At 37.9% G+C, this 288,358-nt stretch overlaps 5 long non-coding RNA genes across 6 annotated transcripts; all 5 read left to right on the top strand.

Moving 5' to 3' along the window:
• The first annotated feature begins 10,340 nt into the window (after positions 1 to 10,340).
• Positions 10,341 to 26,104, top strand: LOC129532537 (uncharacterized). The gene is made up of 3 exons (XR_008678292.2): positions 10,341 to 10,477; positions 24,441 to 24,500; positions 26,031 to 26,104. It is a non-coding gene; the product is annotated as an uncharacterized lncRNA (long non-coding RNA).
• Positions 26,105 to 63,851: 37,747 nt separating this feature from the next.
• Positions 63,852 to 66,737, top strand: LOC134758020 (uncharacterized). The gene is made up of 2 exons (XR_010132716.1): positions 63,852 to 64,692; positions 65,147 to 66,737. It is a non-coding gene; the product is annotated as an uncharacterized lncRNA (long non-coding RNA).
• A 92,531-nt stretch (positions 66,738 to 159,268) lies between these two features.
• On the top strand, positions 159,269 to 244,730 carry LOC129532536 (uncharacterized). Its single transcript, XR_008678291.2, has 3 exons — positions 159,269 to 159,421; positions 243,171 to 243,303; positions 244,325 to 244,730. It is a non-coding gene; the product is annotated as an uncharacterized lncRNA (long non-coding RNA).
• On the top strand, positions 223,274 to 226,672 carry LOC129532535 (uncharacterized). Its single transcript, XR_008678289.2, has 3 exons — positions 223,274 to 223,379; positions 224,268 to 224,382; positions 226,541 to 226,672. It is a non-coding gene; the product is annotated as an uncharacterized lncRNA (long non-coding RNA).
• A 9,175-nt stretch (positions 244,731 to 253,905) lies between the features above and the next one.
• LOC101138674 (uncharacterized) lies at positions 253,906 to 275,964 on the top strand. Of its 2 annotated transcripts, none has more exons than XR_008678288.2 (3): positions 253,906 to 253,986; positions 260,506 to 260,721; positions 275,510 to 275,964. It is a non-coding gene; the product is annotated as an uncharacterized lncRNA (long non-coding RNA). The 2 variants fall into 2 exon arrangements; XR_008678287.2 differs by lacking the exon at positions 275,510 to 275,964 and adding an exon at positions 273,583 to 273,900.
• Positions 275,965 to 288,358: the final 12,394 nt, after the last annotated feature.

Raw genomic sequence — 288,358 nt, 5'->3', positions numbered from 1 at the left:
GCAGAGGGGCTTTCAGTTGCCCCTGGGGGCTCCATCTCCAAGGACTATGGAGCTGCTGTTACTAGAAGTGTTCAGCCAGTGGGGTGGGGCAGCTTCACTCCTGGTGTGAACCTGGGGCTCCACTTGTTGGAAAACAGGGGGTCAAGGGCTCACCAGGAGTAGAGACTGGTCTCCTCTCTGTATGTTAACTGAATTGTGCTGTAAGCTCATGTGTAGCCCTTAGGTTCTTTCCCAGACCAAGGGCAGGAGGGCTAGAACTGCTGCTGTGGCAGTGGCAGAGGGGCTGACAGATGCCTCTGGGAACCTTTTTCCAGGGAACCTCTGGGCCACTACCAGTGGGTATGCTCAGCTGTGGGTGGGGTGACTGTTCTGCAGTCATAAGCCAGGGGCCTTGTGTGGTAAAGAGTGAGAGGTAAGGGTTCCCAGGAAAGAAGGGCATTGCAACTGCAGAGATGGAGGGGTTGTGGGTTGACTCTGGGATTTTCTTCTCAGAGAAATGCTGGGCTGCCTCTGATTAAAGTGGTCAGACAGGGGCAGAGTGGTTGTGCTGGAGTCCCAGGTCAGGTGGTCCTGCCCAGTGAGGAGAAGTGAGAACCGAGACCTGTGTGAACAGTCTGGCCACTTTTTTGTTAGGTGGGTGTTCTGTGCTGGGGGTTCAGACCAACCCCTGCTCCCCATGGACTCTCCAGAGCCTGGAGACAATAAGGGTGAGGGCTGCAAAACAGCAGAGAGGGCAATCCACCCCTCCCACTGGGGCTCTGTCCCAGGGAGTTGCAGAGCTGCAACTGGCTTGATAGCCCCAGTCGGGGTGAGGGGTGGCTGAAGACTCAGGCCAGGAGAACCCATGCTGTGAGGAGACATGGGATCAGGGACCCACATAATAGTCTGGCCACTTTTCTGTAGGGCTGCTGTGGTATGCTGGGGGTCCACTTTAGTCCCTAGTCACCTTAGATTTTCTAGTACCTGAAAGTATCAACAGTAAACTCTGCAAAACGACAAAGATGATGGCCTGCCCCTCCCTCTGGGGGGAGCTCTGCCCCAAGTGATATGGACCTCTTGCCAGCCTAAACACACTGATGGGAGTGGCTGGGGACCCTGGTTAGGGGCATAGAAGACCCCCAAAAACCAGAAAACAAATAACAAAATGGCAGAAGTAAGTCCTTACTTATTAATAATAACATTAAATGGAAATAGACTAAACTCTGATATAAAAGACATAGAGTGGCTGAATGGATTTAAAAAACAAGATCCAGTGATTTGTTGCCTAGAAGAAACACACTTCACCTATAAAGACACAAATAGATGGAAAATAAAGGGATAGAAAAGGATATTTCATGCAAATGGAAACCAAAAAAGAGAAAGAGTAGATGTATTTATAACAAGCATAATAGGTTTCATGAAAAAACTGTAAGAAGACAAAAAAAGTCATTACATAATGATAAAGGAGTCAATTTAGCAAGAGGATATAACAATTGTAAATATATATGCACCCAACACTAGAGCACCCAGAGATATAAATAAATATTGTTAGAGATAAAGAGATAGACTCCAACACAATAATAGCTGGAGACTTTAACACCCACTTTCAGCACTGGACAGATCTTCTAGACAGAAAATCAACAAAGAAACATCAGATTTAATCTGCACTATAGACCAAATGGACCTGATAGATATTTACAGAACATTTATCCATTGGCTGCAGAATACACATTCTTCTCAGTACATATGTCATTCTCAAGGATAGACCATATGTTAGGTCACAAAACAGGTCTTAAAACATTAAAAAATCTGGGTGTGGTGGCTCACACCCATAATCCCAGCACTTTGGGAGGCTGAGGTGGGTGAATCACCCGAGGTCAGGAGTTCGAGACCAGCCTTGCCAACATGGTAAACCCATCTCTACTAAAAATACAAAAAATTAGTCAGGTGTGGTGGCACACACCTGTAGTCCCAGCTACTCTGGAGGCTGAGGCAGGAGAATTGCTTGAACCCAGAGGGCAGAGGTTGCAGTGAGCCAAGGTCACACCACTGCACTCCAGCCTGGGCAACAAGAGTGAAACTCCATCTCAAAAAAACTAAAAAAAAAAAAAAAAAAGAAATAATATCAAATATCTTCTCTGACCACAATAGAATAAAGCTAAATATCAACAACAAGAGAAAGAAAAGTGTAAGATGAATGACTAGAAGCAGCTAATGTGTGACACTCACAGAGAGAAATAAAAGGAGTGATACATAGAGCATCTTCAACTGAAGCATCCAAGTACATACATTGGGATTCATCAAGAAAACAACTCAACCAACAGAGAATGAAGAAAAGCAAGTCAGGACAACCACCCACCTGTGAGCCACATGGAGCCAGGGGAGCCTCCCCTGCCCAGGGAAGTGGTGAGTGAGTGAGCAGCCCCAGGGACCCATGCTTCTCCCATGGATCTTTGCAACCCGTGGGTCAGGAGATCCCCTCATGGATCCACTCCACCAGGGTCTTCAGTCTGATATGCAGGGCTACATGGAGTCCTGGCAGAGCAGCTGCTCAGGTACACTTGGAGCCCCAGAAGCTTTAGATACCCAGGCTTTTCAGCAAAAGCAGCTGCAACTCTGGCAAAGCAGGAGGTTAGACCTTCATACATACTCCTAGGAAAGGGGCTAAATCTAGGGGATGGGGCAGCTATGGTCTGCAGGCCCCACTTCCACAGCATCTTGCAGGATAAGACTCACTGGCTTGGAACTTCAGCCAGCCACGGGTAGCAGTGTTACACCTCCCTGTAATTGGGCTTCCAGGGGAGGGGCGGGCCACTGTATTTACTATTGTGCAGCCTTAGCCACTGTTGCCCTTGTGCTCTGGGAAATCTGAGTTAACTGAAGACAGGAGTAGTTCCCCAGCACAGTGCAGCAACTCTGTGGAGAGGTGACCAGACTGCTTTTCCACATGAGTCCCAGACCTCATTTTTCTTCAGTGGGTGGAATCTTCTGACCGAGGTCTACAACCACCCTTGCGAGTGTTTTCTAGCCAGAAGTAGTCCCAAACCTCCCCGGGATGGAGCTTCCAGAGGGCAGGGTGGGCCACCATCTTTGCTGTTTCATGGCCTTAACTGCTGTTGCCTTTGGGCTTGGGAATCCAAGGTGACTAGGGACTGGAGTGCTCCCTCAACACAGCATAGCTGCTCTATGTTGAGGCTGCCAGACTGCATTTTCACACAGGTCCCAGTTCCTGTTTCTCTTCATTGGGCAGAATCTCACAATCAAGGTCTACAACCACCCCACTGGTGTTTTTGGACCAGTAACAGGTCCATACCACCCTGAGATGGAACTCCCAGAGGGAGGGGTGGGCCTCCGTCTTTGCTGTTTCACAGCCACAGCCATTGTTGCCTCTGGGCTTTGGAGAGTCTGAGGCAGTGGGGGAGCTGGAGCAGACCCCCAACACAGCACAGCTGCTGTGCAAAAAAGTGGCCAGACTGCTTTTTTACGTAGCTTCTCGATCCTGTTTCTCTAGGACTGGTCCCTGGTGCTTTATTTATTTCATTTGGTGAGGTAATGTTTTCCTGGTTGTTCTTGATGCTTGTGGATGTTCATTGGTGTCTGGAAATGGAAGAATTAGGTATTTACTGTAGTCTCCACAGTCTGGTCTTGTTTGTATCTGTCCTTCTTGGAAAGGCTTTCCAGGTATTTGAAGGGACTTGGGTGTTGTGATCTAAGCCATATCTGCATTGGGCTGCATCCCAAGCCTGGTCACACTGTAGTTATTGCAGACTCATAGAGGTACTGTCTTGGTGGGGTGAATCTGGAAGAATTCTCTGGATTACCAGGCAGAGACTTGTTCTCTTCCTTTACTTTCTCCCAAACAAATGGAGTCTTTCTGGGCTGAGCCATCTGGAGCCGGGGGTGTGGTGACACAAGCACCCCTGTGGCCACCACCCCTGGGATATGCTGAAGTCAGAACAGCACCGATCTCACCCAAGGCCTGCTGTAACCACTCCCTGGCTACTGCTTATGTTCACTAAAGCCATAGGGCTCCATAATCAGCAGGTGGTGAATTCAGCCAAGCTTGTGTCCTCTCCTTCAGGCCAATGAATTTCCCCAGTCCCCCGGTGGGTTCAGAGATGCCATCCAGGAGTCAGGGACTGGAGTCAAATACATTAGAAATCTACCTGCTGTTCTGTTCGACTGTGGCTAAGCTGGTACTCACAAATGAGACAAAGCCCTTCCTACACTTAACCTACCATTTCCACAGGTAGAGCAGCGTCTCCCCATAGCCACCACCGCAAAAGGCCCACGGGCAGTACTGTCAGCCTACCACCAATGCTCACTGAAGGCCCAAGCACTCTTCAATCAGCTTGTGGTGAATGCTGCCAAGCCTGGGACTCCCCCTTCAGGTCAGTGCACTCCCCTCTGGCCCAGAGCAGGTCCAGCAATGCCATCTAAGGGACAAGGTTTGGAATTGGGGTCCCCAAGAGTGCTCTACCCCATTGGGTGTTCTGTCCATTTGTTGCTTTACCCCACTGTGACCCAGCTGGTACCAAGGTGCAAGACAAAGTCCCCTTTACTTTTCCCTCCCTGCTTTTCTCAAGCAGATATCTTCCACAGCTGGGAATGTGCTGTGTCTTACGTGGAGCTGGCACATCTTAGAGTCTCACCTAAGGCCCACAGCATACTCTCTGGGTATCATGCTGGTAATTTAGGGCCCAAGGGCTCTTTAGTCACCAGGTGATGAATCCTGTCAGTATGAGGTCCCTCCCTTCAAGGCAGCAGGTTTTCTTCTGGCTTGGGGAGTGTCTAGAAATGTCATCTGGGAGCGAGGGCCTAGTATGGGGGCCTTACATCTCTGCTTGGTGCCCTATCCTACTGTGGCTGAGCTGGTATCCACAATGAAAGACAAAGTCCCCTTTACTTTTCTCTCTCCTCTTCTCAAGCAGAAGGAAGCAGTCATTTTTATTTCTGTGAGCTGTGTTGCCTATGGTTGGGGGTCAGGTGGTGTGAGCACTCCCTTATCTTCCACAGCTGGTATGTCACTAGGTTGCTTGTCCCCAGGCCCGCTGGCTCTAAGCCAAACAAAGCACAAGGAGTTGCCTAGAAGTTGCAGTCCTTGTGGCCTAGAGTTCTTTTCATGTTTATTGAGGACCCCAGAGTGCTTCAGCCCATGGCGATGAGACTTGTTGAAACTCACGTTCCAACCTCTGACATGGGTGATTCCCCTCTGGCTAAGACTCATTTAAATGCTCCCTCTGCCGGTGAGGATGGGCATCAGCTGAGTTCAGCTCAGTTTTGCTTTCAGCTGTGACAAAACAGCGCTGAATTCAATGCAAAGTCTTAAAACTGCTGGGTCTTCCCTCCCCCCAGGCTCACAGTTTCTTTCTCCTCATCACATGGCCTCTGTCTGGGGTGAGGAGGCATCAGGGATTCAAGACTCTCTTTCCTTCCCTCTTCAGTGCCTCTCTCAGGTATATGAAGTTATAACCAGATACTGTGATTGCTCACTTGGCTTTTCATTCTTATAAAGGTGTTTGTGTGTAGATTTTTTTTTTTTAATTTTGGGTCCCTGTGAAGGGGGGGCCATTGATGGAGGCTTGTATTTGGGCATCTTGCTCTGTCGTTCCAGGAGCACATCGTTTTATTTCCATGTGTTTGTATAGTTTCCAAAGTTCCTCTTGTTTTTGATTTCTAGTTTTATTTGATTGTAGTCAGAGAAGATGTCTGCTATTGTTTTAATTTTTAAAATGCTTTAAGACTTGTTTTGTGACCTCACTTATGGCCTATTCTTGAGAATGACCCAAGTGCTGAGGAGAAGAATGTGTATTCAGAAGCTGTTAGTAAATATTTTGTAAATATCTAGGTCCATTTGGTCTACAGTACAGATTAAAGCTGATATTTCTTTGTTGATTTTCGTCTGGAAGATCTGTCCAATGCTGAAAGTGGGGTGTTGAAGTCTCCAGCTATAATTGTATTGGGTTCTTTTTTTTTTCTTTTTTTTTAATGGAGTCTTGTATCGTCACCCAGGCTGGAGTGCAATGGTGCAATCTTGGCTCACTGCAACCTCTGCCTCCTGGGTTCAAGCAATTCTCCTGCCTCAGCCTCCTGAGTAGCTGGGATTACAAGCACCCACCATCACGCCGAGCTAATATTTTGTATTTCTAGTAGAGATGGGGTTTCACCATGTTGGCCAGGCTGGTCTCGAACTCCTGACTTTGTGATCCACCCACCTCGGCCTCCTAAAGTGCTGGGGTTACAGATGTGAGCCACCACGCCTGGTCTTGTATTGGGTTCTATCTCTCTCTTTAGCTCTAATATTTGCTTTATGTTGGGTACTCCAGTGTTGGGTCCATATATATTTACAATTGTTGTGTTCTCTTACTGAATGGACCCCTTTGTCATTATATAATGGCCTTTTTATCTCATTTTATAGTTTTTGTCTTAAAATCTGTTTTGTCTGATATAAGTATAGCTATTTTTTCTCTTTTTTTTTTGGTTTCCATTTGCACAAAATATCTTCTTCCATCCCTTTACTTTTAGTTTATATGTGTCTTTATAGGTAAAGTGTGTTTCTTCTAGGTAACAGACCACTGAGTATTGTTTTCTTTATCCATTCATCCACTCTATATGTTTTGATTAGAGATTTAATCCATTTATGTCCTGTGTTATTATTAATAAGGGCTTACTACTGCCATTTTGTTATTTTGCTTTCTGGTTGTTTTGTAGTCTTTCCTTCCTGTGTTCCTTTTTGGGAAGTCAATTTTCTCTGGTTGTATGTTTCAATTCCTTTTTATTTTTTGTGTATCTGTTGCATATTGCTTTATTTGAAGTTACCATGAGGCTTGCAAATAACATCCTATAACCCATTATTTTACACTGATGACAACATAACACTGATTGCAAAACAAAATAACAAACAAGCAAAGAGGAAACTGAAAAAGAACTCTACATTTTAACTTTATCCCCTGCTTTTAAAGTTTTTATTGTTTCTATTTATATCTTATTATACTGTCTATGTCTTGAACAATTGTTTTAGTCATTACTTTTGATAGGTTTATTTTTAGTCTTTCTACTCAAGATATGAGTTTTTTATACACAATTTCAGTGTTAGGATATTCTGTGTTTGTGTGCTTACTACTAGCAGTAAATTTTGTAGTAATTTCAGATAATTTCTTCAGATAATTTCTTATTGCTTAATCAATTCTGCTGTTGAGAGACTCTGATAGATTCTTCAATATGTCAATTGAATTTTCAGCTCCAGAATTTCTGCTTGATTCTTTTAAATTATTTCAATCTCTTTGTTGAAATTTATCTGATAGTATTCTGAATTCCTTCTCCATGTTATCTTGGATTTCACTGAGCTTTCTCAAAATAGCTATTTTGAATTCTCTGTCTGAAAGATCACATATTTCTGCCACTCTAGGATTGGTCACTGGTGCCTTATTTAATTCATTTGGCGAGGTCATGTTTTCCTGGAAGCTGTTGATGCCTGTGGATTTGCACCAATGTCTGGGCATTGAGGAGTCAGGTTTTTATTGTAATCTTCACAGTCTGGGCTTGTTTGTACTCATCCTTCTAGGGAAGGCTTTCCAAGTATTCAAAGGGTATTGAGTGTTGTGATGTAAGTCTTTGGTCATTGCAGGCATATATGTGTTAAGGGGAATCCCAATCCTAGTAATGCTATGACTCCTGCAGATCTGTATAGGTACCACCTTTTTGGTCTTGGGTAAGATCCAGGATGTTGCGGGAAGTCAGGGACCCCAAACGGAGGGACCGGCTGAAGCCATGGCAGGAGAACGTGGATAGTGAAGATTTCATGGACATTTATTAGTTCCCCAAATTAATACTTTTATAATTTCTTATGCCTGTCTTTACTGCAGTCTCTAAACATATATTGTAAAGATTTCATGGACACTTATCACTTCCCCAATCTATATAGACCCTTGTGATTTCCTATGCCTGTCTTTACTTTAATCTCTTATTCCTGTCAGCTGAGGAGGATGTATATTGCCTCAGGACCCTGTAATAATTGCATTAACTGCACAAATTTTACAGCATGTGTGTTTGAGCAATATGAAATGTGGGCATCTTGAAAAAAGAACAGGATAACAGCAATTGTTCAGGGAATAAGAGAGATAACCTTAAACTCTGACTGCCGGTGAGCCGGGCTGAACAGAGCCATATTTCTTTTCTTTCAAAAGCGAATGGGAGAAATATCGCTGAATTCTTTTTCTCAGCATGGAATATCCCTGGGAAAGAGAATACGCACCTGGAGGTATAGGCTTATAAACAGCACCCCCAGGTGCGCCTGTCTCTTATGGTCGAGACTGCAGGGGTGAAATAGACCCCAGTCTCCCATAGTGCTCCCAGGCTTATTAGGAAGACGAAATTCCCACCTAATAAATTTTGGTCAGACCGGTTGATCTCAAAACTCTGTCTCCTGATAAGATGTTATCAATGACAGTGGTGCCCGAAACTTCATTAGCAATTTTAATTTCGCCCCGATCCTGTAGTCCTGTGATCTCACCCTGCCTCCACTTGCCTTGTGATATTCTATTACCTTGTAAAGTACTTGATGTCTGTGACCCACACCTATTCGCACACTCCCTCCCCTTTTGAAACCCCCTAATAAAAACTTGCTGGTTTTTGAGGCTTGTGGGGTATCACAGAACCTACTGACATGTGATATCTCCCCCGGACGCCCAGCTTTAAAATTTCTCTCTTTTGTACTCTGTCCCTTTATTTCTCAAGCTGGTCAATGCTTAAGGAAAATAGAGAAGAATCTACATGAATGTCGGGGCAGATTCCCCAATACCAGGAGAATTGCTTAGATTACCAAGTGGAGACTCTTGTTCTCTTCCCTTACTTTTCCCCAAACCAACAGAGTCTCTCTCTCTCCATGCTGAATTTCTTGGAACCGGGGGAGAGGTGACACAAGTACCCCTGTGGCCACCATTTCGGGACTGTGTTAGGGCAGTCTAAGAGCCAGAACAGCACTGGGTATTGCCTTAGGCCTGTGGCAACCACTGTCAAGTTACCGCTGATGTTTCCTCAAGGCTCAAGGGTTCTACAATCAGCAGGTGGTGAATCCAGCCAGGATTGTATCTTTCCCTTCAGGGTGGCAAGCTTTTCCCTATCCATGGTAGGGTCCAGAAATGCAGTCTGGGAGCCAGGCCCTGGAGTTGGAAACCTTGGGAATCTACTTGGTGCTCTATTCTACTACAGCTGAGGTGATGATACCCAAGCTGCAAGACAAAGTCCTTCTCACTCTTCCCTCTCTTTTCCTCAAGCAGAAGGAGCCTCTCTCAATGGCCACCCCAACTCCAGATCTGCATCGAATACTGCTTGGCTACTACTGATATTCAGTCATGGCTCAAGGGCTCTTCAGTCAGCTTATGGTAAATGCTGCCAGGCCTGGGTTTTTCCCTTCAGGGCGATGGGGTCCCCTTTGCCCTAAGGTGGGTCCATAAATGCCCCCCGATGACCCAAGGCTTGGAATCAGGGTTCTGAGAAGTCCACTTAGTGCTCTACCCCACTGTGGCTAAGATGGTACCCAAGCTGCAAGACAAAGTCCCCTTTACTCTTCTCTCTTCTTTCCTCAAGCCAATGGAGTCTCTCTCCATGGTCACCACAGCTGGCAGTGTGCTGGGTCACACCTGAAGCCACAACAGCATTGGGGTTCACCTAAGGCCTGTAGCGAGTATTGCCTGGCAACCACTAATGTTTATTCAAGACTCAAGGGCTCTTTAGTCAACAGCAGGTAGTGAATCCTGCCAGGACTGGGTTTTTCCCTTCAAGGCAGCTGTTTCCCATCCGGTACAGGGTGTGTCTAGAAATGTCGTCCAGGAGCTAGGGACTGAAATCACGGTCTCAGGACTTTGCTTGGTGCTTTATTCTACTGTGCCTGAGCTGATATCCAAGATGCAAGACAAAGTCCTCTTCCTCTTCCTTTCCTTTCTTCAACCTGAAGGAAGGAGTCTCTCCCACAGCTGCAGGCTGTACTGCCTCAGGTTAGGGGAGGAGTGACATAAACAGTGCCTTGGCTGCCCCAGTTAGTTTCTGATTATGTTGCATGCACCCCAAGTCTACTGGCTCTGAGCCCAGCACAGCACCGGGACTTGCCCAGAAATTGCAGTTCTTGTGGCCTAGACTGCCTTTCAAGTTTATTTAGACCCCAAAAAACTTTAGCCTGCAATGGTGGGGGCTAGCCAGAACCCAGTTTCTGATTTCTGGGATAGGCTGGCCTAAATTCTCCCTCTGTGGGCACCAGCTGAATTCTGCCTTGTGTTGCTTTCCACTGTGACAGAGTAGCACTGAGTTCCAATTGCAAAGTTCCACTGCATTCTCTGCATTCTCATGCATTCACTGCATTCTCCCTCCTGCAAGCACACAGATCCTCTCTTCTCTCCATGTAGTCACTACTTGGGGAAGGGGAATGGGTGGTGTCAGCAATTCAAGACTGATTTCTTTTCCATCTTCAGCGCCCCTTTCCTTGATATGATGTTAAAACCAGGTATTGTGAGTGCTCCTCTGATTTTTTGTTCTTATGAAGGTGTTTCTTGTGTGAATAGTTGTTTAATTTTGTGTTACGGGGTTGGGGTGGGGGATGATCACTAATTTCTTTTCCTGCTAGCAATGCATGACAGTTCTCATTTTATTCTATTAGTTGAATACTTGATATTTTTAGAGTTTTACAATTTTGTTTATTAAACAAGTGTGAAATAGGATCTTAATATTGTAATTTACTAGTGTGATTGAGTATTTCTCATATGTTCATAGGTGATTTGAGCTTTTCTTTTTTTTATTATACTTTAAGTTCTAGGGTACATGTGCACAATGTACAGGTTTGTTACATATGTATACATGTGCCATGTTGGTGGGCTGCACCCATTAACTCATCATTTACATTAGGAATATCTCCTAATGCTATCCCTCCCCTCTACTCCCACCCCATGACAGGCCCTGGTGTTTGATGTTCCCCACTGTCCAAGTGTTCTCATTGTTCAATTCCCACCTATGAGTGAGAACAAGTGGTGCTTGGTTTTCTGTCCTTGCAACAGTTTTCTCAGAATGATGGTTTCCAGCTTCATCTATGTCCCTACAAAGGACATGAACTCATCCTTTTTTATGGCTGCATAGTATTCCATGGTGTATATGTGCCACATTTTCTTAATCCACTCTATCATTGATGGACATTTGGGTTGGTTCCAAGTCTTTGCTATTGTGAATAGTGCCGCAATAAACATATGTGTGCATGTGTCTTTACAGCAGCATGATTTATGATCCTTTGGGTATATACCCAGTAGTGGGATGGCTGGGTCAAATGGTATTTCTAGTTCTAGATCCCTGAGGAATCACCACACTGTCTTCCACAATGGTTGAACTAGTTTACAGTCCCACCAACAGTGTAAAAGTGTTCCTATTTGTCCACATACTCTCCAGCACCTGTTGTTTCCTGACTTTTTAATGATTGTCATTCTAACTGGTGTGAGATGGTATCTCACTGTGGTTTTGATTTGCATTTCTCTGATGGCCAGTGATGATGAGCATTTTTTCAGGTGTCTGTTGGCTACATAAATATCTTCTTTTGAGAAGTGTCTGTTCTTATCCTTTGCCCACTTTTTGATGGGGTTGTTTGATTTTTTTCTTATAAATTTGCTTAAGTTCTTTGTAGATTCTGGATACCAGCCCTTTGTCAGATGGGTAGATTGTAAAAATTTTATCCCATTTTGTAGGTTGCCTTTTCACTCTGATGGTAGTTTCTTTTGCTGTGCAGAAGCTCTTGAGTTTAATTGGATCCCATTTGTCCATTTTGGCTTTTGTTACCATTGCTTTTGGTGTTTTAGTCATGAAGTCCTTGCCCATGCGTATGTCCTGAATGGGATTGCCTAGGTTTTCTTCTAGGGTTTTTATGGTTTTAGGTCTAACGTTTAAGTCTTTAATCCATCTTGAACTAATTTTTATATAAGGTGTAAGGAAGGGATCCAGTTTCAGCTTTCTACATATGGCTAGCCAGTTTTCCCAGCACCATTTATTAAATAGGGAATCCTTTCCCCATTTCATGTTTTTGTCAGGTTTGTCAAAGATCAGATGGTTGTTGGTGTGTGATATTATTTCCGAGTGCTCTGTTCTGTTCCATTGGTCTCTATCTCTGTTTTGATACCAGTACCATGCTGTTTTGGTTACTGTAGCCTTGTAGTATAGTTTGAAGTCAGGTAGCGTGATGCCTCCAACTTTTTTCTTTTGGCTTAGGATTGTCTTGGCAATGCAGGCTCTTTATTGGTTCCATATGAGCTTTAAAGTAGTTTTTTCCAATTCTGTGAAGAAAGTCATTTGTAGCTTGATGGGGATGGCATTGAATCTGTAAATTACCTTGGGCAGTATGGCCATTTTCACGACATTGATTCTTCCTATCCATGAGCATGGAATGTTCTTCGATTTGTTTGTGTCCTCTTTTATTTCGTTGAGCAGTGGTTTGTAGTTCTCCTTGAAGAGGTCCTTCACATCCCTTGTACGTTGGATTCCCAGGTATTTTATTCTCTTTGAAGCAATTGTGAATGGGAGTTCACTCATGATTTGGCTCTCTGTCTGTTATTGGTGTATAGGAATGCTTGTGATTTTTGCACATTGATTTTGTATCCTGAGACTTTGCTGAAGTTGCTTATCAGCTTAAGGAGATTTTGGGCTGAGATGATGGGGTTTTCTAAATATACAATCATGTCATCTGCAAACAGGGACAATTTGACTTCCTCTTTTCCTAATTGAATACCCTTTATTTCTTTGTCCTGCCTGATTGCCCTGGCCAGAACTTCCAACACTATGTTGAATAGGAGTGGTAAGAGAGGGCATCCCTGTCTTGTGCCAGTTTTCAAAGGGAATGCTTCCAGTTTTTGCCCGTTCAGTATGATGTTGGCTGTGGGTTTGTCATAAATAGCTCTTATTGTTTTGAGATATGTCCCATCAGTACCTAGTTTATTGAGAGTTTTTAGCATGAAGTGTTGTTGAATTTTGTCAAAGGCCTTTTCTGCATCTATTGAGATAATCATGTTATTTTTGTCTTTGGTTCTGTTTATATGATGGATTAAGTTTATTGATTTGCTTATGTTGAACCAGCCTTGCATCCCAGGGGTGAAGCCCACTTGATCATGGTGGATAAGCTTTTTGATGTGCTGCTGGATTCGGTTTGCCAGTATTTTACTGAGGATTTTTGCATCAATGTTCACCAAGGATATTGGTCTAAAATTCTCTTTTTTTGTTGTCTCTGCCAGGCTTTACTACCTTGATGATGCTGGCCTCATAAAATGAGTTACGGAGGATTCCCTCTTTTTCTATTGATTGGAATAGTTTCAGAAGGAATGGTACCAGCTCCTCTTTGTACCTCTGGTAGAATTCGGCTGTGAATCCATCTGGTCCTGGACTTTTTTTAGTTGGCAGGCTATTAATTATTGCCTCAATTTCAGAGCCTGTTATTGGTCTATTCAGGGATTCATCTTCTTCCTGGTTTAGTTTTGGGAGGATGTATGTGTCGAGGAATTTATCCATTTCTTCTAGATTTTCTAGTTTATTTGCGTAGAGGTGTTTATAGTATTCTCTGATGGTAGTTTGTATTTCTGTGGGATCGGTGGTGATATCCCCTTTATCATTTTTTGTTGCATTTATTTGATTCTTCTCTCTTTTCTTCTTTATTAGTCTTGCTGGTGGTCTACTAATTTTGTTGATCTTTTCCAAAAACCAGCTCCTGGATTCATTGATTTTTTTGAAGGTTTTTTTGTGTCTCTATCTCCTTCAGTTCTGCTCTGATCTTAGTTATTTCTTGCCTTCTGCTAGCTTTTGAATGTGTTGCTCTTGCTTCTCTAGTTCTTTTAATTGTGATGTTTGGGTATCAATTTTAGATCTTTCCTGCTTTCTCTTGCAGGCGTTTAGTGCTATAAATTTCCCTCTACACACTGCTTTAAATGTGTCCCAGAGATTCTGGTATGTTGTGTCTTTGTTCTCGTTGGTTTCAAAGAACATCTTTATTTCTGCCTTCATTTTGTTATGTACCCAGTAGTAATTCAGGAGCAGGTTGTTCAGTTTCCATGTAGTTGAGTGGTTTTGAGTGAATTTCTTAATCCTGATTTCTAGTTTGATTGCACTGTGGTCTGAGAGACAGTTTGTTATAATTTCTGTTCTTTTACATTTGCTAAGGAGTGCTTTACTTCCAACTATGTGGTCAATTTTGGAATAAGTGTGATGTGTTGCTGAGAAGAATGTATATTCTTTTGATTTGGGGTGGAGAGTTCTGTAGATGTCTATTAGGTCTGCTTGCTGCAGAGCTGAGCTCAATTCCTGGGTATCCTTATTAACTTTCTGTCTTGTTGATCTGTCTAATGTTGACAGTGGGGTGTTAAAGTCTCCCATTATTATTGTGTGGGAGTCTAAGTCTCTTTGTAGGTCTCTAAGGAGTTGCTTTATGAATCTGGGTGCTCCTGTATTGGGTGCATATATATTTAGGATAGTTAGCTCTTCTTGTTGAATTGATCCCTTTACTATTATGTAATGGCCTTCTTTGTCTCTTTTGATATTTGTTGGTTTAAAGTCTGTTTTATCAGAGACTAGGATTGCAACCCCTGTTTTTTTTTGTTTTCCATTTGCTTGGTAGATCTTCCTCCATCCCTTTATTTTAAGCCTATGTGTGTCTCTGGACGTGAGATGGGTCTCCTGAATACAGCACACTGATGGGTCTTGACTCTTTATCCAGTTTGCCAGTCTGTGTCTTTTAATTGGAGCATTTAGCCCATTTACATTGAAGGTTAATATTGTTATGTGTGAATTTCATCCTGTCATTAGGAAGTTAGCTGGTTATTTTGCTCATTAGTTGATGCAGTTTCTTCCTAGCATCGATGGTCTTTACAATTTGGCATGTTTTTGCAGTGGCTCATACCGGTTGTTCCTTTCCATGTTTAGTGCTTCCTTCAGGAGCTCTTGTGAGTCAGGCCTGGTGGTGACAAAATCTCTCAGCATTTGCTTGTCTGTAAAGGATTTTATTTCTCCTTCACTTATGAAGCTTAGTTTGGGTGGATATGAAATTCTGGGTTGAAAATTCTTTTCTTTAAGAATGTTGAATATCGGCCCCCACTCTCTGCTGGCTTGTAGAATTTCTGCCGAGAGATCCACTGTAGGTCTGATGGACTTCCCTTTTTAGGTAACCTGACCTTTCTCTCTGGCTGCCCTTGACATTTTTTCCTTCATTTCAACTTTGGTGAATCTGAAAATTATGTATCTTGGAGTTGCTCTTCTTGAGGAGTATCTTTGTGGCATTCTCTGTATTTTCTGAATTTGAATGCTGGCCTGCCTTGCTAGGTTGGGGAAATTCTCCTGGATAATATCCTGAAGAGTGTTTTCCAGCTTGGTTCCATTCGCCCCGTCACTTTCAGGTACACCAATCAGATGTAGATTTGGTCTTTTCACATAGTCCCATATTTCTTGGAGGCTTTGTTCATTTCTTTTTACTCTTTTTTCTCTAAACTTCTCTTCTCACTTCATTTCATTCATTTGATCTTCAATCACTGATACCCTTTCTTCCACTTGATCAAATGGGCTACTGAAGCTTGTGCATGCATCATGCAGTTCTTGTGCCATAGTTTTCAGCTCCATCAGGTCATTTAAGGGCTTCTCTATGCTATTTATTCTAGTTAGCCATTCATCTAATCTTTCTTCAAGGTTTTTAGCTTCTTTGTGATGGGTTCGTACATCGTCCTTTAGCACGGAGAAGTTTGTTATTACAAATCGTCTGAAGCCTTCTTCTCTCAACTCATCAAAGTCATTCTCCTTCCAGCTTTGTTCTGTTGCTGGTGAGGAGCTGCATTCCTTTGGAGGAGAAGAGGAGCTCTGGTTTTTCAAATTTTCAGCTTTTCTTCTCTGGTTTCTCCCCATCTTTGTGGTTTTATCTACCTTTGGTCTTTGATGATGGTGATGTACAGATGGGGTTTTGGTGTGGATGTCCTTTCTGTTTGTTAGTTTTCCTCCTAACAGTCAGGACCCTCAGCTGCAGATCTGTTGGGGTTTGCTGGAGGTCCACTCCAGACCCTGTTTGCCTGGGTATCACCAGCAGAGGCTGCAGAATAGCAAATATTGCAGAACGGCAAATGTTGCTGCCTGATCCTTCCTCTGGATGCTTCGTCTCAGAGGGGCACCTGGCTTTATGAGTTGTCAGTTGGCCCCTAGTGGGAGGTGTCTCCCAGTTACGCTACTCAGGGGTCAGGGACCCACTTGAGGAGGCAGTCTGTCCGTTCTCAGATCTCAAACTCTGTGCTGGGAGAACCACTACTCTCTTCAAAGCTGTCAGACGGGGCGTTTAAGTCTGCAGAAGTTTCTGCTGCCTTTTATTCAGCTATGCCCTGCCCCCAGAGGTGGAGCCTACAGAGGCAGGGAGGGCTCCTTGAGCTGCAGTGGGCTCCACCCAGTTCGAGCTTCCTGGCTGCTTTGTTTACCTATTCAAGTCTCAGCAATGGTGAACGCCCCTCCCCCAGCCTGGCTGCCACCTTGCAGTTCGATCTCAGACTGCTGTGCTAGAAGTGAACGAGGCTCTGTGGGCATGGGACCCTCCGAGCCAGGAGCAGGATATAATCTCCTGGTGTGCCATTTGCTAAGACTGTTGGAAAAGCACAGTATTAGGGTGGGAGTGTCCCAGTTGTCCAGGTACCTTCTGTCATGGCTTCCCTTGGCTAGGAAAGGGAATTCCGGACCCTTGCATTTCCCGGGTGAGGCGATGCCCCGCCCTGCTTTGGGTCACACTCTGTGAGTTGTACCCACTGTCCAACAAGCCCCAGTGAAATGAACCCAGTACCCCAGTTGAAAATACGGAAGTCACCTGACTTCTATGTTGCTCACGCTGAGAGCTGCAGACTGGAGCTGTTCCTATTTGGCCATCTTGGAATCTCCCTTTGATCTTTTCTTTGTATTCTTTGCTCATTAAAAAAATATTTTTCTTAATGACTCATAAAAACTCTTTTTGAATATCTTTGTTATACCTTCATACACACAAAATAATTATGGTTATATGTTTTTTAAGTTACAATGGCCTCCCCTAAATCCTGTAGTTTTAATAATATTATCAAGCACTATTATTTTTCAGATAAGAATTCTGAGGCCTCCATGATATTTCCTCTCTAGTTTGTCTTTATAATTCACCATTTTTCCCCTCCAGAATGTATGTAGGAGATGATTTCCTCTCAGCAGTTTACATATGTTTTTCTTTGATATCTTTGATTACTTATTTTGTTTCTTTTGATCTCATGTCTTCTGTCCTCTGCAAGTTTTATGTTCTTTATTTTTATTTTTATCTGTCATATGCCTGTATACATTGGAATAGCCTCTTTGGTTTGTTCTCTGTGACATCAATTTTATATTCTGCCATGTAAATTTGTTCTTTATTTTTAAATCACGTTTAATTTTGATTTTGTATTTTTATATATTTATAGACTCCTTCATTATCTATTGCAGTTGTATTTTTCTCTCAAATGAATTAACTGTAATGTCTTTCCTCTACTTTTCATACTATGCATGTATTTTGATATTCCATTCAAAATGTCAATAGTCTTTTCAATTTTGCTTTGGTTTTTCTAATGTGTCATTTTCAGAGGTATGCATTTCTTTTGTGTGTTCGGGGTGGTGTTCCATTAATCTCTAGTATTTTGTTTCTGTGGATCTTATGGATTTGTGTATCCTTATGTGTGAATGAAAAGAAACTCTCCCAGGCTCAGTATTTGCCAACAGAGAAGATGTATCTGTCTTGTCCCCACCGTAGGTCCAACTGGGTCTTGTTAAATACCATTCTGAAATCTATGACTGGCAAGTAGACTGCTGTGCTAAATTCTAGTTCCATGTATATTATTAGTAGGCCTTTAACTCATGCAGTTATTCTGGTTGAGGGAGGCTCTTCTACTCTCAGTACCTGACTTAGGACAATTTGAAGCAAGGTAGTATATGAAAAGCTGTAAGTCCTGCTAGTCACTGCTAATATGGCTCTTCCTATCTCTCCTCCTATTTCTTAACATTATGTGCTGGTTTTTATTCCCCAATACACAATATAGCATCATATATCTATATGACAGTACATGTTGATTTCTGAATTGTGCTGTCTGTATGAAGGTAGAAAGAGAAATATTAACTAAAGATGGGGAAGCAAGTGTACTGGCCACCTCAAAAGCATTACTCATGGGATTGCTTGCAACTGATTTGTATTCTGGGACCTTGAGTTACCAGGCAGGCACATAGTGTTTTCCTGTCTTTGTCAAGAGCGTTCGATATACTCTGGGTCAGTATCAAATCTTGTATTTTCCCATTGGTTTTGGTTCTGAATTTTACTCTTTAAGTCATGCAGCTTGTGCAAGTATTTTTCAGATGAGCAGTAATTTGACTGAGATTCTTAGGTTTTCCATGTAGGTATTTTTTTTCTTTTAATTTCATGTATATTTTTAGTGGGACATTAAGAGAAGTTGAACCAGAGTCTACAATCCAGATGTTGTTTAAAATTAAAGTCAAAACATTCTATAAGCTTTAATAATTGTACTGTACTGATTTAGGACAGACTAGTTTGGGGTTTATAACAGCCTGGGACAAAGGGGGGTTTAGTGAAGGCAAAGTCATGTAACAAGGAAAGCTGAAAAGATGCTGGAAGGAACCAAGGCACAGATGTTTTTCTTAGTAGTGATTGGAAGTTAATGTCAGATCTACCTGTAAATATGCCAGTCAGGTCAATTTATGGTTAATATGGGTTTTAAATGTGTGAGATCATGTCTGAGTTCAGTCAGAGATTGACAGCCACATTCCAGTTAGGAATGGCCACTGTGGTGTAGAATGTGCTGTGTATTTACAACAATAGTAGTTCTTTATTGGTAGTTTAAATACTGCGTGCAAATTGTCATTGTGTCACTTCAGGTCCTTTGAGAAGAAAATATTAAAGTGAAATTATATATGAATGAGATTTTTTTGGGGACATGTCAGCAGTGGGTATTTGGGAGGGAACAAGATTTGCTTGGTAGAGCCTTTAGACAGTGCTTCAGGGTTTGGACTTGTGAAACATGCGAGGAAAGGACAGATTGGGTAGGAGGAGTCTCAGACTGCAGTGTATTTCTGAGAAACTTTTGAGCGGGCTGACAGGAAGTCCTTGGGCAAACACTTCCCACTAGAAGAGTCCTGCTTTAGACAGTAATGGGCCAGCTCCAGTGGCCCCCCCATCAGGCTTTCATTGGCTGGGAGCACCTGGGGGAAGTACGGCCTTGGCACGAACACTGCAGTGGATCCTAAGAATGGCAGTTGGAGGCGTCGGTCATATATAAATATTTGCCATTTATAAAGTGTGTCCTATAGTTTATATTTTAATATTTAATCTATACAACTAACTTGTAAGTTAAATTGTGTTATCTGTATTTTATAAATAAAGAAACTTCAATTTGGAGAGAACAAATAATATAAGATCAAACGATCATTAAGTGACCATGCCAGAATTTAAATATAGGTCTATAGTTACATATTAGAATTCTTTTGGTTGAAGGCAATAAAAAATATATTTCTAAGAGAAGGCACTTATTTTTAGGATATAGTCACAGTTGTCACACAGAACCCAAGGGCTGACAGTGCCCAGGATACCCTAGAAGCAGGGATTGGCATGCAATTAAAGCTGTTTCTCTTTTTCTCACTTCTGCTTCACTCAGTGGATCTGATTAAGTCTTTTCTCTTTCTATATAACTGATTTTATATGCGTATGGCAAAAGAGTGACTGCTCACAACTGTTGAGTTCAAGAGAGCTTCAAAGACTGAAGCTGGAATGACTTTCTCAGAAAAGTGGTTTCTACAGCAGCTAGGATAAGGTATCTGCTTCTAGACTAGGTAAATTATCTGGAGGGCTGAAATCTAGTGAAGAGATTCTGAGGGGTGAGGTGAAGGAGAGTTTGCCACTGCGGTTATCACGTGAATGGCTGGGAAAGAGGAAAGAAGTTACCAGAAAAGGAGGTGTTGGATATAATACTCAATAGGTGTACACAATAAGATAAACTTTTCAGTGGGGTAAACCTTAAATATAATTGTAGTGAAATATCTGTGTGTGTGTGTATGTATACATATATACATATATATACACACAGAGATATTATACACAGAGAATATATATTTATTCCACCTTTTGTTCCTTTTGATTGCTTGTATCCTTAAAATTACCAGTAAATCACAATGCTGGTGAGATCTCTGATTTACGTGAGTCTGATTGAAATCTGATTCCTTTGGTTAGCTCAATCCCATAGCAAACAACTGAAATCCTTATAAGGCATTTTTCTTCATAATTGTCTTCCCTTCTTCATTGCTGGAGGATGTAATCATGGGCTGAATTGTGTCTTCCCCAAAATTCACAAGTTGTAGTCCTAACCCTTAGTACCTGAGAATGAGATCATATTTGGAGGTAGGGTATTTAAAGAGGTAGTTAAAATAAAGTCACTAGGGTGGATCCTAATCCAATATGACTGGTACCTTTACAAGAAGAGCAGACTAGGACACAGAGACACAGAGAAGACCATGTGAGGACATAGTGAGAAGATAGCCATCTATAAGCCAAGAAGAGAGGCCTTACTGCCAACTCTTTGATCTTGGACTTCTAGCCTCCAGAATTTTGAGAAAATAAATTTCTGTTGTTTAAGCCACCCAGTCAGTGGTATTTTTTATGGTAGCTCTAGTAAACTAATCAGATGGGAAGAGGGATCGTGTCTCCTTTTCCTTTTTGTTCACTCATGGAATCCATGCAGGACCCAGCCTTACTGTTTTGTGTGCCTTCCTTCCAGGGTTTCCTTTGGGACCCTAATTTTTTTATTCCATTGGTATGTTGAACATTTTTGTTACTTGAACATTCCCTTGGATCATTTCCTCCACCTCAAATGGATTATCAAGGGATAATTCATTTGGAATGACTGGAGAAAGTCTTATGAATAATTTTTCTCTATATTGCAGCATTTTGTTTATGCTGCTGGAAGCTATAGGTCAAACCTTGTAACCTATGATAAATGGAGTAAATTACTTTGATGACATTTTGGGAATATTATAAAAAATGAAAAAAGGGTACATAATATGTACCTGGAAACCTAAGGTATTTATTTTGCTTTGTGACTATTACTGGGGATTCTGAAGAGTTTTGCTTGATTTAATTAACTTGCCTTTTCTATTTTTTTTGATTTTCTGGAAGCATTGCAAATTGCAAGCTTTCTAGTATTCTCAATAGATTCTACTCTGTTTATTATATAGGTACATGGAGATTCTACTGTCATTTTAAATGGAGAAGTTCCCTAGGGCAAATTTTAGGATTTTGAACTGTCTCACTTAATGCCTTAGTTTGCAAAATGTCTATGACTTTTTCTGCAAGTAGAACAGAGGGGAACCACTCTACTGTTATGTTTAAAGGACATGGGGGAATCTAAATATTAAATTTTAATCTAATTCTTCCCCTGCTTGCTAATTTGCACAATGTTTGAGCTATCTGAAGGTATTCTTAGAAATGGGTATTTGACATGGTATTCTAATTTTTCAAGCAGCCTTGCAATGAAAGTGTACCAGGCAGCATCTTTCCTTTAGTGGCCCTCACCTCCATTATCTGGGTTCAGATGAGTGCACAACCAAGAAAAGGAGCTGCAGAGCTCATGTTAAACCTATTCATAAATAATATACCTATCCGTTCCCTACTCCCTGCTTATATTTTTACAGAAATACCATGCAGTCAATTATGTTTAAAGTCTTTCTAAAGCTGTGGGGAGACATTCTATCCTACTGACTCTGAGAAGTCCAGAGCAAACAGAGAAAAGAGGAAAAAGGAAGTGGCTGAGAAAGTGTTTTGTAGATGTACTTTTTTTTTGTAATTAATATTACTTAAAAAGATTAGAGTATGTTTGAACTGACAAGGACTGAAGTCATTAAGTACCAAGCTTTGAACAGAAGATGGCAGAGATAGAGGAAAGGGGACATATTTTTGGCTTCCTTCAAGGCAGTATTCAAAGAAGCCTGTAGGCAGTGAGTTACAGGAGTTTAAGAAATATTTCCTAAGGGAAACTATGAAGGTCTTTATTTCCTATAAAAATCTACAATGTGTACACTTCTGAGCCTGCAAGATGTTTGTCTTCCTGCCAGAGGCTCTGACCAATTATGTGAGCTGTCAATTCTCTTCCTAGGTCACCTCAGTAGATGTTTACCTGTCACCTATGAGCTGCCAGGCCTCAGGCCTGTGTCAACATCATCTAGATAAGAGACTGCATCAAGATGAATAAGAATTTCTCCTTCCCTTAAAAAGTTGATGTTCCTACAAAGGAGGACACATAGAGGCTCAAGGCTTTCTAAACTCTAAAGGGTTAGAGATGATGAGTGATTTCTAGTCAGAAGGGAAGAAATAAAGACTAAAGGGAGAACAAAAGAAAGTTTTAATAAAGAGTGAAAGATAAATGCTACTAGCAAGTGGAAGATTCTGACACAGGAGAAAGCAAGGAATATTACTTTAGCTTGAGTTATACTATGTGTATGGGACCCTTCCCAGAAAAGGGGAATTTGGATCTTATGAAGAAATGGTAGCAGCTCATATTCCACAGATCAAGTGGCACAATTACTAAGTCCTAGTTTATATAGATAAGCCTGTTACAAGGTCAAGGAAGGAGATGCTTAATGTTGTTTTGTATCTTCTTTTTCAGGCTACAGAGTTAGCTGTATGGAGTTAGTTTTAGGTAGATTTAATATAGTAAATTGGATGGTGTTCTGTTTTCCTAGAGCAGGTATGTGAGAACTGACAGAGTTGTCACAAGTCTATCAAATCACACTGATCATTATCTCATTTTGTTGATTCATGAGAGGCTGACTGTGTTTATCAGAGAAGATTCATGGTAACAATGGTATAGAAGTCTTATAAGAAACGGAATAACTTGGGTAAACTTATTGCCTTAGGATGAAAGCTTAGATACATATTAAAATTACATTTGCTAACTTGAATCCACCCATTAGAGGGTGGGGAAATTGTCTCTTTTTACTATTCTAATCCTTACCAGACCACATTGTACAAAGTGTTTTCTCAACAGATGTCTGTTGAAAAAATACATGAACGAGGAAATGGTCAATGTTCAGTGGATGTTGCATTTGAAATAGAATTTAGATTTTTGAGCTATAACTTAAGACCCCAGAATGATAGGATTTTGGCTAGGGTAGGAACACAGTTCAAAATTATTTGAGTGAAATTTAAACTGAATATACAGGGGAAGAAGATAAGTAATAAAATACACTGGTGTAGAGCATGATTTTGCAGAATGCAAATAGTAGGAGGGAGTGTAGGAGATGCTTATGATTTACATGGAAAATCAGTAATGGTACCAAAAGCCAAAATTATAGCCTCCAACACATATACCACTGTAGAACATTAGAAATTAACAAGATATTGAGCGATTTTAATTTATGGCAAGAGGTTTGTATACATTCATTGTTATCATTGAGATTAATTGAGATGTGATTCAAAATTAAAAGATGGTGATGGTATCTCTTTAAAGAGGGCAGACATTTTTGAAAATAAATTACAGAAATAGTTATATTTATGTATCAAGGGGCCATAAACTAGTGTAGAAACTCATGATGTGAGATTATAGCTGAGGAAAATAGAAATAGAAATCTGAAATTGTTGGGAGAGTGTTCTCCAAGCTTTCTGGCCAGAAGGAAGAAAGAGATGATATACTTTTGACAGAGATCTGAAAGATGACCCTGTACCAGGCCAAAGTCATGATTGAGGGATTTCAATTAAGACATCTCCTAGAATCTCAACCTGCAAAAAATCTGAGTGTGTGTAAGCTCATGACATTCTTTGACAAGTTGTAAACAATCTCCTGAAAGATAGGCCATTAGGGAAACAGTTCCTTTTGGTCTGACTCTGAAATATAGGATACATTTATTGGCAAAGTGAGAGGAACGGAAGCTTTGGGGAAAGTCTCTATAATATTTTAGAGCTCATCATATTCATTGAGGGGAAGCCTGGTATGGTTGACCATGTGTTACAGACTTCAAGAGGGTCAATGTAGAAAATATCAAGGGAAACATAGGCATGATTTCATGGCATTCTACATTAAAGGGAAGATGTCAACAGCTTTGGGAAGTTGTTCGAAATGCCATTTTGATTCTGCATACTGTAAACCATTTATCTCATAAAAATTAGGGGGAAATTTTACTGGCTACTCAGGAGGCTGAGGTGGGAGTATCCATGCCCTGAGGCCAGCTTAAGCAACATAGCAAGAACCTGTCTCTTAAAAAATAAAAATTAGTGGGAATTGTGAACTCAGAGTTTTGAGAGATATGCGATTTAAAAAGTACAAATTAATGATAAAAAGTCCTAGAGTGGTCCACATGTGTAAGAATAATGTCCATAAAGTTGAAGGGTACTCAAGTTTGTGAAAAGTGCCACTGACAATAAAATAGGATTTCTTCATTATATTCAGAACAAGAAACAGATCGAGGAAGAGGCAGAGTAACAACAGCTGGGAAGAAGATACAGTTTTGTAAGTTACCCTGTAAATTTCCTTGTATCATCTTTGTTAAAATTGACCTTCATATTAAAAAGAGTGGGGCAAACATTGAAATGAAGAATGCAGACTCAAAACAAAAAAGATGAGGGAGCATTAGCAGTTCAGATTTCAAATCTTATGAATGACATCTTAGGTCATTCAGAAATTTCAAATGAATTAATTGAATGGCTATTTGTTATTGCAGAGAAATTGTGGAGACTGGGCAAGATGTGGGGGACAAAAGTCAAGCAATTATCAAAAAACTTTGTAAGAGAAGGGTGATGTCTGCAAACAAAATGCCCAATTCTGTCAATACTTAGCCATAATTATTGTTCATCAGTGGGAAACTCTCCTCCCCTTTTTGTTAGTAATTTTAACACAATCTCAGTTATGTAATTTTACCCCTACATATGTCAGTATTCATATAAAAAATAAAAAGAATATTTTCATACATAACCACAATACCAGCAAAAGTGACTTATTAAACAGATTTGTGATTTACCAAAAGTGGAAAATGATGATTGAAACATGGAAAGGATTGACATACATTCATACTATAGTTACCTCATTTCTATCTTGGGTAGGATTTCTGGACTTATTACGGAAATGCAGGCAAAATGATATTATGTATCTAAACTTAATCAAGGAATTTGATAAGGTCTCCCTAATTTGTGAAAAGATGGAGACATACAGGTTTGACTCCAATATTTGATTGAAAACATGGATTCCTGTTCAATTGAAAGGAAGTTTTTTTAGCCTTGTAGTTTTTTGATATTTTTGCCAATGACTTGAAAGAAAATATAGGAAGTCTGCCCATTCAAGTTGTGAATAATAAAATAATTAACAAAAAATCTTTACTAGCTAGAGAATGAATTGAATTCATTATGCTGAAATTTAATAAGGATGGATATATGGTCCCTTTTTTGTATCCAGAAATTTTGCTCTAAGAGACAGAAAGTGTGAATTGACAGTAAGCATACAATTGACCAATGATGTAATGAGGCTTTCAAAGAAAAGAAAATGTGACTTGAAGTTGTATGAATACACATAGGTGTCTAGAAAGAGAGTGTTTATAGTTCTGTTCCTTTCCTGTCCCAGTGGTCCACTTTAAAAGGCTAAAGCCAAATTGAGTGGCCAAGAGATATAAAAAAGAATAACTAATATGGGTAAGCCATGCCATGTAAACAATCTGTTAAAAGTACTGGGAATAAATAGTCTGAAAATGAGAATGTGATAACCACCTTCTGACATTTGAAGGCCTGCCATGTGAATGTAAAATTAGACTTTCTATATAAACTTGAGTGCTAGCGCTGTAACCAGTAATAGAACTTTCAGAGAGACAGGTTTTGGCTCAAGATATAGAAGAATTTTCTAATGGTCAGAACCGTCTAAAATGGAATGTGTGAATTTTTTTAAGTCACTGGAGATGTTCCAAAATAGAGGCATCATTTCTTGGGATATTATAGCAGTTATCCAAGTTTTGAATGATTAGTTAACACTTGTCTTTCATGCCTGAATTTTTAGCATTCTGTGAAGCTGTTTTCCGTTTTCTTGACTTCAAAGTGGCCAATTTTCCAGTAATCCAATCCACAGATAAGTATGTTTTAACCCCAAAGGTCTTAATAGAGATCTTGCCTTATAACTGAATAGAGATCTTGCCTGCCTTCTTTTCATCCTAGCCTTTTGCCTGATTCATATTCAGGTGGCCTCTGACTGCCATCCTGTCTCCCTAGAATATTACTTATTCTTTCAAACTCAAAGCTCCTTTTTTGGCACAAGTATCCAGATTACCTGTAGCTTTCTAAGTTCTGGTTGTGGCCTGATAGACAGGTTCTTTGACATTTAATTGGCAGGAGTTTGGTAACAGACCCTCAATAAACCCCAAAGAGTATTCCATTTCTTCCTTTTCTCAGTTATTCCATCTGACCAGCTATATAATTTTCACTGAAAACCCATAGTCTTTATATATGTATAATCTTACAGTATAGTCATAATTTAAGTTTAGACATCATAATCTTCACAGTTACATTAAACTTCCCTCACAAATACATTCATTTTGAAATCCATTTGGCTTGCGGAATGGTTTGAGGTATGGTGGCAAACATAAGTAGAGATGAGTAGGCATGTGAGAAGACAAAGCTAAAGACAAAGGTTTGGGAGAATTTGTGTAATGAATGGGTTGGTTAAAGAATATGTACAAAGAGAATTATGGGAATTTCAGCTCTAGGGGTGAGTGTCCTTTCCTGATATTACTCTAAATATGTTCTGATACTAGTCAAGAAACTTAAATTTATTCAACACTCAGACCAAACATTAATAATTAATGGGAGAATAAAGGAAAATGGTGTTTATACTTTTTTGTACCATGGCCTTTGCTAGGTACTTTATATTATCTCATTCAATCCCCATAACAATTCTTGGAGGCAGATGAGATAAGATGCAGGTAAGAGAACAATGTAGGAGGTTGAGTACTGAGCCAAGTTTACATATCTAGCAAGGTGTAGAGCAGCAATTCATGTTTACATATATTACCTTTTCTATAACACCACACTGCATGCTCTGTTGTGTGGATAGACATGGGGGCCAGGGTGTGGTCTCAAGACATAACAAGTGGCAATGAGCCTGCGACTATCTTTTCTTTAAGTAACAAATGTTATTTGTTTCTAATAAAAAGTTTGCAAGATTAATACATTGGATTTCTAGAACCCCTGTGAGTTCAAAGCAGACAGTTCACTTTAAGAAGCCATATGACACATGCAAATTTTTCAGCCATCAAATACATTGAGCAGGTAGCTCAAGGCATTCTGTAACACAGAAGAAAGCACAGATTGTTCTTCTATGATCCCTTAACTGCCCCCGGGAACCAGTGTGGTGAATTTGCTTGACCTCAGGTGTTTCAGGTGACAAGATTAAATCAATATGGGAAAAGGTTTCTTGACCTCCAAGTACCGTGAGTTCAGCGGGATTTGCTTGAGAGGAGTGCAGCTCCAGGCTCAAGCCTGTGGGAAGCCTTTGGCACCTGGTGCCGCGGTTGGTGGAGGGCTGTGATAACGCAATACCCATCCAATTCTCTTATCTCCTGATTACACTGCTTTTTAGAAGATATCCCTAGGGTAAATCTCTTCAATTGATTTTGCTGTCAGGAGTCAGCTCGAGTTCACATAGGAAAGGAAGATTAGTACCTCACTGGTTAAGTGCTTTAGCAATTTGCTCTACGTGTTAAATTATGGACTTTATCAGTTCAGAGCTGCTTAATTTCCAGAGCAGGGCAAAAATGATACCATTTGGACCAACTGCTGATCTTCACATTTCAGTCATTGGAGAGTCTGGCAGTTTGAACTTGTCTGTAAGTTTAGTAAAATTCTCCAAGTCCTGGGACTGATTTTTCAGTATCTCTGGCAGTCCCTGTTTCTCAATAAATTGCTTGGTCACATTATCGTGAATCGTCATAGAGTCTGCCCCCATCATCTGTTCTAATTTCTTTAAATGGCTATATGGATTTGCTGAAAATGATAATAGTGTTAGTGTTGATTCTCAGTTTGTGTGGTTGTGTGACATGGCATGCAAATAAAGCAAAAACAGTCACGTTGCCGTGATGAGTGACAGAGAAAAACAGTCCAGATCAACGTCAAAGAGTTGGAAGAAATCACAGTGCCATTCCCAAAATGCCACTCTATCTATTAGAGGGGAGGCAATATTTTATTCCCTCCAGTCTTTGTTATCCTCAGTCAATCCTCATTGAAACTTCTAAAAACATAAATCCCTTTCTCTTCTTTGTAAATTATTTCACCCTCCCTTAAATCTCCTAAGAAATTCAGTTACATGATTGACTGGACTTCCATTTTGCAAATCGGTTAGTTGGAATGAATAAGATTTCTAGTGAATCTTCCTGTTGGCTGTTGGAAGAGGTTTGATGGTGACCTCCCACTGTGTTACTCTTACCTCTAAGTACTTTAAAAGAAGTAGATGAGGGTTATGAACACAGAATAATCTCTTTTCATTTCTCTGAGCTACAGAGTAGTGGATTTCACTCCTGGACTTGTTTCTGATCTCCCTGGCTTCCAATCATTTTCTCTTTTCCTATATAGACCTCTACTTGGCCCACAGACTTTTCTGTCTTCCCCATAGCTGCCAGTTGAATGACATCTGGAAGGGGACTTGGCATGCCTACAGAGACCAGCAATGTGTGCATGGATGTAGGAAGTATAGGGCATTCGTTTATGTCAGTGTTGAGGATTCAGAAAGAATTCTGGAAGAAGCATTTTTTAAACTCTAACCTGAAGGATGGTTACATAAGCATCACCCAGCTAGAAATAAAGGGCAGGGACAAAGATCCACAAACTGGGGAGACTAATGTGAGCAGGGAGCTCCAAGTGGGAGTATGGCTTCAGTGTAAGGTGAAGAGGGAAAGGAGGAAGAAGTGAAGTTGAGGTAGCCAGAGCCAGATTATGAAGGGCCTTAACCAGTTTTAGTTTACTTAGCTTGGGAGTTTGTATATATTTTGAAGAAGCAGGGGCATAAGTTCTTGGTTCTTCAGAACATTTTCAATTCTAATTCCAGTGACTTACATCCACATCTCAAACAGGTATTGCCCTTTGCCAAGCAAGGATCTATCCTGCCCTAGAGGGGTGGAGAATAATCCTTCATACTATCTTTCATTGAGCAAGAGTGAATCTGGAGCACATTTAGCATGAAACCTAAGATGAATCATTCTTAGGATTAGTCATTTTTGAAAAATTATATTTTTATATTTGTGGAGCCACCTACACTTATCTACTAAACCACTTGACTAGATCATTTCAAAATTTAAAATCTGACTCTGTCTCCTTCCCTATCTAAAACCATTTAATGGCCTCTCCTTACCACTGGCTGCTGGGTCCTCCATGGTGTGGTTCCCTGACACCACTCCAGCTTCATATGCTTGCTCTTCCTTCAGGCTCGGAGCCCACGCCTCGCTGTCCCCTTTCAGGCCCTTGTTCCTTCTGCCCTAGAGAATTTGCACCTGGTGATCCCTGTTTTGTAATGTTGTTTCATTTCCTTCTCACTCAGCTAACTTTCATTTCCTGATCAAATCTCAGCTACATCATCACTTCCTCAGAGGATCTTTCCCCACCCCTCTCTCTGATTAGGTTGGAGTGCTCTATTACACTTACCTTAGTGCTTGTGGATAGGCCTGCATCCCAGGAGTTAGTACAGACCCTACAATCGGCTGGATCACTCCAGCACTCCACTTCTCCCTTTGGTATGTATTTCTGGAAATTACTGGGTAATGGAATAAACAACCATAAATATTTTCTCCACTGCTTCCTGGAACAGCCCTTCACTGCTCTTTTACGTTGTGGTCTGCTCTGCTCTCCTCCATTTCACATGACGACTCATAGGTCTACGTCAACATCTTCAACTACTGCTCTCATTCTCTTTTGCATTCTTCTCTTCCTTCTCTGTCTCTTCCATCTAGGTATTCCCCAGGCCCTGCCATTCTTCTTCTTTTCTTCCCATCTAACTTCTCCTAGGCTATTGCATCTACCTTCAGGACCTCTGCTGCTCTTTAGACACCAGTGAGCCTCAGATTTGTAACATCTCCCAACATCCACCTCTTACTTGGACTTCACTTGCATTTTTTCCAACAAATAACTAAACTTTTCACTTTGCTATGTTGAAGACACCTCACCTCACAGTCTATATGCCTGATGTTGATCTCAACATTTCTTCTCCCATCATCATCGCTCCTTCACCCCTATTCCCCAAGATACCTTGGAATTGTTTTGACATTTCCCTCTTTCTAATTCCTTCACTTTCACTTCTACCCTCATCTGCGCTGTGGGGTCTACATCTTAAATGTCTCTGAAATCTATCTTCTCTCTATCTGTCTCCAAAAGAATATCTCCCTGCTCTTCCTGCTTTAAACGTCATCTCCAGTTTATTCACTTCCAGTTCATCTATAATATTGTCTCCAGAGTTAGCATTTCAAAACAAACGGACATTTGATTATGCAACTCTGGTTAAAAACTTTGTTCATTATGTATTTTCTATAAGATAACATTTAAGAGCCTTGGTATTGCCATTCAACATCCAGGTCATCTCTTGGTGTCTTGCCCATCAGTCATTCACTCTGGTTAATCTGTTCTATCCCATTCTCTACACACTTGCTGGCCTCTGGTTTTACTTGTCTTGATTCTTCTGCCATAAGTTTCCTCTTTTTCCTTCTCTGCTCCAGTAACTTCTCCAATCTTCAAATGTTACCTTCTTTGCAAAATTTCCTTGGAATTCCCTAGCAAGAATTAGTGACTGCCCCCTCCTTGGCATTGCCACAGTATTTTGTATGGATATGCCTCTGTAGCACTTATAATAAACAAATCATATACATATGTGCATATATACAATTTTAGTTATTTTTATTCATTCTATGGTCCTCTCACTAAATAGAAACATCGTGAAAATAGAGGTAGTGTCTTATTTATCTTTGCATCTCTAGAGTTTAGTACAATGCTTGGATTTAGACCACATGGTAGAGATTATAAATATTTTCATAAAATTGAATTTAACAAATGACCCCGTGTGTTGGATGACTGTTTTGCTGTTTAGAACATGGGCAGAAATTGCTGAAAAAAGGGAAATACAAAGAAACAGTCAATGGGTTTTCTTTTTAGATAGTCAATGTTGAGTGAATAGCTTGCTAAAATATTAGAAGGTAATAACACGGCTGATATATATTTGAATTAATATGAACAACAGATATTTATATTAATAATCTCTCTTTTAGAAAAGAAGAAATACAGCCTCAGAGAGGTTGGATATAGAATCTAGTCCTTTGCTTTTTTAGCCTTTCAAGTTGTTCACAGATAAGAGAGAAGGGGCAGAGCAGTGAATGCTGTATCATTAGGCTGAAGCAGAAGGAAACTGTCATGGTAATTGGGACAGGTGCATTGGGAGACATACCAGTTTTAGAGAAGATAAATTAATTCACAATAGCGCAGTTATGTCACAGCCTGGCAAAATGTCAGTACAAATCACTAATGGAGTCATTTCAGAAGTTACCTTGCAGTTTGAAATAAGGCATTTACTTATAATTTCAATTTATGATATTTTCTATTGAATGATGAAAATTAGTATTCAGTAATAATGCATTTTTGAGGGATAAACTCAGTATGTGCTTGGCTCATTGGCACGCTGATGGGATATTTTACTGCACTCTGTGTCAAGGGTTAGGCAATAAAAGCATTTCATTCTGAAGTTAAAATCCATTTCCGTCAAGTAGATGGTAAATAATTATATTGGACGACCAACTCACAATTCTCCAGTTTTAGAAAATGCAGAATTGTGAATGAAATTTGAGTTAGAATCAAAGTTTAAAATAATGATGTGCATAAAATGCTACAGCTGAAAAAATACTTCACATGCATTTAATTTACCTAGAGAAAACTGGGGCCCTGAAAATCAAATGATTTGTTTAAAGCCAAGTGAATCAATGGCCAAGCCTTGGTTGAACCCAAGTGAACTGTTTACAAATTCAACACCCTTTCCAATCATAACAATCCTGACTCATTCAGAGGAATAAAAGTACACTTCTAAAATTTTCTTTTTTTTTTTAAACTGGAGAAAAAGTACACAAATTTATTTAACATTCTCCCAGAGAGGATCACAAAATGATTGTCCCCTAAAATGTTCTTATGTCACACAAATGGCTTTGATTTTCAGCTAGTCTGAAGGGTTTTTAAATAGTTTTTATCTAGTTATCATTCTTGGATTTAGGAGCATTTATTTAAATAGAGAGCCACATTTCTCTTTAATATTTGAGCATTCATAAAATAATCAGTTAATGTGGAGAAAAGTGTATTGTGTATTTTTTTTCCAGAAAGTGTATAGAAACATACTTCATCAATTTAAGAAACACTTCAAACACTTTCTTGAGTTTTCCAAAAGTAAACAGCGTAAGATGATCCTTACAACCTGTCAGAACAAAGTGTTTTCTAGTTCAAGCGGTTGAATTTGGTATATGTTTGTATTTCGTTTTAAAAAAAGTGATGTTTGATGTGGAAGAGTAGGCCCATGTCTCCTCTTACAACCTCTAGAACTTTCCTTGATGAAGTGCTGCTTATTTGAATGTTAGCATGAGCTCTTCTACTTTGAGTGAAGGGAAGTAGGAACTGGTGAGAAAGTGAGAGGTAGAGGTCAAGGAGCAGGTGACTGGGAATCAGCTCTCAAGATCTTCAACTCTCCTCACCTAATATACTCAGGATGCTGAATTGATTACAAAGGCTTTGGCATATTTAAGCTATTTTATTTTTATAACAATCATCAGAATTATTATGGACAACATTTTATAGTGAAAACTAAGGCTTAGAGATGTTGGCTGATTTTCCCCATTTGACACATACAGCATACTGTAGAGATGGGACCTGGCCAAGTTCCGAAGACTCCCAGCCCAGAATTCTTTCCTCCCTTTTCAGTTGTCTCATTTCTAGTGTGGGGATCTTCTCAAGGTAATAACATTTCAACTTCTCACGGTGTTTCTCTGCAGCATTTTAATCAGACACTTGGGCACTGGGACCAAAATGTCAATAATTTAGTCTTCTAAAGGAGATTTAATGTAACTCTTTCGTTTGGGTTATTCTAGCATTTTGGTAATCTTCCAATAGGATAATTTCAAAGATGTTTGTGGAAATGAAATAGTCTTTATAAAAACAATGTGTCAGACCTTTCCAATGAGAATTCGAGTTTCTTAAGAGCAGGGGTTATACTGTCTTGTTTCTTTAAATCTACTTGATTTCCAACCCCAGAATATTTACTAGCATAATATTCTACCCAAAGAGAGAGGTCTTTGGATGTTAATTCTCCAGTGATACAAATCTCTAAACTTTCACTTAGCTCCAAGACTTTATATTTCTATGGGTGTATACAATGGAAAAGACTTTATGATGTTATACTGTTATTCCATTTCAGACTCTCAACTATAATTACATGCAAGAATACTGGCTGGGTGCGGTGGCTCATGCCTGTAATCCCAGCACTTTGGGAGGCTGAAGTGGGTGGATCACCTGAGGTCAAGAGTTCGAGACCAGCCTGGCGAACATGGTGAAACCCCATCTCTACTAAAAATACAAAAATTAACTGGGCATGGTGGCACACACCTGTAATCCCAGCTACTCGGGAGGCTAAGGCAGGAGAATTGCTTTAACCCAGGAGGTGGAGGTTACAGTGAGCCAAGATCGTGCTACTGCACTCCAGCCTGGTAGACAGAGCAAGACCCTGTCTCCAAAAAAAAAAAAAAAAAGAAAAAAGAAAAAAGAAAAAAAATGCAATTTCCCTTCCCACATTTTTCTACACTTAATCCAATCTTAATGTTATGAATAATTGAATTGCAAATGTAATTCAATACATGTAAATGACAGGTGTGTGTGTGTGTGTGTGTGTGTGTGTGAATATGGTTTGTGTATGTACTTGTGTCCTAATTCTACACACCAACTTCCCAACACACACAAAATAGCAACCTCAGCCACACAAACTATTGGTTCATCATCTGATGCATGCATATGAGAAAGCAGCATGACCTCCTCTCTATTTTCTTCTCCTCCTCCCTCTCCTTCCCCCTCCTCCTCCTCATCCTCTTCCTCCTCCTCCTCCTTCTTCTTTTCTTCTTCTTCTTCCTCCTCTTCCTCTTCCTCTGCTGCTTCTTTTTTTAAAGAGAAAAAAACTATTTTAAAGATAAACATTTGAAAATTTTTACATCCACAGGAAAATGGAAAGGACAAGAAAAGCAAACCCCTTATCTGTTAACATATTGTCACACCCACTTTTTCTCTCTCTCATTCTGTCTCCCAATCTTTTTATCTCTCTCCAAACTTTGAGACTGTGTGAATATCTACATACCTTTCTCTCTTCATCTGTGGAAAAATCACACTCAATCTACTCTCCTCAAGTAACCTGTCTTTCATTGGTAATACCATTTATGTACATTTTTCTTTTGCTAAACAATTGAAAATAGATTACAAACATCATATTTTACCTCTAAATACTTCAGCATGACATGCATCTTTCCAAACAGAGGTATTCGCTACAACTAAGAAAATCAACATTGATTCAATATTGTTCATATCCAGATTGCCCCAATCATGCCCCAAATGTCCACAATAGTTTGTTATATTGTGTCATATTACATTATATAATTATTGTTGTTTTAGCTCCGAAATCAAAGGAGATGCATTATTTCATTCACATTGTCTCTTTAGTCTCTCCTAAACCAGAGCAGCTTTATCATCTCCTTCTATTTTTCATGACACTGAATGTTTTGAAAAGTGCAGTAAAGCTGTCATGCAGAACATCTCATGGTCCATGTTTGTCTGTTTCCTGACTGGATGCAGGTCAAACATTTTCAGCAAGAATGCCGTGGAGATGTTGTTTGGCACTTCTCACTGCATTGCAGGAGGTCTTTGTATTCTTACTCTCTGGTGAGTCTGAGCTCGATCCCTTGATCAGGACAGTGACCACCAGAGCTCTCCCTTTTAGATGCATGTTATCCTCTTTGTAATAAATCAGAAATCTATGGATGAGGTCACGTGACTATCAAAATCATTTTCTTTTCCATCTGTGGAAAAATGCTATTCTTCTTTGTGATCTGTCTTCTATTAACTCTACTCTATGTAATATCCTTTTACTACGTCTACCTTGTGCCATATTCTTAAATTTGCTGTCTTGGGAGTCTCTAAGACTACTCCAGTTTTGATAGTTCTTACAGAACTTAGAATGATTTTATACTCATGGTTTAGGGAAAGGAGATAGATTAAAATTAGCAAGTGGAAAAGATGCATAGGGTAGAGTCCAGCAGAAACCAGCCTCAAACTTCTTGTTGTTCTCTCCTAGTGGAGTCATATGCAACTCTTAATTTTCCGAGGGACTATGTGAGATGACATGTATGATGTATGACCTACCGGGGAAGCTCACTGGAGCCTTGGTGTTCAGGGTGCCCATGACACCCTGCCCAGAGGCCAAACTATTATAGCATGACCCAGGACTCCAGGGGAACAAAAATAGGCACTCTCCATAAATTGCATCATTAGCACAAATTGTCTGGTGTGGTCCAAGACCTCATATATACAAAGAATCTAATCAGGCAGGATATTCCAAGTGCTTATGGTTTATTTCCCAGGAACCAACTAAGGGCCGCTCCTTTCTGTTGAATGTATAGGGTTTGAACACCGCAGACATGCTGAGATAACCTTTCATTGCACATCTACACAACTATCTTCATTTTTTAAAAATGAATAGTTATCTCAGAAAAGGTTTCTTTCCTTATGTCTTTTGGCCTTCCCTTTTCTACTGTATTTATGAATCCTCAAAATATCACTAATTGAAACTGAAAAGCTGTGTGTGTAATATTAGTGGCACATTCATCTCTTGGAAACGGATGTAATAATTTTCTGAAAAAGAAATTGACATAAAAATGAATCAGTACCATGATTTCTAATATTCTGTTGAGAAGCTTAACAATGATTTCTAAATTTTCACCATCTGATTAAACTCATTTGTCCCCTCAAGAACCAGCATTCATAGTAAGTTAATTTTTTCTTATTCAATTTGTTTGTTTTGTATAATCACTATTTTCTTAATGTGATTTTTTAATTTCTTTTTTTAATGGTAATTGTGTGGCATTTCTGCTCTAGTACAACTTATGTAATGTTTTTGAGGTGACAGAAATTCAGTCACCATTTAGAACACTGATGTTCTGTACAAATACAATCAAGGCCACAACCAATCTACTGCAAGTATACTTTAGAAGAATAGTTTGCTTATAGTTTTAGGATTGTTCGTATTTTCTTGGTGTCTAAAGCAAAGTTCATCATTTTTGACCAATTTACAGATGCGTATTTTTTTACATAGATATGCAAACCATTTGTTAAATAAGGCTTAGTTCTTAATCTACTTAATTTTTAGAGTGCTACAAGGTTATTTCATTCAATGATTGTTGTATTAGTCAGTGTTCTCTAGAGGGGCAGGCCTAGTAGAATAGATGTATATATGAAAGGGAGTTTATTAAGGAGTATTGATGCACAGGGTCACAAGGTGAAGTCCCACAATAGGCCATCTGCAAGCTGGGGAGCAAGGAAGCCAGCCCGAGTCCCAAAATCTTAAAAGTAGGGAAGCTGACAGTGCAGCCTTCAGTCTGTGGCCGAAGGCCTGAGAACCCCTGCCTGGCAAGCCAGTGGTGTCAGTCTAAGAGTCCAAAAGCTGAAGACCCTGGAGTCCGATAGTCAAGGGCAGGACGCATCCAGCAGTGGAGAAAGATGAAGGCTGGAAGAACGGTTTTCTGTTTAGACTATTTTATAGATTTTTAAGTCATGTTAGTAGCCACAGTTCGTACACACAATAGACTTTACTATGGCTTGTTTAACTAGAAAAGCATTTATTGAGAGAAACAAATAGAGACCTCAAAGTTCCATTGAGAAGCCTCAAAGGTTCACTGAGAAGAGACACACTCAAGTAGGAGGAGCTATAACCAGAACCATAGTGCAGGGACAAGCAACCAACAGAGCTGCTGCCTTTGCCAGGAGGATAAAGTTGCTATTCAAGAAGTCACCACCATAGTTACTGACACCAGAACCCGCCAACTCTGCCAGGCTCTATGCCAGGAAAATAGGTGTCCTTCATCTCACCTTGCTTGCCTCATGTAAACCCATTTCAAGTCAAAGTCTGAATGAGTGCTTTTCTCTCCAAGTGACCCAATTCCAAATCAAGGTCTTGCACCAATCCCTGATTGGTGGAAATTGAATAACACGTAGAATGCTAGCTGTAAGAGTTTGGGAAATATAATTATGCAGCATGCCTGCTTTGGCATGCTAGAAGGGGGTTGGAACAGGTGCTGAAACCGCAAACCCACCACCTGTCATAGGAGGGAGGGCTGTGAGGAGCGGCCAATGCACTTGTATCTCTCCGTTTTCTCATGCATCAAATCAGATGCTATATTGAAAAGTTTATATATGACCAGCAGAGCACTTTACGTCTCACAGCAAATGCTGTCTTCCTTTTCTATCAGGACCTGAACAGAGCGTAGTTTCCTAAAATGTATATGACTCCGACTATACTTTCCATTTCACTTCTACTAGTGTGGGATTTTCTGTTCTCTCTGAACAATAGTTAGAGACTTCTGGGATCATCACTAAAGCAGTTATGTTAGAGATGGGAGGAGAGGGCATAGGTGATGGAGATGCTGAAAAAAAATACACTGGAGGCTACAAAGTTAGGTTTAAAAAAATTATCCAAGGAGAATGAAGTGATTTATGCTGCACCACAAACCTTTGGAATTCTGAAGTCTTCAATTCTCCCTGCCAAAATTTTGCATACTTTCCTTCACTCTTTAAATGGAAATAAACGAATTATTTAGATTTTTATTCTTACATTTCTACCTCCTGGTAGGTGAAACCATGGTGGTGTTCTGCCTAATTTAGAGCTCACTAACTCCTGAACTATACCCTTCCCTTATATGTGTGAAAACACTAGAAGGAATTTCCTCTGTTTCCAACTGTGGTTAAGTCTTGATCCCTTGAGGAAAGCCCTTACTTGTTGTCTTTAATATTGAAGAGTTTTGGCAGCTTAGTTAAATTCCCTAGTTACCAATTTTTACTCTGTAGTAGCTGAAATGCCCTGGAACTAAGTTGGTCATTGGGGGACAGTCCAGAGAAATGAGTGTAATTTCTGTAGTACCAGGAGACCATTAGTAAATATATGTATTAAGCATTATAAGGTATTCAATAAAATATCCAAGAAATTTTGGGGGCTAGAATAACATGCTTTTGTGGATTCCATTTCTGGGCCTAAAAGTTTTACATAACTAAAAATACAAATCAGCATGCCAGTTTTGGCAGATTTATCTCCAGCCGTTGTTTATATAAGAAACATGTATCCAACTGAGTCTCACAAATAGACTTGAAGTAATTTAGTTTAGAGCACAACATTCCATTTAGCCAAAAGTGCTGCTGTGAAGGGAAGATGCTACCCATTTTCCAAGTGTTCCCCTGCTGACATTGACGCTCTTGTAGCTGTGAGCCCAGCAATGCCTTTTCAGCCCAGCTGCAGACATTAGAACTGACTTCCCAAATGAGCTTGATTATTCAAGTAGAATTATGCACTCAACTATAATTCATTTTATTGTGTAACCTTTAGAAAAAAATGTAGCATATGAATGAAGAGGCATATTACTTGAAAAAAAATTTTATACCAGAAGGACTCGGAAAGTGTGACATGCATATTAAACCATAACCTTATTCAAGGTTTTATTTATAAATATTATTGCACATATATTGCCATGTAAATGACATAGTCAAAAGGAATTCACATGTGTTTGCATGTTTAACAACTGGGCCTGTGGGTATGCTTTGGCCTTTAAAAATTAAGACTATTTTTGAGATAAGTCAGTTATTTTTAAACATTTTCTCACCACCTATTGAACTTATCACTTCTTTAAGAAGGTAAATAAAGACTTTTGTTGTCTCCAAAGGTGGTATGCTTTATTTTGCTTTAGAGTCATTATTTGGGTAGTCTCTCATATAGGTGACTTAGATGTGCCTGGGTAATCTGGCATTTGCTTTTCTCTATGTATTGCGTGGGTAACAAAAGCATTCTCAAAATATGAGCCCAGAATATCATTCAAATTTATTTCCAGTTATCTGTAAGTGATTGAATATTTAAATTAGGTACTTTTGTTCATTCCGTCCCCCACCTATGAGAAAAGATAATATGTCATGTTTATTAGTAAGTGAATATTAATGAGTATCCAAACGGTGCATTTTGAACAATGGCATGTTTGGATATTTAATGGAGCTTTATAATATAGAGGTATTTGCTTGGGCAGATATAAAGACTTATTACAAAGCTATAGTGATTAAAATAGTGTGGCATTGGCAGAAATTTAAATAACTAGACCAGTGGAAGAGAATAAAGAATGCTTAAACAAATCCATGCAAATAGAGAAATATGTAAGGCAGACATGGTGTTTTAGTCAGGGCTCTCCAGAGAAACAGAACCAATAGGATTATATATATATATATATATATATATATATATGGAAATCTATTATGGAAGTTGGCTCACATGATTATGGAGGCCAAAGTTTTCTACAACATGCCATCTGCACACTGGAGAACCAGGAAAGCTGGTGGTGTAATTCCATTTGAGTCTGAAGGCCTGGGAACCAGGAGAGCTAATGGTGTAATGCCCTGTCTGAGGATGAAAGTCTGAGAACCCAGAAGTTCACTGGTATAAGCCCAGGCCTGAGAACCAGGAACTTTGATGTCCAATGCCAGGAGAAGAATAATGTCCCAGCTCAAGGAGAGAAAGAGAATTTGCCTTTCTTCCACCTTTTTGTTCTATCCAGGCTCTTGATTCATTGATAATGCCCACCCATGATTGTGAGGGAAAATCTTTGCTCAGTCTACTGATTCAAATGCTAATCTCTTCCAGAAACACCCTCACAGACATACCCAGAAATAATGTTTAACTAGCTACCTGTATATCAAATTGACACATACAATTAATCATCAGACATGGCTTTGCCAATCAGTGGCAGGTGGAGGGGAATGGAATATTCAGGAATTATGCAGGATAATTATTTGGAAAAATCAACATGAATACCCATCTCACACTACAACAAACATATATCAGGTGGACTTCACTGATATGAAAAGTAAACTTCACTATTGTGAATAATGGTGTAATAGACATGAGGGAGTGTAGATATCTCTTTGACATACAGATTTTATTTTCTTTGAATATGTACTCAAAAGTGTGATTGCTAGATCACATGATAGTTCCATTTATAATATTTTTAGGAAACTCTCTACTGGTTTCCATAATGTCTAGAACAGATTACATTCCCATCAACAGTGTGCAAAGATTCTCTTTTCTCTACATCCTCACCAATACTTGTTATCTTTTGTCTTTTTGATAATAGCCATTCTAACAGGTATGAGATGATGTCTCATTATGGCTTTAATTTGCATTTCTCTCGTGACTAGATGATCATCTGTTGGCCATTATTATGTCTTCTTTGAGAAATGTCTATTCAGGTCCTTTGCCCACTTAAAAATCAAATTATTTGTTTTCTTGCTACTTAATTGTTTGAGTTCCTTATATATTTTTGAATATCAATTCCTTGTCAGATGTATGATTTGCAAATATTTTCTCCCATTCCGCAGGTTTGCTTTTTACTCTATTGATTTTTTCCTTTGCTGCGCAGAAGCTTTTGGGTTTAAAGCAATCTCATTTGTCTATTTTTGCCTATGTTGCTTGTGCTTTAGGGTTACATCCACAAAGTCTTTGCTAAGGCCAATGTCAAGAAGCTTTCCCCTTGGTAACTTTCTGGTAGTTTTAGAGTTTCAGTTCTCATGTTTAAGTTTTTAATCCATTTTGAGGTGATTTTTGTATATGGTGACAGTAAGAGACAAATTTCATTCTTCTGTACGTGGCTATCCAGTTTTTCCAACACTATTGAAGAGGCCATCCTTTCCCCATTGTGTGTTCTTGGCAGCTTTGTTAAAGACCACTTGATCATAAATGTGTGTATTTATTTCTGGATTCTCTTTTCTGTTCCACTGGTCTGTATATCTATCTTTATGTGTGTACCATGCTGTTTTGCTTACTATAGTTTTTAGCCAAAATAGAGAATTAACCTAGGTGTTCATCAGTGGATAAATAAAGAAAAAAGTGGTATATATATACATATATATATACACATTTCACAATGTATGCCCATATCAAAACATCACATTGTACACCATATGTATAATTTTTAAATTGTTAATTAAACCATAATAAAGTTGAAGGAAAAAAATCATATTTAATGAATAATGACATTGGAAATGCTTATACAATAATATTAAATAAAAGTAGCAGAATAAGAAGCTGATTTCAATTTTATTAAAAATATACAAACATAGAAACAAACTGGAAGCAATATACTAAAAGGTTAACAGTTATTGCTTGTATTAGTCCATTTTCACACTGTGGATAAAGACATACCCGAGACTGGGTAATTTATAAAGAAAAAGAGGTTTAATGTACTCACAGTGTCATGTGGCTGGGGAGGCCTCACAATCATGGTGGAAGGTGAAAGGCATGTCTCACATGGCAATACGAGAAAATGAGAACCATGCGAAAGGGGTTCCCCTTATGAAACCATCAGATCTCATGAGACTTATTCACTACCACAATAACAATATGGGGGAAACTGCCCCCATGGTTCAGTTATCTCCCAACAGTTCCCTCCTACAACATGTGGGAATTATGGAAGCTACAATTCAAGATGAAATTTTGGTGGGGACATAGCCAAACCATATCATTGCCTCTGTGTTATTTTCTAAATTCTTAAAAATGAGGATATATTATTTATACATTAATATATGTACATTATATATGAAGAAAAAATATGAAGGATAAAATTTAAAATTTAGTAGAAAATGTAGGAGAATGTCTTTAGAACCCTGGAGAAGGAAAGAATTACTTAAGGAGACAAAAAGTACAAACCATAAAGGAAAGTATTGATAAATTTAACTTCATTAAAGCAAAGACTTTCTTTTCATTAGAAGACACCATAAAGAAAGTGACAATCCACAAACTAGGAGAAAAAATTTACAAAGAAAAATATTGAAAAGAACTGTGTATATATTAATAGAATATACAAAGTATTATTTAAATCAGTTATGAAAGACAACACAATAAAGAAATGGACAAAAGGCATGAGCAGGCATTTCGTAGAAGAAGATTCAAAATGACCTATAAATACACAAAATGATGCACAATCTCATTAGTAATCAGAGAAATGCAAATTAAGCCATAATGTGATCAGCCTTATACCCATCAGGACTTTTCAGATGAATATAGATGCTACTGTAAGCAATAGAGTAGAATTATGTTAAAAGCAATGTTAAATTCATAATAGCCTTTTTATTCTATATTTCATAGTCAATGTCTTTTTTAAATGTTACGATGTATTATTTAAAAAGTACAATTAGTATCATTCAAATAATGTAATTTTTTTACTTTATAAAGTGGTTTTTATATTTAGCAAGACTGTGAAATGCCCTAGGTCAATTTCTAGCTCGATTTTACCTACTACATATAAGAAAAATGAATTGGTTCAAGTTCTATATCTAGTTAGTTAATGAACAAGGACTTGAACCCAGGTCTCCTCTAGTGTGGCTGATAGTTCTACTGTTGCAAGAACAGAAAAACGTCTTAACTCTTTTGTGTAGTTGAAGACACTTTTTACAATCTTTTCCCAATTAGTCCTTCTAGTCTAAGCAACCATTAATTTTACACTCCATTTCTGGCTTGGCCCAGTTAATCTCTCCTTCATTGGCTGAATGCAACTTTTATTTTTCTCCTGGGTATCACTATTTCTACTTGCCCTTCAGGATCCAGTTTTGACCCTCCCTTCCTGGTGTCACCTTGAAACTCCCCGAGCAAAGTAATTTCTCTCACCTTCTGAACTCTTGTAGACATTTTTTTCTTTCTCTCTCTCTCTCTTTTTTTTGTTTTTGAGACAAAGTCTTGCTCTGTTGCCCAGGCTGGAGTGCAGTGGCACGATCTAAGCTCACTGCAACCTCCGTCTCCTGGGTTCAGGCAATTCTCCTACCTCAGACTCCTGAGTAGCTGGGATTACAGGCACCCGCCACCATGCCCAGCTAATTTTTGCATTTTTAGTAGAGACAGGGTTTCACCACATTGGCCAGGCTGGTCTCAAACTTCTGACCTCAGGTGATCCGCCACCTCGGCTTCCCAAGGTGCTGGGATTACAGGCATGAGCCACCGCGCGACCTCTTATAGACATTTCTAAGTCTTTCTAAAGGTAACTATTCATGTGACATTATGCATGATGTACTACTTGATTTTTGTTATTTTGGAAACTGTTTATTGAGTCTTTATTATGTTTTAAGGACTTAGGATTCATTAGTACATAAGAAACACATAGTCTTCTGTTTTGGATTTGACAACCTAAAAAATTTTATTTTTCTCTGTTTGTTTCCTCTAAGTGTTTGCAAATGCCTAATGGAGAGAGACTTTATCTCTGTCCTAGAATAGTGTCTGGTGTTGAGTAGGCTCAAGAAATGTATGTCAAATTATCTTCTCAAGAAAAGAGACAGTTCGTTTTCTTTTACACAGCACCTGCCCTATTTTTCCTTGAAGATTCCCTGATTTTGTAAGGGAATTTTGTAAAGGAAGATGTGGCTTCCTTTGAGTAAAAATTCTGGGTTGTTCAGCTAAAAATGCGGCAGTGACTTAGTACTTTGATATTATGTTGAATTATCCAACAATCCTAACCTTTGTTATTGCAAAGGGAAGGAATGGGAGAAAACAAAAAGATGGTTATGAATGGTGCTTTATATCAAAGAAATGCAAAGTCTGATAGGAGGAAGAGGGAAGTGGCATCTCTTGCCATGCAATGTTCCTAGAAATAAAACCATTAAGAGCAGTGCAGTCATAGTGGGAAGGTTTTATTGGAATGGCTCTTTGCATTATAGGCCACCATATTAGTGACCAGCCAAATAGTAATGTTCAGTGGCATAGATTACTGTGTTGGTAAGGAAAATATTCAGTAGATTTAGTGTTAAAATCTCTGGTAATGTAGATAAAAACTTTCTTTTGATTTCTGTATATTCTGAGATTCTTATATTTTTCGTGGTGCAACTATATTGGAAGTGACTCCAGAGAGTGTCATTTGTTCGTTTGTGCCTCCAAAGGTACTGGAACTTGCTTGTTGGTAATGGTTTCTGGTACCCAATACTTGAATTATTGTAAAAGTAAGCAATGTGGTGCAGAAGAGTTTCTGTCATCTTTTATGTCACAGTCACTGAAAGTAAAGTTACTGGATTTGCATGTAGTCTAATGGAGGTAACGTTAGCTAGTGAAAAGGCAGATGCCTGGTTGATACCATTTCATGAAAAATTGAAAAGTCTTTCTGTCATTATATATTTTCTCCTCACTTATTTGCTGACATCTGGAAGATATATTTATTATTTGCTTACTTATTAAACAGAAATTCAAGTATGTCATTTAACAGTTATATAGGAAAGGCTTAAACTGTGGGTACATTCAAGGAAGGCACCATATGTTTAAAAACGGAAGAGGCAAGGAAACTTGACTCTTGAATTTTGTCCTGTGTCTTATAAACGGCTGTTTGATGGCAAAGCACTGAAACTCATACTGGTTTTATAAAAACAAATGAGACGTGTAATGATCACATCAGGTTAAATGGGGGTATTGATCACCTCAAGCATTCATCATTTCTTTGTTATGAACTTCTAATTGTACTCCCTCAGTTATTTTAAAATATACAACAAATTATTGCTGGCTGTAGTTACTGTGTGGTACTATCAAATAACAGATCTTATTAATTGTATATAATTGTATTTTTATACCCATGAATCATCCCCATACACCTGTATCAAAATATATCATGTACCCCATAAATATATATACCTACTATGTATTCATAAACATTAAAAAAAATTTCAAAAAGCCAATTAAGATCTTTTTCTTTTTTTCTTAAGAACATTTTATTTCATCACTTATCACATAAATGTATTTGTCAGGTTATCTCTTTCCAGCCATCTTGTATCTACTATAAAGTGAAATGAAGAGTTGAATAAGTTGTCTGGCTATGTCAAACCAAAAATTTAAAAAGAATTTTACTCATTTATTAAGTATTACTCTAATTATTATTATTATTATTATTATACTTTAAGTTTTAGGATACATGTGCACATTGTGCAGGTTAGTTACATATGTATACATGTGTCATGCTGGTGCGCTGCACCCACTAACTCATCATCTAGCATTAGGTATATCTCCCAGTGCTATCCCTCCCCCCTCCCCCCACCCCACAACAGTCCCCAGAGTGTGATGTTCTGTGTCCATGTGCTCTCATTGTTCACTTCCCACCTATGAGTGAGAATATGCGGAGTTTGGTTTTTTGTTCTTGCCATAGTTTACTGAGAATGATGATTTCCAATTTCATCCATGTCCCTACAAAGGACATGAACTCATCATTTTTTTACGGCTGCATAGTATTCCATGGTGTATATGTGCCACATTTTCTTAATCCAGTCTATCATTGTTGGACATTTGGGTTGGTTCCAAGTCTTTGCTATTGTGAATAATGCTGCAATAAACATATGTGTGCATGTGTCTTTATAGCAGCATGATTTATAGTCCTTTGGGTATATACCCAGTAATGGGATGGCTGGGTCAAATGGTATTTCTAGTTCTAGATCCCTGAGGAATCACCACACTGACTTCCACAATGGTTGAACTAGTTTACAGTAGCACCAACAGTGTAAAAGTCTTCCTATTTCTCCACATCCTCTCCAGCACCTGTTGTTTCCTGACTTTTTAATGATCACCATTCTAACTGGTGTGAGATGGTATCTCATTGTGGTTTTCATTTGCATTTCTCTGATGGCCAGTGATGGTGAGCATTTTTTCATGTGTTTTTTGGCTGCATAAATGTCTTCTTTTGAGAAGTGTCTGTTCATGTCCTTTGCCCACTTTTTGATGGGGTTGTTTGTTTTTTTTCTTGTAAATTTATTTGAGTTCACTGTAGATTCTGGATATTAGCCCTTTATCAGATCAGTAGGTTGCGAAAATTTTCTCCCATGTTGTAGGTTGCCTGTTCACTCTGATGGTAGTTTCTTTTGCTGTGCAGAAGCTCTTTAGTTTAATTAGATCCCATTTGTCAATTTTGGCTTTTGTTGCCATTGCTTTTGGTGTTTTAGACATGAAGTCCTTGCCCATGCCTATGTCCTGAATGGTAATGCCTAAGTTTTCTTCTAGGGTTTTTATGGTTTTAGGTCTAACATTTAAGTCTTTAATCCATCTTGAATTGATCTTTGTATAAGGTGTAAGGAAGGGATCCAGTTTCAGCTTTCTACATATGGCTAGCCAGTTTTCCCAGCACCATTTATTAAATAGGGAATCCTTTCCCCATTTCTTGTTTTTCTCAGGTTTGTCAAAGATCAGATAGTTGTAGATATGCGGCATTATTTCTGAGGGCTCTGTTCTGTTCCATTGATCTATATCTCTGTTTTGGTACCAGTACCATGCTGTTTTGGTTACTGTAGCCTTGTAGTATAGTTTGAAGTCAGGTAGTGTGATGCCTCCAGCTTTGTTCTTTTGGCTTAGGATTGACTTGGCGATGCGGGCTCTTTTTTGGTTCCATATGAACTTTAAAGTAGTTTTTTCCAATTCTGTGAAGAAAGTCATTGGTAGCTTGATGGGGATGGCATTGAATCTGTAAATTACCTTGGGCAGTATGGCCATTTTCACGATATTGATTCTTCCTACCCATGAGCATGGAATGTTCTTCCATTTGTTTGTATCCTCTTTTATTTCCTTGAGCAGTGGTTTGTAGTTCTCCTTGAAGAGGTCCTTCACATCCCTTGTAAGTTGGATTCCTAGGTATTTTATTCTCTTTGAAGCAATTGTGAATGGGAGTTCACTCATGATTTGGCTCTCTGTTTGTCTGTTGTTGGTGTATAAGAATGCTTGTGATTTTTGTACATTGATTTTGTATCCTGAGACTTTGCTGAAGTTGCTTATCAGCTTAAGGAGATTTTGGGCTGAGACGATGGGGTTTTCTAGATAAACAATCATGTCGTCTGCAAACAGGGACAATTTGACTTCCTCTTTTCCTAATTGAATACCCTTTATTTCCTTCTCCTGCCTGATTGCCCTGGCCAGAACTTCCAACACTATGTTGAATAGGAGTGGTGAGAGAGGGCATCCCTGTCTTGTGCCAGTTTTCAAAGGGAATGCTTCCAGTTTTTGCCCATTCAGTATGATATTGGCTGTGGGTTTGTCATAGATAGCTCTTATTATTTTGAAATACGTCCCATCAATACCTAATTTATTGATAGTTTTTAGCATGAAGGGTTGTTGAATTTTGTCAAAGGCCTGTTCTGCATCTATTGAGATAATCATGTGGTTTTTGTCTTTGGCTCTGTTTATATGCCGGATTACATTTATTGATTTGCGTATATTGAACCAGCCTTGCATCCCAGGGATGAAGCCCACTTGATCATGGTGGATAAGCTTTTTGATGTGCTGCTGGATTCATTTGCCAGTATTTTATTGAGGATTTTTGTATCAATGTTCATCAAGGATATTGGTCTAAAATTCTCTTTTTTGGTTGTGTCTCTGCCCGGCTTTGGTATCAGAATGATGCTGGCCTCCTAAAATGAGTTAGGGAGGATTCCCTCTTTTTCTATTGATTGGAATAGTTTCAGAAGGAATGGTACCAGTTCCTCCTTGTACCTCTGGTAGAATTTGGCTGTGAATCCATCTGGTTCTGGACTCTTTTTGGTTGGTAAGCTATTGATTATTGCCACAATTTTAGAGCCTGTTATTGGTCTATTCAGAGATTCAAATTCTTCCTGGTTTAGTCTTGGGAGGGTGTATGTGTCAAGGAATTTATCCATTTCTTCTAGATTTTCTAGTTTATTTGCATAGACGTGTTTGTAGTATTCTCTGATGGTAGTTTGTATTTCTGTGGGATCGGTGGTGATATCCCCTTTATCATTCTTTATTGTGTCTATTTGATTCTTCTCTCTTTTTTTCTTTATTAGTCTTGCTAGCGGTCTATTTTGTTGATCCTTTCAAAAAACCAGCTCCTGGATTCATTGATTTTTTGAAGGGTTTTTTGTGTCTCTATTTCCTTCAGTTCTGCTCTGATTTTAGTTATTTCTTGCCTTCTGCTAGCTTTTGAATGTGTTTGCTCTTGCTTTTCTAGTTCTTTTAATTGTGATGTTAGGGTGTCAATTTTGGATCTTTCCTGCTTTCTCTTGGGGGCATTTAGTGCTATAAATTTCCCTCTACACACTGCTTTGAATGCGTCCCAGAGATTCTGGTATGTTGTGTCTTTGTTCTCGTTGGTTTCAAAGAACATCTTTATTTCTGCCTTCATTTCGTTATGTACCCAGTAGTCATTCAGGAGCAGGTTGTTCAGTTTCCATGTAGTTGAGCAGTTTTGAGTGAGATTCTTAATCCTGAGTGCTAGTTTGATTGCACTGTGGTCTGAGAGATAGTTTGTTATAATTTCTGTTCTTTTACATTTGCTGAGGAGAGCTTTACTTCCAAGTATGTGGTCAATTTTGGAATAGGTGTGGTGTGGTGCTGAAAAAAATGTATATGCTGTTGATTTGGGGTGGAGAGTTCTGTAGATGTCTATTAGGTCCGCTTGGTGCAGAACTGAGTTCAATTCCTGGGTATCCTTTTTGACTTTCTGTCTCGTTGATCTGTCTAATGTTGACAGTGGGGTGTTAAAGTCTCCCATTATTAATGTGTGGGAGTCTAAGTCTCTTTGTAGGTCACTCAGGACTTGCTTTATGAATCTGGGTGCTCCTGTATTGGGTGCATATATATTTAGGATAGTTAGCTCTTCTTGTTGAATTGATCCCTTTACCATTATGTAATGGCCTTCTTTGTCTCTTTTGATCTTTGTTGTTTTAAAGTCTGTTTTATCCGAGACTAGGATTGCAACCCCTGCCTTTTGTTGTTTTCCATTTGCTTGGTAGATCTTCCTCCATCCTTTTATTTTGAGCCTATGTGTGTCTCTGCACGTGAGATGGGTTTCCTGAATACAGCACACTGATGGGTCTTGACTCTTTATCCAATTTGCCAGTCTGTGTCTTTTAATTGGAGCATTTAGTCCATTTACATTTAAAGTTAATATTGTTATGTGTGAATTTGATCCTGTCACTATGATGTTAGCTGGTTATTTTGCTCATTAGTTGATGCAGTTTCTTCCTAGTCTCGATGGTCTTTACATTTTGGCATGATTTTGCAGCGGCTGGTACCGGTTGTTCCTTTCCATGTTTAGCGCTTCCTTCAGGAGCTCTTTTAGGGCAGGCCTGGTGGTGACAAAATCTCTCAGCATTTGCTTGTCTGTAAAATATTTTTTTTCTCCTTCACTTATGAAGCTTAGTTTGGCTGGATATGAAATTCTGGGTTGAAAATTCTTTTCTTTAAGAATGTTGAATATTGGCCCCCACTCTCTTCTGGCTTGTAAGGTTTCTGCTGAGAGATCCGCTGTTAGTCTGATGGGCTTCCCTTTGAGGGTAACCCGACCTTTCTCTCTGGCTGCCCTTAATATTTTTTCCTCCATTTCGATTTTGGTGAATCTGACAATTATGTGTCTTGGAGTTGCTCTTCTCGAGGAGTATCTTTGTGGCGTTCTCTGTATTTCCTGAATCTGAACGTTGGCCTGCCTTGCTAGATTGGGGAAGTTCTCCTGGGTAATATCCTGCAGAGTGTTTTCCAACTTGGTTCCATTCTCTGCATCACTTTCAGGTACACCAATCAGACGTAGATTTGGTCTTTTCACATAGTCCCATATTTCTTGGAGGCTTTGCTCATTTCTTTTTATTCTTTTTTCTCTAAAGTTCCGTTCTCACTTCATTTCATTCATTTCATCTTCCATTGCTGATACCCTTTCTTCCAGTTGATTGCATCGGCTCCTGAGGCTTCTGCATTCTTCACGTAGTTCTCGAGCCTTGGTTTTCAGCTCCATCAGCTCCTTTAAGCACTTCTCTGTATTGGTTATTCTAGTTATACGTTCTCCTTAATTTTTTTCAAAGTTTTCAACTTCTTTGCCTTTGGTTTGAATGTCCTCCCGTAGCTCAGAGTAATTTGATCGTCTGAAGCCTTCTTCTCTCAGCTCGTCAAAGTTATTCTCCATCCAGCTTTGTTCCGTTGCTGGTGAGGAACTGCGTTCCTTTGGAGGAGGAGAGGCGCTCTGCTTTTTAGAGTTTCCAGTTTTTCTGTTCTGTTTTTTCCCCATCTTTGTGGTTTTATCTACTTTTGGTCTTTGATGATGGTGATGTACAGATGGGTTTTTGGTGTGATGTCCTTTCTGTTTGTTAGTTTTCCTTCTAACAGACAGGACCCTCAGCTGCAGGTCTGTTGGAGTACCCTGCCGTGTGAGGTGTCAGTGTGCGCCTGCTGGAGGGTGCCTCCCAGTTAGGCTGCTCGGGGGTCAGGGGTCAGGGACCCACTTGAGGAGGCAGTCTGCCTGTTCGCAGATCTCCAGTGGTGTGCTGGGAGAACCACTGCTCTCTTCAGAGCTGTCAGACAGGGACATTTAAGTCTGCAGAGGTTATTGCTGTCTTTTTGTTTGTCTGTGTCCTGCTCCCAGAGGTGGGGCCTACAGAGGCAGGCAGGCCTCCTTGAGCTGTGGTGGGCTCCACCCAGTTCGAGCTTCCCGGCTGCTTTGTTTACCTAAGCAAGCCTGGGCAATGGTGGGCGCCCCTCCCCCAGCCTGGCTGCCGCCTTGCAGTTTGATCTCAGACTGCTGTGCTAGCAATCAGCTGGACTCCGTGGGCATAGGACCCTCTGAGCCAGGTGCAGGATATAATCTCGTGGTGTGCCGTTTTTTAAGCCCATTGGAAAAATGCCCGTCGGAAAAATTCTCTTTTTTTTAAAAAGAGAATGCATCAGAAAGATATGGCGACCTCTTTTAAAATTCAGGGGCAGAAAGTGAATTTGGCATCAGTTTGCTATGGTAGCTTCAGGGAGAACATTGATAATCAGTGCAGGGGTGAGATAACTGATTTTGTTATGGCCCAGGGTCTAGAAGTTCATTTAGGACTCCAGGGAGACCATATATCCAGATTGCCTGGGTCGGACCTAGATTTTTTTAAATTTTAATTTTCTGTAAGTTATTGGAGTACAGGTGGTATTTGGTTACATGAATAAATTCTTTAGTGGTGATTTGTGAGATTTTGGTGTACCCATCACCCAAGCAGAGTACACTGCATCCTATTTGTAGTCTTTTTTCCCTCGCCTTCCCCGCACCCTTCCCAAGTCCCCAAAGTCCATTGTATCATTCTTATGCCTTTGGCAGACCTAGATTTTGTCGTTTATCCTTGAAGTGTTACAAATTAGCCCTTCTTTTTTACTTTCAAAGATGTCCTGGTGTAGATGATAGAAAGTCTCCAGAAGATATCCGATCCTAGTTCCTGTAACCTGTAAATGTTAACTTTTAGGGAAAAAAGGTCTTTGTAGATGCAATTATTAAAAATTTTGATATGGAGAGGTTATCCTGGATTCTCCCACTGGGCTCTAAAGGCAATTATATATCTCCTTGTAAGAGAGAGGCAGAGGAAGGAGGGCTTGGTACGCAGAAATGGGAGCCGTATGGCCACAAGATAAAGAATGCTGGCAGCTACCAAAAACTTTCAGAGAGGTAAGAGGCTTATTTTCTCCTAGAGCTTCCAGATGGAGGGTGGCCCTGCTGCCGCCATGATTTTTTTTTTTTGAGATGGAGTCTCGCTCTGTCGCCCAGCCTGGAGTGCAGTGGCGCGATCTCGGCTCACTGCAAGTTCCGCCTCCCGAGTTCACGCCATTCTCCTGCCTCAGCCTCCCGAGTAGCTGGGACTGCAGGCGCCCGCCACCACGCCCAGCTAATTGCTGCCACCATGATTTTGGCCCAGTGGTCACGTCTGGAAATGTGAGAGAAAGAGTTTTTGCTGTTTTAAGTCACCAAGTTTGTGTAATTTGTTATGGCAGCCCTAGGCAACTAACACACCAAGCTTGGAAGACAAATTGTGTGGTTACTCTTCTTCTAAAGGGCTAGTCCCAGAACCTGGACAGTTATCGAATTGGATGCAGCACTGTTACCATATCTTATTCCTTGCAGGCTGGCATAGACTGTTTTTCTCTCTGGGCCTCTTCGTTCTTCTCTCTCTTTGCAGACAAATTTTTCTCTACCTAATTTGCCAGATCTCCCTGACAAGGCTCCAAATACACATGAATCTGGAAAGTTCAGTGTCTCAATCTAATTGACCCATTTTCTCAGTCAATTCTAATTCCCTAGGAAGGCGTATGGTGCCTTTCTTGAATGTACTCACAGTTTAAACCTTTCTTACATAACTGTTAAATGGGATTGGCACAGAGCTGTCTGTAGACTAGTTCTTCATGTGTTAGTTGAGTTTTCTTTATCTGATCAGGTGTGATATGCGGTGGAGAGGCTCACATACTAGAAACATGCTTGAGCGGCCCATTTATTTGATGGTGTGTATGAGTGGTGAGTAGCTCAAGAGAACAAAATTGGGCCTAAGAAGACCTCTCTAAAAGTGTTCGCTTGTTAAAAAAGCAATTAACCCAGTAAATATTAGGCTTTCTAATGCTCATAAATATTTATTGCTGCAGTGAAGAGAAAATTTTTAGATCAAAAAGAAAGGTTTTAATTAGAAATTCCTTGGTGGTATTTTTTCCTTACATATTTCATGTCTGAAGTTTTCTGAAAATACCAATTGCCTTGATATCTTCTTTGAATGTCATACCAATCACATAATCTTCCTCTTGTAAAATTGAAAAGGATTTCTTTGAAGTTTTTATTGTTGTTTGCTTTCCATTATCTCATCATCATTCAATCTGAATCTTATCTGAATATTATAATGTACTGAGAAATATATTGAATATATAATGTATTGAGAAATATATTGACTATAATCTGTTGAGAAATATGTTGAAGAAGTGAATTTCAGAAGTTCCTAAAAACAATATTGTTCAGAAGTTCCTGAACAATATAGCCTTTGAGACAATATTGATATTAACTTCTTTTCTTAGTAAGTGGTTAATAAATAAAACCTATTCTTGTTCAGGTCTTCCTTGCAACCTTCTCCATGTGCTGAATAAATATGCGTACATGTCTCTTTTCATTACAGTTGTGAAATGTAGCCAGCACAGTCACACATTGCATATCTTTGCATCTTATCTTCCCTTGCCTTCCTTCCCTCTTTTCTTTACTCTCACCATTTTGGGTTTCTGCTTTCCAAATAAAGTGTTAGCATTTTAATTCTTGCTTCAGAGGTCCCGGAATTTCCAGAGGAGCCAGGCCAAGAAAATACCTAATATGTTTCCTGTGATTAAGAGAAGTTACTGCCTTGGATTCTATCTTTTAACTTTAAGTTACACTTTCTTTATATATGTTTTTCTGATATATCAGAATCCAGTGGCAGATTTTTATATTGTGTATCAGTGACTGGGAAAATCAAACAAATAATCGAAATCATCTACATATAGTTAATCAGAATCTATGCCATCTGCTATCAGACCAAAAAAAAAAAAAAAAAAGAAAAAAGAAAGAAAGAAAGAAAATAATAATAGTAACAGCAAAAAAAAAAAAAAAAAAGCCTTGATTAACAGACGCTTGAATTTTAATAGAAAATGGTCTTATGAGCTAAGAAGACATACATCCAAAAAGGTGTCTAGGCTGCTCTGTCTATGGAGTAGCCATTCTTTTATTCCTTTACTTTCTTAATAAACTTGCTTTCACTTTGCACTTCGGACTCACCCTGAATTATTTCTTGCGAGAGATCCAAGAACCCTCTCTTGGGGTCTGGATCGGGTCCCCTTTCCTGTAACATATTTCTGGCAACCACAGAAGGGCCTATAGTGCAGAAACCCTGACCTAACGGCTACCTTAGAATAAGTGTTGGGGTCCTGTAATGTATTTCTGGCGGCCACAGAAGTGACTATACTGCGGAAACCCTGACCCAAAGGCTAACTTTGGGTAAGTGTTGGGGTCCAGTAACATCTTTCTCGCAAACCACAAAAGAGACAATACTGAGGAGGCCCCCTGACCTAAAGGAAATAGACTGGAGCACTGATTGGGTGACTTTGCGTAAGTGATAGGATACCTGGGTACAGAATGGGATTGCATTAAAGGCCCAACTTAGGGGAGTTAGAGTCTCTCCTAAGACAGAGTGGGTTAGAGACCCCTCTTAATAAAAGGCAAGGACGCTTGACCGACCTCAGGTTAGAGGCCTGACTTACGAGGGTTAGAGTCCCTTACAAGATTTAGGGGGTTAGAGGTCCCTCTCGGTTAGGCCCTTTAAGAACAGGTTCGGCACTATGGGATGTTAATTCTCTTTGGATTAATCTGCCTTGCACTTTTCGCTGATGGCTGTGGGTGACAGGGTTAGGCACGTACAGGATTGTGGGACATGGGGAGCTTTTTCCTTTCTAAAAAGGGAAACCTGACAGCTGACGGGACTGCTGGAAAAAATCCCTTCATGACAACAGCCGCAGCCGCCTGAACTTTCCAGTGTCGCTGCAATGGGGGGGCTTCCTCTGGCCTCCCTGATCATTTCGCCTTCCCCACCCTGCCACAGGCGATACTTTCGTTCTGTGCTTTTCCTTTCTCTTTCTTATCTTTTCTATTACTCAGGGTGACCATCTTGCCCAGAGACGACATGTTGAAACTCCAAGTCGGAGGTTGGATTAAAGAAGGGGCCTATCTGGGGGCAAATTTAAGCCTTGCCGGTTTGATGTTGGGTGCTAAGCAGAGTGGCTAATGTCTATGTTTTATCACACATATTTTGCTCTAGCCAGAACAAAAAATAATAATTTTTCTTTATGATGAGGCTTGGCCCCCAGGGCGATGGTGCTGCAGGCAGGATCACTAGGGCCGGTCAGGGAAAGGGAACCCAGAAGCCTGGCATGCCGGCAAAAGGGTAAGAATTTCTTACCAGTCAGATTTCTGGCTTCTCTCTCTCTCTCTCTCTGCAAATGGTTGAATGAATGGTGAAAAAGAAAAAAAAAACCAGTGTTTATTTCCTCTGTAAAGTTTTGATTAATGCGAAAAAGAATTCTAAGGCTAGCCTTAAGCTGGTGTATTTTGTGCTATGAATTTGTTTTTCTGTGTTGAGGGGTACTTTAGGATAAAACACGGGCTTAGATCACCTGTAAGCCCGCTTTTCAAGATGACCCAGCAAGCTGGTCAGTAACAAGCTTGGCTGCAGGTCCCTGAAACAAACAAAAAAACTGGATGAAGTCTCCACCTTGTTTTAGGTCCTTGGGAACTTGACCTTTTAATCACGTGGCAGTACTGTCTCTTCTTCTCCACCTTCCAGGTAATAGGAATTTTAGGGTTCATGTCATAGTCAGCTCTAAAAATTATATTAAATAGTTAAAAGCCTTTGCAAGCTCAAAATTAACTACTCTAGACTCTTTCTGTGAAAGGAACTGAAGATTGTTCCATGCTGTAGCTCAGTAGTTAGGGCTTTTGCACTTTCACAGTGGTGGTCCGGGTTTGATTCCCCACCTAGGAAGTAAGTCGTTTCTGGTTTAGTATCTGCGTGACTTTGTCTATTCTGTTCTCCTCCACGGACTGTTTTAAATTTTCCTTTCTCTAAGCACCTAGGAGGTTACCTCTGGTAAATCTCAGAAACTAGAAATATTGGCCGCTTGGCATGGCTAAAGTCGGGTAATAAGAGATCTGAAAGGATTTCTTTCTTTCTTTTTTTTTTTTTAAAGAGCACTATGGTTAAAAGTCAACTTAATTAAAAGTGGATAAACAAGCTATAGATATATTTAAAAGGCCTTTATGTTTTTCTCTTCTTGGAACTTGTTTTTCTGGAAAAGGTTTTTTCTTCTCAGTTGACTGAATTATTTTTCTCCGTTTTTATTGTCTTGCCACTTTTTTTTTTTTTTTTGAGACGGAGTCTTGCTCTGTCGCCCAGGCTGGAGTGCCGTGGTACGATCTCGGCTCACTGCAAGCTCCGCCTTCCGTGTTCACGCCATTCTCCTGCCTCAGTCTCCCGAGTAGCTGGGACTACAGGCGCCCACCACCACGCCTGGCTAATTTTTTTGTATTTTTAGTAGAGACGGGGTTTCACCGTGTTAGCCAGGGTGGTCTCGATCTCCTGACCTCGTGATCTGCCTGCCTCGGCCTCCCAAAGTGCTGGGATTACATGTCTTGCCACTCTTAATGCACACATGAGAGGCCCTGAGATAACTTCTGGTAGCCTGGGACTCCTTGGGAAAAACAGAAGAGGCGCCACAGACCCCATTTTGGAAAAAAACCTCTGTTTTCCTTATGAAACCCCAGGAATTAAAAGCAGATAGATTCCTCTCAAAATCAAAGGCTCTGTTCTGTTTTGCATTGCATTATCTGACGGTTTTGAGTTTTGGGGGTATCAGAAATTACTTCACATTATGAGAGAGCTTTGGTGTGTAATAACTAGGTAGGAAATATACACATATATACATATATATATATACACACATATATACATATATATATACACACATATATATACATATATATACACACATATATATACATATATATATACACACACATATATATATACATATATACATACATATATATATATATATATATATATATATATATATATATATATACCATTGGCCATCCCTTAAAGATGGCTAATAGTAGTTACGGAGGGATACTTGACTCTTTGCACACTCGGATCAGAGAAGCATGCTTTTGGCCACCTGGAAGATAAGGAAACATACTCACCCCTCACTGAGAGATGAGACTCCCATTAGGGATGGGCTGATTACAAAATGGGCTGATTGACTTTGGGCTGCCTTGCAATGAAATGCAGAGTAGAAGCACTGCACTGTCTGCTCCTGAGTATTTCCCTCCTTTTGGGGATCCAGGATCCAGTATAAAATGGCACCCTTAACTTTGGGGATCTGTGTTTGCCTTCAGCTGCTTATTTGGCCCTAGAAACGCATGCTTTCCTGGCCTTGTTCCTCCAAGGGCTCCACCCTGAAGCCAGTAATCCACTTAAGAAACTGGCAATGAAAAGTCTTCTAAGTGCTGAATCTTCTGACTATTTATATGTATTGTAGGTTTATATATAAAAGAGCTCTAATTAATTGGCTTAGAAAAATAAGTGCTTAAATCAAATATTTTGTCAGAAAAAGAAAAACTTTAATACCTTTTTGTTCACCTGATTTTAGTAATCTTTCAGAAATAAAGACAGTTTTAAAGATTATTGGTAAAAGAAAATGTCTTGAAAATGTAGACATTTGGTCTAAATTAAGGTCAGATATCAGATTTGCTAAATGCTTTAAGGTCAAATTGTTTCTTTGACTTTTGAAAACTGTTTAATTTACCTACCTTGGAGACATTAGATTCTAGATAAGGCCTGGGGACGTGTGGAGTTAGCCATGCTCCCTAGCTATGCTGGAAAGTCATCCCCTATCTGCAGTTCTGCCCGGTGTGTCCTAGGCTAGGCTCCGCACCTGGTACAAAATTAAAATTGCTTACTAACCAGGGTTTTCACCAAAAGAAAAGTCACTAAAAGTTAACATTGTAACATGTAATTGAGACTATTGAGGAAATAGTTTTACATGTAAGGTGTGTAAGGAAAGTAGAATGTACTTTTGGTAAAAGACTATAAAAAGGCATGGGAATGTGGATTTTTTTGCCTAAAGGGTTAAAGAATTGTTGTAAGTTAGACACAATAAAGCCAAAGGATTGAACAGTTGTGGAAAGTTTGTGAAAAATTAATTCTAAAAGAGATTCTGTGTGTGGACATTGACTAAAGTTAAAGGCGTATTTTTCAGTTTTTCTGTGCACTAAACATTGGAATAAAAGCACAACAGGTTTTTCTTAGAGCACTGATCTGCTTCTTCACAAAAATATGTAAAGGGTTATAAAAGGTTTATAAGAATCTTATGGTTAAACATTAAAATTGGGTAAATATGTCTATAAGGTTTTATTAAAAATTGGGTTTAACATTAATGGTACATTAATGTAAAGGTGAAATTTGGCTTATTTGGTATAAAAATCATACAGAAGCATCATCAAATGTGAAATGATGTTCTGTTTTTGGACTATATTTTCATAAATGTGTTATTGGTATGTGTTCCAAAGTTATGGGAAACTCCTATAATTCTATGACTTAGTGTATGTTATTAATAATTATAATTGTTAAGTCAAATTTTGTGTGCCACAGAAGTAACCAAATTTTCTTATCAATTGTGGCTTTAATAGTGGCCATCCTAAAACTTTTTATCATCCACGGACAATTGTTGTCTTGTTTTAATTCTCTTTAGAAGGTGGTTTATAATCAACTATAGAACTCTAGCAGGTGTTCTTAAATGCAGGTTTTTCTAATAACTTTGGAGATTGTGACATCAGAATAAAGGAAAAAACTTTGAGAACTCTCACAGAGAGCTAAAATGTTCATAACTATCAAGTAGAAGTTAACTACATGGACTAAACAGAAGAAGTCTAATTTTTTTTTTAACTTTGCTTAAAATGCTGCTGATCCTTTGTTTTGCTTTCCAGAGTCAAGAAAACTTTTCTTTTGAGCTATTTACAGCTTTTAGCAATTGAGTAAAGTATCCTCCTGTGAACAAAATTTGGAGCATATTTGTTTCTCTCTACCTGATTTCTCCAAAATTTAGAAACTGTGAATATTCTTAATTTACGGCAATGTAGTTATTTGCATTAGTGCAATTAGAATCTGTTTTCTTTTGTAACAGGACACAATTGGAGAAATTAGTTATTTTACCAAGGCTTTGACTGGAATGGGTGCTTTCCTTTAAGGAATGAAACTTGACTTGTAGAGCCAATAAAGGCTGTTTGGGGAACTGGACTCATACCTTGCATACACAGTCCCTGTACAGGGTTTCTGACCTATGGTAAGTAAAGAATGTTACTTTCTCACAGGTCCGGGAGCCCCAAGTTATCTTAGGACCTCAAAAGGAGAGGAATTTACTCATAGGTATTTGAGGGTACAAATCCATGGCAGGGCTTGGGTTTAAAAAAGCCTTATCTGAGATTCCTTATGAAAGAGAGTTCCAATTAAAAAGCCTATGTGAAAAATAATTATTCTTGCTGTACTTTATACAAATAATCAGGCCAAATATAATAAAGCAAATCAGTCTTACTATAATTTGTCTTTAGTAAAAATGGGAAACTGGAGATAGAAATATTTCAAGAACTATGGTACCCTTGTTATTCAATTCTAGTCTCTTTAGTTGTTTTTAAGTTTGTTTCTGCAATTTAAGCTAACCCTGCTTATTCCTGTGAACCAACCAGTGATCTTTGACTGCTGCTCAGAAGGAACAAGAGGGATGGGTAATGTAAAAACCTGGATCAGTATTCTAATTCTGGGCACATTACAATCAGCTAACAACCCCATATCAGCTTAGTTCCAATAGTTGCCCATTTCAGGAAAAGCCTTCTAATTTAGTTTACTTGGAATAACTTTACTTATTTTGCTTTACCCTTGTGGAATATACTGCTGTTATACTCTTTGTGTAGGAATACAGAACAAGTTTACTGAATGCTTTCTTAAACTAAACACTTATTAGTCTTCCATGTATCACCTCTTGTTGAATTAATGATCCATGTATTATGGAAGCATGAGCTGTATGGGAAACAATGAGTTTTATAACATTAAGACTTTGTTGACTAAGACAACAAATAAAGTTCATTTGAATCCTTTCATGGTGAGAACTGTGGCTATTTTCCTGGTCTGGTAATGACATGTAGGGCTCTGTATGCTCAGTTAAAGCCTAAGATGTCAGTGTGCATGCCAAGGAAGTGTAATGTTTTGAGTGGTTGACCCCAAAACACTAAATTATTATCTGCGGCTGCCAGGCAGTCTACTCAGAGATTCTGTTTTCCTTGAGCATGGCCAGTCTTTTGTGCTTGAAACTCTTATAGATTATACTGGGTATCAATTTACTTCTACAGAAAATCATTCACATTGATCTTCTGGGGTGGGGTGGGGGGAGGCTAGAATTTGAGGATAGGCTTCAGCTTTGCTTGCTGCTGAGTTTGCTTTAAATGACTTATACAAACCTGTGGAGAATGTGATATATATCATTTTATGTATGAGAAAATTTATTAGTAATGTATCATTGAATGTTTGTTTTATGCACTGCTCATTTTAAAATGACTGCTGTATCACTTTCTCCTTATAAATATTTTGCCATTATTAGTTTTTTAATATGCTTTGATTAGCTTTGGAAAATATGCCTGTAAAGTTTATTTAATCAGAACATAGTCAATAAATTGTTAAGAAGAAGTAATATAATTGTTGATGTCATAGAATGAGTGGTAGAATAAAAATTTGACCATTTATTGTCTAATGCTCATTTTGACACTAATTTATTGCATGATTTTGGAAAAGTTTATTTAACTCTTTGGACAGTAATTTCTTTATCTGAAAATAGACATCATAGGACCCGATCTGTTTTCTTCACAGATTGGTGAGAAGATCAATGGGATAATGGATATGGATGATCTTTGAAATTTAAAAAGTATTTGTCACATGCAATAATGTAGAAGCACAGAGTACTGGAGGTGAGAGAAAACACACAGTTCTTTCATCTCAACTGTATCAGTAATTACATTAAATATAAATGGTTTAAATACTCCATTTTAAAGCTAAATTGACAGACTACATAAAAAAGCAAGACCCAAGTATATATGCATTCTAAAGAAGCTAAACTAAAATGTAAACACACAGAGCAATTAAAGATAAAGGACTAAAAAAGCATGTAAATTCTAAGAAAGCCAAGATGATAATATTAATATCAAAGTAAAATTCTAAACATGGAATATTATCAGGGATAAGGAGGAACAGTTTATAATGATAAAAATTTTATTCATGAAGACATAGCAATCCTAAATAATAACAGAGCTGCAAAATATATGAAACAAAAACTAACAGAACTCAAAAAAGGTGACAAAGTAAGAATTACAGTTAGTAATTTCAACACTCTTATCCCAGTAATTGATAAAATGAAAAGACTTAAACTCAATAAGATATATAAGATTTAGACAATACTGTCAGCTAACTTAATCTATTTGACATTTGTATTCCACACCACAACAGAAGAATACACATTTTTAAAAAGCGTATGTGGGCATTCAGATAGATTATATGTTAGGCCATTAAAACATGTCTCAATAAATTTTAAAGGATTGGAGTCATGCAATATAGGCTCTCAGATCTCAGTGGAATTGTGTTAGAAATAGTAATACATTTGTGAAATCCCCAAATATTTGGAAATTAACATACTTCTAAACAACCCATGGTTAAAGTAAAAAAACAGAGAAAATTTGAAAATATTTTGAACTGAATAAAAATAAAACATAATATAGCAAAATTTTAAAAATGTAGCTAAAGCAGTATATAAAGTAGTTACTGTTTATCACAGGAAGTTATACATGAAAAAAATCAATGTAATTCACCATATTAACATTAGTAATGAGGAAATTCACATGATCAATGTAAAAGATGCAGAAAAAAGACATTTGAAAAAATTAAACAACCATTTGATAGGTCATGGCAAATTAAGAACTGAAGAGAATTTTCTCAACCTAATAAAGGGCTGGCATCATATTTAATGGTGAAAGACTGAATGCTTTCCTCCTACCATCAGGAACAAGACAAGAACGTCTGTTCTGATCACTCTGTTCAATATTGCACTAGAGGTCCTAGTCATATAATAAGGCAAGGCAAAGACATAAAATATCTTCATATTGGAAAGAAGGCAGTAAATCTGCCTTTACTAAATGATGACATTGCATACATAGATAATCCTAAGTGATTTACAAAACAGCAAGGTCAGAAAATACAAGGGAGGTATACTCAGATAATTATATTTCTATATGCTAGACATGATCTATTTAAAAATAAAAAACCAAAACCTTTAGCAAAAGCATTCAGAAACATGAAATTATTAGGGGAAAATTTAACAAAATATGTAAAAATATATGTACCGTAGACCATAAAACATTGTTGAAATAATTTAAGAAAATAGGCTGAGCACAGTGGCTTACACCTGTAATCCCAGCACATGGGGAGGCCAAAGCAGGAGGATTGCTGGGTCGCTTGAGGTTGGGAGTTTGAGACCAGCCTGGGCAACGTAGCAAGACCTTGTCTCTCCAAAAAAAAAAAAAAAAAGACAAAATACAAATAGATGAAGATTTGTATCTTGTCCATGGATTAAAACATTCATATTGTTAAGATGTCAATTTTCTCCAAATTGATATAAAGCATAGATTCAATGCAATTCCCACTAGAATCCCAGCAAGGTGTTTTTAGCTCAATTTAGTCATGCTGCATGTATGCATATTTTAAAACCATATATTGTACATGATAAATATATACAATTTTTATTTGTTAATTAAAAATAAAGTTTAAAAATAAAAATGTTTTTAGAATTGGACAAGCTGATTCTAAAATTTATACAGCAATTCAAAAGATTTATAATAGCCAAAATGATTCTGAAAAAGAACAAAGTTGTAGAACTTACCCTACCTGTTTTCAAGGATTTCTGTAATTCCACAATAATCACTGCCATATAGTATTGGCATAAGGTGAGATACAAATTAGTGGAACACAATAGAGTTGAGAAATAGACCACAAATACATGGCCAATTAATTTCCAACAAAGGTGCTAAATCAATCCAACAAGAAAGGAAAGTATGTTCAATAAATGTTGCTGGAGCAACTGGATATCAATATTACCAAAAATAAATTGTCAATTCTTGTTTCACAGTATGCACAAATGTAACTTGAAATTAATTGTAGAACTAAATGTAAAAGCCACAACTCTAAAACTAGGAAAAATATAGAAATCTTTGTGACTTTAGGATCGATTATTTAACTAGAAAATAGAAAGCACAAACCATGGAAAAGTAGTCAAATTGAAATTCATCAAAATGAAAAATTTATGTAAGGACCAAATAGTAAATATTTTAGGTTTTGTGGGCCTAATCATCTTTGTTGCAACTACTTAACTTTGCCAATGCAGTGCAATAGACGCTGTAGACAATGCGTAATGAGTGGATGTGGTTGTGTTTCAATAAACCTTTATTTACAAAAACAGGCAGCACGCAGGGTTTGGCTCATGGGGCTAGTGGGCCAACACCTGCACTAGCTGGACAGAAGCTCTAGCATGACATTCAGCAATGTTAACAAAAGGCCATGAGATTTGTGGAGGAAAAAGGAAGAACTTTATTTTCTATGAAACGCAATCTGCAGATTGGGGAGGCATAGTCTTCAATACAAGTGAAAGTGTGCTCTCCAAAGAATAAAGGAAGAGTTTGGCTTAAGCAGGAAAATTTCCTGCCCCATGTCTCAATCATGTTCTTTTTTTTTTTTTGAGACAGAGTCTTGCTCTGTTGCCCAGGCTGGAGTGCAGTGGTGGGATCTCGGCTCACTGCAACCTCCGCCTTCCGGGTTCACGCCATTCTCCTGCCTAAGCCTCCCGAGTAGGGGGGACTACAGGGGCCTGACACCACGTCCGGCTAATTTTTTGTATTTTTAGTAGAGACAGGGTTTCGCCGTGTTGGCCGAGATGTTGGCCAAGATGGTCTTGATCTCTTGCCCTCGTCTTCTGCCGGCCTTGGCCCACCAAAGTGCTGGGATTACAGGCATGAGCCTCCGCACCTGCCAATCATGTTCTTTTATGTAGACAAAAGAGTCAAGCTTATTTCGTTCTGATTGGTCCAGACAGTCGAATTCTGATTGGGTGGCTTCCCAATCCCAAAACCAGAAGTCTGTCAGATGTTCCTTCCAAAAGGCTGGGCTGGAGTTGGGGGTTCTCTCATGGCTTCTCTTGGCTCCCATCACAAGAACTATTCTAGCTCAAGGGTATAAAACAGGATGTTTGTGGCCAGGCGCGGTGGCTCACGCCTGTAATCCCAGCACTTTGGGAGGCCGAGGCGGGGGTATCATGCGGTCAGGAGATTGAGACCATCCTGGCTAACATGGTGAAACCCCGTCTCTACTAAAAATACAAAAAGAAATTAGCTGGGCGTAGTGGTGGGCGCCTGTAGTCCCAGCTACTCGGGAGGCTGAGGCAGAAGAATGGCGTGAACCCAGAAGGCAGAGCTTGCAGTGAGCGGAGATTGCACCACTGCACTCCAGCCTGGGCCACAGAGCGATACTCCGTCTCAAAAACCAAAAAAACAAAAACAAAAACAAAAAACAACGGGATGTTTGTCAAAAGCTGCCTTTTCTAAGAACAGAGAGCGTGTGACTCTTCTCTCACCCCACCATGGCTACTTGTTACTGTGATCTAAATTTAATTGTCTCCATTAGCCACAGGGAGCTCTTGTCTCAAGAGCTGAGGGAGCTTATTTACAGTTTTATTTCACAGCAAGATAAATGGTGTCCCCTAAATAATAATGTGACTTAATGGTAGAGGCAGGACTAAATCCCAGTTTCTTTCCAGTTTATGTTTTACTACTAAAGTTGAAAACAAGATTCTCTTTTTAGAGTGTAACTCTGCTGTTATGAAATTATGAATACTCAAGAATTAGCTCATAATGTTGTCTTTTTTTACTTTTATTTTATATTTTGATTAATGCCTTTCTCTTGTTAGAAGAAGGAACGAATTAAAAGTGAGTGATTTTGTTTTCATTTTCTCCATGTGTTATTTGAAAGCTTATTCTCATTGTAGCATCATCCACAGGAAGATATGAAAAATGACTTTATATTTATGTGGCGTTTTATTTACATCTGTCAAAAACAGAATTATGGCAGTTATTCATTTATATTTTGATATGATTATTGTTGAGAAAATCACCAATCTAAGTTATTACATGAAAGGAAACATGATAGGCATGCATTACAGGATCTTTTTCATAAAGTGAAGATTTCAAAGAGAGAAAACAGAAAAAGAGAATCAATATATGTTTGCTTTGTGTTGCTTTATTTTAAAAACCTGCCATGTTAAAACAATGTAAAAAAGCAGGAACTATAGTTTTAGGTAGGGCAAATTCTATTTATTGAGACTAGACTATACCAGATACTATGTGAGGTATTTTACTTATATATCTCATTTTATCTTCACAGCATCACTTGTGGATAGGTCTAATTGTCCTCATTATATGGAAGAAGAAACTGATATTCTAGGAAGTTTAGTAACGATATAGATTTAATGCAGCTGGGAAGGGTGTGGACTTATGAAGTCAAAACTAGGTCTGTTAGACTGTAAAATCTGTGCTTTGAAGATTGTGCATCTGGGAAAGAAAATGAAAAACTCTAGGAAATTCTTAGATCCAATTAGTAATTGTGGTCACAACACTTAAGAATGAATTCAGAATATGCAATTATACCCAAAACACTTGCAATGCCTTTTTTTTCATGTTATAGAGAATTAGAGAGACTCTAGAATTCTTTATGTCTGTATTCAAGAAGAAGGAAGATAAAATAATGAAGAAACCAAGTGCAATTCTAAGACATATGTGCCCTGAACCATTCTTTATTTGAATAAAACATAGATCCAGACCATCATTAGCCCCCTGCAAAAGTTGAGATAGATGCTTTGAAGTAACACCTTCTCCCTATTTGTTTTCATTATTTTAACCTAGACTTCGGGATAGCCTTGTAGCGTTGGTAACAAGTAAACTGTTTCACTACAGGCAGACGGATTTCTAAGATATTTTGGTAGTTTTTATTAAGTTAGAAAAGCTCATGAAATCTTTGCTGGGGCTGAGAGAATGGAATTATCTGATTATTAGTATTAGGTCAACCCTGACTTAAAGTCCCTACTGATGTCTTTGCAAAAAACTTGGAAAAAGCAGTTTTCTCTCCAGGCCTCAATATCTCTTGGGAGCTGTTATAAAATGGCATAACTCATCTGAAAAAGAAAAAAAGAAACGGAAGGAAACACCTTTCCATTGAAAATATGGTGTGTACGTTTGTAAGTAAAGATGGTCTAGGAACAGAATTTGTAATTATGCTTCCACAGGAAGTTTGACAGCAACGTTTCTTTCTTTCTTTGTTTTTTTTTTTTTTTTTTTTTTTTTTTCTGGGAAGTTTAGGGCAAGGAGGACATGAAATTGATAATGCCTTGAGCCCGGCAATGGGTTTTCCCAGAAGAAATAATGCAAAGCCGTTAGATGAATGACAGTTTCTAAAGTCTGCACAACCAACTCTTGACAGATGGAGCACTGCAGAGGCCATGTGGCACGGGAATTTCCAAATTTCCACTCTAATTTCATTTGCTTTTTAAAAAACTTTGGCAGCTGAAGTTGCAGCAGCTGACCTCTAACTGCTACCCCGGGGAAACAGGAGGCCGTGTAACGGGCTCTTTATGAACAAGGGCTGTAGACGGCGCTGGAGAACACAGGCTCCACTAGGGGCCGTGGAGAAGGCCCTGTCCGGATGTCTACCCGCCAGCACAGAGGGGCTGCCGGCCCTTGCTTTGCATCTTTAAGGAGGCAGCCTGGTGTAGTCAGATATCCCCGCATCCGAGTCTTAGTTTTACCACTGACAGCTGTGTGACTTTGGTCAGCTTTTCAACTTCAAGCTTTTTTCCTTATCTGTAAAAATCCTAATTTGTGGCGTTGTCATGAAAATTAAGGCTAATATATATTAAAATATTTAGTACAGTACTCAGCACAGATTAGAACCCAATAAAGTCCCTAATTACGTAACCAAATGAAATTCTTGTTATGTTTTTTATTTCTAGAAATTCAGTTTCCTGATTGTTTACCAGAGGCACATGGCATGGTGCTAGCACGGTGCTGGGAGTTAGAAGAAGGGAAGGTGGGCTGGGCGCGGTGGCTCACGCCTGTAATCCCAGCACTTTGGGAGGCTGAGGGGCCAGATCACCTGAGGTCAGGAGTTTGAGACCAGCCTGACCAACATGGAGAAACCCCGTCTCTACTAAAAATACAAAATTAGCCGGGCATGGTGGCTCATGCCTGTAATCCCAGCTACTCGGGAGGCTGAGGCAGGAGAATCGCTTGAACCCGGGAGGCAGAGGTTGCAGTGAGCTGAGGTCACGCCATTGCATTCCAGCCTGGGCAACAAAAGCGAAACTCCATCTAATACTACTACTACTACTACTAATAATAAATAAATAAATTAAAAAAAGAAGATAGGAAGGGGAGTGAGACTTCAGCTCAGCTCTCAGTGCATAATCTAGAAGAGGAAAGAGTAAATGTAGGACTTCCGGTAAAGTAAAATAAATATCAGAATGAGGGGAACCTTTCGATATTTAAAATGATGGAAGTTAATGTGTAAATAATTTAAGCTTAAGCTCATAGGAATTCTGACACTATGTCCGTGTATTTGGTGGGCAGGATGTATTCCCTCCCTTCTCATTTGAATACCTTTCATCGTTTTGGGTTCTCTTAAAGTCCTACTAATAAATGACCCACGAGTGCTGCAATAGTTCAGAAAATGGTGAGGCTTCTGTGGACTGGAGAAATCAAGGAAAACTATGACTTGACCAAGCATTGAGGGTGGGTTTTGATGTCTGAAGTGGAGAAGACTTGCATGAAGAAAGGCCAGATGCTGGGATAAGGCTGGGTGTGGCTGTAGCCTGTAGGGTAATGAGCCACCATCCAGGTGGGGTCAGGGGAAGAAGGTTAATTGGAGCAGCTGATGAGGAGGTGAACTAGGGAGATTTCGTCTGAGTTTTGGAAGTTCCTGAGAACTGGACAGAGGAATCCAGATTTGTTTCATGAGCATTCAAAAGCTATTACGATTAGCCGGTCATGATGGTGTGTGCCTCTAATCCCAGCTACTCAGGAGGCTGACGCAGGAGAATTGCTTGAATCTGGGAGGCCGAGGTTGCAGTGAGCCAAGATTGAGCCACTGCACTACAGCCTGAGCGACAGAGCAAGACTCCGTCTTTAAAGAAAAAAAAAAAAAAAGCTATTATGGTTTTCCGAGCACGGGGCTGGCATGAAGATAGTAGATTTATACAAACTGGTTCAATAGCAATGAGCCCAACAGATTAGCTCAAGAGCGACTCTGGAGCTGGGAATGCCAGATCAGATGCTAAAGCACATTACTGAACATCTTGAATTTAAAGAGCTCTTTAGAACATTAACTTTGATATTTTTTCTTAATCTTCATTTTGAACTATAAATCTAGCACTAATAAAGAGAACTGAACAGTTTTGCTCTCTCAGGGCATTATATGGAATCCCAGCAAATGCAATCTAATTTCTACCTAACCTGCTGCCTAATACCAATAGAGACTCCCAAGTCATATTTCTGCTCCTCTCCACTTGATCTGACACAGTGACAACAATATTTTTTAAAGCTGTTTTAGCCACCTGGGGAAGAGTGTATTTGACCTGGCACTCAAATGCTCTCAAGTATGAGAGACTGGGGAAGACAAAGGTTGCCAGGATGTCCATCTCAGTAAACACGAAGAAAGAGTCTGCACCATTTAAATGTTCACTCATGTATGACTCTGTGATTATCAAAACTAACTTGGATTATACATTTGGAGAGTTCTCTTGAAGTTTACAGACTCAGAGAATTTGTAAGCTCTTTGATTGTTTTTCTTATTAAAAGTTGAGCTGATACTACCAATCTAAGTGCTAGATTGGACCACAGAGAAGTGGTTGATCCCCAGTGCTTAAGGGTAGGAAATTATAAATCCAATTATAAATGTCCAGTAAGCCTGGGTGGAGCCTGGCCAGAATCTTTGTCTTCATTGCTGCTGATTTGAAACCCATTCTCTTGATCTAGTTCCATGACCAGAGGCTAAGGCAGAGCAAAGCCATAATGGCTCCTCGCAAAAAGCAACACCAATGAATTAAAAAAATTTTTTCTTTGGTTTCAGTAGTGAAATAGTGAGCCTAGAAAGTCCACGTGCGATGCAGCCACAAAAGAGTTGTTGAGACAAGGAAGTCTGTGTGGCAGGCCTGGGTTCATAGTGTGTCTGTGAAGCGGGGAAACCTGTGTATGGGGCTTGGGGTGGGTGGTTGACTTGCCTTCAGACTTCTCTCCTTCCCTCAGCCTCCTCTTTACTCCCAACAGCTTAGTACACTTTTTTTTCTGACAAATCTTTTCTGGCTTAACTACAGGCTAATTGTTGGTGATAAAAATGAGGAGAATTATAAAAAAGAAAGACAGGACTCGTGACCCATAGCTTCCTGGTACCTATGGTACAATCTACCCTCTAGTGACCTATGTCTAACCCTTTACTAAACCTTTTAACCATTTAATTTTATAGTTATAAAATAATATGCATTTGGTAAAATATCTAGAAACTATAGAAAGGATATAGTGAAAGAAATAAAATATCATAATTCTGAAATCCAGGTATACCTATTGGTGTATTTTCAGCATATGGCATGTTTGGAATTGTGCTATGTAAATTCTTCACCTGCCCTTTTACTTAACTTTTTTTGTGTGTGTGAGCATTGCTGCGTATCATTCGATTATTTTAAAAAGTAAGATTTAATGGCTGCAAAGTAGTTCGTTGAAATACTATGAAGTTATATAAGTATCATTAGGCTTTAATAGATTATTTCATCTCTATTCTTCTAGAGAGTCAGGAATTCTTCACTGTGTTTCATCATTGAATATGTCTGCAGGAATTTATGATCATCATATCCAGTAGGGGTGACTGAAACTCCCTTATGCCTGGGTAAAGACATTTTGGCGTTTTGTTTCATGGTACAATGTGACAGATAAGGAACAACAAAAAGGGCCTTCTGTTGGAGGTATGAGAAGTACCTAAGGCCAAATATGCACATGGAACATTTCATTATCCTGCTTAGATTCTCTCTTCCCTTTTTCTGATTTATCCTTGCAATGTGACCTTATCCTCTGGCTACAGTCTGTAGTTCCAGATTTGGGTACCCGGCCCAAACTGGGCCAATTAGCATTTTGTCCTAAGACTTTGGACTAAAACTGAGAAATATCTTAAGTTGCTGATAATTAAAGCTGGAAGATGTGCTGCCTGAGAGTTGTTGGTGGCTAAGTTAACGGCCATCTGGAAAGAGAAGTAAGAAGGCAATTGAGAGAGAGTGAGGGTGAGTGAGTGAGCAAGCAGGAAAGAGAGAGAAATGAAACAGGTATGCTAGAGGTAGCAATGATGAGCTGTGAGAAATGGAGAGAGAACTGCTGGCACTTTAACTGATTTGGGCTGCTCCACAGATTTTGGATTTCATGAGTACTAAGAATCCTTATTATTAAATGTTCCTTTCCTCTCTTTATTTTGGCTCAAGCTGGTTTTCTATCACTTGAAATCAAAGTCATCCTAATCCTTACCCTGATGGTGATTTAAAAACTGCCAGGCTCCAAATTCTGTTTCTGCCTGCCCTTTTCCTTGGAAAAATCCTCATCTGGATTCTTCTGTTATTTCTTGGTATAATTTATAAAAACTTCTTTTTAATTTCTCTGTTTTAGAGAAGCAGCTAAGTTAATAAACAGAGACATAGGGGAAATAAAAATACCTTTAGAGGAGGGATGCTAGATTTGTGAAATTTTAAAATAATTAAAAATTTTTATGGTGTTTTCATGATGTTGAATATGAACTTGCCAACCTTTTACAGATGCAGAGAATGTTGTTTGCTAGTTTAGCTGAGCAAATTGTCCAAGTCTCTGAAGCACACTGAAGCCTCAGAATCATACCTCCTTGGTAAATGTGGTACTGTATTGTATAATGAAGTCCTTTAAGTATACTGCAAAGAATATACTTAACTTATTTAAGAAATTCTGCTTTTTAAAAAATGTTCTGAAGTTGTGAGTACCTACTATGTGCAAATCAATGTCCTAGTTGAGCTGAAGGATACAAAGGAACTTAAAGCAAAAATGTATTGTGTTCTCAAACAAATTTACAAGAAAAAAACAACCCCATTGAAAAGTGGGCAAAGGACATGAACAGATACTTTTCTAAAAAAGATGTAAGTGTGGCCAACAAGCATATGAAAAAAGGCTCAACATCACTGATCATTAGAGAAATGCAAATCAAAACTACAGTAAGAAACCATCTCACACCAGTCAGAATGGCCATTATTGAAAACTCAAAATAACAGTCACTGGTGAGATTGTAGAGAAAAATAATTGCTTGTACACTGTTGGTAAGAGTGTAAATTAGTTCAACCATTGTGGAAAGCATTGTAGCAATTTCTCAAAGAGCTAAAGATAGAACTACCATTTGATTCAGCAATCCCATTACTGGGTATATACCCAAAGGAATATAAATCATTCCATCATAAAGACACATGCATGTGTGTGTGTTCATTGCAGCACTATTCACAATAGCAAAGACATGGAATCAACGTAAATATCCATCAGTGGTAGACTGGATAAAGAAAATGTGGAACATATACACCATGGAATACTATGCAGTCATAAAAAAGAATGAGATCATGTGCTTTGCAGGAATGTGGATGGAGCTGGAGGCCATCATCCTTAGCAAACTAACGCAGGAACAGAAAACTAAATACCACACATTCTCACTTATAAGTAGGAGCCAAACGATAAGAACCACATGGACACACAGAGGGAAACAATAGACACTGGGGCCTATCAGAGGGTGGAAGGTGGTGGGAGGAGGGAGAGGATCAGAAAAAATAATTAATGGGTACTAGGCTTAATACCTGAGTGATGAAATAATCTGTACAGGCAGGGCATGGTGGCTCACGCCTGTAATCCCAGCACTTTGGGAGGCTGAGGCCGGTGGATCACAAGGTCAGGAGATCGAGACCATCCTGGCTAACACGGTGAAACCCCGTCTCTACTAAAAAATACAAAAAACTAGCTGGGCATGGTGGCGGGCACCTGTAGTCCCAGCTACTTGGGAAGCTGAGGCAGGAGAATGGCATGAACCCGGGAGGTGGAGCTTGCAGTGAGCCAAGATCACGCCATTGCACTCCAGCCTGGGCGAGAGAGTGAGAATCCATCTCAAATAAATAAATAAATAAATAAATAAATAAATAAATAATCTGTACAACAAACTCCCATGACACAAGTTTTCCTATATAACAAACCTGCTCATGTACCCCTGAACTTAAAATTTAAAAAAAGAAAAAAGAGAAAAATTTGTTGTGTTTAGGAAAGGTATACTCTTTTGTTAATGATGTGTTTGTTCATGCATGCACCCCTGCTTGTGCTACTTTACGTTTATTTCTTATTTTTTCCTTGCAGCAACCTTTCATGGCCTATTTGTAGAATAGGAAACCTATGCTTATCTAGGTTAAGAAATGTACACAGTTGCAGCTATATACCCTGTTTCAGCTCAGCTCTGTGTGTCTTCAAAGAGCATGGTTTTCACACAATTGTAGACTTTCACTACCTCGTGCTATGCCCTGTATCTAGTTAGGAAGTAAAACATATGCACATACAAATGTAGCCAGCACAAGAAGACAGGTATGCCACGCTCAGAACCAAGGTAAAAAAATGTGGAAAACAAATATCACAGAGATCCAGAGAAGAGAAAGTCCTCTCATGGGGGGCAGCCATGGATGCCTACATGTGCAAAGTGGGGCTTGAATTGGTCTGTAATGTAGGAAGTGGGCTTAGACACTAGGGAAAAGTGTGTGGAATTCTCTTAAGTAATAGAGGCTGCTGGAAATGTTAAGAGGAGATAGTGGCTACCAGGAATTGTGTCAATCTCACCATTAGTTATTTACTGGGCTAGCCAGGGAAAGGCCACCAGTTACTTTTGCAGGGCTAGCAAAGCCAACTGCTGATTGACGTATTTAATCATCTGCTTGAGTACCCTGGGAGATTAGGACAGACTGGTGAAACCCACACAGACCTTTAGTTCTTATCTACAAAGTGAATTTGGCTCTTCACAGTGAATTATGTTTTCCATTTTCCTGTACACCCTATTTCAAATGGGAAAAATGAAGATATTTAAGTATAATAATTGCAATTTCATTGTCTTGGGTGTACTTCAGGACCAAAGCTCATCACATATTTTTCCTCCTTGCTTTGCCCCTAAAGATAATGTAAAGATTCAATTTCGTGAGACCTTAGGCCAAATACTTGGCTTTGAATACATGGTAAATTTACATTGAAAATGACAGAAGAAAATAACATAAAGAGGATTTGCTGTTTTGATTGTAGATCTCAATGGGTATATATAGCATATACTTCTCTTTGATAACTGTTCTAGAATGAACTGCTTATATAGATAATTCAAGGTGGATCCAAACAGAGAAATTGTGCTTTGCATAGGCTCTTTTTTTCCCACTTCTGAGATCCAGAAGGCTTTAAGATAATATTTTTGATGAAATCTCCAATGTGTTAATGAGCAATGACCTAAATTTTAGGTCCCTGGTAATTGACACACATGGGGTTTATTTTATGAAATAGCACATTGAGGCTCTGTGTAAAGTAGATAATCAAACATTAAACCACTGGTGTAAAACCCACAGCATAAAGCATGAATATTCAGCTTCTTGGTTCTGCATTGCCCAAAGCCTGGCATGTAGCAGGGGCTCATGAAGTGTTAGATTCTCCTCAAGTATATATTATTTGCACCACTCATTTGCCAGTTTGTTATTGGCTGCATTCTGCCCTCATTTATCCTGTTTTCTTTTGTTGCATTGGGGCAGTATGGTATAATAGTTAACATATGCTGGCTTAGAATCCTGACTCTGACCCTTATGTGCTGTATGTGATTTACCTAATCTCTCTATACCTCATTTACCTTATTTATAAGATGAATTTAATAATAGCATTTACCTTGCAGGGTTTTTGTGTCAATTTAATAACTCCACACATGTAATGTGCGAAAGTGGCTGGTATCTAGTGGATAATCAATAATTGTTAAGTATTTTTTTTTAATACTTTATGTAGAAAAGTGATCCTATAATCTTGTCTCTTTCACCAGTTTGTGGGTTCCTTGACCATGGAAATTAATGCCTCATTTTACTCAGTATTCGTTACAGTTTGGGGCATAATAATTAGAATTTTTGGTATAATAATAATTTATGAAATATGCCTAATATATATGTACATTTATATATCATATGTATGTACTATGTCTATGTATAATATTATTTTAAATTATACATGGTAAGTTGAAAACAGATATTTGGAGATTTGTCATCTGCATGAAAAATTTGTCATTGACTATGAGCTCCTATTGGAGGAGAATGTGATAGGTCTACTTCAAACTTATCTGGTGGCATTTCAGGGCAAGTTGGCACCCAGCCTGAGGCTAACAAAATAAAGTTAGACTTGAAAGCTCTTTAATATCTATATTAGTGCTTGCTTATTTGGGGAATAAAAGAATGCCTGTGTTAGTCTGTACATTGTTCAATAGCATTGTGTTCAGAGATAGCACGAACACTATCGAAGTTTTAAACAGAGATGCATTTTATTGCTTTCTGAGCAACTGGGAATTTTCTCATAGAGAAGACGTAAGTGTGTAGTGATGTACCACTTTGGTGAATAAAATGAGACCTGCTGGTAACAGGGGGTAACTTTTATGCACATAGGACCAAATGTAGCTGGGAGATATAGCCCCGATAAAGAAAGATTAGAAGAAAATAATGCAGCTTTTATGAAAATTGCTAGACAACATGTCACAGGAATACCACATAGAAAGATTAAACTTTTTTGAAGATAAGATGTCCACGTCTATAAAAAATGCCTGGGTTTTTCTCTACTCCGCCATCTCATTTTGTCAATAAGAGTTGAGTTACAAGGCATTGGATTTTTTTTTTTTTTTTTTTTTTTTTTGAGACAGAGTTTCACTCTGTCTCCCAGGCTGGAGTGTAGTGGCGCAATCTTGGCTCACTGCAACCTCTGCCTCTGAATCAAGTGATTCTCTCGTGCCTCAGCCACCTGAGTAGCTTCGATTACAGGTGTGTGCCACCACACTCGGCTAATTTTTGTATTTTTGGTAGAGATGGGGTTTTGCCATGTTGGCCAGTTTGGTCTCGAACTCCTGGCCTCAAGTGATCTGACTGCCTTGGCCTCCTAAAGTGGTGGGATTACAGACATGAGCCACCATGCCCAGCCTGGGCTTGGGTCTTAATGAGATCAAGAATACATCATGGGTTAAGAAAGTATAGCAAACTGCCTGTTACTACTAAAATATTTGTATAGATAACACATGTCCACTTTAAAAAAAAATAGAAGGAAATTTTCTATTTTTTAAAAACTTTTATTGCAGATTTGTTATATAGGTAAACTTGTGTCTTGGGGTTTTGTTTACTGATTAATTCTTCACCCAAGTACTAACCCTAGTACCCAATAGTTATTTTTCCTGATCCTCTCCTTCCTCCTATCCTCCACCCTCAAGTAGGGTCTAGTGTTCATTGCTCCCCTCTTTGTGTCCATGTGTTCTCATCTTTTAGCTCCCACTTGTAAGTGAGAACATGCAATATTTGGTTTTGTATTCTTATATTAGTTTGCTATGGATAATGGCCTCCAGCTCCATCCATGTTCCCACAAAAGACATGAGCTCCTTCTTTTATATGGCTGCCTAGAATTTCATGGTGTATACGTACCACATTTTATGTATCCAATCTGTCATTGCTGGGCATTTAGGTTGATTCCATGTCTTTGCTGTATTGTGAATAGTGCTACAATGAGCATATGCATGCATGTCTTTATGATAGAATGATTTCTATTCCTCTGAGTGTATACCCAGTAATGGGAGTGCTCAGTCAAATGGTAGTTATATTTTTAGCTCTTTGAGGACACACCACAGTGGTTTCCACCATGGTTGAACGAATGTACACTCCCACCAACAGTGTATAAGCATTCCCTTTTCTCTGCAACCTCACCAGCATCTGTTATGTTTTGACCTTTGAATAATGACCATTCTGACTGGTGTGAGATGGTATATCTTTGTGGTTTTGATTTTCATTCCTCTAATGATCAGTGATTTTGACCTTTTTTCATATGCTTATTGGCTGCATGTAGATCTTCTTTGGAAAGGTGTCTGTTCATGTCCTTTGCCCACTTTTTAATCATTGTTTTTCTCTTGTAAATTTGTTTATGTTCTTATAGATGCTGGATGTTAGACCTTTGTCAGATGAATAGTTTGTAAATATTTTCTCCCATTTTGTAGATTGTGTACTCTATTAATAGTTTCTTTTGCTGTGCAGAAGCTCTTAAGTTTAATTAGTTCCCATTTGTCAATGTTTGCTTTTGTTGTGATTGCTTCGGGCATCTTTGTTGGGAAATCTTTACCTGCTCCTATGTCCAGGATGGTATTGTCTAGTCTGTCTTCCAGGGTTATTACAGCTTTGGGTTTTACATTTAAGTCTTTAATCCTTTGTATATGGTGCAAGGAAGGGGTCCAGTTTTAATCTTCTGCATATGGCTAGCCAGTTATCACAGCACCATTTATTGAATAAGGAGTCCTTTTTCCATTGCTTGTTTTTGTCAGCTTTGTCGAAGATCAGATTGTCATAGGTGTGTGGCCTTATTTTTGTGCTTTTTACTCTGTTCCATTAGTCTATGTGTCTGTTTTTGTACCAGTACCATGCTATTTTGGTTACTATAGCCCTGTAATATAGTTTGAAGTTGGGTAATGTGATGTTTCTGTCTTTGTTCTTTCTGCTTAGGTTTGCCTTGGCTATTTGGAATATTTTTTTGGTTCCATTTGAATTTTAAAATAGTTTTTTTTCTTGTTTTGTGAAGAACGTCATTGGTAATTTGATAAGAATAGCATCGAATCTGTAATTTGCTTTGGGCAGTATGGCCATTTTAATGATATTGATTCTTCCTATCTATGAGCATGGAATGTTTTTTCATTTGTTTGTGTCATCTCTGATTTCTTTGAGCAGTGTTTGTAATTCCCATTATAAAGATCTTTCACCTCCCTGGTTAGCTGTATTCCTGGATATTTTATTCTTTTTGTGGCTATTGTGAATGGGATTGTGTTTCTGATTTGGCTCTTGGCTTGGCTGTTGTGTAAGAATGCTAGTGATTTTTGTACATTGATTTTGCATCTTGAAACTTTGCTAATGTTATCAGCTGAAGGAGCTTTTGGGCTAAGAGTGTGGGGTTTTCTAGGTATAGAATCATGTCATCTGCAAACAGGAATAGTTAGACTTCCTCTCCTCCTATTTGGATGCTCTTTATTTCTTTCTTTTGCCTGATTGCTCTGACCAGGACTTCCAAATACTATGTTGAATAGGAGTGGTGAGAGAGGGCATCCTTATCTTGTGCCAGTTTTCAAGGGGAATGCTTTGAGCTTTTGACCATTCAGTATGATGTTGGCTTTGGGTTTATCATAGATGGCTCTTATTATTTTGAGGCATGTTCCTTCAATACCTAGTTTATTGAGAGTTTTTAACATGGAGCAATGTTGAATTTTATCAAAATCCTTTTTTGCATCTATTGAGATAATCATGTAGTTTTTGTCTTTAGTTCTGTTTATTTGATTAATCACATTTATTGGTTTGTGTATGTTGAAACCCCCTTACATCCCAGGGATGAAGCATACTTGATCATGGTGGATTCACTTTTTGATGTGCTGTTGGATTTGGTTTGCAAGTATTTTGTTGAGGATTTTTGCATCAATGTTCCTTGAGGATATTGGCCCGAAGTCCTCTTTTTTGTTGTGTCTCTGCCAGGCTTTGGTGTCAGGATGATGCTGGCCTCATAGAATGAGTTGGGAAGGAGTCCCTCCTCTTCAATTTTTTGGAGTTATTCTAGTAGTAATTGTACTAGTTCTTCTTTGTACATCTGGTAGAATTTGGCTGTGAATCCATCTGGTCCTGGGCTTTTTTTTAGTTGGTAGGCATTTATTATGGTTTCAATTTTGGAACTCATTATTGGTCTGTTTAGGGAATCAATTTCTTCCTGGTTCAGTCTTGGGAGAGTGTATGTGTCCAGGAATTTATCCATCTCTTCTAAATTTTCTAGCTTGTGTGTATAGAGGTATTCATAGTAGTTACTGATGGTTATTTTTATTTTTGTGGGGTCAGTGATAACATCTCCTTTGTTATTTCTAATTGTATTTATTTGAATCTTCTCTCTTTTATTAGTCTAGCTGTCAGCCCATCTATCTTATTAATTGTTTCAAAAACCAACTCCTGGATTTATTGATCTTTTGAATAGCTTTTTGTGTTTCAGTTTCTTTCAGTGCATCTCTGATTTTGGTTATTTCTTATCTTCTGCTAGTTTTGGGATTGCTTTGCTCTTGTTTCTTTAATTCTTTCAATTGTGATATTAGATTGTAAATTTGAGATCTTTGTAATGTTTTGGTATGGGCATTTAGTGCTATAAATTTCCCTTCTAATACTGTCTTAGCTGTGTAAAAGATACTCTGGTATGTTGTATCTTTGTTCTCATTAGCTTCAAAAAACTTCTTGATTTCTGCCTTAATTTCATTATCTACCCAAAAGTCATTCAGAGAATGTTGTTTAATTTCCATGTAATTGCATGGTCTTGAGTGATTTTTTAAGTCTTAACTTCTATTTTTATTGCAGTGTAGTCCAAGTGTATATTTGGTATGATTTCGATTCTTTTGCATTTTGCTGAGGATTGTTTTATGTCCAATTATGTGGTTGATTTTAGAGTCTGTGTTATGTAGTGATGAGAAGAATGTATATTCTGCTGTTTCTGGGTGGAGAGTTCTGTAGAGGTCTATCAGATCCGTTTGGTCCAATGTATAGTTCAGGTCCTAACTATCTTTGTTAATTTTCTGCTTTGATGATCTTTCTGATAATGTTTAAGTGGAATGTTGAAATCTCCCACTATTACTGTGCAGGAGTCTGAGTCTCTTCATAGGTCTCCAGGAACTTGCTTTATGAATATGGATGCTCCTGTGTAGAGTACATATATATTTAGAATCATGAGGTCTTCTTGTTGAATTCAAACCTTTACCATCATGTAATGCTCTTTGTTGTCTTTTTTTGATCTTTGCTGGATTAAAGTCTATTTTGTCTGAAATTAGGTTTGCAACTCTTACTTTTTTGTGATTTCCATTTGCTTGGTAGATTTTCCTCCATCCCTTTATTTTGAACCTATGGGTGTTTTTGCATGTGAGATGGTCTCTTGAAGACAGCACACTCTTAGGTCTTGCTTTTTTATCCAGCTTGCCACTCTGTGCCTTTTAAATGGGGCATTTAGCTCATTTACATTCAAGGTTAATATTGATATGGGTGGATTTGATCTTGTCATTATGTTGTTAGCTGGTTATTATGCTGGCTTGTTTGTGTGGTTGTTTCATAGTATCAGTGATCAGTGTACTTAAGTATGTTTTTATATTGACTGGTAGTGGTCTTTCCTTTCCATATTTAGTGCTGCTTTCAATAACTCTTGTAAGGCAAATCTGGTGGTGACAAACTCCCTCAGAATTTGCTCATATGGAAAGAATCTTACCTTTGCTGAGGAAGCTTAGTTTGTCTGGATATTAAATTCTTGGTTGAAGATTTTTTTTCTTTAAGAATGTTGAACATAGGCCCCCACTCTCTTCTTTCTTGTATGGTTCTGCTGAGAGAGCCACTGTTAGCCTGATGAGGTTTCCTTTGTAGGTGACCTGCCCTTTCTCTATAGCTGCCTTTAACATTTTTTCTTTCATTTGTACCTTGGAAAAAATCTTAGGGATGATCTTTATGTCTTAGGGATGTTCTGTGTCTTAGAGATGATCTTCTTGTGTAGAATCTTGCAGGAGTTCTCTGTATATTCTAAATTTGACTGCTGGCCTCTCTAGCAAGGTTGGGGAAGTTTTCATGGATGATATTCTGAACCGTTTTCCAAGTTGTTTGCTTTTTCTCTGTTCCTTTCAGAGAAGCCTATGATTTGGCCTCTTTAATAAAACCACTTTTCTTGTATGTTTTGTTCATTTCTTTTTGTTCTTTTATCTTTACCTTTATCTAAGTGTCTTATGTCAGAGAGCCAGTCTTCAAGTTCTGATATTCTTTCCTCAGTTTGATCTATTTTTCTTTCTTTCTCTTTCTTTCCTTACTTCCTTCCTTCTTTTTTTTGACAGGGTCTGGCTCTGTTGTCTAGGCTAGAGTGCAGTGGCACAAACTTGGCTCACTGCAACCTCTGCTTCCCAGGCTTAAGCCATCCTCCCACATCAGCCTCCCAACTAGCTGGGACCACAGAGGTGTGCCACCATTCCTGGCTAATTTTTGAAATTTGTGTAGAGAAACTTTGTTTCTCTTACTTTGTTGCCCAGGGTGGTCACGAACTCCTGAACTCAAGCAATCCACCTGCTTCAGCCTCCCAGAGTGCTGGAATTACAGGTGTGAGCCACCACACCTGGCCTATTCTGCTGTTAATACTTGCAATTGCATTGTGAAATTCGTGTAGTATGTTTTTCAGCTCTATGAGGTCAGTTTTTTTTTTAATACTTGTTATTTCATCTATCAGCTTCTGTATTGTTTTTATCATGATTCTTAGTTTATTTCAATTGGGTTTTGCCCTTTTCCTGAATCTTGATGATCTTCATTCTTATCTGTATTCTGAATTCTGTTTCTGGGGTCATTTCAGCCAACTTGGGCTGATTAAGAACCCTTGTTGTAGAACTAGTTCAGTCATTTGGAGGACATAAGACACTCTGGCCATATAACTTGCCAGAGTTCTTGCACTGGTTCTTTCTCATTTCTGTGTATGGATGCTCCTAGAAGGAAATTTTCTGTCCCTCTCCTTTTTCACCCATTTCCTCCTTCATCTCTTTCCACCTCCTCTTCTAGATTTTTTTAAGGTTTTTTTTTTTGTGTTTACTCTTTTCACTTGTATTGGGATTTGAATTTCCACAGCAGAAAAGCACCTTGAAAATCATCCAGTTAATTTTCCTCTGATCAACAAGGAAAAGAGACTCAGAAAATCAGAATCACTTGTTCATGATTTTATATTTAGCTTGTCTCAGAATATAGCTGATAAGTTTTATCTTTTGTCTCCTCTTTGTCATTTATTTTGGTGGGCAAGTGATCCAGAGAATCAATGAACATAACACGACTTTGAGAACACATTAAACTGGTTAGGCTGGTCTGTTTTCTTCCTGGTTTCTGTTCTTATGATTAATGCCATGTGGATTCAGCGAGCCTGTGTTCAGGAGTTCCTCTGGTTTATTCCTAACTTGGTCTCTGTCCTGCACTGTGTCCTTTGCATAGCGTCTTTGCCTGCCTGCCTGCTGGGCCTGTTTCATGTGCTAGGAACTGCCATGGTGGCAAGAATGTGACAATCTCTTAGTTACTTCTGTTGTAGTTAAAAGGAAGAAAATAATAAAAGTTGAGGTGAAAGCATTAAAGCTTATATGTATATTTGCTTGTTAGTGCTACTACTTTCAGTTCAAATCCTCTGACTCTAAGTGCCATTTCTTATGCTTGTGCTTCATTATGTAAATGCCCAAAACTGCTTTCATAGCAGCTTCAAGCTAGCAAGTGGGTGACAGTGCTGGAGAAAAAGCAAAATTCAATTAACAGATTATGTTTCAGCCACATGTTTGTACAAATCTAATTCCTGTAAATTCAAATGTTTTACTACATTCTCAAAGGAGCACCCAGAATGTTGGAATTTCATCTCTGTTTCCTTAAAATCCAATTTCCTTCCATAAAACTTCCCAGAATATACCATATCAAAATAATTTCTTCCCTTTCCTGAACACTTTCAGAGTTTGTGGATACTCTTCCTAAGCTGCTTCACATTGAGAGAATCACTGTATGTGATCACATAATTTGTACAAACTAGACTCATTTAAGGATGGTGTTTGACTCAGCATTGTATCCCACAAACACCTAGCACAGTGATTTGCATATAGTAAGTACTCAATACACATATAAAAGGTATGAATTTTATAAACCACTTGCTCAGTTATATCAAAATACCTTCTTTCTTTGTTTTCATATAACTGAAGTTAATTTCTGTGTTAGGGATCACTTAGCCCCATGGCAGAAATTTAATTGTACATAACTCAGGTTAATGTCAGTCACTTCTAGGTTTTCTTGGTCAATTCAGTTTTCTCTACTCATCTTCCTCTAAGATGCTAGAAACTTGATGGAGCAGGTTATGTAGTGCTATCCTGTTAATGGGAAATACACTTTGTCCTCTGTGTTTTGCATAGTTATAAAAATCCAACCACCTTGTTTGCTAAGATTGACCATGCTCCCATAGCAGTTATAGTTTTAGCCTTTCCTCTGGTCTGAATATTTGTGTCCCCTAGAATTCATATGTAGCTTCCTAATCCCTGATGTGATGGTATTAGAAGGTGGAGCATATGAGAGGTGATTAGGTTATGAAGGTAGAGCCCCTGTGAATGGTATTATGTCCTTATAAGGAATTGAAGAGACTAATTCTCCCTTTCACCTTGTGAGGAGAAGTTAGAGGACACCATCTATGAATCAGAAAGTGGGTCCTTACCAGATACCAAATCTGTGCATACCTTGATCTTGGACTTCCCAGCCTACACAAATTTTGAGAAATAAATTTGTGTCATTTGTAAAGTACCCAGTTCATGGTGTTTTGTCATGCAGTCTGAATAGATGAGATAATTACTATATAGTAATTCTGCCCCATTGTCACCAAGTCTACTTTTCTAATATTTTTTCCCAGCAGTACAATGATGAAAATCAACGAATGTATTTTTTTCAGAAAGAAATAAGAAATCTCAGTAATCATTCAGTCATGTCAAATTATAAATTATAGCCAGAATTCACTGAGACACTAAGTTGAGTCATAAAATTATACTTTTTACCTTAAAGTATATTTATAAAAAATTATAGGTAGATTTATGTTCTCATTTGTCACACAGATTTTGGCTGTTCATCTATATGAGCTATATCTCTTTCACTTTCAGCCCTATTCTAGACTGGGTACAATCCCAGCTTTTCTTTTTTTTTTTTTTAATCATCTTTAACAAGGAACTCAATTACACAAAACCACATACAATTTTTGGAAATTTACTGAAGATTTTTGGAGTTAAGATCAGGGATAAAATTCGCAGTTCATGTCATTTTATTCCTTGTCTCACATCTGCAGATAGACTGAGATTTTGTTGATCAAAGCTGGAATCAGCAGGGGTTGACTCCAAACTGCTGATTAGGGCAAGGGCAACTCTGTGTATTTGTCATCTTTTTTGATCCAACAGGAAAATCAGTGAAGGCTCTTCTCATGTTGGTGGCAGAAGTGAGAAGAAGGGCAAGTAGAAATATGGAATGTCTCTTAAAGTCTGGATTCGCAACAGGGACCTAGTCATTTCTGTTCACATTCTCTTGGACAAAGAAAAGGCCAACATCAGAAGACCAGGAAAATGTACTGTCCAAAATCCTATTGTTAAAAAGTGAAAATAGAAAGACAGGTAAATAATTTTGAGAATATAATGCAATCTCTTAGAGAGGAATTCATTAGATTAAGTACAAAGCAAAGACTTTTAAAAGGTGCTCTTTAATTGAAATTCATACTTAATTTTTGTATTTGTTCTGTATGTTATACTCTACTAATTTCTACCTTAAGTAGTTAGGTTCTGATTTATTGCCTCAAATATCAAGTTATAATAATGAGGTGATACCTAGTAACTGATAGATGTGAGTTTTAAAAATTCTGCCCTAGTTATCTGGAGCTTCATTTGTTTCAGGTTGCTTACATAGTCCCCATTTTTCTCTTTCAATTGCCATCTGCTCCGCATTTCCGTCAATTATAGAAATATGTATCTGTGTGTGTGTGTCTGTTTGTGTACATACATACATATAAACTAAAACATCCTGTTCTCTCCTTTTTCTGTTGCTTAAGGAAAACACTATTGGTACTAGATCCATGAAAGAGCCATACAGGTTGAGTAGGAATTTTGCTTTATTTTCTTGTTTGATTTGTGGCCTGAAAGAGTGAGGAGAAATTTTGATGTTATGGGACATTGCCTCTTAATACCAAACAAATTTTTGTCCTGCTAATAAACCCAGTAAGTCCCTGAGACCTCACAGACTATGAGATCACTTTTATCGTTTATAATTGACACAGATTTTTAAATGTATACACATACATATACATACATACACCCACACACACACCTTATTGTACAATCTGGGAGGACAGGAGTACATAGGACAGGAGTCCTATGTGCTGAATTATATATAGATCGAGTTTTTTATATTTTAAAAATTACATTGAAAAAGCAAACTTTATTGTATAAATGTGTGGGGTAAAGTGTGTAATTTTATAGCATGCATAGTGGTGAAGTTAGGACTTTTAGGATATCACCCAAATAATGTACATTTTACCCATTAAGTCATCTTTCATCAACCACCCTCCTCCCATTTCCTTACCCTTCCATGTCTCTGTTGTCTATCATTCCACACTCTATATCCATGTGTACACACACAGTATTTAGCTCCTACTTATAAGTGAAATCATGTGGCATTTGTTGAGAAAGCAAACATTTCTTAACAGTAGCATCATCAGCTTTCTCTTTATCTCCTTCCAGAAAAATGCCTAACATTCAAAGAAATCAAGCATAAGTAATGCTGGAAACAACACAATAATTCCCATTTTAAGTGTGTCATGCCCATCTTCGAATTTGTTCAAAGATGAACATATTTAGATGTAGAGTCGATTACTCTGAGAATTGACTCCAGGTCAGTTCTTCTAGTGTGAGAGGCTCCAGAACTTAACAATTTGCCTGCATATAAATTTAGTTGATTCATTCATTAAATTTTTCAACACATACCTATTGAGCACCTCCTTTTTTAAAAAAACATAGTTATGCACTGGGTGTTAGAATATTAAAGAAAGCATTGTGGGGCTCTTATGTCCCAGAGGAAAAGCTGACTCAAAAGTAAACACACGCGTACTTACAATGAAACAATAGATCCTACTTCACAGTCTACATCCAGTATCTTGAGGCAACAACTCTAGAAGAGTTGAAGTCTTCCCTGCCTCCCTGTTTAGCATTCTATACTGCCTAGCAGGAGAAGATAAAAGAGATTTATTGCAGCTGTGGTTCAGTGAGGAGGGGCATCTGAAAGCTGGTCGTGGGATTTTTTTTTTTTTTTTTTTGTAGTGAATTCTGAGGAGCAGTTTCATCTGGTCAGAATGTATTGAGTATAAAAGGTAAGGCAATTTATTCATTCAATAATTATTTATTTAGTGACTATGGTGAGCTAGGTATCATTAACACTCCTAAGATACCCAGTGAACAGAACAAAAGCCCCTGACTTTACAGAATTTACATGCTTATGGGAGAAGACAGACTATGAGCAATACATATAAATAAGGATATAACAAAGCATGTTGGAAGATAATCTTCAAGGAATTATTTATCACACACCCCTTTGGAATTACATAATATCTCAAGGGATCATGTAAAAACTGGAATGATTTTCAATTGTCTAGTTTTGCTAGATTGCAGTTTCTTTTAATCATTGTGACACAGAGAATGGACCCTGAGGTGCTCCAGTCATATTCAGGTTACACATTTTATAATGCTTCCTTTTTTATGTATCTTCTTCTCCTAACTATATCACAAGCTCCTTGATGGCAGAAATGATTTCAGTTTTTGTATTTCCAGAACCTGTCACAATAGATGTTAAGTAAAAACTGGTGCTATTTATAACGAGTCTGGAAGGATGAGTGGGCTTATGGGTGTAATGGACACAGATGGACCAGGATGTGAAAAGGGAGGAAAAGAGATAATATGGAGTACTTGAGAGACGGCAGGAAACTTAGTGGAAGTTGAACTGTAGCTTGAAAAGCTCATGATTTTTTTGCAGTTTAGGAAGAAGAACAAGTGAAGTAACTATTTTATAGATGGAAGAAGTTAAGAAGGAACTAGAAAGCTATCTACTTAATGTCACAATGACCCCATGATTCGGTTCACCCTTCTTTCTATGAACGGGCCAGTCACATCAGTATATCTATCACTGGGCGAAGTTGATCATGAACAACACATCTGCAAGGCTTAGAGTTTGTTTACAGGTCATGTCTTACAGAATAGGTTTTATACAAACGAGCTTGTGCCATTGAAGCCCTTGAAACAAAATCTAAGACACTGCTTGCAGCCAGTGTCACTCAGTCTTGGGTTTAGTAAAGCCCATCTCCCAGGAATTACTCTTGCCAAATAGTGGTCTCCTGAGGCCTTAATCAAATAAATTCTTCTCACTTCTGGCTCTTCAATTGTTTAACTTTGCTAGGGATTTCTTAGCATGAGGAATGTTTAACTAATAGTAGGGGAGGTAGGAAACAATTCCTGTTTTTCTTGAGCACTCTGGGGTCCTGCAGCATGGAGACACTGTAGAAAGGGAACGAGACATTATTATTGTAATGAGTGAGGGTGTGGAGGGATACAAGTGGGTTTGCATATCGTTATGATGAAAAGATAATTAGTGAAACATCTGTAGCCTGGGCAATTCATCTAGCAGTGATTACACAGAAGCTGGCTGGAAGGCAATATGGTGAATTATACAGGATCCTGGAGGACCACTAAACAGAGACTGTAGCACTTCTGTGGGAGAAGAAGGAAGTGAGACAACTTGCTATGCAAGACAAATAGTGAAAGGAGCCTAAGAAAATGGCATTACAAAAGCATTGCTCTTCTCTTCAATGGAAGTATTAAAAATGCAAAAAGTTTGGAGCACATATTTTGCTTCATTTTAGTTTCAGTTTGAATACATTTAGGACTATTCCTCAAGCACCTGGTCCTTCCTGCCCTTCCCACTGCCCTCCCTACTGGGGAAAGAAAAAGGCCAAAGCAAAGCATGGAGCACATTGATTGAAAACACTTCCAACAATCAGATCAGAATAAATGAAGGCATAGCAAAGTGAAGTCATCTCTAAACATGTAATGGAACAAAATTGATAATTTGGGAACAGCAGGAAAGATTGAATTTGTGAGTAGAATAAAGAGAAGGTGGAATTCATAAGGAGAGTACACAGAACTTATTTCAAAGTAAGTATTTTCCTGGTAAAATAATTTTGGAAGATACAGCAGAGATAACCCAGATATTCCCAAGTTCTTCTGCCTTTGTGAAGTAAAGATGAAATGGGGTGAAGGGCCAGGTTGCTTTTCTCTTAAGTACCAGCTCATATAGCCCAGGCTTTGTCTTCCATGATCACAGGAGCTCTACTCTTGCCTTAAGTATTTCTGAAAATCACTGGGGAGCACTGACATGTTCCACAAATCTACATTGGATGTGCTGGTTTCTCTCTCCAGGGACTTGCTCTGGGCTCCTCCACTGATAACTTCTGGCCCATTCTCTTTTGCTACAGCTCTTTTCATGCATTTTGTATCCTAACAGGCCCCATTTTGTTTTTAATAGTGTTTTACTGAAGGCTTGAGGACACCATGAGGAGATTACAGTGTCACCACGCTGGGTATCATTTTTCTTAGCCTTTTAGCTGGTCCCGTTCATAGGAGGTCCCCCTGTTGGCTGTCTGGCTCCTTAGACAGTTCTGACACCATCCTGTCTCCTTACTCTTCATGTTTCTGTTACTAGAAAGGGGTTCTGATCCTTGTATCTAGAGTGGTTTTTTTCCTCTAACCTATCCAGAAGGAGCAACACTCAAATCACAATAATCTCTCGAGCAATGTACTTTGCCTACAGTAAAGTCAAACATTTTCTGCATTAAATAGATTTTTTAACATCTTGTTATGAATCTCCTACATTTGGAATAAATTTGCTAGTTCAAGAATTCCCTCAAACTGTAGGTAGGTTGTTGCCTTTCTTTGGCTGACCATAAGGGCTCATCAGTGTTGTCAAACTTTTTAAGAAGAAAATATATTTCAGCATCCACCCTAGAATGCAAAAATTGTTTTCTCTCACTCTGAAAACTCCAGGTCCAACAGTGCTGAGATCCGGATAGGATTTCCTGGGATTGGAAGACATGGTTGCATTTTTAAAGCCAATTTATTTAAACAACAATTTTAATAGTTCTGTTCTCCAGGAGAACAGAATAGTTCTATTCTCCATCGAGTGGTGATGGTTACTAGAACTTAAAATGCTACTGTGCAGGAAATTCTTGTCTTCAACACACTCCACTGCAACAGACACTAAAGCCACAAAACTGAAAGGTACCTGCTCTTGGAGTTCAGAAGCTGGATTCTGCCACTTATTAGCTGTGTGACTATGAACAGCTCACTGAATGTTACCTGTGCAACTGTGCTGTGATTGGGTGACTATGAACACGTCTTTAAATCTTGTTTCAAGAGTTTTCCAATATCTACATTGTATGACTGTGTTGTTAAATTTCACTTGCCCTATTCATTTGGAAATTTCTATACAGAGGAAGACCATAGATGATGGGTGACAAGGTTCTTATGTTTTGCCATCTTAAGCAATTTTATAGTAAGAGAAACTTGGGAAACTTATAGAAAACTTCAGCTGATAAACAGGTAATCAATTTCTGGCTTCCCAGTGAAGTTAAAAGTCTTCTGATGGCATCTATCCGTGAAATGCTGTGTGAGATACTGTATTTGTGAGTATATCTTTAGATACCTGGAATCATTTGGGGGTATTGCAGAAAGAATTTTGATTATCATCTGAAAGGCATATTGGATTATCCCACTACAATGCATACTATTGCATAATATATATGTAACTAACATCTGTTATAAAATTAACCATGTCACAAAGGAGACAGTTTTCGCTCAGTAAGATATAAGAATCGGTTTTCTTAAAGAAAACAGATAAACAAAATATATGTGAGATATACAAGCTGATTTAAGTTTTATCTGCTAAGATTGACAAAAATAATGTAAATAACAATAAGAATGGCAATTCCATTTTCTGAACATGTCGCAGGTACTTGGCAAGGTGCAAAGTAATTTACCTGTGATATCTTATGTAATCCTAACAATGATTTTGGAGATGTGGGAGGAAACTTGGTAACCTCTGGATTCTCGTGGGAACACTCCCTACCTTTCTCTTTCTTAGCTTTCTCATGCTTTTAGAACCAGTTTCTGTGTCTAACACATAATAACTATCTAATGAATGGTTGGCATTTATTGAATAAATAAGTGCTTGGATGAGCGAGGCCTGATTATTTCAATGTGAATGGAGGGGCAGTGTTATTGTGCCAAAGTGTATTTAAAATTTATATTTGCTTTGGTTTTGTTTTTAATTTTTAATTGTTATTTTTTCTATTTTAAGATGGGGTCTTACTCTGTCGCCCAGGCTGGAGTGCAGTGGTGCGATCTCAGCTCAGTGCAATCTCTGCCTCCCATGCTCAAGCCATCTTCTCGCCTCAGCCTCTGGAGTAGCTGGGACCACAGGCACAGGCCACCATGCCCGGCTAATTTGTTTTTGGTATTTTTGGTAGAGATGGGGTTTCACCATGGTTTTACCACCATCCCAGGCTGGTCTTAAACTCCTGAGCTCAAGCTATCCACCTGCCTCAGCTTCCCAACGTGCTGGGATTACAGGCATGAGCCACTGCGCTTGCCCTAAAATGTATATTTGAACCCAGCTCTGTGCCTGCTGGCAGCCCAGACTAAAAGAGAGGCAGAGCCAATGGTGAATTTCTATCAGTGCTTCTTATTTACTGAGCAGTCAGTGTGTGCTAAGCCCTGTGTTCATGAATTTAAATACCAGCTCACATATTGATTACTCAGGATGCACGTTTTCTTTTTCTTTTCCTTTTCACCTTCCCTCCTTCCTTCCTTCCTTCCTTCCTTCCTTCCTTCCTTCCTTCCTTCCTTCCTTTCTCTCTCTCTTTCTTTCTTTTTAATTTTTTTTGAGACAGAGTCTTGCTTTGTCACCCAGGCTGGAGTGCAGTGGCACAGTCTCAACTCAGTACAACCTGCACCTCCCAAGCTCAAGCAGTGCTCCCACTTCAGCCTCCCAAGTACCTGGGACCACAGGCGTACACCACCACACCTAATTTTTGTATTTTTTGTAGAGCCGGGGTCTTGCTATGTTGCCCTGGCTGATCTTGAACTTTTGGGCTCAAGCAATCCACCCACCTTGACCTCCCAAAGTGCTAGGATTACAGGTGCATGAGCCACCTTGCCAGGCCTAACATTTACTTACGTACATTGTATATAAAATAGATGAAAGACAGGATGGCTAGTTACATTTGAATTTATGATAAAAACAAATAATTTTGGTATAATTGTGAGACAAGAAACTGTTTGTTTTTCACCTGAAATTCAAATTTGAGTGTCTTGTAGTTTTATTTGCTAAATCTGGCAACCTAACTTATATGCATTATCTTACTTAATAATTCATCAATTCCAGGAGGCTCATTTTAAAAATGGCAGGATTGAAGTATAGAAAGGTTTTGTAACTTGTCTGAGGTTACACAGCTAATAAGTGGTGAACCAGGATAGAAATCCAGATAGACCGGCTTCAGAATCCATACCTTTAACCACAATGCTATTCTTCCAACACCCTTAGGAGGTGGGCATATCATCCCCACTTGTATTTATACAACAGGTATCAGAATTAGAGAACCCAATGAACTTGTGCCATGTTCTGTAGCTAATAAGAGAAGAGGAGTTGTGATTTGAATTGAGGGATGCCTGTCTCCAGAGTCAGGGCTTTTAATCCCTATCTTTAAAGATAAAATCATGTAACAGGAATTTTTTAAGGTCAGAGACCAATGAAGCTTTTCAGTTGTTAATATTTTCTTCCAGGGTAGTATAGGACAAAGGGTGATGAAAAATAAATGCCTAGGGAAGGCCCATTGCCATTTGGTGTCAACAAATTATATAGGATGTCGCCAAGATTCCTTTTAGAGTAGGAATTTATTTCACTATTTTTAATAGCTTAAGTGTTGGCATTAGAATATTTCTGTAGCTAGAGGATGTGAGCTGTGGAGAAGCTGATTCATCTTTCAGCATTTTACCTTATGCACATGTCAGCTCAGAGGATTTATTAAACATTTATTAAACAGCCTAGAGACCTTCCGCATGATTGTGGTGAAAGTATTTCCTAAATATTGCCCTCGTCTACTCTACTTGATCCTTAGAATTAGCAATGACATGTTTCAATCCTAAAGAAACATATGCAAGGCTGTCCTTTAAATTTATTCATTCTCATTATAGCTGGTCTGATTTTATTTTAACATAGTGGCTCAGAACAAATCTAAGATACAATACAAATATCGGCTTGTCAGTAAAGAGAATTTCTTAAACAAGCAAATCAGACTTATTTTAACTTTTAAAAATGTGTTTGTTTGAATCAAACAAAAATAAATGAAATGGATATGTTTTCAATGACAGGCATTGAAATTGTGCTCTCAGAATTAAATTAGCCTCACCTCCCTGTTATTTGAGACAGTTGGCCGTTTGTGTGAAAATCAAGTAATTATGTGCTCCAGTGCTTTTTGGAAGGAAGGATGCAGAGAGAGAAAAATACCAGTCTGGGCCACCTATAGACAATAACCCAACATGGGTCTGATCATTCAGAAGGAACTAAAAATGCTGTTACCATCACATACCTCATGGGTGACTTGTTGACCTTTGAATCTACTTTGGGTTCTATATTATGATCTTGATAATGATTCATTTCTAGGGCATGGGAAATGTCTGTTTAAATGCTTTTGAAGGGTCACCACATAAGGCCAAGGCTTTTCTTAGGAGGCTCATGATAGTCTTTAGTTACACAGAATGTAAGTGGATTATTCACCGCTCTATCATGGTTCATTTGACATAACAACCACAATACTTCACATGTTTTCACATGTCATAGACGAAGAAGATGTTTACATTTGTTGACTCATTTCATTTTCATAAATGAGATGGAGCAGGTAGCATTATACTTGTTTATAGTTGCTAATGCTGGTTAGCACAGTTTCTAAGACTACACAATCGGTATACTATGGACTGAAGGCTGAAACTCAGCTCTTAGGTGTATTCTGTGTTATGTAATGTTATTGCTATATCATTTTGCCAGGTATAGTTTGTTATAGGATTAGCCCAATTTGTTGTTGGGACCTTCAGAGGTAAATGTGGCATATGATAATTTTCTAAAAATTTCTAATAACAGCAAATAGAAATTTGAAGCCAAATTTGAGGTAGAATAATGTGTTATCATCCCCCTTGCCTTGTCTTCCCTTGTTCTCTGTGTTTCCTTCTCCTTCTCAGCATCAAGTACTCTTATTCTGTCTGTGCTCTTTTATATCCAAGGCCTTTACTGCAAGTCACTCAAAACTGGCTTTCAGAGTGAATGCTCATTTCCCCAAATGACCCTCCATCCACTAAAACCCCAGAACCCTCTCATCCAGGTGATGTGGGTAGAAACCAACCAACCAATTATTCCTAGCTGTGCATAAATGACTGAATATGGTTACTTTCAAGGGTGTATACATTTGAAAAGAGGATACTTGGAGGATAAGGTACAATAAAAAAAAAAATCAAACTTTTTGTCTTGTGTTTTCAGTACAATTTGTCCAAGAGTGAACTTTTTTTTTGTTTTGTTTTTGTTTTTGTTTTTGAGACGGAGTCTCGCTCTGTCACCTAGGCTGGAGTGCAGTGGCGCGATCTCGGCTCACTGCAAGCTCCGCCTCCCGGGTTCACACCATTCTCCTGCCTCAGCCTCCCGAGTAGCTGGGACTACAGGCGTGTGCCACCACGCCCGGCTAATTTTTTGTATTTTTAGTAGAGGCGGAGTTTCACCGTGTTAGCTAGGATGGTCTCAATCTCCTGACCTCGTGATTCACCCGCCTCGGCCTCCCAAACTGCTGGGATTACAGGCGTGAGCCACCGCGCCCGGCCAAGTGAATTCTTTTTTATTTAGTCTGCTTAGACTTGTGCTAAGGCTTGTATGTGAGAGTTAGTTCATATCTTTAAATAGTTCTAAGATATTCCGAGTTACTATCTCTGAATATTATCATTTCCCCATTCTCTCTGGTCTTTCCTTTGTGAACTCGTATTCGACACTTTTGGGATCATCTCAAGGTATTAGTACATATTTGGCACACACTAAGTGCTAGACTGTTGGTAACAATGATAACAATGATGATTAATTTAGAAATGGCTATATGGCATAGGTAAAAAATCAAAGGCTTTGGAGTTATAGTTGAGAGACACAGGAGACAGCAAAATCCACCCAGGGAATTGTGCACAGGGAGCTTGCCTAAACATGCCCACAGTGAAAAATTCTGTCCCTTAACACATGCCCAGTAAGAGAAATAAATCAATGTGGAGTGGCTCAGACTAACGGCCCATCTGCACACTGGGAGGGTGGGGTGGAGCCACGGGAAATTTGTGCCTTATGCAGGGGGAAGGGGCTTGGCCTCTTCAGCTTGTGTGTGGTATTTTATCTGAGAGATGGCAGCCTGTTGGCAGGACCCCCTTTATTCGCTGAGAGCTTTCTTTTAATAAATTCTGCTCTCCTCACCTTTCAATGTACCCACGTGCCTAATTTTTCCTGGTCTTAAAACAAGAATCTGGATTCAGCTGAAGCAAGAAACAAAAAAATCCTGCATGATAGTGACCTGCGTTCAAATACATTAGCTGTGTGGTCGCGGCCAAGTTACTTAGCCTCTTTTAACTTCAGTTTGCCTTATTTTTAATATAACACTTAACGCACAGAGTTTTAAATAACTTGGTATTTATAGATTCTCAATAAACATTCACTTTCCTTTCTTTACTAAACTTGTTCTTAAAACATCAAAATATCCTGGTTCTTAAGATGGAGAAAGAACCAAGGTTTGGTCTGATAAGGCTGCATGAAAGGAATGAGTGAGGTAGTTTAAGAATATGCAGGATTCAATTGGGAATTTTAAAATGTGGTCTATGGTGGAAACAAGGAATTTAGGGTAGGAAAAATATAATGAGGGAGCAGACCCATTTGACTGAAGGGAAGGGTCTGTAGAAGCATAACAAGAGCTCTGATTGGAAAAGCAGTAGGGGTTGGGTTAAGGATCACTTGCCTGTTTGGCCAGGAGAATGGGCTTTATCTTATACAGCATTAAAGAGTTTTGAGGAGAGAGCAATGTGATCGAGATCAAGAAATTCAGCCTAATGGCAGTTAGTGGAATGTGTTGGGGGAATAGAAAGAGAAGATAGCAATTGCCAAAGTCTGGGAATAAGGTCTAAAGCTTGGACTAGTATATTGGTAATGAGATTAAAAAGGAAGAGATTAAGACCAAACATGATATGGTGTTGGAAGAGATAGAATTTGGTGATTAAATGGGAGAGTGAGGCAAAATAAAAAATTAAAAGAGAACCCAAGGTATTGAACTTGGTGTAAATTCAAGAAGAATGGAAAGTTTGAGGTTTAGGAAGGGCAATAAATTTACTTTTAAATATGTGAACAATGTGATGGTAGGACATCTGGGTGGCTCCATGTAGTTTTGTTGGTTATCCTGAAACACCACACTATCTCTTTTTCTCTGTGCTGTTGCCTGTGTCCTTTCCTCCACTTATTGCTAGCTAATTTCCGCATGTCTTTCCTTTTTTTTTTTTTTTTTTTGAGATGGAGTCTCGCTCCCTCTCCAAGGCTGGAGTGCAGTGGCATGATCTCGGCTCACTGCAACCTCTGCCTCCCAGGTTCAAGCGATTCTCCTGCCACAGCCTCCCTAGTAGCTGGGATTACAGGCATGTGCCACCACACCCGGCTAATTTTTGTATTTTTAGTAGAGATGGGGTTTTGCCGTGTTGGCCAGGTTGGTCTCGAACTCCTGACCTCAGGTGATCTGCCCACCTCAGCCTCCCAAAGTGCTGGGATTATAGGTGTGAGCCACCGTACCCTCTGCATGTCTTTCAAGACTCAATTTAGGATGCATAAGAAAATCTTCCATGCCCCTACTCCCCAGCTAGGTTTAAATGTGCCTCCTGTGGGATCCAATAAAGTTCTAATTAAACCTCCACCAGAATATTCATCACATGAATACAGTTATATTCATCATTGTAACTCCACCAAGTTACAATGATTTGTTTACTTGCCTTCCTCCTTCAGAGGACTGGGAACTTCCTAGTCTACTACTCCCAAGCAGAGTTAATATTACATAGAAGACAATTAATGAATTACATATTGAATGATTGAACTCAAGTAGGAAACCTAGTAAGTTGTTAAAAATGTGAGCAGTAAGGGAATTGTTCCTCTTTTTCCCTCTGTATTCATAGCAGGTACAAATATAGGTCTCTGCATTTGAATATTTGGTCTTAAGTACCAATTTGTCTGACTGCTTCCTTGACTTAAAACCAGGCCTATTATTTTAGCAACCCTTTGGAAAAGATTCCATGCTTAATCAAAACCTGTTTGAACAATTCTCTGGATGGAGGGCATTTTAATTCTTATCCATTTCTTTCTACAACCAAGAATCAATGGAGCAGCCAGAGAGCAGATTTTCTTTCATTCTCACTGCTCCTTGAGGTACAAACCAATTTTCCAGCTTCCACATATTCTAACAAATAATTGTTTGGTTCTGGAAATAAAACTTTTTATTACAGCAACAGTGATAGGATACCAGTAGGACAATAAAAATAAAGTCTTAACGCATGGAATGTGAGTGCCTCAGGCTGGCAAGATTCCTGGAAGTGGTGAATGGAGCCAGGGCAGAACTGACTGCTTGAAGATCCAAGTGCAATCATAAATGATTTCCATAAATAGTGCTACCGAGGGTTTGCTGTCTTGTGTGCTTTATTGAATAAAAGAAAAGAGGCTCCTATCCTTGGAGAGAAATGGACTTCTTTTGATGTTGCTAACAAAGAGGAGCCCACTGGCAGTGCACACTATGACATTTGCTTTGGGTTTTAAAAACACATAGCACAAGCCGGTTGAAAAATTGTAATTCTGTTTGGTAACTGCCTGTGACACATGTAAGGCAAGTTATCCTAGCTCATTAATGATGTGACAAAGGAAAAAGAAAAGCTCATCACTACCACCTAGGCAAAACAATATATTGGCCGATGAGCAATATCACAAATGGAAGAAATTGATTAGGAAGCAAAAGATTGAGGTGAAACAGAGTATGGGCTTTGAAGATAGACCTGAATTATGATATTCTGTGTTCTGGTTTTTAAACTTTACAATAGGAATGATACAGATCTTTCTATGGGTTCATAAGGATTAAACCAGAAAATACGCCCAAAAGAGAATATATTTCTGGCAAAGACAGGGTGCATTTCTTAACAATTATTGACGGTCTGTATTAAATAGGATACTTGCTTGATTATGGAGTTCATCTGTTAAAAACAAAGGGTTAAGACTAGTGTATACTCTATTTTTGGTGTCAATTTGATCACTACAATTATTAACATAAACCCCCCAGCCATGCCCTTTGTTTTTATGGATATAAGCAGTGTAACCAATGCACTCATACACAAATGACCTATGAAGACAGTGGTGGAAAGACAGAGAAAATGGGTCTTTTCATTGCCTGTGCCATGCAGGGAGGAAAACAACTTTAAAACTGCAGCCATGGTAGTCTGAGTCTTTTCACCTCTGCTTAGCACCACCTCAGACTCTGTGTATGTGTGTGTGTGCACGCGCATGCACCATACTCTATAGAGAAAGAGTCTACTGGAGAGCAAAAGAGGAATTTGAAAGTTTGGAAACTTCTCAACCTAAACATGTTAAGAAAGCAGCAAATTTCTCTATTATTTGTGCCTATATCCTGTTTATCTAGATTTTAGGGAAGCTTTTGAAAGACATGGAATAAGACAGAATCTGACAACCACAAAGAATACCTATGCATTTGCTAGGTAGCTTCAAGGACAGTCATAATTTTCAGTTCATTTTAGAGTTTAGGTCAAATAGATTGTATTTGTTTGATTGAACATACTAGTCAATGTAATATGGGGGTGTGCAGAACTAGCTAGATTAGTTGCTTATAAAAGTCTAGATATAGTGTTAAGGAATGAGAGACAAGGTGTTTCTGGAAACTACCAGGAACCGGGTGTTCATGAGAATCCTCCTTATCCTTGCAGAAATGACTCAGTCATGGCCAGGAGATCCAGGTAGCAGATGGAATTAGAGTTTTATATGAGGTATCAGAATGTGGAAATGGCAAAGAGCAGTATGGGGTGGGAAACAGACAGGAGAAAAAGGTCATTGAGATATTAGGACCAAACATCCACCTTTATGCCATCAAAAGATTCCAGGACCAATAGGATGTAAATAGAAACCTGTTAGCAGTAAGAATCATGAGGTATTTCTAGGCATATAGGCAGAGAATAAAGAAATAAAAAGTTTTGGAAATGAATGGAAGGGGGCCTCATGGTAGTGGGAAGACAGTATTTAAAAGACAAACAGATCTCAGTCCAAATGTAGCTTCTACCCCTTAGTAGCTGATAATTTATTTACATATTTAAGCCTCACTATCCTCATTTATGAAGTGGTAAATATTAACAACTACTCTGCAGGGCTTTTGTAAAGATAAAATAAGTAAAAGGGTGCAAACCATGTATGAATGTCTATGGTACACAATCAGGCTTAAAATAGTAGCTATTGCTATTATATTTTACAGTACTAATTAAAAAGAATTTTAAATTCCGGATAAGATAGCGGGCACCTTGTGTTTAATTCTCACTTGAATTTAAAGTAACTTTCCCTAGATAAGCCCCTGTGAGATGATGGGGTTAAAATTTCATAGCATATCCTCTGAAAGGATGCTTTACTGACGCAGGTGAATGCACTTCTGAGGAGCCTTCTATTTTCTGAGATGAAAGAAGCATTGAATTCAGATAACGCCGTTGGATATGTCTGTTTTTGATTGTTGATAAATATTTCATTTTACATTTTAAATTCATATGGGCCACAAAATCATTGAAGATGAAAAAGAATGCAATACTAGGCCATCCTTTTGCAGGATTGTTTCTTAGAACGTACTTGTTCTCGTTTTGTTCAATTGAGATTGAAGTACCTTGGCAGCTGGACCCTGACAGCTACTTCACAGCTGTAGAGAGCACACTATGTGGATGAGTTTCTTTTTCCCCAGTTAGTCTAAAATATCCTCCTTCTAGGATGAACTAAAAAGCAATCATTACTTACCTAGCTACAGGCTTGATTTTTTATCTAAAAAGTATCATATTTGGGCTACCAATGTTACGTGTCTACATGTCTTGCATTAGAATGAAGAGATGTCTAGCTGTTTCATTCTATTTTACATTTTATGGCAAAGTACTATCTCATCTTGGAGCTAATTACAGGGTGGGATTTTAATATATACACGAAAAAGACATTTGATTAGGAGAATTCGGAAAGCAAGTGAAAATGGCTAAAAGCACAAATGTTTATATGATTGTATTACTGTCCCTGATGTAGTCAGTTTCTGGAGGGTTGAGCCTTCCTCTCTGTAAATTTCAATTATATTATTAGCAGTAGGCCATCTTCACAGTAATTGGTACACTCACTTTATCTAATGGAGTATTTTTCATCTAATTGACTCCAAATTTATCATACAAATGTCAAAGCCAAATTTTCCTATAATAACCTATTATCTCTGCAGTTCTGGCTCAGTGCACCCACAAGAAATGGCATAACGATCATTTCTGGGCAAGTGAAGGACAGCAACTTAATTTTCTTACCTCTGATGGAAAAGGACAGCTACTTTGGTAAAAGAAGAAACTTTTAATATGTTCACTTAATTTTGCAACATTTCTAATTCACAAGAGTTCACTTTGTCCTACTCTGTACATAGGAATGAATATTCTTGTTAAGAGAGGTGGGAGCATTAAGGAGGCAGTAGGATAGACAGGAACAAGGAATAGGACTAGGAGCAGGAGGTCTGGATGCAGCTCTGAAGTTGGATGATTTTGAACAAATCACCTCATCTCCCTGGTTCTCATATATCAAATGAGGAGCCTAGAATCATTGTTTCACAAACTTTGGTCATTTATGTACCCCCTTCAAGGCCTTTACACTTTTATATACTAACTGTCCACTTTTTAACCTACCGTATTTCGTTGTCTCAACTAACTCATAAAAATATATATATTTGGAAAGGAAACTTAAAATAACAAACACAAAAGCAGTTCACTTGTAATAAATGTAACCCTGAAATGAATAAATAAAAACCAAATTAAAGGAGATACACTTGAGGACTAACAGTGAAAATCATATCAAGAATGATGTTTCCATAATTGCATTATCATCACTTATGCAGTTTGCGATTTATACCACTAGCAGAATGCATAACACACTTTGAGAAACATCGGACTAGATAATTTTTGGGGTCCTTTTCTGCACTAAAAGTCCGTGATTAAGTTAAAGAAAGGCCCTTCTGGTGTACATTTCAAAAGTACATTTCATCCTGCCTCAGAAATCCTTCTGAATCATTTATATGGAAAATGGGATATTCCCAGTCAAAGGGTGAATTATAACATACTATCTTGTTCTCTAGAGGAACCATAGAAAACATGGAGACTCATGGAAATGTAAGAGTGAGAGATTAAATAGAAAAATAATATTATTTTTATCTACAGAATATTGAATTTAAGAAACTTAATAGAATACTAATTAAGACAAAAGTATAAAGTACAATATTATTTAGGTTATGCTTTTAAAATTGGCAATACCTTTGTCTATCTTGGTTCTGTGTACCAAGTTATACAGCTATGCTCATATACAGAATGCACTTTTGTGCACGGTCTAAGAAGATTTAGGTGAGTGTTGAATTAGAGGAAGGGGTATGAAGAATCAGTGAAGGAAGGAATTCCACGTTTAAAGATGGAAGTGGGAAGTTCAAAATTCCTGGGTGATTTTGGCATAATTCCTCTGTAATTTTTCTATCTTGTCAATTTAGTTGTAAGCAGAGTCACCGTACATCTAGTACTTGATTAGTTCCCTGGCTTCTAGCTGTTACTCTGAGTATTGTTTATAAAACACAGAGGAAAAAAACCCTGTTAAATCAATTGCTCTCCACCACTGGAAATAAAGGAACTTATGAAGAAAGGAACAAAAGAATGATCTTCAGGGGCCAAATGAGGAATTTCCCATTTCCTTCTGTTTTGTCTGCAACTGCAATCTGACGCTACAGAGAAAAGAACAAAGACAGGAAACAGAGAAACAAAGGAACAAAGAAAGGAAAAGAGGGAAATGCCTATTTGCAGCTTTATCCACTGAAGTTCCTGGCTAGAGACTTTTAGAAAAAAATACAGTGGAATTTTCTGAGTAATACAAAAGTGATAAATTAACTAATAATAGGTTTTTTACAGAAAATAAAAAAGAGATTGAAAGGCTTTTTAAGTATAAGAAATACATTTAGAATGGAAACAAGTGAAGAAGAACTTGAGTATATTCAAGTTAGCATTTTATAGCACTTATTACTGAAACCACACACTTTGACACATAAACACATACTTGCATTGTTCATTTAATATTTTATGCACATTTATTTTGTTTAATACCACACTATTTAAAGTTCCTTGAAGACTTAGATTGGATTTAGAGCAAGGCTTCATTGTAAACTCATGCTTTGAAACTTCTCTTAGCTAAAAATGCATAGCAGTAACATATTAAAATTTAAAAAGAAAAAATTTTAAAAGACATAAATACATCAGTCTGGGTGGTCTAGGTTAGGCTGCTATAGAAAACAACACCAAAATCTCAGTGGCTTAAAGCAGAAAGATTTATTTCTTGTTCACACTATATTCCCATTGTGTGTTGATTCAGGGCTTTGCTCCATGATATCCTCACCTTGAAATCCAGGAGGACGGTAGGACTACTACTTGGGGCATTGCTAGTTGCTGAGGCAGAAGAAAGAGGGCATGATGAATCATGTACTAGCTGTTTACAGCTTCTACCTAAAGGAGACACATGCCACATCTGCTCATATTTTATTTACCAAAGCAAATCACAAGGCCATGTCTAAGGTAGAGAAGTAATATCTTACCAGTGCCTGGAAGGAAAAGTGGAAATATTTGTTAGATGGAAATTATTATTATTATTATTATTATTATTATAGCCATGTTGAAATCAATACCACCTTGGCCCCAAAATTGAACAGAAATAAAAGGTGGTGTGCAGAGAATAGTTCTGAACCCCAGGGCCAGAGGTAGAGAGAGTTAGCTAGTTGTCCAATTCTGTTGGGGTAAAAATGTCCACAAAAGCTATAAGTAAGTGCTTAGGGGAGCAAAAGATCCCTGATACAGCCTAGTAGCTAGGATTTGAGATAAACCACGACTAGCTCAGTGACCCTGTCAATGACAGCCCTCTTTATGGATCAAGAGTCCTACTGGATTGCCTGAGGGTCCCTTGAAGAATTGATAGAAGCAATAACCAGACATCTAGTCAGAGGTAGGTAAACATACAGAGTGAGGAAAAATACTCATATGCAAGATGAGTCTCCGAACCAAAGTTTTAACTCACTCACAGAAAATAAATGTTGTGACAGCCATGAAAATTATCAAATAGAAAATAAACTCACTCTACTTGTAAAAAAACAAAGTATTGTCTAAAAAAGTTTTTGTATATTTAGGAGCTCCAGCAAGGTGAAAGAAAGCATAACATTTAAAAATAAAGCAGAGACATAATGAACATGATTGGGCAGAAATGAAAAAAGACCATGTAGATATGAAGAAGAACCACTTTGAAATTTCACAAATGAAAAAATTAATCATTCAAATAAAAAAACTCCAACATTTAGTATAAACTCAAGACTGGATACAGTTGAAAAATAATTGGCTAATTAGAAGATAGTATTGAAAAATGTACCTAGAACATAGCACCATGATGTAGAAAGATTTTTTAAAAATATGAAAGAGTAGATAAGGGATAGGGAAACATAATTGAGAGACTTTAATATATGTTTGATAGGCTTTCAAAATAAGACACTTAGAGGGAGTGGCAGAAAAAATACGAAAAGAAAATAGCTGAAAATTCATCAGTATTAAAAAAGTCAATGTCCTCAGATAAAAGTGCATTTTGAGATCTAAGCAGAATAAATAAAAAATAACTCAAATCTATGGACATTGTAATGAAACTGAAGATGTAGATAAATTGAAAATCTTAACAACTGTCAGTGAGAAAAACAGATTACTTCAAATAATGAAAATTAGACTAATAAGATAGAATAATAAAAGATGCCAGAGGACAGTGTAGTAATATCTTCACATGTCTGAGGAGAACATAAATGTTAGTCTGAGATTCAATATCTAGCTCCATTATCATTCAAGAGAGAGGGAGAAATAAAGACATTTACAGACCTATAAAGACTAAGAGTGCATTTGCTACCTATGAGCCATTATTAGAAGAACTATTCAAGATGATATTTCATAAGAATAAATTAATCTGAAAGGAAAGAGATTTATATTTTAAGAAAAGAGGGAAAGGGTCATAGTCCAGAAACATATTAATGTTTGTCAGGAAGATGACACTATTTTAAGATTTAAGGGTAATAACAAAAAAAACCCAAAAGCACAATTTAGAAATTCTATATCAGTAGGGCGAAAAAGAAAGGAAAGAGTATAGAAGAGAACGCCTGTACCTTGGATTATTTCAATCTCTCTCTTCTTCTCCCCAAACATATATCATAAGAACTGAAAAACACTTGCTAGATTAAATCAAATATGAGTTATATTGAAATATATGAAAAAAATGGGAGTTGAAAAATTGGGCTAACCGTTATATCAGGATCTGTCCTATTTTTTTTTTTTCCAAGATGGAGTCTTGCTCTGTCTCCCAGGCTGGAGTGCAGTGGTGTGATCTTGGCTCACTGCAAGCTCCGTCTTCCGGGTTCAAGTGATTCTCCTGCCTCAGCCTCCCAAGTAGCTGGGATTACAGGTGCATGCCACCATGCCTGGCTAATTTTTGTATTTTTAGTAGAGACAGGGTTTCACCATGTTGGCCAGGCTGGTCTCGAACTCCTGACCTCGTGATCCACCACCTTGGCCTCCCAAAATGTTGGGATTACAGGCATGAGCCACCTCTCCTGGCCAATCTGTCCTATTTTTTAGATGCCCAAGATAAATACAGAAAAGCCTCGATTATGTGACACCAGAAGCTAATTCAAATTATTTTTGTCCTTAAGCTTAAGGAAAATAAGAAAAACCACAAGAAAATAATCAGTATATATTTAAAGCAGTAATTTGATTCAGGCCAATATAGGTTTTATCTAGTCACCTATAATTTTGACATTTCCATGTATCTCACTCTACTATGATAACTTGGCTACAAAATGCTAACTTTTAGAGAGACCAATCATCAAAGAAAAGTTCAATCATCGTTAATGCACTTAATGTACAAGGATAAAAATTGAATTCATATTTTGATAAATGTTTTTAGAGATAAGTTTTTGAAAGTCTAAAATAACAGGAAACAAATCTGGCTCTTAAATGTAATAGAAGCTTCCATTTAGTGTAAGTAACAAAGCATTTTTGGCATCATAGAGCTCATGCCAGAAAGCTGAGTTCTGATTTCAATTCTTTGCTCTGTGACCAAGCAGCTATGTGAGTCGACAGAACTCATTTAGCTTGTCGGGGCCTCCGTATGCTTATGTCTAATATGAGGGGTTCAATTAGCTGAGTTCTAAGGTCCCTTGACGATTTCTAAGTCTATGATTCTAGAATGCACCAAATCCTGGGCATTCTGGTTAGCTGAAGTTGCAGGTTGCCTAAAAAATCTCTTTCTTGCTGATACTGTGGACCCCTTAGACCCTGCTTCATCAAAGAGCTCTGGGGCAAGGCCATGCAGTTCCGTGTGACATGCCCTCTATTAGGTGCTTTCCTACCCTGAAGAGTGAAATGCTATGGGATGGTGAGCACAGAGGGATGACAAGCAGAATAACAGAATGAATCCAAATAGGGTGGTGTTCAGGTAAGGCATATCAGCCAATTCACAACTGACATATTTATACAAATATCGGACAGAAAGTTTCTTGGTTTGAAAACGCAGTTTCTATGACCTTTGTTCAAGGAAAAATGCGAGCAATGAGAGGCATTGTTCAAGAAGATGGGCCAGAGCTGTGATAATGACTTTGGCGCCGGTCCATTTTTTCATCTGTGACATTTATCATGAAGCAATATTCAGGATCTTGATTGGGGGCTCATGCTGTGAAATACAATAAATGTAATATCTAGAAAACAAGAGAGAACAGATGTAGCTGGGTTGTATAATCCAGCGTGGCACTCATTGTCCTTTTGAAAGAAATAAATATCAAGCTTGAAAGATGGAAAACAGACACAGTTGAGATGGTCAGAATTCTGCCTGGTTGTAAAAGATGCCTGTAATTTCTATATCTGGGAACAGTCATTATGAAATAGGATGCCATTATGCCAGTTCTTATAACACACAAGTATCTCTTATAATAGACTGTGCATCCTGATTTTTCCTCTGTGAAGATGTTTAATTTTGCTCAAATAATATTTCATGGGCTGCAAATAAAGAAACGTTAGGGGAGAATGAGGTGGTCAAGAAATGTTTATTCACAGATAATGGACTCTTGTTTTCATGATCTTTAGAGAAGATGAAAGCATGATATACAAATTCTTATGAGAAGGGGAGAAGGGAAGACCTTTGCAAAAGAATGTGTCATTATATTCAATGATATATACTATTTGGAAACATACTATACTATTTTTCCTTTTTATTTTTGCATGTTATTAGACTTCAACAATTGCGATAAGCTGTTAAATTTCACACTGACATAATGGTTCTATTTCTGAGTTTTTATGCCCTTTGATATTTGAGTTTATGAAACCTTTTGTGATATTTTAATATAAAAGAATAATTTTGTTTTTCTCTGCAAAAATACTCTTATTATGAAAAACCATGAGTGTTTGGGACTTCTTCTTTTAGCCATTGTTAGAGGAGTCATTCCTGAGAGAGAGATTACAGAGCCTGACTGAAGAGAAAGCTCTCCCCAAGTCACATATTTAGTTAAAACTTCAACTAACTGAAGACTCTTTAATGTTTTATTCTCTGGAACAAACCTTGACTCTTCTGTAAATACTCAATATCAAATGTTAGTTGTTTCACTGATGGAATACTGTGACTCCTCTTCATTACAAATGTTGATTTAAGTCTTTTTAGATGTGTATTTTACCTCATTTACAGCAATGCCCTTGTTTTCAATGTGCATGTTTGAATCTCTTGTCAAAAATACACTTGACCTCATTCACTGTTACTCTTCCAATTTTCAACCTGGGTACTTGAATTACTTCTGAAATGAATATTCTGGCTTTTTGAAATTTGTTTACTAGCTTGTTGAATATAAGAGCCTCCCTCTCCCATGGGTCCAAAGACAATTCCTGGATAGCTGTGGGGTAGATGGAATCTTGGGATGTGCTTCTGTATAAAATACAGCACATAAAATGTTCTGATAGGCCAAGCGTAGTGGCTAATGCCTGTAATCCCAGGTCTTTGAGAGGCTGAGGCAGGTGGATCACCTGCAGTCAGGAGTTTGAGACCATCCTGGCCAACATGGTGAAACCCCATCTCTACTAAAAATACAAAAATTAGCCGGGTGTGGTGGCAGGCACCTGTAATCCCAGCTACTTGAGAGGCTAAGGCAGGAGAATCTCTTGAGTCCAGAAGGCCAAGATTGCCCCACTGCACTCCAGTCTGGGTGACAGAATGAGACTCTGTCTCAAAAAAGAACAAACAAACAAACAAAAAGATCTGCTAAGGGTTTCTTTTTAAAATAAAATTTTTAATTTTTAAATTTTGTGCTTACATAGTAGGCATATATATCTATGGGGTACATGAGATATTTTAATACAAGCATACAATCACTATTAATCACATTAGGGTAAATGAGGTATCCATCACCTCAACCATTTATCCTTGTTTTCTGTGTGTGTTACAAACAATTCAATGCTACTCTTTTAGTTATTTTACAACGTACAATAAATTATTGTTGACTATAGTCACCATGTTGTGCTGTCAAATACTAGATCTTGCTCATTCTATTTATTTTTTGTACCTGTTAACCAACCCAACCTCCCTTCTATCATTACTCTTCCCAGCATCTGGTAACCATCCTTCTATCTCCATGAGTTCAGTTGCTTTAATTTTTAGCTCCCACAAATAAGTGAGAATATGCGAAGTTTGTCTTTCTGTGCCTGGCTTATCTTACATAATATAATTGCCTCTGGTTCCATCCATGTTGTTGCAAATGACAGGACCTCTTTCTTTTTATGGCTGAATAGTACTCCATTGTGTATATGTATCACATGTTTTCTGTCCATTCATTTTTTGGGCACTTAGATTGCTTGCAACTCTTGCCTATTGTTAATAGTGCTGCAATAAACATGGGCTTGTAGATATCTCTTTTCATATACTGATTTTCTGTCTTTTGGGTAGATACCTAGCAGTGGGATTGCTGGGTCATATGGCAGCTCAATTTTTAGTTTTTTGAGGAACCTCCAAACTGTTCTCCACAGTGGTTGTACTAATTTACATTCCCACCAATTGTATGAGGGTTCCCTTTTCTCCACATCCTCACCAGCATTTATTATTGTGTATCATTTGGATAAAAGCCATTTTAACTAGGGTGAGAATATCTCTCATTGTAGTTTTGATTTGCATTTCTCTGATGATCAGTGATGTTGATCACCTGTTTGCCATTTGTATGTCTTCTTTTGAGAAATGACTATTCAGATTTTTTGCCCATTTAAAAAAATTGGATTATTGGATTTACTTATATAGAGTTGTTTGAGCTCCAGATCAATGTCCTGGAGATTTTCCCCAATGATTTCTTGTAGTAGTTTCATAGTTTCAGATCTTAGATTTCAGTCTTTAATACATTTTGATTTAAATTTTGCATATAGTGAGAGAGAAGGGTCTAGTTTCTTTCTTTTGCATACGTATATCCAGGTTTCCCAGCACCAGCACCATTTATTGAAGAGACTGTCTTTTCCCCAGTGTATGTTATTGATACCTTTACCAAAAATGAGTCCACTGTAGGTGTATGGATTTGTTCCTGGGTTCTCTATTTGGTTACATTTGTCTATGTGTCTGTTATATGCCTGTATCATGCTGTTTTGGTTACCATAGCTCTGTAGTGTAATTTGAAGTGAGGTAATGTGATTCCTCCAGTTTTGTTCTAGGATAGCTTTGGCTATTTGGGATTTTTTGTGGTTCCACATAAATTTTAGGATTGTTTTTATCTATTTCTGTGAAGAAAGTCATTGGTATTTTGACAGGGACTGCATTGAGTCTATAGATTGCTCTGGGTAGTATGGATATTTTAACAATATTGATTCTTCCAGTTTATAAATGTGGAATATTTTTCCATGTTTTGGTGTCCTCTTCAATTTCCTTCATCAGTGTTGTACGGTTTTCAGTATAGAGATCTTTCACTTCTTTAGTTAATTTCTAGTTTTTAAATTCTATGTGGCTATTGTAAATGGGATTACTTTTTAAAAATTTATTTTTCACATTGTTCACTGTTGGCACATAGAAATGCTAGTGATTTTGGTATGTTGAATTTGTATCCTGCAACTTTATTGAATTTGTTTATCAGTTCTAACAGTTCTCTTGTGGAGTCTTTAGGTTTTTTCAAATATAAGATCATATCATCTGCAAGCAAAGATATTTTGGCTCCTTCCTTTCCAACTTGGATGCATTTCCATCTTTCTTTTGTCTGATTGCTCTAGTTAGGACTTCGGTACTATGTTGCATAACAGTGGTGACAGTGGGCATCCTCCTTGTTTGTTCCAAATCTTTGAGGAATGGCTTTCAGTTTTTTCCCCATTCAGTATGAGTAGCGTTGGGTCTGCTATGTATGACTTTTATTGTGTTGAGGTATGTTTCTTCTATCCCCATTTTTTGAGAATTTTTATCATGAAGGGATGTTGAATTTTATCAAATGCTTTTCATCATCAATTGAAAGGATTATACAGTTTTTATCCTTCATTCTGTTGATATGATGTATCACACTGATTGATTTGCGTGTGTTGAGCCATCCTTGCATCCCTGTGATAAATCCCACTTGGCCATGATGAATGATCTTCCTAATGTTATTGGGGAACCTGCCCCGATATTCACATAGGTTCTTTTCTATTTTCCCTAAGCATTGGCCGGCTTGAGAAATAAAGGGACAGAGTACAAAAGAGAGAAATTTTAAAGCTGGGCATCCGGGGGAGACATCACATGTCGGTAGGTTCTGTGATGCCCCACAAGCCGCAAAAACCAGCAAGATTTCATCAGGGATTTTCAAAAGGGGAGGGAGTGTGCAAATAGGTGTGGGTCACAGACATCAAGTACTTCACAAGGTAATAGAATATCACAAGGCAAGTGGAGGCAGGATGAGATCACAGGACCACAGGACCGGGGTGAAATTAAAATTGCTAATGAAGTTTCGGGCACCATTGTCATTGATAACATCTTATCAGGTGACAGGGTTTTGAGAGCAACCAGTCTGACCAAAATTTATTAGGCAGGAATTTCCTCTTCCTAATAAGCCTGGGAGCACTATGGGAGACTGGGGTCTATTTCACCCCTACAGTCTACAGACCATAAAAGACAGGCACGCCCAGGGGGGCCGTCTATAGACCTATACCCCCAGGCGCGTATTCTCTTTCCCAGGGATGTTCCTTGCTGAGAAAAAGAATTCAGTGATATTTCTCCCATTTGCTTTTGAAAGAAGAGAAATATGGCTCTGTTCAGCCTGGCTCACCAGCGGTCAGAGTTTAAGGTTATCTCTCTTATTCCCTGAACAATTGCTGTTATCCTGTTCTTTTTTCAAGATGCCCAGATTTCATATTGTTTAAACACACATGCTCTACAATTTGTGCAGTTAATGCAATTATCACAAGGTTCTGAGGCGACATACATCCTCCTCGGCTTATGAGATGACAGTATTAAGAGATTAAAGTAAAGACAGGCTTAGGAAATCACAAGGGTATCGATTGGGGAAGTGATAAGTGTCCATGAAATCTTCACAATTTATGTTTAGAGATTGCAGTAAAGACAGGCATAAGAAATTATAAAAGTATTAATTTGGGGAACTAATAAATGTCCATGAAATCTTCACAATCCATGTTCTTCTGCCATGGCTTCAGCCGGTCCCTCCGTTTGGGGTCCCTGACTTCCCGCAACATAATGTATTGTTGAATTCGGTTTGCTAGTATTTTTTTGAGGATTTTTTGCATCAATATTCATCAGACATACTGGTCTATAGTTTTCTTTTTATAATGTGTCTTTGTCTGTTTTTGGTAACAGGGTAGTGTTGGCCTCATATAATAAGTTTAGAAGTATTCCATCCTCCTCTATTTTTTGGTATAGGCCTAATAGTTATTTACAGAACATTTTATCCAAGAGCTACAGAAAGAAAACTATAGGCCAATATCCATGATGAGCATTGATGCAAAAATCCTCAACAAAATACTACCAAATCGAATTCAACAGCATGTTGAAAAGATCATTCATCATGACCAACTAGGATGTATCCCAGGGATGCATGAAGAGCACTTGCACCCTGATGGTTCAATAGATGCAAATTGGGAGGCAGAGCAAAATGGCAGACTAGGTGGCATCTTTAGGTGGCAGAATAGAAAGCTCCCCCGTTATACACACACACACACACACACCAAGTTGACAGCTATCTACACAGAAAAAACACCTTCATAAGAACCAAAAACAGGTGAGCACTCATAGTACCTATAGTACCTGGTTTAAACTTCATATCACTGAAAGAGGCACTGAAGAAATAGCAAAAACAGTCCTGAATTGCCAACACTACCCTTCTGCAACCCCCAGCAGCACTGGCATGGTGCAGAGAGCATCTCTGGGGGTTGGGGGAGGGAGAACACAACAACTGTGAGGCATTGAACTCAGTGCTGTTCTGCTAGAGCAGAAAGGAAAACCAGACCAAACTCAGCTGATGCCCACCCACAGAAAGAGCATTTAAACCTTAGCCATAGGGGAATTGCCAATCCCAGCAGTCTGACCTTCAGTTCCTGCAAACCTTGCCACCAAGGGCCAAAATGCTCTTGGTCTCAAAGTAAACTTGAAAGGCAGTCTAGGCCTAAATGACTGCAAATCTTAGGCGAGTCCTAGGGCTGAAATAGGCCCAGAGACAGTGGACTAGGTGGGCACATGACAAACTGAGACAGCAGCTGGGGCAGTCAAAAGAGTGTTGGCATAACCCCTTTTCTAACCCTTGGAGGCACAGCTCACAGCTCCAAAAGAGACCACTTCCTTCTGCTTGAGGAGAGAAGAGGGAAGAGTAGGGAGGACTTCGTCTTGCATCTTGGATACCAGCTCAGCCACAGCAGGATAAGGCACCAGTCAGAGTCATTAGGCCCCCATTCCAGGCCCTAGCTCCCAGACAACATTTCTAGACACAACCTGGGACAGAAGGGAACTCACTCTCTTGAAAGAGAGTACTCAGTCCTGACAGCATTTATCATCCGCTCACTGAGGGGCCCTTGGGCGCTGAATAACCAACAACAATAGATAAATACTACCTCAAGGGCCTTCATAAGCCTCTGAGACTTGCTGGTTTCAGGTACAAGCAAAGAGAAAACTAATACAACTCTGCATTTTAACTTAATCTCTGTGCTTTTTAACTTTTTATTATTTGTATTTATATCTTATTCTACTCTCTATGTCTTAAAATGTTGCTTTAGTGATTATTATTGAGCAGTTCATCTTTTATTCTTTCTACTTAAGATATGAGTAGTTTACACACCACAATTACAGTGTTGTAATATTTTGTGTTCTTCTATGTACTTACTATTATCAGTGAGTTTTGTACCTCATGATTTTTATTGCTCATTAATAGTCCTTTTCTTTCAGATTGAAGAACTCCCTTTAGCATTTTTTAATACAAAAGTCTAGTGTTTATGAAATCCTTCAGCTTTTGTTTGTCTGGGAAAGTCTTTGTTTCTCCTGCATGTTCTAAGGATATTTTCACTGGTTCAACCATTCTAGGGTAAAAGTTTTTTCTCCTTCAGCATTTTAAATATGTTATGCCACTCTCTCCTGGCGTTTAAGGTTTCCACTGACAAGTCTGCTGTCCAGATGCACTGCAGCTTTATTGTACATTATTTGTTTCTTTTCTCTTGCTGCTTTTATGATCCTTTGTTTATCCTTGATCTTTGGGAGATTAATTACTAAATTTCTTGAGGTAGTCTTATTTGGGCTAAATCTGCTTGGTATTTCCTTTCTCCCCTCCCCTTTCCTTCCTTCCTTCCTTTCTTTCTTTTCTTTTTCGTTCCTTCCTTCCTTTCTCTTTCTTTCTCCTTCCTTCCTTCCTCCCTCCCTCCTCTCTCTCTTTCTTTCCCTTTCTTTCTTTCCTTCTCTCTCTCTTCCACCCTCCCTTCCTTCCTTCCTTCCTTCCTCCCTTTCCTCCCTTCCCTTCCCTTTCCTCCCCTTCCTTTCCCTTCCCTTCCCTCCCCTCCTCTTTCTTTCTTCCTTTCTTTGTTTCTTTCTTTCTCTCTCTGTTTCTTTCTCTTTCTTTCTCCTTCCTTCCTTCCTTCCTCTCTCCCTCCCTCCTCTTTCTTTCTTTCTTTTTTCTTTCTTTCTCTTTCCTTTTCCTTCCCTCCCTTCTTTCTTTCTTTTTCTCTTTCTTTCTTTCTTTCTTTTCCCTCCCTCCCTCCCTTCCTTCCTTCTTTCTTTTCTTCCTTCCTTTCTTTTCCCTTCCTTCCTTCCTCCCTCCCTCCCTCCTCCTCTTCTTCCTTCCTCCCTTCCTCTTTCTTTCTTTCTTCTTTCTTTCTTTCTTTCTTTTCCCTCCCTCCCTCCCTCCCTTCCTTCCTTCTTTCTTTTCTTCCTTCCTTTCTTTTCCCTTCCTTCCTTCCTCCCTCCCTCCCTCCTCCTCTTCTTCCTTCCTCCCTTCCTCTTTCTTTCTTTCTTTCTCTTTCTTTCTTTCTTTCTTCCTCTCTCTCTTTCTTTCTTTTCTTTCCTTCCCTCCCTTCCTTCCTTCTTTCTGTCTTGAGTCTTGCTCTGTCACCCAGGCTGGAGTGCAGTGGCACGATCTTGGCTCACGGCAACCTCTGCCTCCTGGGTTCAAGCGATTCTCCTGCCTCAGCCTCCCTAGTAGTTGGGATTACAGGTGCACACCACCATGCCTGGCTAATTTTTGTATTTTTAGTAGAGTCGGGGTTTCACCATGTTGGCCAGGCTGGTCTTGAACTCCTGACCTCAGGTGATCTGCCCACCTCAGCCTCCCAAAGTGCTGGGATTACAGTTGTGAGCCACCATACCTGGCCCTACGACCTTCTTTTACTTGAATATTGATATCTTTTTCTGGGTTTGGGAAGTTCTCTGTTATTATTCCTTTGAATAAACTTTCTACCCATCTCTTTTTCTGCCTCATCCTTAAAGCTAATAACTCTTAGATTTGCCCTTTGGAGACCATTTTGCAAATGTTGTAGGCATGCTTTATTCTTTTATTTTTTCTTTTGTCTCCTCTGTGTATTTTCAAATAGCCTGTCTTCAAGCTTACTAAATCTTTCCTCTGTTTGAGTTATTCTGCTGTCAAGAGACTGTGAGGCATTCTTCAGTATGTCAATTGTATTTTTCAGCTCCAGAATTTCTGGCTGATTCTATTTAATTATTTCAATGTCTTTGTTCAATTTATCTCATAGAATTCTGAATTCCTTCTTTATGTTATCTTAAATTCTTTTAGTTTCCTCAACACTGCTATTTTGAATTCTGTCTGAAAGGTCATATACCTCTGTCTCTCCAGCATTGGCCCTTGGTACATTACTTAGTTTGTTTGGGTCATGTTTTCCTGCTGAATGGTCTTGATGCTTGTGGATGTTCATTGATGTCTGGGTATTGAAGAGTCAGGCATTTATCGTAATCTTCACAGTCTGGACTTGTTTGTACTGATCCTTCTTTGGAAGTCTTTCCAAGTATTAAAAGGGAATTGATTGTTGTTATCTAAGTCTTCGGTTATTGTAGCCATATGTGCATTAGAGGGTATCCCAAGCCTTGTAACACTGTGACTTTTATAGACTCATAGAATGACCACCTTGGCAGTGTTGGGTACGATCCAGGAGAATTCCTTGGATTACCAGTCAGAAACTCTTGTTCTCTTTCCCTAAACAAAGTCTCTCTCTCTCTCTCTGTGCTGAGCTGTCTGGTGCTGGGGGAGTGGTGACTCAAATATTCCTGTGGCCACCACCACTGGGACTGTGCTGGATCAGACCCAAAGCCAGTACAGCTCTGGGTCTCACCCAAGGCCTGTGGTAACAATTACTTGGCTACCACTTATGTTTGCTTAAGTCCCTAGGGCTCTATAGTGAGCAGGTTGTGAAGTCAGCTAAGCTTGTGTCTTTCCCTTCAGGGCAGTGAGTTCGCCCTACTCCCAGGTGGGTCCAGAGATGAGTCAGAAACCTTACTAATCTTCCCGGTGCTATTCTTTTACAGCTGAGCTTGCACCCAAGTCACAAGACAATGTCCTTCCCACTCTTCCCTCCTCTTTCCATAAGCAGAGGGGTCTTCCCACATGGCCACCACTGCCCCAGGCCCATGACAGGTACCTCCTGGCTACCACCAATATTCACTCAAGGCCAAGCGCTCTTCAGTTAGCTTGTGGTCTGGGAATCTGCCTTCAGGTCACTTGGCTCCTCTCTGACCTGGGTCAGGTCCAGAAATGCCATCCAAGGACCAAGGGTTGGATTTGGGGAGCTCCAGAGCCCACTTGGTTCTCTACCCTACTGTGGCTGAGCTGGTACCTGAGATGCAAGAGAGAGTACCCTTTTATCTTTCCTCTCCTTTTCTCAAGCAGAGTCTCTCCCCATCTCTACCACAGCTTGGAATGTGCTGAGTCACATCTGAAGCCAGGAAGTCTCAGAGTCTCACCTATCTCCCATGGTAGGTACTACCTTTTTTTACCACTGCTGATAATTCAGGGCCCAAAGAGTCTTTACTCAGCAGGTGATGAATGCTACCAGGACTGGGTCCTTCCTTTCAAGGTAACAGGTTCCTTCTGGGTCAGGGTATGTCCAGAAATGTCATCTGGGTGCTAGGGCTTGAAATGGGGGCCTCAGGACTCCACCTGGTGCCCTATCCTACTGTGGCTTAGCTGGTACCTAAGTCGGAAGACAAAGCCCTCTTTATGAAATCTCCCTTCCTCTCTCCCCAAGCAGAAGGAAGGGTTCTCTCCTGGAGCTGTGAGCTGTGTTGCCTGGAGTTGGGGGAGGGGTGGTGCAAGCATGTCTTGATCACCCTGGCTGGTATCTCATTAGATTGCATATCCCCTAAGTCCACTGATTCTGAGTCCGGCACAGCATCTGGATTTGCCCAGGAATTGCAGTCCTTGTGGCTTAGACTGCCTTTTGAGTTTATTTAGGACCCAAGAGCCCTTGACTCGCAGTAGTGAGGCTTGCCAAAACTCAGATTCTGACCACTGGGATTGGTGATCCCCTCTGGCTAGTACTGGTCTAAATGCTCCCTTTATGGATGCTGGCTGAGTTCTGCCCTGTGTTGCTTTCCATTTTGGCAGAGCAGCACTGAGTTACAATGCAAATTCCCACAGTCCCTGCACTCTTCTTCCCCCAAGCACACAGATTCTCTCTCCATGCCATGCAGCTGCTACACAGGGTGGGAGTGGGGGTAGGGGTTAGGGGAGGGGTGGCATTGGCAATTCAAGACTTTCTTTCCTACTCTCCTCAGTGTCTTTCTCAGTGATATACAGTTAAAATCAGATACTGTGGTCACTCATATAATTTTTGGTTCCTATAAAGGTGCTTTTTTTTGTGTGGATAGTTGTTCAATTTAGTGTTCTTGCTGGGAGGACAATTAGTAAAGACTTCTATGTGGCCATCTTGCTCTGCCTCTGTGTTAAAGTTTGAGGTGAGAGATTTTGCAGAAGTCTGATAATTACCCCCACCCATTCCTTCCTGAATTCAGATTTTAATTCAATGGAAAGAGCCATATTTCAAAATATTCTGGGCCTATGGTCTTATTTCCAAAACTCATACAATATAAATGTTTTAGTTTTAAACTGGGTTTTTGTCTGTAATCCTGGTCTACATTCTCATCTTATGATGGGCTGAACGGACATCTCAAAATCCATTTGCCTTCTCGCTTAAACTCTAGAGCCTACCATGGATTGAAAACTAGTGAGTCAGAGACCAAATCCAGATGCCTTCACAGTTTAAAGACTAAATATTTGAATACCTTTATATAGATGTGGATGGTCTACTTCTCAAATCCCCTCATTTCCTATTGTCTTTCACTAGGAGTACATTTAGATTCCTGTCTTGGCACCGGCAGGATTTGAATTTATAATGCTATGCTAGAACTGTCCAGGGAAACCATCATCTGCATTCTAAGCCCTAGGCTTTTTAATACACGCTTCTTTTTCCTCTTTTGGGAAGCTTTCTCTGCCCTTCTTCCTTTGTGTTGTTTTACTGCCCTTTTGCATTTGCTTTATTAAAGATCCTGTGCCTACCTTTATATAGCCTTTGTCTTCTGTATACGGCAATTATAGTGTTGGCTTGCCATATACCTCTCTAGGGTCAAGACAACTCACACAGGGCACTCTCCTCCCAAATTACACCTTTTCAGTTAGTTAAAATGTATATATAGAAAGGTAGAACAAATGGCTGCCAATTAGACTCTTATCTATTACCAAATGATGAGAAGTATAAAAACCTATATATAAATTTTAAACTTTTAATGTTGAAGTATGGCTAAACTTATAAAAATATTGCAAAACAAGTTATTGTGTAGCCTTCACTTTTTCTAATGTTTAACATTTTATATAATGATGTAACAATGATCAAAATCAGAAAGTTGACATTGGTACAATAGTATTAACTAAACTATAGATGTTATTTGAATTTTATCAGTTTTCTCTCTAATGCCCTCTTTCTGTTCCCAGTATCTAATATAGGATAGTGCATTGCATTTAGTTGTGTGCTTCCTTAGTTTTATTCAATCTGAAAATTTTCTCTTTTTTCTTATCTTTCACGATCCTAATACCTTTGGAGTACTGGTAAGTTATTTTGTTGAATGTCTTTTAATTTGAGTTTACCTGTGTATTAGTTGAAGTTTTACATAAATATAGAACCAACAGCACATTAGTGTGCATGTGCATACACACACACACCCCTACAGAAATATTTATTAGAATAAATGGACTCATACAGTTACGGAAACTGGAAAGTCTAAAATCTGCAAAGCTGATTTCTCAGTTTGAGTCTGAAGGCTGGGAGCTGCTGTAGAATAAGGAAGAGCTAATGTTCCAGTTCAAAGGAAGTGCTGATAATCTAGTTTGAAGGCCATAAAGCAGGAGAATTCTTTCTTACTCAGAGAGGGTCAACTTTTTGTTCTATTCAGACCTTTAACTGATTGAATGAGGGCCACCTACACTATGGAGGGAAATTTGCTTCCCTCCATTAAATTGACTCAATCTGTCAATTTAAATGCTAATCTCATCTAGAAACACCCTCACAGAAACACCCAGAATAATGTATGACTAAATATCTGGGCACCCCATGGCCCAATCAAGTGGATAAATAAAATTAACAATTACAGCCTGATATTTTCTCATGATTAGCTTGAGGTTATGGCTTTACGGCAAGAATACAACAGAAATGATTTTTTTCATTCCTAGTGTACATCAGGAGGTACTTGATTTGCTAATATGCTGCTATTGGAAATGTTAACCTTGATTACTTGTACCAAGCGATAAGGTGGTACTTGTGATGTTTCTCTACTGTAAAGTTATTGTTTTCCCCACTGTAATTTTAAATATCTGGATGGAAATTCTTTGTGACTATGCTAATATTTTGTTTCTTCTCAAACTTTTGCCTACTTGGAGAGTGGTATTTAGAAATCAAAATCTGGGTACTAGCTATGCTCATTGCTACTGAGGTGGCATTGCCCTAAGGCATATATATCTCTCTTTATTGTGATAAGAAAGCATCTCTCAATTTCTATTTTCCTGAATATTTTAATTATGAATGGGCCTTGAATTTTGTCTAACACTTTCTCAGCATCTATGGAGATAATCACATCATTTGTTTCCTGGGTTTATTAATATGTTATATATTAATACATTTTCTTATATTGGACCAATCTAATATTCCTGAAATAAACCCCACTTGGTCATAGTATATTTTTGTGGTACTGAAATGGATTTGTTAATATTTTATTTAGTATTTTTGGACTGGTATTCATGAATGGTACTGATTGCTAGTTTTAAAAACATACTTTATTTGGTTTTAATGTAAGTTACGCTTGCTTCATAAAAGGAGTTACAGAGTTTTCCTTTCTTTGTAATACTCTGGAATATCTTATGGGGCACTGGAACTATCTGACATTGAAAAGTTTGGAGATTTGGGTCTTTTTCTATTTTTGAAACATTTTCTTATAGTTTTAAATATTAGCACTCTTCCATTTTTTTATTTATCTTCTTAGAGACTCTGATAATTGGAATATTATTCCTTCTTTGCCTGTCTTCCATTCATAGGACTTTCTCTCTGATTCTTTTTACCTCTTTCTTTATGTTATTTTTAACGTTTTGATTATTTATTCTCATCCAAATACTAACCAGGTTTGATCCTGCTTAGCTTCTGAAATCAAATGAGACTGAGCACTTTCAGGGTGGTCTGACTGTAACCATTTTGGTTATTTCCTGTCTTTCTTTTATGTCCCATATGAAAAATATAATTTCAGTTTATTCTCTCTTTGGTACCCTGTAATTTATTTTTTATTATCTGAAATATTTTCGACTTTTTCTTAGTTATTTCTTGAGTTCAGTTAGTTGTCATTTCATTTTGCTTTGCTTTTTATTTTCTTTTTTGTTCATTTCTGTGAGTTTTGAATTTCTGATTTAAGGTGGTTTTTGTATCTTCAAATGCTTGAGCACACTTAATTATTCTAGGTTATTGGCTTATAGTTTTCTTCTGCTTCATGATTTTTTTGGGGGGTACATTTTTTTCTGTTTATATATATGTATTAAAACACCATCTTTTTAAGATCTTATTTGGATTTTATTTATGGATTTTATTTCCCCTTTGTTCATTTTTTATGGTATTGGGGTAATTTTACAAGATTCTTAGTTTAACGGCACCCTTTTCTGTCAGTATAGCACAGTCTAGATACTTTAGTAAGGTTTTCTGTTCATTTGTTTGCTTATTTCTTTGGTGGGGAAAGGTGGGTGAGTCCTCACATCTTAGAGTTTAATTGTGCTAAGACCCTAAACTTCCCCTTTTTTTCTGTTTTCTCTTTAGTATCTCTATCAGGCAGGGCTCTCCAGAGGAAAAGAGAAACAGATCAACAGGATGTAGGCAGATAGATAGATGATAGATAGATAGATAGATAGATGGATTTTAAGGAATCAGTCAATGTGATTGTGGAAGTCTGGTGAGTCTAAAATCTGACGGGGGTGGCTTGCAGGCTGCAGACCCAGGAAGAGTTGTAGTTCAAGCCCAAGGGCACTCTGTTGGCAGAATTCCTTCTTGTTTGAGGGAGATCAGTCTTCATTTTATTAAAGCCTTCAGCTGATTGGATGAGGTTCACCCACACTATGGGTGGTAATATGTACTAAAAGTCCAGTTATTTAAATGTTAGTTGTATCCAAAAAACATCTTCACAGAACATCTGCAATAGTTTTTGACCAAATATCTGGGCATGTGGCCCAGCCAAGTTGACACATAAAATTAGCCATCATACTATCCAATTACCAAAGGATATCTCTAGCTTCTATTTTGTTTTTTTTCCTACTCTTACCCCCTAAATTATGCATTTTGAAGAGTGACCCTTTAAGTCACTTCAAGAGTCTGTTCTTTAAATTATGCCACTTCTTTAGATGACATGCCTTTCAACATACATACTTTGAGATCTCTTCCTTGTAGTTCATGCCCTGATCTTCCCAGACACTTTTTCAGCATTTACAGATTTAGTGTGGACTTACTTTTTAATGGTCTCTTTGCTAGCCTCCCTATAGTGTCTCTTTTCCATTGTATTAGGCTACTCCAGAGACACAGAATCTCTTTCCCCCTTTCTCTCTCTCCATATATATATAGGAATTGGTAGGGAAACAATATGAGAAGTCATGTTTAAGTAAGTCATCACAGAGACCAGGAAAATTGAGACATGTCCAGATTCTATTTATATGTGATGCTAACTCAATGCAACATATATGGATCTGACTGCATGCAAGTGCCAGACAGGCTGGAAAGTTCAACCATCACTGGCTTCCCTGGTTCTCCAGCTTATAGATTACAGATTATCGGACTTCTTAGCTTCCATAATCACATAAGCCAATTCTATAATAGATAGATAGATAGATAGATAGATAGATAACCTTAGGTATATATTCTTAGGTATATAGATATACCTAAGATATACCTAAGAATCTATATCTATTTACTCAAAGAATATATATATATATATATTCTTTGAGTAAATAGATATATATATTCTTTGAGTAAATAGATATAGATTCTTAGGTATTTCTTAGGTATACATTCAGGTAAGGAAATGTTTTATCAGAAACATTTTGTCTATATATAGACAAATGTCTGTATACATATATACATATATATACACATACACACACAGAATATACACTCCTGGTCTCTGTGATGACTTACTCAAAGAATATATATCTCTATTTACTCAAAGAATATATATCTCTATTTACTCAAAGAATATATATATCTATTTACTCAAAGAATATATATATATATATTCTTTGAGTAAATAGATATAGATTCTTAGGTATATCTTAGGTATATCTATATACCTAAGAATATATACCTAAGGGTATCTATCTATCTATCTATCTATCTATCTATCTATCTATCTATCTATCTATCTATCTATCTAATTATAGAATTGGCTTATGTGATTATGGAAGCTAAGAAGTCCGATAATCTGTAATCTATAAGCTGGAGAACCAGGGAAGCCAGTGATGGTTGAACTTTCCAGCCTGTCTGGCACTTGCATGCAGTCAGGTCCATATATGTTGCATTGAGTTAGCATCACATATAAATAGAATCTGGACATGTCTCAATTTTCCTGGTCTCTGTGATGACTTACTTAAACATGACTTCTCATATTGTTTCCCTATCAATTCCTATCTTCCCGAAGACTGGTATTGTGACTCATTTTTTTCTGCCCATAGCTCCAACCAACTTTTTGATTTGCTTTTAGCCCTGTTGAACTTTTACCTCCCTTATTTATTATGAATTGGATTTATGATCAGCTGTTGGTCTTTTTCATGAGAATGGCACCACCTGTATCCACATTACTTAACTCTCAGAACTGATAACTGAGGCCATCTGTGTCAACAAATCAACTATTTGTTCCAGGATATTCGTATTTAGGAAGATAAGACTGTAAATCAATAAATAACCGCATTGTTTACTTCAGGAAATTTCTGAAAACTAATTTGCTCTGGGAAATAATTTGCTCATCTGGGTAAACAGCTCTCCTATCTGGAAAACAGACAGCACACCTGAGCAAGCAGCTTGCTTATCAAGCAACAGCTCATTTGTCAAGATTCTCTTCAAGACTCTTGCTTCAGATGTCCACCAACCTGAAACTATTATGTCACACATCTTGCCTAATCCCTGTTTTGTGTCTTGCAAACCTGCCTGGATTGCTTGAGCCTACACCCCAAGATCTATAAACATGCTTCCCAGCCCACCTCTTCCTGAGACACTGTTAAGACTCTGTCAGGGTGCTATTGCTAAAGTAGGTCTAATAAACTTAGCATTCTTTGATCAGCAGGTTTTCTTGTGGCCTTTTGGGAGAATCAATAGGTAATATTAGGCAAATATCTCATCTGACCCAGCCTACCCATATTGATGTTACACACTAGGTTAGGTCTTATGCAGTTGTATTTGACTAAAAATAAAAAGTTATCTTCTCTCTCAGGTGTGAGATGCTTAAAAGAAGAGGACAAAATTGTTTTTTATTCAAAAAATTTATACATAAGTTAGTAGTTCTTAAGCATGGTGGTTGGGAGTGGTGGTGGTGAGGAAGGTGGAGAATAAAAAAATAAACTGATGGAGACTTGGCATTTCATTAACCTGTGGGAGAGTTTCAAATTATGCCCTTGAAGGTTCTGATAATCAATCCTTCTGCCCATCCTCCTCCTCCAGTTGGAAGTGAGAACTAGTAGTTTAGATATTTGTTCTACCTAACAAGGTGAATAAGAGAATGGAGGCCATTGTCTATTAATTAATGAGTAAATATGCAAATAATTAAGGCAAAGATGTCATGTTAAGTGTATATCCAATATTTACCTTCTTTCTCACTTGATTTAGTCACTGTGTAAAAGAAATAGTGGTTTTCCTTTACCTTCTATCGACTTATTTTTACATAGAAGAACCAAAGCATATTTGGCATCAGGCCCAGAGGGGCATACAGTTATGCCAGAGAAATAAAAAAGCGAGGCAAGATTTCTATAAATCAATCCTTAGTTATTTTGGAAATGTTTTTAGTCGAGCTTTGGCATGAAGATTTTTTTTCTTAAATATAGAAATTGGTACTGCCTTATAACATGCTTATCCAAAATTTTGTTTAAAAATGTTTCTTTCAGCCTATTGAGGAAGTTTTTATTTTCTTACTTGATATGAAAACATTTTCCTTATAAGATTAGAAAGAGTTCATAAAGGAGGTAAGATTTTTATTTTAACCAGCTGGTAAGCGAGGACTGACAGAGGATTTCTCAGCTGGGGTGGAGTGATGAAGAAAAGAAAGAAAATCTATAACCATATGTCCGGCTACCATTTCTGCCTGAAAGATGCTATGTGTAGCAACCCCTAACAATGTCCTCTTTTCTCTCACTGGGATTTTTGGTGATGATTTATCAATTTAATATAGACTGTTCATTCTCTTTCATGGTTCCATTGTTGTAATTGTTTTTTCCTCTAGGTCTTGTTTGCTGACAAAAATTTTCATAGCTCTTATATAGTTTGCTTTTGATATTTAGTCTTCCCGAAGTTCATTTTCAAATCTGTCATGGAGTTTATAGCTGTTCGCTTTTCTAAGACATTTAACATTTAAATTTTAATAATCCCTTCAGTCTTTAGTGATACTGGTGTTGGACAGATTGCTAAAGTTATACCATAGAAGAGTTCTATACAGGATATAAGGAGTTGCTAAGGAAAAAAGTTGATTGTAGTCTTTGTATTAAATACAATATTGGGAAGAAACCACAACAATCAAGGCTTGTTTTGAAAGAGGGCTCTACTGCCATGAGAAATTCAATTCCACCCTTGCTTTATTTGCACTGCTCCCCAAGACCTTCCTCTTAAATCTACAAATAAGTCAGAAAGGATTATTTTTAGACTCCATGTAATATTACTTAACAGGTATACATTACTTAAATTTAGTAGAATGAAATGTTTTATGGGCCATGTGTAGTGGTGGCCCACACATGTAATCTTAGTGATTTGGGAGGCCAAGCTGAAAGGATTGCTTGAGCCCAGGTGTTTGAGACCAGCCTGGGCAACATATTGAGACCCCATCTCTATTAATAAAAACAAAACAAAAGTTATATGCATGTCAGGGGTTTTGGGGGAAATTAAATTAGAATCTGTTTTACCATTCTATCATTTAGGCCAACCAGGCAGAAAGAAATATGCTTTCTTAAAAAAAATTCTATGTGAGGCAAGGGTATAGTTATGTAGGGTTCATTCATTCTAGATACTCCTATACAATAATGAGTAGGAGGGAGTTCTTAGACTATGCTTTATAAAATGATATTGAAGTATTTCTTGACTCATCTTTCTCAAACACCAAATCCAATCCATCAACAAATACTGTTGGTTCTACTTACAATATCCTCTATGTTTTCATCACTCCACCATTCTCACTGTACTTTGAACATCTCATCTAGACAATTGCAACAGCCTTCTAACAGGTCAGTTTGTTTCTGCCATAGACTATTTATTCTTCACACAGTAACCAGAGTGATCCATTCAAAATGAAAGTAAGTTTATGTCACTTCTCTGCTCAAAACTTGCCAATGGCTTTCTTTAGACAAGAAATAAAATTGAAGGCCTTTTTCTACCATGACTCCAAGGGCACTGTCATCACCCCCAGGCTCCTGCCTGGCTCCCAGTTCTTATAGCTCTCTCCTTGCCCATTCTACTCCGGCTTCACCAGCCCTTTGCTGCTGTTAGAAGATATAGTTTCTGGGGTTTTGCAGTTGCTAGTCTCAGCCTGGGATGTTCTTTTCTGAGACACTGGCATGTTTTCTCTCAATTTCTTCAGATTTCTGCTTCGATGTCACTTCATCCTAGAGGTCTTACCTGACCATTCTCTCAAGCAGCATCCCATGCCTTGCTGTCCCCTTTCCCTGCGTAAAGTATTCACTTATTGCCACCTGGACATCTTCTACTTACCTGTTTATTGTCTTTCCCCTCCCCCACATTACAATGTCAGCTTTATGAGTGCAAGAGCACATCTGTTTTGTTTATTGCTCTGTTACAAGATCAATAATGGTGCATAGCCTATAGTTAGGTACACAATAAATATTTACTTATTCATATAAATATAAGAATGATCATTTGATTATGCATAGGTTCTGTAATGACCCAAAGCCAGGATTTACTATGAACAGTTATGAGTGTAGAGTATGTTATTGTACCATTTTCTCATTCCTTCTCACTGGATGATCTTTTAACAAATGATTTTGTATTAATTGATGGGGCTGCTTCTTCAGGGATATGCTCTTGCTTGTGTTTTTGTAATAAGCAGTGTACTTCTTACTCTAGGGTCATTGACATAACATTAAATCTCATTTTCTCTTGAATCTAAGCTTACTTTATTTTGTAACTGTTAGAATTATTATTCTCTTCTGGTGATGTTATCTTCTCTATCTGAAAAATATTTTTTTTGGTATGTCGTAATCATGAGTTTTCTTCTTTTTAAGAATAATATTGGTTGTGTGCTTTTTCAGAGGCATTATAAAAGACACATGATATTTTAGAAAATTTGGAAGACCCAGAAATATATTTTAGAAAATTAAGAATTATCCTTGTGATTTAGTATCTGTCTAGGAGTTTTAGCCAGTTCTTCTGGGCATATGGTAGGATTATACTTGCCTACTCTTTTTGAAGTCAGTCTTGGCCATGTGATTTGTTTTGCCCATGAAATGTGAGTGGCAGTGACATGTGTTCCTTTCAGGTAGAAGTTTCAGAGCTGTGCACAATTCACCACAGTCTTTTCTTTGGTACCAGTGATCATGGAAGGATGCGTGGAGACGAAGCCTCTGTCAGTGTGGGTTGCTGTTGGACTCCATGAACAGAGACTCTCTACCCACGTATGTAAGCAAGAATTGACTTTTCTTAGTAAAAGCTGCTGAGAACCTGGGATGTCTGTTACCATTGCACAATGTAGTCTGTGCTACTGATACAAGAATTATAAGAAAGACATGGTCATTTGGAAACTACAGAATTACGTAAAAATGAAAACAAAAATCAATGATTGCCCTGGTATCTTGGTATATATCCCCTGGTTTTTTATAAATTTGTGTGTATGCTTGTTTGTATAATTTGAAAAAATGCGATTATTCTCCAACTACTCTTTCTTGATCTGTTTTTTCACTCACTAGTAGTAAAAGATTTTATGTCATTTAATATCCTTCTACAACCTGAATTTTAATGGCTACATAGTAGTATATCATTCTGTCTTGCTTATGAATCTACTCACTCTGTGTGCTATGTTTATGGGAAGATTTCTTTCTATGGCCACTTGGTAGGTAAAGGCTTTTCTCCCTGGAGACCTTACTAAAAAGGAAAGTTCCACTTATGCTGCACTGTGACACCTCTTAACCAATACAATTAAATATTCTCCAGGTGTCAGTAGCTCAGACATCATCATTCACTCATTTAATGCTTACTATTAAATAGGTTACATCATACAATTAAAATACTCTGCAGTAAATAATTTCTGAAGGCAAATAGTTATTTGGTAATATTAATAAACAGTCCTAATTTTTTATAAATAACATTCTTATGTATTAGGTTTTCTTACAGTGGGCCACAGCTGTCGTAATCAATATCCATACATTAATGTTTTATAACTCAGTGCTATTATTATGATACAAATAATGCTTTGCTGTTTAAAGCTCAAAGCAATAAATGGAAAATGCCAAGTTGAATGTAAGAGTTACTTCTACTTCAGTCCTTGGGAATTCATTTCAAGAGCTTTGAGACAGAGTGGAGTAATTTAGATTCTACTAAATTCATTTCTATATTTTTATTTTTTAAAACTTATTATTTTTAAAAAGAATTCGTAGTTACTATCACAAAAGGATGACTGTTAACGTTTAAGATTTTGGTCTAAATTCAGTTTGTTAAAATATTAAGAGGATAATAGTTTCACTCTATATTATATGATAGCATATTTTTATCTCTTTTATTGTGGAATTATTTTGACATACTACAATATTTACCTAAAAAATTTATTTTTAGCATAAAATGCTCAATAAAACTCTAACAAATAGTTTATATTTCAGATTTTGAGCTAGTTATTTGTCTTATCTTTGACATGTAGGATTTAATGATATTATCATCAAATAAAAAACAGTGGAATTCAGAACTAAGAGCCTGATTTCTTTCAATTCTTTTTACTCACTTTGTGATTTAAAACAGGGTAGCTAGTAGGCAGTGCATAAAATGTCAAATTTCTTTAATGGGGTTCCTATTCTCTGCCTATCTCACAAAGAACTTTATAGTGTATACAGGTTTTGTTGTTTCCATACTTTCCTTCCTGTGGCCCCAAGTATTGCATGTTCTCATCAGCAGTCTTCAAAGTGTCAAAATGGTTTTGAAAAAGGAGGATGACCCTTTGACACTTTCTCTACCACCTTTTTTATTACACATTGTCACCTGACCCCAAACCTCTGCTGCTTGTGTTGAAACCGGGTGAAGACAGAGACAGCTGTGCCTGATGAGAACCCCAGAGACAGAGGAAGGTGGCACCCATAGTGAGCACCAGAAGCCTTGCTGGAGGAGAGACATGTGAGGACGAGTGCAGTGTGTGCTTCATGACAGCCTTTTGTGGAGGGATTACATTTTAGGAAGAAAGTAGAAGGCACTTTTTCCATGAAGGTGATAAAGAGGTAGTAATAACTGAGGTATACAATAATCTGACTAAATCCTCATAAAGATGTGGTCAGTATATATATTTAATTTGTCTAAAAAAGGAAAAGGAAAAATTTCCAAACTCCAATCAGTGGCTGTTCTTTATTTACTGTGTACAATATTTGATTCATCAACATTATAATTTGGGAGTATGAATGTTCCATTGTAACATGTTTATTTCATTCTCATGCCTGGGATGTTACTTACATGTATCTTCTATAAGTTGTGAGACAAGCATTGTGGAACCAGTAAACTCCCTGGTAATTATCATTAGACAGAGTCCTGTGACTTTCTGTCCTTTTCTTTCCCCAATTTATGATGACATCTGATCCTTTAAGTGAGGATGTGAGAATATATGAATTAGATGTTGATGTTAACAGGAAAATGTTTGCAGCCGCCGAAGGGAAAGTGTAAGAGTGAGTTTGTGCTCTGAAGTGGGCTAGTGTAGATTTATATGTCTGTGACAATGCCTCTTCTCAGAGGAGTGGAAAAAATCCCAGAATCTTTTAAAGAACTTTTGGAGTGACAATGATATTCTAAAGGGTGGTAGCTTTTTGGAAGGGCCTCTTAAGCATCTCATTCTCATCCTAAATCCTTGAGCTGGACTGACTTGAATAAACCTCGTTGTCTCTATCTCTTCCACATGCTAACTCACCCCAGGGAGAGTCCTGTGTGCCTTCCATACTACCTGGAATCATGGTTTCCCAGTGGGGAGCATGCCATCTTCTGGTGTTGGCAGAGAGTTTTGTGGTCTACCATGTTTTTCCCGGACGTTGCAGTGAGTGCGCTGAAAACTGTATGTAAATCTATAGCTTGTCCTATTTGGGCTACACCCTGACTCTAAAAGTCTGGATCTATCCAGGGCATTGTTACGCTTGTGAATGGGTGCTTGTGTTAGTTCAAGCCCTCTTAGGAGTAAACCCTAAGGTAAGATTAGACCTGCAAGAGGTTTATTGGGTAAAACACCAGAGGTTAGGAGAAGGTAAGGGAAGTTGTCAGACTGAAGTGCTGGTCCGCCACCTGAGAAAAGAGAGAAAGAAGAAAGGATTGGGTAAGACCCTCAGGCCCCTGAGAAAGTTTCAGCCAATGGAGGAGAGTCCCTATGCCAAAGGCATATATTAGAGGAGTCCCCTCTGGGCAGGTATTGCCTGGTTCAGGTACTACTGGGCTCATTCATGGGCTGGGAGCAGCCTGGGGGAGGTATGCTGTGAAAACTGCAGTGGCTCCAAAGGTGTGGTGCATCCCTACAGCAGGTTTTCCTGAAGGGAGAACAAACAACCTCCATGCCCCCAATATCACTGCCACAGAAACATTTTGAAGAGCTTAAATTTTGGCCTAAATTTAAGGAGGCAGCTTGGTGTGGGGCTGTTGTTCTTGGTTGAAAATCTGGATCCATCGTTTGTTAGTTAGGAACAAGTACCTATACCTCTTGAGCCTTAGTTTTTTTCATTTAGAAAATGAAGTTAATAATAGTCATAGAGCAGGTTGCTGAGTTGATTAAATAAGTTGTTATGTGACTGTTCCTACCAGATAGTTGTTGCTCTGACATTTTTCTCCCTTTCTTTCAACCCTTTCTATTTATTTCTTGCCTGTCTGCCTCTCCATGAAATGCCTCCTCCCTCCCTTCCTTCTCTTCTCTTCCTTCCTCCCTCTCTCTCTCCTTCCTTGCCTTCTTTCCTCCTTTCCTTCCCTTCTCCCTCCCCTCCCCTCCCCTTCCCTCCCCTTCCCTTCCCTGCTTTCTTTCTCTCCTTCTCTTCTCTCTTTCCTTCCTTCCTTTCTTCCTTTCTCCCCTCCCCTGCTCCCCTCTCCAACCCCCCTCCACTCCCCTCCCCCCCTCCCCTCCCCTCCCCTTCCCTTCTCTTCCTTTCTCTTTCTGTCTTTCCTTCTCTCTTCCTCCCTTCCTCCCTCCCTCCCCCCTTTCTTTCTTTCTTTCTTTATTTCTTTCTTTCTTTCTTTCTTTCTTTCTCTTTCTTCTCTCCTTCCTTCCTACTCCCCTCCCTTCCCCTACCCTTCCCTCTTTCTTTCTCTTTCTCTCTTTCCTTCCTTCTCCCCTCCCCTCCCTTCCCCTTCCCTTCTCTCTCTCTTTCTCTCTTTCCTTCTCTCTTTCTCCCTCCCTCCCTCTCTCTCTCTTTCTTTCTTTCCTCTTTTTCCCTTCCATTCCCTTCCTTTCTCTCTCTTTCCTTCTCTCTTTCTCCTCTCCTCCCTCCCTCTCTTTTTCTTTTCTTTCTCTTTCTTTCTTTCTCTTTCCTCTCTCCTTCCTTCCTCCTCCCTCCCCTCTCCTTCCCTCCCCTCCCCTTCCCTCCCCTCCCCTCTCCTTCCCTCCCCTCCCCTCCCCTTCCCTTCCCTCTTTCTTTCTCTTTCTCCCTTTCCTTCCTTCTCCCCTCCCCTCCCCTCCCTTCCCCTTCCCTTCTCTTCTCTCTCTCTTTCTCTCTTTCCTTCTCTCTTTCTCCCTCCCTCTCTCTCTCTCTTTCTTTCCTCTCCCCTTCCTTCCTTCCTCCTCCCCTCCCCTTCCCTTCCCTCTTTTTTCTCTTTCTCTCTTTCCTTCCTTCTCCCCTCCCCTCCCCTCCTCTTCTCTTCTCTTCTCTTCTTTCTTTCTTTCTCTCTCCTTCCTTCCTTCCTTTTTTCTTTCTTTCTTTCCTTCTTTTCTTTTCTTTCTTTTCCTTCCTTCTTTCTTTCTTTCTCTTTCTTTCCTTCTTTCTTTCTTTCTCTCTTTCTTTCTTTCTTTCTGTCTCCCTCCCTCCCTCCCTTCCTTCCTTCCTTCCTTCCTTCCTTCCTTCCTTCCTTCCTTCCTTCCCTCCCTCCCTCCCTCCTTCCTTCCTTCCCTCCTTCTCTTTCTCCATCAGATTCAACCTCCTCATTCTGAGTTTTAGAACCACCTACACATCTACCCACACTATTTTTTTAACCCAACTTTATTTGTACTCATCAAGCAGATTATTTTAGCAATTGATGCCTGTTTTCACGGAATTAGATATTCCATTACTTCCCAATTTCTGACAGCCATCTACAAATGAGTGATTTCTCTTCTTAAATTTTTTTTGGACCCTATTCAATACTCATGCCTCGCAAAGTGCTTTTCTAACTTTTGAGGTCTAGTGTGGGTAAAAAGATTTCTATTTTCCTTCCATCTTTTCTCAGAATTGTTTTTCACCCAGCAGTTCCAGTCACTGACATGGAAAAACATAAATGAGGAAATAAAATTAATACTATTAACTTGTGTCCTGATTATGAATTCTTGATATTAAGAGAGAACAAGTAAACTACTCTGGATCAAACTACAAGATAAAAAAGGAAAATTTAGAATTTCTGCCTCACATTTATGGAGAGAAATTTAAGCGATTTTTTTCAACTTAATTATTACAGTATGTCCCTTATCATCCTTTATGTTTCATACATTTATGTATTGGTGTGTGTGTGTTTGTGTGTGTGTGTGTGTGTGTGTGTATGTGTACTTTTTAATCCACAACTGGAGTATGGAGGTTCAGAAAAGAATAAAGGTGAAAGACATCTTTACTTTTTGCTCTTCATCCTGTTGTTTTCCTATTGTGTATACTCTGGATCCAGCTTAGGTTTTTGAGAACATTTCTGTCTTAGCAATTGGAGAGCTAGCTTGATATTTAGGAAATTGTTCACAGGGTGTCATCAGGTATGCCAGAGAGGCTGGTCTATAAATAAACACACTATAATGAAATTAATCCTCAATTCATGCTAAGAAAAACTCTGGGTCTACTTGTGAGTTAGGTGATGGGGAACTAGCTACCTGACCTCTTTAAGCTTTAGTTCCTCGTTGAAAAAAATGGTTAGATCCACCCTCTCTCCTGCCTTATTGGGAATGAACACTGCTGTTTTCCTTGTGGATTATTGATCAATCAGCCAAACAATCACTCAATCTACAAATTAACTACCCAACAGACGTTTATAGGGTACCTCTCATGTTTGTCATTTATAAACTGTGTTTCTTTCCTGCTTATCTTAATAGGATTATGAGAACTTCACATTTATAAAATAAAGTGTAAACTTTAAATTCTAAACAAATATAAGGCATTCTTACGATTAGTGAAGAAGATACCTCTTTCCCTTTTTCATCTTATCCCCACACCTAAAGCCAAAGTCATTCACCCTCTGATGAACACCCTATATATATTAGAGATTGTCAGGGTACAGTTGGTTATAGTCTGCAGCTTGGTTCCTCCATTTGCTTTGCATGGAACTTGCTAGTCTTAGCTCTTTACCACTAGCATTGTCTATTGATACATGCACTAAGGTGAATTCATCACTCCTAATGCTACTCTGGAATCTTTCTGATTAGTACAGCTCCTCAGCTACAACGTTACATACTCATTCCTTAAATACATCTGTCATCCAGGCACTTTGGGAACCACTTGGCCCAATCCTTCATGACCTCTTGGATTCTACCTTAGTCCCAGCCTGAGTGTCAGAGAATCAGAACATTTTCCAAAATATCTTTTAGACTAAAATGTTCTCATTGCTCTGTGTCCTGTTTAAAATGCAATGTTATCTGTAAGAAGTGTCCCACGAAACCACGGTTAAGTTTTAACATTTGAACTAGAATTGTTGTCAAATTAGCCAGGCAGCCATCTTGATAAGGATTGAGGACATTAAGGAAACACATGAAAAAAATGTGTTTTGAGAGGGTATCAAGAATTGGTGGCCAGGGGAAGGCCTGTCAGAAAAAGATCTAGCATATAGGAGATCTAGGTGGGGATCCATAAAAGAATTTCTTGAAGGAGATGCAATAGGAGAGAAAAAGGAATAGTGGAAAGGAGACAGAGAAATGGAAATTCAAAAAGACAAGCAGGAAGGCCAATGTCCCTGAGTGCCCACAACACTTTATTATTACCTCTAATGTGGCATGCATCTAACCCAGTTAGGATTAGTCGTACGTGTTTCCATGTCATTTATAGAATGGTAAGTTCCTGAGGACAAGGAAAATATCTTAATCACCTTTTATTCTCAGTATTTGATAGAGTATTTGGCAATATTTTAAGTATATAATGTTGTATTAGGAGAAAAACATTAATTTTGCCTATGGCCAGTTCTGCCTCAGGACTCACAGTTCCTTGATTTATGGTAAATTTGATTCATGGTAAATAATATGGTTTGGCTGTATCCCTACCCAAGTCTCACCTTGTGTTGTAATAATCCCCACATATCCAGGATGGGGCCAGGTGGAGATAATCAAATCACGGGGGCTCTTTCCCCCATACCGTTCTCATGGTAGTGAATAAGTCTCATGAGACATGATGTTTTTATGAATGAGAGTTCCCCTGCACAAGCTCTCTTGAATGCCACCATGCACCATGTAAGATGTGCCTTTGCTTCTCCTTTGTCTTCTGCCATGATGGTGAGGTCTTCCCAGCCATGTGGAACTATGAGTCCATTAAACCTCTTTCCTTTATAAATTACCCAGTCTTGGGTATGTCTTTATTAGCAGCAGGAGAACAGATTAATACAGTAAATTAACTATTAAATATTTGATATGTTGTATTAGTTTGTTCTCACACTGCTATAATGAACCACCCGAGACTGGGTAATTTATAAAGAAAAGAGGTTTAATTGACTCACAGTTCCACAGGCTGTACAGGAGGCATGGCTAGGGAGGCCTCAGGAAACTTACAATTATGGCAGAAGGCGAAGAGGAAGGAGGCACAACTTACATGGTGGGAGCAGGAGGAAGAGAGAGAGAGAGCAAAGTGAGAAGTGCTGCATACTTTCAAGCAACCAGATCTCATGAGATCTTAGTATCACAGGAATGGCAACGGAGAAATCTGGCCCCATGATCCAATCACCTCCCACCAGGTTCCTCCCCCAACATCAGGGATTACAGTTCAACAGAATATTTGGGTGGGGACACAGAGCCAAACCATATCAGTGGTTTATTATTTTAGTTATGCTAGAGAACAGCTTTCTACTTGATAATGTAAGGGGAAGTGGTAGAAACTAAGACCAGCAAGAGACCGGAGTCGTGTTGGGGAGGACGTTGAGCTTGCATTTAGTTTCTAATGAAATAAGGAGGAGTTACAAAAAAATTTTGCACAAAGAAGTGACAATAATAGCAGTGTAATTTAGAAATATTAGTGAGCCAGCATTTTGGAAACTTAATGGAGTCATGTCAGGTGATAAAAATGGCTTGAGGTAGAGCAGGATAAGTGAGGAATGTAAAGGAAGCTAGAAATGTGTGATTCTTTATAGATTATTTTAAAGGAGAAACAAGGGAAAGGCAACGATTGAAAATGTCATAGAGGACTGGTGATACTAATATCAATAGAGAAGTCAGCAGTAAGAATGTTTACAGGAAGAAGTTTCCTTGGTATAGAAAAAGAGCAGAACAGACTCACAGAAAAATGGTAGCTGTGAGATGGACACCCTGGGTTTGAATTTCTGCTTTGACCTCGGTCAAGTCACCTCTTAGAATCTCAGCTTCTGCAATTGTTACAAAAAATATGAGTTTGGACTAGAAGAGCTTTAAAGTCCCTTCCAGTTCACCACTGTAGATTCTTGACCCATTCTGTAAGCTGCTCTATTATTTGGGTCTTGGAAGGAAACAAGATAGGGTAGATAGGCCATGACTCCAAAATTGAGTATAAGGCACTGGCAATTGATACCTGTTTCTAACCACCGCAGAAAAGAGGGCATGGTACCTTGCTGTTTGGGTTGCCTGCTGTGAGAATCAGTCTCATACCAACTCATTATTCCATGCCCTAGGACACTTTCTTTATCAATAGACTTACTGACCTGTGTGTTTTTTTGCTTTATTCTAGCAATGATTCCCCGGTATGACATGTAATGATGGGGATAGCTGTCCAACTTGGCAACATTGACGGGGTACAGAGCCTCTGAAGGAGAGATGGATGCAGGCAGTTTGTCAGGACTTTGTTGGATACAGTTTGTGTATCCAGACTTCAGAATAAGTAGAACCAAGGCCACTAAAGAGAATGAGAATATTCTTTGAAGAATAAATAGAGAGATGAAAGGACAAGGGAGACTATAAATGAATTTTAGGGCAATTTCCTTTCGGTGGCTGTCTGGAAGAGAAAATGGAGGGCAGAGTGAATTGATCAGAGGGCAGGAGCAGGATTGGTTTGGAGGCAGAACAGCAATGTATGCAAGGCAGAAAGGCTGGCTTATTTACTGAGAGATACTTACTGCAAAGAGGCACAGAGCACAGACAAGGTTGCAGAGGTGCTGCATCAGGGCTCCAACCCTGGAGAATAGGGCACTATCTGGAGTGACAGTCACAGTACAGGCAATAAATAGAATTCTATCAATTCCAATCTGCTGCTGACATTAACCTAATTTTCTTGAAAAGTCACATCTTCTAATTTTATGAAATTGTGCTACAAGTGGGCAAATGGGAGGCTTTGCTCTTACCTTCTCTTGGGAAGTGAGTTTCACTGTAATTGCTTTTTATTTTCATCACTGAGTAAAATACTTTGGTGTCCCTTACCTATCAGTGCCCCAGGCTTTCATGTGGGCAACTGTTTTTAATTCTAATCAATAGGGGAATAAGCCCTGAGGAGTGTATTTAAGGTTTTGAACTGATTGTGTCCCAAAATCAAGCAAAGCATTTCCAGATCTGCAATGTACTGCATAAATTCAATAAAAATTGCCATGCTCATTAACATCACTGCCTATTGTTATGGCCATGAACAAATTCTATCTTTCATTGCTCATTTTGATTCAGTTCTTTGACTTAATGATCCCTATCCCAGAGAGAAACTCCATTAGCATTTTCAGATGTCAATGTAAATGTAGGAAGAAAATGCTTTAGGACATGAAATAATCAGGCAAGTCACTGGATATCTTGCTGCTTGTAAAAAAATTTCAGAAGAAAAAGTTTCTATGGGATGGGAATAAAACCTTAGAAAAATGCCAATTAAGGCTTCAGTTACTTATGTTTATTTATTTTTTATTCATTTTTTATCTTATTCTGAAAATAATTTGTGAAGACTTGCAACAAATGCACATGCAATGAAATGGTAAAAAGTAGAAGGGACGTAAAAAATTAGCAAGGAAAATAAAATAATATATTTATAACAACTATGATAAGGCTTCTAATTTGTGCTTTCTGGTAGATAAGAAAAGATAAAGTATATAATTGCTGGTTGATCCAATGTTATTAGAAAACTCTAAGCATTTTGTTTCTTAAAGGAAATGAAATTTTTCCCAGAACTGTATTAATTTTTTTAAAAAAGAGCAAACCTTCATATGGAACTTTGTAAAGGGTCATTGAGCAATGTAATGTGTTGTGGCCTAATATTTTTATAATGATTGCAGTTACAAATATCACATGTATGCTTCTGGCAGTGACCTTTGATAGAAGCCGAAGGAATATTAATAGTTGTAATACGGCATAAAAGCAGTACTCAAGGGGCTCGACTATGTGAAAATGAACGCCAGACTTTTTGAGGTTTAACTTTATTCAGGCATATAGAACAATTGTATTTCTCAAGTTTGGAGAATGTATAAGCCTCTAAATTAGAAATAATTTTTTATGGGCTATTCTAGTTCTAGGCAAGATGGAATAAACATACCACACTCTGTTGTTTTCACTCAGTGCAGCTAAAACACATGGTCAGGATTTATGGAACAGCTATTTGAGGGCTGTAAAAAGTAAATAGCATTGAGAAAAGGTTGGGAAGAATACCGGAATCAAAATATCACCAAACTGATGGTGAGTTTTCCATATAGTTCCTTTCAATATCTTCTGACTTGAGCTCAATGCAGCCAGAAACCTGGAGGTGAGCATTAGTGTGGGCAGAGAGAGTTCCAGAATTCCTCTAGTTCTGGCTCAAAGAGGAGCAAAGGAGTTTTCTAAAGCTAACACAGAGTGCAGAAAATGTCCCTTTATCATTTTCTTATTTATTTTTTTTCTTTACATTCCCTGCTCCTCAGCCCTCAAGAAATCCTGTGAGAAGGGCAACAACAAAGCCAACACGAACCTACAGTAGCCAAAACCTTCCTTTCCAATCAGAGGAGCTGTGATCCTCAGAGGGAGGATAAACTCTTATGAGTTTCCTCCCTTTCTGTCCTTGTACAGCTTAACTCCAGATGTGGGCACAGCTGTGGGGGGCATAAGGCAGAGCGGGGTAACTGAAGCCCCATTATTCTGGCCAGATAACCAAAAAGTAGGGTTACAGGGAATCAGAAAGTATTAAGGAGCTCCTTGTAAGGGAGAAACTTGAGAAAATGACCCTTAAAGTTTTAAATGAGCTCCCAGGCATAACCATGAGCCACATAGGTGTGGCTCCAATGTCAAAAAATATACATAGACTTTGAGAACTGAAATGTGGGATATACCAATGTCCAACATCCAAACTGACTACTGGGTGGCTCACATTCAGGACAGATCTGAATAGCACTGTAAAGTCTTTGAAAGCTTAATTAAACAATGCAACCACTGCCCATAGATAACTGGTCATGACTTAAAGCCTGGATTTAAGCAGGTCAGTTGGGTACTAAAATAAAACTACCAATATTCTCTGTAGGATTTAAGGAAGTCATCCCAGGGTCACAAAAAATAATAATAAAATTGTTCAGAACATAATCCATAATTACTCAGCATGTGAACAACTAGGTATATATCAACGGAAAAAACAATCAACAAATATAAATATCAAGATGGCACAGATATTGGGTTAATTTGAGCAAGACTTTAAAGAGCTATTTTAAAAAGTACTCCAAGTAAGAGTGAGCATTGTTGAACTGAATGTCAGAATAGAAAGTCTCAGCAAAGAATGGGAGATATAAATGAGAACCCACTGGAAATTTTGGAACTAAATGAGCTCAGTAACAGAATGTAAATGATAGATGAAAGAGTTAGTGAACTTGGATATAGTTCAATAGAAATTATCTAATCTTGACAAATGAAGAGTAAAAGTTGAAAATAAATGACTACAGCCTCAGGTCTAATATTTATGACATCAGAGTTCCAAAAGAAGAGGAGAAAGAGAGTATGCAGAAACGTATTTGAAGAGATACGGATGAAAAATTTTCCTATCTCTAACATGGACAAATGACAGAAACCTACAGGCTCACAAAGCTGAAAGACCCCCTCCCTTTGAGATACACTGAAAGATATCCATATTCAGACACATCACAATCAAACTCTTAAAAACTAAACACAAAGAAAAAAATCTTGAACATAATTTAAGAAAAATGATTAGTTATAGAAACACAATTCAAATAAACATAAATTTCATGTCAGAAGCCATAAAAGCCAGAAATGGAATGGCGTTTTTCAAATGTCAAAAGAAAAAACTTACAATCTATGAAGTAAGGAGATGAAAGAAATTCCCAGATGAAAGAAAACGGATAGAGTTTGTTGCAGCAGACCTATTCCAAAAGGATTACTGAAGGGAGTTCTTCAGGCAAAAGAGAAATGATACAAGAAGAAAACTTGGAACATCTGAAATGAAAGAAGAGTACCAGAAATGGTAAATACCCAGGTAAATATAATAAATGGTTCTCTTATTTAGTACTTTAAAATGTTTGATGGTTTAAAGAAAAATTACAACATTTTTGATAGGCTTTTCAATGAAGTAGATGTAATATGTAAGACAACTATGACATAAATTGGGGGAGAGGGACCTATAGGACGTTATGATTTCCATATTCTTCTCAAAGTGGTAAGTGTTAATTCTAAAAATGTGAATAGTTTGTATGCATTTGGTAATCACTAGAGAAACCACTAAAAATTATACTGAGATATAGTTGAAACAAAATAAATTAAAATACCTAAAAAAGTTAATAATGCAAAAGAAAGAATTGGAAGCTAAATCTACCCAATGTTAAGACATAAAGTAACCGAGATAGTAATCAAGACAGTGTGGCATTGGCAAAAGGATGGATACACAGAGCAACAAAAAAATTATAGAATACAGAATTAGACCCACACACATAAGATCAATTGATTTTTGACAATGATACAAAGGCATTTCAATGTAAAGGATAGCCTTTTCAAAAAATGGTGTTCGTACAACTGAATGTCCACATGCAAAAATTTGCATGTTGACTCATACCTCACACCTTATAAAACTTAATTCAAAATAAATTATATATGTAAATAATATAATAGTGTAGGACTATAAAATTTTAGAGGATAATATAGGAGAATCTTCATGACCTGGGGCTAGGAAAAAGTTCTTCGATAGGACACCAAAGCAAAAATCACAAATGAAAAGAAAAGGATAAATTGACCTTCATCAAAATTAAAACATCTCTGAAAGACACTGTTAAGACAAAAATAAAAGACATCTGTAGGCTGAAAGAATATTTGCAAACCACGTATATGACAAAGGACTTTGATTCAGAATATAAAAGAACTCTCAAAAGTCAACAATAAAAAAAGAACCCAATCAAAAAATGGGCCAAATACTTGAAAAAATGTTTAACCAAAGAGAATATATGAGTGACAAATAAGCAAATAAGATAGTCATCATCACTACCCATTAGAAAAATACAAATTAAAACCGAAATGCCATGTTCTTAGACAACCTATTGGAATGGCTGAAATAAAAATACTAAGTGTTGCTGAGGATGCAGAGCAGCTAGAAGTCCCATACATTGCTTCTGAAAATATAAAATAGTACATACACTCTGGAAAACAATCTAGCAACTTCTTATAAGTTTAAACATATAGATATATATATGTATACATATATGTATACATATAAAAAACATATGACTCATCCATTCCATTTCTATTTACTTAACTGATATTTTATGTTCACACAAAACCTGCATACATTAATATTTCTATCTACTCTGCTCATAATGACTGAAAATGGGGACAATCTAATTTAATGAGTGACTAGATAAACAAACTGTGGTACAACTATACAATGGAAAAACTATTTAGCCATGAAAGGGAAGGGATTATTGACATGCAACAATTTGGCATTTTTTTGAGGGAAAGAAGCAAGTCTCAAATAGTTACATGCTGTATGATTCCATTAATATGACATTCCTTAAAAGACAAAACTATGGTGATAGGGAACAGATCCATGGTTTCCAGCGGTTAAAGGTTGGGAGATAGTGTGAGTACAAAGTGGTTGCCTAAGGGAGAGTTTTTGGGATGATGGAACAGTTGTATCTTGATTGTAGCAGTAGTTGAACAAATCTATGTGTTTGTTAAACTTACAAAACTGTACAGAAAAATCCATTTGAATGTATGTCAATTTAAAAATAACATTAAAAATAATTTAAAACAATTTTGTATCTCCCACCAGTGTAGATTTAAATTTCATAAATATTTAAATGCATTAGCTTAAAACTAGGTATGCACTTCTTATGTTTATGGTCTCAAAGAACCAAAAAAACCAAAATCAATTTACAAAATAAATACAAATCATGAAATTGATAAAGTTCAGAGCTCCATTAACTTAATGTGATAGATAATGTTTGGCTGAAATGAAATTTTCCTCCTAATAGGAATATGATACTGACTATTCAAGCACAGATGCTTTTGAGTTAAGCATGTTTGTGTTATTCAGTGATTCAGTTATTTTACATTTCCATTCTAAATATAGTGAAACCTTTGTTTATACAATGCATTGTGAGGTCATTTGATTTACACTTGGCAAATGGCATCATTGATTTGTTTCATATTTGCCTAGGGCAATGAAAGCAGTATCTTCACATTACTGCCATTGCCAAGGAAGATGTGCATGTACATAGTGAAATTACAGGACAGAAAGCCCTCAGTTATAAGATAAACATTCAGATATTTCAAAATATATGCATGCATGTGTCTGTGTGTGAGAGTGTAAAAGTTGCTGGCCGGGTGCCAGCTCACACCTATAATCCCAGCACTTTGGGAGGCTGAGGCAGGGGGATCGCTTGAGCCCAGGAGTTCAAGACCATCCAGGGAAACATAGTGATACCTTGTCTGTACAAAAAAATACAAAGATTATTAGCCTGGCATGGTGGCACACGCCTGTAGTCCCAGCTACTCACTAGGCCTGGGTGAGAGAGTTGCTTGAGCCTAGGAGTTCGAGGTTGCAGTGAGCTGTGATCATGCCACTGCACTGCAGTCTGGGCATCAGAGCAAGACCCTGTTTGAAAACAAAAAGTTGCTGAGCAAACGGAAACATTAAATTAAAATATTGTGTAGAACTCATGATCACTAAAAATATTTCTGTATTTAGATATATGGAGAAGCACTCAATTGAAGCATTTGGGAGTTAGATAATGGAGGGTGATAGTCATCCTCCACGTTTTGAAGTTTTAAAGCAGTAATTATTCATGTACGATATAGGAGAGTCCAACCTAGGCAGTCTTTGAAGTCGGGCTGTTTTCTCCCTGGGATGTTTCCATGGCTTTCTGCAGTCACCTCCTGTTGGCCCTCCTTCACCCTGTGCTCTCTAAGTCTGCCTGCCATCCTGGCGTAAGCTGTTCCTTGCTGAGTTTACACCCTGCTCAGGCCCTTGCACCATAGGTGTTTTTTTTTTTAAATCATCATTCATCTTTGTTTTATTCCGTTTTATTCCGCAAAGATTTCTCTTTTTTGGAGCTTCTATATATTGAATCAGAGTTTTTTTTTCTTTGTGTCTGCTTCTTTTATTTAACATGATGCTTTTGGGATTTTTTATTCTTGCATGTTTGAGTAAGTTATGACATTTTATCACTGCATAGTATTCCATTGAATGACTATGCCGTGATTTGTTTACCTAGTGAACTTTGGGTTGTTTCTAGTTTATTTTACTGTTGTGAATGAAGCTGCTCTGAACATCTGTGGACATTTATTTGGTTATAGCTAAGTTTTTATTTTTCTGGAGTGATTAACCAGGGTGCATTTTCTGGGTTGTATGATAATGCTAAGTTCATATTTATCTTTACAAGATGTAGCCAGACTGACTTTCACAGTGGTATACTATTAATATTTTACATTCTCAACAATGATGTTTGAGAGTTCCAGTTGCTCCATGTCTTTGCCAAAATGAGATATTTTCAGTCTTACTATTTTAGCCATCCTAGCAAACAATTTTGTATATTGGTATCTCATTTTGGACTTAATTTGCGTTTCTCTTATGAGCAATGATTTGTGAATTGTGTGTTTGATTATTTTGCCAATATTTTAAAAATGGGAAATTTGCTTGTAATTATTTAATTATAAGAGATCATTGTATATTCTGGATACAGGTCATTTGTTAGATGTTTGTATTATGAATACTTTCTCCAGATCTTTGGCTTATCTTTTTATTTTCTTAACAGCTTCTGAAGAGCATAAAATTTCTATTTTCTTAAAGTTCAGATTAGGAGGGTTTCACTTTATAGTTTGCGCTATTTGTGTCCCATCTAGAAAAACTGCCTACTACAACCTCATGAAGATTTTTCTTCTATTTTTTCTAAAAGTTGAGGTGTTTCAGTTTTTGAGCAGTGTTGGTCAGTTATAGCATAAGGTGCCCTTCTATTGGGATTTGTCTGATGTTCTTCTCATGGTTAGACTGGGGTTAAGGGTTATGGAGAGGAAAAATCACAGAGTAAAAGCGCAATTTCATCACATCATATCAAGGGTACATGCAGACTATCATCATGGTTTATCACTATTGATGTTGATGTTGACCTTGATCACCTGGTAGACGTATGTGTATATTCACATATCTATAAATATTTTTATATGTAGGCATTTATATCCATATTAAGTTAACCATCTTATTGATGCCTCCACCACTAATCTAGCACCATGTGATTGTCCTAGCCTATTCCTTCTGTTTCTCTGTATATATCTAACAGTGAGAACAGTGTTGAGCTTTTAATTTTTATCTTTATTAATATGAATCCTGAATGCAACACACGAGGTTTCTGAAGCAGAGAAGATTGATTATTGTTTCCAGCAAATAACAACTAGGTGGTTCCCCTGTGCCCCAATTTTTATCTCCAAGGAACATGATGAGAGCAGGATGAACAAACCTGCACATACAGGGTCTGTATTGCAGGTGAGGAATCCTGAAAAAAATAAATCTTTGTGCTTATAGGCATTCTGTCTCCAACCAAAGGAGGCAGAAAAAACTTTGCTCCTTGAGAAAGATTCCGGGTTCTTACTCTAACTCTTTGGAATGTAAATAATCTCTCTAAGCAAAAGATAACTACCATTTCCATCTTTACAACCAGGGATGTCTTTCTGGTTTCAGGCCTCAGACTTCCTTGAAATGTAAACTCATAAACCCTGAGAGGTAAATGTCTCTGGAGTTCTCTCCATATAATCTATTATAAATTGTCTTCCAATACTTGCTTTTAGTCAAGGTTCCAAGCTCAATAAAATTTGCTCAAAAATTCCTAACTCTGTAGAAACATAAAAATATTCTCTCTGAAGCCCTTTATACAGATGAGGAAAGTGAGGCACAGATAGGGTAAAAACTTGCAAAGTTAAGAGTGCTGAAGATGGAATTTAAATGGAAATTCATCTGAATCCAAAGCTCATGTTTCTTCCATTAGCGATTTAGTTCCAGAAAAGACTTCCCTGTTATTCAGCTAGTTCCAGATGTTTCAGGAACGTACTTAACTTAGTCTTTTGACTTTGCTTTTGTTCATACTCCTTTCTTGGTCTGAGCACCTTATATTTCTTCATTAGTTAGGTCTGCAGAATTTTGCTTTCTATTAAATTTCAATATTCATAAGTGGCTTTGCATTTTTTGTATTTTGGTGCATTATTTAAAGTATTTTTAAAATGCACTTTGCTTTCTAGAACTCGATATGGTATGGAAAGTCTTCTTAAGATTCTAGAGATTTTAGGAAAGATTAGGTAATACTGAAATGATGCTCTGATAAGAAAAACAATTTATTTCTATCTCTGGGCATAGATTTCCTAGTTTAATGTGAGTGAATAGCTCATTTTCAGTTTTAAACATGCCATCATTTTCCCACGTATTTTTCTTTCTTGGTATCCCGATACATTTAATGCTTATTCTAACCTCATATTTTGTTATTCTCGTTTCTCTGAATGGTTTGTATTAATGCGACAGTGATGCTCAAGGTCAGAGTGTGTGACTATAAATAGTTATTCAGAAGAGTGTAAAAACCCCAATGATTTTTCCAGGTAATGAGGTACAAGACAAACTCTATGGCTGAGATTTTTACTAGTGCAATCTCTTCAATGCTGCTGCCTGTATATAGGAGTCTCAGGAAGACTCTGCAATGTCATGAAGATTTTAATATTGCTTTAGAGGGTTTTGAGCATTTCAGTTATGACTTGTATTCAGCACCACCATTTAGTTCCTGACAATTGCTCGAGTTTGACAATTCCTGATTTAGCTGTTATCTATTTTCCAGTGCTTTCAAGAATGGGATGATAATGCAGACTCCTATTATAGAATACAAAAGGGCTCTGGACAGTTCTTGTAAGTGTTCACCTGCATGCTTAATTTCCTGTGGTCACAGCATTAAAATAAAAGCCCGAGGAAAGAGCTCACTAGTCCTGGTTTAGCTGGTTCCTGGAGTATGCTAATTCACAGGCCGTGACTACAGACCTGTAACTGGGGAAGTTTCTCTTCATATAGGTTAGTCTAGCTAACCTGCCAAGAAGTCTTCTCAAACAGTACGTAGGCTTCCTGCAGTGACAGAGCCCTCTGGTTAGCTACAGTGGCCATGGTGCCACAGTTAACACAGTTTTACTCTTTGGAGCTCAGATGTCTGTAAAGCTGCATGAAGCCTTTACCCCCAAGCAATCTGCAGTCATCACTGAACACTGCACAACGGTGTGGCTGCTTTTGCTGCTGTTTCTAGTAGCTGCTATGCTGATGAACATCTGCCTGTCATACATGCAGTATAGTGCCCTCAACACTATTTTGACAGTAAGTGAGTTATTGGTTATTCTCTTAGTATTTAAGCTTTCTTTATACTACAATTTTGACTACATTTCATTGCCAACTGACAGCATGCTGCTTACCAAAGATAACTGCTTATTTCAGACACAGTTCCAGAAATCTATTTACCTACTGCCCCTTTATTTGAAAATCTCACAGTTGTTGAGGGTATATGAAATATATGAATGGCTTTTCCAATTTAAGACATGCATAGAGGTAAAGTTATGACATTAACTGCATCCTTTGTACAGAAGAAGGGCTTCTTGGATGACAGAAGTCTATCCCCTCTCTTTACAAATTAAAGATACAGTGGGAGGAATAAAGGCTACTTATGAGTTTAAAGAAACATGGATTACCTTGTTCACATAGTTGACAATAACTCACTCACTTTAAATTTGTCCTAACAGCCTTGAAGGACTCTGCCAGTATGTCCTTTTAGTCATTTGTTGATACATTTTTTGTTCATTCATTCATTATCAATCCACAAATTCTAGGTGGAAATGTACTAGGCAGAAGCTGTGCTAGGGTCAGCCTACACAGAAGATAAAGAGATGGTCCTTATATTTAACCATACGTCATTTTTTTCTTATAGAATAACTAGATGAGTGAATGAATGAATAACTTTTCTCTTGTTGTTTCTTGTAATTGGTGTTTTGAATATTGAGAGGGGGAAATGTTGATATATTCTTTAAGGATAAACAGTTGAGAACTTCTACATAGGATGTTAGCAGCTTCTACCTTATTTCCTCATCTGAGTGTATCCATCCACAGAATAAGAAGTGATAACAGTAGTAATAACAGCAGCAATAATAAAAAGTGGAAACAGTTCTTATAAACCAGAGACCTGTACAATTGAACACTTTATTTTTCAGAGCTGCAAACTTCTACGTTTAGAAAATTGTCACTTGTCCATCTGCTGCAAACTTCACAATTCTTACTTAGGATATATCCAAAGAGCAAAGCATCATTCTAGGTGCCTTCATAATTTTTGTATTCTAATTTTGTTCTACTGTAACTAGGAAAAGGAATTGACGTCTTTAAATTGTCTGAGGGAAGCGGTGTCCAATCTTCTGGCTTCCCTGGGCCACATTGGAAAAAGAAGAATTGTCTTGTGCCACAGATAAAATACACTGACACTAATGAAAGCCGATGAGCTAAAAATAATTGCCAAAAAGTTTCATAATGTTTTAAGAAAGTTTACAAATTTGTGTTGGGCTGCATTCAAAGTCACCCTGAGCCATATGCCGCCCACAGGCTGTAGGTTGGACAAGCATGTCTTCAGGGTTTACACTTTTACTAGGCAAGCTGACCATGTACAATCTAATTCTAAAATTTTAGGGGGAACTTCTTATGAGCCAGGCACTCTGCAGTGTTCTCTTGAGGACACAAAGAAGGACAAGACAGGAGAAATAAGGAATGTACACAGATAACTATACAGCAAGACAATGTAATAAATGCTGTATGAGGACAAAACAAGACCCATTGTCACACAGGAGAGGAGATATATATTCCTGGTCCTTCTCAGAGAAGGATTTATGAAAGAGGTAATATTGACCTGGAAATTGAGAATCTCTAGGGTTTAGACAGTAAGAAAGCAGTGGCAATTCAACTCACAGCAAACCTTATCATCAAAGATCATTTGTTTGTATATTAATCAAATACTTATTGAGCACCTATGCTACATAGCTGCAGTTCACAAGTAGTTTGTCATCTATCTGAGAAGACAATCACTTACCTAATAAAATGGAATGTGATAAATTTGGTAAGAGGTTTATGTCCTGAGTACATGGGGAGCACAGGGAGGGAAACCATTTATTTTGACTAGAAGGGGAAGGCGATTACATTTGACCCGTCTTGGGAAATAAATAGGAATTTTGTGAGTGACAAGAGAAAGACTGGCATTTCAGAGTGAGGAAAGATCATGTGCCCATTGTCCAAGCCACGTTACTCAAAATGTGATTTTTGGGCCGTCTATGTCAGAGTCAACTGGTATGGTTATAAATATAGATTCATCACGCTACCCTCGATCTACTAAATTACAAACTTTCTGAATATAACCCAACGTTTGCCTTTTAAACATGTTTCTGAGCTTGATAAAAGTTAAAAATTTCTGTTCCAAGGATGAAATGATGCAGCCCATTTGGGGAAAGAGTAGCATGACTCAAAGTGTGTATGAGACTCCATGACGGAGTGAGAGGAATGGGAAAGGCATTTTTAATTGACAGTGGTGCTGCTTATTTGCAGTATAGCAGGAGTTGGGAGAGATAAAGCTAGAAGAGTGGTTGGTGCCAAATCATGAAGGGACTTGAGTAACTCATCAACTTTGTTCCTCAGACAATGGGGAGCCATTGATGTTTTGTAAGTAGGTGAGTGAAATGAATAAAACATCACATGTGTGAAAAACCAAGAAGTTTCTGAAGTTACCATCATGCCTTTCAAACAATAGATACTTTCTAACACAGTTATTGAATGGATTGCTTTTCTTCTCCTACAAGTATGAAAGTTTTTTGAAAGCATTTTAAAGACAATCAAAGTTTAATTTCTTACCTACCATTTGTCACTTGTGATTTTGGATGGTACCAATAAACATATTGCTGATTTTTTTTGTAATGTGTTTTTCACGGTTACACTTTTGACTATGTACAGAACAGCCTGAATATGCCCGAGCTGTATTAATTTGCCCATTTGCTGAGATAATTTTCAATTGCTTGGGCTATCAGGTAGAGATAGTGGAGTAAATTGGCCAGTAAGTTAGTTAAGGGGGATCTACCTGGCATCACAATGTGGCTTCGTGAACCTTTTAGCCCTTTACTTTTCGTAGTGTGGGAGAGAGTGTACACTGCACTGATAGTCTCGACTTGGGGACTGTAAGCTGATTCCAGCTTTGAAGTTAAGAAGGTATAATCCTTGAAATGTTCTACCAACTCGATTTTCCTGTGATCTGTGTGGGGCCATCTCCCTCTGGAAGGTCATTGAAAATGTGACCTACACAAAGAGGGAAACAACAGACACTGGGACCTACTTGTGGGTCAGGGGGCGGGGGGACGGTGGTGGGAGGAGGGAGAGAATTAGAAAAAATTGCCATTGGGTACTAGGCTTAGTAGCTGGGTGACAAAATAATCTGTATGACAACCTGATGTGACACAAGTTGCCTTATATAACAGACCTGCACACGTACCCTTGAACCTAAACTAAAAGTTAAAAAAAAAAAAAAAAGAAAATGTGACCTAGTGGCTCCACTTTCTGGATATCTGGAGCCATTACCATACATCCTGCCCATCCCCCTCCCCACATTCCCGTCTGGGGATGCTCCTTATCTTTAGCAGAGAGGGCCTATTTCTCACTTCGAAACTGCCACAGAAGGATCCCTCCCTCACAGGGCAGAGGGAGAGGGAGAAGGGAACAGTACTTCAGTGGCCTGAATACAGGGTATTCGTCCATGTGCCAACACAGTTAGGCCAGCTGTGCATCCTTTCTGCATCTCAACCTTAGGAGGCTTAATCTCTATGCAATCTAAAGGGTCAGAGCGGTTCTGCAGAATTGTTAAGTCTGTGTTGGGGACTGAGAAAGCAACATAGGAATCTTTCAGTCCATCATAGAACCTTTTCTCAGGGAGCTAAAGCCCTCAGAATGTGCCTTAGGCTACTTTTTTAGATTAAAAACAATCCATTGTCTGCTCCATGAGTGTTAATTCACTGTCCTGCAGCACAGCTGATGGCTATTTCAGTTCTCAAGTTTTTGTTTGACAAGTTGGCTGCTTACATACATCAGCCTGATCACACAATGCCTATTTACCAAAGTGAAGTGGGTACCTTCATGGGCCTGAAGCATTGAGTCTCCCTATGCACCCATTGCATAAACCATTGCTTTCTTTTTTAAATTTTTATTTCAATAGTTTGTGGGGAACAGGTGGTTCTTTAGCGGTGATTTCTGAGATTTTGGTGCACTCGTTACCCGGAGTGTACACTGCACACAATGTTTACTCTTTTACCCCTAACTTCCCGCCGACTCTTCCCCTGAGTTCCCAAAGTCCATTATATGATTCCTATGCTTTTGCATACTCATAGTTTAGATCCCACTTGTAAGCGAAAACATACAATATTTATTTTTCCATTCTTGAGTTATGTCACTTAGAATAATGGTCTCCAACTCCATCCAAGTTTCTGCAAATGCTATTATTTCATTTCTTTTTATGGCTGAGTAGTATCCATAATACTAATTACAGTATTCCACAATTAAAATATTGTGTAGAACTCCATAATGCTACTAAATATTGTGTAGTATTCCATACTACTACTCAGCCATAAAAATATACAATTACCTCCCCTAGTGGGTGGTAATTGAATCATGATGTGGTTTCCCCCATGCTATTCTTGTGATAGTGAGTGAGTTCTCATGAGATCTGATGATTTTATAAGGGGCTTCCCCCTTTGCTTGGTTCTCATTCTTCTCTCTCCTGCTGCCCTGTGAAGAGGTGCCTTCTCCAATGATTGTACCTTTCCTGAGTCCTCCCCACCAATGCAAAACTGTGAGTCAATTACACCTCTTTCCTTTATAAATTACCCAGTCTCAGGTATTTCTTCATAGCAGTCTGAGAATGGAGCAGAAGTAAGGAATTGAAGAAAGAGACTGGAGTAGACAGGTCATGTTGAGGGCAGGTACATTCCCAGGAGTGTTCTTAGTTGGATTTCTATGAAAAAAATCCACTCTGCGTATGAAAACACATGTGTGATGGGGGCTTGCCTCAGATGAAGGTAGTGGAGAGGGGATGATGGGGAGCTGTCACAAGAGCACCTTGTACCTGAACTAGCAAGGAGCCAAGGAGCTCTCTGCCCTCTTGAGCCTGTGCAGTCTTGGGGAATGATCACTTCAGAAGTAACTGATGGTGTCCAGGCAGTGTTTCTATGAATATTCCAAAGTTTTTGTGACCCTTCATATCTTTCAAGGGTTCTGGAAGGAATATGGAAGTGATAGAGCTCCAGCAATGACTAGAATCACCAAATTTCCTCGCAACCTGCAAGGTTAGAAATTAATATGATTTAGAAATCTTAACAAATTAGGTTTTTATTACACCCAGATTTGGGGAATTCATACTCACTACAAATATATACAGCATAAAGCAATTGACCATGAACATTCACATGTTCAATAATTACAACAACAATGCATAAAGAGCTGGGAGGATAGACATTATCCTTATTTAGTCAATCAAAGAGAAACTCAGAGAAGCCAAGTGACTTTTCCAGGGCCACAGAGGTAGTAAGTGTAAATCAATGCCTGGGATTCAGCAAGTCTGACTCTCAATCCAGGTGTTTTCTACCACGTGAGACTGAAAATTAAAATAAAACAGTCATTGTAAATGTAGGAAGAAAATAGTCTTAGTATTACTGTGCTTTATCGGAGTTTTCAGGTGATGCTGAGTAAAGTCTATAAAGAGCAGTTGAGAATCCATGGCCAGAAAATAGGTTAGAGACAAAACTGGTGTTGGAACCTACACATCTTGTCTTGTAATTCAGGAGCCTCATCAAGTCACCTTGAAGTCTACCTTGGATAAGATAACACAAGACACATGACAAATTCAAGTGTATCACTTAACAATGCCTGTGAAAAAGCCTTTCTCTTTAGTAACCAGAACACTTTTACAGCAAGAGATTTTATTTCAGACATTCATAATTATTTATAAAAGAGACAATTACATAACCACTTGCTTTGTTAACAGTGACAGTGAGACATCTTGAAGAGGAAGTGTTGTCTCTTTAGATTGGCAGTCTAAACTGGCCAATTCTTGGTTTAATTCACTTATAGTAAAGTATAATATTGATTTGAGCTTGTGTTAGTCTGTTCCTATGCTGCTAATAAAGACATACCCGGGAGTGGGTAATTTATAAAGGGAAAAGGTTTAACGGACTCATAGTTCCATATGGCTGGGGAGGCCTCACCATCATGGCAGAAGCCAAAGGAGAAGCAAAGGCACATCTTACATGGTGGCATTCAAGAGAGCTTGTGCAGGGGAACTCTCATTTATAAAACCATCAGATCTCATGAGACTTATTCACTACCACGAGAACGGTATGGGGGAAGCAGCCCCCATGATTCAATTATCTCCACCTGGCCCTGCCTTTGACAGTGGGGATTGTTACAATTCAAGGTGAGATTTGGGTGGGGACACAGCCAGAGAAATATCAGAGGTCTATCTGAACACGTGTCATATTGGCACAATTCAGTGAAATGAGTGCTAACCCAAGAAAGAAAATATCTAGAGGGGTCAAATCCTGCTTGTGTTGCTTACTCTACTGTGACTTTGGGCAAGCTGGTCCCCATTAGGTGTCTCCCTCCTGTCTTATAAATGGGAGTGATGCCATGCAGCCCTGCTACATTATAAGGTCATCATAAGGAGCATATACTATCTTGTATATTATAATGTATAGGAGAAGACTTTGTGAATTCTAGTTCTAATAGGTGGCTATTCAGAAATTCCGTGATTCTATTAATATTTATCAGGATGAAGGGAAGAGAAATAAGGTAGGTCAGCAAGAACCTCCTACTACTGAGCTTCCCTTCCATGTTCAAGGATCTGTTCTAAGATGCTTTATATATATATATAGCATATAATTCTTAGAACAACCTAATGAAGTAGATGTCCTTATTTCAATTCCACAGATGTAGAATTTGAAAATCAAATTATATAATTGGCTATGACATTACATGATAAAAAAAAGAGTTCAGCTTGAATCCAAGTTACTCTGTCTCCTAGATCCTGTGCTTGAGCCGTCCACTGTCCTGCCTTTCAGAAGAGCTCAGAGGTCCCATTTGCCATTGGCAGGCCTCTTGTATTAGTCCCTTATAGGAACAATGGCATGCTAGCAAATGGCTGACATGATGGCCCAGGCAGAGAGGCTATGCTGCCGCCGTAGTACTTGGGCCTATTCAGGTCCATGCTCTAGACATTTTGATTGGCCACTGCAGATAACACCTGTGTTTTCCCATTGTTTTATCACAGAAGCATGGTGATAAAAGCCTCCCTTTTATAGTCCCTGTGAAATAAATCGAAGTGCAGTGTTTACAAAGACACTCCACTTGATCAGTCTGCTGCTATAGCCTTTGAGTGGTTTGGCCCTGCTGATAGCACTTATTTTAATGGCCAGAAGGAAAGAAGCTTTTAAGAAGATCAAATGAGACACCTGAAAAGAAAACTGCCTTCTTAGTCTCATGGGTAGGAAAAGAAGCTTTCATGTTTTGATTTAAATTTTGAGAATTGTTTGCCTTTTCAGACTCCAGGGAGGAGAAATAGATTTATGTTGGAGTCTGGCCTGGAGATAAAACTGCATACCGCTAAGTTAACTTACTGCATTGAGAGAGTGTAGCTGCCTGGTGGTGTGAAAGTTGGAAAGACTTTAGTACCTGTCCTGGCTATGCCACTTACAAGCTGTGTGACCTTGGAAAAGTGAATTAACCTTCCTGAACCTATTTCCTCATCTATAAAATAGAGATTAGAATGTCTTCATAGACGGTTATAATTTTCAAAGAAAACAAATTCTTTAGTTCATCAATTTTTAGCAGTCTATCAATTCCCCTAGTTCTGAACAGGGGACCATAGTTTGAGTTCTACATATTGGTGTAAGACCTTGAGTAAGTCACCTCATTTCTCAGGGTCTTTGTTTCCTAATTGGAAAGGATGAAGAACTTGAATCAGAAGTTCTCTGAAGTTCCTTTTTTTTTTTTGAGATGGAGTTTTGCTCTTGTTGCCCAGGGTGGAGTGCAATGGCATAATCTCGGCTCACCACAGCCTCTGCCTCCTGGGTTCAATCTATTCTCCTGCTTCAGCCTCCTGAGTAGCTGGGATTACAGGCATGCTTCACCACATCCAGCTAATTTTGTATTTTTAGTAGAGATGGTTAGTATTTGTATTTTCACACCACCATCTCACCCAACAGATGTCAGATCAAAGAAAATACTAGATTTTGATGTTAAATAATTATTGTTCCCATTCATTGAACAAGTTTTAGTAGATACAGGGTTTCTCCATGTTGGTCAGTCTGGTCTTGAACTCCCGACCTTATGATCCACCTGTCTCGGCCTCCCAAAGTGCTGGGATTACAGGTGTGAGCTACTGTGCCCAGCCTGGAGTTCCTTCTAGCTCATACATTCTATATGTCTATAACTGATTAAGTCCTGAAACCACGAGAATTTTGGCAGTTACCACTTGAGATACCGGTTGAGAAAAGCAAGCAAATGCTTTTCAATGGCCCTCACAATGTTATATTGAGAAACAAGGATCATTTGTGGGTAAAACAAGAAAAGGATACCTTCAACCTACTATCTGGATCTTTTAGATAAGGTTGCATGTGGTCATGAACTTGCTTGACAACATGTGTTTCTATTCCCAGCAGACTGTGCAGCTTGAGGGCAGACATCTGTGTTTCATTGGTCTTCATGACACATGATAGAACTCTTAATGCCCAGCAGTTACTTGATATGTATTAACTGATTGATTTTTTCAATTTTTTATATGTACAGTTACCAGAGCTATAGGCTTACTTGGACAAATAAAGAAGAAATAGTTTGTTGGCATTTCCCTAAGTGCTTATACTTCTATTAACTCTAATGCATATGTTTTAGACTGACTTATCACTGCAATGAATTAGTAGCCATTAATGGGCCTTGTAGAACACACATGCTCTTCCTTTGAAATTTCTCAGCAAGGGCCAACCTGAATCTATACTTTGGCAGATAAGACAGGGTATTATTTTTATATGACTACCTTCCCTTCTACTTGTCTTCCTTTTCCTGTCTACAAATCCTCCCATAGCTTCCTCTTTACAACTGTATCAAATCTAAGCATCAGCTGGCTTTTCTCTCTTTCTATTTTGTATCAAACCAGCCTTAATCTTTATTGCAAAGGGGTTTTCCCAACATATTACATTTTCTCTTGTAGAAACAGTAGGAAAGCACTGGAAAAGACTTGAGAACTATTTGATTATTTTGAGGTTATCATTTTCATAATTGAGAACAACTTGAAATTCTACAGAGAGTTGGAGAAATCACAGGCATGCAATATCATTTTTACTCCTTTCATTTTGAGAAGAGTAGCATTCAGGAAGCTTTCATTGAGTCACTGGAGACAACAGTTAGAGTGATAAAGGTTTAGTATTTCATTGAAATGGGTCCCAGTTAGCTCTGTGAAATCCTCAAACTGATCACAGATGGTGGTATTTTAAATCCATATAGACCTTGTCATTACAAAGAATGACAAAGCACTTGATAAAGTCTTTGTGGTCACCATGCTACAGAGTGTCCAATGGGGAGATAAAAGAGTTGCATGGACCATTAATGCTTGAGAAATTGAATAAATGTGTGCAGAAGAAAAATGTTGACTAGTGACACGAAGAGGAACTCTACTTTTCTCTAAAGGAACCCAAGAGATGTCAGATCAAAGAAAAGACTAGATTTTGATGTTAAATTATTCTTGTTCCCATTCATTGAACAAGTTTTTTGAGCATTGACTGCATTGACTGTGTGTCTGACACCATTTTAGCACCGTGGGGAACACTAGGATGGATAAGACAGAGTATCCACTTTTGCAGCAAGAAGAACAAAAAATAACACCTCTTTATTATCTTTTTATCTTTGGAAGCCATGAAAAGAAGACCCAAGTTATCTTGTAATCAAAATAGTGGCTTTATTATTGATGCAGCTGATGGAGGAACATGGACAAATGGACTTGCTCAGAGTATCTATTCTAAGTCAGCCCAATGGACAGCCCACTCTGGGAAGAGTTTGGGTTGGCAGAACAGATACACTTAGAAATATTATTGTCCAACCAGTCTTGCCTTTTGAGTCCAAATGATTAGCTTTTATAATAGGTTAGCTCCAGCGCATCATATTCATAGCACCTACTAATTAGATAACTGATTTCTTCTTTCATGGAGATAAATTAGTAATGAGCAATGTGGAGTGATACCTGGCGTGTTCCACCAGGGAAGTAACCTCAAGAAATTGTGAGGTCAGAAAATAAACATCTACAATTAATAATCTCCAGTCTTTTTTTCTTCTAACTCATGTGAGTTAAAATTACACTGTATTTTTCCCTCTTAGCAGAAAATCATCACTATATCAGGAAAGCCCTACTGTAGCCTTTGTGATGCCACTCCCACAATCCTAGCCACTATTTCATTTTAGGTATCTTCTTGGGACCATTGCTGGGCAGTTTAGTTTTGGTTTTAAAGATAGCCTTTGAAAAGGGTTGGAATAGTACCTTAGGCTAAAATGTGCTTCCTTTTTAATATCCCTTCCTAAGTTGCATTTTATCATATTGTCCCCCACCAGAGGTTGTAAAATAAACCCAAATAGCCAAAGTTAACATCATGGAGATGTTAGGAATTTGAATATAACCTAGTCTCACTACTTAGTTTTTAGGGAGAAAATATGAGTATGAAAATAAAATTTTCTTGGCCTTTTTATAAATTCAAATTTATTGAAGTCCAAAAATCTGCTTAAGGACACTAGGTCAGTAGGTCAGATATGAAAGTTTTGAAACTTAATATGGAAAGAGATGACCTCTAGACTTACACTTGCTTGTAGAGATGTCTTTGTACATCACTAGTTCATCTCCATGATGTGGTCAACTTGTGATTTTTTTCCACCAGTGGAGTGGAAGTCCATGTAGCTAACACTGATTGAGTGTTTCCTATGTGCAAGGCACTATGGGTAACAGAGAGACTACTGAAGATGTAGCCCCTTCCCTAAGAGGTTTACAATCAAGTAAGCTGGGTACAAGGTAATAACAGGTTGAAATACAAAACCTTTCTGTTCAGTTCAACCTAAATCACAAACATCATTTCTCATTTTTTCATCTGTACCTTCAACTCCAGCCACACTGAGTCTTCATTGTTCCCGACATAGTATGCTTAATCACATCTCTGTGTTATTACATGTGCATTTTCTTTCAGATATGAGTCCTTTTCTGCCTTTTCAGATAGGTAGCCTTTAAGAACCAGCTTGCATATCACTTATTTGGTTAAAACTTTGTTGGTTTTCTGGAAAGAGAGATTTAGACCTTCCACTGAACTCCCATAGTATTCTTTTCTATCTCTATTATAGCACCAGCCTCTTGTTTCAGAACAAGAGGGTATCTTCTTGTTTGTTCGTTCTTCAGTGGTGGATTGTAACGGTAGCTTCCATTCTTTTTTTTCTGAGATGGAGTCTGGCTCTGTCGCCCAGGCTGGAGTGCAGTGTCATGATCTCGGCTCACTGCAACCTCCGCCTCCTGGGTTCAAGTGATTCTCCTGCCTCAGCCTCCTGAGTAGCTGGAATTACAGGCATGCAGCACCACACCCGGCTAATTTTTGTATTTTTAGTAGAGACAGGGTTTCACCATGTTGGTCAAGCTGGTCACAAACTCCTGACCTTGTGCTCCACTTGCCTTGGCCTCCCAAAGTGCTGGGATTACAGGCGTGAGCCACTGTGCCCGGCCACTTCCAATCTTTACCTCTCCCTGTGTCTGTGCCTTTTACCATATGACTTTAAGGGTCCTCCCACTCGAGGGCATATGATTCTGAGTTTGGCTGTGTGATTTGTTTGGCTCATGGGATGTGAGCAGTCATGAGACAGAGTTTGGAAAAACTACGTGAGTATTTCTAGTTGTCTTCTTGTGCTTCTCCCATTATCTTGAGAATATGACGGGGCTAGACTTTTGGAGGATGAGAGACATGTAGAGGACAGACAGCCCCAATAATACCAGCCGAAGATAGCTGAGATCAGCTAAGAGCCAGCTGACCCCCAGATATTTGAGCAATCCAAGCAAAGTACAGAATAACAGCCTTATATACAGTCCAGACTGCATCACTGACTCACAGGATTATTGCTTTAATAAATACATGCTTTTTGCTTTATGCCATTGAGTTTCTGTGGTTAGATGTCAGACAGCTATTGTGTGGAAATCAATAACTGATAGCCCATCCGTTCCCATCATTAGATTGAGTTTTCTGAGAGCAGGGATTATTTAAGAGTTATCCTTTTTCTTCCCCAATACCTAGCATATAGAAGGTATATTTGTTTGCTGAAAGAAAGATGGCCTTGATAAATAAATGAATATTATACTCTAAAATTAGAGATTACCCCCAAAGTTGTTAAAATTTAGCTTTGATAGTACCAAAAGTGGTCTACGGATTCAGTGCAATCTCTGTCAAAATATCGATGTCAGTTTTCATAGAAATAGAAAAAAAAATTCGTATGAAGCCACAAAGGACCTAGAATAGTTAAATCAGTCCTGAGTAAAAAGAACAAAGCTGGAGGCATCACACAACTTGATTTCAAATTATACTTCAATGCTCTAGTAACCAAAACAACATGGCACTGGCATAAAAACAGACACACAGACCAATGGAACAGAACAGAAAACCCTAAAATAAAGCTATATACTTACAGCCAATGTGTTTTCAACAAAGGCACTAAAGACATACATTGGGGAAAGGACAATCTCTTTAATAAACGGTGCTGGGAAAACTGGATATCCATGTGCAGAGGAATGAAACAAGATCCCCATCTTTCGCTATATACAAAAATAAACTCAAAATGGATTAAAGACTTAAATGTAAGATCTGAAACTATGAAACTATTAGAAGAAAACATTGAGGAAACACTCTAGGACATTAGTCTGGGCAAAGACTTTTTGGGTAAGATCTCAAAAGCAAAGACAACCAAAGCAAAAATAGACAAATAGAATTACATCAAGCTAAAAAGCTTCTGCACAGCAAATGGAACAGTCAGCAAAATAAAGAGACAACCCACAGAATGGGAGAAAGTATTTGCAAATTACCCATTTGACAAGGGATTAGTGACCAGAATATATAAGGAATTCAAACAACACAAAAGAAAAAAACCAAAATAATCTCACTAATTTAAAAATGGGTAAAAGAACTAAATAGACATTTCTCAAAAGAAGGCATACAGATGAACAAGTATATGAAAAAAACATGCAACATTACTAATCATCAGAGAAATGCAATTCAAAACCATAGTGAGATATTATCCCACCCCAGTTAAGCTTTTATCCAAAAGACAGGCAGTAACAAATGCTGGTGGATAAATGGGATGTGGATAAATGGGAACCCTCACACACTGTTGGTGAGAATGTAAATGAGTTCTAGCCACTATGGAGAACAGTATGAAGGTTCCTCCAGAAACTAAAAATAGAACTACCATGTAAGCCAACAATTTCACTACCAGGTATAAATCCAAAACAAAGGAAATCAGTATATCAAAGAGACATCTGCACTTTCATGTTTATTATAGCAATATTCACAATAGCCAAAGTATGTAGTCAACATAAAAGTCCACCAACGAATAAATGGATAAAAAATATGTGGTATGTATACACAATGGCATATTATTCAGCCATAAAAAGAATTAAATCCTGTAATTTACAAGAACATGGGTGGAACTGGAGGTCATTATGTTAAGTGAAATAAGCCAGGCACAGAAAGATAAATGTCACATGTTCTTATTCCTATATGGGTGTTAATAAAGTGGATTTCATGGAGGTAGAGAGTATAATGGGTAGTTACCAGAGGCTGGGAATGGAAAAGAGAGTAGGGGAATAAAGAAAAGTTGGTTAATGGGGACAAAAATACAGTTAGAAGGAATAAGTTCTAGTATCTGATAGTATAGTAGGAAAATAATAGTTAATAATTTATTATATATGTCAAAATAGCTAGAAAAGAAGAATTGTATCATCTCAACAAAAAGGAAAGATAAATATTCAAAGTGATGGATATCCCAATTACTCTGATTTGATCATTACACATTGTATACTTGTGTTAAAATACCACATGACCCCCCCCAAATATGTGCAATTATGATATATCAGTAAAATAAAGTACAAACATATTGGGCTTTAAAATATACAATAAAAATTTGTTATGGTTATGGTTCATTTATTTTTCTAATGTTTCCTTAGGCTAACATTTATGTTTTTATATATTATATCAAAACTAGAAAAAGAGTTGACATCCAGGAAATAAGCAAGAAAAAAGCAAGTTGGGGATGAAATGAAAATGTCACTGCTAATCAGTAGCTGACTGTATGAAACAAATAATCCATTGATCTCAGTTGTTCTGCCTTTCATGCTGTTATCAACCATGATCTGTAAAAAATATTTCCAGCCACCATTTTCTGCCTAGCTAGAATGGCTATTGTCTGACACTGAAATAGTTTAGTTTATTAATAGGGTAAACCTAAATATGTTATACGTTTGTTTGTATACATTTTGTTCTTTTTTTCTTCGGGGACAGAGTTTCCCTCTGTCACCCAGACTGAAGTGCAGTGACATGACCATGCCTCACTGCAGCCTTGACCACATGGGCTCAAGCAATCCTCCCACCTCAGCCTCCCTAGTAGTTGGGATCACAGGTGTGCACCACCATGCTGGGCTAATTTTTGTAGAGAAAGAGTCTCACTGTATTGCCCAGGCAGGTCTTGAACTCCTGGGCTCAAGCAGTTCTCTCATCGTGGCCTCTCAAAGTGTTGGGATTACTGGCGTGAGCCACTGTGCCTGGTCTTGTTTGTGTATATTTGAGAAAGCACAGAGTTCCCAACTAAAGAAGCAGAATCAAGTTGTTTAATGTTTGTCTGCTAGTGTCCTAGTGATAAGATAGCCAAATTGTTGAAAGTTGGGTTTTAAGAACAATTGATCAGTTTTCAATAGAAGTGGAAACATAAAAAGAGTGTTAAATGAAAAGTTGAGAGAGCTCTCTGGGTAGGAGTCAGTTTTGAAGAAGGGATGAGGACAGTAAACTGGGACTCTAGAATTCCTTGCAGTGTAAGGTTTCCTCTGGGTCACACAGCCTTCCTTGAGCTCTCATGTACTGCATTCGATGAATGATATGTCCATTTTGAATATGCTATAAAAAATAGATACTATAGATTTGGGGAATGTAATCAAGAAGGATCTATCTCTTCAGGCAAATTCCTCTTAATTTCCATTTGGAGAACCATGAATAAACATTGTAAAATTAAGACACTTTTGAAGTCTTTTAGAGGAAGGTAAGGGAAAAGAAAACAAAGCCACATTTGATAAGGTGTTAGGAAATATGAATTAAGAAATTTGCCTAATAATAGTTTCTTACCTGCCAAATGTCATGCTGGCTTGAAATGTTCTGAACTGACAAGTTGAACTTTTCAATCTAGTTATTGTTTTAAATGTTAATAGGAAGAGGAAGTGCTGGTCCACCAAGGTCTTCATCCAGGTCTTTGTAAGTGATTACTTGCTGTCTAGTAGACAGTACATCACAATGTGGGTTGGCATTTTTTCAATTTGTCTTTTTTTTTTTTCACTCCTAGGTCATTTTGTAGTGAGACTGTGCCCTATTTGCCAGACCCATCAAGTGAATTCCGTGATTCTTATGAAAAAGCTAAGTTTATTTCAAAGTTGTAATAGAACACATTGAAAATAGTCATCACTTATTGTGCTCAGAGCCACATCATTGATTTTATTTCTTAAGCTAGATAGCTATCAACTACAAAGTCAGCCTTCTGGGAAGAAACCTGTATGTCATGAAATCAGCATGAATTTTAGGTTAAGACAAATCTGCATTTCAATCTTTGCTTGGCCATTTAGAATTTTGCAATTATGGGTGGTTCCATGGCCTAACTGAGCTTCAGTTTCCTTATTTGTGAAATTGGGTTAATACAACTATTACAGATTAGCACAAATGAAGTATATGTAGCAAGCATTCAAAACACATTACAATTCCTTGCTTATTCTTTAGCCTTTTTGGTTTCTTCATGTTTAGCCCATGTAAAGTGAAGTAAATCAAATAAACCATCGCTGATTTTGGGTGAAGAAATGAAACCCCAGAGCCCAGAATTGGTACAGATCTGGTGGTATAACTCTATGCTGAGCTATACCATCTACATCCCTTAATTACACTTCTAGGTTCTGACTACTAAAGTGCTGGGATTATGTTAAATTCAGTTGGTGAGGATGAAACATAGAGCTATGAGCTCATCAGTAATCTCCCCAGTCAAGCCTTCCACATCATTCTTTTTGCGTTTTTAGGCTCAAGAGGTTAATGACATTTTTTTAAAAAAATGATTTTTCAAGTGCTTGAAGATTACAGTTAAACTGGATATATAATCTGCTCCACTTTTGACCCTAAAAATCTGTAAAATGCAGAAATGTAACATAGCGATCTTATCCTAACTCAGATAAATTTGCTAAAACACACACATATACTTTCGTTATTTACACTGGGAAAAACAATTCTAAATTCAATCCTGGATAAGTATTTTTAAACGCAAACTTTATGACCCAATTCTATTTCTACTGAACAGTGAGCTCCAGAGCAAGTGTTCAGGGATATGATAAAATCTGTATGATTTGAAGGAGAAAATATGCCCATAGTGAAAGATATGGGAAGAAGTTCTCACAAATGGGAGAGAAATGGATTCTTTTCTTATCAAATTTTGTAGGATGAGATGCAGATCTGATTTCTAGGTATTGCAGATCATGAGACTGAAAAATTCACAGGATGCTTTATTTTCTCCTCTTTCTTTCCCTACCTGGCAAACTGTTGGCCTGGGGTCTGGGAAGCCATCTCTGTGTCGAGCCCCCAACCTGCTCTCCATGAAGTTCCAAGAAGGTAACCTGACTGCATTGGTCTTACCCCTCTGATTATACAGTGCCATTAGACCTGTGAGAGGGGCTGTGACAGTGGAACACGAATGAAGACAGGAAAAGTCTGTAGAGGACTGATGGTTGTGTTCACCATTCAAATTGCAAGAAAACCAATAAGAGGTCAGTAAAGTGCATTCAAAGAGAAAGGTGGGACTCGTGAAGGTATGATACTTTTCTACAATGGTATAGGTATGTTAAGGTGTCTGAACTTTTAACTCTGGTCAAAACTGATTCCTCCTGCCAGATTCTCCTGGTTCGAAGCAAGGGAGCCTCAGGGAAAGGATTTAGGACTGAAAAAGAAGCCCTCATCTGCCATTTTCTTCTCTCTGTTCTTATAGTTATGTCACATTAACTTTAATGAGGCCAAATGTCTATCAAGCTTTAGAACTGTATGAGAAATTTTAAGGAGAATGATTATAGATTCAATTCAGAAAAGATACTCTGAATAGTCAGTTAAATCTTTTTTGCTTCTTATTAAGGCTGACTTTTTAAAAATAGGACCTTTTTACATTTTGTGTTATGTGACATAACCTAAAAAAAAAGTAGAAAATCCTGTGATAAAATTTTAAAGTGAAGTGTTTTGAGAGGTAAAAAGAATATGATGTGAGAAATCTTTTGACAGAAAGATGACAAGCAGGTAGAAAGAAAAGACTCACGCGTGCTAGTTGAAGAAAAAAAAAAACTACCCCCCAAAAAAGATACATCATGTAACAATGGCCTGGGATGAGTAATTTTCTTTTTATTTCATAGGTAAAAACTATTTAATGATTTCAACATTTATCTATTAATTTTTTTGTTTGAAGTACAATTCAAAACTCTATATCAATCCTTTGAAGGTTAAGGCAGGTATTTATTTCAAAATGAAAAAGGATTACAGATTTTCAACCACACAAGTCATAATATAGAAGAGATGTATAGTCACAGACTTTCTGGGGAAACGTTTTCGTGCCATGACTCCTCTTGATGAAGGCTTGTAATCACGACTAACCTCTATTCCTACTAGAGACAGAAAGCATTTCAGAACAAATGTAAAATTTCTTTCCCAGGTAAAAGCAACCAGTTCTGTAATTTAATTCTATTCTAAGCCAGTGTCTGAATTTCAGAGGGAAGGTGAAAAAAAACCTTCATGATGTTCAGTAAATTAGTTTTAAGATTTGCCTGTGGGGGATGAAAAACACATTCCCCTGAGGAAGCTTTAGATTACTTTTCTTACTGCCTGAGTTGGCTGAGTTCGTGACAATAGAGAATGGTGTAGGGAGGAGCAAGGTGGTTTCAACTGCTCATCGTCAAGTCTAATATGATGTCAGGATTATGTATTTTAAAAAAATTATCCACAAGGAAAATATTTATGCCTCAGTCATGATATTTTCATCAAATTACCTTATTCCAAATTTCAAGTATCGAGTTTTGCAAAAATACCTAGCTTTGTTTCATAATCCCAGGCAGGGTACAAACTCAATGGCTGTTCAAAAGTTATGAGCAGACAGGGAATTAAAACTCAGAGACTCTGGTCTTCTAATCTACACTGGATCAAAACACTTCTGTCTGATGATAAGATAGAGTCTGGAATATGGGCAAAGAAGTTTGTATTTAAAACATGCTCAGAATTCCCAAAGTCTTAGAGGATGATTAAATACCCAGTTCACTATGTGGTGAAAGTTTAGTGCCTTGAGAGCTATAAATTATCCTAAAATAATGACAAAACTGAATGGCACCAGGTTCTTCTAAGAATTATCATGTCGTATCATTTAATGAACACTCATAATAACCACTACCACTACCATTGGTCACTTACCAACTACTGTGTGATCTAATATGCTCAATTTCTTTACATGATCTGGAATGAGACAATAAGAACACAGAGATTTTTAGGAATTTGCCTGAAGTCATGCAGGAAAGTCAGTATCGAACACAGGTCTCTATCTTTTCAAAATCTCATGATGTTTCATTACATGACATTGTCCTCCAAACCGAGAGGGAGCATAAAGTAAAGTTTAGCAATTCCAAAACACTCCAAATGATAGCAATTTGAAGTTTATTTTCTTTCTTGCTGCAGGCCAGGTTTAATTGCCAGGATCTGTATGGCAGCTCCATGGTACTGGGGATTCAGGCTCTGCCATCACTAGGGTACGAAGTCTTTGTCCATATACTTCAAGAGAGCTTATCTCCAGGTCTGCCTTCCAGCCTGTGGAAAGTGGGCAGGAAATTGAGGAATGGAGGGTATACTGCTTTTCTTTATGAGTATGAATTTTTATTCATATGAATTGACTTAAACTTACCCATAGGTAAGTTTTTATTCATATGAATTGACTTAAACTTACCCATAGGGTCATGCCTACTTGCAAAGAAAGATGGGAAATGAGGTTTTTATTCTGAATAGCCATGGGGCTAGATAAAACTGGGAGGTTCTACTATAAAGGAAAAAGGAAAGCACAGTTATTGGAAGTAAATTAGGGATTGTCACAGGGACTTTTTATATAATGGAGTCTACCTGCCTCATTTTAGTGGGGATAAATTCCAGAGAGATGGTATATTTTAACCAAAATGACACAGAATTCGATGGTATAGCAAGTTCTAGAAACCAGTTCTCCTGACCTCCAGGCCTCTGTTTTATCTACCATATCACATGGGCTGTAAAACTTCATTGCTGCTGGTGAAAAAAATATGCTGACCACATTGGACAGGTGTCCCTAAATTATGTTTACTAACACATGAAACATTCTCAATGAATCTCAAAGATGTTTTGTACTCTTCTTCAATGAGTTAATTTGAAAAATACAAAAATATATGTACATATGTGTATCTCTTAGAATGATGACTTTTTTGAAGAGATTTTAAGAAGCCTTTGTCTATAGCTGTAGAAATGTAGTATGGAGGAATTTAGTGGAATTTTCTAATGGACAGAGAGAATAAGTTCTGAAATTTATTACATTGTGCATTTCACTTGGATTGCCTGACAGATAACTGAAATTTAATTTTAATTAAAAATATGGTGCATCATAGCCTAATAATCTATAGCCTCATACTGTCACGCAATTTTTGGAAAGCAATAGAAAATTGAAATCATTCTTAGATAATGAAAATGTTTATGTTCTCTGTCCGCAGGCCAAATTGCAATTTACTTCTGATTCTTGAAATGCCCATGCTTTGTGAGCACACTGATTAAAAAGAAATTTTGAATTTATTGTGACATATGATCAGCTTAGTGCAAAGCTGGCCCCTAAAAGGAATGGTTGAATAGACTGTGGATTGTGCAGGCATAGTAAGCAAAAACGAAAACCGAAGTAGGACACAGGACTAACTCTTCCAACTCCTACTATCAGCTCTCCATGATTATATACTTCTGTTGTCTGGTTGTGCCTGGATGTCTTGTGTCAATGTTCATCAGTACTAATAACGATACTTTCTACAGATACAGTACTTTATGCTTTATAAAGTGCTTTCCTGTATGAGATAAAATTTCGTATGTAAAGCATCCAATGAGAGGGGAGGGAGGAGTAATAATTATCATTTTTGCGGGTAAGGAAATCAGTCATGTTATTATGAAATATGTTGATTATATTAAAAGAAAGTGTCATGTTTCACTATAAGTTTAGTGTTTGCCATTTTAGGAATGGGTGTTTTGCATATACAAATGTGTCTTTCTGGGATGGATGTGCAGGTAGCACATTCAGAGTCATCCCATGTCTGTGTCAATAGAAACGGAAACAATATCCAGTCTAGTAGCTGAATGCTTTACATAGCTAGATTTTTGGTTTTCTATGTGAGGTCCAACTTTTTTTCATATGAGAACTTTTGAGAATTTTAATTCTGGGAGGCTAGAATATCCATGCTAAAGTTTTCTTTTTTTTTGTTCTTTCCTTCTGTCAGCATCTTTTACCATCTCCAGAGCCCCTCATGTCCTGCTGTTTCTTGTTGTGGTAACTTGTCTCTGCATTCTTCATCATTGCTCCATTTGGTGCTTGGTTTAAGAATTCTATTTTGTCATCCTATCTCCTCTTAGAAAGCTTGCCTATGATCAGGAGATGTAGATGTACATTCAGATAGCGACATGTAGACAAAGACACAGGGGCAGACATACACAGTTAGATGCTTGGTTGACTGATTCTTTTCACTGGAAGGCCATAGTCTGTGTGGTCATGTGGTTAATACAAGATTTTTCCCTTGTGATAGAGTACAGAAAGGGAAATTTGCCCTTTTCCCTTGAGTCTATTTATTTTGACCTCTCCAGAAGTCAAACTTAGCCAGATTGATAGAACTGACCAAATTCTATTTTAAACTCTCTAAGGAGTAATTTGCTAATACTTTGGCTTCTCAGAGACTGGTACTGACACTAACATTTTATTGCTAGTATTTTTGCAAGTTGAACACTTACATAAACTTTGGCTTTGCTTAAGATCATTTTGATCTTCTTTGGCATGATATCTCAAGACTCTCTAAGCTTAATTTGCTATCAGACTAAAAGCCTCAAGCAGTAAGACTTCAATTTTTGGTTGTAGACTTGGACCACATCACTAGCTTTCTATGTTCTCTATTCACCCTTTTCTACACCCTCACATCTTTTAAAACAGGGATTCAATAAGAAAATATTTTTTGTTTCATCTCTGTAACTTCCATGGTACAGAATATAACAGGTTATACCCTAGCTGTAGGGTTGTCAGTTGGCTGAAATTCAGCTTTTAGGGAGGGTCCTTAATCTCTTCAAACTCAAAGAATCTAACTGGTCATTTTCTTGTTTTCCTAGTCAAAGTGCCTGATGCCATGAAACTACCCAATGATTTGCTGGTAACTTCACATATCCACCTTTGAGATAGCAGTCCATTTTCTGCTCTCTGCTTTTCCATAGGACAAGCTTGAATATCCGACCTTGGCTGATAAGGAGGCATCCTAGGCAACAGATGGGTTTTTGGAATGGTCACTTCCAGTAAGATTTTCATGATGAAAATTTGTCATTGTGTATGCATAGACTACAGATCTCAGGGTAACTAGAAACATTGGCCTTCTCCTTCAGTTTACCCAATAAATAAGGCTGACTATAAACTCAAGTCACAGACTCAGAATGAGAATAATATTTCAGAATTAGTTTAATTTTTGCACATCTAAGTAACTATATCTGGATATTTTAAAATGTATTTGTTTTTTCTGAAGATTCGATTTGTTGGCTTTGTTCTGAACTTGTCAGAGAAAGGAACTCTTACTTCAGTGAATGTAACTTGCTTTCATACTCTGTGAAATGAGAGAAAGAGATTGTGGTTCGAAGTTTCTTACTTTGCAGTTAGCTACTTTCAGATTTTTTCTATATTGTAAATACAAAGATTTTAAGGAACTTAGAAAGGTAAAAGTTAATATTTCATCACCAAAGGTGAAGAAGAAAGTGTGACCTGACCAGTAGCACACAGTAAGAGTAACTTGCAGTGGGGTCTTCCCTAAAAATAAAAACTAAACCAAAATCAAAATATCAGCAAGAATTTTTATATGCTGTTATTAAAACAGAAGAAGCCCTGAAATAACGTGTGCTGTCTCCACATTGTGCCATAAAATCATAAATATAGGGCTTTGCAATAAAAGATGACATAATTCTACCTTTTATTGTTTTAGTAAATTTATGGGTAGAGAGTGGAAAATCTCCTAGAGTGATTGCATATCGCTTTAAATTTAGCTCAATGATTTCTTCCCTTTATTTCCCAGGACCTGTCCTATCTGATCAGTTAGTCTATTAGACATTTCTCCAGACACTTTGCAAAGTGTGATCTAACAGCGGTACACTATTTACTTCTAATGATTCTAATTAAGCTTGCGAAAAAGCCAAGATTGAAAATTAGGAAACTTGTCTTAAAATCTCATTTTGGGGAAATCACTTAATTTATCTCAATGTTTGTTTATCTATAAATTAAGGGGCTTGCAGATAAATGTCATAGCCACATTCTTTTTCTCAAAGTATGGATGGTGAAAGCTGCATTGGGGATGTGATGCATATCTTACTATCTGCATTTAAAAGGAAGAGACAGACTGACTTTGTGTACCAGAGAAACCTCAGCCTTGAGTCCCTGAAACAATAGTTCTGAAACTTTAGTGTGCCCAAGAATCTATTCTCTGGGGAACTTATTAAAAATTACACACTCCTGGGACTCACTACAGAGATTTTTGATTCAGAAAGTCTGGTGTGAGGTTTAGTAATCTTTCTACTTAGCAAGAGCCCCGATGGGTCTGATACAGTGGATCCTGGGACCACCCTTTAGGTACCACTGCCTTGAAAGCTATGTGGCTATGGGTGGTACAGTACAAGCACTCACAAGCTACCAGTTGGTAAGAGCTAATGTTTTTCTGCTACTTTCCTGAGGCTCAGCAGATTTTAAGCTTAGTTAATAATTGACTGCATTTCAGCTGGATGTGCTTTCGGATGAAGTTTAGCTCTAGGCAGAGGATATGGCCTGAAGGGCTGTGTTGTAACCTCCAGTTCTGGTTAACGGTGAGTGCTCCGGTGATTCCTTCTAGAAGCCTGGCTCGGTCACTTCTTAGTATGTGATGTGAGGCAAGCCATCTTCCCTTGGAAGCCTCTGTTTCTTCTAAGATGGGGAGGCATAATACATTTTTCATAGTCTTAATATGATGAATATATATGATAATGCATACAAGGTAGTTAGCAGAGTGCCTAGGATGTAGCAATGCTGAATAAATGTTAGTATCGTTGTTGAAAGCAACAGGTGAGGCACATTTGACTCAGCAATCAATTTTTAGTACCAGGTGCCTTTAAATTTTCGGTTCATTCTTCAAGCATTTATTAACTATTCGTTTGCCATGAACTAAGCACACTGATGTGGTGGGGTTGGGTTACATGAAAAGAAGAGGTAAAACAAAGATGAGTAAAGTTTTCTCTGACCTCAACGGGATGTGCAGGCTAGTTGTGGCAGGCGGACATCAACTAAGATATGGGCATACCAACTGTGGGAAGAGGAAGCAGGAATTTAGCATGGCTTAATCCTGGAAGCGTCTTTCCTCACTTACAAGTTAAGGCTGATGAATCCTCTTAGGTCTGAATAGACTTTGGTCCAGGGTTACAAGGAGGGGCTGCTGGAGAGCTTTCAGGAGTTTACCTACCAATCTCCAAATGACAATGTGTATCACCATCTGTTATGGTTTTCCCTGTCAAATGGTTAGGTAGCCCACAACATATTTTTAAAATAAAATAAAATCGAAGAATGATTTTTCTCTTTTTATTTACTTAAGAATTATTAAGCAAAATTTTGAATAATAATGAGAATAAAAAAGCAAAACAAATTCTTTGTAAAAGGAGGTAGTATTATATGTTTTCCTAACCGGTATGGGCAAAATGGATTTCTTTGAATTTGACTGTGCCACCTCACTGAGCTCTTGCTGACAGGTCTTCCTAATAAGAGGACACTTCCTTTGGCAGACTGCTCAATACCTTTGTAAAACATATAGGAATCATTACCTGGGTTAGAGACACAGACTACACACATAATTTTTCCTGAAAGAAATAATCTCCTCTCCATGTCTTTCAAAAGTCACTGGTGAAGGGAAAAAAATTAAAATAAGTTTAACTAGATCTGGCTTTTATGATGCCTACAAAAATCTGCAACCCAGAGATAAAGACTTCACGTTTCTTTTTGGGAAAATACACAGCACTGTCTAAAGCGCAGACACAATTACTTCAGTGAAAAACAGAGGTCCTCAGAGGAAAAAGAGGGGAATCAGAACTATCGCTATTTCCTGACCACTCTGCAGCTTCAGCCTGCTCCATTAGCAATGGGCAACATAGTACTTCTAATTAAGAAGTCATTTAAAATAATTTGCAAAGAGCAGGGACATGTCAAGTGTGGAAAGTTCCTCATACAGGACCACTTCAGGGCTAATGATGATGAGACTGACAGCAGTTGGGGACCTCAGAATCTTATTCTGGCAGCTTGAAAGAGCACCTAATTAGCACCTGTGCTTCTGTTAAAAATAAAATAAAGGAACCAATTTGTGGTCCTGGGCCAGGTAATTTTTAGTGGCAAAAAGCCTTCATGTACTCCAGGAATCCTACTATTCTAAATAAATTCATCAATAACAGGGGTAAATTCTATTAACAGGGAAATGAATACTTCAACTGAAATTGCAATGATAAGTAGCTCAGAAAGCAAAGGAAGCTGCCAGATTCTCATACGGTCATTTAAACCAACAACAGACATTCTCTAAGACCAACGTGGATTTCTTTATTTTGGCTTGTGAGATAATTTACCCTGGCACACATAATGTGCTGTCTTTCATGGATAAAGAAAGTCACAGTGGCTGGTCCTTCAGTGTATCCTCATCAATGAAAGGACTTGTGAGTCAGAGGGACCACTGTTCAAATTTTTAACTTGCCATTCACTAAATGAATAACACTGACTTTAGAAAAGGCCTATGTGAGCCTCTGCTTTCTCATCTGTATGATGGAAACATTAGTGTTTATTTCACAGAGCTTTTGTGAGTATTGGTTATGATGTATGGTAGTTACTAAAAAAATGGGAACCGTTATTATTCATATGTCAATACTGAAGATCCATTCACTCAAAAATGTTTTTGAGTGCTTATTATATTCTAAGCCCTGTGTTGTTTCTGGGTGGCTTTGTCATAAACAGTTGAGCTAAACTACATTATTCCCTAGGTGATAATCAATGGATACATGTGAAAATGAAGATAGCTTTGTGAATTTTCAATATTTTGTCTAGGAAAATATTGATTTATGAAACCAATGGAATTGATAATGCATGCAGGGCTTAAAACCTAGATGACAGGTTGATAGGTGCAGCAAACCACCATGGCACGTGTATACCTATTTAACAAACCTGCATGTTCAGCACATGTATCCCAGAACTTAAAAATAAAAAATAAAAAAATTTTCAAAATATGGCAATTAACTTGTTGCATTATCCCAAATCGTTCTTTTTAAATTATTATTATACTTTAAGTTTTAGGGTACAAGTGCACAACGTGCAGGTTTGTTACATATGTATACATGTGCCATGTTGGTGGGCTGCACCCATTAACTCGTCATTTAGCATTAGGTGTATCTCCTAATGCTATCCCTCCCCCCTCCCCCCACCCCACAACAGTCCCCAGAGTGTGATGTTCCCCTTCCTGTGTCCATGTGCTCTCATTGTTCAATTCTCACCTATAAGTGAGAACATGCGGTGTTTGGTTTTTTGTCCTTGCAATAGTTTGCTGAGAATGATGGTTTCCAGCTTCATCCATGTCCCTACAAAGGGCATGAACTCATCATTTTTTATGGCTGCATAGTATTCCATGGTGTATATGTGCCACATTTTCTTAATCCAGTCTTTCATTGTTGGACATTTGGGTTGGTTCCCAGTCTTTGCTATTGTGAATAGTGCCGCAATAAACATACGTGTGCATGTGTCTTTATAGCAGCATGATTTATAATCCTTTGGGTATATAGCCAGTAATGTGATGGCTGGGTCAAATGGTATTTCTAGTTCTAGATCCCTGAGGAATCACCACACCAACTTCCACAATGGTTGAACTAGTTTACAGTCCCACCAACAGTGTAAAAGTGTTCCTATTTCTCCACATCCTCTCCAGCACCTGTTGTTTCCTGACTTTTTAATGATCGCCATTCTAACTGGTGTGAGATGGTATCTCATTGTGGTTTTGATTTGCATTTCTCTGATGGCCAGTGATGATGAGCATTTTTTCATGTGTTTTTTGGCTGCATAAATGTCTTCTTTTGAGAAGTGTCTGTTCATATGCTTTGCCCACTTTTTGATGGGGTTGTTTGTTTTTTTCTTGTAAACTTGTTTGAGTTCATTGTAGATTCTGGATATTAGCCCTTTGTCAGATGAGTAGGTTATGAAAATTTTCTCCCATTCTGTAGGTTGCCTGTTCACTCTGATGGTGGTTTCTTTTGCTGTGCAGAAGCTCTTTAGTTTAATTAGATCCCATTTGTCCATTTTGGCTTTTGTTGCCATTGCTTTTGGTGTTTTGGACATGAAATCCTTGCCCATGCCTATGTCCTGAATGGTATTGCCTAGGTTTTCTTCTAGGGTTTTTCTGGTTTTAGGTCTAACATGTAAGTCTTTAATCCATCTTGAATTAATTTTTGTATAAGGTGCAAGGAAGGGATCCAGTTTCAGCTTTCTACATATGGCTAGCCAGTTTTCCCAGCACCATTTATTAAATAGGGAATCCTTTCCCCATTTCTTGTTTTTGTCAGGTTTGTCAAAGATCAGATGGTTGTTGGTGTGTGATATTATTTCCGAATGCTCTGTTCTGTTCCATTGGTCTGTTTCTCTGTTTTGGTAGCAGTACCATGCTGTTTTGGTTACTGTAGCCTTGTAGTATAGTTTGAAGTCAGGTAGCGTGATGCCTCCAGCTTTGTTCCTTTGGCTTAGGATTGACTTGGCAATGCGGGCTCTTTTTTGGTTCCATATGAATTTTAAAGTAGTTTTTTCCAATTCTGTGAAGAAAGTCATTGGTAGCTTGATGGGGATGGCATTGAATCTATAAATTACCTTGGGCAGTATGGCCATTTTCACAATATTGATTCTTCCTACCCATGAGCATGGAATGTTCTTCCATTTGTTTGTATCCTCTTTTATTTCCTTGAGCAGTGGTTTGTAGTTCTCCTTGAAGAGGTCCTTCCCATCCCTTGTAAGTTGGATTCCTAGGTATTTTATTCTCTTTGAAGCAACTGTGAATGGGAGTTCACTCATGATTTGGCTCTCTGTTTGTCTGTTATTGGTGTATAAGAATGCTTGTGATTTTTGCACATTGATTTTGCATCCTGAGACTTTGCTGAAGTTGCTTATCAGCTTAAGGAGATTTTGGGCTGAGACGATGGGGTTTTCTAGATATACAATCATGTCATCTGCAAACAGGGACAATTTGACTTCCTCTTTTCCCAGTTGAATGCCCTTTATTTCCTTCTCCTGCCTAATTGCCCTGGCCAGAACTTCCAACACTATGTTGAATAGGAGTGGTGAGAGAGAGCATCCCTGTCTTGTGCCAGTTTTCAAAGGGAATGCTCCCAGTTTTTGTCCATCCGGTATGATATTGGCTGTGGGTTTGTCATAGATGGCTCTTATTATTTTGAGATATGTCCCATCAATACCTAATTTATTGAGAGTTTTTAGCATGAAGGGCTGTTGAATTTTGTCGAAGGCCTTTTCTGCACCTATTGAGATAATCATATGGTTTTTGTTTTTGGTTCTGTTTATATGCTGGATTACGTTTATTGATTTTCATATGTTGAACCACCCTTGCTTCCCAGGGATGAAGCCCACTTGATCATGGTGGATAAGCTTTTTGATGTGTTGCTGGATTCGGTTTGGCAGTATTTTATTGAGGATTTTTGCATCGATGTTCATCAAGGATATTGGTCTAAAATTCTCTTTTTTTTGTTGTGTCTCTGCCTGGCTTTGGTATCAGGATGATGCTGGTCTCATAAAATGAGTTAGGGAGGATTCCCTCTTTTTCTATTGATTGGAATAGTTTCAGAAGGAATGGAATCAGCTCCTCCTTGTACCTCTGGTAGAATTCGGCTGTGAATCCATCTGGTCCTGGGCTTTTTTTGGTTGGTAAACTATTAATTATTGCCTCAATTTCAGAGCCTGTTATTGGTCTATTCAGAGATTCAATTTCTTCCTGGTTTAGTCTTGGGAGGGTGTATGTGTCAAGGAATTTATCCATTTCTTCTAGATTTCCCAGTTTATTTGCGTAGAGCTGTTTATAGTAATCTCTGATGGTAGTTTGTATTTCTGTGGGATCAGTGGTGATATCCCCATTGTCATTTTTTTATTGCATCTATTTGATTCTTCTCTCTTTTCTTCTTTATTAGTCTTGCTAGCAGTCTATCAATTTTGTTGATCTTCTCCAAAAACCAGCTCCTGGATTCATTGATTTTTTTGAAGGGTTTTTTGTGTCTCTATCTCCTTCAGTTCTGCTCTGATCTTAGTTATTTCTTGCCTTCTGCTAGCTTTTGAATGTGTTTGCTCTTGCTTTTCTAGTTCTTTTAATTGTGATGTTAGGGTGTCAATTTTAGATCTTTCCTGCTTTCTCTTGCAGGCATTTAGTGCTATAAATTTCCCTCTACACACTGCTTTGAATGCATCCCAGAGATTCTGGTATGTTGTGTCTTTGTTCTCGTTGGTTTCAAAGAACATCTTTATTTCTGCCTTCATTTCGTTATGTACCCAGTAGTCATTCAGGAGCAGGTTGTTCAGTTTCCATGTAGTTGAGCGGTTTTGAGTGAGTTTCTTAATCCTGAGTTCTAGTTTGATTGCACTGTGGTCTGAGAGAGAGTTTGTTATAATTTCTATTCTTTTACATTTGCTGAGGAATGCTTTATTTCCAACTATGTGGTCAGTTTTGGAATAGGTGTGGTGTGGTGCTGAAAAGAATGTAGATTCTGTTGATTTGGGGTGGAGAGTTCTGTAAATGTCTATTAGGTCTGTTTGGTGCAGACCTGAGTTCAATTACTGGATATCCTTGTTAACTTTCTGTCTTGTTGATCTGTCTAATGTTGACAGTGGGGTGTTAAAGTCTCCAATTATTATTGTGTGGGAGTCTAAGTCACTTTGTAAGTCACTAAGGACTTGCTTTATGAATCTGGGTGCTCCTGTATTGGGTGCATATATATTTAGGATAGTTAGTTCTTCTTGTTGAATTGATCCCTTTACCATTATGTAATGACCTTCTTTGTCTCTTTTGATCTTTGTTGGTTTAAAGTCTGTTTTATCCGAGACTAGGATTGCAACCCCTGCCTTTTTTTGTTTTCCATTTGCTTGGTAGATCTTCCCCCATCCCTTTATTTTGAGCCTATGTGTGTCTCTGCACGTGAGATGGGTTTCCTGAATACAGCACACTGATGGGTCTTGACTCTTTATCCAATTTGCCAGTCTGTGCCTTTTAATTGGAGCATTTCACCCATTTACATTTAAAGTTAGTATTGTTATGTGTGAATTTGATCCTGTCATTATGATGTTAGCTGGTTATTTTGCTCATTAGTTGATGCAGTTTCTTCCTAGCCTTGATGGTCTTTGCAATTTGGCATGTTTTTGCAGTGGCTGGTACCGGTTGTTCCTTTCCATGTTTAGTGCTTCCTTCAGGAGCTCTTTCAGGGCAGGCCTGGTGGTGACAAAATCTCTCAGCATTTGCTTGTCTGTGAAGTATTTTATTTCTCCTTCTCTTATGAAGCTTAGTTTGGCTGGATATGAAATTCTGGGTTGAAAATTCTTTTCTTTAAGAATGTTGAATATTGGCCCCCACTCTCTTCTGGCTTGTAGAGTTTCTGCCAAGAGATCAGCAGCTAGTCTGATGGGCTTCCCTTTGAGGGTAACCCGACCTTTCTCTCTGGCTGCCCTTAACATTTTTTCCTTCATTTCAACTTTGGTGAATCTGACAATTATGTGTCTTGGAGTTGCTCTTCTCGAGGAGTATCTTTGTGGTGTTCTCTGTATTTCCTGAATTTGAATGTTTGCCTGCCTTGCTAGTTTGGGGAAGTTCTCCTGGATAATATCCTGCAGAGTGTTTTCCAACTTGGTTCCATTCTGCCCATCACTTTCAGGTACACCAATTAGACGTAGATTTGGTCTTTTCACATAGTCCCATATTTCTTGGAGGCTTTGTTCATTTCTTTTTATTCTTTTTTCTCTAAACTTCTCTTCACGTTTCATTTCATTCATTTCATCTTCCATTGCTGTTACCCTTTCTTCCAGTTGATTGCATCGGTTACTGAGGCTTGTGCATTTGCCACATAGTTCTCGTGCCATGGTTTTCAGCTCCATCAGGTCCTTTAAGGACTTCTCTGCATTGGTTTTTCTAGTTATCCATTTGTCTAATTTTTTTTCAAAGTTTTTAATTTCTTTGCCATTGGTTCAAACTTCCTCCTTTAGCTCAGAGTAGTTTGATCTTCTGAAGCCTTCCTCTCTCAACTCGTCAAACTCATTCTCCATCCAGCTTTGTTCCATTGCTGGTGAGGAGCTGCGTTCCTTTGGAGGAGGAGAGGCGCTCTGAGTTTTAGAGTTTCTGGTTTATCTGCTCTGTTTTTTCCCCATCTTTGTGGTTTTATCTACCTTTGGTCTTTGATGATGGTGATGTACAGATGGGTTTTCGGTGTGGATGTCCTTTCTGTTTGTTAGTTTTCCTTCTAACAGTCAGGACCCTCAGCTGCAGGCCTGTTGGAGTTTACTGGAGGTCCACTCCAGACCCTGTTTGCTTGGGTATCAGCAGCGGTGGCTACAGAACAGCGGATATTGGTGAACCGCAAATGCTGCTGCCTGGTGGTTCCTCTGGACATTTTGTCTCAGAGGAGTGTTTTGTCTCAGAGGAGTACCTGACCGTGTGAGGTGTCAGTTTGCCCCTACTGGGGGGTGCCTCCCAGTTAGGCTACTCGGGGGTCAGGGACCACTTGAGGAGGCAGTCTGCCCATTCTCAGATCTCAAGCTGCGTGCTGGGAGAACCACTACTCTCTTCAAAGCTGTCAGACAGGGACATTTAAGTCTGCAGAGGTTATTGCTGTCTTTTCTTTGTCTGTGCCCTGCCCCCAGAGGTGGAGCCTACAGAGGCAGGCAGGCCTCCTTGAGCTGTGGTGGGCTCCACCCAGTTCAAGCTTCCTGGCCGCTTTGTTTACCTACTCAAGCCTGAGTAATGGCAGGCGCCCCTCCCCCAGCCTCGCTGCCGCCTTGCGGTTTGATCTCAGACTGCTGTGCTAGCAATGAGTGAGGCTCTGTGGGCATAGGACCCTCCGAGCCATGTGCGGGATATAATCTCCTGGTGTGCCGTTTGATAAGCCCATTGGAAAAGCTCAGTATTAGGGTGGGAGTGACCCTATTTTCCAGGTGCTGTCTGTCACCCCTTTCTTTGACTAGGAAAGGGAATTCCCTGACACCTTGCGCTTCCCGGGTGAGGTGATGCCTTGCCCTGCTTCGGCTCACGCACAGTGTGCTGCACCCACTGTCCTGCACCCACTATCTGGCACTCCCCAGTGAGATGAACCCGGTACCTCAGTTGGAAATGCAGAAATCACCTGTCTTCTGCGTCACTCATGCTGGGAGCGGTAGACTGGAGCTGTTCCTATTCGGCCATCTTGGATCCACCTCCCCCAAATCGTTCTTGAAAGTGTAAGAAATAACTTTCTTTCTCAAACAATAAAGCTTTATTAACATTGAGGATATTTACCTGAAGGTGCCATGGAAGAGTACATGAAATTCTCCAAGATGAATTTTCAAATTGAGTTAGTCATGATCATCTAGATGAAATAATATAGTCTTCTACTTGTTTTTTTTTTTTAACAAAAAGCTTACTTGGATTTCTGTAATTTGTAATGTTTACTTTAAACTCAGACTGAAAACATAGCCTACACCATCAGTGAAATTATTATGGGCAGGGGCTCTACTCTGATTTTCATCTTAGTGGGAGGACTTCTGAAGCAGGATGACCATGGACTAGATTAGAACATGAGGATTTTTATAACCTTTTTCTGGCCAATTAGAAGACTTGGTTATATTCTGCTTTAATTTCCTCATTGATAGTTGAGAGGGAGTGTTTTGTATGTACTAGGATTCACAGTACCTGTGTTTTTATCTTATATAGATAAGACTCAGCAGTGGCTTTCAAACTTTAATTGCATCAGAATCACATGGAGGGCTTAAGACACAGATTTCTGAGCCCAGCCTCCAGTTTCTGATTCACTACATTGGGGTGAGGCTCAGGAATATGCATTTTGGACATGATTCCAGGTGATGCTGATGCTGCTGTTTTGAAGACTATACTATGAGAACCACTGGTTAAGAGTAAGCTGGTCTAATTTTTGTCAGGTGCCACAATGACAATATTACTAGCTGGTACTGGTATACTACTTGATAGCAAAATGGTTTTCCATGCAGTTTCATTTTATCCTCACAGTACCCTGTGAGATAGGCATTATTAGATCTGATTTATAGATGAGAACTGTACTGTAGCTGTTTCTGTTTTTTCTCTCCTAATAGGATACAAGTTCTTTGAGGACAAATTCCACATCATATTCAGTTCTCTATCCTCAACACAAAACAGGGCATCTGGCAATAAATGTTTGTAGAATGAAAGAAGGATTTGACTTCGGTTGTGAGGGAGCCCAGTTTTGAACTCAGGCTTCTTGAAACTTATTCTAGAGCTTTTTCTACTCTTGGGTATACAAATCAAAAAAGCAAATTTCCTCTCATATTTGGGAAAAGGCAGAAGTAGTTTTTCCATTTTATCCTAAAATTCTAAGTTTAAACATCTAGCTAGTCAAGGTGATTAAAATTTGTTTTAACTATACTGTTAGACACTGAAATACAACACATCAGTTGTATATTACACATTTGTTCTTTTTTCTTTCTTCTTCTTCTGCTTTTTTTTTTTTTTTGCCCTGTTGCCCAGGCTGGAGTACAGTGGTGTGATCTCGGCTCACTGCCATCTCCGCCTTCCAGGTTCAAGCAATTCTCCTGCTTCGGTAGCCCGAGTAGCTGGGATTACGGGTGTGCTCCACTGTGCCTGACTAATTTTTGTATTTTTAGTAGAGGCGGGTTTTCACCATGTTGGCCAGGCTGGCCTCAAACTCCTGACTGAAGGTGATCTGCCCATCTCAGTCTCCCAGAGTGCTGGGATTACAGGCGTGAGCCACCGTGCCCAGCCCTTTTCTCTTTCATCATGACTGCTTTACCAAATGCAGGCAATCTTCACTTTGCCAATCTTCACTTTGCCAATCTTCACTTTGGTAGTTCAGGACAGTAAAAATGATTGTGCAAGATAAAATGGTAAGAAGTGATATTAATAATCAACGGGAAAACTTACATGACATAAAAACTTTCTTTTTGTCACAACATTAAAGACATTGTTGGTTATAAATGTATAGGGAAATGAAAAAATAATAACACCAATATTCACTTACGATGTTGTAATTTACAACATTAGAAGCATTGAGAATTAAAGTGTTTTAGTTCTTTGCAAATAATTTTTCAGGCATAGTTTGAATAGTGCTTGCCTTCTGCTTATTATATAACTTATGATATGGAATGAGCATCTTTTCCATGCCTTGGAAAATTTTCATACTCCTTTCTAAGTTTGGATAAGCTTTTAACATTTTATCCTGTGCACTTTCAATGTTGTAAAATATCTCTGATAGTTATTTTAACGTGCCCTTTTTTGTTGGCATCAATTCCTCTGGGACACTGTCACCCTTTTCATCCCAATCACATACCTCATTTATGTTGATAAATTTGCCCTCAGTAAGTTTCTTTTGCTGAATATCTAAGAGTCTCTTGAATGGCTGTAGTGTCAACATTTCCATGGTCAGCTATTTTTTTTCTATATCTCTTTGGAATCTGGGTATAAATTTCACAGCAGTATCTTTATCTGAGCTACAGGTTCACCAGATAGCTTAACATTAATAAATTTATGAAGATTTACGAAACAATGAAAGTAGCCTTTTCTGGCAGTAAAAGGTCTTGCTTAATTCTTCTTAATTATAGTTTTCTTTCCTGTTTCTTTCTTTCATAATTATGGTTTCCTTTCACCTCATCGTTTTGACCTCAACGCTAGCCACACTGATTAGGATTTCTTTTTGATTTCAGTCTTCAATCAAAAATATAAGTAAATGCTCCATTTCAACAATAAGTGACTTTCTATTCATTGTGCAATTTAAACTAAAAAATGTTGGAGCAACTCGACTTTGTTTTTCTATTCACTGGACTTTTTCATTATGGGTCATACCATACCATATCATCTTTCAGGCCTAGGTCTTGTCCTATCTTCACCAACATTTTCAAATCTAGCATATAATTTTACTTCACTTTTTGTATTTTTGCTGCATTTTAATCTTTGTTAGTCAATTCTCTCTTTTGATTATCAATTTTTGTAAAATGTCCTATGGTTTTATCACTTGTAGACAAGGAGGCAACACAACTACATGCTTTCCTGTCTGTGTGTGAAATGAATACAGATGGTGCTCGATGAATAACTGACAGACTGTGAAAGAATTGGTGTAGTCAGTCATCTATCACAATGTGCATTGGGTTTTATGTTTGCGGACTGAAGAGTTAGCAGTGAAGTTTGTACTTTATATAATTACTGTACTCACAGGTAATATGCTGTGTTTAAAATATGAACTGTGTTATTGGGATATTGGTATTATTTAGCTAAACCATAGTAAATAAATTTCCTACATATTAGAAATATGCAATGTGAGGACCACCTATAACTAGAAAAAAATTATCTTCATGTCAGAATAAAAATATTTGCATAATTTCAAAGCCATCCTCTTTCAAAATAGTGTCCAAAAATATCTTCTAAGTTGTTTAAAGAAACAACTTTCTTTTGCCTCCAGATGGACTGATTAAATTAAGAAAACCAGAGATACATATTTCAATACGATTAAAATATATGTATATAGAAAGAGAGAGAGAGATCCATAAACTTTGTTTTTTTAAATTCAATGCAACTTAAATCAACCTGTAGAGATAAAAGTTTAAAAGCTGGGTGAAATATACAAGAACTATGTAAAGATTTCATTATTTAAGTTTTCTGCTAATCTTCTTCTTATGATGTGTCTTCCTTCTGAGTATTTCAATGGTATAAATAAAAAGAACAAAGTTCTCAGCCAGACTAGGTGAGTTAGTCTCTTTAATGGAATTTAGGGAATTTGGCCTGGTCTAAAAGATTATTTGTCTAAGTTCCTGATTTTTTCCTTTTTTCTATGCTAAGATTTTATTCATTGTGCTATGCATTGCTATGATGGAATAGTTGGAAAGTTTTTTAGGCATTTATTCATTCATTCACTGCCTAGAACAGTGCTTGGCATATAATTGGCATTCAATAAACATATTTTATTGAACTCCTACTGGGCCCTGGGAAAGCAAAGATAATATACACACTGTCTTTGTGGGCACAGAATAGGGCTCTCTGTACCAGGACCTTCTGCTGAATCTCCGGTATTGTCCAATGATAATATTAACAGAATTTCTAATTTATACAGTGCGTGCAAAGTACCGGAAACTTGATTAGACCTTTGCTGAAATTATTGCTGTAGCCATTTGAAACCAAGGTTGAAGATGGAGGTTCCGCTTTCAAGGTGGCTTGCTTACATATGTGTCAAGGTTTGCTGGCTATTGGATAGGGGCCTCTGTTTCTCTCCACTAGGCCTCTCCACGGGCTACTTGAGTATCTTTACAATATGGCTGGCTACCCCAGAGAGACTGATCCAAGAAGTCATGATAGAACCTTCAATGCTCATTGTGCCTCATCTTGAAAGTCACACATTATCACTTCCTCAGTATTCTAGGGATCACGAAAGGATAGCCATGATTCCATGCGGAAGGGCAACTCACAAGGGTTTGAATACTAGGAGGTATTTTATTTATGAGATACAAATTATTTTCATATGATTTTGCAGATGAGCAAACTGAGGCATGGCTAGTGAGTAGCAGAACTGAGATTTGTACGAAGACATTCTGGTTCCAGAGTTTATGCTCTTTAGCATTATGTTATTGGATAAATATACTTTAATATTGACTATCATTATTAGATGTTGTTTTCATATGTTCTGGGTGTTTATGTACTCTTTATTCTATTTTATTGGTCTATTTGTCATCCCTACAGCAGCAGTACCACATTGTTTTTATTACTATGGCTTTATGTTAAGTTTTTCTGTCTAAAACAATTTCTCCACTTCATTCTTCTTCATGACATTCAGAGCTATTCTTTAATGTTTATACTTTTATATACATTTTATAACGGTCTGTCATATTTCATGAATAACTCTGTTGATGTTTCAATTAGAATCGTATAGAACCTAAAGATTAATTTGAGAAAAGCTGATGTCTTCAAGATATTGTGTCTTCCTTTTTTCAACTAGTAGATTCTTAGATAAGGTATATATGTCCATTGACCTGCCCTATCTTTTTACAGATCTAGGTGATGTCTATTTGTCACTCAGGACATTACGAGGCTACTTTAGCAATTTTTGGGTGGCAGTTACTCAATATAGGAAGAAAAATTTTTTTTCACTTTAGTTCTTTTCTTGTCCTAGTTTCACAACTTGGAAAGAAGTGCTGCCCCATTTGTACTTTGGCACACAGTAGCCAGTAGTTCCTGGAAAATTTCTATCATTCTTGTTTTTCTATTTATTTGTTACAGCCCTTTACATCCTCCAAATACCCTGAGATGACCTCAACTTTCTGCTTATTGTGTCTACCAATCCCAATGCTTTTTTTCATTTCTTTGGATTGTTAGGGCTGTTAAATGTGTTTTGTCGGGTGTTAAATGTGTTTTGTCAAATGTGCCCAGAAGAAGAGTTCGGCAGAGAGGACAGAAGATGAGAAGATGTATGAGAATGGTTAGATACGTGGGTGAAGATGTAGCAGAAACTGGTTGATGGGCTCCAAGCCAGTGACTGCTAATAGGAAGGTTCATCTGGATGCACAGCCTGAATGTCTTCTATCATGAGGGCTCATACCTACCATACTTCCCTCTCCTCTTCGCACACCTCTTTAGTCTCCTAGGGTGCCTGGTAACCCATGGAGAAATAAGACTTAATGACTATGTATCTGTATTGCAATACGAATGCACATCTCTTCTGATTTCACTCTGTATATATGATCTAACATTGTTTCTTAATCTGTTGAACAAATGTTGTGACCAGTGCAATTTTTTATTTATTATAAGAACTAATAAATAAGAAATCCCACTTCTGGGGATGAGGGTAAATCTTTAAGGTTACATTAATGCTGTGGGCTCTTAGGTATCACACAGGTCTCTGTAGGTGGTTATTTAGTTAATGGCACCTCAGCAAACTGAAAGAAGCTGTTTAGGTCTAGCAAAAACATTCTGAACCCTTAAATCTATCTCATTATTTATCTTGTGTAGAAAGTCCCCAATGAAAGGGGGTTGTGCCCAAATAAGGCTAGTGTATTTTGATCTTAATTATGCTAGGGCTCTGATCTTAGCAAGGGTGTTTACAAATACATATTAATAATGAAATCCAAGTAACCTAGGAGAGTTCTGTGGAGTTCCAGCAGCACAATCATTGTGGGCACATTTTCTTGTGAAACTTTAATGCTGAAACTGGGAAAGGCCCTGAGTACAGTGCTGACTGAAGTGGAAAATTTTCATGGTGTGAAGTGTACCCATTGCTATTCAATATTTACTGGCATAATAGAAGCACTAGGGAACAAATATTTCCTTGTATGTGTTAAACCTCATTTGGAGCCAAACTTTTTCTCAAATACTCCATTTGCAGTCAAGTTGTGGGCAGAAATGTAGCAAATCTCTAAAACAGCAAATCGTGTGTTTATCCTGGAGTATTTGCCGAGTTTTAATAGTTTTTTTCAAAAGCAATTCTTTTTACTTTTTCAGTTTCCTTCCCTTTGGTTTAGTTCATATTCTTAAGTGAAACCCCGTGAGACAGAAAGAGATGATGCAAATAAATGATTCCCAATTTAATGCTTCTGGTTAGAGAATTGGCATCAAAAGAAACTGAAACTTTAATGAAGCTTTTAAAACATGACATAAATTTGTGTGATTGGGAGCAGAGCTGAAGTTCAATTGTACTTTTCCCTCGTTTCCCTTTTAGAAGATAGTCCAAGAATAGAAGGAGATAATCTTCAGTTTCGAATGTTTTACTTTTATTTCCCCTTTCCTTGGATTTAGAGATTTTTCTTCTGAGGGCCCTAATGAGACGAGTGAGTTAGGTATCTGGTGCTTCGGGAAATATGCCCTCTTATATGTAATGCAGACTAAAATGGGGGTTTAGCTTTGTCTACTGGTCTGTGCATAGGCACCAGAGACTACCCTTAGAAACAAAGCACTCATCACATTAAGTTGAATACCACTGTGGGACATTAAGTACTAGGATGTGGTTAGCTACCCCCCTCCCCCCAGAAACTTATCCTCATTGCTTCCTTTATCTCCTTAGGTAAGAGATTTTCCATAATTCATAGCTAGAATACATTTTATGTGCCACATTAATGTTAATTTCTTCCTTCCTCCCTCCTTTACTTTCAAGAGGAGCAGAAAGAAAGACAGGGAAATAAGGCTGAGGGAAAAAGGGCTGTGTGCATGATAGAAAGACTGGTGGAGGGCTGATTTTGTGGGCAGTGAAAGATCTGCTGATGCTGAACAAGTCAGCTAATCCTAGGGCTCACTGTCTTCATACAGATATTTAGAGTTTTAAATTACGGTCCTTTCTATTCTTAAACTACTCAATATCTTAGATTATTCTAGGCTTCTCTCAAATGTCCTTTTACAGTTGAGCTACCTCAAGCATAGTCTGTGGACCTGCAGAATGGTCATCACCCTGGAGCTTGTCAGAAAGGTAGAATGTCAGCCCCACCCCAGACCGGCAGAATCAGAATCTACATTTTAACAAGTTCTCTGGGTAATTCATGTGCCCATTCCAGTTTGAGAAGCTGTTCTATGGAAAGTCTGTGATCACCTTTCTTTAATGTTAAAAACAAACACACAACAACCAACGAACCAATAAATCTATCAAACATAAGACCTCCTTAGAGATAGAACTCTCCTGAGGTCTCTTCCTTACTGGAGGATCTTTGGACTGTGGGAAGAATCAGGAGTGCCCTGCCCATAAATATTCAGTTATGTCCAACAACAGTTTGTTCTCTAAGCAGCCAGAGGCCATATTGAAAGCTGTTAGGTCGACTCTCCATTTACCACCTTGGGTGAATGCTTGCAAAGGCTGGTCTCTTGTTATGTGATTCATTTGTCCTTCTTGAAGCTCCACCAAGTACACAGTGCCAGGCTCACGTTAATCATGTCTTCTCTTTATGGCACATCACATTTTCAAAGCACTTTCATACCTTCTGTTTTTCGCAGTAGCCCAGAGCAGGCATCGTTGCCCCTACCTTAAGAGTAATGCCTGAGGCTCAGAGAAGCTAAATAATTCACTGTCATCCCAAGGTCTCAGTCCAAGGCTCCTCCCACCTCCAGCAGGCTGCGCCTTTTGCAGAGAGCACAGATTTTCATTAGGTCCCATTTTCCTTTCAGGGGCTTTCTACTGAGATCAGCAGATTTCGTGCCTCTTTTATACGATCTGAAACACAGAGAACACGAAGACCAGTATTAGAACACAGGGCGCCTGGAGATTCCAGGCACCTCGGTTGCTTGCTGGGCCACATGCTTATCTCTAATATGCACCTGGGAACAGGAAGCTCTCAGCGCTGTGAGATTCCTAGCTACAGCCCCAAGAAACTTCCCACCCAACTCAGCTAAACCACGACACCTGACAGCCTCAGAGCTTGCAGTGAGGAAGCTGCTGGCCTTTTCCCTCTCTCAATTTGCTTTCCTTTTATCACCTCTCATCTTATGAGATATGATTCCCTCTCCCACATGTGGTTCTTTCCCAAGCCCACATATTTTACTTGTTTTAAGAAGCTAAAATCAATATTTTGCTACCTGCTCGTCAGGCCGTGAATACGTTTTTTTTTTGCAGCTCTTCCTTCCATATAGGATTCCGTAGGGGGTCTAAAGTTTTTTGCAACAAGAGGAGGTGCATGCAGAGCTGTCTCCTAATCTTATGTATGCAGGGCCGTGGCTGAGATTCAGTTCTATTCTTTAGAACCACATGCAGTGTTTGCTGGGCAGAACAGCTGGAAACTGGTCAATTAAAGTGTCTTGTTGGCAAGATGTTGAAACGTGAATCATTAGCAGGTTTGCTGATCTTTTGACCCACACCCCTTCTAAAAGCTGATTAGAAGGCTATTTTTAGTTGGCTTTGCCTTCATTTAGGCATATATTTTATGCTTCCTAAATTATGATAATTTGGCATGTCCAGCTAATGAATCTGTCAACATGTCAGAGCAGAGTTGAAGTAGGAAGGTTATGTCAAGTTTTTTGTAGCCATAAAAATCAACAGCAAGATTCCCTTTGAGTCAGTAAGAGAGCCAGTGGCTGCTGTGGAGAGTCTTCCCAAGGGAAAACTTACGGAATTCCTGCTACACATCAGGAAAGACTGTTGTAATCAGAAACACAGAATGATCTTGAGGACATGATAGTGTAATGAGATATTTTCTTTGACCCACAGAGTACCCTCTGAATGAAAAGTAGACCCTCTATGGCAAATCAATCTTATTTTCCCTCAAGACAGCAGTGGGAAAGGCAGGCAAATTCTATTGTTATGCTCATTGCCTGTGTGGATTTGAGTTTTAGCAATGTGTGAGCAATATAGCTTATTTACCTGACTCGAGAGACAAAATGTGTGCTCCGTACAGAGTGGGCATTTTGGAAATCTTGCCTGACTAATGATGTGGTTTGTTTCTGGGGCCAAGTTTGGAGATGAGTTTTATTAGCAGCGGATGTGCTATCTAAAAATTATTGTAGATGTTAATAAAAATTCCAGGATCCAGGCTGCTTTGGGACATCATTTGAAACAGGTATAGAAAAGTTTTCTTTAGAGACTCCATAGATGAACTTGTTTAAAATAGGTGCTATCAAGATTTTGATGTCAGATGAACCAGTAAAACAGTGAGGTCTCCCTGCCTTTTTTCCAAGTCCAAGAACCATTATGTATAAAGAGATAAGAGAAAATTTGTTATTCTTAGGCAGTATTTTCTTGAAAACCCCTGCCCTCCACCCCACTGGTCTCTAGATTAAACTAAGAGACTATAGGTATATCAGAGTTGATGTTAACGTTCTTCTGCAATTAAGGTAAAATCTAAAGTCCATAATATGGTTTACAAGGCCCAGGATGATCTGGGGTCTTCTTGCTTTGCTACCTGCTCTAGTGTATTCTGCCCACTCTTTCATTCACTGCTTTCTATACTGGTCTTTCAACTCCTCAAACCAGCCTTAGAACCTTTGAACTTGTTGGACAAAGGCAGGTTCAGGACAAGTATCATATCCTAGTGTACCACCTCATTAGCCATCCGTCTTGTCTCTGTCCACACTATAGGAGAGAAATCATCTTGAAACATAAATTGATTATTTGTGCATTTCCCAGTGCCCTCAGGATAAAGAAAAATTTCTTGGTCCTGCAGGCCTTGTGCAGGGTGTGGTCTCTGCCATCTCTCTGCTGTCTGTTCTCATATTCTCCTCATTGCTCTCTCTGCTCTGTTTTCCATAACTGTCTCAGAACACTTAGGCCATCCTCTCTCCCACTCAAAAAACCTTTGCCTCAGGTGCTACTCTCCTGGAACATTCTTCCTCACTCATCCTTCAGAACTCAGCTCAACGGCCACTTGCTCAGGGAAACCCAACATGACATTTTCCCCTAAAACATTTTCTCTTTATTTGATTTCATTTTCCTTTATTATAATCTCTGAGTACTTCCCATCATAACAGTCATCCTGGTTGTATTTTGATATCAGTTCAATGTAGTGTGACTATTTGGTTGATATGTTTCTCCTGCTAGTTTGTGAGCTCCATGAGGGCCGGAATCATGCATGCTTTTGTTTACCATGATATACCTAGTCCAGCATATGGCCTGGGACACATTAGCTACTCAATACAGATATTTTGGATGAAGGAACAAATGTCTACTATGCACCAGGCCCTGTATTAGATTCTGGTAATGAAACCTGAATACGACATGGCTGAATAAGCAGGTTGTACCTGCTCCTAGGAGCTCATGGTCTCAGAGGAAGGCTGTAAGTTTTGGGTTGTTTTAGTTGAATGTGATGATTGCTGATGACTGAGGTGTGAACAAGGTGCTGTAGGAGGTCTGAAAAGTTCCATCTCAGGTGCGCTGATGGTCAGGGAGAAGGTGCTTGAGACAAGTTTTGAAGAACAAGGAGGATTTGATGAGGAAAGGGTCTAGGAAGGGGAGTGGCCAAGGTGGGTGAGGCGCAGGACCCATAGAGAGAACTACATAGGAATCCTGTGCAAATCAGGCCCCAGAGAGGGGACGATGTACCCTCTCCATATTGCTTAAGGGAAAATGCAAGGTAATTTCTAATAACAGAAAGACTTTAATCTGAATCTTAGATCTAGCATTAATCTATTAAATAATTCCTTAGGAGAACTCAGTATCTTTTTGGGAAAAGTAATTTTTTTTTGACTAAAAACTCTGGGGAGTGTTTGAACTTTAATCCAGTTTATTCTTGGGTGTTAGAAAAGCATCTTTATGTATAGTATGTTTTCTGGTAAATAGTTAAAATTTCATTTTTATTCAAAAATACACATTAATATTCAAGTAAACAATTCTATATTATTTTTATAATTAGCCCTCAATCCTACAAATAACTGGAAGCAATTGGAAGCTGAATCAACATCTAGCCATTAAGCTTGGTCTGGATATACTGCAAAAAAGCAGGATCCACCATGTCTAGTTTTTAACTCCCAGGTCCTGACCTCAGCTTTAACATCATACACAATGTCAAGTAAACTACAGTTTTTCCTGTATTGGTATTAGAGATTCAGAGAACTTGACTCCTCCAACTGAGCACTCTGCATTGGTTAATAGACTCTGGGGCCAGATTTCCAAGATTCAAAGCCTGGCTCCACTACTTAAGCAGTGAGAAGCAAGTTCCTTAAACTTGCCTTAGTTTATGTTTGTATTAAATGCCTTAGTTTGCATTATCTTTAAAGTGGGAGCAATAATATTACCACATGGGGTTGTTATGAGGGTTATATAAGTTAGTATATATGAATTTCCTAGAGAAATTCATGTACTAGGTAAACTTTATAAATATCTCTAAGCCTAATATCAAAGGCTTTTGTCAAATTTTAAAGGTTGTGGATTTCTCCACAACTACAAATTAAAGGTGAGAATAAGTGTCATTTATATTTGTTCTATTTGCATGGATTTTAGCTTAGGCAATCCTCTAAAAAAAGTTACTGACAAAACTCACAAGATTTGAGTTCAAGCAACTCAAGTATCATGGAATTGGGTGGCACCTGAGATAGCAGCAACCCTTCTTGAAAGGCAGAAGAGGAGTGGAGATTGTTGAGTCAGTCTTATGTATGTGTTGGTCACAATTGCAGGACTCCAGGTTGTGCACGGCCTGTATTTTCATGAGCATAACACATGCACACGGTGTACTAATAGTGGGCCAAGCACCGCTGGGAACTCCAGATGGTTAGGGCACAGTGCCTGGCCTCACAGCTCATAATGTGGTGCTGGTGGTGGAGAGGGCAACTTAACACGCACATAAATAACAATCCTAAACCACATACATTGTGTTAAGTGCTAAACTACTTTACAGCAATTTGCTAGAGAGATTCATTCCAAGTAGTAGAGTATGAGAAGCTCTTTGAAAAGATAGCACTTGAGTTGGATTGTGAAGGAATGATAAGATACCAGTAGGTGCTATGGTGACAGCTGAGACACAAGCCTGGTAGCAGGGAGCTGATGAACAAATTCAGGGTAAATCAGATGACTAGACTGTAGGGTTGAATGAAGTTACAATCTTTTGTATATGAGGAGGGTCTGCAATCCTTGTTTATGTTTATTTATTCCTGGCACAGGAGTTTAACTTGCATAATGAAATCTTGACTCATATATCTCCTTTTCCTTATCATCCACCCCATTCTGTTTGTCCTTTCTCTCCTCTCAAGTTTATGCTTTTCTGGCATAAAGACTGATTGTAATTCTCTAATAGGAGACAACTGGGAACTGATAAGGAGGGACTAAAAGATTGTGTAATCAAAAGCAATAAAAAGATTCATTTGAATGAGTGTCTAGCTCAGAATTCCCAAGGTGTGCGCTTCTGCAAATATGAAATAATATGTGCCTCCTCTAACGTGCTGGGCGATGTCCATTATCCTATCTGTCTTCTTTTATCACTTAGGTTCACTCCATGGGTAACCACTATTTTAAATCCATCTTTCTTTACTAGAACCATTATCTCTTTAACTGGGACAAAGGAATCTAAGCTTATATAGCTTCCCACGAACAGCATGAAAACCTTTTAAATTACACAGCATTGATCGATGTTCACCCCTTCCTCTAAATACAATACATATGCTATCCCTGGGGTTCACTTAATGCTTCCTTACTGATGATAAAACTGCTGCTTGGCACAGATGAGGGCCAAACACACTGCATCACTGCACACTCTTGTTCAGATTGCAGTCTAACCAGTGAAGCTGAAATGGAAAGTCTAAGCCCCTGATCCTTGCGGCACACAGCATATTAAATGTTGTTCTTGCTAATGTTTCTCCTCTTGAATGTGAAATACATTTGCTGCTGCCTCCAGATCCCAGTGTCCTAAGTGGTTGGGTGATTCTGAATTGTGTACCATGGACAAGCTGCAGAGGGCTCAGGGGAGAGGCTTTGAAAGGAAAAAATGATGTGAATGCTGAAATTTTCCACCTCTGGGAGAGTCCTTAACAAGAAAGCCTGCTTAGTTTTGGCTAGAATGAAGTTTCTGTTCTTTCACTCGCCCCTTTCTGAAAATAATCATAGCAGCCAGATGGCAGTTGTTGTGCTGCTTGTACGTAAAACTTTATGTATGAGAAATTTGACAAGAAATGTTATTAAATGAACACAAAGAACCTTACATTGGATTGTGGACAGACAAGACAACAAAACTAAAACAGACTGAAGGAAATGATGTATTCTTCGTCACAGACGATTCTGTGTACTTGTGTTGACCACTTCCAGCAGCATCTTTACATGCAACAGTATAGTGGCTTGTAACTTGGAAAATGCTTTTCACCAGCTCTATCTTGTTGGAGCCCAGCAAACGTGTCGTGGAGAGAGGAAAGGGAAAGACATTATTCTCATGGGACTTCTGGGGAAACTGAGGCACAGAAAAATAAATGGCCCAAGGCTACATGGCCAGTAAGCAGCAACACTGGGCCTAAAACTTAGGCTTTCTGATTTAAGCTCAATATCTGGTTATCACATTGCTTCCTGGTTGAAACACTACTATTCCATAGGACCCTATGGGCAGAAGGTACCCTTCTCAAGGTCTTCTGAGAAACCTTCCCTGTCCTTGGTCAGCTCCACATCTGGCTCCTACAGCATTTATTATGTGAACCACCAAATTTTACAAGTATTGTGGATTCTCTTTCCTATTTCCTAAATAATTGTGTGGACTTATCTGAGTACAAGCATCCCAAATGTAGGTATGACATTGTAGGACACAAAGCAAGCATTTAACAAACACTTATTGACTTCTTATATATTTTTGTGATAAGTGAAAAAATATATACAAGGGCATAGGAATGTAACTTTACATTGAGTAAAGTGTTGTATCAAAGCAATTTATAGATGTTTTTCTCTGTCACTTTTATTCTCTTAAATATCATCAACACGATGGAATAGTATTAAAACCTTAAAACAGTGCTTTCTTGGCATGTCCACATTAAAAAAAATTGGACAGTAGTCTGTAATCTTTTCTAAGCTTTGAACATTTCTGAAAATATGGTGAAAACTGTGGATCTACATATAAATCTAGGATGGGGGCAGAAAGAGATCTGTGAAAGCCCATTCTTAGGTCATAATTAGGAACTCTGACATTGAAAATTGTTGCTTTATTACCTGATGGTAGCCACTTTCAAGCATAACCCAATTGCAACAAAAGAAAGAAAAAACCTTCCCTCCCTGGCATGCCCATTGGTGTTCAGCCAGATGGATGTTCCTCTACCTCCATTTTTCTTCCTGTAAACTCCCCGGTCCCCTTACTGTGTTTTTGGTAAGAAGAGACAATGGCATTTACCTAAAAATTCTTCATTTGAGTCCTTCATTGTGAACTTACTATATGTCAGACACTGTGCTGAGTAAACTGTCTGGGAGGTGTGTCCGGTCCTCAAAGAGTTTTCAGTCTAGAATGTTTACAAACAAGGCTGTGAATTCTGCCTGGAGGAGTAAGGTAAGGGTTTAGAGACTAGGTGTTGTTTAAATTAGGGTATGAAAATAAGCGGGCGCCCTCCTTGTGGATAAGAGAAGAATGTATGGCATTCCAGCAGAGCTCTCACTAGGTCATGCACAGATTCCATGATACTGTAGAACACAGTCTCCTCAGGGCACAGTGACTCATTCTGTGTGTCTTTGGAGTGGACTGCTAGGTGAGGACATCAGTTGATGGAAAGGGAGTCAGGGCTCAGATTGTAAAGGACCTTTGAGACATGATAAAATGTGTTTTCTTTATTCTACTATTGCAAATAACTAGAAGGGAGAAGCTAAAAACTGCTTGGAGATCCTTTGTATTATGGCAGGGATGAAGTATTTTGCCACTTGCTACCACTGGCTACACAAAAGGGATTATTGGCTCTTGCTATAACCCAGATGCTAGAAACACTGGCATGTGAACAAAAAAGACCGCTCTGTCCCCTTTGCTTGATATATGAACTGTAAAAGCTCTTCAGTGCGGTAGGAACATTTCCTTGGACTCTGAGGAGGTTAACACATCTGTTTATAAATACTGTCAATCCATAGGTAGCAGGGGGAAGCTACAGAGTGATTTATCTGGCTGCCTGAGCATTTTGAAAAAAATATTGGTGGCATGGTAGATCGACACTCCTGCTGGTATTTTAAGTAGCAGCCGGAATCTGTTTCCAGCTGAATGGACATATAGTCTCTATCTCTGATTACTTATGCATCATATAGCTCCATGCTGAATCCTCACCATTTGCCTGTTTAATTCAGTGGATGTGGTGGAACTATATTCTTTCTGTTCTTTTATTTGTTCTCTAACATTGTTGGCGGGTCCATAAGGCCAATGCTTGCATATCAGTGTCTTGTGGATAAGTGGGTCACACTTCATTGAAGTCATTCTTGTCATTGCTCTTCTCTATAACAAGCTCCAGTATCATGTATTCAGACAGTGATTTCTTTTCCCCTCACCTTTTAGCTGCCTTAAGATTCAGGGGATATGAACTACAATGGTGCCCTCTCCGCATTTGAGGATACATGATTATTAAGTTGATTTACCATAGCTTTCTGGAGACTGTGTAAAAAATGTCCTGTAGAAGTCAAGTCTCTTAGTCCCTTGGGCACCCTGTGGACATCTGTCCTCCACCAGCTGACTCTAGGGTTAGTAGAACTGTCTTGGGTAGTGAAATGATAAAATAAGATTAATGGGCTGGGAAAGTTTGGGAGTGAACCTCTTAAACTTTCTTTGCTAAAGGGTCTTAGAATCCTTTGAGTGGCAGATGTTAAACTAAGGAATCATGTTAGAGAGGCTGCTCTGGATTATGTTTTGGGTGAGTCCATGCAGCCAAGAAAGATGTCACAGATGGCAGCGTAGACAGTGGGCATAATCCAGGCCAAAATGCCCCTGTGATACCTGTGCTATTCAAATTAGCCCTACGGTCATTCTACAGGTGTCAGGACTTGATTCAGCTTTCTCGGTGCAGTATTAGGAAGCATTTTGCCCTGAGTATCCATTCTTGATTCATTTGTCAAACTTCATCTGTATGATCATATGACTCGATGAAACTTCAAAAATACTTATTTATTTTTCCCCCATCTTCCTCTTTTTTTTTTTTGGCCCAAATCTAATCTGCATCAAACAAATGGGATGCTATTCTTTTCTGTAACTCAGCAGAAAATGGTCTATATTGGCAACCCATTCTTATATTCCCTTAGCCCATGAAATATATCTTTACTTAGATAGTCTGTTGAGGTATCCACTATCTCGACTTGAAGTTCACTTCCCTAACATCTTGTGAAAACTGACCAATGCCAAATACTTTTAATTTTCTTCTCAAGTATTGTTTTCATTTCTTTGAATAGATTTCCTAAATTTTAACATTTTCTTATGTGTTTAATATATGGTTTTCATTTTAGTAAATACTTAGTATGCATGATCTCTTGTACTGTCTCAACAGGTAGGTACTATGAATTTTCACCATTTTCCATATAATGGCATTGAGGCTTAAAGAGGTTAAATACTTGTTTAAGGTTCTGTGTCCCGTAATTGGCAGAGCCTTGATTAAAGTTCACATATGTCTTATTGCAGACTCCAAATTCCAATACCTGTACCTATGCCACATGACCTTTAGTCATGTGGTTGGTTGGTTTGTTTGTTTATTTATTTATTTATTTATTTATTTATTTATCTATCTATCTATCTACTTTGAGACGGAGTCTCACTCTGTCGCCCAGGCTGGAGTGCAGTGGCGCGATCTCGGCTCACTGCAAGCTCCGCCTTCCGGGTTCACGCCATTCTCCTGCCTCACCCTCCCGAGTAGCTGAGACTGCAGGCACCCGCCACCATGCCCGGCTAATTTTTTGTATTTTTAATAGAGACGGGGTTTCACCATGTTAGCCAGGATGGTCTCAGTCTCCTGACCTCGTGATTCGCCTGTGTCAGCCTCCCAAAGTGCTGGGATTACAGGCGTGAGCCACTGCGCCCGGCCCGTCATGTGGTTGTTTACCAAGTATCACTCCATGTTTCGTAAATACTTTGCAAGTCTTTGGAGTAATTTTGTTTAAACCAAGAGTTATGGCTTATTAGTGGGTCATGACTCGCATGTTTTTTGTTTTACATGAAATGGGTTAGAATAGACTATTACAAAATAGAAAACACCAAAATGCATTGATATAGTAATGGTGGGTATATTTTTGTGAAATTTTTGTTATAAGTGTATATGTGTGTATTGAGTCACAATGCAAATTGTGTTTATTACTGTGAGTTATGGAAAATTTAGGGAAACAATGTTATGCATGACAAGAGGCAGTATAAAACAGCTTCCTTCCTGTCAAGATACTTAGATACTTAGATCACAGTGGGAATGGAAAATATATATAAATTAATGTTGGCAAAACACATAGCAGTGGATTATTCAAAGCCAAAATATGCATATGCAAATAATACTAAAGTTATAATCCTCTTCTGGTATTCACCGTCTATGATGGTTATTATTTCTAAAAATATGTGTGACACGCTGAACATTTTGAGGACAAGAACATGCCTTGCTGTATAGAATCCTCGTTGCCTTGAGCAGAAGATGTCTCATGAGTGCTTATTGAATGAATGAAAGAAGGAGTGAGGGCAAGTGGCCTTCTATGTAAAGAAACATTCTAAAATAGCATATCTTGAGTTTGGGGAAACTTATAACCAGCTTTCTCATTTTATGCCTGTTTCATCCTTTTAATAAAGAATATCTTTCTACTATATGTGGAAGCACCTGAATAAGCCACAGAAATTTCCTGAGGGAGAGTGTGTGATGGGAATTGTCACGGTGACTCCTTGTCTATCTTGACTCAGTTGGAGGCCGCTTTGATCAGCTTCTCCAAGGATGTGATAGAAAATGTATTTATAAATGAATTGGGCCAAGTTTACCTAAAAGGAAACATTCTAGACACACATGCTTTGGTATCTTAGTGCTTAATCTTATAGCTTTGTGTCAACCAAATCACTGGTAAGAAATTAAAAGCAGAGATAATGCTTTGTGAGTCAAAGGGCCTTGAAAATTTTTTTCCATTTTTTTCTTGTTTAGCAGAGTTAAATAAAGGTTTTTTTGTAGAGTTCTTATGATCTTCCCAGAAACTGTCTTCCACAGTTTTTGCCTCAATATTTGCCATTTTAACTTGTGTCAAGTGAATTATTTAACTAAAGGTGCATAAACAAAGAATTCAAACTTTAGTTTTTCATAGGCCAAAGGGCTGCTTTTTAAAAACTAGTGTAAACATAAGTAAGGAGAAGTGAGGTATGACTCAGGAACTACAATGTCCGGACATGCTGAGAATAGCACTTAGAAATTTGATTTGAGACTCTTTTTTTTTTTGCTGCCTAAAAATGATCCTTACTGACATTTTTATTTTTATTTTTTTATTTTTTTTTTCAAATGAAGGCCGGGCACGGTCACGCCTGTAATCCCAGCACTTTGGGAGGCTGAGGTGGTGGATCATTTGAGGTCAGGAGTTCGAGACCAGCCTGGCCAACATGATGAAACCCTGCCTCTACTTAAAATACAAAAATTAGCCGGGCGTGGTGGTGGGCACCTGTAATCCTAGCTACTTGGGAGGCTGAGGCAGGAGAATCGCTTGAACCCGGGAGGCAGAGGTGGCAGTGAGCAGAGATCATGCCACTGCACTCCAGCCTGGGCAACAGAGCAAGACCCCATCTCAAAAAAAAAAGTAAGCATATTCCCTGAACAGATATTTATTGGTTCCCTGACATATGGCAAACATTGAGCTAGGTGCTGGTGGTGCAATGGCAGGGAGACACAGACTGCCCTCCTGGAGGTGGAGAGGAAGCAGACAGACATGTTTGTGTTTCAACAGGGGTGATACGGAATGTCACAAGGGCACATAGGGGCACCCCCTCAGATTGGGAAGTGCCAGGGGCTTCTTCCCAGAGGAAGTGGGATTTAGGTTGAAAACAGAAGAACAAGTAGGAAAGTTTACTGGGACAAGAGAAGGGCAACCAAGGTCTAAGAAAGAGAGAAGGTGTAAGAAGGGTAACCAAGGTACAAGAAAGAATGCGTGTCGCTTTCTGAGAATTTCTGGATAGTTCCACATGACCAGAACTCAAGAATGTGAGGCGAGGATGTGGACAGATGTGACTGGGAGGGAAGGGTAGAGATAAATCGTCTTCTAAATCATGCTCTAGAGTTTTTACTAAATCCTGAGGGGAATGAGGAAGTATTGAAGGGTTTTATTAGAGGAATGAGATAACAGTTAACTCAGTGGAAAGCAATGGTGCTTCACGGTAGCCCTGAAACCACCTTTCCCCTTTTCCCCTGTGGGAGAGGACAGAACAATAGAGCGTTTCCCTGGACACCTTCTTCATCTGCATTCTCAGGCTGAAGGGAAGGATCAGAACACTATGCCCGCTAGCCTGGGAGACTGAACAACAATCGCAACACCACATCAAATTAGAGCTCTTCACATTTTGCAAAACTTTCTAACTCCCTAGAGATAATAATTCTTTTTCACTCTATAGGAGACGAAAAAGGGACAATGGAGCAAGAATATTTACAGCCCTGAATGACAGAATGAGAAGCATTAAGCCCGTTGGCCTCCACTTAAAACATTCTGTGACAATTAGCAAATGTTTTCTCCATCTTCATTGAAGGTAGAATAAAAAGCAATGAGCTTATTTGGCAAGACCTCTGTTCTACACTCCTGCTTGCATTTTTACTTATTTCTGTCTGTAGTTTCTATGTTAGTCACCTTAGACTTATGCCCCAGTGAGAAACATATAAAATTAGATTCGGGTACAAACTTTTTCAGCTTCTGGCATCCCTGATGTTGCCTCTTGTTTGCTTTATTCTGCCTCATCTGCTCCTTTGACTTGCTTGTTTCTTAATCATTCTCATAGGTCTTTGTGTTCCTGCCTTTGCTTGTCATTCTTTGAGCATCTTAGAGCCTTTCAGAAAAGTATTTTCATGTGTATCTTACGGGAGCCTAAAAAATCATTAGACATTAACATTCCCTCTTAATGGTAAATATTCTTTCCCTTCTGTCTTTCTGTACATGTTCTTGTGAATCTGCTAGAAATATCAGGCATATGGAGACCACTGTGTGTTGGTCAGTGCGTGTTATTTGAATGACCAAACAAAGAAACAGTTTTCAACACTTGCTAAGGAAAAAATACAGCAATACATAATAGCAGAACAGATACTATCACATACACACATATGGTAACTTAACAAATAAAGACAAAAACAAATTTATGCTAAATGATTAAATTACTAAACATTTATGGTTTGTCTGACCAGCTGCTTGCCATATCTCCCACTACTTCTGTTTGTCCAAACATTAGCCATTCACTTTCTTTTGACCTTTGATGGTGAAAGCTGGACACTACATAGAAACCTCTGTGATCACCAAATTCTGGTCTTTGCCTTCGGTCTGGCCTGTTCTTGGGCTTATTTTATGTTCTTTACCTACAACCCTTCCCAGATCTTCATAATCTAGCTCCTAGCCCTCTGCCAAAGGTTTACCGGTACGTGTGGTTCTGGTGTTAATGTAGTAGCTGTCTTACTGAGATCTCGAATAGAAATTTGCCAGGCTCTCTCTGGCATGCAATAAATGCTTTTTCTGTCCCACTCCTACACATTTATATGGCTAATTTTTTCTCATCATGCAGCCCTCATCTCCTAAATGCCATCTTCTTTTACCATCTCACTTAATAGTTCTGCCTCAAGCCCCAGTTGCCTAGGTAGAGAAAGGGTAAGCTGCTATGGTATTGACATAATTGATTCAGGTTATGGGAAAATTCTACTCCATGAGGTCATTCATGGATCCAGGATCCTCCTGTCTTGTTCTGTTGAGTATTGTCCTTATCTGAATTATTAATGCTGGATTGTCACTGCATACATTTTAAAGCCAATGGAAAGGGGAAAGAGAGCATGGATGAGGCATGCTCAGTATGTTAACTCTTAGAACCAAAAGTGGCATACATAATTTCCTTCTGTATTTTATTGGTGAGGACATTGTCACATGGCCACATTTGCTGCAAAGAGAGTCTAGAAATGTAATTAGCAAAACAGTCATGTGTCCAACATAACTCTACTTCTAGAAGGGGAAGATGGGCGCAGTGCAGTGGCTCATGCCTGTAATCTTAGCACTTTGAGAGGCTGAGGCAAGCAGATCACCTGAGATCAGGAGTTCGAGACCAGCCTGGCCAACATGGTGAAACCCTGTCTCTGTTAAAAATATACAAAAAATTAGCTGGGCATGGTGGCAGGTGCCTATAATCCCAGCTACTCTGGAGGCTGAGGCAGGAGAATTGCTTGAACCCAGGAGGTGGAGGTTGCGGTGAGCTGAGATTGTGCCATTGCACTCCAGCCTGGGCAACAAGAGTGAAACTTTGTCTCAAAAAATAAGTAAGTAAGTAAATAAATAAATAAATAAATAAATAAATAAATAAGTAAAATAAAGAAGGGGAAGATGGATTCTTTTAGACAATTAGCAGTCTCCACAATACTTAGTTGACACTTAGTCACCCTATCACATGACCCTGTTTTATTTTCGTCACAGCATCTATCATTATCAAAATAACTTTTTATTCATGGGTTAATTTATTTTACTCTCATTAGAATATAAGATTTGTAACAGCAGAACTGTGTTTGTTCTATTTCTTTTTTTTTTTAACATCTACATCTATAGTGCATAGAATAGTGGTTGGCATATAGAAGGTTTTCACAAGGTTTTGAGGCTTCTGAGACTGGGTGAATCACTTGCTTAAACTGAAAGCTACAAGATTCTCATAAGCGCTGTCTCCTCTTTTATGTCTGTTAAGAGGCTTATACATCATGGCAGTCACGAGGCCAAGCCTGAGATTGTATACTGCAGCTGCACTTAGTTAAGTTCCTGCCCTCTTAGAAATGAGAGACCCTCATCTTCAATTGGGTATATTTGGTCGCTGACTCCTTACCAGACATCCAGAGTTAAATGAATTCCATTTATCTGGGATGTTTAAATCAGGGGAGTAACTAGTGCCCCAGTATGTTGCAGAATGCTGATTTCATGTTTTTGAAAGACGAAGGCAAGATTTCAATTTCTATCATGGCTCATTCTGCTTTCTAGGGACATCCATCTTTTAAGCCATCAGATCATTTTGTTTCTGTTTGAAGTCCACCTCAGGTACTGCCTGACATGTACAGATGCTGAAGCACTGCCCCTTTCTAAGGGAGGGGGAAAGTTCTTATCAGGTACTCTGCCTTAGCAGCTCCCCTTGCCTTCCCAACCTGGACCATCCTTGCCTTATTCTCATCTTCATGCTTGTCTCCTGGCTAATCTCAATTTCGTCTTGTGTTCATGTTCGACTGGTGTTATGATCCTGATATTTGCAAGAAAAGAAGATTAATCTACACTATAAACTCTATGTGAGTAGGAGCAAGGTCTGTTTGTATTTATTATTGTATACCATTACCATTACCATTACCTAGCAGTACCTGTTACATAGTCGGTAAACTAAAAGGTAAAAAAAAAAAAAACAACAATGGGCCGGGCACGGTGGCTCACGCCTGTAATCCCAGCACTTTGGGAGGCCGAGGCGGGCGGATCATGAGGTCAGGAGATCGAGACCATCCTGACCAACATGGTGAAACCCCGTCTCTACTAAAAATACAGAAAATTAGCCGGGCGTGGTGGCGGGTGCTTGTAGTCCCAGCTACTCGGGAGGCTGAGGCAGGAAAATGTCGTGAACCCAGGAGGCGGAGCTTGCAGTGAGCCGAGATCGCGCCACTGAACTCCAGCCTGGGCGACAGAGCGAGACTTGGTCTCAAAAAAAAAAAAAAAAAAGAAAGGATATGCATAATACTTTGAGAAAAGTGCAGTGAAGGAAACACTAAAATGTTGTGATGAAGTAGGGTACTCAGAGAAAAGATTATTTAAAATAGTAATGTTTAATTTAAGATACAAAGGGCCTGGAGAAGAACAGACTCTAAGGTGGTATTGAAGCTCAGAATATGATACTTCAAAGTACAGTGTGGCACTTTAGTGTGTTTAATTCTTTGAACTGAGGAAGATTGGAAGAGCCCCAGAAGTAAGAAATGTCCTCTGACCATCTCCCACCCTCTTTTCCGCTTCCCTCATTTCTCCCCTGAAGCAGGTCATAGAAGTCAGAACTCCTCTTCCTCAAAGCAAGCCATAGAGCCTAGAAATGTCACTCTCTGACCTTCTCCCTTGTTCCCTGACGTTCTCATATGACAAGTGTCCTGTCCCATTCCCAGAGGAAGGAATGCTACATAGAGAAGACAAAAAGAATCTGAACAAAGAGGCCTTGCTGGATTCGCTTCTCAATTGCCATTAGATTATACCCTTCTTGTCCAATCACATTCCTACATGACTGTCTATTTTTCATTGAACCTAAGCATAAAAATACACAGTTTTCCTGGAATCTTTGGGTCTTCATTTTTGAAGACTCCTGTGTCGCAGAAAACTTTGATTGAATAAATATGTTATATGTTTCTCTTTTTAATCTGTTTTTGTTATGGGGTATCAGCTGTGGACCTTGAAATGGGCGAGTAACAGGTGTTACATCTCTTCACCCCTATAATGGTAGAGTGTTGTTGTGTAAAGTATAGACTTGGAAGCTTCAGTGTGGGTTCAAAACCTGTTTCTATTAATTATGATCTGCATTAGTCTACTAGGGATACTATAATAAAACAGTATACACTGGGTGGCTTTAACAACAGACATTTATTTCCTAGAGTTGTGGAGGTTGGGAATTTCAAGATCAAGGTGCTGGCCGATTTGGCTCCTGGTGAGGACACTCCTTGCTGTCTTCTTGCTGTGTCCTCACATGGCAGACAGACAGAGCATATATGAGTGAGCATGCTCTTCTTGTAAAGCAACTAATATCATCATCTAACCCTAATTATTTCTTTTCCCGTGATGGTTAATTTTGTGTGTCAACTTGATTGGGCAATGAGGTGCCCAGATAACTGATTAAATATTATTTATGGGCATGTCTGTGAGGGTATTATTTATTTATTTAAATTTTACTGTAAGTTCCAGGATACATGTGTGGAACATGCAGGTTTGTTACATAGGTATATGTGTGTCATGTGGTTTGCCGCACCTATTGACCTGTCCTCTAAATTCTCTTCCCTCATCGCCCACCCCACAACAGGCCCTGGTCTGTGTTGTTCTCCACCCTGTGTCCCTGTGTTCTTATTGTTCAACTCCTACTTATGAGTGAGAACATGTGTTTGGTTTTCTTTTCCTGTGTTAGTTTGCTGAGGATGATGGCTTGCAGCTTCATTCACGTCCCTGCAGAGGACATGATCTCATTCCTTTTTATGGCTGTGTAGTATTCCATGGTGTATATGTACCACTTTTTTTTTTTATTATACTTTAAGTTCTGGGATACATGGGCAGAACCTACAGGTTTGTTACATAGGTATACGTGTACCATGGTAGTTTGCTGCACCTATCAACCCGTCATCTACATTCGCTATTTCTCCTAATGCTATCCCTCCTCTTGCCCCCCACCTCCCAACAGGCCCTGGTGTGTGATGTTTCCCTCCCTGTGCCCATATGTTTTCATTGTTCAGCTCCCACTTATGAGTGAGAATGTGGGGTGTTTGGTTTTCTGTTCCTGTGTTAGTTTGCTGAGAATGATGGTTTCCAGCTTCATCCATGTCTCTGCAAAGGACATGAATGCATTCTTTTTTTATGGCTGCATAGTATTCCATGGTATATATGTGCCACATTTTCTTTATCCAGTCTATCATTGGGCATTTGGGTTGGTCCAAGTCTTTGCTATTGTGAATAGTGCTGCAACAATCATACATGTCCATATGTCTTCATAGTAGAATGATTTATAATTCTTTGGGTTATACCCAGTAATTAGATTGCTGGGTCAAATAGTGTTTCTGGTTCTAGATCCTTAAGGACTCACCACACTGTCTTCCACAATGGTTGAACTAATTTACATTCCCACCAACAGTGTAAAAGTGTTCCTATTTCTCTACATCCTCTCCAGCATCTGTTGTTTCCTGACTTTTTAATGATTGCCATTCTAACTGGTGTGAGATGGTATCTCATTGTGGTTTTGATTTGCATTTCTCTAATGACCAGTGATGATGAGCTTTTTTTCATATGTTTTTTGGCCACATAAGTGTCTTCTTTTGAGAAGTGTCTGTTCTTATCCTTTGCCCACTTTTTGATGGAGTTGTTTGTCTTTTTCTTGTAAATTTGTTTAAGTTTCTTTTAGATTCTGGATATTAGCCCTTTGTCAGGTGGATAGATTGCAAAAATTTTCTCCCATTCTCTAGATTGCCTGTTCTGTTCACTCTGATAATGGTTTCTTTTGCTGTGCAGAAGCTCTTTAGTTTAATTAGATCCCAGTTGTCAATTTTGGCTTTTGTTGCCATTGCTTTTGGTGTTTCAGTCATTAAGTCTTTGCCCATGCCTATGTCCCGAATGGTATTGCCTAGGCTTTCTTCTAGGGTTTTTATGGTTTTAGGTCTTACATTTAAGTCTTTAATCGATCTTGAGTTAATTTTTGTATAAGGCTTAAGGAAGGGGTCCAGCTTCAGTTTTCTGCATATGGCTAGCCAGTTTTCCCAGCACCATTTATTAAATAGGGAATCCTTTCCCCATTTCGTGTTTTTGTCAGGTTTGTCAAAGATCAGATGGTTGTAGATGTGTGGCATTATTTCTGAGGCCTCTGTTCTGTTCCACTGATCTATATATCTGTTTTGGTACAGTACCATGCTGTTTTGGTTACTGTAGTCTTGTAGTATAGCTTGAAGTCAGGTAGCATGATGCCTTCAGCCTTTTTTTTTTTTTTTTGCTTAGGATTGTCTTGGCTATACAGGCTCTTTTTTGGTTCCATGTGAAATTTAAAGTAGTTTTTTCTAATTCTATGAAGAAAGTCAGTGGTAGCTTGATCTATAAATTACTTTGGGCAGTATGGCCATTTTCACAATATTGATTTTTCCTATTCATGGGCATGGATGAGCATGTTTTTCCATTTGTTTGTGGCCTGTCTTATTTCTTTGAGCAGTGGTTTGTAGTTCTCCTTGAAGAGGTCCTTCACATCCCTCATAAGTTGGATTCCTAGGTATTTTATTCTCTTTGTAGCAATTGTGAATGGGAGTTCATTCATGATTTGGCTCTCTGTTTGTCTATTATTGGTGTATAGGAATGTTTGTGATTTTTGCACATTGATTTTGTATCCGGAGACTTTGCTGAAGTTGCTTACCAGCTTAAGGAGATTTTGGGCTGAGAACAGGGTTTTCTAAATATACAATCATGTCATCTGCGAACAGAGACAATTTTACTTCCTCTCTTCCTATTTGAATACCCTTTATTTGTTTCTCTTGCCTGATTGCCCTGGCCAGAACTTCCAATACTATGTTTAACGGGAGTGTTGAGAGAGGGCATCCTTGTCTTGTGCCAGTTTTCAAAGGGAATGCTTCCAGCTTTTACCCATTCAGTATGATATTGGCTGTGGGTTTGTCATAGATAGCTCTTATTATTTTGAGGTATGTTCCATCAGTACCTATTTATTGAGTGTTTTTAGCATGAAGGGATGTTGAATTTTATTGAAGACCTTTTCTGCATCTATTGAGATAATCATGTGGTTTTTGTCATTAGTTCTGTTTATGTGACAGGTTATGTTTATTGATTTGCGTATGTTGAACCAGCCTTGCATCCCAGGGCTGAAGCCAACTTGATTGTGGTGGATAAGCTTTTTAATGTGTACCACATTTTCTTTATCCAGTCTATCATTGACAGACATTTGGGTTGGTTCCATGACTTTGCTATTGTAAATAGTGTTGCAATAAACATACATGCGCATGTGTCTTTATAGTAGAATGATTTATATTCCTTTTGGTATATACCCAGTAATGGGATTACTGGGTCAAATGGTATTTCTGGTCTAGATCCTTGAGGAATCACCTATACTGTCTTCCACAATGGTTGAACTAATTTACACTCCCAACAACAGTGTAAAATTGCTTCCATTTCTTCACAGTCTCACCAGTATCTAGTGTTCCTTGACTTTTTAATAATGACCATTCTGACTGGTGTGAGATGGTCTCATTGTGGTTTTGATTTGTATTTCTCTAATGATCAGTGATTTTGAGCTTTATTTCATATATTTTTTGGCCACATAAATGTCTTCTTTTTAGTAGTGTCTGTTCATATTTTTTGCCCACTTTTTGATGGGGTTGTTTGCTTTTTTTCTTGTAAATTTGTGTAAGTTCCTTGTAAATTCTGGATATTAGCCCTTTGTCAGATGGATAGATTGCAAACATTTTCTCCCGTTCTGTAGGTTGCCTGTTCACTATGATGATAGTTTCTTTTGCTGTGCAGAAGCTCTTTAGTTTAATTAGATCCCATTTATCAATTTTGGCTTTTGTTGCAATTGGCTTTTGGTGTTATTGTCATGAAGTCTTTGCCCATGCCTATGTCCTGAATGCTATTGTCTAGTTTTTCTTCTAGGATTTTTATGGTTTTGGGTTTTACGTTTAAGTCTTTAATCCATCTTGAGATAATTCATGTATAAGGTGTAAGGAAGGGGTCCAGTTTTAGTTCACTGCATATGACTAGTCAGTTTTACCAGCACCATTTACTGAATAGGAGATCCTTTCCTATTGTTTGTTTTTGTCAGGTTTGTCAAAGATCTGATGGTTGTAGATGTGTGGTGTTATTTCTGAGGGCTCTCTTCTGTTCCATTGGTCTACAAGTCTGTTTTGGCACCAGTACCATGCTGTTTTGCTTACTGTAGCTTTGTAGTATAGTTTGAAGTCAGGTAGTGTGGTGCCTCCAGCTTTGTTCTTTTTGCTTAGGATTGTCTTGGCTATACAGTGTTTTCTTTGATTCCATATGAAATTTAAGGTTTTTTTTTTTTTTTGTAATTCTGTGAAGAATTTCAGTGGTAATTTGATGGAAATAGCATGGAGTCTATAAATCACTTTGGGTTGTATGGCCGTTTTCACAATATTGATTCTTCCTGTCCATGAGGATGGAATGTTTTTCCATTTGTTTGTGTCTTCTCTTATTTCTTTGAGCAGTGGTTTTGAGTTCTCCTTGAAGAGGTCCTTCACATTCCTTGTTAGCTGTATTCCTAAGTATTTTATTCTTTCTGTAGCAATTGTTAATGGGAGTTCATTCATGATTTTGCTCTCCGCTTGTCTATTGTTGGTGTATAGAAATGCTTGTGATTTTTGTACATTGATTTTGTATCTGGTGACTTTGCTGAAGTTGCTTATCAGTTTAAGGAGTTTTGGGTCTGAGATGATGGGGTTTTCTAAATATAAAATCATGTTTTCTGTAAACAGGCAATTTGACTTCCTCTCTTTCTATTTGAATACGCTTTTTTGTTTCTCTTGCCTGATTGCCCTGGCCAGAACTTCCAGTACTATGTTGAATAGGAGTGGTGAGAGAGTGTATCCTTGTCTTGTGCCAGTTTTCAAAGGGAATGCTTCCAGATTTCTCCCATTCAGTATGATATTGGCTGTGGGTTTTTCATATATAGCTCTTCTTATTTTGAGATGTGTCCCACCAATACCTAGTTCATGGGGAGTTTTTAACATGAGGGGATGTTGAATTTTATCAAAGGCCTTTTCTGTGCCTATTGAGATAATCTTGTGGTTTTTGTCATGAGTTCTGTTTATGTGATGGATTACATTTATTGATTTGTATATGTTGGACCAGCCCTGCATCTCACAGATGAAGCTGACTTGATCGTGGTATGTAAGTTTTTTGATGTTCTCCTGGATTCAGTTTGCCAGTATTTTAATGAGGATTTTCACATCGATGTTCATCAGGGATATTGGGCTGAAATTTTCTTTTCTTTTTGTGTTCTTTCCTGGTTTTGGTGTCAGGATGATGCTGGCTTCATAAAATGAGTTAGGGAGTAGTCCCTCCTTTTCAATTGTTTGGAGTAGCTTCAGAAGAAATGGTACAAGCTCCTCTTTGTACCTCTGGGAGAATTTGGCTATGAATCCATCTGGTCCTGGGCTTTTTTTGGTTGGTAGGGTATTAATTACAGCTTGAATTTCAGAGCTAGTTATTGATCTATTCAGGGATTTAACTTCTTCCTGGTTTAGTCTTGGGATGGTGTATGTGTCCAGGAATGTATTAATTTCTTCTAGATTTTGTAGTTTATTTGTGTAGGGATATTTATAGTATTCTCTGATAGTAGTGTATTTCTCTGGGGTCAGTGGTGATATCCCCTTTATCATTTTTTATTGTGTCTATTTGATTCTTCTCTCTTTTCTTCTTTATTATTCTAGTTAGCAGTCTATTTTGTTAATTTTTTCAAAAAACCAGCTCCTGGATTCATGGATTTTTTGGAGGGTTTTTCGTGTCTTTATCTCCTATTCTGCTCTGATCTTAGTTATTTCTTGTCTTTTGCTAGCTTTTGGATTAACTTGCTCTTGGCTCTCTAGCTCTTTTAATTGTGATGTTAGGGTGTCTATTTGAGATATTTCTAGCTTTCTGATGTGGGCATTCAGTGCTATAAATTTCCCTGTTAACACTGCTTTAGCTGTTTCCCAGAGATTTGGGTATGTTGTCTCTTTGTTCTCATTGATTTCAAAGAACTTCTTGATTTCTGCCTTAATTTCATCATATACCCAGGAGTCATTTAGGAGCAGGTTGTTCAATTTCCATGTAATTGTGTGGTTTTGAGTGAGTTTCTTAATTCTGAGTTCTAATTTTATTGCAGTGTGGTCTGAGAGACTTCGTTGTGATTTCAGTTCTTTTGCATTTGCTGAGGAGTGTTTTACTTCCAATTATGTGGTCAATTTTAGAATAAGTGCCATGTGGCACTGAGAAGAATGTATATTCTGTTTATTTGTGGTGGAGAGTTCTGTAGATGTCTATTAGGTTGTCAGGGTACTTTTGGAAAAATTTAGCACTTGAATTGGTGGACTGAGTAAGACAGATCCTCCCTACTCCATTGTGGACCTGAATAGAACAAAAACACAGAGGAAGGTTGGATTCATTCTCATTCTGCCTAACTGCTTGAGCTGGGACATTGATCTTCTCCTGTCCTCAGCATGCCTGGTTATCAGGCATGTAGATTTGGACTGGAATCTACACCATCAGCTTTTCAGCTCTCAGGTGTTCGAATTATACCAGCAGCCTTCCTGGGTCTCCAGCTTGCAAGTAGCAGATTGTGGGACTACTCAGCCTCCATAATTGCATGAGCCAATAACTTATAATAAATCGCTTTCTCTTTCTAGTTCTCTTTCTTTCTCCCATTCTCATATCCCCCATTGTCTATGTAGGTACATATGTATATATATTTCCTGTTGGTTCGGTTCTGTTATTCTGGAGAACACTGACTAATACCCTTCCCAAAGGCCCTGTCTTCAAACACCATCACACTGGGGGTTAGGGCTTCAACATTTGCATTTTTCCAGAACATAATTCAGCACACAGCATGATCTGTATACAATTTTCAGTCATTCTGCTTCATTATGCTTCATTTTCCTCATGTATAAAAGGAGGAAAATAATAGAAATTACCTCATAAAATTGTTGTGTTAAGTGAGTCAATATTCCTAAAGTTTTTTTAAAAAGAATCCAGACACATAGCGAGTGTTATTTGAGAATTTGGTAAATAATAAAAATAAAGTGCATGCCAGACAGATGAAAGATCATGGACGAAAATTCTGAGGAGAAAATGGCGTAAAAATTTATGAGCACAAAAAGAAACCTTGTGTGAAGAGAACAGCGTGTACGGGTGGAGTGAAGCTCTAGATGAAATGGAAGAGATGGCCAGGGGCTGGACAAGGCTGGAACTTGAAGGTCCTGGATTTTTTATAACTGCAATGGGAAACCTTTTTATTTTAAACAAACAGTTCAAAGACTTGATTCATATTTTAAAAAATTAATGTGTATATTCTTTGGAGAATATAAAGGAGAAGGAAAGGAAATACAGATACCAATTATGAGAGTATTACTCTAGTTCAAACAAGGATAGTTATGTGGCTGGAACAGAGTAGTAATGACAATCTCAAGAAAACTTAATAGTTGAGTTATATTTTGGAGGTAAAATTGATAGAATTTATTAATCAATTGGATGGAGGAAGACAGAGAGGTAGAAATCAAGAATTTCTGACTTAATCCAGATTTCTGACTTAAGCTCTTGGCTATAAAAAACTGTCAAATACTTAGTTGAAGAACATTGGGAAATGAATGGATTTGTTGTGAGGTGAGGTGGAAATCAAGACCAGTTTTAAACCTGTCAAACAGATGCCCATGAGCTATCTAGCTGAAATGCCAGGTAGTTAATTGGCTATATCATCTATTTTGTAGTTTGGAGGAGAGGTCTGAGCCAAAGATAATTTGGGGGCAATTAACTCTATTTGGATGGCATTTAAAGGTAAAGAATAAACAAGGTCATCTAGAAAGGGTACGACAGAAAAATTTTGACAGGGGAAGAGTTGGGGGAGGGATTTAGAACTCCAAAAAACGGACTTAAAAAGTTTTTTTCTATTTTTTATTATAAAAAATTTCAAACATACAAAAGTTTGAGAAAGGTTACATGGTACGATGAACAGCTGTATGCCCACCACCTAGATTCACCATTTGTTAACATTTTGTCGTATTTTGTTCATCTATCTACCTATCTGAATCCACATCTGTATTTATAGATGTATCAATCTGCACATGTATTTATAGATGTATCTATCTACACATATTTCTCCAAACTGTTTCAAAGTAAGTTGCAGATATTATAAAACTTTACTCCTAAATACTTCAGCATGTCCTAAAACTAAAGACATTATTATACATAACCACCATGCCATTATCATGTCTAAGAAAACTGACAATAATTCACAAACAATGTAACACCTAGTTTGTACACAAATTTACTAAATGTTCCCCCAAATATCTTTTATGCATTTATGATTGCCAGCATTTAAAGGTCAGGTGGATGAGCAAGAGCTATGAATGAGGGTGAAGACGTAAGAGTCTCCATAGCAGGTACGGCAGGAAAGGCCGGTTTCAGGAAAGCCAAAATGGATTGCAAGGATGCTAAATCTGTAAATACTAAAGGCCTTCTGTAGTTAGCTCTTTGTCTTAGAAAATTTGGGTCTAGGGCTATTTGAAAGAGGTTGAACGACATACCATACATATGTGCCTTCCGACTCATGATTTATGATAAACTAGGAATACTCATATCCCAATTGATTTGGCAAAGAATCAAAGATGAGAAGAGCTGAAATCTAATGTTATTTAGTGAAGAGCTGTAAACTGACCTTTGCCTATTGGCTTGCCCTTTATCATTCCTTTCAGTTGGCATATAATGCTCTCCTTCTGGCAACTGACCCCATTTCAGAGATTCCTCTCCTCTTTACATTTTTCACTCCCTGCATGTTCCATTACATATGCAATTAATTTAATGTTATTTATAATCCCAGTTCTTTACTCCTCTTACCAATTAGAATGATTATATAATTTATCTCTCAAACCAGGAAACTTCTTAAAATAAAAATAACTAGAGATATAAACCAAGCTGTTCCAGGCAAACCAGTTTGACGGTCACTCTATGGATAAATTGTCTTCTCCACTTCTTTTCCTCTCCTCTCTCACTTCCTCCTTTATAACTCAGACCCTTTAATATATAAATAATAAAAGCACCCCAGGATACCCTTTATGAAAAAGCAACCTCTCCATAGACGTTTCAAGAGGTCATAGAATAAAATGCATATTACCACAACCTTTAAGAATTTTAATTACTTTTAAGTGATTTCTTGCCATACTTTACTTTTTCTAATAATTGCGATTTCCAAGGTTTTCCTCCTTCATAAACGTCCATTTGTTACATAATTTATAGAATTTCTGTATAATTATTTTGTTTATAATTAATTTGCTCAGTAGAGACCTACTAAGCCTCTGAATAAAAATATGCAAGTTAATATATATTTTAAATATTCTACATAACTGTTATCTTGTTTCACATAATCAATAGATTATATTCTTGCAATAAAAGATTTTATATCTTTGTAGTTAAAAAGGAAGTCAATTTAGTGGACACATAACTGTCAAACATATTTGAAAAAACCTCATATAGTAAGCAACCAATAACTAAATTAATAAACAAAAAATTAATAAGCTAAACTATAGTGTTTTAGTTTGTTGTTACATTGGTTGAATAGCAAGCTCTCAGCTCTCCCCTTTACTTTTTATTTTTATTTTTTAGATGGAGTCTTGCTCTGTTGCCCAGGCTGGAGTACAGTGGCATGGTCTCAGCTCACTGCAACCTCTGCCTCCTGGGTTAAAACGATTCTCCTGCCTCAGCCTCCCGAGTAGCTGGGATTACAGGCACCTGCTACCACACCTGGCTAATTTTTTGTATTTTTAGTAGATATGGGGTTTCACAATGTTGGCCAGGATGGTCTCGAACTTCTGACCTCATGATCTGCCCACCTCAGCCTCACAAAGTGCCGGGATTACAGGCATGAGCCACCGCGCCCGGCCTACTCTCCCCTTCTCTTATAAGTATCCAAAGGAAAGGTTGAACACAAAAGAGATTTATTGTTTCCATCATCCTTTCTGCCGTGATTACTCTTTTTTTTTTTTTGGAAACGGAGTCTTGCTCTGCCACCCAGGCTAGAGTGAAGTGACACGATCTCGGCTCACTGCAGCCTCCACTTCCGGGTTCAAGCGATTCTCCTGCCTCAGCCTCCTGAGTAGCTGGGACTACAAGCGTGCGCCACCACGCCTGGCTACTTTTTGTATTTTTAGTAGAGATGGAGTTTCACCGTGTTGGCCAGGCTGGTCTCAAACTCCTGACCTCGTGATCCACCTGCCTCGGCCTGCCAAAGTGTTGGGATTACAGGTGTGAGCCACCACGCCCAGCCTGATTACTCTTTTAATTTGAATAAAGAATAAGATATGGTAGATATGCAAAACATCAGGTATGCAAAATGTCAGGTATGCAAAAATGTCAAAAACTGGGTTTTGGGATTTTCCCTAAAAGTGAGATTACAAATGGATCAAATGGTTTTCTATACTAATTGAAAAATAATTCTGAAGAACTTTGGTTTTGGAAGTTGTCTGTTGGTACTCATCATCGATTCCCATTATATTCTGTGTTCTTTCCTTATTGTGGGGACTGGTAAATGAAATGCACATATCTCAGGCTTTCTTGCTGTTAGGGGTCTGAATGTGAATTAGATTCTACCAATAAAATATACTCATTAGAAGACAGAAATGAGGCGGAGGCTATCGTCTTGCCACTATGGTGGTCTGCAGCAAAGCAGCAAGTCAGACAGATGAGGGAACTGCCAGTTGGTAAGCAGTCAGAACACATACAGTATTTATTTATTAGGTTCATTGTTACATATGAGTGCAGTTAGTGGTGCTCTAAAAACAATTCCAATAGCGACATTAAAGATGGCTGATCACAGATTACCATAGTAGATATATTAGGTTGGTGGAAAAGTAATTGCGGTTTTTGCCGTTGAAAGTAATTTGTAAAAAACATTAACATCTGCAAAGCGTAACAAAGTGAAGCACAATAGAACAAGATATACCTCTCTCTCTCTCTCTCTCTCTCTCTCTCTCTGTGTGTGTGTGTGTGTGTGTGTGTGTGTGTTTCTAATTTCTTAAGTTACTCTTTAGGAGGATTGTAGAAGTGGATAATTACAGCAACATTATATGAGACTTGAGGCAGTTTTACTTCAATGGGAGAGAAGAGGAAGAGAGGCAAGTGGGGGACCACAGGGAAGTGGGCTGATAATTGACATTCTGTGTAGGACCCATCAAAACTTTAGCATCCTGAGACATTGAAAAGAGTAGGTATCTCTTCTGTCTCTTGCTATCTATCTATATAATAATAGATAAATTGATCCACAGATATCTCCCCCAGTTTTTGCCTTCCTCCCCGTATCTTGACTACTCTGATGCTTTCAACAATATATCAAACATCAAATTCTTAACCTTTCTTTGTTTTGGGCCTCTGCTTTGCCGGTGCTCTGGGCAGGTGCATCATGTTGAGAATCCTCTGTGCCTTGATTAAGAGTCTAAAACAACCTGTGTTGCTTGCATGAGGAAAGAATAATAATGTATTAAGGAGAAATTCTTACCAGGTTCACATTTTGCCTGTGTCTAGTTTCTGCTACTGACAGTGAGTGAATAAGGAAGAAGAGGGGTTCTTTTGAGACATCACAAATCAGCTCTATCAAATCTCTGCTTGCAAAAATCAGTTACTTCTAGAGCAGTAGTCTGGCTGTCTCCTCATTAGTTAATTGTATGCATCAGTTTCTAACTTGTGCTCTAATGAGTTCTCTATCTTCTTGCCAGGCTCTGACAAAGCTCACTCCCATGCACTCGGCAATGTGCTGATATCTGTCTCTTCAAACAGGGTTATTGAGTAAAGAGAGAAATGGATAAATGAAGAAATGGAGATGCATACATCCCACCACCTTGAAATTCCTCCTCCACCACATTCATATGCCTGAGATAAAATACAGCTGAGTATATCCTGAGCTGGGCTTGAAGATGTGTGTGTTCTATTGTGAAAAATGTTCTTGTTAGAATTTTCATTGCCTCATTTCATTTCTTTTCTTTTTCTTTTTCCTTTTTTTTTTTTTCAGATACAGCTCTGGGGGATAGATAGGAATATCTTTAGAAGGCAGAAAAACACCAAAATTATGTAGACATATTTATATTCTTATCGTTTTAAAAGGTCAGAAATTGTTCTAGTTTCTTGGTATTCCTAATAATAGTGACTCTTTTGGGATAATTGGATGTGATCTTTCTAAGGCTCTTTTTTTTTAAAGCTGTATGGATTGACCATTTATTTCTGTGGTTTTCTACTCCATTTTTTTTGTTGTGGCTATTGTAAATGGGATTATTTTCTTGGTTTCTTTTTCAGATTGTTGACTGTTGCCATATAAATGCTACTGATTTTTGTATATTTATTTTGTACCCTTACTGAATTTGTTTATCAGTTCTGATAGTTAAAATTCAATACAAAAGTAATTCTATTTATCTCAATGTTTCGATCCATAAAATGCTAAAGCATGTCTTACAAAATGTAATTTCACAGAAGTACTCTGTTCATGGGTCAGAAGAATTAATGTTGTTAAAACGACCATACTACCTAAAGCATTCTACAGATTCAATGCAATACTTAACAAAATACCAATGTCATTCTTCACAGAAATAGAAAAAAAATTCCTAAAACTTATATGGAACCACAAAAAACCTAGAATAGTCAAAGCCATTCTGAGAAAAAAGAACAAAGCTGGGGGTATCATATTACCTTATTTCAAATTATACTACAAAGCTATAGTAACCAAAACAGCATGGTGTTGGCATGAAAACAGACACATAGACCAATGGAAAAGAATAGAGGATCCAGAAACATATCATTGCATTTACAGTCAACTCATATTTGGCAAAGCTGCCAAGAACACAGATTGAGTAAGAGGCAGCCTATTCAATAAATTTTGCTGGGGAAATTGGATAACCATATAGAGAAAAAGGAAACTCGTCCTCTGTCTCTCACCATGTACAAAAATAAAATCAAATGGGCTAAAGATCTAAATATAAGATTTGAAACTATCAGACTACTAGAAGAAAACACTAGGGAAACTCCAGGACATTGGTCTGGGCAAAGATTTCTTGAGTAGTATCTCAAAAGCACAGGCAACCAAAGCAAAAATAGACAAAACACAGCAAAGGAAACAACAAAGTCAAGAGACAACCCACAGAATGGGAGAAAATATTTGCAAAGGTTAATAACCAGAATATATATAAGGAGCTCAAATAACTCAATGGAAAAAAACAAATAATCTGATTTAAAAATGGGCAAAAGATCTAAATAGATATTTCTCAAAAGAAGACATACAAATGGTCAACAGGTGTATGAAAAAATCTCAACGTCATGAATCATCAGAGGAAGAAATGCAATCAAAACTAAAATGAGATATCATGTCACCCCAGTTAAAATGGCTTTTATCCAAAAGACAGACAATAACAAATGCTGGTGAGGATGTGGAGTAAAGGGGACCATTTTACACTGTTGGTGGGAATTTAAATTAGTACAGCCACTATGGAAATTAGTATGGAGATTCCTCAAAAACTACAAATAGAGCTACCATATGATCCAGTAATTCCACTGCTAGGTATTTATCCAAAATAAAGGAAATCGTACACGGAAGAGATATCTGTACTCTCATGTTCATTGCAGCACTATTCACAATAGCCAAGATATGGAATCAACCTAAGTGTCCATCAACAGACAAATGGACAAAGAAAATGTGGTACGTATACACAATGGCATATTATTCAGCTGTAAAAAAGAATGAAATCCTGTCATTTGCAACAACATGGATGGAACCAGAGGACATTATGCTAAATGAAAGAAGCTGGGCACAGAAGGATAAATATCACATGTTTTCACTCCTATGTGGGAGCTAAAATTAAAAAATTGAACTTATGGAGACAGGGAGTAGAATAATGGTTACCAGAGGCTGGGAATGGGAGCAGGGAGGAAGGGAAAAAGTAGGAATGGTTAATGGATATGAAAATATAGTTAGATAGAACAAATAAGATCTAGTATATCACCCTGATAGCACATCAGGGTGACTGCAGTCTATAATCAGTTATTGCATATTTAAAAATAGCTAAAAGAATGGAATTGAAATGTTCCTAACACAAAGTGATAAATTCTTGAGGTGATGGATACCCAATTACCCTGATGCAATTATTACACGTTGTATTCCTGTATCAAAACATTGCTTGTATGTAGGACCTGAAAAACAAACTCATGGAAACTGAGAGTAGAATGATAGTTACCAGAGGTTGGGAAGGGTAGTGGGGAGGGTAGCGGGGGGGTAAAGAGGGGGATGATTAATGAAAAAATACAAAGGGATAGATGGACTAAGATCTAGTGTTCAATAGCACAAAAGGGTAACTATAGTTAACAATGATTTATTGTATATTTCAAAATAACTAAAAGAGTGGAATTGGAGTGTTCTTAACATAAATAAATGATAAATGCTTGAGGTGACACATACCCTAATTATTCTGATTTAATCATTATACATGGCAGCTTATATCAAAATATCACATGTACCCCATAAATATGTGTATTATGTGTCCATAATAAACAGAATAATTTTTTTTAAATTTGCAAAATAATGAAGAAATTAAATGACATGTTTCTATTTTCCTTTTAACTAATTGAAAGGTCCAGTGTGACCATGCATATACTCCTTACAGATAATCATGGACAGACAACCCACTTCTGTAAGCCTCACTGAAGTTTTAAATGTAATTTCCAGTTATTTTAGTATCAGCCTTCGTTTCTTAGTAGAGTCAATAGTGGGAAGAAATCAATCTCCCACAATCTTGGACATTGTTACCAACATCAGGACAGCCTGTCTTACTGCACTAGCATTTAGGAGGGTGGAATAGGGAGTACAGGGGTCTTTGTGGCATGAAGACATCCCTAATTCAACTCTAAAATAAGTACTGTGTGAAGTGAGTAAAAGTGTGAATGGTAGGTCCTCTTTTGATCACATCTTTTTTTTTTTTTTTTTTTTTGAGACAGTTTCACTTTTGTTGCCTAGGCTGGAGTGCAATGGCACGATTTTGGTTCACTGCCACCTTCGCCTCCTGGGTTCAAGTGATTCTCCTGCCTCAGCCTCTGGAGAAGCTGGGATTACAGGCATGAGTCACCATGCCTGGCTAATATTTTGTAGTTTTAGTAGAGATGGGGTTTCACCACGTTAGTCAGGCTGGTCTCAAACTCCTGACCTCAGGTGATCCACCTGCCTCGGCCTTCCAAAGTGCTGGGATTACAGGTATGAGCCACCACGCCCGGCCCCCAACCCTTTTTTTTTTTTTTTTAAACTTTTATTTAAGAGCAGGGGTGTAAGTGCAGATTTGTTCCATAGGTAAACTTGTGTCATGGGGGTTTGTTGTACAGATTATTTCACTACCCAGTTATTAAGCCTAGTACCCATTAGTTATTTTTACTGATCCTCCCCTTCTCCTACCACCCATCCTCCGAAAGGCTCTAGTATGTGTTGTTCTCTATGGATCACATCTTTCTTATAAGCCCTACTATTCCATAAGAAAATACTGTTTACATTTTCCATTTACTGGGATAATTTTCCTAATCATAGAGTCCTAGTCTCTCACTATCATTCTCTTGAGGTGATGTGGTCATATCGCTGCCATCATGTGTTATTTAATTAATTAATTACAAACTAATTGAGTAAATATGTATTGCATGTCTGAAAGATGTTATTTTCTGAGATGGATAACCCTAAAAAAGAAGCAAGTACAGGGGTGTGAAATAATTTTTAAAAATTTCGTTTTAATCATATCAGGCATGAGATGTTCCATTAGATAGCAAAATGGAGGTGTTGAATAGGCATTTGGACATAAGTGTCTAGGGCTGAGATAAAATATGGGCTGACATATACATTTGGGAGTCATTAGCATACAGATGATATTTAAAGCATAGGAAGGATAAAGTCATCTAGATATTTAGTGTGGATATGGAGGAAAAGTGGCTTAAGGACTGATATCTGAGGGCACATTGGCATTCAGAGATCAGAAAAAGGAAGAAGAGGCAGAGAGAAGTGGCCAAGGTCTTGGAAGGAAAATTAAGAGTATAGTGTATTCTGGAAGCCAGCTGGAGACAATGTTTCAGGAAGTATGAAAAAATAATGTCAAGTGCTCAGGTGTCAAATAAAATGAAGACTAAGAATTGCCCTTTGGATTTGGCAATGTTGGGGTCATTGGGAACCTTGAGGAAAACAGTTTCTAGTAAGAGGGTGCCCTCTATCTTATTTTTAGCAATGGATGATATGATATAAACTACTTTTCAATGGAAGTAACCATACTGGTTTTAGACAAAGGGTGGCCCCTTATTTTATTTAATTTCCTTCGGATAAAAAGCTACTTGTTTAGTCCATGTAAACATTTCTAGTTTGGTGACTGCATTTAGCTGGACTACAGATAAATTAAGCTTGTTTTTATGGCTAGGTTTTTTTTTTTTTTGGAGGGAATCTTTTGATTCAAACTTGGTTCATATACACAGACGACAGGCTGGATATATGATGAAAAGCTGTAAAGCACACATCGGAAACGAAACCCCAATACTGAGTTCTTTCAAACTGTTTTCTTGTTTTAATGAGGGTTTTTCTTTGGTGCTCAAACCCCATTTTTTCATAGAATACTTTCTAGTTAGCAGTGTGATAATAAAGTAAACTTGATTTTTACACACCACTATATGATTGAGATGGCTTTAATTTACATTATTCCCATCTTTTCTGTGGGAGTTGATTAAAAAAAAATCACAAGACGGTAGGGTCATACGCTGCCAGCACGTCCATCACTTACTTTCTAGGCGAGCCACAATTAAGGAATTAGAGTGAGTTAATTATACATCCTAATATTAAATATCTCCAGGAAAGGAGATTAGAAATGTACTAGAAAATTGTAATAGCTTTTCCTGAAACGCAAGCTTTTTCTAATAAATATTGTAATTCCAATTTCAACTGAACTGAGGTCAGACTGAGCAGTCAAAAATAGCTTCTTAATACCATTTGTATATTCTATATCTTTTCCTGGCTCATATTTTAGCCTGTGTGTCAAAACGGAGAAAATGAGTTATGTTGTCTCCCTTTTCCTGTCTCTCACTTTTGCTAAAATAGGACAGCCTGACAATGAGCTAAGCTTTTCAAGGTCAGCACCTAACTGTGCCTCTGTTTCTTCCCTCGCAAAACAGTCTGAGAGCCTCCCCTTTGTCATGCCATCTGAATGTTGGGAAGTCTGATTAAATGATCAGATTCTTTAAGCAACAGATATCAGTTGCCTCCTTGTACTAGGGGAAAATGATTAGCTCTATTTGTTACTTGAAATCTATGAAGGAAAAGCTGTTGGGTTATTTGAATTCTATGAGGAAGTTTAGGTAACACATATTCAGCTAACTTCCAGAGAATTTGGTGTTAGTTATAACCAACTAAAAACCTAACCACCTCATTCTGATAGCTTTTCTTTCAGCTCCTTAACATTTATCATGGTGAAAAGCCTTTGAGTAAACCCCTAATGCAATTTTCAAAGACAAAGAAGCTGTGGCATTTGGCAGTCAGCTTAATGCATTCTTTTCTTTTTATTTTTTTTAGTTAGCTGTGAGATGAGATAATTTGTGAAATATGGTGTCTGGCAGGATAATCAAATAGGACTGAATTTGGACACATATTTCAATCTCAGCGATTTCTAGTTTTGACTGCAAACATGTTTAAGGGAGTGGTGAAGTTTTGTCATTTCATATCCTGTAGATGGCAATGTTGCCCTTGAAAAATAAACACATACATGCTTGTGGTCTGGGCTTCCCAGATGCTGTATTGCTTAATAATGGATAAACAGGAACTTTCATACCAATTCAAGGTATACCGTTCGGAAAATATATTTCAGATGGAGAGAGTACGTATGGAACAGATAAATATCTGTAAGTGTCAGCATTTACATTTAAAATTGTGCACGGTTTTAGAAAATGTTCTGTTTAATTGTGCTCTTTCCTTTCAAGTGATCTCATTTTTCCTTTAATAATGCTTAATTTCAGGTATCATTACTTAGAGTTGTTTTCATATTACTGCAAGATGAAGAACGGCCGTGGTTAAAACCTACAGACTTTTTTTGGGTAAATGTACACCATTCAGTGAGCCACAATAGAATCAGAATGACAAAGAGCTCAGGAATAAACCACTGTGGCCTTCTCCATGATTTCCAAGAGCATTTTCTCTTTCTCTGGGCCTGAGTCCTGAGGTTAGTCAGGCATTGAGGTAGGAAGGAAGTGACTGAGAATTTTGTTATTCTCAATCAGCGGATGCAATTTCAAAAGCAGCCAAGAAAGAACCAGATGACAAAGTTTTAATTAAAATATAAACCCTCAATAAGGCAGATATGCTAAATCACTTGCTTCTAAACTGAGATGAAAAATTCAAATGTATGCAAAGGCATACTACAAACTTCCAGAAAGAAAATGTAAACTGAAAAGAATTTCAGCTGTAGAAACCTAGTATTTTGTCTTTTGGACCAAAATATACCTTTTTTTCTGTGGCCAGAGACTGAGGGCACATGAAGAAACAGAATCATGATCTTATTCTGGTCCATTTTCCTTTTTAACCATGAAATCTCAGAATCAAAATATCTTGGCAAATTTAATCCATACAAAGAAGCAAGTATATGCTCTTGATAAGAATGGGAGATTCAGAGTAAGAATGGGCTGGGAATTGGAAAAGAATTTTAAAGTATGATTTGAAAATTTTGGTATAGTATCAGATTGAATGAGAATGAGCCTACTTAGGAATAGAATATATTCTAGGCTTTTTATTTTAACTTAAAACATGCTTTAGGTTTCTGAATATTAAGTTTTGCTCTTAGAAAGTCCTAGCCATGTTTCATTTTCTTGTGTATTTATGTTCTGGCCCTCCTTTTAAAAAAAAATTGACATCATGAGAGGAGGAGTTGTTCAGAACACAGACATTGAGATTGGACAGCTCTGAGCGGATCACCTCAGCCTTGTGACTTGGTGAACATCAGTTATGAACATCAGTTTTAATCTGTAGAGTAGTAAAAATAAGTCTACCTACCTTTTAGGTATTTGGCTTAGAAGAAGTAGTCAATAAATAATGGTGTTTATAATTTTTTTGGTCTGTTAAATGGGCCTTCCTTTTCTTTTTCCTCTTTTGGGGTAAGAAAAATTAGATAGTAACTATTTAATAAATATTTGTAGAAATAAATAGTTGAAACAGTGAATCATTTAATTACTGAAGAAAAGTTTTTCAGTGACATTGATATCAGAACATTTGCTCCAACTTCCCTCTCTAAGATCAAGTACAAGACAAAGAGTAACCATGTCTCAGGGGTCTATGATTAAGTCATGCAAAACAGAGAAAGCAAAGCAAAAAAAGGTCAGGCTATTTAAAAAGATATTATGGCATGTCAAGTAGAATCATAGACATTTTCTTATGGAAGAGAATTTCTAGTGAAGGTCATACTGGACTCTGAATTCTTCAGTTTATGAATGGGAACCCATTTTAGCTTTGCATTATGGCCAGGAAAGTGAGACCTCAAACTCAGTCTCAAAAGAAAAGTTAGTAATTTACTTTTGTTATTGTTGTTGTAAGTACGTATATGTTTTCACTTTAAAGCAAAGTGACTACTGAAGTTCTGTTTTATGTAGTAAGTTTATAGAGCTTTACAAAACATTAAAAATCATTGCTAAAGTATCCTGAAGCTGAACGTTTGGGTCTAATAAAATTTCAGATGATGCAAATCTTTGTAAATTAGTTTTTTTTTTTACTATGAAGTGAATGCTTCAGCTAATGATCACAAATAAATCTAATTTTATAAAACCTGTGCCCAGCTGAAAAATCTGTGATTAAAATTGGATTCTAGATAAAAACTCCTCTTCTTTTCCTGGGTTCAATGTATTTTGTGAAACAATCTTCCAGTAAAATATAATGCATTTTGATGACTCACCTTTAAGACAAAACAGAAGGCTGGCTTTTCAACTTTTGAAAAAAAATGCTGTCTCATGTACATGCCTGATATATAGAATACATTCGTTTTTATCAGTAAAAAACATTGGGTGTCTGTAACATTGAGATAATACCTACCAGATATTTGGCATTGTGTTAAACAACTCACATGGTTGATTTTTCCATGGTTACTTTATGCAGTAAGATAAATTTTGTTTTTATCATCATCAACCTTATTTTAAAGAGTCACAGGACTGCTGGAGATGTTAAGTAACTGTCCACTATTTCCAGCCTGAAAGTGATATGCTTGGGCCTTGAACTCAGGCAGTCTAGTAAATAACATGGTAATAGTCCAGAGACTAGACTGTAAATACTGGGCAATCCTACTTCTCTAGCAGATACCTTTCTGTGGAACTTTTGTCAAAACTCTCGCTGACAGAGAGGCTTTTCCACAAGAGTAGATAAGTCTACGTTTCTTATTCTGGTGCATGTTTGTTTCTCTGCTTATGTTTCTGGTTCTATATTTCTTAGTCTAAGACTTGCTATATTTCTCCAGAGGTTTCATTACAACATAGGAGGAACATGACATGCCTCCTGAATGGTCCATTTTACTTTAATATTGTGGGGAAAAATGTTATTACTATTACATGCTTGTGGCATAAAATTATTTCCAGCAGAAATAATTAAAAAACACTTGTAATTTAAAAACTTATCATCTTATTCTCTATTTTAATGTGAGCTTGAAGACCAAAAAGTTACATAGCTTGGTTATATTTCTCTGGCTCGCTTTGTAATTTTTATTAGTGAACTCTTTAAATATTGTATTATCAGTTTTCATAGATGGTCTGATATAATAGGAAACTTTTCTGTTGCGTTAAAAAACCCTGCTGTCAAGGTCTTCATTCATTACTTTGTTAAAAGCCCTTGTAAAAAAATCCCTATGAAAAATTTCTCTAAGAACTCAGAACTCTACCAATGAGTTCATGGTCTACTTGATGATAAGAGATATGAAATTCATTGTATTGTCCTTTGACCTAGATTGCTAGAAACTTAGAGCTAAGGTTTGAAATCACTTGCTATATTTTTCTGCAGTCAAGACTTTATATAATTTTTCTTTTTAGCTCTCCTGCTACAGTCGTTTTAAATTTTTTTATCATGAGTTAATAGTTTTGGGTTTATTTATATGCTTTTATTTCAAAGAATCCCAAATCTTTTACAAAAATTAAAAGGGTACGAAAGGGGTGAGCAAGAATACATATAGAAATAAATATTGTTAGGTGTGCATTAATTTTTCTAGTACATGTGAGAATAATTTTCTTCAATGGGATAAAATTTCAATGTATGCTTGACAACTTATTTTTGTAAATTTTCATTTTTGATGCATGGATATCATAGTTGTGTAATGACCTTCCACAAACCAAACTTTATAGTAAAAATAAAAATTTTTAGGGCATATTAAGATTTTGGTTGATGTTTCTTTATCATGTAGCTAAATGTTGGACAGAATAAGCATTAAGTAGATATTTCAATCCAAAAAATATTTTTAAATTATGATAAAAGAAAGGGAGATTATTTTATATTCTCTATTGATTGTGAATACCATGTCTCATTTTATTAAATGTCCTGTCTCTTAAGAAGTTTCCGCAACTCAAGGAGGTAACCTACCTTTCTATATGTTTTCCTTAATTAAAATTTGTATTTCATCTCCCAAGTTGTGGAAAATATGATATTGTTACAATATTATACAGAATCTTTTCCCCCATAACTATGTGTGAGATAAAGGGCAATTCTTTACGTTCTGAATTTCTCATGGTTCAGTGTCATATTTCCCATTTATGAAATTTATAAGTATATTTATTTAATTTGTGATTAAATCCTACCAATTTTCCAAAACTCTTAAAGAAGGTGATTTTTTACCTGTTGCTCAACTTATGTAAGTCTACATTGTGAAGGAAAAAGTTATAAGCATGCAAAGTAAGATAATTCCAAAATGTGCAACAGAAATCAATTCTGAAAGCATCATGACATTGGGGGATGTTTGAAATAAGTTGGCATTTATCTATGTCATCAATGCTTCATGAAATTCTGACTCATTTCATTAGTAAAAATATCTATCCAGAATGTCAATAAAGAGTGCTGAGAGCATTTGTGAAATGCCATTGACTTTTACAATTGCAAGAAATCCATCTCCCTAAACATGAATTGTGCTATGTCTGTGTGTCTTCCAATAAACATCTCCCCATCAAATAATTTCAATGTCAGTAAACAGAATGAAACACAAAAATCCCTTGTGTCTATTCTCTCTTTCAGAAGAAAAACTCTGACCTTGCCACATCTATAGAAAGTTAATATGCATGGAAAAATTCAATACAACTCTTTTGGCTAGAACTGTAGCTTTAGTTTACCTTTTGGAAACTACTGCAGAAGTAATTTGACATCTTTATTTAAAAAATACATTATATTAATAATTACATGAAAGCAGATGAATGGAGCAATTTTTTTCAATTAAATTATTGTGCTTTTGTGTAATGCGTATTTTGTCTTTAATGACTTGGAACCATATTCCTCTTCCTGGAGAGGTCATTATGCTTTTATTAGATTGTGATTTTCCCCCTCAGTTATTTCTTCCTTTCCTAAGTGCCAGAAATGTTCTGAAAAGAGAAAACAGAGCACATTGATGCCATTTTTCTCAGAATATATTGTCTAGAATGTCTTTGTCATATGGATTTTTATTATTATCTTTACTTAGGACAATATTCTTTTATCTTTATTATGCATTTATTCCTTTTAGTACATTTGGAAATTAGGATGTTTTCTTTTATGGAGAAAGGATGTGAAGTCACAAAAAAGTATCTAGACTTGTCTCCTATTGCATCAAAGTGTAGAAGCAGGACAGGTGGATGAAAGCTTCAGGGGATCACTGATTCATTGCAAGAAATAATTTTGGACTTGACTATCTTGGCATTTCCAGCCCTGGAGGTAATGTAGTAAAGTGAGTTCAGTATCAGATTGGTGGTATTGAACATTCTATTCCCATGCCTAGAAGCCCCTCTCACAAATCCCTGTTTGAGCTAATTCTAATATTCCTTCACAAATCAGCTTGAATTTTATCCCCAATGTGCCATTTTCTTGGCATGACTCCGCTCCCACCCACAGTAATATCTCTGTGCTCCAACAATCCCCTGTGTACTTCTCTATCACGTGTTTCATTCTCTACTATTATTGTTACTTGTTGTACTTGCCACTAGTTGTAAGTGGTTAAGAGTGGGGGTCATAACTTATTTGATTGTGTATCTCTAACATCCAGCAGAGTTTTTGGCAAGAGCAAAATTACATAAATGAATGAAGAAATGAGAATTTTTATACCGCTTCAAATATGTGATTTGGAAAGAAATTTGGAGAAAATCTGTAGTGTTTTAGTTTCTTTGGTTTTATATTTATACTCATTATGAACTCATACAATGTATCATGTTATATGGAGGAACATATGTGTACAGTTGCTCTAAAAGACAGAATTTGATAACCCTTTATGAATTATGAATGCATCTTTTAGTATCACAGGAAAGATACTTTGCAAGTTTGCTGTTGTTACTGTTGAAAAGTCATTGACTTTCAATTTCTACTTCCATTTTATTTTTTGTGATGCTAAATATTTGTGTGGTAGTAATATTTATTTATTTTTTTTCACTTCACTGTTTCTACCAAGATTTTAGCAAGAACTTAAAAGTCAATCAAGCTAAAATGGAAAAGACAGAAAATGCCAAGTGTTGTTGAGGATATGGGAACAACTGGGACACTCACCCACTGTTGATAGGAGTGTAAATAGCTATAAATATTTTGGAAACCTGTTTGTCAGTATCTCTGAAGCTGATTATATGCATACCTTATGACCTAGTTATGGCACTCTTAGGTATATGACACATAGAAATGAATATATTCATCAATATATATACACAGAAATGTTTGTAGCAGACCTGTTTGTAATTATTCCAAATTGGAAATAACACCAAACGTCCTCAACAGTAGAATGCATGATTACTGTATATAAATACAGTGAAATGCTTATATAGCAATGAAAATGAATGAAATGCAACTACGTGCCACACCAGGAATGAATCTGACATACACAACAATAATAATGTTGAATGAAATAATAAAGACCTGAAACAGCACACATTGTATGATTCTATTTATATTAATTTCAAACACTGACAAAACTAATATGTGGTGTTAGAAATCAGAAGAGTGGTTACCCTTAAGGACTGAGAGAGAATAGTGATAGGAAGAGGGGCATGAGCAGGGCTTTTAGAGGGTGCCAATGTTCTGTTTCTCTGAGTGGAGGTTTTTCAGGTGTATTCAATTTGGTGAAATGGTTTCAAATTATAAAGCTTTGATCTGTGCCATTTTCTGTACGTTTATTATACCTCATTAAAAACTTAAAAATGAAAGGAAGTCAGAATAAAAAGTCCAAAATCATGATTTAACAATTAGTAAACACCTTAGAGGGATATTTTGTGCCATGGATGAAAATTTCAGGATTCCACCTTAATTTTATTAAATGTGTAGAATTTGGCTATGTTAATATAGTAAAGTTTTTCTGCACCTTTAGGCTTTTGGTATTGCCATCCTATTGACTGACAAATATGGATATGACAAACCCCTTGGATAATTAATAGTGATAACATTTTCTTTCTCCCTCAACGAATATTAAATATTATTGTACTATGAAATAATTTCTGATCTTTTAGACACACGAATTCTTCAGAAGGTCTTCAAGGTGCTGCACAAATGATCTGCTATTCAGGTCATGTTAGTAAAATGGCCCAAATAGTGATGGTGCTTTAATAATAAAAACCATTGAGCATTGTATACATTACAAATTGTTGTATATTTTTTGAGAAGGTGCACATTATTTGTAGTGTTTTCTCTGGAAAAAATAATTATTCCTAGTTATTGAGCAAATACATGTTATTTCCTACTTTGAACTCAAATTCCTGTGTTCATATTTTATGAAAAGGTAGCAACTAAGAAAACAAAGCTCTAAACAACTTGCTACCTGTTGAGAAATTTATAGCATTTGTACTTATTAGTTACCAAAAAGAAAAAGGTAATAAATCTGCTATTTCCTTGTTTGTCAGGGGCCAAGGGAAAAGAGCTTCATTAGCATATTTGTCAAGCAGATGTGAAATGAGGCAGAAAACTACTGGAACAATTGGAGAAATCTAGAATATGAAGTTCCAGCACAAACTTAGATGGCTTCTAACTATGTGAAGGTTTGAACAGCAGCTTCTGACATAGTAAATAACCACAGCAAAAAGAAGTGAGGGAAAATTATGAACATGATAATGTGAAAAACAATGATACAGTCTTTGCAATTTAGATTGGCCTTTGAGATGTGCCATATTGCATAGTTTAATTTTGGAAGGTCATTTAAGCAGAATTAACTGCCTCTGTTAAATTGGATAGTCAACAAGGCTTGTTCAAATGCTTGGTGCACTTTAGGTTTCAGAATTACAACACAAAATTTGTTTCTTCTTAGAACTGACCTGATAGATGGGAGCCACAAATGTTTCCATAAATGTTTTCTGTCTGGTGTTATATAGATAACACCAGACAGAATAAAAATCTAATAGATGACCAGATGAATAATGTCAAGGCATATGAGTTAGAAATACCTAACTTTATAGCAGTTTGTAAAGAAAGAAAGAGAAACAAAAATTGCAGCTGTGGATTCAGACTTTTACACAAAGTATTATGTTAGATATACATAGTATTATGATAGTATTTCTAAAAAATTCTATCTTTAATTTTAGTTAAATTGTTGGAAGCATTATGTTGATTACTATGGTTACAGCACCATGACCCTTGACTGGAGGGCACATGCTCAGTTGTGTCATTGGTTAGCAATGAAGCAATTTATATATTGGTCTCTATTAGGGGCAGTTACAATGCCTCATGTACATTATATATGTATGCCTGTATGCATAAAAATCCTGAGTGATGTCAACATGGGAATTTCCAAAATTAGTTCCTAGGAAAATGTGGGCTGAATAGAGTCCATTTTTCATTATCTGTGAGAATGAAGATTGGGTATAATATAAAAATGAAGTTAATGTTTGTTGCATGGTTTCATCCTCTTTACTAATAAATTTTTACTGTAGGCACTAACAAGTGACAGATGTGGTTGACTCATCTCCTTCTTGCTTCGACTCTCTAATGAGCAATTAAATAGCCCGAAGCAGAACAATCAAGAGGTCTGGCAAATCCACACACTAGGTAATCGGTTTTTGAAAAATTGAGAGTTAATGGTACTTAGCTCTGTTGTTAGTCAAGAATTCCCCAAGCATCTTTCTCCGAAAGACTCTGAAAAAGGGGACACCCAATAAACAGTATAGTTCTTGGTATAGTTGGTAGTGGTATCATCAACCCAGTCCATAATTTGCCAACGGTTTTTCAAATACTGTTTCAAATGAAGGTGTGAAGAAGGCACGTGGTCATATGTGCTATGCTGTTTGAGGAGATCCTGTGAAATTCTGATCATCCAAGCTAGCTTTCATTCTCAGTTTCTGGGTCCACCACTATTAATAGGTTCTTTGGGTGGTAATACTCCTTAGAATTTTCTTCCTTTGTTTCTTTCTCTTTCCTTTCCTTCTTTTTATTTTTCCTTCATTCCCTCCCTTTCACTATAAACATTCATTGAGTGCTGAATGTGTGTCATTGATTGTGTTGGCGTATGGAAACAGGAAGATAAATAAAGACAAATTATTGATCCATACTGACTACTGTCTCTGAAGACAGTATAAGTATATAGTTACAAGGCAGTATGGCTTGTTCAAAAATAGAGAGATGCCATGGGTAATTGGAAGCATATAATAAGTGCAGTTTAGGAATAGAGCTAGAAGATCATCTGGACAAAAAAGATAGCAAGAACAAGAGAAGATGCCTTTGAAATAGCAGTGTCTATGAGGGAAATAACAGTCCAATATTTCTGTAGTGTAAAGTGCAAGGCAAGATTGTGGTGAAGGATGAGGTAGGAAAGCACAATAAGAGCCTTACAATTCATGTTAATGAAATAAGGATTTTTCTTACACATTTTAGAAACTCACTGAAGGTTTTTGAGCAAGGTAGAAATATGATCACCTTTGCCTTTCAGGGCAGCATTCTGGCAGTACTGTGGAGACCAAGACCAAAACAAGAATGGAGGCTAGATTGTGGTTAAGAAGCAGAAGCACTAGTGCAGATTCTGACGTATTCTGACACAGTGCCATAGTACTAGAGAAAGAGGATGCGATGGCGTCAATGCATATTTAGGAGGATGAATTAAAAATATTTAGTGCTAGAGCAGGGCAGTCCAAAGATAATTCAAACTGAGGTGTGTGTGTGCTAAGTTCAAGCTGCATTTAAGATAAACCGGGGTAATAGTCTAGCAGGCAAGCAGTTTGATTAGTCTGTATTTCATGGGAGATATATGTGCAGAAAATATACATTTGGAAATAGGGAACATTTATGTTTCACTTGAAACTATGCTAGTGGGTGAAATTTCCCAGGGACTGGAAAATTGTGATGATGAGATAGAGTCTAGGAATCCCCCTAACATCAATATTTAAAGGGCAGACAGAGATAAGAGTTACACAAAGGAAACAGAGGGTAGGCACAAAGAGGTCATAAAAAGGACATGGACACTATTTATTTATTTATTTATTTATTTATTTATTTAGAGACTCTGTCTCTCTCTGTTGCCCAGGCTGGAGTGCAGTGGTGTGATCTCTGCTCACTGCAACCTCTGACTCCCCAACTCAAGTGATCCTCTTGCCTCAGCCTCCCAAGTAGCTGAGATTACAGGCATGCACCACCATGCCCAGCTAATTTTTTTAATATATATTTTTAGTAGAGATGGGGTTTCATCACATTGACCAGGCTGGTTGTGAACTTCTGACCTCAAGTGATCCCCACACCTGGGCCTCCCAGAGTGATGGGATTATAGGTGTGAGCCACCAAGTCCAGGATCTTTTTTTAAAAACAAGAGAATTGGGCATCAAGGGAGTGGAGAGTTTCAAAGATAGTGCTTAGTGCAGTCAAGTACTTCAGAAAGTTCTTAGTCATTTTGCAAGGCTTAATTGGTTGGGTCCAAGGATCCTGAGCAAATTGCCTTCCACTCAGTTAAAATAACTCCAAGAAATTCTGGAAGAATACGTACAAAAAAAAAAAAAGAAAAGAAAAAGAAGAAAAGAAAAAAAAGAAAAGAAAAGGAAGCCAGGCCACACCAAACCCAAACAATACATTTTATTTCCAGATGAAGTATTGGCCTCAAACTGTAATGTAGAACTGTAACTTAGGTATTTGGTTGACACATAGAAAGACCTTAAAGACTCTTTTACTTAGAATAGGCGTGTTACTTGGAACACCCAATCTCATTGTTCTGTGTTTTATTTAGATGATGAAGAAATGTACATCCAAGGAAAATCAAACCAAGTAAAGGAGGAAAAACTTTGAGTTCTGCTTAAGGTCTAGGACTTCCTAAGGCTCATTCCAGCTCCTCCAGATGAAGGCATTTTCTAAGCAGGAGACAATTACAAGTAATATTAAAATTTTTTGAATGAAAGAGAGAGAGAATTCAAACTAAATCTAATGTCTGAGAAAAAGAGATCAGAATCCACCATGACTTGTCATGACATAAACTCTGTGATCCAAATAAACACCTAGGCTGTAAGCCAGAAGTATCCCCTAGAGATCAATATCTTTCCAATATTCCAGTAAGAAAATCTCAGAAATACATCTATTGAAGTTTATCATTAGGAAGACATTGATTTTTTTAGGGATAGCATTTTTTTTTTAATAGAGTGGAGGTAGTGGAAGTCAGATTCCAATAGTTGGGAAGTGGATGAAAGCTGGGCAAGTAAAGAGAGTGTTGGCTACATTTTTAAGAAGTTTGGGAAACGCTGGTAATCCCAGCACTTTGGGAGGCTGAGGCGGGCGGATCACGAGGTCAGGAGTTCGAGACCAGTCTGGCAAACATGGTGAAACCCTGTCTCTACTAAAAAAACAAATATTAGCTGGGCGTGGTGGCACACGCCTGTAATCTGAGCTACTCAGGAGGCTGAGGCAGGAGAATCACTTGAACCTGGGAGGCGGAGGTTGCAGTGAGGTGAGATCATGACAAAGGACTCTAGCCTGGGCGACAGAGCGAGACTCCATCTTGAAATAAAAAAAAGAAGTTTGGACAAGAAATGGAGGAAATAAATTAAACGATAGATCAATTAGGACCAAAGGTGGAGGAAGTTTTTAAAATTGTACTTTAGAAAGGGAGATAATTTGTTTGTGTTATAAATTGAAGAGTTGGAACCAGTATGAAGCGAGACATGACATTTTAGAAAGATTAATGACTTATTTAAAAAGACCCCTCCAAACCAAGGAGGGATACAAAGATGCTGAAACAGCTGGTAAAACAAGGCTTCTAAGATGTTATGTGTCACTTCTGCATCCACCCCAGCCATAAATAACTTTCTGCTGCCCATACAATAAAAAGAAAATATTTACTGACAGGATAAAGATACCTCATGACAAAGCCTCCTGGATATAATACTCCTAGTTATAAGTTGCAGAACAATGCTTATGTTTATATAGCTAATTGCTAAAAGTCTGTAATGAAAACTAAGCTTACAGTAGCTCAACACATAGAAATTAAAAATAAATGAGTCTTGTAACTTTGCCTTTTGGTGTTGTTTGTTGACTTTTTACTTAAAATAATGATTTTAAGAGGTGATGGATGACTGTCCACATCTATTTATATTTGGCCTAGAACAATTAATTGGCTGTAAGTCTTTTGACTCTTAATGCTCTCTGTGATAGGGAGTCCCATCAAGGGACAGGGTGGTCATGGGGCAGGTAGCCAAGCCATCCTGGCAACTCTATGGGACAAAATAAAGATTTGCTGGCCTTTGATGTTGCTTCTGGCAAATCTTGGCCAGAAGGGGGAGAATGTAAACCAAAAATAAAATTACATTTAAGAAATACATTGGTTTGGTCCAGAAAGGTGGAACAACTCACAGCTGGAGGGTGGGGGGATGCTTCCAGCTTATAGGTGGATTTTTACATTTTCTGGTTAACAAGTGGCAGAGTTTATATATTGAACTAAAAGTTCAGGTTATATATTTGCATTTCCACTCTCCCCCACCACCCCCCTTCCCGGGCCAACCATCTGAATGGACTTCCTTCATTCAGGGGTCTTTCAAAATTTAACCTGAGAGACTGTTTCAGGCCATGACTGGAAGTGGGGGTCGGACGTGCCTCATTATACCTCTGTGGCATTAACAGTAACACAGACTTTAAGTCTGATAAGTCTGATAAGAAACAAGAAACATTTTACAGTCTATTCTCTCTGAGGTCTTTTACCTCAAGGGTTCCTTTGCAAATAAGAATTGGATCTCCATAATCCTTTATCTTAACCAAGACTTTTCTTTCTGTTGATCCCGGGTCTTTAAACTCTGCCACTTGTCAACTAGAAAATGTAAAAATCCACCTATAAGCTGGAAGCATCCCCCCACCCTCCAGCTGTGAGTTGTTCCACCTTTCTGGACCAAACTAATGTATTTCTTCAATGTAAAAATTGATTGAAGTCTCATGCCTTCCTAAACTGTGTAAAACCGAGCTGCACCCAGACCACCTGTGGCACATGTTCTCCTGAGGGCTGTGTCACGGGCCATGGTCACTCATCTTTGGCTCAGAATAAATCTCTTCAATATATAAAAAAATGCTATCAAGGAGGCAGTAGTAGATGGGATTAAGGATTCAGAGGTCATTTAAATTTAAGTGCTTGTTCACTAATATTCTGATTTTCTATTTTCTGGCAAAATAGTAGGATACACTTCTTCATCCTTAGGAGTACACACTTCTTCATCCTTAGGAGTACACACTTCTTCATCCTTAGGAGCACAGAAGAATTTGCCATAGAATGTGCCAGTCAATAAAATGTTAGTGAAAGTGGTATGTATCACTACCAGTTATGATTTGCCTTCTCAACCTTCTGCCAGAATGCCTCATCATGGTTGAGATGATGACATCACCGTTAGCTGGAGTCACTGAGCAAGAATGGTGTGAAGCAAGCTCAAGGCTGACCTACTAAGGTCTACAAACTGAATCTAATATCTGAGAAAGTGAGGCAAGATCCACCATGACTCGTCATGCTATAAATGCCCTGCCTGTGCCCTTCACTACAATTTTAAGAAATGTGAAAAATACGTGGAAGAAAGAAATGAATGGATGGATTGTGACTAGTGGTGAAAGACTATATTGCATGTCATGTAGCAGGAGCAAGAAACAAACCTTTGTTGTTTTAGGCTTCTAAAATTGTAACATTGCTTGTTTACTATAGCAGGACCCAGCCTGCCTTGACTGACACATTAGATAATATAAATCATTCATGCTTAAGTATTATTGATTTATTGGGTCTTTCCCACATCAAGCCAGGCAATAATTACAGCTCTAAAACAGAATATACATAAAAATCAAAATCTATTCTTTTTTTTTTTTTAAGATGGAGTGTCCCTCTGTTGCCCAGGCTGGAGTGCAGTGGCACGATCTCGACTCACTGCAACTTTAGCCTCCTGAGTTCAAGCGATTCTCCTGCCTCAGCCTCCTGAGTAGCTGGGATTACAAGTGCGCGCCAACAAGCCCAGCTAATTTTTGCATTTTTAGTAGAGACGGGGTTTCACCATATTGTTCAGGCTGGTCTCGAACTCCTGACCTCGTGATCCACCTCAGCCTCCCAAAGTGTTGGGATTACAGGTGTGAGTCATTGCGCCCGGCCGAAATCTATTATTTTAAAGTACATTGAAGTTGATGTGTGATGAAGGGTGTGTGTGTGTGTGTGTGTGTGTGTATACTTAAACAAATTTTACATAGTAATAGATTCCTATACACATATTTCACTTAACTTCTTCTAGTATAAGCAATATTGTTATGACCATCCTTTACATGATTTTTTTGTATATACATGTAAATACATCATTTGAATGTTATTTTAGGTGGAATTTCTGAATCAACGGTATATGCATTTAAAATTTTATATGTTACTCAATTGTATGCCATAAAAGTACAATGTATAAGAATACTTGTTTCCACCAATATTACCAACATAGTACATTACCTACTATATTTTCACCTTTGAGAAACTAGTTTACAATAATAGAGTTTCATTCTAGAGTAGTTGGTATTTCTTTTGTCCCTGAAGCTAAACATCCTTTAATATAATTTAAATCCTTATGCATTGCTTTCCTGTGATCTATCTGTGTATACTCTTTGTCCATTTTTAGGTAACATTTGCCTTTTTCTTGATCATTTAAAATATATATTTTATTTTATTTTATTTTCTGAGACAGGGTCTCACTTTGTTGCCCAGGCTGGAGTGCAGTAGTACAGTCTCGGCTCAGTGCAGCCTCCTGGGTTCAAGCGATCCTTGTGTCTCAGCCTCCCAAGTATCTGGGACTACAGACGTGCACCACCATGACCAGCTAATTTTTGTGTTTTTTAGTAGAGAAGGGGCTTCAGCATGTTTGCCAGGCTGGTCTTGAACTCCTGGCCTCAAGTCATCCACCCACCTCCGCATCCCAAAGTGCTGGGATTACAGGAGTGAGACACTGCATCTGGCCTACAATGTATTTCTATATATTAGGGAACTCAGTCGTACATAATAAAATTTTAAATTGTTTGCTCCAAATATTATTTTTACTTTCACTTCAATTTATGATCATTTTTGTCATATAGAATTATCAAATTTTTATGCGGTGTTCAAATCTATTTTATCTTATTGCTTATGCATATCAATTAACTTCTTCACTTCTAGTTTATGGGAATAAAAATTTTTAAGATTTTTTTCTAGCATGTCTATAACTTCATTTATATATTTTAATCTTTTTTTGTTTATTTATTCAAATAATTGATTCACATCAGCATAAACTCGTGGATATTATTTTATACTTTGGGCTATAATTCAATACTAATTTGGTTTACTTTATTACTCAAATTATTCCAGGTTTGGCCACTGGGACCTTTTTCCGTTGGTTTCTATATCCCTTTGACATAACTATATCGTTGTCTTTTTGTTTGTTTGTTTGGGTACTACAAGATGCTCAAGGCTCATCTAGTATAAACTTACCCCTGTCCTAGAATCAGCCATTTCTCTAGGGAGTTCTGGTTCCTTTGATTAAAGAATGATGTTAGAAATCAAGGTTTGGATACTAGGTCTGTTCTTTGCTACTGTGGTCTCCTTCCTTCCAGGCCTTCTTAGCTGACCGAGCAAGGAAACCTATGTATGTGTATGAATGGACATGTATCTATAAATGTTTCCATATGTAGATATCTTTATTAAGCTAAACATTGGTTCATATTGATGTCTCCAACTCTAATTCATTACCATATGGGCCTCCTTCCCTTGCTTATCTTTAACCTCCCCTTCCATCATCCACTTGGCTCACCATCCATCAACCATTTACATAATTGTTCATTTCCAATATAAGTGTATATTGGCTTAAGAATTATTAACCTGTAGCTTTGTAGGAATCAATTCTATCAATGGAAGTACAGTGCTGACTATAGTTCCTTTTGCCTTTATTCTTTCCCAAATTACTTAGGTCAACACTTTATTCCACCATCCCCTTTAGTGAGGTTGACTCCATCCTGTTATTCCCCAATCTCTTAAATGAGTTTTTAAAAATTTATATACGTTAAGGCCTATTCCTTGTGTTGTAAATTTCTCTGGATTTGATAAATGTTTAATATCTTATATTCAGAATTATTGTATTATACAGAATAGTTTTACATCCTAAAAAATATCCCATGCTTCACCTATTCCATCCCCCTCTGCCACTGAACCCCTGGCAAATATTGATCCATTTATTCCCTCCATAGTTCTATTTTTTCCAGAATGTCATAAAATTGAAATCATACAGTATATAGCTTTTCTATATTAACTTTTCCACTTAGCAGTGTGTATTTAAAATTCATTCAAGTCCTTATGTGAATTTGTAGCTTATTTCTTTTTATTGCCGAATAATATTCCTTTTTATGGGTGACTGCAGTTTATCCATTCACCTATTAGAGATCATCTTGGTTGCTTTCACTTTTTGGTGATTGTGAATAAAATTGCTATCATCATTTACATTCAGGTTTTTGTATGGACGTGAGATTTCAAATCAGTTGGATAAATACTGAGGAATGCAACTGCGAGATCATATGGTAAAACTGTATTTTGTGTTGTAAGAAATCACAGTGGTCATCCAAAGCAGCTGCACCATTTTGCACTCTGAATAGCAATGATTGAAAGAGTTGTTGCTCTCCACCCTTACCAGCAATTGGTACTGTCAGTTCAGATTTTAGTCTTTCTAATGGATCTATAGTGGTATCTCATTTTTGTTTTAATTTATAATTCGCTAATGACAAATTATCTTATCCTGTGCTTATTTGCTATCTGTATGTCTCCTTTGGTAAGTTTCTAATCATATTTTATGCCCATTTAAAAAAATAATTTCAACTTTTATTTTAGATTCATGGGGTACAGTGCAGGTTTGTTGCATGGATACATTGAGTGACGCTAAGGTTTGGGGTAGAAATGATCCCATCACCCAGGTAGTGAGCTTAGTATCCAATAGGTAGTTTTTCAGCCCTTGCCCCACCCTTCCCCCTTTAACAGTCCCTAGTGTCTATTGCTGTCATCTTTACGTTCCCTAGTACCCAATCTTTAGCTTCCATTTATAAGTGAGAACATGTGGCATTTGGGTTTCTGTTCCTGCATTAATTGTCTTAGGATAATGGCCTCTATCTGCATCCATGTTTTTGCAAGGGACATGATTTTGTTTTTTTTAATGTATGCTCATTTTTAAAATTGTGTTGTTTGTTTTCTTATTGTTGAAATTTTTGTGTATTTTAAAATGCAAGTTCAATATCAGAGTTTTGCACATAGTCTCTTCAAGTCATTGGCTTCTTTTTGCGTTGTTTTAACAGTGTCTATTGCAGAGAAATTTTTAATTTTAATGAAGTCCAACTTACCAAATTTTCCTTTCACAGATAATGTTAATGGTATTATATTTAAAATCTTATCACCAAACCTGAGATCATGTAGATTTTTCTGCTGTTTCCTTCAAGAAATTTTAAAGCTTTAAATTTTACATTTAGATTTACAATCCATTTTGACTTCCTTTTTGTGAAAGGTATAAGTCTGTGTCTGGATTCATTTTCTGTGGCGTGTGCACATTCCAGCACTATATTTTTTAAAAAGAATACCCTTTATCCATTGAATTGTTTTTGCTACTTTGTCAAAAACCAGTTGACTGTATTTACGTGGCTCTATCTGCACTTTCTTTTTTGCTCCATTGAACTGTGTGTCTCTTCTTTTGCCAAGATCACAGTCTGTATTACTGTGGTCTTATGCAAGCGTTGGAATTTGATAATGCAAGTCTTCTAGGTTGTTCTTCTTCAGTACTGTGCTGGCTACACTGGGGTCTTTTGCTTTTTCATATAAACTTCAGAATCTGTTGGTTTCTGGAAAATAGTTTGTTGGGATTCTAATTGGGATTGCATTAAATCTATAGATCAAGTTGGGATGGCTTGGTATCTTCATAATATTGGATCTTCTAATCCATAAACACAGAATCTCTCTCCATTTATTTACATCTTCTTTGATTACTTTCATAGAGTTTTGTAGTTTTATACATACAGCTCTCATATATATTGTTAGACATACAGCTATTTGATTTTGGGAAGTGCTAACATAAATTATATTATTTTTTAAATTTTAAATTTCAATTATTCATTGTTGGTTGTGGTAGTCAGAAAAATGGCCTCCAAAGATGTCCATGTCTTAATGCCCTGAATCTGTGAATATTTAACCTTAAATTGCAAAATGCATTTTGCAGATGTGATTAAGGGTTTTGAGATGGGGAGATTATCCTGGCTTATCTAGGTGGATCCAATGTAATCATTAGGATACTTACAAGAGCGAGGCAGAAGAATCAGAATCAGAAAAGGAGATGTAATGATGGAAAGAGAGTCCAGAGAATCAAAGAAAGCTTTGCAGATGTGGTGCTCCTCATTCAGAAAATAGGTTGAGTCCATGAGCCACAAAATGCAGGTGGCCTCTAGGAACTGAAAAAGGCAAGTAGATGGATTTTTCTGTAGAGTCCCAAGAAGGAATGCAGCCTTGCTAACACCTTGATTTTAGCTCATCTAAAACAATTTCATACTTCCACCCTCCAGAACTGTAAGAAGATATATTCGTATTGTTTTAAGTCACTGCATTTGGGGTAATTTGTATACATATGTACAGGAAAGCATTTGTCTTTTGTATATTAACCTCATATCCTGTGTCATTGCCAGACTCACTTATTGGTTTCAGGAGTTTTGTTGTTGATTTTTTGGATTTTCAGTATAGCCAATCATGTCATCTGTAAACAGAAAGAGTTTTATTTTTTCCTTTCTGATCTATATATGTCTTATTCTATTTGGGCTGCTATAGCAAAATATCATGAAGTGTGTATTTTATAAACAACAGAAATTTATTTCTCAGCTCTGAAGGATAGGAAGTCCAAGATCAAGTGCAGGCAGATTTAGTGGCTGATGAGGGCCCTCTTCCTCATCAACAGCTGTCTTCTCTCTCTAACCTCACACGGTGAAAGATGTGAGGGATGTTTCTCAGGCCTCTTTTATAAGGGTACTAATCTCCCAAATGAAGGCACTGTCCCCATGATCTAAATCACCTCTCAAAGGCCCCATCTCCCAATATTTTCACCTTAGGGGTGAGGATTTCAATATATGAATTTTGAGGGGATATAAACATTTAGACCATGGCAATATACCTTTTATTTCTGTTTCTTGCCTTATTGAACTAGCTAGGACTTCCAGTACAATACTGAATAGGAGTGTTAAGAAAGGACATCTTTGTCTTGTTCCTGAGCTTAGGGAGAAATTGACCAGTTCTTTGTCTTTAAGTATCATGTTAACCGTGGGTTTATTGTAGCCTCATTCTTTCTCAAATTAGGGGAGTTTCCTTCTATTTTTAGTTTGGTGAGAGTTCTAATCATGATTTGATGCTGGATTTTGTCAAATGTTTTTGTGTGTTGATTTATATGGTCACATGATTTTTCTTGTGTTTGTTAATGTGGTACATTACACTGATAGATTTAAAAATTTGGAATCAGTCTTCCATACTTGGAATAAATCCCATTTGGTCTTGGTATATAATTATTTTTATACAATGTTGGATTTAATTTGCTACAATTTTGTTGAAGATTTTTGCATGTTCATGATAGATATTGTTCTTAAGGTTCAATATCAACAAAAATTTGTTGTAATGTTTTCATCTAGTTTTGGTGTTAATGCAGTACTGACCTCAGAGAATGAGTTAGTAATCTTTCTCCTGCTTCTATTTTCTGGTAGCGATTTAGAAGAATTGGTATCATAAATGTTTGGTAGGATTTACTGGTGAAAACATCTGGGCCTGGTGCTTTCTTTTTCATAAAGTCATTATTTATTGTATTAACCTACTTGAGCTGCCATAAAGAATACAATAGATTGAATGGCTTTAACAATAGAAATTTGTTTTCTCTGAGTTCTGGAGGCTGGAAATCTGAAGAGAGAGTGCCAGTATGGTTGGGTTCCTGATGAGGGCTCTCTTCTGTCTTGCAGATGACTGCCTTTTCACTTAACTGTGTCCTCATATGGAAGAGAGGAGAAGAGAGGAGAGGAGGGGAGGGGAGGGGAGGGGAGAGGCAAGTTCTCTTGTGTTTCTTCTTACAAAGCACAAATGCCATTATGAGGGCCCCACCCTCAGGACCTCATCTAATCCTAATTTCCTCCCAAAATTAAATCTCAAATGTCATCACATTGTGGTTAGGAGTCAACACATAATTGGGGGTCATGGTGGGGGTAAGTCACAAACAATCATTCTGTAGCAATTATTGATCTTAATGGATTTAGGACTAATGCTACTTATTTCTCCAGTGAGTTTTAATAATGTGTATCTTTCAAGCAATTGTTCATTTCATTTAAATAATCAGTTTTGGGGCCAAGAATTGTTCATGCTATTTCTTTTCTTTTCTTTTTTTAAAAATTCTTGGGAACAGTAGTAATGCTCTTTAATTCATTTTTAATATTAATTGTTGTCTTCTTCCTTTTTTATAGTTACTTGGCAAAAAGTTCATAAACTTTATTGATGTTTTCAAATAATTAGCTTAAAAATATTTTTTGAGAAAGGGTCTTACTCTGTCACTCAGGCTGGAGTGCAGTGGTGTGATCATGGCTAACTGTATCCTTGACCTCCTGGGCTCAAGCAATCCTCCCACCTGAGTCTCCTGAGTTGCTGGGACCATTGGTGCACGCCACCATGCCTGGCTATTTTTTTTTAAATTTATTTTTATTTTGTAGAGACGGGGCTTCACTATGTTGCTTACTCTGGGTCTCAAACTCCTGGGCTCAAGTGATCCTCCCATCTCGGCCTCTCAAAGTGCTGGGATTATAGGTGTGAGCCACCACACCAGGCCAGAATTAGCTTTTGTTTTCATTAATTTTTACTATTGTTTTCCTATTTTCAAGTTCATTGTTCTGCTCAAATTTTTATTACTTATTTTCTCCTGTTTGCTTTTTAGACTTAGATGCCCTTTCTTCTTTAGTTTACTTATGTGGAAATTTAGGTGAGTGGGTTTAGATCTTTCTTCTTTTCTAATATATACATTTAATGCTATAAATTGTCTTCTAACTACTGCTTTGGTTCAATCCCTCAAATTTTGATAAATCGTATTACAATTTTCCTTTAATTCAAATACTGTTTATTTTATCTTGAGATTTCATTGACCAATGTTATTTAAAAGTGTGTTGTAAATAACCCCATTAAAAAGGGGGCAAAAGACATTAACAGACGCTCCTCAAAAGAAGACATACAATAGGCCAGTAGACATAAAAAAAGTTCAACATCATTAATCATCAAAGAAAGGCAAATCAAAATCACAGTGAGGTAACATTACACACCAATCAGAATGGCTATTACTAAAAAGTCAGAAAATATATCCTAGCAAGGATGCAGACAAAAGGAAACCCTAATACAAGATTGGTGGGAATCTAAATTAGTTCAGCCACTGTGGAAAAGTCTGGAGATTTCTCAAATAACTTAAAATAAAGCTACCATTCAACCCAGCAATTCCATTACTGGGTATATATCCAAAAGAAATAAATCATTCTACCCAAAAGACACGCACATGTTCGTGGCAGCAATTCACAGTAGAAAAGACATGGAATCAACCTAGGTGCCCATCAGTGGTGGACTGGATAAAGAATATATGATATATGTACACCATGGAATATAGTATGCAATCATAAAAAAGAATGAAATCATGTCCTTTGCAGAAGTGTGGATGCAACTTGAGGCCATCATCCTAAGTAAATTAATACAGAAATAGAAAACCAAATACTACATGTTCTCACTTATAAGTGGGAGCTAAACATTGGGTACTCATGAACATAAAGATGGGAAAAATAGACACTGGAAGCTATGTGGGGGTGGGAAGAGGGAAATGGTTTAAAAACCACCTACTGGCTACCATGCTCATGATCTGATTATGGGATCATTTGTACCCCAAACCTCAGCATCATGTTGTATACCCATGTAATAAGCCTGCACATGTACTCCCTGAATCTAAAATAGAAGTAGAAATTAAAATTATAAAAAATAAATAAATAAAAGTGTGTTGATGTGGTCTTATTTCTGAGATCTCTATTCTGTTCCATTGGTCTATGTGTCTGTTTTGGTACCAGTACCATGCTGTTTTGGTTACTGTAGCCTTGTAGTACAGTTTGAAGTTGGGTAGCGTAATGCCTACAGCTTTTTTTTTTTTTTTTTTTTTTTTTTTGCTTTGTATTGTTTTGGCTATACAAGCTCTTTTGTGGTTCCATATCAATTTTAAGGTAGTTTTTTTCTAATTCTGTGAAGCATGTCAATAGTAATTTAATGGGAATAGCATTGAATCTATAAATTACTTTGAGCAGTATGGCCATTTCATGATATTGATTCTTTCTATCCACGAGCATACAATGTTTTTCCATTTGTTTGTGTCATCTGTTATTTCCTTGAGCAGTGGTTTGTAGCTCTCCTTGGAGAGGTCCTTCACATCCTTTTTTAGCTGTATTCCTGGGTATTTTGTTCTCTTTGTAGCAATTGTGAATGGGAGTTCATTCATGATTTGGCTCTCTGTTTGTCTATTGTTGGTGTAAAGGAATGCTTATGATTTTTGCACATTGATTTTGTAGCCTAAGACTCTGCGAAAGTTGCTTATCAGCTTAAGGAGCTTTTGGGCTAAGAAAATGGGATTTTCTAGATATAAGATTGTATCTTCTGCAAGCAGAGGCAATTTGACTTCCTCTCTTCCTATTTGAATACACCTTATTTCTTTCTGTTGCCTGATCGCCCTGGCCAGAACTTCCAATGCTATGCTGAATAGGAGTGGTGAGAGAGGACATCCTTGTCTTGTGCCGATTTTCAAAGGGAATGCTTCCAGCTTTTGCCCATTCAGTATGATATTGGCTATGGGTTTATAAGTGTCTCTTATTATTTTGAGATATGTTCGATCAATAGCTAGTTTATTGAGAGTTTTTAAACATGAAGGGATGTTGAATTGATCGAAGGCCTTTTCTGCATCTATTGAGATAATCATGTGGTTTTTGTCATTAGTTCTGTTTATGTGATGAATTGCATTAATTGATTTGCGTATGTTGAACCAGCCTTTCCCTGGGAAAGGGATGTATCCCTTTCCCTGGGATACATCCCAGGGAAAAAGCTGACTTGATTATGGTGGATAAGCTTTTTCATGTGCTGCTGGAGTCAGTTTGCCAGTATTTTATTGAAGATTTTCACATTGATGTTCATCAGGGATATTGATCTTCAACAAACCTGACTAAAACAAGTAATGAGGAAAGCATTACCTATTTAATAAATGGTGCTGGGAAAACTGGCTAGCCATATTCAGAAAACTGAAATTGGACCCCTTCCTTATACCTCATACAAAAAGTTAACTCAAGATTGATAAAAGACTTAAATGTAAAACCCAAAACCATAAAAACCCTAAAAGAAAATCTGAGCACTACCATTCAGAACATAGGCATGGGCAAAGACTTCATGACAAAAATGCCAAAAGCAATTGCAATAAAAGCTTAAAATTGACAAATGAGATATAATTAAACTAAAGAGCTTCTGCACAGCAAAGTAAACTATCATCAGAGTGAACACACAACTTACAGAATGGAGGAATACTTTTGCAATCTACCCATCTGACAAAGGTCTAATATCCAGAATCTACAAGGAACTTAAACACATTTACAAGAAAAAAGCAAACAACCCCATCCAAAAGTGGACAAATGACAGGAACAGACATTCTCAAAAGAAGATATTCATATGACCAACAAACATATGAAAAAAAAGCTCAACATCACTGATCATTAGAGACATGCAAATCAAAACCACAGTGAGAAACCATCTCACACCAGTTAGAATGGCAATTATTAAAAAGTCAAGAAACAGCAGATGCTGGTGAGGCTGTGGAGAAATAGGAACGCTTTTACGCTGTTGGTGGGGATGTAAATTAGTTCAACCGTTGTAAAAGAAAGTGTGGCGATTCCTTGAGGATCTAGAACCAGAAATACCATTTGACCTAGCAATCCTATTACTTGGTATATACCCAAAAGAATATAAACCATTCTATTACAAAGATACATGCATGTATATATTCATTGCAGCACTATTCACAATAGCAAAGACATGGAATGAACCCAATTACCCATCAATGATAAACTGAATGTAGAGAATATGATACATATACACAATGGAATACTATGCAGCCACAAAAAGGAATGAGATCATTCCTTTGCGGGACATGGATGAAGCTGGAAGCCATCATCCTCAGCAAACTGTCACAGGAACAGAAAACCAAACACCACATGCTCTCAATCCTAAGTGGGAACTGAACAATGAGAACACGTGGACACAGGGAGGTGAACAACACACACTGGGGCCTGTTAAGGGAGTGCAGGGAGGCAGAGCATCAGGATAAAGAGCTAATGCGTGCAGGGCTTAATACCTAGGTGATGGGTTGATAGGTACAACAAACCACCATGGCACATGTTTTCCTATGTAAAGAACCTGCACATCCTGCACATATATCCTGGAACTTTAAAAAAAGGTGTATTGTTTAATTTCCAAATATTTGATGATTTTTCAGATATCTTTCTTTCTGTTATTGATCTCTAGTTTTAATTCCATTGTTGTCTGAGCTGATACTTTGTGTGATATCTATACTTTCAAATTTGGTAAGATGTGCTTTATGGCCCAGAATGTGATCTAACTTGTTGAACATTTTGTGTGATCCAAAGAGGAAAGTATATTCTAGTGTTGTTGAATAGCATATTCCACAAATGCCAGTTAGAAAAAATTGACTGATATTGCTGTTTAGGTCAACTAAATCTTTACTGATTTTCTGCCTGCTTGATCTATCAGTTGCCAAAAGATAGATGTTTAAGTCTCCAACTATAATAGTAAGTTTATCTATTTTGCCTTAAAATTCTATCAGTTTTTGCCTCACATGGTTTGATGCTCTATTGTTAGGATTGTTGTGACTTTTTGGATAATCAGTCCCTTTATCATTTAATCATTGCCTTGTTTATCCATGGCATTTTTCTTATTCTGAAGTCTGCATTGTCTCAAATTAATCGAGTTACTTCAGCTTTCTTTGGATCAGTGTTAGCATGGTATATCTTTTTCCATCCCTTTACATTTATCCTATCAGAGTCTATATGTAAAGTAAATTTCTTGTATGCAACATATAGTTCAGTTCTGTTTGTTAATTCACTCTGACAATGTGGGTCTTTTAATTAGTATATATGGATCATTTGTCTTTAAAGTGATTATTAATATGCTTGGATTAATAGCAACCATGTTTTTACTGTTTTTTATTTGTTGCCAAAAGCTGTCTTTTCTGCCTTCTTTCATTTTAATTGAGCATTTTATATAATTCCATTTTCTTTTCCCTCTTAGCATATTATCTTACTTTTACAAATATTGTTAGTGGTTGTCCTAGAGTTTACAATATAAAATTTCAACAAATCTAAGTTCACCTTCAAATGAAAGTATTCCATTTCACATGTAGTCCTGATTTGTCCCTTGCATCTCTTGTGACGTTGCTGTCATTCTTCTAGTTATCCAGAAGATAGAAATTGTTATTATTTAGTAACAATAAATACGCAATAGTTATCTTTTAATCAATTAAGAACATGAAAAATACAATATTTATTTTTTCTTTATTTATTATTCTCCCTTGCTCTTCCTTTTTAATGTAGACTAAAGTATCCGGCTTACATAGCTTTCATTCTATCTAAAGACAATCTTTACACATTTTTTACATGATAGATATGCTGGCAATGAAGTCCCTCAGTTTTTGTTTTATAAAATATTTTTCTTTCATTATGAAGGATAATGTATTTTGATATAGAATTCCAGGTTTTTTTTCTTTTAACACTTTAAATATTTTGCTTTTTGTTACTTTAAATATTTTAAATATTGCTTGCATAGTTTCTGGTGAGAAGTCCACTGTAATTATTATCCTTGTTCCTGTATAGGTAAAGCATTTTATTTCTTTCTGGTTACTTTCAAGATTTTCTCTTTGCATTTGGCTTTCTGCAGCTTGAATATGATATGCCAATAGATAGTTTTTGTTTTTGGAGGGAGAAGAGGGAGGTTATTTATTCTGCGGGTTATCTCTGAGCTTCCTTGATCTGTGGTTTGTTGTCTATAATTAATTTTGGAAATTTCTTGGCCATTATTACTTCAAATATTTCTTTTGTCTTTCTTTATATTCTGGCATTCTATAATATTACATCTTTTGAAATTGTCCCGTAACTATTGGCTATTCTGTTTTATTCTGTTTGTTTGTTTGTTTTTCTTTTTCATCTTGTCTTCTCCTTGCATTTTAGTTCAGGAAGTTCTGCTTATGTCTCTTTAAGGTCACTGATTATTTCCTTGGGTTGAGTCTACTGATGAGCCCATCAGATAATCTTCACCACTCTTGCTCTGTTTTACATTTCTAGCATTGCCATCAATTCACCAAAATTACCATCTAAGTCAGGAATGTCCAAGCTTTTGGCTTCCCTGGGCCACACTGAGAGAAAAAGAATTGTATTGGGCCACACATAAAATACACTAATGATAGCTGATGAGCTTAAAAAAAATTGCAAAAATATTTTAAGAAAGTTTACAAATTTGTGTTGGGGCTCATGCAAAGCCATCCTGGGCTGCATGTAGCCTGTTGGGCCATGGGTTGGACAAGCTTGATCTAAGTGTTGCTGCTAGTTAGTGGTTCCAATGGCTTTTGCTCCAGATGATCTTGGCTTTGGGTTCCAGTTTGCCCTGGGACCTACGTTCTCAGATGGGTTTTTAAAAAGTCACTGATTTTCATTTTATATGGCCCAATCTAAAATTCTCTGCCCTAGAAGTTTGCACTAAAATATACTGGAAAAAAAAAAAAGATTGATTCAGAACTTCAGGATCTCTGTACCAGGAATTTAGGATTTAAAAACTCAGGAGTTGTGTGATTTTGGGGGTGAAGGGTGCACATACATCTTTCTTTTTTTAACTGATTTAAAACTGAAATTTATCATGCCTTTCAATTATAAGCATAAGCAACAAAGCACGATAGTATTGGCAATATCTGTGACATTGTTACCAATGGAACTCACACATATTTTCATATTACATTTATAGTTTTTTCTAATAAATTAAAATATCATTTATGCTTAACCCTTTGAAAAATATACTAGTTAGTAGACTCACCACTTGATCTTATTATTTAAAGCGTTAGTGAAGATGCAGACATATAACTAAACCATGAATTTGCTTAAATATTTCTTTCACTAACTATATTTTTATTTTATAACCACATTTTTATTTTAGTCTGGCGTGACCTGTACTAGACTTCTGACCTACAGAACTATAATTACCTGTTGTTTTAAGCCACTAACTTTGTTCTACTTTGTTACAGCAGCAATACTAAACTGATACACAAAGGATCCCCGTACTTCATCAAAATATCAATGTTGTCCATGACACACAAAGAACCCAGCTGTAGTTTAATTCAGCATCACAGTCCCAACATGTTTTAAAACATGTTCCAGGTAAAGATCTTCTTCCTTAAGGCACTTTACTGCTTCAGGTCTCTGTGGTTTGCTTCTTTCCCTAAAAACCTTAAATGTTTGGCACCCATAAACATTTAACTTGAGTTTTCAGCATTCAATTCACTCATACATCCAACACTATTTGATTGTCTCCTGGGTGCCAGTCATGGGGCTAAGCTCTGCAGGTACAAGGATGAATAGGACTCTGACCACATTCTCAGTATAAGAGGGAAATAAACGTGATGGAAATAAATGTTATGGAATGAAATAATGGATGATCATTAAGACACCCCAAATTTTGGCACTGAAAATGATGATTCCATCTATGTTAATAAAGGCATAAAACAATTGTAATAAATTTCTACCTTATCTCTTCCAATTTGGTTCCTAAATTTTCCAACTCTATGTCCATAGCTGATTATGACAACTCAATTTTTTTTTTCTGAAAACTATGGTGCATATATAAACTCAGGCTCCTAACTCAAGAGTAGCTTTTAAGGAATTGATTGCCATAAGCAATCAATTGAATGTAAACTTATGTCATTGAAGAATGCATATGGGTGGAAAGGTTGTACTAGCAAAATCTAATGAGGAAAATGATGTATTAGAAATACAGAAGAGTGATGACTTTTTCTGAGTATGCCTGTTAGGTTGAAATAAATTATCTTCTGTTATAATCTCAATATCCTTCAGTAAGAGTAACTCTGAAAATGTATGTTGGTGCCAAAGCAACATCACTGTGTATTCTTTATGATAATATGTTTTTAAAGTAATAATCAGAAGACCATGAAACTCTTTAAACACATGTTAGAATTAGGGAGTGGTAGAAATCTAAATTAGGCTGTTGGAATATTGCAGTATTCCTACCGGATAATAGAAAGTCCATAGGCAATTATATGAAGAGACAATTCTTGAAAAACAGAGTCGTGATTTTTTTTCTTGGCATACACTTTCTAATTAGTTTTGCTTTAACACCTTTCTTTTTTATAGTTTGCCAAAATGTACTATCTTTTATTTACAGCTTTTGGTCCCAGGATTATTCAACCTAGCTCATAAAAGAAAACATTATTGCATTTCTAAGTATTTGCTCCTAGAATTGGCAAGTTTAGTCGAGAAAAGCTGGAATGCCTTTAAAACAACACACTGTCATCTTTCAATCAGTCCTTAGCTGAAGTTAAAATCCCACTCATTCTGCATGATCCAGGTAAAGATCTTCTTCCTTAAGGCACTTTACTGCTTCAGGCCTCTGTGGTTTGCTTCTTTCCCTAAAAATCCTTAAATGTTTGGCACCCATAAACATTAACTTGAGTTTTCAGCATTCAATTCACTCATTCATCCAACACTATTTGATTGTCTGCTGGGTGCCAGTCATGGGGCTAAGCTCTGCAGGTACAAGGATGAATAGGACTCTGACCACATTCTCAGTATAAGAGGGAAATAAACGTGAAAAGCAATAGTTATAGTACACTCTGATAAGCACTGTCATAAAACTTGGAAGATTATCACACATTGACAATTATAAAATTATGGAGATGTGTTCTCTCTTTAACTGTTATTTAAGTCATTTAAAATGCTTTATGCTTTGTCTCTCTGTATTACCATGCTGATCTGTTCATAATGCCTGTTCTTAAGTAAGTCTTCTTGAAAAAATGCTTTTCTCTTACTGTGCTCTTCTCTTATTTTTTCCCCATTCTTTCCATTTCTTACTGTGAAGAGTGAGAAGGCATTTCTTCTCAGTTAGCCCAGTACTACTACTTTGAGTTAGTAGAGGGTAGAGGTTAAAAAATCAGGCTCGGGGTAGAGATTACCTGCATTTGAATCTAGGTCCAGCCACTGGATAGCCTTTTAACATAGGCAAGTTATGCAAACTCACAGTGCCCAAATTTCCTCATCTGCAGAATGATGAGGAATAGCACCTATTCCATAGTGTTCTTGTTAGGATGAAATGAGATACTGTGTGTAAAGTGCTTGGCATATAATAAGCACTGTGCAAATAGTGGCATTATTATTTGACAGCAGAACAGAGGCCAGCCATTTCTTCAGTTTATAATTTAGGGCCAAATAGAATGCTATTAATAAGAAATTTATTGTTTTTATTTTTGATTGCACATGACTGCTGGGGAGCCTCTGTAGCATAGAGTGAGTAGCCCCTTAACAAGAACCAAAATGGAGGGTACGGATGAGGCTCAGATCATCACCACCTGGAGAATAGAGACAGTGCCTGAGTCGCCAGGAAATCTGTCCCCTGCTCATCCCAGAATCCCCGAGCTTTGACTTTTTAAGAGAACATGTGACAGATAATGCCGTCTGAGAAGGTAAGCAGCAGATCTTCTAAGTGGTAGAGTTGAGATTTGAATCTTTGGCTTTCTGACTTTAAAACATGGTTTTTTTCCCTCTATAATTAAACTGTGTTCCCAATGGGACAATGATCCAATGAACGAGTACGTAGGAAAGCGACTTGTACACGAGATGCTGTGATAAAGTGGTCTTAGCAAGAATTGGGAGCAGACATGGAAGTGTGGGATGTCATCTGTTGCCTAGGGCAATGACGATGTAGAACAGGGACGATATTTCTTAGTACTGTTGCCGTATGCTTAGATACACCCTAAGCTTTGTTGGTATGAAGTAGTCTGTAAGATGATTGGTTGTTGGTGAAAACACGATCAGTATTTGCCTTTAAATTATACCGTGCTGGTATTCAATATTTACTCTGCTGGAGCGTCATATAGATTTGCTTTTTCCTCTCAATGTTGTGGCACTACATTGCCTTAAATTCTAATACATTATTAGTGTTTTAAAAGAGTATGTCATTTTATATTCATATTAATGAAATTCTGATATTGTTAAGGATCACACAAGGGTGTCAAGACACGACAGAATTCATACAATGCGCTTCCTACAGTGCTCTTGGCCAAAGAGCTCTCTCCACTGGCAGGACCTTGTTACAACAGCCCCACCTTCCTGCATTCCCACAGCCTGGACCCTGAGGGCTGCGTGGAGCCAGGCTCCTGTATGGCATGGGTTTGGGGAAGAAGCCAGACAGAGTTCTTAGCAGGAATATAAATTGTGTGAGGAGTCATAAAAAGTAGAAAAGGAATGCGTTGTTCAGTAGTTAAAGATGTGCTGGGGCCTTGGTTTAACTATTTTAAACCCTTGGAAGGATTTGGAAAATGAATTGAGAGCTGGTTTGTTATTTTTGCCCTCATGGGTCTTTCTTCGTATGTCTTTTTAACAAGCACAACGGGTTTAGAAATCCTTTCTCTAGTGATGTTTACTTCTTTTCTACTTGGGAAACATTCTAAGGCTCACAGTGGTGCTTATGGCACCCCAGCACATCTCCCCACCTCTTATCCCCCATCCCTCCCTATCTAAAAAGAAAGAAAGGAAAAGCTACTGACCGCACCTGAAGCTTTGTCAAAACTCTTTGGCACAATTCAGTGCCTGCAAATGTTACAGGAGGGTGTGCAGATAGATGCAAAAGGGCGTTAGTCAAATCAAGAGAATGCCATTCACCCGAGACTCATTTCCAGCTCTCTGTTGTGTAGTTGCCTTGAGAATAATTATGTGCAAGCACTGCTTGGATCGTATGGTGACCTGGCTAGGGGAAGAAGATTCTGGGAATAAACAGCAGCTAAGCAGCAACAGCATTTGCCGTCTGTTTAAATAATGCTCTGCAAAATCTTCAGGTAGCCTGTCTAAACCCTGGGATTTTATTTTCTTCAGGGCTACTAACCACCTCTCTGTGCTACCAAACTGTACAGGAGAAGCCTTTGCATTTTATCTTTTAAAAACCTGCTTCTCACCCCTCCTTAAATACAACTACCGTCACGGTTTTTCATGATTATCTCTGACTCTTTTAACATTTGCATGTGATTAGTTTTCTTTCATTATTTACTAGCCTTGAATAAATCTGTAGTCTTTTACATTTTATAGATATTATATAAAATACATCATATTTGTTTCATAAAGATCTTGTTTTTCAACACTAATGACGGTAGATGCCTAGTTTTTGCAGCATGCTAAATCTTAATCTCAATTTTGTATTTTCTGATTAAAATCATCTCCTTAAAAAATCAATAAAAGAGAGAAAGAACACTTCTTTTTTCCAGGTGCTCTCAGGTTGATCTTGTACAGTAGGAAGGTACAAGTGTTCACATATATGTGTCCAATCTAGAAAAATTTATTACACATTCTGATTCTGAGTGAAAATACAGAATTACTATCTTTAACTTTCAGGAAGCAAGGACCATAGTAGCTTTTTTTCTTTTTGCTAATGGAAAATATCCATTATTCCATAATTTTTGAAGCCTCCTGCCGAATTTGGTGGAGTATGAATAGAGCTCTGCTTTTATCTTTCGTGGTGCTTGAATCTTTGCTCTCTTTCTTGGCTTTGGAGAAGTGTACAGTTGTTTTTTCCTTCTTCTTTTCTCAGTCCTTCTCTGAAATTCTTGGATGGCTTGTCTGCCTCTGTTCACTGTTTTATGACTTTAGAGATCAATTTTGTATCTCCTGCCCTGACATCTCTCATGAGCTCCAGGTCTACATTTTCACATACCTGGTTTAATTTCCACCTTAGACTTGGCCTGTCTAACATTGACTGAGCTTACATCTTCCTCACTCCATCTTTTAGCACATTTGTGCCAAAGTTTTTTGCTGCCTCCTTTAGTCAGGCTCCAGAGGGCTTTACTAAGATTTCTATCATTTATCTTGATTGTGCCTGATTTTAAAAATCATTTAAATAATAAACTAATCTTACTTTTAATTCTAAATCTTCCTGGGTGGGTTTGAATTCAAAACTTTATTTTGTTTATTCAAAATCCACTGTCTAAAAATTTTTGCTTGTGTTGAAGTTTTATGAAAAACTGCAAAGTATGAAAAAACTTAAAAATATATACTTTCTACATGCTTAAAAGGGTCTTAGAAGTCATTTGATAAAATTTCTCATTACATAGATGAAGAATTCATTGTAGACTGTAGTGAGTTGGGTTTCTAGGCCCTTGGTGAAGCTTTGCTTCTAGTGAATATAATGAGAAAAGTATGGTTGTTAATGAATTACAAATTCCACATCTCTGTGTACATTCATGTTTATTTCTTCATTCATAACATTTTGAATCTTCAGACCTATAAGAGGAGCATCTTATGGGAATTATATGCTTTATATTTGCAAAAGTCCATTTCTAAAAGTCTGACCTGAGTTTAACATAACTTGAGTATATTGCTTTCATTCAGAGAACATGTGTCTTTGGGCCTCATCACATGTTGTTTCTTGTGTAGAGTCACTGCCTCAGACCTGTCACACGGCCAGTCTCAAATCATTAGCCAAGTCCAAGTTTTGCAATAACCAACCCATGAATAATGACACAATAATGGGAATTTAGCAGCAACATAAATTATTTTAGATTTAGCAAATCACATGTTATGAACACATTAAAAAAAGAAATGCTGTTCCACTTTTAGAATGACTTTATTATGTGATGAAAAAGGACCTGAAGAGAATGTGGGCACTGCTAACTTCTAGAAGTAAGGAAAGTACACTTAGATATGGGCATAATTTTCGGTGAGCTGAAATTCCTGTCTGCAAACTAATAAAATTTGATTCATTTCTCTAAATGATCATCTCTAAATAGATCTATACAATACTAAGTACCTACTGGCGTATATGGCTGTAGTTCCTCATAGTTATTTGAAATGAGCCTGTGGTGATGGTTTGAGGCTAATATAATTATTTTCTTCCACTGTGGGCAAGGTATAAATCCTCCAGGACTTCTGAAATGCCCTTTCATACCCCTTTCAGGAAGGTAAAATTATTGCTTTATCAAATCCATGCCCGTAGGAATTGTATTTCTATGTATGCTATTTGATCTAATAAGATCAAATAGCACTTTCTATGGATCAACTTGTCTCAGTCTTGATTTCTTTTAAGAGGAAGGAGTTATAAAGACTACGGTGGGGATATTTCACTTGGTTTGCACACTACTGGTAAAGGATAAATGTTTTTTTTTTATTATACTTTAAGTTTTAGGGTACATGTGCACATTGTGCGGGTTATCATGCTGCTATAAATACACATGCACACGTATGTTTATTGCGGCATTATTCACAATAGCAAAGACTTGGAACCAACCCAAATGTCCAACAATGATAGACTGGATTAAGAAAATGTGGCACATATACACCATGGAATACTATGCAGCCATAAAAAAGGATAAATGTTAAAAGAGGATGTAATCATGACTTATGCAAATATGAGATAGATACATGTCAAAAATTTTATTCCACTCAGTGATTAGTGAAGGAACTGGAAAAGTTGTTAAAACTGGTTGCTACAAAGGAGAATTTTGACAGCCAACTAATACACAAGCTCATCAGAAAGGCTGATTTAAATTTGCTTAGTAGATGCAAAACTAGCTTCTTCAACAGTGGGAGAGGGAAGTCGACTGAATTTCCACTGGACAGAGTTTATTTGCATGCCTCTAACCAAGAATTATTTGCATTGCTATCAGTTTTCTGCAGGTTAATGTCTACCTTTACAGAATTATAAAATAGCTGAAGACAATGAAAAGCACAAACTTCACAAAATTAGATAACCTTGGGTGTGCTCTAAACAATGCATTGTTTTGCATTAATGACACCCTTAGTCTTTTGGTCTACTTCATTAGCTTTCCCAGTTTTTCCCTACAGAGTGCCCTCTTCTTTTGGCTTTAATTTTTTCAGTGGTTTTGGGGAAGGTAACACCCAATTTATGTTTCAGAATAATTTTTATTATCTCTGCGTAAGCCTTTTGTTGTCTTTTCTTCAAGTCCAGCTTAGGCAACTCAGTCATCAATGTGTCCTCAAGAAGAGCATATCCCCAAATTGGAAAATAATCCTGCAGGGCATCTGAACATAACCACATTTGGCTTACTTGGTGAAGCAGTTGTCTGAATAGAATAAGACTGGCTTGGAACGAGGCGAGTGTTAGACATTTTAAAATGCATTTTAAGAAAAATTAATTTTGGGTCTTTCTGCTTACCATATTTATTTGCTATATATTTTTGTTGTTTTGTTTTTTGAGACAGGGTCTTGCTCTATCACTCAGGCTGGAGCGCAGTGGCACAATCATGGCTTACTGCAACCTCTACCTCCCGGGCTCAAACAATCCTCCCACTTCAGTTTCTTGAGTAGCTGGGACTAAAAGTGTGTGCCACCACGCCAAGCTAATTTTTTATTTTTTTGCAAAGATAGGGGTCTCACTATGTTGCCCAAGCTGGACTTGAACACCTAGGTTCAAGCAATCTTCCCACCTTGATCTCCCGAAGTGTTGGGATTATAGCATGAACCACCATAGCCACCATACACTGCTATGCATTTTAGAGTAGTTAATACAATTGTGACAAATTACAGTGGGAGGTAAATTAATTAATATTGTAAAACATTAGCAAAAATTTAAGGTCATATGGTCTAAGCATCTAAACAGTTCTATTGTTACTTCACTAATGAATTAATTCATTTATTCACTAGATCAGAAGCTCAGTAAAGGCAATACCTTCATCTCTTTTGTTCCCTATTGCCTCCCCAAAGCCTTGCACAGTGTTGGAGGAATAGTATATTTGTGATATACATTTATCCAGTGAAATTTTAAGAGTAATTTATTAACCACCTACTCTTTGTCTGACACTATGATAGGTGCTGGGGATTAAAAATAAATATATAATATGCATTATGATTAATATTTTAGAAAAGTTCATCATCTTTTATTGGATCTTTTTCCCAAAGGAATTTGTCCTTGATGAGAGAATTTTAGGCATTATGGCAGACTAACTGGAGAACAGTCTGAGTTTTCCCCAAATCACACCATATAGGCAAGTTTCTTTTGAATGTGTGGCTAATATTATCTCTAGGTGGGATCTCCTCAAGCAGTGTGCTTGGTGTCACCCACAGAGGGACATTGGAGGTTGCTGAGATATATACCACTGGCTTCAATAGCTGCAGTTCTTCAAGTTCTCCTAGCACCATGTTTCTGAGCCTGATCAGAGATTCTTCCTCTTATAGCAGCCTGGGAAGAATAGTCACCACTACCGATTAGTATGTGCCAGAATCTAGGCTAAGTACTTTGTAACTTTTATCTTATTTAATCCTTATACCTACCATATGGAGTAGGTGAGAAGTTAAGGATTATGATTTCAATAATGCAGCTAGTGAGTGGCAGGGATAGGACAGGATTTGAGGTCTGCCTGAAGTCAAAGACCATACACTTTGAACTGTGTAGCCTCAATATCTAGAACTGATGTGATGAGAATATGGCTGAGTCTATGTTGAGTGTTTTTGGGTCTGCATGAGTGGAAGTGGGAGAAGCAGGAATTTTTTTCCTTCATTCATGATGCAATAAAGAAAAAATGTGCGTTATCCATTTTTGCTCTGCTGTAGACTTCTCTCCGTCTAGGCTCCTGTACAATGAAAAATTGCATAGTGACTCTGACAATTGAATCAATACTTCTATTAGCTGCAACATGCAATTTGAAGGTTCAGAAGGTGATTGAATTATGTTTTGTGGAATTATTATCCTCCATTGGTAGAGCATGTGCTGCCATAGAGGGACTGAGTTTTTCAAATGTGTCTAGACCCCAGAGAGGTCAGCCTTTCATACAATGGCATTTCGACCCTCCCTTCCACCCTCAGCCTGAAGAGTTCTGAAATAGGTGCTGTCTGCCCATAAGTCATCCTTCAAACCTTTGTATTTACAGGACAGCTTGGCATTTTTCTTCTCTTCATCTTTCAAAATTTCTAATACCCTTAACATTTGATTTTTTCCCTCAGAATTTTCTTCTCCTAAAATGTCTACATTTTGGCTTCCTTTAGTTTCGTTTCCAATTTTGAACTCAGTGTGCTCCTCTGAAATCATTTTCCTCCTTCTAATTAACCTGACTCCATTACACACACATTCCCTATTCTTAGCTTCATTGTATCATCTACATAAATTACTAAAGTTATTTCAGCTTTATCTCAGACCTCCTTTAACACCTACTCTTCAGAATTCTTGGTTTCTTGCCATTATCCCTGATTAGCCTCAAATCTCTCTCCCTCCCTTCCTTTCTTTCTTTCTTTCTTTCTTTCTTTCTTTCTTTCTTTCTTTCTTTCTTTCTTTCTTTCTTTCTTTTCTTTCTTTCTTTCTTTTTCTTTCTTCCTTTCCTTCTTTCTTTCTTTCTTTTTTTTTCTTTCTTTCTTTCTTTCTTTCTTTCTTTCTTTCTTTCTTTCTTTCTTTCTTTCTTTCTCTTTCTTTCTCTCTTTCCTTCCTTCCTTCCTTCCTTTCTTCCTTCTTTCCTTCTTTCTTTTTCTTTCTTTTTGTTTTTTTGACGGACTCTCTCTCTGTCACTCAGGCTGGAGTGCAGTGGCATGATCTCGGCTCACTGCAACCTCTGCCTCCTGGGTTCAAGCAATTCTCCTTGCCTCGGCCTCCTGAGTAACTGGGATTACAGGCACATGCCACCATCCCAGGCTAATTTTTGTATTTTTTTAGTAGAGACAGGGTTTCACCATGTTGGCCAGGCTGGTCTCGAATTCCTGACCTTGTGATCCACCTGCCTCAGCCTCCCAAAGTGCTGGGATTACAGGCGTGAGCCACCGTGCCCCCAAATTCTTTTGATTGTCTCTTTCTAATGTCCCACTAATGTGAACTGAGAGAAAAAAAAAAGAATGTATGGAAAGCTAGAATAAATTCTATAAAGATTTATAAAGTCTATAAAGATTTATTTAGTTTTTAAAAACAGACTCTACCCAACTTCGTTGGTCTAAGTTCTAAAAGGTACCTTTGGGGTAAAAAATAACTACATAGCATATTATAGCAAAATAACTGTTTTAAGAGTTTAATTTTCAATTTTTATTTGATCTGTGACTATTTCAGTGCAATAGTTTATGTATGTTCCTTTTGTTTTAACTTTTTATTGTAGAAAATTTCAAAAATATACAAAAATAGGATAGTATTAACTGCCATGTAGCTGTCACTTAGTTTTAACTATTTATAACTCATCACCAATCTCATTCTATTTACTTCCTCCTTCCCCTTGAAGTGTTTGGAAACAAATTCCAGACATCATATCATTTTATATAAGTATTTCAGTATGTATTGCTAAGGAAAAGCAGCACTTTGGGAAAAATCGTAACTACTACTAAACATTTTCTTAAAGATCTTCAAGTAATAGCCAATGTTCTAATATCCTTGTCTCATTTATTTTACAATTTGTTTGCTTCAATCAAAATCAAGTTCATGAATTGGGTTGGTTGCTATATTTTGTATCTTTTTAATATGTAGACTCTCACTCATCTCTTTATTGCCATCAATTTATTTATTGTAGAAATCAAATTATTTGCTTTATGGTGTTTCCAACAGATTGGATTTTGTTGATTGTATTCCTGGGGTGTGTTAAATATATTGCTTTAGCATTTATATTTTCTCTGAATTGGTGATCTGATTCAGATTACCTTAACTAGATTCAGGTTTGTCTTCTTGGGAAGGTTACTTCATAGGCAGTATTGTGTACTTTCGTCAGGAGGTAGCAAAATGCCTGGTTGTCTCTCTTTTTATGATGTTAGTGACCATTGATTTTCACATCCTAGATTCACAGAGCTACCAAATAAAGATGATTGAGTGAATGGCTAAAGAAATAAATATGTTCGAATCTGTACTCATCTCATGTCTTTCCTGATGTAAGTATAGAAATTAAGATTATTTAAAGATCATAATAAATTTTACCTCCTCCAAATAAATATCATTTTATTCAATAAAGTTTCCAAGGACCTAGAGAATTTAGGATTGTTATCTTGTCCAATGAGACCTTGGAATATTTGTTTGGAGTCACTGTGGAAGGTATATGCACATACTTTAGAAAGCTGAGGAGCAAGCTGGCATTCTCTAGAAAAGATTAAAGAACATGGCTAGATATATACTTTTTTAGGTGAGGGAGGGAAGTGGTCTGGGCATGATTATCATTGGTGAGAATGAGTGGGGGAGGTGGGAAAGTTTGTCATTTTATTTTGTACCTATTGTTTGAACTTTCCCCATGATTATCTAGATGGGATCATATTCATTTCAATTTTCTTCCTTGTATTTATATAGTTAAAAACGTAGTAAATGCTAAAATGAATGAATGAGTAATTAAATTAAATTGAGAAGCTTTTTGAGACACTTGTCTGGATAGAGACGCTTCCCATTCTTTTATTTTTTGAGATGGAGTCTTGCTGTCGCCCAGGCTGGAGTGCAGTGGCACCATCTCGGCTCACTGCAAGCTCCACCTCCCAGGTTCACGCCATTCTCCTGCCTCAGCATCCCAGGTAGCTGGGACTACAGGCGCCCACCACCACGCCAGGCTAATTTTTTGTATTTTTAGTAGAGATGGAGTTTCACTGTGTTAGCCAGGATGATCTCGATCTCCTGACCTCGTGATCCGCCCGCCTCGGCCTCCCAAAGTGCTGGGATTACAGGCGTGAGCCACTGCGCCCGGCCGATGCTTCCCATTCTTAAGGCACTTACCTGGTTGGAGAGAAAAAACAAAACTAGGACATAGCATTTATGTTTATCAGCACACTTACTGCACGTATACTAGGCACTGGGGGGTTACAAGAGAAAACATCATATTTCTTTTTAAGATTTCCCATACAGCTTTCATCAACTCTACTGTGTAGGAGAAGCAATCTATCATCAGGCCTCTGCCCATGCCCCCGAGCACATCACCTACGGGCTCTCAAAGCCCCAGGGTCTCAACTGGCTTCCTGTAAGCCTCTGTACCAGCTGCCTTGCACCCTAACCTAACTTGAAGGCATCATGCCCCAGGCTGCTTCTCTCCCACTGCACTTCTCGTCTGCACTGCTCTCTTTGCTTTGTACAACTCCAGACTCCCTGGAACCTCTGAACATTGCTTTTTACCTCCTGTTTTAATTAAACCAGTTCCCCCAGTGACATGGCTCTCCTTTTTGGTCTTCTTAAGGGACAGGTTGTTTTTACTTCTTTGGCCAAATTCCCCTTAAGAGGCTTGAGGTGCCTTCAAACTATAAACTTATACGTGATAATTTTTCTTGTCTCTTAGAAAAAAGATAAATTTATAATGGCTCTGTTAACTAGGGTTTTTAATAAGCTACACCAGTATTTGTGTGTACCCTTTTCCTGGAAGATATATTTTACTTACAGAAAAGAATGAAGTATGTATTTTCAAATTTTTTGTAAGAATTTTCCAGCCCCACGTCATTCGGTTGGAGGTTTAATGTGGGACCTGACCGGTAAGCCCACTTCAAATAAAGTAGGGAGCTATGACTCCCCTTACTGCAGACAAGAATGTCCCAGGAGAAGAAATGGACAAGGACCAGTACAGCTCTTAAAGCTGGTGGAACCCATCCTCAGTACCACTCTCCACAGGGCACTGGGTTGGGAAAAAAAAGTCTAGATCTGCTCAGACAGCTGAAAAGAAAAAGGAGAAAAAGAAACCTAACAGTGCTAAAATCGATGTGCCCAATGTGAGAAAACAATAAAAAAGGTGCATCCCTCGTGAATGTATTTAGTTTCCAATAACAGAAAGTCCACCTAAAAGACTGACACAAGTAGGCATTTATTCTGCTCATAAAACAAAACATCCAGAGGTGAGATTTTTCTGGTATCAGTTCAGTTGCTCAAGTTATCATCAGAGATCAGATTGCTTTCTCCTCTTTTGTTCTGCTGCCTTACTTTGCTGATCATATATATATATATATGTTGAACATATATATATATGTTTGCTGCATCTTTATCACAAGATGTGCCAGATATTTTGTCCACCTCGACAGAAGAAAGAGGAAGCACATTCAATCATTCTCAACCTCTCTCTTCAGGAAGACAAAAGTCACCAACTTCCTATTCGTTTATGCCTCATTGGCTCACCCTGCATTCTCTCGGCACCCTCAAATGTAAGAGAAGCTAGGAGGCCAGGGATCAGCCATTGTCTCACCTGAGACTGGATGTGTGGCACATTAGGCAGCCATCTGTTAGCAAGGAACAAGCTGTGAAGCGGGGGTGGTAGGTGGAATTACAGGTAGGCAACCATGAAGGACAGCAGAATCAGTTTGTTTGACTGATCCCTAGGCCTTTTGGAATCCTAGAGTGTCTGTCCTCACTACTTGTTTTAAAAAATCTCAAATGAAGCTCAGACTGGAGTATGAAGTCACTGATTTTCACATGTGCCTAAGATTATTTGACACTGAGGATTTTGGGGATATGTGAAAAGCAAATCCTAGGTCCAAATAAACTCCCTTGTGCTGAGCTGGGAGGTGCCTTTTCCTGGGAACTGTGGAGAAAGATGATGTAATGACTTAGAGTTTACTTTTTTCTCTTTTTGGCACTGTCTATCCCAAATGCCTGTCTCTTCTTTTCATGGGAGTATGGTAGGAAAAGTAACTCACTCATTTCTTATCAATTATAACTATAAACTTTGTTTTTATATATGTGAGTTAATTTTTCTATTTTTGTCTGTGATTCTGAAGAAAAACTGTGATCTTGGAATCCTTTTCCTTATGCAAACATAAAAGAGGCTAATTTAGCTACAGTTGTGTTTATAGAGATCAAGGGTAAAAACGGTTTTGTGGAAAAGATGACTCATAACTTAATTGATAACATAAAGCACCTAAGTTTAAAACATAAAGTTATCTTTTAAAGATTCTAATTGAAAGACAAATGGGTGCTAGCTAGTCCAGAAAAAGATGAAGAAGCTCATGTGAAATATTAGGTGATTATAATCGTTCTTATTTCCAAGATGCATTTCCACTAGTGGGCTAAAATATCCTATTATGAGTTCCATCCTCTGTTATCAGAACATTTTAAAAGAAACCTGCCAAGATGAGGGGAAATTCCCTTTTATTTGCCAGGATCTAATTAATGAATTGGGGGTTTTGGAAAGCAGCAAGACATGCATTCAGAGCTCTAAGAGATAGAAGTTAGCTAAAAGATTTGTTTTCCATCCAAATTCTTCTGTAAGTTTGAAGCTAATATGATACAGTCTTTCAAAATCTAGATCATTGACAGCTAGGATGTCCAATCACAGCTGTTTTTATTTGAAATGTTGAAATGTGTAGGAGTTTTTTTATGAAATATTTGAAGCAGTAAGCGTACATATATTTTCTTGACTTAAATAGTAAAAAATTTTCAGAACATTATATAAGTTCATTTCTATTCCTTGTTTTGAGTCAAATAAGTTATGTCTTGGGATAAAACAGGGCCTTGGTTGGGAACTAGGCTTGCTTGTTTTTTGTTTTGTTTTGTTTTTTGAGATGGAGTCTCCCTCTGTTGCCCAGGCTGGAGTGCAGTGGCACGATCTTGGCTCACTGCAACCTCTGCTTCCTGGGTTCAAGCAATTCTCCTGCCTCAGCCTCCCTTAGTAGCTGGGACTACAGGTGCACGCCACCATGCCCAGCTAATTTTTTTTTTTTTTGGATTTTTAGTAGAGACGAGGTTTCATCATGTTGGCCAAGCTGGTCTCGAACTCTTGACCTCATGTGATCCTCCTGCCTCGGCCTCCCAAAGTGCTGGGATTATAGGTGTGAGCCACCATGCCTGGCCAGGCTTGCTCATCTTTATTGCACATTTCTCTGTATACCCATATGCCTCCACCCAAGTGAAAAACCCATGCCCTTGAGAGGCTTATGAGTCTGGCATACTCTGTACATCTCTGTATTGTTGTCATCCTTGAACACTCAGATGCCATTTGTTGAAGTCTTCACCAGTAAACTCACAGATGTCATGTCCATGTCCTGTCCTGTCATCATCCTGGCTCCAACTGTCTGGCCATTCAGTCCTAGAATATCAATGACTTTGACTACCTCTGCCTCATGTCTGTCAGTGTTCAGTCCACTTTCAGTCCACATATACTTTACAACTGTTTTAGACTTTTGGGCTCCCCTCATTCTGAAATCCTCTCTTCTTGGCACCTGTGGCACTTTCTAGCTTTTTTCCCTGTTCTCTGGATGGGTCTTCTTAGTCTTTTTTTAAAGCTCCTAATTCTCCATGCCTCCCTTGAATCTTGTTCCTCAGGCTTCAGTCTGTGTATTTTCCTTAGGCCAGCTCATCCTTCGCATGGCTTCAATTAGCACCTGATGAAAACAAAATCTACAGCTGCAGTTCAGTACTCATCCTTGAACTCAAGGTTCCTATCAAACTTCATCCTGGGTCTCTTAATTTGGAAGTCTATTCTCAAACTCCCCATGTACCTCCTGCACTCATTGCCTTGGCCGTCCACACCGCTGTTTCCCCATTGCCCATTCTACAGCTCTGGCTCCTGTTTTCCATGTCTCAGTGTTGGCATCTGGTTGCCCAAGCTATAAATCTGGATGTTTTCTTTCACCCTTTCCTTTCCTCCTCATTTCCTCTATATAAAATCAATCTGGTCCTATGAATTCTCCTTTCTAAATATATCCATAACAGCTCTCAAATGTGCTTATTACTTTCTGTTCTTCTTGCTATTATCCATTTACATGTGACTACTGCAATAGATCTTGCTGCTTTCATCCTCCCTTTTTCTACTCCAAAAAGTAATTATAACAATTAGTTTACTGCCTTTTGATAGTGCCCCAATTTTTTCTTAACCTAAATTCCTAACTCTATAATTCATTTACAACACCCTTCCTGACCTGGACCTTCACTTCCTTCCCTTCCTCTCCTTGCCAGCCTCCAAGACCTGGTCCATGTTATTCTGTCTTCTTGAAACAACTTTCTATTATTCCCTCTTCCATGAAGCTTTTTCCTGAGCCTTCAAGTACCGGACTTCTACAAACTTTTCACTTATTTGTTAGACATAATTTTCTCTGCAAAACCTCTCTTGTTCGCTCTCTGTCTGCATCTTCAGTCCCCTGCCTCTCATGCAGTCTCCTGGTTATAGCACTTGTTGCTCTGTGACTATTCGTTGTCTTTTATCTCCATTACATCTTAAGTCCAAGTTTTTTGTTTTTTTTATCTTGTTTACCACTGCTTTCTCTTTGCTAAGAAAAGTGGAACATAGTAAGTGCTCAATAAAAAGGTGAAAGAATGAACAAATGAGTAAGGAACATTGCTGAGGATTCAACTACTGAGATCTGGAGTCACGTATGTGTGTTAGAGTTCCCTCTTCATTCTTACTAGCCCTGTGATATTTGAAACATTTATTAATTCCTATAAAAATATGTTTAGTACATTTCTCGTTGTTATGCACCATTCTCATGGAATGACTATACTAATGAGCAAGATAGGTCATGAATAAATGAAAAATAAATGAATTAATTTAAAAGTGATGGTAATGTGTTGGTAAAGTGCTGTGAGAAAAGTGAGATGGAGTGTGACTCTGTGGGGCAAGGGTGATAAGCAAAGGCTGAGAGGAGGTGGAATTTAGGTAGGGACGTGATAGAGGAGAAGGGACCAGCCATGTTTAGAGCTAGGGGAAAAGATTCCAGGAGGAAAGCACAGCAGCTGTGAGCTCCTCTGAGCTTTGTGCTTGTCTTCCTTCATCTGTAAATTAGCATAGTAATAATAAATGCCACATAGAATTACTTTAAAGTTCGAATCAGATCAGTCACGGAAAGCACCTGTCCCACTGTCTAGTTGATAGTGAGCACAAAGCAAATGCCAGTTGGTTTTATTATGAAGAATAAAGTAGATCAAGTTGTCCTTTTTTAAACGGGGTCTTTAGTTATGGATATTTTACTTTATGTAGAGACTCAGTCTCTCTTTGCTTATACCCTAAAAAAATTATTATAGAGCACCTACTATGTGTAAGTCAGTATTCTGGCGGCTGTGGAAGGCTAAAGTATCTAGGAACTAAGGTCTACTTTTTAAACTCTACATTTCACTTCTGTTATTTATTACTGCTTTGTCTCACCATCCAATCTAGAAGTTACCTCCCCAAACACACACACGCACACACTCAAGCACACACACATCTCTCTTTATATTTTCCCTCTATTTGGCAGCTAGAAAATTCAGTGTACATGGCTTTTCTTGGGTGATGACCTTATAAATCATTTGAATCACAGTTGGTATTTCTGAACATTTGAAATGTTCACGGCAAGGAAGCCTTCACATTTCTGAAAGAAAGGCTGTCACAAATACTGAACTTTATTGAAAAAGGAGCCAGATGCTAATAGAAAATATAAATGTTGTCCAAGAAAAGGTTTGCATTTGTATATTAGGAATATTTTGTGTACATAATAGCTACATGTGGCTACATTTCTTTTCTTCAGGTGGGTGTCCACTTCCAAGGAAATGATGATTGAAATGTTAGAAATGCAAAATTAATTAACACCTTGTACAGTTCATTTGGCTCCCGCAGACTCAGTAATGGCTTTATTTGTATATAACTGTGTCTGATACCTATTTTTGACAAGTTTGGACAAAATATCTGCTCGACACTATTTCTGGATTTCTGATGCTGCTGAGAATAGCTGCAAGGATAAGAGGTAATGAAAAGAGAATGAAAGACTCTAAAATGTTTTTGAGAAGGATTATGCTTTTATTTGTATGATTATGGGTCAATCCTGGGTTTTTATTTAAAAAGAAAATATATTTTAAGGCTAATGGCTTGTTTTGAAAAACAAAGTAAATGACATTTAATCATAATTTTTAAAACATAAAAATTGCATCTTTAAAGATGTTTTCATAACTTGATACCAAAGACAACCTCCTTCAATAAAGCAAGACTGATTTAAATATGACATGTGGAAAAAGGGCCCTGAAAGCTTACCTTTACTCTCTTATCCACTATTTAATTGTTCTTTTTTCTTCATCATGCTTAGTTCTTTCTCTTTAGACAAAACAGTGCCTAAACTATCCCAAACAGGAGGGATCTTATCCTTTAAACTTACATTTTGCCTGATAAAACATGTTTGCAATGTGTATAAAATAAGAACATTTTTAGTATGTAGTTGTAGGGCTAATTGGAAAACAGATTTTATCAAGTTTATGGTTTGGTGACTCTATATTAGGATATATTTCTCTGATATGAGAATGACCATTTGTTATGTGTGTATATATACGTGTGTGTGCATAAATATTAATGTGTGTATATTTGTGGGCATAAATATAAATATATAAATTAATGTGGGTATATGTGTGTATGTTTAAACCTTGATGAGAATTTTTGATTACTTGTAAACTTTCTCAGTTATTTTTTACATGATGTTACCATTGCATTTCCAAAGTCATAGGTTGGAAATATTTGGGGAACAGTTGCTTTATAAAGTATCAGAATTTAATGCTGTGTCTGAGGTGAATTATTGTTGGTAATTGTCTTCAGAAATACAATATGCTGGTAAAGTTGTTTTTAGATCCTAAGAATGCTATAGAACCAAGAAGACCAACTACTGTTTGTTTATTAATTTAATATTTTTTGAGCACCCATCAAGTACCACATGTGCTAAGTTCCAGAGTAGCAAACTGTAGTTGCCCTGGTCTTTAGCTGCCTATCATATTGCCATCTTTCCTCTTTCTCTTGGTATCAGCACGCCCTTTCCTCACTTTTGATCCCGTTGGGGTAATAATTATGATGCCAATGTCTCCTGAGCCCATGGTGATATGCATTTGACTTAGGCTGGGCTAATCGTAGTACCTGACATAAATTCACAGAAGTGCCTATAACTTATAGGGGAATTAATCCGTGGGACATTTGGGAAAAAAAGATTTGCTTTCTTTTGGAGTTACTAATCTGAGTTTACATAATCTAGAATGTATCAGTTAGTAAACTAGTAATTTTCCTTTTATGCCTAAATTAGAATTTGATTTCTATCTCTTATAGCTAGAAGTCTTGATTAATGAAATTGTGGATGCAGAGATGTACAAAATAAGGTTTTAGTCCTTAAGTAATTCTGTTTGATTAGAATGGACTCATAAAACAATAGTTCCAATGTAATATGAAAAGCATTATTTTTGGTGTATGTATAGCAAAATGGAACCAGAGAGGAGAAAGAAACTTGGCTGGTGAAGGCTTCAGAGAATGATATTTGAGCTAGGTGTTAAATTATGTGTGGATAGTCATGAAAGCAAAATGAGAGAGAAGGGATAAGTAAGACCTAAGAAATAGTAGGTCAAAACATAGGAATCAGAAAATACGTGGTGTGTTGGGGAATTGCAAGAAGCTCTATATTTTCGCTGTTGTATGGACTGTGAACAGAAGTGGATGGTAGATGAAAGAGTGGTGGGTTGGGTTGCTTTTGGTACAATTTGAAAGATATGCACCTGTGGAAAAATCCCACTCCCAAAAGTAACAATAATACCAGGGGAATTTTTTGAAATCCTGTTAAAAATAGGATTTTAAAAAAGTTAAAGTGTGAGTGTTACAAACCTACTACCATTTCCCTGCCTTTTCTGTATGTACCAGCTGGTTTCCCAAATTTTCATACACTGGCCCGGGTAATGGGTGAAGCAGGGGACTAGAAAAGGCAAAGAGGACAAATTATAAATGCTAAAGACATAATTGGGGGAGCAAAGATTACTTCTGGAGAAGTGAAACAATGGAAAAACGAAAAAGGGTGGGGGAAAGCCAACGAAAGTTGAGTTTTGAGAGCTTTTGAGGCTTTTAAATACATGAGCCTAGAACCTAAAAACCAGACATTGTGGGTAGCTATTGTATTGTGGGAGATGAAAAAGGATTGAGAGATTATATTTAAAACCACTGTTATGTGTTTTGAATGTAACGTTTCCCTTTGCCAGTGATATTAGTAAATGTTTTCTCAGTGATTTTCTTTCATTGTTATTGAATACATGTTTCTGTGGAACAGGACGCCCATATTAAGGCTGTCCAATTTTTATCAGGTTATATAAAAACAAAGGACTTCTCTATGAATCTTCATTTTAGAAAAGGTCAACTGTGCATTTCAAATCTTTAGTTTAATGAAGCTAATATATAGAAGAGTGTGACGGTTAATTTTATATGACTACTTGGCTAGGCCATAGTACGCATATATTTGGTCAAAACAAGTCTAGATGTTGCTGTGAAGGTATTTTTTAGACAAGATTAACTTTTAAATTAGTAGACATTGAGTAAAGTACTTACCTTCTGTAATATGGGTTGACCTCATCTAATAAGTTGAAGATTTTAAGACGGGGAAAAAAGACTCAATTTTTCTTCTTCCAGAGGAAAAGGATATTCTGCCTGCAGACTGCCTTCTGACTTGAGTTGAAACATCACCTCTTCCCTTATTCTTTAGCCTGCCAGCCCACTCTGCAGATTTCACTTTTAACCAGCCCCCACAATCACTAGAGCCAGTTAAAGAATACACTTCTTCTTAAAGAAAAGTTTACTTGGCCAGGCACAATGGCTTACCCCTGTAATCCCAGAACATTGGGAGGCCAAGATGGAAGGACTGCTTGAGGCCAGGAGTTAAAGACCAGCCTGGTCAACAAAGCAAGATCCCCATCTCTATTAAAAAAAAAAAAAAGAGAGAGAGAAATTTACTGGATGTTCCAGTATATAGAAAAACAGAAGATGCAAGCTACATAAACCTCTTTTTGACTTTGGGTACATTACTGGTGACGTTGGTTCAATGAGCCTACATCAAACAAAAGAAAGATCCACAAACCTTATTTTTAGAAATCTGAAAACAATAAATACTGGTACTAAGATTATAACATATGATGATTCTTTTCCACTTTTACTTGATTCTGTTGTCTTCTAACTGAAGAATTGTTTTCCAGAAATCTCAGACTCTACTTTTATTAATCCACACTTGCCTCCTGAGTGGGATCAGATATTGTATGTTGCTACTGTATTTGAAAATCATACTAGAATTTACTTCAGACTAAGCCCTGTTATGTAGTTGGAACTATATACACTTGGACATGCTATATGACAACACTGAAAATGGGTGTTATATATAAACTTCCCTCCATCTGGATATGTTTTAAATTCCACAGCAAATAGAAACATTGCCAAGACAGGAAGAATACTAATGAATAAACATTTCAGCCCTCCAGAGGCTATAATTCATTTAGTCATTCATTCTAATACACTCATTCATTTAAAGTATGTATTCAGTATATGCTAGAAACCAGGCACTGACATAGGCACTAATGATACACTAGTGAACGAGAGTTCCCTACCTTGTGAAGCAGGTAACAAGATATATCTGCTAATAAGATATATCCTCAACATACCAAATTCTTGTTAACATACCCCTAGACCAGGGGCATGTTAACGTACCAAAATTTTTCTGTGAAGGGTCAGATAATAAATATTTTAGGCCTTGTGGGCTATGTAGTTTCTATTGTAACCACTCTGATCTGCCATTGTAATGTGAGAGCAGCCATAGATAATGTGTAAACAAATGTGTCTACATGTCAATAAAAACTTTACTTACAAAAACAAGTAGTGGACCTAGACTGTAGATCATCTAATCTGGGTCTCTGACTTAATAACTTAGAGCAGAGACAAAAAGCTGCACAATACGAAAAGTTAACTTTAGAAGTCAATCCAGAAATCTTCATTTTGCAGATGAATTAAATGAGGTCCTGAGAGGCTGAGTGATTAGCTCCAGGTAACAAAGTAAACTAATGGCAGAACCAGAACTAGAACCTATAACTCCTGACTCTTAGTGTAGTTTCTTTCTGTTTCACTAGATTGCCTCTCCTGTGCTGGAAGTCATAGGACTTAGTATAATGTTGTTGTGTATGTGAAAGAGAATATTTTTCTTTGGTTTCTTGGGGCCCAAATACTACTAGTTTTAAAAACACCTGTGTACTACCATCACTATCACCACTGTCATCACTATCATCTCTACCATCATCACCAGCCTCACTATCATCACAACCACCACCACTACTAACATCACCAATATCATTATCACCACCATCGTCATCACAAGAAACAACCAAAGACCACCACAAATACTCAGAGTCGCAAAGCTGGGTTTATTTTTCTTGGTACAGCAGGATCTGAGAGTTCATTTAAGTGTCACTGTGAAAGCACCTCAGTAAGGGGGTGTTGAGAGGAGCTTCTTACGGGGTTGGGTTTGTGCCAATGGTTCTAAGGATGGATTACAAAGCAGAAACTCATTCTGGATCGAATGCTATCAAGAAACAGAGACTTTGTTTTGAAGTCCTTGGGATTAAAAAAAAGAGAGAGAGAAAGAAACAGAGATGGGTGATGATTGAATTTCTTTATTTATTGTGTCTAGCTGGTGGGAGGATTATAGCAGGGGTAAAGTTGTGTTGATAAAGAAGTACCAATCACTCAGCTTAGCCAGAAGAGGGGCAAACTAGTCATTTTTGTGGTGGTGAGTGGCCATATTACTCTTTTGTTTCAAGCATCAGTGTTTTTACTTTCTTACTTGTATTTTCATACTTCAATAGCAATAAATAAAATCTAGTGTTTAAAAATTATAAAATTCAGATAGGAAAAAGAAGAAAATTAAAATCCTCCATCCATAGATAACAATAATTAACAACTTGGTACGTACCACTTTTCTATGTGTACATGCACATACATATATTTGCACAAGATATGAGATAACAGTATACATTCCAATTTAAACTACATTTTTACTTAATGTATAAAACAAACATGCTTCCATAAAAAGCATTATTTTTAATGAGTTCAAAGATATTTCACTATGTGAGTCTGCCATAATTTATTTAACCACTTATTATTATATATTTAGAAGAAGGTTTCCAGTCTTTGCTATTATTAAAAACATAGGCATTTTTTTTCTGCAAATTCCAAATACTTTCCTTGGGATAATTTCCTAGAATTAAGAATGTTAGATCACCGCATGTATATACATTTGAAGACTTTAAAAAAATCTTAGTAAATTTCCATCAGAAAATCTGTATAAATTTTTGCTCATGCATATAGTGTATGAGAATATTCCCAACCCTCCAAAAATAAAATATCCATTTTTCTTAAAACTGACTCTAGCATAATGTCCTAAGAGCATAATTTTATTCTTTTTACATAGAATTTATTCACATTTCGCATCAGTCCAATAAACTTCCATTGAGTGTTAGTGTGGACCAGTCACTCTGCTAGGTGCTGAATATAATCTGTGATTTTTCATAAAGTCAGTATCTTTACTTGTCACCGTCTAGATACATGACCATTAACCACTTTTATAGAAAAGGTAAAAGGAAATGTAAATCTTGTTAGATGAGGTTTTATAGGAGGAGAATTCCATCTGTATTGTGGCACCAATAACAATCAATCAATTACAAATAATTTATCATCATCATCTTGGATGTGTGACATGAGTTAACATTTTCTCAAAATATTTTATTTAGTTCTGTACTTTAGGTAAGTTAATGTAACTTTTGTCTGTTTTTTGTCCAAATATTTATTGAACTCCTAAGAAAATATTAGTAATCACCATAAAATACATTACTGACTCATAGGCAAACTCCGAACTAGTTGTTCTGGACAAAAAAAAAGTTGCTGGATATAAGTTCCATATCCTTGTTGTTCCACTGTTCAGTTAGGAATATTTGTCAAGTCTCTACCAAAAGAAATAACAACACAAGTATTAATATGTGAGGCTGCACTAGCTATCTTGAAAACAAAGCTTCATGTTGCAAGGAAAAATTAAAACTGGCAATTGAAATGTCTAAAATACACAATTGTAAAGTGAGATAATTTTTTTCTTTAGTTTTATTTTCTGCTGCACTTTCTTAAGATTAGGGAGGGGCTTCATTATTAACCAGATTCTTGCTTTCTATTAAAACTGGGCGAGCTTGGGCATATACACCGTCTTAAAATTCTATTGAATGTGTACACTTTTCATTTCCCTGTATCTTTTTTTCCCAATTCAGTGCATGTCAATAAACACTATTAGAGTTTTGTACTAACAGCTGTAGCTATTTTATAAATTAAAATAAATTCATAAAAGTTTATGCTTTCAAAAGATAATTTCATTTGGCATTGATCTATCTTCAGAAGTGAAATATATCTGCTAGTATCACACTTATGTTGTTTTCTCAATACTTTCTTTTGCTTTTTGAATTATTGTTGATTTCTTTCACATGAAAGTTATTTAAGCTGTAATGATCTGTTTTTAAAACAAATCATGATAATGACTGTAATTTGTATTCTTTACAAGCTACTTTAATTTTTAAAGTAGCATTGAATCATTCTACAAAAGTTTGGATTAAAAATAAAATATAAAATGCATTCAGCATATGAAATATTATTCCTTTGATATACTTTCATTGTGTCCACATCGTTCTAAAGTAATTTTATATATTTTATATTCATCAGTTATAACAAAGGTGAATTTTAATATGTGCAGAAGATCATAATCATACATAATATGTACGTCCTAGTCTTCTTTTTCATTATTATGATTTTTAAATTGCTACTTTGTAACTTAAAGTGACAACTAAAATTATCGTTGGCACCCTGAATTTTAAATATGCTAATAAATTAATTGAGTTGGCTTTGTTGCTTTTATGTAACTTTGCAAGTTTTGTGTGTTGAGAGTGATGTAAGTTCAAAGATCTCAATGTGAATCATTACTGAGACAGTTACAAATATCATTAATTGTTTAATTTTGGTATTTATATTTTGTAAGTGAAATTAATTTGAAGTAACTGGTATACTTTGTTATTCTCTTATTCATTTTGACTTAACAAATGCATATTGAATAGCTACTCTGCATAAAACATTGCATGAGGGGACAGTCCGTACTTCCCATACTTTCATAAAAGAACCATTGTTTTCGGCAAAATCTCTTTCTCTTTACTCTCTTTTTCTCTTTCTCTCTCACACACACATACACACACACAGAATTTATTCAGCTAAAGTAAAATACATATATATATAATCAGTTTTTAATGTTTACAATTTTTTATTCTTCAATTTACAGTAAACTTTTCTGGGGGGGTGTACAGTAGTATATATTTTGCTAGTAGATAGAGTCCTGTGTTCACCACCACAATCAAGCTACTAAAGGGTTTCATCACACACACATACCAATTTCTCGTGCTGCCCTTTTGTAATTGGCCCCTCCTCCACTTCAATCCCTGGGAACCACTGATCTGTTCTCCGCCTGACAGTTCTTGCCTTTTCCAGAATGTCGTATAAATGAAGTCATCCAGTGTGTAGTCTTTGAATGGGGTTTCTTGCACTTAGAGCATAATGCATTTGAGATCATTCACGTTGTCATACGTATCAGTAGTTCCTTTTTATTGCTGAGCAATGTTGCACTGAATGTATGTGCAACTGTTTCACTAATTGGGGGACATTTTGGTTGTTTTCAACTTTTAGCAATTATGAATAAAGCACTTGAAAACATTAGCTTACATACAGCTATTTTGGTAAACATGTTTTTATTTCTTTTGTATAAACAGGAGTGGGATTGCGGGTCATACGGTACGTGTATATTTAATTTTAGAAGAAACAGCCAAACTGTTTTCCAAAGTGGCTGTGCCATTTTACATTCCTACCAGCAATGTGTGAGAGTTCCAGTTGCTCTGCCTCATTGCCAGACTTATGACTGTTAGTTCTATCGATTTCAGCTATTTAAATAGTTGTATGTTGTATTGCATTGTGGTTTTAATTTTTTCATTGTCCTAATGACTAATGACACTAAGGTTATTTTCCATTTGTATATCTTCTCTGGTGAAGCATTTCTAAAAATTCTTTGACAATTTTAAAAATTGGGAGATTTTTTAAAATGCTGAATTCTGAGAGTCATATATATGTATATTCTGGATACAAGTCACTTGTCAGATATGTGATTTGAAAATAAATTACTTAAATATGCTTGCTGTTTTATTCTCTTAACACTATTAAGAGAATAAGCCTTATTTAACAATTTTTTATTTTGGGGCTCATGCTTTTGGTGTCATCCCTAAAATCCCTTTGCCTAATCCAAGGTCTTAAAAAATTTCTCCTGTGTATTCTTGTAGATGTTTTTTAAAGGATGGCTTAATGTTGAAGTCATCCTAGACAGAACCTTGCTGATTCTGTTAGGTCTTTGGACACTGAACCTGATTGTCTAGGTTTCTATCTTGGTTTTGAGACCACCCAAGTGAGAGTGCTACGTAAATTCTAGAATGCTGTAGACTTTTACTTATGTTTCCTTACGTTTAACATTATGAAAACAGGAACTGCTATGTACTTATACGTGGATCACAACCTTGTGCATCATTTCCCAAGTTCCCTGCACCTCTGCTCTTTCTAGCTCAGTAAAATACACCATGGTGCTTATGAGTTCTGGATCTAAGTAGATCTGCCTTTTGATAAATCTGGCTCTGGAACCCACTAGCTGAGAGAATTTGGGAAGGCTATGTAGTTCGAGTTTCAGTTTCCTCTATGAAGTACAAGACTCAATCCTTCCCAGTGTTTTAGCAAATCTATTATTGTTAGTAATTGTTGTCATTTGTATTGAAATGCTGCCTTGCTCCTTCCATTCTCCTTCAGTTATTAAATCACACAACAGTCCAGGAGCTGAGGTTCTTTCCCTGTTGCCAGTCTTCCCTGTTGTTGGCCAGCATCCCAGATACCCCATTGCATGCACCCTCTACCTACAGAGACTTCACCCCACCCAGTTGCCTCTCTGATGATGATAATCACCAGTTGTGCCAAAAGACACCATGTGTCTCTAGACATTAAATTCCACCTGCCCAATCTGTCCCTCTCCACCACCTACTCTTCCCTGACATTCACTACAAGTTACAGCAAATGCTGATTCCCAGGTCCGAGCTCCTCGTAAGGTTGCCTGTACTCCACTCTCCAACTCAGAAACTCTCTCCAATAGATCTATTTTGCCTCTTTTCACTTTCAAAAAAACTTTGTCACTCTTTTTTAAGTTCTTAATTAAAAGACAAAACTCATATCATAAATTCACCACTGGTTTCTCCTTGCATGGGATTGAAATATCTTGCTTAAGTTTAAGAAGTTCTTAACAGACTGTATAGGTAACTTCCTGCCCCTCTTGATTTAAAATGGCTGCTATGCATAAGACATTCCACTTCGGTGAAATGGGATTGAGGAAATTATGGGGTGGCAATAATTTGAACATGATGGGTATTGAAAAGTTTCATGTTCCAGAACTGTGGGTATGTCGAGGCAAAGCCTGACTATTTTAGCTATAAAACCAACTTCTGAACTGTACAGAGGTTTATTGTCTCAGGTCACATACGATTTCTTTTGTGAAAGGTTCTTTTATTTGTTTGGGAGTTGGAGATACTGCTTACGTTGCTCTGTAGTGTTTTGAACGCCATCATTTTTTCCCCTTTGTAAATACAGGAGTTTTCTGTGTGTTTTGAAGTCTGTTTTCATCTTCTTTCATCTCTTCTCACTCTCGAAACGAAAGTAAGGATGTGAGAAATGTAACATCTCCACTCACTTCCCCACCCAGGAGCTGTGATTTTTCAGAGGAAGAGAGAGAAGTGCCTTTTGATTATTGTTCAGGGGCAATTGCGACATCTTCCTGGAAAGTTAAGCACAAGGGGAGATCAAATGCTCTGGTTTGAAGTCTAGTTGTATTCGCAGCTCACGTGAGAAAAATGTGAAATCAAGGAAAAAAACACCTGAATAAAAGTAAACTAAAATCCAAATGATAGTGAAGTTCGAGCAAAATATTGTAGAAATGTGAAGAAATGACATGCTGTAAGCCAGTGGAAGATGGATACTAATAATTTATTATCAAGTGTATGGATATGTTAAAAAAAAAAAAAAACAGCATCAGGTAGAATCCGCTTCTTAGGCTCTTGGACCGCCATGCAGTTAGCTTCTGCCTGCTGTTCCACGGAAAGTCTCTCTGGAATCATCTACTACCTCACAGGTAGAGGCAGAATCAAAGCGGGTGCCAGCTGCCCATCTTAATGAATCAGTGCTGATGGGGTGCCAGGAAATAAATTTCTTATCCTGGGGATGGTTTAAAAAGTGAGATTTTTAACAAAATTGTGCCTGAACCATTGAAGTCTTTGGCTAGCCCATCAGGGTTTTGGTTGTCCTTCCATTTGTTCTCCTAGGAAGGGCTGTTATCACTTTTCAACATCTTATGTTCTCTTTTATTAATACTTTGGGCTCCTTTTGTGATTATGATATGATTTGAGCTGTGATTTTTATGATTCATGTCACTTTGGTGTTTATCAGAACTGCATGTTGCTGGGTACAGTTTATCAAAACTGCATGTCTCAGGCTCGGGCCTGTACTTACAGCATTTTGAGGGGCTGAGGTGGGAGGATCACTTGAGCCCAGGAGTTAAAGTCCAGCCTGGGCAGCATGGCAAAACTCCATCACTACAAAAAATATAAAAGCTAGCCCGGTGTGATGGCATGCGCCCATAGTCCCAGCTACTAGGGAGGCCCAGGTGGGAGGATCACTTGGGCCCAGGAGGTCAAGGCGGCAGTGAGCCATGATAGCACCACTGCACTCCAGGCTGGGAGACAGAGCAGGATCCTATTTCAAAGCAAAACAAAACAAGACAAAAAACAAAACAAAACAAAACAAAAACCCTGCGTGTTGTGGTGGTAAATCTTGATGTCAGAATGAGCGGAGCACCTAGCTCCATCTTGGGAATTTTCCCATTGCCAGTGACCTGGAACTGTTTCTTACATGAGGTCAACAGCCCTAAAGGAGGTAAGATACAGAGTGAGACCCACCACACCACTAGATAAACATCTTAAAACTGAGGTGAAGGTCACAGATGTTAGTTCCGGCATCTTGTAGTAATACCTTTACTCCCTAGGAGAGGTTGTCAGATACGAATGATTGGGGTCACACTTAACAGTATGGATGGTGTGAGTAAACTTGTATTCCTGGAGCAAGATGACTCTACTTATTCTTGCACAATGATTAAACAAGAGACTATATGCTGAAATGCATTAGATCTGCATATGCCTTATTCCTGGGCACAGCTGGACCCAGAGTAGAGCAATGCTCTTGGGAAGGGGCTCTAACTCTGCTGTTATTATCGTTTGCACTAAGTGGAGAGAGCAAATAATACGCAGTATAGATCTGCATACGAACTACTCAAGGAGTCACAGACAGATATATTGCAGCTGGCTACCTGCTATCATGGATATCAAATCCCTGGCGTGATAGAACCTGCACACCTTGTACGAAGCTGAAAATAATAGAAATCCCTCCCATTGGAGAATGAGGAGCCACTAATCTCAGGCAGCTTCTTGTCAGGCAATGTGGAGGTAGCCTCCAATATTATACAACAGAAACTCCTATTTACCTCTCCAAAATAATACATGAAAAAGAGAATAATACATTGTGAGGACATATGTTAATTTTTGCATTTATAGCAAGGGAAGGAGGATAGAATATGGGTATATAGTCAGAAACAGACGAGGTTATGGGTGTGGTGGAGGAATTGAGGTAATTCCACACAACAGGTTTTTTTTTTTTTTTTGAGACGGAGTCTCACTCTGTCGCCCAGGCTGGAGTGCAGTGGCACTATCTCGGCTCACTGCAAGCTCCTCCTCCCGGGTTCACGCCATTCTCCTGCCTCAGCCTCCCAAGTAGCTGGGACCACAGGCGCCCGCCACCATGCCTGGCTAATTTTTTGTATTTTTAGTAGAGACAGGGTTTCACCGTGTTAGCCAGGACGGTCTCGATCTCCTGACCTCGTGATCCGCCCGTCTCGGCCTCCCAAAGTGCTGGGATTACAGGCATGAGCCACCGCGCCCCGCAGCAGGTTTCTATTTTCTTTGTAAACAACAGGTTAGGTCTTTTGTTGAGAATGAAGTGAGCAGCATCTGGTTCAGAGGTTTGAGGAAGGTGGAGGAGTATAAAAATAGTCACTGTGGACAATAGGAAAGAGATTTGCCTGGAGAAGAACTGCAGGATTTCTGGACAGTTAGAGTTTGAGGCCATGAATTTTTAATGGTATCAGTCTCAGTGGTTGTGTGATTTTTCTCTAGCAGTGATGAATCAGCAGTCCAGGTATAAATATGGAGAAGGCAGACTTTGGGATGAAGCAGGGTTGAAAATTTATCTTATGGCATTGTGTCAGGGTGGTTACACTTAATATTACCATTTTTTGCCATTACTTTTAATGGCAAAAACCACTATTATTTTTCCACTAACCTAATATATTGGGTAGAGAAAAATTGTGATGATAAAAGTATTTAGGACATGGCCATAAGTTTGAAGTGGAATGGGAATAAAGATAATGAAATGAGGCAATGGAAAAGCTAAGAGTCTTAGAAGTGTGGCTTAGACCCCAAAAGCAGACCAAAATACCAAGGAAACAGTGAAACATTTCTTGCTGAAGAAAGAATCAATTATGTGTAAAATTAAGGACATATGAAGTAACTTCATGGCAATAACTATTTCATGGTTATTTTTGCGGTTTCCTCCTTTTACTTGTACCCCACAGGGACCTCTTATTTTCTCCAGCTGGAACTGTGTCAGAGCTACATGGGAGTCTGCAGTTGTTCACTGAGGAGCCATAATGGTTACAAATACTCAACCATCATACAGGTCGATGGTTTCTCAACTCACACGGATGAGTGAAAAAGTAACGAGAAGCTGAGAGAAGAAAAGTTGGGCTTCCAATGACAGGAGAGAGTGAAATGAAGAAATGAAAGTTCTTGCAAGAGAGACATAGCCTTTAGTGAGGCCAATACAGCACATGGTCAGGCCATAGACCAAAGTCAATTGCTTAGCTCACCTGTGTTTATGTCTCTGCCCAGGCCCGTCCCACCTGCAGATCCATCCCACAAAGGTTTCCACCTGAATGTGAAGTACATTCACTGATTTATCTAACTCACATCCTCATACATCTCTGTATGTTAGAACAGAAGGTGGAACACTTAGAAAGATAGTGGGATAAGAAAGCCCTGCTCTTGATCAGGATTGAATTATATAAAATTAGTTTTAAATCTGCTTCTGAGTTGTGGAACAGAAACTTACAAGACTCCTGCAATCAGAATTATTATTATTATTATTTATTATACTTTAAGTTCTGGGATACATGTGCAGAACATGCAGGTTTGTTACATAGGTATACACGTGCCACGGTGGTTTGCTGCACCATCAAATACCTACATTACGTATTTCTCCTAATGCTATCCCTCCCCTAGCCCCCAACCCCCCGACAGGCCCCGGTATATGATGTTCCCCTCCCTGTGTCCATGTGTTCTCATTGTTCGACTCCCACTTATGAATGAGGACATGCAGTGTTTTGTTTTCTGTTCCTGTGTTAGTTTGCTGAGAATGACGGTTTCCAGCTTTATCCATGTCCCTGCAAAGAACATGAACACATCCTTTTTTATGGCTGCATAGTATTCCATGGTGTAATAGTGCCATATTTTCTTTATCCAGTTTATCATTGATTGGCATTTGGATTGATTCCAAGTATTTGCTATTGTGAACAGTGCTGCAATAAACATATGTGTGCATGTGTCTTTATAGTAGAATGATTTATAATCCTTTGGGTATATACCCAGTAATGGGATTGCTGGGTCAAATGGTATTTCTGGTTCTAGATCCTTGAGGAATCACCACACTGTCTTCCACAATGGTTGAACTAATTTACATTCCCACCAACAGTCTAAAAGTCTTCCTATTTCTCCCCATTTTCTCCAGCATCTGTTGTTTCCTGACTTTTTAATGATTGCCATTCTAACTGGCATGAGATGGTATCTCATTGTGGTTTTGATTTGCGTTTCTCTAATGACCAGTGATGATGAGCTTATATGTATATGTTTGTCGGCTGCATAAATGTCTTCCCTTATCAGAATTATTTTTAAAGGTAGTTTTGAAAAAAGAGAATTTGGGACTATACTACAGAAAGTCTTAAATTTCAAGATAAGGAATTTAGACCTCATTCTAAGATTCTAAACTAAGGCTCTCCCTTTTGGGGACAGAAAGATAACATGGTGGAAGTAGCACTTTTAGAAGATTCATGAGATGCTGGTGGATGGATGAAGTGTGTGTTTGTTTCACCTTACATCAATGGGAAATTTATCTTTTGTTCACTATCAACAGATCTTGTAGTTTCTTCCTAAATAATGTCTTTAAATAGATTTCCCTTTTCTTCTATTATTCTCTCAATTTCATATACAGCCACTATCATTTTATGTTTTTTTCTCTTCATTTGCTCTCAGACATCCGACTTTCCTCCATTAGCTGAAATTGCCAGTTATTTTTGGCTTTTTAGTAACTTTTGTGGAAGAAGATCACCCATTGAACTAATCAAAACTCTCTCAGTGGTCTCATTTTAATTAAATAAAACTCTCTAATCATGAGTTCAAGGTACTTCTATCCATTCCTTTTCTAATTTAATTTCCTTTATTTCTTAGGATTGCCTCCTTTACTGTATGTTTTCCACTGAGATGAAGATTTTGGTCATTTCCTCATTCATGTTCCTGCTTTTCAAAACCCAAGCAAGAAAGGAAACTTCTACAGTGACTTTCTCATTATGAAATCTTAGCATTCACTAGTCGGCCATAATGGAAAACCAGCCAAATGGACACATATACACTGGTCTGTACCCGCAGAGAAAGAACTGCAAATCTCTGTGATCAGAAAACTATCCTATCTTGTACATTGTTAAAAGTCTGCCCCCAAAAAGTTTACTTCTGGAATACTGTAATTGAATAGAATCAGGGATCCTACCTGTGTCCTTCAACTTTCATATCTTGTCTACTGAAGTAAGGGTTGAATTTGCATGACTATATCTAAGGTTCAAGGGCTTACCTGTTGGGAGTAGACCCAGTAGTCTATGAATGGAAATGGGCAAACCTGTGACCTCCCAAAAATTAAATATGAAAGTTTTGTTTGTGTATACTCATGGCATTATTCTTTTAATAAAGAGATAATCTATATAGTTTTCTCTTTTAAAAGATACTTTTATTTCTTTATTGTTGGGAACTGACACAGCTAATTTCTTTCTGAAGAGGTTCTTTGGTTGAGAATGGTAGCAACTAGTTTGATGTGGCTGGTGAGAGTCAGCAGTCCCCCACAATCTTTCAGGTTTTAATGAAAGAAATCTCTGACAAAATTTTTACACACATAAAGACATTTACTAAACAACCAAACATTAGTAAGCAGGCAGAAAATAGCTTCTATAACTGGGTCTGTCAGCTTGAAGAAGGCACGGCTCTTTGTTCTTTTAAATTCTTCAACCTCCATACTAGATGAAAGCATCACTCAGGATAACATGACAGGATCTCTGGAAGCTGGCTTTTGATATTCTAATAGTCACATTGATTTGCAAAGGTTGGGCATAGGTCTGCTTATTGGTCAAGCTTTGATATCTTTCCTAGGAATTCAGAAGACACACCACTGTCTTCTATTTTGCTCATGCGAGGGATTGGAGGGAGGATGGGTCTCATAGTATTTTACCCAATAAACATTTCTTGAATATATTTAATTTTACCAATACAAGCCCAATTCTAACATTTTCCATGTTAATTAAACCATAATTTTACCAGTAAAATCATTTTTCTAACATTTTCTATGTTTAGGTGATAATCAAGATGTGGAAAACAGAAGCACTTGGAATGGTCACTTCTGATTTGTGGATTTCTGTTAAGACTTTTTAGAATCACTGGAATGTGAATTTATTATTAGGGAAACTGTCAGTCCCTACAGTGGGATCATAAACTAACTTGTATGTACATAATATTATACTGCCTCTACTTAAGTATTTTATTTATTTTTATTTTTAAAATAAAAAACAGAAATGTATTTCTTCACACTTCTGGACACTGGTAAGCCTAACATCAGGATGCCAGCAGATTCTGGGTTAGTGTATGGTGAAGGCTGCTCTCTGCTTCCAAGATGTCCTCTTCTCACTGCAGCCTCACATGGCAGAAGGGCAAAAAGGGACTAGTGCTGTGTCCTCACACGCAGAGAGATGGAAGGGCCAGGCAGCTCTTGGAAACCCCTTTTATAAAATCTTTAATCCCATTCACAAGGGTGGAGCCCTCGTGACTTAATCACTTCCCAAAGATGATTTAAAAATTTTTCATTTTTTCATTATTATGGGTACATAATTGTTATATATATTTATGGGGCACATGAGATGTTTTGATACAGGATACAATGTGTAATAATTATATCGGGGTAACTGGGTATCTATCACCTCAAGAATTTATCATTTCTTTGTGTTAGAAACATTCCAGTCCACTCTTTCAATATTTTAAAATATACAATAAATTACTGTTGACTGTAGTCACCCTGATGTGCTATCAAATACTAGACCTTATTCATTCTACCTAATTATACTTTTGTACCTATTAACCATCCTCACTTTTTCCCCTCCACCCTGATCCCCTTCCCCTTCCCAGCCTCTATTCTATTCTATTCCCAGCCAATATTCTACTCTCTGTCTCCATGAAATCAGTTGTTTTTCATTACCCCAATATGATCTCTGCTGGGATCAATAGTTAATCCCTGTTCTCATCCCCAGTCCTTGATGACCATTAATCTACTTATATTGGGTACTTTCACTGCACCCAATTTGTAGACTTTTATCCCTCACCCCCCCTTCCCACCCTTTCCCCCAAGTCTCTGTAGATTTGACTATCTTGCTTGTTAAAAATAATATGCAATGGAAATCCCTCCAACTCAAATAAGTAGTCTCTAATTCTTTGCTTTGAATGTCTGTACATTTTTCCAGGGTGTAGATACATAGTATTTTATTCGGTTATTTTGCTAATCAGTAAATGTGAGCATGTTTGCCCTGTTTTAAGACCTTGGATATCTTCTCTGTGCATGCTCATTCATATGCTTTGCCATTTTCTTCTGTTGGGATATTTTCTTCTCTATGTCAATTTATAATGGCTCATATATCATTGATATGAGCCTTCTGTCTATTTGTTGTATTACAATTTTTTCTAGGTCTATTAATTTTTAATTGTATTATGCTGAGAATGTGACTGTAAAATCTTTACTTAAAAAAAATCACTAGGATTGTCTTTGTGACCAAGATGACTAATTTTTGTAAATATTACAGGGACACACATTTACTGAAATCCTCTTGTTTATTTTTAGGCATGTACAGTTCTTAATATATGTTAGCTCACATTTAATGAATTCTATTATTCAATTTTTATCTGACTCAAACCTACTACATCTGTCCATTTCTGACAGAAACATATTGAATACTCTCATGGTAATTAACTGTTTATTCTTTGCTATCCTGGCACCTTAAAAAGGTTTGATTTTGTGAGCTACCAGCTATATTGGTTGTTATATACATGTTTATGGCAACTACACAGCCACTTTTTTCACTATCTTATACTAACTGATTCATAATTATATAATATCCACTTTATCTGACTAGTATATATAATGTTATATCCCATTCTGGTTGATACTGTATACCCCTCCCCAGTTCATCCCACTTTCTGTTTGGTTTTCTTTACATGATGCCTCTTTGCTTATACTTCATTAAGCTTTTAAAAAATTACTTATTTTGAAAGAGTCTATAGCTGGTCTTCCCCCCGACTCCTTGACTACTACTACTCTTTTAAAATTTATTTTGTCTCACTTTCTCTTCATTACTTAGATTCTGTTTAAATTTCTTTCCTTTTTTTTTTTATTTCCATAGGTTTCTGGGGAATAGGTGGTGTTTAGTCATGTAAATTCTTTAGTGGTGATTTGTGAGATTTTGGTGAACCCATCATCTGAGCAGTATACACTGTACCCAATTTGTAGTCTTTTATCCCTCCCTTTCCCCCAAGTCCCTAAAATGCATTGTATCATTATTATGTCTTTGCTTGCTCATAGTTTAGCTCCCACTTATGAGTGAGAACATACGATGTTCGGATTTCCATTCTTGAGTTACTTCACTTAGAATAATGATCTCCAGTTCCATTCACGTTGCTATAAATGCCATTATTTCATTCCTTTTTATGGCTGAAGAGTATTCCATGGTGATATCTATTTATCAATCTCAAAAATTCTGTTTTTATTTCTATATTTTATTTTTCTTTATTGTTTCTGCTTTGGTCAAGTTTCTGTTCCGTCTGCTAGCCCTCCCCTTTATTAATTTGAAAGTATTTTTTAAAATCCTATTTATTGTTACACTTGGATTACATTTACTACTCTTTCTTTTACCTAATTTCTTTATTTTTGGTAAGATCATTTAGTAACAATACTAGGAATAACTAACATTTATTGGTTTTTTTTCTTGATTAGGAAATTTTCTAAAGTGTTTTCCTCAGAGGTAGTACGTAGGTGATATATTCTCTGATGTCTTGTACTTCCTAAAATATTTTTCTTTCACCTCAACCTGTAATTAATTTATCATTTGCATGTAGGATTCTTGGACTATAATCATTTTTTTTCAGTGGTTCTGTGAATGCTATTCCACTGGCTATTATTCACTCTGGATTGAAGGTGAGATGTCTGGTACTAGTATGAATTTAATTGGATAATTTATTACATTTACATTGACAGGTAAGGACTTACTACTGCCATTTTATTGCTTCTGGAGTTTCCTCAAAATTACCATTTTGAATTCTTGATCTGAAAAATCACACATTACTATCTCTTTAGGTTTGGTTAGTGGGTCATTGTTTTTTCCATTTGCGAATGTCATGGCTCCCTGTTTTCTCTGTCTCTCTTTTTTTTTTTTTAAATAAACATATGTCATGTCTTCACATGGAAGTGTTAGTTATTCCAGTCTTTGTTGTCTAGCTTGGCTTGGTCTTTTACAAATATACCTGTCTAAAGGTTTTATGCAGATTGACTATTGGGTTCCTTTAGTTCAAGACTGCTGCCTCCTTTTAGGCACTTGATAGGACACTAAGTCCAGGTTTACTGTGGCCCTCACAAAAGTTTGGAGCACTGCCCATCCCCGATGTACCGATGGGGTACTCTGGCTGTGTGAGAAGACTGGCTAGGGGTTTGTGTCCAGAGGACCTATGGAGCATGCCTCTTACAGCATGGCGCTGCTGAACAGCATCTCTGATTCGGCATCTCCTTTGGCTGACATGAAGAGCAGCCACTGAGTTTCTCATGCCGGGGGTTGCTAGCCCCACCTCCACTCTTTGTTTCCAGCTGCCCTCAGAATTAGTCACCCTACAGGCACTCTTGATGCTTTCCATAGATTGAAGCAGGAACAGTTTTCCTGTGAAGGAACTCAAGGTCATGGGGAAGCTGGATGTCTGCCTCAAGCTCACTTTTTCCGGTGAGTCCAGGAGGACTTTTCCATGAAGTGCCTGGAAGTTTGGGCGACAGGTGTTACGGCTAGAGAGTTCCATTTATCTTACTTTCTGCTCATAGTTTTTCACTTCTCTGTGGCCCCTGGGATTATCACAGACTCAGTTTTGAGTCCTGGAATATTGCTGGTGATAATTTTGGCACTGGGTAGTTGGTGGTGGTTTTCTGTGGAGGAGAGTGAAGCCAGATTGCTTCTACTCCTCTATTTTCTAGTCATCCTCAGTTTGGCTTTAATTTGCCTTTATTAGCTAAGTGATTCTTTCAGCTGGAAAGTCTGTGAAATTTTTAAAAAATGTATCTTCCAAGTTCATGAAGTTACCAAGGCATGCTTAGTTGCACGTCTTTTCTCATCAATCCAGCCCTTAGTGAGTCCCTTGAATTTTTAGACTCAGGTCTCTTCCTTTCCTTGGGAAATTTTCCTTCTAATATTAGTTTATTTTCTTTTCTTCCATCTGCTCCTGTTTTTCCTCTGGAGCTAACAAAATATTCTTATGTTAGTTCTTCTGCATTTATTCTTTAATTGTCTAATTTTATTTTTACCTGGTGATTTTCATCTCCTTAATTTGCTCTGTATTTTAAGACAATGTGAGAGTTCTCACACTTAACCTTCCAAATCACTAATTTGGGCCTCAGTAGTGCTTTATCCTTCAACTCATCTGTTGAATTTTTTAAATTTGGAAATTGTAACTTTTAGCTCCAGGAGGTCTTTTATGTTTCACTTGAAAAATTCTCAAGTGAATATATTTTCATTCAGATCCTAAGTTATCTCCTCTAGCAGTTCTATATCACAGGATATGTATTCTGATTATTTTTCTGGATCAACTCTAGCTTTTCAGCCCCTTTAGCTTAGTTGACATTTTTTCTTGGACTTGCTGGGCTGAGGTTTATCAAATACAGTATTGTAAACAGCAAGAACCTTACTTGAGTGTCTGCATTACTGGTGCATAGTTGTGTAGGTTTTCAGGCCCTGTTAAGTGGCAGATAGTTATTCCCTGATCTCTGCTTTTACTGCTCTTTCCTCATTTCAGGGTTAGCCTTTCCATCTCCTGGCCTTCTGTAGTCAGAGAAACCTACCATACTTCTTGGAGGCATCTGATCTCTGAGAAGCAGTTTAATCCCAGGATCATAACCTTTTGTCTTTGGTTCTGAGCTCTGAAGCTATTTTTCAGGTGCTTTTCTAAGTACAGGGAATAAAGTTTCTTATTAACTATTTCTGCTATGGTGACAAAGGAGTTGAGATCTTATTTGAGCCAAGCTATGTTTAAGTCTCTGCAGGCCAGAGACACAGGTAGACATGATTTCAGACTGGGTCTGAAGAGATGTAAATATAGCATCATTATTTATGGAACATAAACCAATTGCTCCATGTGCTCTAAAAATACATCTCTAAATGATGTAGAATTGGGAAGAGACGGAAAGGAGCCACTGTCATGACGTCCTGCATTCCTTATCCCTTGTCTATTTGGATCCAAATGGACTACAACTGTTTCTCTGGATAATAACAACATACGTGCTAAAGTCATGTGTTCTCCATGTCTTTAATGCATTTGTCCGGGAATGACTTTGTATATGGATGACAATGCCTATTAAGATTCATGGGACTGTCCATCTATCTACCAGACAGTGGGCTGTAGTTTCCTCCTACTACAACAAAGTTTTTTTTCCCCTGTAGGGCAAAATATTATAAATCCAGCTTATTATACGGGCTCTGGCAGATACTTATCCCTTTTTAGGAAAAAAAAAAAACAAGTACATAACAAACCCTCTGTAAGTCTTTGATCTTTAAAAGTGTCTTTATCCTAAATGGCTGAGCAGTATGAAAAATTGATTTTTTAAAAAGGCTTTTCTATCTGCTAAAACATCTGATTGTTAGAAAAAGACATTTAAAAAAATAATAACTTCAGAAATCCTGACCGGGTCTTAAATCCCCTCACTACAGAATTTGAAGGAACATTAAAGATCCTTAGTCCAATTTCTCATTAATGCCAAGTGGTTAGTTGGTTTCTACCTGAATTCCCTGGAGAGGCTAATTTAATACCCCATGGGTAGTCAATCCATTTATTGGAAAACTCTGACTGTTAGAAAGGTCTTGATAGATTGAAGTTGAATCTATCTCTTTGCAAACTATAACCATCGATTCCAGTTCTACCTTTGGAACATCTATTTTGCAGAAGAACATTATTCTTATAAAAGCAAGATTTTATCATCTAAAGAAAAGCACATGTACTTGCAAAGTTTTCTAAGAAGGTATATGTGCTTACATGCTATTATTATTTGGAAGCTTAAATGCTATTTGGACCTTTCATGTAATTTTAATTTTGAGTATTCTGAATTAACTGGGCAAGATAGGCATATACAGTTGACCCTTGAACAAAGCAGCTTGAAAATCCATGTATAACTTTTAATTTCCCAAAAACTTAACCTCTAAGACATACTGTTGACTGAAAGCCTTACCAGTAACATAAACAGTTGACTAACACGTATTTTTATATGTGTTATATACTGTATTCTTACAGTAAAGTAAGCTAGAGAAAAGAAAGTGTTATTGAGAAAATTATAAGAAAGAGAAAATATATTTACTATTGTTAAGTGAAAATGGATTATCATAAAGACCTTCATCTTCGTTGTCCTCACACTGAGTAGACTGAAGAAGAGAAGGAAGAGGTGGGGTTGGTCTTGCTGTCTTAGGGGTGACAGAGGTGGAAGAAAATCCATGTATAACTGCATCTGTGCAATTCAAAACTGTGTTGTTCAATTGTCAACTGAATATTGATCTAACCTTACGAAATTTAATTATAAAACTTAGGATTTTAGCACTGGATGTAACTTTACATATATACAACCTAGCACATTAAACATTTTTTTTTTTTTTTTTTTTTGAGATGGAGTCTTGCTCTGTCACCCAGGCTGGAGTGCAGTGGCTGATCTCGGCTCACTGCAAGCTCTGCCTCCCAAGTTCATGCCATTCTCCTGCCTCAGCCTCCCGAGTAGCTGGGTACAGGCGCCCACCACCACGCCTGGCTAATTTTTTGTATTTTAGTAAGAGACGGGGTTTCACCGTGTTAGCCAGGACAGTCTCGATCTCCTGACGTCGTGATCCACCTGCCTCAGCCTTCCAAAGTGCTGGGATTACAGGCGCAAGCCACCGCATCCGGCCAACTTTTTTTTTTTTTTTTTAAACCTAGGGGGATACTGAAGTCCAAATAAATCAAGTTTCTTTAAAAAGTCAGTGCCATTCCTGCCTAAAATTCAGACCTCCTCACCTCTCATGTAACAGTTTTAAAACCTACTACAATAACTAGAGATTAAAGAAGGATTCAATGGATGCTAAAAGGTAGATAACAAAGGGTATTGACATGATTTATAAGTGTCAGAGACTAACATAGACAGATTTGAGATGCAGAAAAACAATAAATATCTTTTTTTTCTTTTTGAGATGGAGTTTCACTCTTGTTGCCCAGGCTGGAGTGTAATGGCACGATTTCAGCTCACCACAACCTCTGCCTCCTGGGTTCAAGTGATTCTCTTGCTTCAGCCTCCTGAGTAGCTGGGATTACAGGCATGCACCACCACATCTGGCTGATTTTTTTGTATTTTTAGTAGAGACGGGGTTTCTCCATGTTGGTCAGGCTAGCCTCGAACTCCCAACCTCAGGTGATCCACCTGCCTCGGCCTCCCAAAGTGTTGGGATTACAGGCATGAGCCACCGCACCCAGCCTAAGAAACAATAAATATCATTATGGAAGACAAACTAGTTACTGCCGTGTACTATAGCACTTTAAAAATAAGTCCATTAATAATAAACCCTGTCTCTAAGAAACTTGCAAACTTCTTATAGAGATAAAACCTAAGTAATTACCTAGTATTCAGTGCTGTCCAAATCTAGCCCAATATGAAAACTAATAAAGAAAATAATCTTGTAAAATTCACCATCGGTTGAAAACTAATAATAGTGTTAAAATTACTGAGCTGCTGAGTTATTAATTTTTTCACAAGAAAGAAAATCTAATGCTAAAAGTTAAAAATAACATAAAAATTCTGTTACTAAAGGATAGGTAAGATAAAGTTTTTAATGTAAATATATCTTAATTAATGATTCCAGATGGCATGTGACCATGTCATTAAAGGAATTTACCTGTTGAATTATTTATGGGTAAAAAAGCCAGGAAGGATGAGAAAAGACTCCAAAGGAGACTGGAGAGTATAAGGAAAGATAAAACTCTTCTTCTTTTGCTTGTTGAAGTGCTAAAGGAAGATGACTCAGAATCAGTGTTCCTTGGTGGAGATGTCATACTTTTTAAGATGCTTAAGAGATCACTTTCCTGCTGAGTGGTTGGATATGCATGCTAGGGAACCCTCAGCACTTCAACACCATTGTGCTTTATGAGGAACTGAGAAGTATTTCTCATCTACCTGCCACACATGGTGGCATGCAGTAATACAGACGCAAGACTATTAAAATGGAAACACACAGCAGACTTTGACTAAAACAATTCTTTATTTTTATTATTTAAGCCATTGTTGCAGGATACAACCATCTCTGAATTACTATTCCTTGGGGGCTGGAACCATGTTTTGTCTTTGTGTTATATACTACATCATTGAGATGAAACCATAGTTTATTTTCCCTCTCCGTCTTTCCTTAAAGCTTTTGAAGAACCTCTGGCCTGGCAGTTCAGCTTTTATTGAACAAAACTAAGAGAAATCAAAATTAACAAAATACATGTGTGTGATATCACCCCACATGGTACATAAACAACCTCCCTCCCTTAGTGAATGTAATATTTTAACTATCAAGAGGTAACCAATTCCAAGACTATTTCTCAGTTATACTAGTGGGTATAAAAATACCATGTGATTTCATTTCATCAATACACTGGGCAAAGAAGAATTATTGTTTCTTCTACTTTGTGGCTCTGGTGAGTCCTCAGGAAGTGTAGTTGAAAAGTCAATTTTCCAGACTGAAGTCTTTGCTGGTCACAGTTCAGGGATTAGAGAAATCCAATTTGAGGAAAATGTTGGCCTGCCTGGAGGCTCCTTTATAGCTTATCTTTTTGAAGTGCTAAGATGGCTTCCCTTCTGGGTGAATATACAAGCCAAGATTTTCATCTGTTAATGTAGAACTTCCTCCTTGCTCCTTATGTAATAGGTGTTCAAGACTTCTGGATTTTTACCTTCATTCAGAAACAAAAGGTATCTGTGCATCACCAGAGGGTATAAACGTGTACCAATTGCCACTTAGGTCCTGCTAAGGCCTACTAATATAGGTGTTATTTGAAGGACCTTGGTCTAAAGGACATGTTTTCTATCTACTTATATAGGAAGACTAATTTCCATCCTTTTAGTGTAATTTTGAATGTAGTGTACTTGATCATAAATAAGACTCAGTAACACTAAATTCTGTAATGGGTTCAAGAGTAAGGTCAAGTTGTTAGTTTTGATTACTGTATATCAAAATCTTTAATTTAATATTTAGGTGGGGTATACTTCACAGAGGTTTCTGTAGGCAACTGTGCCTGGAAGAAACCAATTGACCCCAACAGAACCTACACTCTGAATGTAAATTATAAGTAACTTACTCTTTATATAAGCTGTGCTGCCCTTGCTAAGTAACTAAAAATTGCTCAGTTTCTCTCCTGAATAAACAGAGCTCCTAACAGTGGCATACCCAGGCCTGTCTGTATAAAGGCTATACTGTTAGTACCTAATGGCTGATAAAAGAAGTTGCTCAATAATTATAAAAAAAAAGCCCAGCATTAGTACTATAAACACTTAGCACATAATTGATGAGCTTTTTAAAATTTTCTTTGCATATACTACATCTCCAAGGAACAACTGGTTTACAGTCTTATCATTGGACACTATGTTGCAAGAACAATATTAGGAATCAATGTGTGAGAAAGACAGTAGCATCTTAGTACAGGTTTTTCTCATAACTATGAGTTTGTTGAATGGATCTGTGTGTTGGAACATAACATTGATCTACTTTTAATTCAATATCTCTACTGCTTCAGGTGAAGGAAAAGTTATTAGCCACGCATAACCAAGACAGTATCAGGTCTTTCTCTTTTTGTCCAATCTGGATGCTACATTGTCCTGTCTTGCCTGACCTGCATTGTAACTTTTATGTGTTCTAGAACAAAACAAACACTTCTTGATTTTTACTCACTCTCTGCCAATTGCTGTGATTTTTTTTCTTCTTACCCCCCAAATGCTTGACTTAATCTTTAAATAATTTGATGTTTTCATCACACCATTCAATTTGAAGCCCCCTTTTTTGATACTGGAGGAATTTGGGTGAAGCAGGAATTATGGTTGTGGCTGTGTAGCGACTTCAGTAATGCACTTCTAGGAGCTGTCAACAAGACTGCATGGGAAAGAATTTCATAGTTTGCCATGGTTTTAGCAGGGAACGTGAATATTTTCTGGACTAGGTGCTCTCTAGAAGGCTTACTTCCATTGCTCAAGCAGTGAACCTCTTCTTTACATTGCTCATACCTGTCTCTTTACATTGCCCTTTACATTGCTCTTACCTGTCTCTCACCATTGCACCTCTAAAGAAGAAAGGGTTCTAAAGAAGAAATTGTTCCTGGGACTGTGGATTAAATAGATATGTAGCAGATTGTTTAATTTCTCCATATCTATATGCCCAGTTTGCATGTATGTATTCTTATATATGCATGTATGTTAGAAATAAGCATACTGCCTATAATCTAAAGTTAAAGACAAAATCAATAATCATCATGAATCTGCTATGGAACTGGACATGACACTGTGGTCCTCAGTGCCTCAGTGTTCCATAAAGTGTTTTGCTCAAGAATAGTGGCAATTTCTGAGATTTTCCATGTGGGAGCATTTTAGAGCTTTGTCTTCTGGACTGTAATATTCATTGCCTCCCGTGCCTTTGGTCTCTCACTGTTATGGGTTTTTCTCTGCTCCTGCCTCTGCTGTCCACTGCTGGAAAATCCTTAGAGCCCAGTCCTCATCTCATCAGCAATTATTTTTCCTGTAGCAATGCCTAGAGAAATTTTAGTCACTCCGAGGCCAGGGAATTTTTCTGGAATCTCATATTCAAAAGAGATCACCTGGGATCTTTGTAGCCCCTTATGGCTTTAGGAATCTCTCTTGACCTGACCAACATTTTGCTTCTCAAGAGTAGGTTGGGGCATTCCTTCTCCAAAGAAGCATCCTATATTCCTCAGAGTCTGACAAGGCACATCATGTTTTCTGGTCATGGGTCACTGGGTAGAAAATATCAAATCACCTGGATGTTCATTGACGAATACTGATATTTCTTCTGTTTCATGAAGCTGTGTTTATAGGAGCCCATACAGTTATTGTATTTACCCAGCTTCTAATTTTCTGGAATATTTTTTGTTCCATACCAGACTACTCAAGGACACACGGCTGGCTGTTAGAAAGTAAGAACTGGAACCCAGCTCTCTGTCAGTTCAGAGCAAATATGGACCTGGCTGCTGGCAACAAAATTTATTTAATATATAGACATAAACTATACTCTCAGGATATGTGAGTCATAAAACTGGAAAATGGCAGAAAGCATCTGGTTTATTATGTTTCCTTATTGTTCAGTTTCACTGAGGATTTTCAGTTTTTGAAAGAAAGAGGTGTTGTAGAGAATCCACAATGAAGAGATAATTTTGTTTTGCGTTTTGATTGAGCTGAAATATTCATCTACCTTGATTTTTAGCTCAAAAGCTCCTAAAATAATCAGCAGCCGTTCATTCAAGAGTGTATTACCTCTCTGAATACAGAACAAAATATATTTGAAATTTCACAAAGGTAATAGGAGAAATGATTGCTTCTTTGTGATGAAACAAACCTACACTGGCATGAGAAATCTGATCAGTACAGCTTGTTGAGTTTTCTTAATAATCAATACATTTCATTGCATGAATGATGTGGCTCCTGCAGTCCATTATGTAAATTGTTCTTATCTCTGGCCAATTTTACCATAA

Source organism: Gorilla gorilla, chromosome 2 (genome assembly GCF_029281585.2).
Source record: "Gorilla gorilla gorilla isolate KB3781 chromosome 2, NHGRI_mGorGor1-v2.1_pri, whole genome shotgun sequence".
In the NCBI taxonomy this organism is placed as follows: domain Eukaryota; kingdom Metazoa; phylum Chordata; class Mammalia; order Primates; family Hominidae; genus Gorilla; species Gorilla gorilla.
The sequence above is the reverse complement of the archived record's forward strand: the minus strand, read 5'-3'. Positions and strand labels throughout refer to the sequence as shown.